The 284041-nt window shown below is 45.4% G+C and overlaps 14 protein-coding genes and 1 long non-coding RNA gene across 36 annotated transcripts in view; 5 read left to right on the top strand and 10 right to left on the bottom strand.

Moving 5' to 3' along the window:
- The window catches only part of vamp8 (vesicle-associated membrane protein 8 (endobrevin)), a 7745-nt gene extending 1578 nt beyond the window's left edge, over positions 1–6167 (top strand). The window contains exons 2-3 of the mRNA XM_053871125.1: positions 4180–4350; positions 5476–6167. Coding sequence (XP_053727100.1) covers positions 4180–4350; positions 5476–5661 — 357 coding nt within the window. The 3' untranslated portion in view covers positions 5662–6167. The remainder of the gene's footprint in view (positions 1–4179; positions 4351–5475) is intronic.
- A 1260-nt stretch (positions 6168–7427) lies between these two features.
- Positions 7428–11574, bottom strand: chmp7 (charged multivesicular body protein 7). Of its 2 annotated transcripts, XM_053871123.1 has the most exons (10): positions 11252–11574; positions 11015–11186; positions 9648–9824; positions 9461–9594; positions 9350–9398; positions 8511–8630; positions 8348–8446; positions 8227–8284; positions 7822–8016; positions 7429–7757 (listed from the first exon to the last, which is right to left on the bottom strand). In XM_053871123.1, the coding sequence occupies exons 1-10, from the start codon at positions 11506–11508 to the stop codon at positions 7705–7707; spliced, it is 1314 nt and encodes a 437-aa protein (XP_053727098.1). In that variant the 5' UTR covers positions 11509–11574; the 3' UTR covers positions 7429–7704. The 2 variants fall into 2 exon arrangements, with proteins under 2 accessions (XP_053727099.1, XP_053727098.1); XM_053871124.1 differs by lacking the exons at positions 11015–11186; positions 11252–11574 and adding an exon at positions 10377–10930 and having other exon boundaries at positions 7428–7757.
- A 281-nt stretch (positions 11575–11855) lies between these two features.
- Positions 11856–12849, bottom strand: LOC128762696 (uncharacterized). The gene is made up of 3 exons (XR_008415571.1): positions 12623–12849; positions 12437–12570; positions 11856–12374 (listed from the first exon to the last, which is right to left on the bottom strand). It is a non-coding gene; the product is annotated as an uncharacterized LOC128762696 (long non-coding RNA).
- An 831-nt stretch (positions 12850–13680) lies between these two features.
- lgi3 (leucine-rich repeat LGI family, member 3) lies at positions 13681–22876 on the bottom strand. The gene is made up of 11 exons (XM_053871924.1): positions 22717–22876; positions 21572–21686; positions 19569–20015; positions 19255–19326; positions 17963–18034; positions 17116–17187; positions 16790–16861; positions 16552–16721; positions 16314–16478; positions 16165–16255; positions 13681–15913 (listed from the first exon to the last, which is right to left on the bottom strand). The coding sequence occupies exons 1-11, from the start codon at positions 22874–22876 to the stop codon at positions 15184–15186; spliced, it is 2166 nt and encodes a 721-aa protein (XP_053727899.1). The 3' UTR covers positions 13681–15183.
- Positions 22877–28721: 5845 nt separating this feature from the next.
- Positions 28722–53308, bottom strand: fgfr1a (fibroblast growth factor receptor 1a). 10 transcript variants are annotated; one of them, XM_053870123.1, is made up of 18 exons: positions 52740–53308; positions 46378–46546; positions 40555–40797; positions 40394–40483; positions 39702–39874; positions 37916–38039; positions 37179–37369; positions 36888–37038; positions 33785–33981; positions 33391–33536; positions 33167–33288; positions 32342–32452; positions 30703–30893; positions 30523–30645; positions 30387–30457; positions 30172–30309; positions 29745–29850; positions 28722–29673 (listed from the first exon to the last, which is right to left on the bottom strand). In XM_053870123.1, the coding sequence occupies exons 2-18, from the start codon at positions 46517–46519 to the stop codon at positions 29503–29505; spliced, it is 2490 nt and encodes an 829-aa protein (XP_053726098.1). In that variant the 5' UTR covers positions 46520–46546; positions 52740–53308; the 3' UTR covers positions 28722–29502. The 10 variants fall into 10 exon arrangements, with proteins under 10 accessions (XP_053726098.1, XP_053726099.1, XP_053726102.1 ...); XM_053870124.1 differs by having other exon boundaries at positions 33791–33981; XM_053870127.1 differs by having other exon boundaries at positions 33791–33978.
- Positions 53309–62309: 9001 nt separating this feature from the next.
- On the bottom strand, positions 62310–63835 carry ankrd39 (ankyrin repeat domain 39). The gene is made up of 4 exons (XM_053871768.1): positions 63541–63835; positions 63353–63456; positions 63085–63288; positions 62310–63006 (listed from the first exon to the last, which is right to left on the bottom strand). The coding sequence occupies exons 1-4, from the start codon at positions 63626–63628 to the stop codon at positions 62860–62862; spliced, it is 543 nt and encodes a 180-aa protein (XP_053727743.1). The 5' UTR covers positions 63629–63835; the 3' UTR covers positions 62310–62859.
- A 239-nt stretch (positions 63836–64074) lies between these two features.
- kctd9a (potassium channel tetramerization domain containing 9a) lies at positions 64075–72328 on the top strand. 3 transcript variants are annotated; one of them, XM_053871767.1, is made up of 12 exons: positions 64077–64268; positions 64390–64511; positions 64629–64672; positions 64751–64847; positions 65754–65812; positions 65885–66013; positions 66085–66152; positions 66219–66314; positions 67839–67988; positions 68900–69005; positions 69059–69192; positions 70018–72328. In XM_053871767.1, exons 1-12 carry the CDS (start codon positions 64221–64223, stop codon positions 70132–70134), a joined length of 1170 nt encoding a protein of 389 aa, XP_053727742.1. In that variant the 5' UTR covers positions 64077–64220; the 3' UTR covers positions 70135–72328. The 3 variants fall into 3 exon arrangements, with proteins under 3 accessions (XP_053727741.1, XP_053727740.1, XP_053727742.1); XM_053871766.1 differs by having other exon boundaries at positions 64075–64268; positions 66085–66314; XM_053871765.1 differs by having other exon boundaries at positions 64075–64268; positions 65754–66013.
- Positions 72329–84672: 12344 nt separating this feature from the next.
- Positions 84673–90396, bottom strand: npy8br (neuropeptide Y receptor Y8b). 2 transcript variants are annotated; one of them, XM_053871006.1, is made up of 2 exons: positions 90305–90396; positions 84673–86619 (listed from the first exon to the last, which is right to left on the bottom strand). In XM_053871006.1, the coding sequence occupies exon 2, from the start codon at positions 86474–86476 to the stop codon at positions 85388–85390; it is 1089 nt and encodes a 362-aa protein (XP_053726981.1). In that variant the 5' UTR covers positions 86477–86619; positions 90305–90396; the 3' UTR covers positions 84673–85387. The 2 variants fall into 2 exon arrangements, with proteins under 2 accessions (XP_053726981.1, XP_053726982.1); XM_053871007.1 differs by lacking the exon at positions 90305–90396 and adding an exon at positions 87679–87708.
- Positions 90397–107538: 17142 nt separating this feature from the next.
- klhl22 (kelch-like family member 22) lies at positions 107539–113894 on the top strand. Of its 2 annotated transcripts, none has more exons than XM_053870902.1 (7): positions 107539–108023; positions 109282–109447; positions 109510–109821; positions 109911–110320; positions 111838–112030; positions 112100–112333; positions 113124–113894. In XM_053870902.1, the coding sequence occupies exons 1-7, from the start codon at positions 107815–107817 to the stop codon at positions 113460–113462; spliced, it is 1863 nt and encodes a 620-aa protein (XP_053726877.1). In that variant the 5' UTR covers positions 107539–107814; the 3' UTR covers positions 113463–113894. The 2 variants fall into 2 exon arrangements, with proteins under 2 accessions (XP_053726877.1, XP_053726876.1); XM_053870901.1 differs by having other exon boundaries at positions 109510–109833.
- A 2950-nt stretch (positions 113895–116844) lies between these two features.
- Positions 116845–120368, bottom strand: tbx16 (T-box transcription factor 16). The gene is made up of 8 exons (XM_053871241.1): positions 119832–120368; positions 119593–119758; positions 119061–119163; positions 118688–118852; positions 117840–117986; positions 117694–117764; positions 117329–117613; positions 116845–117262 (listed from the first exon to the last, which is right to left on the bottom strand). Exons 1-8 carry the CDS (start codon positions 119848–119850, stop codon positions 116845–116847), a joined length of 1374 nt encoding a protein of 457 aa, XP_053727216.1. The 5' UTR covers positions 119851–120368.
- A 5428-nt stretch (positions 120369–125796) lies between these two features.
- Positions 125797–157283, bottom strand: cabin1 (calcineurin binding protein 1). Of its 6 annotated transcripts, XM_053870582.1 has the most exons (40): positions 157145–157283; positions 156625–156676; positions 156437–156529; positions 156233–156346; positions 155599–155733; positions 155328–155508; positions 155106–155235; positions 154895–155044; positions 154156–154451; positions 153898–154075; positions 153687–153817; positions 153390–153607; positions 153242–153314; positions 152570–152757; positions 152352–152489; positions 152082–152270; positions 151762–152004; positions 151525–151678; positions 151326–151441; positions 151083–151244; positions 150452–150658; positions 150040–150185; positions 149647–149908; positions 149402–149572; positions 148902–148991; positions 148662–148822; positions 148373–148581; positions 146750–146815; positions 146006–146191; positions 144848–145233; positions 144004–144117; positions 138305–138468; positions 138134–138230; positions 137396–138067; positions 134087–134158; positions 131049–131280; positions 129654–129815; positions 128593–128789; positions 128353–128527; positions 125797–126987 (listed from the first exon to the last, which is right to left on the bottom strand). In XM_053870582.1, the coding sequence occupies exons 2-39, from the start codon at positions 156625–156627 to the stop codon at positions 128381–128383; spliced, it is 6633 nt and encodes a 2210-aa protein (XP_053726557.1). In that variant the 5' UTR covers positions 156628–156676; positions 157145–157283; the 3' UTR covers positions 125797–126987; positions 128353–128380. The 6 variants fall into 6 exon arrangements, with proteins under 6 accessions (XP_053726557.1, XP_053726556.1, XP_053726558.1 ...); XM_053870581.1 differs by lacking the exon at positions 125797–126987 and having other exon boundaries at positions 127590–128527; XM_053870583.1 differs by lacking the exon at positions 125797–126987 and having other exon boundaries at positions 127590–128506.
- A 996-nt stretch (positions 157284–158279) lies between these two features.
- Positions 158280–160510, top strand: neflb (neurofilament light chain b). The gene is made up of 4 exons (XM_053871113.1): positions 158280–159384; positions 159473–159597; positions 159674–160020; positions 160082–160510. Exons 1-4 carry the CDS (start codon positions 158317–158319, stop codon positions 160270–160272), a joined length of 1731 nt encoding a protein of 576 aa, XP_053727088.1. The 5' UTR covers positions 158280–158316; the 3' UTR covers positions 160273–160510.
- An 8319-nt stretch (positions 160511–168829) lies between these two features.
- Positions 168830–238110, top strand: dock5 (dedicator of cytokinesis 5). Its single transcript, XM_053870241.1, has 51 exons — positions 168830–169008; positions 177171–177254; positions 177465–177505; positions 177580–177635; positions 179719–179815; positions 179911–180059; positions 180159–180294; positions 180371–180528; positions 183181–183262; positions 184813–184942; positions 186358–186430; positions 192815–192957; positions 193119–193244; positions 193378–193502; positions 194624–194722; positions 196152–196224; positions 196310–196413; positions 196650–196830; positions 198361–198458; positions 198534–198623; positions 198733–198833; positions 198917–199051; positions 199120–199231; positions 203154–203224; positions 203443–203549; positions 203662–203798; positions 208736–208831; positions 210823–210921; positions 215543–215713; positions 215819–215919; positions 217307–217365; positions 217559–217713; positions 217792–217877; positions 218220–218376; positions 219537–219577; positions 219649–219739; positions 219813–219932; positions 221192–221281; positions 223576–223680; positions 223899–224040; positions 227664–227745; positions 227823–227907; positions 228014–228100; positions 228174–228350; positions 229914–229997; positions 230067–230204; positions 230345–230517; positions 232049–232181; positions 232299–232458; positions 236359–236471; positions 236580–238110. Exons 1-51 carry the CDS (start codon positions 168966–168968, stop codon positions 236679–236681), a joined length of 5598 nt encoding a protein of 1865 aa, XP_053726216.1. The 5' UTR covers positions 168830–168965; the 3' UTR covers positions 236682–238110.
- Positions 238111–240175: 2065 nt separating this feature from the next.
- Positions 240176–241326, bottom strand: LOC128762919 (uncharacterized). The gene has a single exon (XM_053871494.1). It carries the CDS (start codon positions 241316–241318, stop codon positions 240341–240343), a length of 978 nt encoding a protein of 325 aa, XP_053727469.1. The 5' UTR covers positions 241319–241326; the 3' UTR covers positions 240176–240340.
- Positions 241327–247894: 6568 nt separating this feature from the next.
- vsig8b (V-set and immunoglobulin domain containing 8b) lies at positions 247895–259265 on the bottom strand. Of its 3 annotated transcripts, XM_053871916.1 has the most exons (8): positions 259197–259261; positions 258817–258896; positions 251985–252145; positions 251698–251899; positions 251360–251512; positions 251172–251294; positions 248479–248617; positions 247895–248408 (listed from the first exon to the last, which is right to left on the bottom strand). In XM_053871916.1, exons 2-8 carry the CDS (start codon positions 258887–258889, stop codon positions 248177–248179), a joined length of 1083 nt encoding a protein of 360 aa, XP_053727891.1. In that variant the 5' UTR covers positions 258890–258896; positions 259197–259261; the 3' UTR covers positions 247895–248176. The 3 variants fall into 3 exon arrangements, with proteins under 3 accessions (XP_053727891.1, XP_053727894.1, XP_053727892.1); XM_053871919.1 differs by lacking the exon at positions 258817–258896 and having other exon boundaries at positions 259197–259265; XM_053871917.1 differs by lacking the exons at positions 258817–258896; positions 259197–259261 and having other exon boundaries at positions 251985–255113.
- Positions 259266–284041: the final 24776 nt, after the last annotated feature.

Genomic DNA, 284041 nt, shown 5'->3' with positions numbered 1-284041 from the left:
CATTTTACATCACAGGACACGTACATTTCACACCACGTTTTGAGCAAACCAAATTCAAATATGAAGTTTCAAAACACCTTTCAACACTATAGAACTATACAAACAACAATTGAAATACATTTTCTTTTCTTTTTTTTCTATTTAAATCACTATAATTAGATTACAGATGTGATAGTGTGTGAGTCAACTCATACCAGTCACAGACAACCTTCACAATTAGTTTCTTAGTTGCAGCAAAAACATTCTGATGGTGTTTTCAATAATTTACACGCATGTATTTTGTTTTTGAATTACTATTGACAACACTACCATCACGCTTTTGTTGGTGTGTTTGTTAATCTGTTTACAGAATATGCTAAACTGCCTCACTGTTGGTGTATTTAATGTCCGTAACTTTGTTAAATGCAATATTCAGATTTCCCTTGTTGATCGCAAAATCATAACAACAAAACAATTTGATTCATGTTAAAGGGAAAACAGTAAATGGGTGAGTTTTTTATAAAAATGGAAGTAAAAAAACAGAGAATGGTCAGCGACTCGAGTGTCATGTGAGGCCAAGCGTGAGCTGCGACACACCTTACGAGGTCCTCCGTCCTCAGGTTGGAATGTGAGTGCGAGTCACAGTCAGCCCTTAAGATTCTTCAACTGGCGGTGGTGGCTTCAGTAGCTGGTCTCCATGGCTCTGTGTAAATTTACACGCGGTCTTAAAGGAAAGCGACTTGTGTTTGACCTGCAGCTCAGAGGTGCAGCGGCCTGCTTGGTTTGTGGTCACGTTTGTGAGTCGACAGATCTGCTTCCTCCTTCCTGTGACAAGTGTCTGTGGTCGCTTGACAGATCTTTTGCTACTTAGTCAACCATTTTCTCACTGGTGGGTTTGAGAAAGTCAAGAGACGCTTCTAACCCTGGTCGCGGTTTACAGAGAGAACGCTGATCTGCTGGCTCAGTTTCTAATATGCTACTTTCTCTCTGCGTTTGTCTGGATGTGCCTGTATCGTAAATCTTATTTTAGATTTTTTTTTCAATTCTGTGTTGAATAACGCCTCAATAAGCCTCAGATTTCAGTGGAAACAAGTAGTTTATTCTGTGGTTGCACGACTAGTTTCATAGTTGACTATTATATCGATCACCATTGACTTGTACATTGACAAGTCATGGTGTTGTTGCTCCTTTTTCTGTGCGCAGTAATGGAGAAATCGCTATGGGATCATTGTGAGCCAAAACGCCGGCCTATCCTTTCCTTCCTATCCTTAACACCATTTTCAGCAATTAAGCTGTTTTGTTTTAAATATTTCTTTCTTTTTTTTAATTACTATTTTCAACTCCTCACTCTTGACATGTCGTACATGTCATATGTCGACTAGTCAACGGTTTACTAGTTGGGCCAATACAGCTGTGCTGATACGATACGTTGTGATATATTGTGATACTGTAAGTTCAGCGATATATCGTAATAAGAACCATCGTTTCATGGGGAGAAATCACTAATGCAGTGTATCAAGTGCATGAAAACAAGTTTATTGTAATTGTTAAATTACATTTTGCCCTCAACAGAGGAATGAATCGCTCCCTTCATCAACAAAACAACTCCAGTGTACAAAACACCTTGAGACGTCACAAATGCAGCAGCAGATCCAAGCGTATTAAATATTGAGAACTTCAAATATCAAGACAATATCACACACAATCAAGTATTGTGATATTTAAGCAAATATATGCACACAATTATGATAATCTTAAGTTGCTTACCTTGCTTAGGTCCATATAATCATTTTTGTTAAAATCATTTTTTATTTATGATCTTTGTTTTGGTCAGCACAAAGGAGGAGGATGTGACTTCACTCGTCGACTGGTCTGTGACGTCATCGCTTGTGTTTTTGTCATGGGAACGAGCTTGAACAGAAAGTGCTCAAACTCATAACTCCATGAAGTTCAAGGTGTCCATAATTGTCGGACACTCGGTCCATATCAAGCCACACACCCGTGTTACCGCGGTGTGTTAGCAGCATGCTAATCCCCGCCGCTGCTGCTCCCCCTGGAGTTTCTGAGATAAGTGACTGCTAGACAATCAAAATAGTGGCGTATTTTAGTTTTATCTCCAGAAAAGGGAGGGTTGTTGGTGTAAAACTTCTCTGAATCAAACTACTTCCTTCATGGGAAGTAGAGGGATTCGACCAGAAAGTCTTAAAGTTCAGGTCGACTTATGTCTCATCCGGTTCCTTGGCAGAATTCTGCCAGGTCCCAGCTTGTTCCTGGAGCTCCTCGCTCCACTTCAGCCACTGTCACCTGAGCACTGTGGCTCTGCTCAACAAGGACCGACTGAAAACAGCTTTTCTGCTTGTGTTCGCTGCCAAAGTGAGGAATGTGAGCTGAGTCTTAAGTGGCTAAGTTCTTTTACTTCTGGCCCCCGGAGACGTGTTAGGAGGACATTGATGTAGGTAGGAGTGACCAGCCTGTTCAGCCAGTGTGGGCTGGTGGTCACTGAAGTGAGTCTCAACTGCCCCCAGCTCACCGTGGCGGGTGAAGCCGGTGCTATGGATACGGCCCCTAAAATGTGGCGTTCTGAAAGACTGCTGTCCCATGGACTCTAGCGGAATGGAGCTTGGTATTTGCAGTGTGTTCAGGAACACACTGTGTTGTGGTCCAGACCGCACCTGCTGTGACCCAGACAAGACCAGTATATGGGGATCTGGAGGACCAAGACGCTCCAGATAAGGAGTCTCAAACTGGTCCCCAAATGGGTGCAGGCTTACACTGGTGAACCAATGAGGAATCAGCTGAGACTAGCAGCACCAGTCTGGCAACAGTCTTCAGTCTCCTCAAGGTTAGTTGCCACAAAAACCGGCTCCCACTGTGGCCCTTAAGTGGATCAGTTTGAGACCCCCTTTTACCAATGATGCTGTCCAAGTATGACCGTTTCCTCTTTGGGTCTCGACCGATCTTGAATAGAAACTCTGAGACAAGACCCATCAAAAGTGGTCTTGAGGCCAAGACCGATCTGGACTGCCGCAACACGACTGAGCAGCCTTGGATGAGTCCTCCATGTGAGTTACTAACCTCCAGTCCCACGGCGTCCTGTGGTCATCGATAGTTGTCCGAGCACCTGGTAGCTGCAGCGCAGCTTATGATGGAGACGCCAAGTTAACCTTGCTTTCTATTGGCTGCTCCTGGTGGTTGGCAAGCGCCTGAGTGAAAGCTAATCCCGCTCACTTAGTTCTACAATAAAACAACCGTGATGTGGGTTATGGTTTCACTCAAAGACACGAACTAGTCTGTTGGTTTTTCCGAAGAAACGAGGTCCAGGTTTGGTTTTGCCGTCACCGGGCCAGAGGCTCGAGTCCAGGAAGTCTCCCCGCTTTTCTGAGCACGTTGCCTCTCAGATGTTTTCTTACAAAGAGCAGAGAAAGACGAGTGTTTCGCAGGCTCGTCCGTGCCAACCAGTGACATCATGCGCTCAAGACTGGTCTGGGTTTGAAGGATTTCCCCTGACGGGAAAGTCCTCTCAGTGCGGCCACGTTTGTGGCTTTGAATGGAGTCTCCTGGTGAAAATATGGCAGAGCTGCAAGTTTTTTTCCACCCATCCTTCTCCACTGGGGAGATGTTTAGAACATGACCTGCAATATTTTGGAAATGAGTCATCGTAGCGAGAAAATAGAGCGAGCTGTGATGCGGACGAAGAAGCATGAGCTGTGTCTTGGTCGAGGATCTTTAGAGATGTTTAATGTCCAGTTCAACCTTTGATCTGACTGCTGGGCTTCAGACAGAAGAGCCGCCGCCCGAACAGGCGTCTCAAACGTTGCCGTCACTTCCCTTGTTTAGTGGCGTTTCCACGTCTCTCGGCCCGAGGGTGGGTTAGAGGGTAACTGGAAGGGACGTCAGCGACCTGCCGCTGGGTCACAGTGCAGCAGACTGAGGGTGAATGGAAGCATCAGGTGACGCTGAGGAACCTGTTTCCTAGAGACGCTGTTTACAGTCTGCTGGAGGCTCGCAGGACGCCACTGGATACACACAGAGCTGACACACGCTCACGTCACAGCTGCACATCTTGACCTGGATTCCTGTTCTCAGGAGGCCCGGTTCAAGCTGTCCCTTCAGAAATGGACCGAGACTGTTGATTCACATGTGGTGATGAACCTTGTGTGGTGCGTTCCTCCTGTGTTACTGTGGGACCTCTGTGTGCAGGAGAAGGGAGGGATGTCAGCGGCGCCACCGCAGCCGCAGGACCGGGTCCAGTCCTTGAGGGACCAAGTGGACGGAGTTAAAAACATCATGACGGAGAACGTGGACCGGATCCTGGCCCGCGGGGAGAGGCTGGACGACCTCATGGGGAAGTCTGAAGACCTGCAAGCTGGGGTGAGTCTGTGCTTCTTCTCCCAGACTGACGGGGAACGCAGAAGCTCGCGGCCACTCTCTGGTTCGATGGTTATCTGGAGAACCAGAAGAACCAGTCTGGAGAGGAGGAATGTTCTCTGAGAGACGTGTCCCTGCAGACGGACCACAGCCTTGCTCAGCTGTCAGGCCAGTGTCACATGATGCTCAGTGACGAACAATGATGAAAATCCTGGCGTAACAATTTATCTTAAAAATGGGGATAAAATCTGTTTTTACTCTGTTAAAGAAGGCAACGAAAATGTCCCCTCTAAACTGACTCGCCACAAATACTTATCAGACGTCCAAGTCCCTGTCACTTGCTCCTCAACGTCTTTCATTTCAAGCACATGTGTGTACTGGCAAGAAATACTTGTCAGCATGATACAATAGTATCAAAATGTGATATATTCTACACTGTTTACTCATCAATAAAAAAAAACATATTACTCAGAAGTGAAATTGAAAAACTAAATGCGAAAAACTAAATTGAAAAAAACTCTTTTGAAATTCAACTAGTGCTGTGCTTCCAAGTTGTTTCTTGGTTTTCCTTTATTAATTTTCTGAAAGTCTGCTAAAAACACGGGGAACGAAGTGCTTTTAATGACCAACAACACCATAATTATTGGTATCTAAAAATTAATATTATTATATATAATATATTTGAAAATAATATATATTTTTTTTATATATATATTTATATATATTTTCACTTCTCAACTACAACTCGTCATATGATTCTTTTTTAACACACCCCAAAAGCAACATCAAAATATTGGACTAAATGTTTATTATGTCAGTGGTCAGTAAGGTATGTATCGCGATATGCTGTACTGAAGATATAAGCAGTTAAATTTGACCTTTTGAGTCGTGAGAATGAAGTCAATATTAAAGAAAAAGAAATTCATGCTAAACTTCAAAGACGATGGCAGAACGTTGCACTTCATAATTCTGCTCTTGCCTCAGAAAAAGAAGTGCGGTTTACTCGAAGAACCGCTAGAGGTCAGTGTTTCTGCGTGAGCCGTTGAAAGAGCGGCCGCAGCTCTGTCTTCTCCACTTCCTGTTGCTGGGTTCCATGTGACTGAGTTACGCCTGTGCTTGCGTCGGCAGGCGCAGCACTTCAAGCAGACCTCGCAGAAGGTGGCGCGCTCCTACTGGTGGAAGAACGTGAAGCTGGTGGTGGTGATCGTGGTGATCGTGCTCATCATCGTGCTCATCATCATCCTGCTGGCCACCGGCGTCATCCCCGTCAGCGCCCCCGTGCCCCCCGTGGTGGCCCCCACCACCAAGCCCTAGAGGAAGACCCCGCCCCCCTGTTGCCCTGATCCATAGACTTATTGAAATCAGTGCTGCCCGGTGTGAAGCCTTTTCCTGCTGAGATTAGAGTTTGGGTCACAGTTGTGTCATCTGCTTTTACTGGAGAAGAAATGATGGAGGAGCCAAGTGAGACTTGTGTAGCCGGTTAGTTGCATCCGTTGCTCCCCTGTCACTCCTGCAGACCTGCACGTCCACCTGCTGACCACCGCCACCTCCATGTTGTCTTCCGCGCCTCCGGCTATTTATTCAAAGCTCTGGGCTCCGCTTCCTTCCTGGTGACGTTCCTGCTGGTGTCCACCTCCAAGGCTCTTCTGACGTTTAGAGGGTTTGTTTTGTATTTATTCTGGGGAAAGTCCTGCCTCCAGGTCGCCGTTGTTCCAGCGGCGTCGTGGTGACGGCGACTCTTAAAATCATCGTGTGAGTCCGTCTGTTGTTTTGATTCTTAAGAAATAAATAGTATTTTCTTCTGTTTTGGGTCTCCGGGCTGAATTACCTCATGATGCGTTCACGTGCTCATCTGACGTCAAACCGATTCCAACACTTCAGTGCCACTGTAGTTGTTACAATGGCGCCATCTGGTGGACGCCGTCCAACAGGCCACACGTAAAACACTTCCTCCTCCGAGCAGGAGGGGCCGGTGGGCAACGAGGTCAGTGGGCATCGCACGGTTCATAGAAGGGGTGTTACGTTCAGTAACCCTGCTGTCTATTTCAGCATGCTCAGCCCTCTGACTGGGCTTCACTATTGGTAAAAACGGCATTGAATATTGAGAGTTTTCACCGCTCCTCGCTCCCTTCTCTCTGTGAGACCGTAGTCCAGGTGGAGCAGAGAAGGGAGGAATATAGGAGCGTAGAGCCGCACCAACCGGGGCTCCACCCGAGACTCCAGGCTGCCTAACAGGTCATCTTGACCGAGAGGAACCATGCCTCACCTCATGACCTAACCAACAGAACCATGGGGTGTGAACCATGGTCATCCTGACGGACGTCTGAGCAGACTCGCTGCCCAATAGGTTTAGCGGCCGTCAAAAGGAGATGCGACTTTCACCATACTTAACTGCTTGCAAACAGATGCCAGGGCACCAGCGGAGAGCGAAACAGGGCGGCGCTGCAGCATCCAGACCCCACGTCAGTGATACTGTAGTGGTGGGCACCACAGCGCCTGCACAGGATCTCATTACATGCTGAGCTCCCAAGCACAAGTCTTGATGATGGAAGCACCACAACGGCCAAACCAGGTGGTGTCGATTTCCATGATTCCATATTTCACTCACAAAAAAGTCAGGTCAGCTTGATAGGAAGGAAAAACAAGGGCGATTTCCAGGGCGGCTACCAGCGCAGCCCTCTGCTGCCGGATTGGCCAGCGAGTCGATTCTTTTTACTCACTGGATAAATAGAGGTTTACCTCCATCAGGTTCCCCCTTGAGCCAGAGATGGCCACAGCGTCATCTAAAGATGCCTCTTGTTGAGCCACGTCTTCTTTGTCCTGCTTTGTTTCAGGTCACTGTCGAGTTAATGAGGCTTCATGAGGCAGTGTCTTAACTGTCGGTGCTCAGAAGGTGGCGCTCTTGCTTCAAAAACAGGTTTCATGAAAATAGTCCATCAAATCTACAGATCTTAGAGCAGAGAGCGCCATCTAGTGGGCTCTGAAAATCAGCACACTGTTTCATGAAGCCTCATCGACCCGTCACTATGTGCCACTCGCTAAAATGTGAAAATGTCACGTTTTTTTATAAATACATTTTATTTCTTGACAAATTATTTGGCAAAACAATTTTGATGTTTCATCATCAACCATTCTTGACGAAATAAGGCCACTATCACTCGACAATAACAACCCAATAAAAGTATTTTGACATTTTTTGCAAAAATGAAAGAAAGACCAAGAAAGAACAGACACACATGTCTTGTTCCAGATACAGCATGTGTTTCCTCTGGTTTGGTGGTTTCCTGCGATAAAGTGCTTCGGGATGTGCCTCTTTCCGAGGATCACGTTTGAAGAACCGCGGTTCCAGGCTGGTCGCTAGGAAGCCGGGTTCAATCTCTGCGCTGCCACTGGGCTCCTGGGACTCGGAGCTAGACAGGAGCAAAAGCAACACGTCACATCACCATCATCAGTTCCTCGAGTCATGAAGCCAACCTGTCAGCGTCAGACGCTTCAGCTCCTCCTCCAGCTGCTCGTCTGAGATCCTGGGTTCAGTGTAGGGAACCGCCGGCAGCGAGTCCAGCAGGTCGGCGCCGGGCCTGCTCGGCTCAGCACGTGCCCGGGTCGTCGGGGGTTGGGGTTCCTCCAGTAACGACCTCAGCTCTTCCTCCAAGTCGTCCAAGTCTTCATCTGGGAGGCAACATGAGGCGTTCAAAGCCCATCAACTCCACCAGCTCTCGGCTCCAGTATCTTCTCTCTCGCGCCGACACGACACTCTCTCTCTGCTTCAGTCACTCAGCAAGCAAAACACACCCATGCCAAGTGGCCCCACCCCCTCGGCCAGAACCTCAGTGAGGACCGGAGCCAGTGGAGAGCTGAGGCCACACACGGGCGTCTCACCTGTGCCAGCCGGGCCCTGTGACAGGGTCTGGCTCAGCTCATCTTGAGTGTCGCACAACTGTGACGGAGACAGAAAACAGTCAGGCTCCGAACAGAAATGTGACCGCAGTTCAACTCCGACCTCTTGAATCTGATCGACCAGGTTCTCGGCGCGCTCCACACTCCCGTCTCCCAGCGAGAGCTTCATGGCGGCCACCCCAGCCTGGTACGCCTGCATGACCTGGAAGCAGAAGCCTCCGCTCAGAACAAGCCCCGCAGAGCCTCATGCTGCGCCTCACGCGGACCATCTTGTCGGTCTGGGACTGAGAGATTCGGTCCAGGATGGACCTGATGGACTCCAGCTGGCTGCAAAGACCCTCTGCTCTCTTCTCCACCCGCTTCTTCTTCTTCAGACACGTCAGGGCCTGTGGAGCCACGAGGACATGGGTGAGGTTGATCACCAACTGTCATGTTTGGCACAGACGCAGGGAGAGCTCTCAAATATGGAGGTTTATACAAACAAAGGAGTGACTTCTCTCATCTTCTTCTTTTTCTTTCGGCTTCTCCCTTCAGGGGTGGCCACAGCGGATCATCTTCCTCCGTCTCACCCTGTCCTCTGCTTCCTCTTCTCTCAAACCTCATGTCCTCCTTCACCACCTCCATCCATCTCCTCTGTGGCCTTCCTCTCCACCTTCTGCCTGGCCGTTCCAACATCTCAACATCTTCATCTACCAGTGTACTGGCTCGCTCTCTCTCTCCTCTGTCCATGTCCAAACCATCTCCATCTTGGTCTCCTAAACACCTGAGCACATGTGCTGTCCCTCTGATCCTATCATCATCCTGCTCACTCCCTGAGAGAAGCTCAGCATCTTCATCTCTGCTACCTCCAGCTCTGCCTCCTGTCTTCTCCTCAGTGCCACTGTTTCCAAACCATACAACATTGCTGGCCTCACCAGCCTTTAGTAGTGTTTTGTTTTCTTCTCTCGTGGTACAGGTGATCGACAGCAACGATCCTGATCGAACTAATAACCATTTGAACAGAGGTGACTGTGACGCAAGTCACCTGCTCTTCAGACACAGGTGTCCCAGAAAAAGATCTGGACTCCTGACAACATGAAAGAGTGGTGTAAGCGGTGAGACCCACCTGGGGCTTCCTTCCTTCCCTCAGCAGAGCGCGGGCCTCCTCTCTGCACCTGTGGACAGCACAGCAGCTGCAGCCTCAACAGAGAGGTGTGAAGTGGACGCAGCACGGTACCGTTGGGCCTCCACACTCAGCTGATCCACGCGCTGCTCCAGGAGCTTCTCACTGCACTGCAGCTGGTAGATCCCCATGTCCACCTCGTTCACCGGGGAGACCCGCTCCTGCCGCGGCTGGCAGAACTTGACCACCTGTGGGGAGGACGGCTCCAGATCAGGGTGGAAGCCTGGGGGCGGGGTCTCACCTTGTCTCCCTCGTGCAGCGTCACTGTCACGCGCTTGTCTCGCTGCAGCTGCAGCAGTGCCAGGCACAGCGCGCTCTCGTCGTCGCCGCTCAGAACACACAGCTCTTGGAAGGAGACCAGAGAGCGGGTGGCGAGGGCGCTGCTGCGGTACGCTGCCAGCAGCGCAGCCGCCTTCTCCTGCAGCGACACAGAAGCCACAGGTTAGGTTAGGTTGTTTACCGCCTCACACTGGCCTGGATGCTAACATCAGTCAGGGCAAGCCTTGGTCGCTCTCCAGCAGAGGGCGCCGTCTCTGCTTGGAACAACTAGGTCAGTGAAACCTCACTTCATTTTCAAGCAGAGAGCGCCACCTGCTGAGCTGTGAAAATGGAAGCAATGCATCATGAAGCCTCACCAGCTATGATCATGAGGAGAAGCCAACAACACAAGCTTGACCTCAGTCGCTGAAACTTCAACGTGTTGACTCCGCAGCAGAGTGAGTTTGGAGTCTGAGGTTTTTTTAGATTAAAAATGGGCTAAATTGAACATAGTTTTACACAATTCCCAGAATAGTTCAGAGAAGAAAAAGTTGAGTTACTAGTAGTGTGCGACAGGTCGAAGGGTTTAAAAGCTGCAGTGTGTTTTGCAGTTTTCCTTTGATGACAGAAGGAACAAAATGGCTCTTAATTCAGACGATTCCAATTTAGCGCTGCAGGATAACAAAACACTGTCACCGCAACATGCGCATACCCAACACGTCCACTGACGTCGCAGGAGAGTGCAATAGTTTCCTTCTTTCCAGCTTCCATTTAGCTTCAGTGGAGCATCAGTGTGAGTCAGGCTGAGCCTTGGCAGCAGGGACCAAGAGTCCAAACGGAGCAGAGACGTCACACAGCAGGTCACTCTTCCACTGGAAAAAGACATGCTGCCGAACTGCCCTTGTTTGAGGTTTAGTCAATAGTAAATGTCACAAATAATCTGAATGACTTACACTTGATCTGCTGCACAAGCACTTTGCTCTTTAAAACTACTACTGCTGCTACTACTAATAATACTGATGATGAAAATGATGATTATAATAATAATTATGTGGGCCAGACCAGGACCAAACTCAATAGTTACAATGAAAACATTTCAGTTCTTGGTACTGTTTCACTAAAACTTTCCTATAAATAAAGTGTTACTCAGAAACACTGACACTTTTATATCTTTTTTTATCTGAGTTTCACCAGAGTTTCAGTCAGATGCAAGTGGCCTCCAACAGTCGCGCTCCAGTCCAGGAGCCACCAGCCTGAACAGCGAGAACGTTCTCAACCGACGCCTGGACTACGAGTGGAGGGCGGAAGCAGTGACGCTCCGGCGCTGATCAACCACGCTTCAACACGAACCTGGACCAGCTCAGTCATCACGAACGACTCCTCCGCGGCGACTCCACCGCTCCCCAGCAGCGCGGAAAAGGTCCACTTCAGGGGCTTCACCAGCAGCAGCCCGACGCCCCACGACAGCCAGCCGCAGTCCACACTGGCCGCGAACTCCGACTCCCTCTGGATCTTCCCGCTCCTGGAGGGACCACACGGAGCGCTCACCCTGCGGACCTGCGGAGGGGAGGCCGAGGCCGCACTCACCTGGCCATGGACTGCAGGACGCGGGCCAACCCCAGCGGACTCTTCCCCTTCCGCGCGAAGCTTCTGCTGAGCTCCCGCAGGCTGACGCTGACGGCTCCGCGGTCCCGGCAGCTCTGGAGCACCAGCGCCGTCCAGAACTCCATCTTGCTGTCCCAGTCCATGGTGTTGACCTCGCGGTTCTCCTTAAACGCGGAGAACATGAACTCCATGCGCTTGTCGTCGCCCCACTCCGGCGGGAGAGTTATGTTCCCGGCCATGTTCAGCGAGCTGGGCAGCTAATGCTAACTCAACAACAACAAGGGTGAGCTCCGCCCACCCGGATGTGCCGGAGCTCCAACCAATCGCATGCACGTTTGGGTTGATGCACTTTGGCTTATTGAGAACGTGAAGTAATAAGCGTCCAAAATATAAGTCCTGACAGTGAAGGAGGGACCAGGGCTCGTGAACGTACACTGCGCGTGTTAGTGACGCCGAAAAGCCAAACAGCAACCGGATCAAACAAAGAAACAATCTTTTTAACACAGAAAAGTACATGAGAAATGAGCTGCCCATCCACTCTAATCATAATGAAAACAATTCATTATTCCCCATTCACTTATTTATTTACTATGATAGATGGATTACAATGTGTAATTGGTGAGAAATGTCAGTGAATTGTAGTTTTTTTTAAGTTATATATTGTTTTAGCGTTACTATTTACTGTTACAGTGAGGTGCGCGATACATCAGACTATTTTAGTAGCATCAGGGAGCGACATTTCAAAGTGCGCTGCAGCCTGAAATATGATATTAACCAGCAAATAGAACCACTGGTTAGAAAAACAACTACTATATCCAGTGTCATTTGCTTGAGGTTTTTCCATAGCACGTTAGTGTTACACCAGGCAGGTGTGCAGCTTTTCTATTGAGCTGCTGTATAAGGAACGGACCAAACCTGGGTTATTTTGAGCAAACATCATGGAGCGGGTCACAGTTTCTTGAGTGATTCTGAGGGTACTGTGTCCACATGCAGGTCAGCATGTGGACCTGACCAGCTGGAGTCAGTGTGTGCGGCTGGGGACGACTGTCTCCGACACTCGGACCCTCAACATCGGGTCTCCTCAGGGCGTGAAGCTGATCTGCACCTGTGGACAGCACAGCAGCTTCAGCCTCAGCAGAGAGGTGTGAAGTGGACGCAGCACGGTACCGTTGGGCCTCCACACTCAGCTGATCCACGCGCTGCTCCAGGAGCTTCTCACTGCACTGCAGCTGGTAGATCCCCATGTCCACCTCGTTCACCGGGGAGACCCGCTCCTGCCGCGGCTGGCAGAACTTGACCACCTGCGGGGAGGATGGCTCAGATCAGGGTGGAAGCCTGGGGGCGGGGCCTCACCTTGTCTCCCTCGTGCAGCGTCACCGTCACGCGCTTGTCTCGCTGCAGCTGCAGCAGTGCCAGGCACAGCGCGCTCTCGTCGCCGCCGCTCAGAACACACAGCTCTTGGAAGGAGACCAGAGAGCGGGTGGCGAGGGCGCTGCTGCGGTACGCTGCCAGCAGGGCCTCTGTGTGCTGCTGAACTTTCTAACGTTGACACGCTACACACGCGGCTGCCCAACTTTTCACACCCCTCACAAACGTGTCCCCCACTAGCTTAACTGATGCTCGGACTCCCAGGTGAGCGAGAGTGTGCACCAACTCAAACACACAACATCGCCAACCAATCCGCACCACTGCGCGGGGGCAACCTGTGCAGACGTCACACAGAAGAGCGGGACCGCCCTCCTGCACCACTGCCTCCTCCAGCTTGAGACCGGAACTGCTGGACTTGAGACGGAGATCGTCTGGATCTCCAGTCTGGTCAGCAGCCATCTTAGAAAAGTCGACCCCACGATACACAGGGCACACTAACACCCGAGACTCGCAATCTGCTGCTGGATTTGCTTTACCGGCGACGTGCTGGATATCAGTGGTAAACTCGGAAACAGCGGCCAGGTGGCGCTGTTGTTGAGGGAGAGATTTTGTTGGGGTTGTTGAGGAGAGCCAGGAGCCTGCGGTTGTTTCTGATTTCTATGAGACCACTCCACAGAGTCTGAGAGAAATAAAAGAAGAAAGTAAACTACGGTGCGGCTGTTTTTTTGTCTACTACCAGCAGACGCTACAGTGCTATTTAAGTAGCATCATGAGTCAAATACCCGAGACGTCTAAAGTTGTTAGCATATATATATATTGTTATGTTTTCAAGAATTTGTACATATATATATATATATATATATATATATATATATATATATATATATATATATATATATATATATATATATATATATATATATATATAGTCTTTATATAGAATAGAATTTATATATATATTCTTGAAAACAAAAAAAATCACATCCCATCAATTCATTTTTGACAAGATTGTTTAAATATTTTTTAAAAAGTATCTACTGCAAACACTTGTATTGTTTTTTTTATTTAATATTTTTTTTACTGAGTCCAGATCAAACCTGTCTACGAGGAAATGATCAGAACAAACAAATGCTTCAACGGAATCTGAGACAAGGTTTTGGGTAACAAGTGTCAGACTTATATAGTAACTGCATTTTCACCTTCATTTTCAATATGTTGCTGTGTTTTACTCCTCAGTGATGGGTAGATGAGGCATCATGAAACAGTTTGCAGGGTGGATGAAATAGTGTCCTCATTTTAGCTCTTGGTGTAGAAATGATGTGAGGTTTCATTTGAATTAGTTGTTCAAGTCCAAACATTTCACACCAGACAGCACCATCTGGTGGCCTCTGAAAATCAGGACACTGTTTCATGATGCCTCATCTGCCCTTCACTACTGTGTCACGAAGCCTCATCTACCCTTCATTACTACTTCCTCAACTGTAGATGAACACGTGCGTTTCCTCAATCACGTGTGAACAAGACATTCCACCTCCTTTCTGTTCTATATGACACAATAATTTAAAAAAGATAGTCCAAAGGTCATGATGTCACAGGTTTCACAAGCACGTTCTGGTGTCCAAACTTGGAGAGACGGACATGCATTCTCACCGCCGGTGCCTTGGTCACCAACAAAGGAACTAGTGACAGTAACTGATCAAAGGAGTTGATGCCGCACACCCTGGTGAGTAGTACACAACTGTTGTTGTTGCTGTGCCACGTTAAAAACACAACTAGAATCTAAAGGTTTTTTTAATGTACCTCTCGACATGCTAAAGGCAACAGAGCTGCACGATGCTAGCGAGCACTCAAGTTATGCCGTGGTGGCCAAAAAAATGTGGTGCTCACAGTCGAAGACGCTCAAGTGTTACATGCTGCAAACTATGAATTAATGATGGTGTTGGAACTGCTGCTGTACTTACTGGGTGCAATATTTATGCGCCACAGATTAACGCATATTCACTGTCATATTCTGAAAGTGGATCAGGAGTTTGCCAAATATGGAGAGTTTCAAAAGTGATCCAGATGCACCAAAGAACTTCAACCTAGCGCAACAAGTCTGACTAAAAGCATGTGCTGTGACATAGCCTTGAGAAATTATTGCTCCAACCAACTAAATCTGTCGTGTTCCGTAGAGAACTTCATAACAATTAGCATATTAGCCACCACCATTTGTCATGGAAAGAAAAACAAAACATTAAAAAGTCAAAAGGCTTGAACATAAAAGTCTCGCTTAGCCGTTGATTTTTATCAAAGTAGGGATGCACCGATACCGGTATTGGATATCTGTCCGATACCACTTTACGGCAGCGCGCATTTTACGAATGTCAGTTTATGACAAAACTCTAAGCAACTTTTTGTGAAATAGTAAGTACTCGGTATCGGTGAGTACTCAAATGCAAGTACTTGTACACTCGATTCGTTTGGAAAGAACCTGGTATTGGTGCATCCCTAAACAAAAGCATATGTCATTTATAAATCGGATGATCAGTGCTCGATTCCAAACTCTACTTGGCACTGAGGTCCACCAGAAGGTGCTGGTACGCCAGGGTGTTGCCTTTAAAGCTGGCCACCAGCATGATGTCTTTGTTGTCGACAGACACCAGGCTAAAGCCCCGCGGTGCTCTCATGTTGAGCTCCTGGAAGGGCTGGAAGCGCTGGGTGAGGTCGTCCCACAGGTAGACTCTGGAGAAGGAGAAGTCACTCCCAAGGATGAGGTACTGGCGGAGACCCACCATGAAAGGGTAGACCGACATGGAGCCACGGGACGGGAGAGTCTGGATCTCTATAAAACGCTGTCCTTCCCAGCGAAGGATCTTCGAGTCACCGATGAATCTGGTGAGACACAGGTACAGGACCTTCCTCACCCAGAAATGCTTGACCATCTGGACGTCTGCCAGCTCGGTGATTTGGGAGAACACCACAAACTGCTTTTGGTTACGGTTCCACTGATATACCACAGGTGGCTGGGAGGCGCTGGAGAGTATCAGGTGTGGCTTCCCGCCGACGTCCAGGAACTCGACGTGGGTGTCTCGATGCCAGGGGTGGAGGGACTGGTGGGAGTAGAAACCGTTGCTGTTCCACCGATAGATGCTTGTGGAGCCAGCCTTGGAGCTGTCTGCCACCACAAAGTACCATTCCCCGTCCAGCTGGAAGGTCTCCACAAAGTTGGGCTTCCTGACCCGAGTGGTGTCGATGTCTTGGATCTTGATGAATCGCTGGGGATCTTCTTCCCACCTGTGGCATTGGAAAAATGAGAGTGATGTGAAAACATACCATCTGTAAATTAGAAATGAAATGCATTTCACGATGGTAAACCGACGTAGGGAACACAGAAGACCATTAATATAGTTGTTCGGTCATACCAAGGTTGTCACCAGAGGAACAGGAATGGGTCTTGGGTCGGCACAACAAGAAGGGTTATTGCCATAGGTGATATAGGCTCTGAGCCTTTCACAGGTTCAATAGAGTTCCAGATATCGTCTCACTTGTAGATGTGCGATCCCCCGAAGAGCTGAGCAACAACCATGTAGACCGTGTTGTTGATGACGACAGGTTTGCAGTACACGGCCGATCGAGCTGTGAAGACACGCATGCTGGTTCATCCGCGACCTCAAACGTTTAGTCCTCAACTTACACGTGATGTTGTGAAACTTCCGGAATATTAACTCGACGTGATCCCAGACGAACAGGGTGCAGAAGCCAGTATCCGGCTGAGCGAAGACCACAAACTGATCTCCCCCAAACTCGTACGACTCCACGGACACCGAGTGGAAGGGGAACGTTTCATAGACGGCGAAATCTGCGAGAAGAAAGGACCAGCGCTAGTGGAGAGTCGATGCCGCTGAGGGACTTGAGCCAAGGCCAGGAGGAACCTGCGCTGATGCAGTTGAAGTCTCGCGCTGCTAGATCCTGGATTCTTCGCCCCTGGAACTCAAAAGGGCTGGCGCAGTAGATGGCAGGGACTGAAGTGTTGGTCTTCTGGATCCAGTCCACCAGCCACTTGATCTTGCAGTCACACCGGAACGAGTTGCCTCTGAGGTCCCTGGACAAATCAGAGTGAGGTTCAGGTCTGAGACGTGTTCTCCGTGACAGTGGACTGTGGTCACTTACAGGTCAGTCAGGATGTCCAGCTGCTTGAAGAGGTCTCTCGGAAGCTGTTGCAGATTGTTGTTGGACAGAGACCTGGGAGGTTGTTGTGAGATTGTTTAAGCTGCTCACATCAGTAGCTTTCTGCCTCCATTACCCTCAGATTTACGCTTCATCTTACACTGCTCTCTGCAGTTATTAGACCTTCATGGTCTCGCACTGAAAGCTGTTGCTCCCAGGGGCGGCCTCACGTATTGCCTCCACCTCGCGCATCTCCAAAGCCTTCTCACATTTCACTAGCGTCCGCTGTTATGTGTGATGGTAATAGAAATGAATTGCTGCATACTCACAAGTGGGTCAGGGACTTGAGTCCTCGGAAAGTGAACTTTGAGAGGGTCTGGATGTCGTTGTTCTCGATGAAGCTGTCGAGAAACAACACAAACTCAGGGTTTCCGAAAGGGGATGATAACAATGGATCATGTCACATGACCCCTCCCTCCCCCTGAAGTATGTGCGGCGCTGGCAGGATATGTGAGAGTGTTTTTATGGAAATAGGAGGTGATTAAGATTCACAGCAGCTTCTAGCAGCAGCTGAGGCCACTGGATCACAGCCAGCACCAAAGAGCTGCTCTGGCTTCTCAGAGCGCCGTATTCAGGTTCAGCGCAGCGAACGTTATATCTGTCACACTGGGATTTATCTTCCTCTCTGGTCTAGTGCAAGTCCCATCCATCACACCTCCGGCTTCTCTTTAAACATAGATGACGTGGGAAGACACACACGCACACAGACGGACAGACAGACAGACAGGCAACCCAAGCACCGTTGAAGAAAGAAAGTTGAAAAATAAAATAAATAAAAATAAAAAAAATAAAAAATAATAACAGTCTAGTGAAGTTGAAGGAATAGCTCTCGATGGAGGTTTGTTCACGTTTGACTTCTTTCTTCTCGAGGTCTGTGACCTGAGAAATCCTCATGATATAGTAAGTAAAAAGGCCAAGATGAATGTCAACATTATGTTAATGTTAAATATGGATCCCATCAGACACTGCAACAAGTGAAGTTACAATAACATAATAGGGTGGAAAAGATCTTTACATCACAGAACCTTATATTAAAGGACGACTGAGTCCTTTAATATAAGGACTCAGTGGAGTTACAGAGAAGCGTCGGCCATGTTTAGAAACAGAGTGACTCACAGGTACTGGAGGTGGGAGAGTCCTGCAAAGGCGTCGTCAGAAATCACGGTGAAGGTGTTGGAGTTGAGGAGCCTGTGGGCAGCAGCAAAGACTTGTGGGAAGGTTCAGTCAAAACACGAGCTTTGTGGACAAACGTTTGGAAAGAAAGCACAGTCATAAAAGCGGTGTGCATTAACCAACAGAGGCTCATTCTGCACAGCAGACCACGGCTCCGGCGAGGACACGGAGCTCTTTGTCTCCCGACTCTGCAGGACTGAAGGGTGTCAGTCGTCTGCCAGTGATTCACTATCACATTTCTCCTGTCAACACTGAGCATTTTATTCTGCGTGTGAGACTGATGCATGTTTGGAGGCAGTCGCGGGGTTTGGCCTCGGTGTTAGGACCAAGGACAGCACTCAAAGGGACATGAAACACAGCATTAGCCATCGATAATACTCAAGTTAATACTTCCTGAAGTGTCCTCACTAGAGTTGGTGAGTGAAAGTGCCCCAAAAAATCTCATCCGTCGCCCCAAACAAACATATTTTATTATTTTATTTTATTTTATTTTATTTTATTTTATTTTATTTTATTTTATTTTATTTTAGTATGTGCAGGTCCTTGGTCAGCACTGTAGCAAGCAACATGTCATGCTCTCTTTATAATATCTCATGACACGTGTGACCAGAGTGAGAGAGCTAAAGATATTTGCTGACAAATACATGAGGAAATTAACATATTTAGCATGAATCATTCTAGCTAAGGGTAACAAGTAATTTTAATTAATTAAATGCAGAAAAAAAGGAGACAGGTTATCAATGAATAAATATTCTTTTATATATAATATAAAGTTTTCCAGAGCACCACTTCCAACACACATGGCGTGATGTCCGCACCAAAACATCCATGGTGAAGGAGGGTGAGTGTGATTGAACTGATGGACAGACATGGGTTCGCGAGGCTTCATGAATCAGTGTCCTCACAGTCCCTGCCCACTAGATGGCACTCTCTGCTCTGAAATCTCCCCAATTTTAAACCAAGAGCGCCACCTTCTGAGCTCTGAAAATGAGGTCACTGTTTCATGAAGCCTCACCAGCACATCGCTGCTGAAAAGCCTAGACCACCAGCAACCAAACACGGGCTGAGTTTCCCTCTGACTTTCAGAATCGACATGGTTTGGACACAATGGAGCTTCCTGCTTGTACAAAAACAGGGCCAGAACTGTCGGGCGCTTCTCTGCAGAGGAGATGATTTATTAATCGTTTGTGTACAGACCGAGGGGAGGGGGGCAAAGAGGGGGGCTCGGGACTTACAGGAACTGCAGCAGGTTAAGATGAGAAAAAGCTCCTTCTGGGATGGTCGTGAAGGCTGCGTTCACCATGGTCCTGTCCAGACACAGAGCAACGCATCAGCTGCTGAGAAACTCTGACGGCAAACTTCCTGATCCTCTTGTTCTTCATAGAAGCCATCTTGACTGAGGGCACATGCAGACCCTCTCCTTTAAGAGTTAAGGAGGACTCCTCCAGTGTGACGGAGGAGCTATTGTTAGACTCTCTCCCCAGAGAAGTTCAACATTTTTGCACGGAGGACAGGCAGAAGCTCAAAATAAGGAGAAAGGAGGACTCACAGGGAGATGATTCCAGGAGGGAAGCTCTTGGGAATGGCCTTGGTGTCCACGCAGAAGGCGCTGTCTTTGGTGCAGGAGCAGGTCGCCGGGCAGCGGGGGGTCTTCACCACCTTCTTGGTGGCGGAGTCCCAGGGCAGGCAGAGGAGCAGCAGGCAGAGGAGCAGCAGGCGGAGCCATCTGAGCTCCAGCATCTTCAGGCCGGGAGAAGTTTCCGTCTGAGGCAGCAGGAGCGGAGCGCGGCGACTTGCTGCTCGGCTGTTCTGATTCTGCTCGGCAGAGAGGAGGATGCACAGGCAGAGGGGAGGTGGGGAGGTGTGGGGGGGGGGTGAGTGGGCGTGAGTGCGCTGCAGTAACTGCAGGCTGCGCTCCTGACCCACGATCACAGGGAACTTCAGGGCCCAGGGCAGGTTTCTTATCAGGCGTGAAGGAGAGCGCACAAGAGGGGCTCTGTGTCGGGATGAAGTGAGGGAGCTGAGCCAAAAGGCAAAGTTGTCTGCTGGCAGACATGAAACCTCTCACTACAGGAGGAACACTTCCTCCCAGGAACTGCCTGACGCCGGGTTCATCTGGAGACAACACTGAGACCCACTTCACCGAGGTTCATGGTGGGAGGCCAGTTACATGCTGTTGGAGAGTCATGTTTGCTCTTCATTCTGAGGTCATGTGACTCCCTCACCTGGACAAAACAGAGACAGAATGGAACCGTCAATCGTGATCCCTGCAGCCCAGCTTTCTTATTACCTGTGAGAAACTACGAGAGGAGTTTGTGCTGCTATGTATATTAGTGGTGGGACTTTAACAAGTTAATCGTGATTAATTAATTACAACATTATTACAATTAATTAATTACAATATTATAAAAATAAAAATAAAAATAAAAATAAAAATAAAAACAAAAATAAAAATAAAAATGTAGAATGGGATTTCTCTGGACAGCTATCTTAAACATGCTAGTTTATTAGCTTCACTTTGGTGTTGGTTTGTCTAGTGGCATCTTCAGCACAAGTCAGATGAATGGGGTGAAAACCAGTGATGTGCTTTTAGCATGTGTCCAGCTCAGGCCCGAGGGCCGAATCTCAGCCTCCGATGAATTTCCCACGGCCTACAAGAGCACAAAATGTTGATGAAATTCAGAGAGCTCACCAGCAGAGCATGTTGATGTCACGATCTACAGAGGTTTGGGTTGAAAACAGGGCACCAGCTGAGATGATAAGGGTCAAGAATTCTTCTGGAAAAGTCCTGATGCAGGTAAGAGCGAAATGATTCGAGCTACCTGGAGACGATTCTTGTTTTTTCCTGACACACGCTGCTGTTACCAGTGGGCCACCAGGTGGCGCTGTCCTGGACCTGGACACCTGTTCAATGAAACCTCACATCATTTCTAAACCAAGAGCGCCACCTCGTGGTCTCTGAAAAGGAGTCAACCCTGCAGCGCTGCTTCATGAAGCCTCACCTGTCCTTCGCCACTGTTTACAGACGATGAACATGAACGTTGATCCGCCCACGTGTTGATTTGATTATTGTTATCGATTGTTGTGGCATCATACTCTTCTGTGACTCAGATGAGTTTGGTTCTTGTCGGGTTTGTTGGGTCACTGACCTGTCAAATGTGATGTGATGATGTCACACGACTTGTCAGCGTAACTCAGCTACAGAACAGATGCGTAGACAGACAGATGTATAAGATGGGAGTAAACCACCGTCCCACACAGCAGGGGGCGCAGTGGTTTTCTTCTCAGGTATGGGTGGAGGCCCCAGGGCAGAGCCAGCACTCACCTCCGTGACCCCCCACAAGAGCAGGAGGGGGGTTCTAAGAGAGGTGAGCCGCTTCAGTTCTGGGTTTTTCTTGGTGTTTTCTCATCCATAATCATCCACTATAGTGCGTGACATCATCTTCCACTCCAATAAGCAAGACATGACAAAAGCAATGGTGTCATTTCTCCCTTTGACAACAGAACTATCAGCAGTAGTAAGAAGTAAGCGCCACCAGGGGGCGCCGCTACCTGCAGAAGACGGGCCTCCGCAGCAGGATCCAGCGGACAGAGGTGTCGGTACCAGGCGTCGCCACCGAGGCGCCACAACGACCCTGTTGTCCCAGAGAGAACAGCTGCTGCTGTGCTGGTGCGTCACCGCCGCGCAGACGCTGCGATCCAGAGTCTGACGCGCTCTTCCATCGCGCTTGTCAAGTCTTTTATCTCCTTACTTTTAACATTTGAGGAATGATTTTAGTCATCACCGAGGTCCCGACAGGTCGGTTTGCAAACCAAGAGGTCAACAGATAAATGCTCCACCTCTGTGTTTGTGTCACTCAAGATAGTTTTAACTGGTTCATGAGTTGTGTGACACCTCAGTAATACATGTGTTTGTCTGGGATCAGAAAAGTTATGGACAGATTTGGATGAAGTTTTCAGAAATTATGTGGAATGAACAAGGAAGAAATTATTATTATTATTGACAAAATATTGGCATTAACACCTGGTTGATAAACAGTGAAATGACATATTATATTAACGTTTCACTTTTAGCCTCCGTACTTACATGTAAGGATATTGCTGACTTTAACATGAATGAAAAAGTGAAATATTCTTTAACAGCGGCTGTCTATAGCATTGGTCTTCCATTGCTCTTGTCAAGTCTTTTATTTCCTTACTTTTTAACATTTAAGGAATGAAATCCCAGTATTTCTGTGATTATTGAGGTCCTGACAGGTCGGTTTGCAAACAAATAAGTCAACAGATAAACGCTCCACCTCCGTGTTTGTGTCTCTCAAGATAGTTGTAACTGGCTCATGAGTTGTGTGACACCTCAGTAATACATGTATTTTCAATGGTGGTTTGTCTGTCTGTCTGGTATCAAAATAACAGAATAAGTTATGGACGGATTTGGCTGAACTTTTTAGGAATTATTTGAAATGGAACAAGGAAGAAATTATTATTATTATTGACAAGATATTGGCCTTAACACTACCAAGAAAACCACCTGGTTGATAAACAGTGAAATGACATATTATGTTAACGTTTCATCACATCAAGCCTCCGTACTTACATGTAAGGATTTTGCTGACTTTAACATGAATTAAAAAGATTTAGATTCTTTAACAGGGGCCAGCTTCTCAGTCTGCCTTTGTTTTTTCATCCTCCATATTCACCGTCACCAGGTCTGTGGACGTCACTTTCAGCACCACTTTCCACAGTCTTCAGGCACAGTTTGGCCAGGACCTCCAGCCGATCTCCGCCTCCTGTGGGAACCAGCGTCACGGCATGGTGTAGAGAAACGGAGCATGAAGCGGCAGCTGGAAGCTCCGTCATGCCCTGGAAGACCGCGGCGACCCCTCAGTCACAGCTTTCACTCCTCCACACGCCTCATAAAGACAATGTCCTGCTGAATAACTCATGTCAGAACCTGAGGTCCAGTCGCAGGAGGGAACCTCCCTGGCTCCTCTGGAACAAACTGGGAACCCACCGGGAGCTGACCACAGAGTGGCCAACTGTGGTGTCCACGTGAGAATCCAAATGAAAACAGAGTTTTCATTTGGATTCTTTTTTATTCATTTGATTTGGACTTTAAATGGGAACATTTGAAACATCATCTTCAGGTTTTGAACGTCTCTTTGTTCTGTGGTGAGGTACACAAGACTAGAGGTGCGCCCCCTGGTGGCACCGCCACAATCCCATTTCTCTTGTCAACACTGAGCATTTGATAGTGTGTGTGTGAGGCTGATACTGAGGAGCTGATTCACTGAGGTGCATGAATCGTTCTAACTAGGGGTAACGAGTAATTTTAATTAATTAAATGAAGAAAAAAAAAACAGGCTGGGTTCGCGAGGCTTCATGAAACAGTGTCCTCACAGTCCGGGCCCACTAGATGGCACTCTCTGCTCTGAAATCGCCCCAGTTTTAAACCAAAAGCGCCACCTTCTGAGCTCTGAAAATGAGGTCACTAATGTGCGACGTTCGAATGTGAAATTCTGAGAATCCTCACTGCCTCATGAACACAATCCAAGATGGCTGCCGCCCGAACGTAAACATGAAGTAGACGTATTGACAGAGAGAAACCAACACATTCTGCATATGTATCGAGAGGCTGATTCTATCTGGAGGCACGTGGAGGAGCGGCTGTCGTGGTCGCCACTGTACCGTTGTCTGGCGTTGATCATTCCCAGCTCCGACTTCCCACTTCCGCGGTCACAGGAATGCAGACGTGATGAGACGTCAACAAGGAGGAGGAGGAGTCTAATGGGCAGCGGAGGCAGCGCAGCCAAGTCTTATGGTCTGGCTCCGTGTGTGTGTGTGTGCAGAGTGCCCTCGCTGGACCAGCAGAGATCTGAGGAGAGCTGAAATCAGTGGAGAAAAACCTCTGACTGGAAAGGAAAGTTGCAGGAGCAGCCAGACTCGGCGGCCATGGCGCTGCTGCTGCAGGGTTCGGCAAACATGAGTCATGGCAGTGTTGCTGCGCGCCTTGCCAGAGCCTCATCATATCCCTGCTGCCTGGCACATGTTCTGCACCGGAGCTGAGCTGGGAACCAGCTCTGTTGGCATCGCTGCAGCTCCACCTCACCAACCCTGGTTCCACAACCCAACCCACATCCACAGAAGGAGTCAAGCGGACCTCGCAGTCTGTTTCCACGTCTGTTCACCAGGAACGAGAGGAAGGGCCCCCTGATCTGCGGAGGGAAAAACCCCCGTGGCTCCTGCAGACGTGTCGGCGCAGGTCAGACGGGAGCGAGACCGGTCTTGCTCCGGCTTCAGAGAGTCCCACACACAAAGAGGAGGAATTCAGCCGCTCCCCGGGGTGTTTTCAAGACACACGTTTTCAAGTTTGATCTGAAAGGACGAGAGAGAGAAAAGACAGTTCAATCAAGTGTCGCCTCACGCGAAATCCAGGCACAAAAACACACGGTGTTGCCGTGGAACCTGGAGAAAGGACACAAACAGGAAGCAACACCAGCCTGAAGGCCGTTTTTTTGGAGAGAAAACAACAAGTGGCCGCCACAGAAGGAGCGGCTTCCTCTCAGGATGTCAGCCAATCTGAGGCTCGATTCAATTAAAGAGAGCCGAGAGACGGACGGCGGAGGGGCGGCTGATCGGATTAGAGCGCCACCATTCATCGCTCCTCCATCATCAGGTCGCCAGCAGGAGGCTGAAGCCTGGGAGGAAGAGGAGGCAGCAGAGGTCCCTGAGGGGCGCCATGCACCACGGCGGCCGGTATCCTGCTGCTCGCTGGGTGATAGCTGTTAGCTACCGAGAAAAGGCCTCCACTCGTGAACACGATTCACAGTCTGTTGAAACTTTGAAAATAGACACAGAGCTGTGCACATGAGTCAGGATCAAGTCCCTATTACTTATGTTTGGGTGATTTACTTTGCTTTTATTAGCACTAAGAGAAAACACCACGATTGTTTTTTTTGTTTGTTTGTTTACGTTTGGGGATTTTCTGCAGCTAATTTGTTTGATTTAAGTAAATATCTATTTGTCTCTCTGTTTTGATGCTGATAAAAAGTTTATATATTGGTGGTATGATGCATTATATTTCTTCATGAGGATCGCTATCAAGTGTCACGAGAATGAAGGCAGACAAGGCTCCTGCAGGTGTCAGTAGAGAGCTCTTTTAGTAGCCGCAGAAAAGGATCTGCAGCGTAACCAAGATGGCCACCAGGAACAAGCTTCAAAAACCAACCAAACTCCACCCAAGTCTGGTGGCATCCAATCTACCACACTATCCTGGAAAATGCTGCCCTCGGTGAAAACCCAACCACCAACACTCCCAGGTGTAATTTCATCAGAGAGTTGAGATAAGAAGAGGTTGGGCACCTCAGCTCCTAACAGGGTCGAGGGAGCAGGAACCTGGGGGCACCATCACTGTCCCTCACTCACACCCAGAAACAACAGTGGACAGTGGGAGGAAACCAGAGTGCCCACAGGGAAACCCAAACTCCTCACCTCCAACCCTCCTGCTGGATCAGGGAGGTGAAAGTCTCTGACTTTTAAGCGTCTGCAGCCTTTGACTCCTGCAGATCTTCGCACAGGTGTCGGCTCAATCCAAGCTCCCGTCTTGGATTTCACTCGGGACAATGTAAAGGAGCAGCGCTGGCCCCCCCTCCTGTCCCGACTCGCCCTCCCGCCTCAGGCCGCTGGGCCATAAAAGACAGGTGATCCGTCTCCGGGGACGGGGACGTGTCGCAGGAATGCCTGCGCAGGTCTCCGACAGCCCTGTGGGGACGGCGGAGAAAGGCCCGGCGCAGCGGTTGATAAAGGCCCTGACAGGCTCGGATTATGTGTCTGAGCCTGGAGGAGGTGTCTGCCCCTCATTCCTGTACGGAAGAAAGTCGATCCGCTGGGAAAGAGGTGGGGACGGGCCCGCGGGCCTCAGGTTCTGTTCCTAGCAACACAGTAACGCACGTCCCGTCATGAAGACACCATTTATCCTCCATGTAAACAAAGACCCGCTACATTTACCTGACACACCTGTGCTGCCAGACGCCGCCGCCTCCTCTCTGGGCGGCAACACTGACCGAAACGGACAGAAAATTGCCTCTGCAAAAGTATTTTTTGGGCTGTAAAGGCAGTGGACTGACAGCCAAACATCCGCGGCATCTGAACTGGAGTCGGGGGACGACGCTCTCTGCCTGATGCAGCAGATTTCCAAGGCTGAAGGGAAACAATGTTCCAAGTGGAGGACGGAACGGACCTGGGAGTGATTGGCAGGCCGAGGCTGGGGCCGCCCCCCCGCGTGTCAGGCCCGGGAACAGAGCGGGGCTGTGCACGGGGGCAGCGCCTGTCACTGACACACACACAGAGAAACCTCTCTCACAGGCCAGGAGCGGCTCGCCGGCCCAGACCACCACTTCCTGCAGCCATCAGCCCTCGCTCCGCCAGGTCTCCAGGGACCACTGTGCAGGCAGGAATCCAAAGCTCTGCATGTTTACTTCAGCGTGGAGAGAGAACTGTATACTTTCATGAGCTCGCACACATGGATTCACAAGGACCAGAACTGTCAGGTTTAGTGACGTGAGCCACATACTACAGGTCTCATTGCAATTGTTCACACATAAAGTTTGCACATATTCCCTACACAATTATGCCCTGACTCACCCCCAGCTATATATATATATATATGTGTATATATATATATATATACAATCCGTTATTCGCATTTTTACTGTGAAAGAGCAGCGTAAACATTACGTCATAACCAGCGACGGTTATGGACGACAACTTGCTAATTTTGGAGGTTGAGCGTCGGCACGGTGTTTATGACACTCGCCATAAATTCGACAAAGATGTCGCCTCTTTCAATCTGCGGAAGTCCTGCATCAAGCCGGTGCAGCGGGAAGACGCTTTCAGAACAGCAGGTGACTTCCGACTGAGCCACAGCCTCTGGTTTACAGTGGCCCAGCTTGACATGGTCCTCCACAAGTGGACTGGGTCTCTGTCATAGCGCCACCGTTTAGAAAGGACCAAATAAATCCCAAGAAAGAAGAGGACCGTGTTCCTTCCATCTCATGTTCTGCAATCATTTGCTCCAGCAAGACACATGCTCAGAAGACAGCGACGGATCCAAAGGTTCCTTTCCATTCTGCCGACTGTCATTGTGAAAAAGTTATGAGATGTTTTCACAGATCGATGCTAGAACAAGGCAAATCCCCTGATCTGGAATTCCAGTATTCCCACCAGCCCTTATCGCCCCAACCAACAATAAACATTCCACTTTTAGCCAGCTTCACCAGCGGCACTGTTGCACTGTTTTAGCTGTTGCGGCGCGGCGGCCATCTGTCAGCAGCCGGCACCTGAGAGCACCTGCGCTGCAGCCGCCACCATTAGTTATATAAAGCCAGGACGCTCTCTTCAACACAGCCCTTCAGCATCACCTCAGCCACGGCACACATGGGGCCTTTATGGCCCTGTTTCCAGGCACTGATGATGTTTCCAGCTTGACAAAGGCACTGGGAGAGCGCACACCTCCGACAGACCTCGCAGATCCAGACACATTAGGTTTCACAGTGAGTTTAGTTTCATTGCTCTCACTGAGGAATGAGATTCTACTGTCGGGTTGAACGCTCACTGATGTGCTGCGGGTCTGGGATCCTTTTTCCATCGGTTTTCGCTGTCTTCAGCGAGCAGTGCTCTCACTTAGCAAGACACACTGCGGTACCTCGCCTTACTGCCGCTGCTAAAATGCATCAGCACTGTAAACTAAGGACTCTACACGAAGAAGGAGCAGGGAATGTTGAAAGACTTCGAATCCACATTTTGTCGCCATGGAAGTTGACAATATGTGTGTTTTACGTTAAAATGCCAGGGTTGACGGCTCAATGGGGGGAAACGTACTACCACCAAAGTCAAATGACTTTCAACTCTGAAAGTCTTTTTGTGTAAAAACCCTTAGACAGATAAACAAGTGAACCATTATGAATACATGAATACATTACTATATTTTTAGCTCCTTCAGTCATGGAGTCGGAGGCAACACATCGTCACTGGTAATGAAAAACACTGGCTGTTGTTAGGTGGACTTTTGCGTCCAACATTGACCAAGAAGTCAGCACAGTTGCATGTTGATGCTTCAGGATGTCAAAGGCGGGGCGGAGAATTAAAGCATCCTGAAGGAGCCACGTGGTTTATACAGCATGACTCACGATAAACGTCAGAAAATGCCGTGGGAGGGGAAACATGCCAGACGACAACAATGGCGGCTAAACGTCTAATAGAAGATGGTAAACTCACACACGCACACGCCACAGGAGGGAGAAAATAGGTGGGATATGGAGTGTAAAAAGAGCAGCCTTCCGACAGCACTGGAGTCGGACGGTGGGATCCAGGTCTTAAAAACAGCAGGTGGACTGGTTGCATGGACACAGAGACGGAGGTGATGCATCAGCCGGTGGCAGGAAGCCAGAGCTGCACTGAGACTGATGGATGGACCACTAGCACCAGCGCCATTCACACGGCCATAAATAAGAGCTTTACTGCTGGGCGCCAACCGACACGTCTTCTGATGTCAGCGGCACATTATCATATTTAATCTGCCCCAGCAACCTGCACTAAATGGCCGGCGCAGTCAAGTGGCCGCCGTCCCGCCGCTGATTTACGGCAGCAACCCTCCTTATTTATAGACCCGCTGGAGCGGTCCATTTAAGACCCGGATAGAGTTGGAGGTTAACTTTTCAATAGCATTTTATTTAATGTCATGATTTTTACGATGATTCTGAGCAAGCTGTCGCCAGCGGGTGGAGCTGCGGTGAGGACATTTACAGCGGAGCGTGGCGTGGCGCTCCTGGACGTCGACTGAAGCCAGCGACTCCAGGGCCCGTCTGCTTCTGACACTCTGCTGTTCAGTCGCCGCTCCATGTACAAACCCAAACTCATCAGTAAACAGCTAAAGAGATGCCCCAAACACTGCAGCATGAATCATAAAAAGCACTTTAAAAAAAGAAAAGAATATATTTCCTGTGATTAATGGAGGGGAATCATCACTGGAAAAACTGGCCTCATGATCTGGAGCAACTGATAAAATATTCTCTGGTAACATCCGCCCCCTACAGACTATTTTCAAAATCAAACAAGCCTCCTGGTACAAAAGAAAATGAATCAACGATGGTAATAAAAATAAGAGTACAGCGTAAATATATATTTATAATTCTCTAACTGTATTTACAAAAGCAGACGGCGGAGTCTCTTGGTCGCGTGTTCTCTTGGTCAGTAAGGCAGAATGAGGTCCTTCATTGCTGAAGCAAACAAAAAGGTCCGACGCTTCAGTCCCAGGGAGGAGCGAAGGTCCAACATGGCCGCCGAGAACCGGGAAATGGCTGCAGCGTTCAGTCCATTCACCACGTTCTAGCAAGCGTCTCCACTCCAGAGGCAAGTCTCGGCTCGGGAAGAGTCTGACTCCAAGAGAGAGCAGAGGGAAAGTGGAAAGTCTGGAGTGAGACCAGGTGTCAGCGTTTCTTGATGCCGTTGGAGTGAGGGGGCAGCTTGGGCAGGCAGGGCTCCTCTGCTCCCGCGTCGTGGGAGAAGACCGAGTCCTCGCCGGAGGAGCAGGTGGAGCTCCGAGTGTCGGGGTAGTTGGGCGAGTATTGATCCAGAGGCATGGACAGCTCCAGATATTCCTGTGCACAAGAGAGCGAGTGAGAAGGCAACAGCAAAGAGAAGTCAAGGTCAGACGAAGGCGATCTGGCACCTGGTTGGACGTCATGGCCAGGCAACGGTCCAGGTCCTCCACCAGCTGTTTGAATGTGGGTCTCTGAGAGGGAACGGCATGCCAGCAGTCCCTCATCATCATGTGTCTGAAAGACAAGGGTCAGAAACTCTTTAGACCGACAGGTGCTGAGTCAACACACCGACATCTAAAACTTCATATCGCGGTCACATGATGCGTTTGGCTGAGTGAAGTGTTGGAGCATGGAGGATCCAAGACTTTGGTTCCTTGCTCCTCCTCCCAGCCTAAATGGATGCACATGTGGAGCCCTGCGCCGCTTCACCAAAGACATGTTTGCATTGTGACTCGGATCATCTTAAAAGGCCTGGCTTTATTTTTTTTTAAATCAGGAAGTGACTGTGGAAGTGGAACTCCTCATGTGGGTGAAGAAGCTGAGGTGTCTCCTTACAGCTCGTGGGTGCACGTGGAGGGCTTGTCCATCCGATGGCCTTCCTTCAGCAGCTTGAACAGCTCCTCCACGGGGACACCGGGGTACGGTGAGCCCCCAAGGGTGAAGATCTCCCAAAGCAGGACCCCAAATGACCAGCTGAAGACACAAGACAGCAGGGTTAGACTGACCACACCTGTGAAGTATTTGAGAAAGACGGTGGAGGCGACACGTACACGTCACTCTGGTGCGTGTATATCCGGTCGAACAAAGCCTCGGGCGCCATCCACTTGACCGGCAGTCGGCCCTGCGGAGCACACCACAGCGTTAGACAGGTCCCAGAGTTCAAACCACACTCTCTCCTCCACTCACATTGGTGGTCTTCTTGTAGTAATCGATGTGGTGAATGTCTCTGGCCAGGCCGAAGTCCGCGATTTTCATCACATTGTCCTCTGTGACCAACACATTCCGAGCAGCCAGGTCTCTGTGAATGCACTGCAGAGGGAAAGCCAGTGAGCCCGGAGCGGACCCAGGCGTCGGAACCAAACCTACCTTCTTGGAAGCCAGGTACTCCATTCCTCGGGCGACTTGATAGGCGCAGGAGACCAGGTCTTTGATTGACATGTTCTCCACTGGCACCTGATCAGGGTTGTAGCAGTACTCCATGCCTGGGGGGCGCCGCGCGCGCAGATACTCCCTCAAGTTGCCCTTGGAAGCAAACTCCACGATAACGTACAGCGGACCTGGAATACAGAAGAAATATCTGATCTAAATCATGTAAAACACAGATGAAGATCTACCGGCTGAAGGCAGCAGAATTCAATAGAAGCATATTTGAAAGTATAATCCATAAAGATGAGTAAAAAAAAAGGAAAAATATTATAATTATTATGATTACATTCTGAGTGAAACAAATATAATAACGTCGTGCAAGTGATTCAAGAAGAGCTGCGCTTCAACGATGGGATTTCAACTGACAATGAATTCAGCATGGCGACCTTTAGACTGCAGCTCTTCATGCTCAACCTGGACTTTTCAGAGAAATGTTCACTTTTCCGATCAAAAGAGACTTGTACGTGTCTCCAGTGTGAAGTTTGAAATAGCATGTGCATTGAAGGACAGAACGACGCCACAGACGGCGCGCAGGATCAACGTTGGTAAACAAGGACGCTAGCAGTGAAGCGTATCCCGTCATTTTGAAGTTGCGTTTGCACCGGAGCAGCACATGCACAGCACATTGGTTTAAAGGAAGAAGATGAAGATGGAGAGGAGACAGTGGGAGTTGTGTGGGACAATGGCAGCAACAGCCATACAGAGATACACGGACACGGGTGGTGGGATCCTGTCGCGAGATGCTTCACTGACACGTGAGTTCATTCAGAGTTTCCCTTTAACAAGAAGAACTTTAATTTGTGTGGGTCGGATGAATGTGATCTGGCCATTCAGACGGAAGTCAACAGACCAGGACCACAAGTGGGAGCAGAAAATCTGACCTGGGTCAATCAGACTGTCACTTAAAGATCTGACAGGGGGAACAATTTGGGTCACTTCAGGTTGTAGTCTGAAGGCATCACATTTAAAAATATATATATAATTAAGACATGAAGGTCGTTCAGGATGATGGGCAGAACATCCGTCATGGTGTCTTATATTTTAGTTATATTCTACAACATCTTATCTTAGTGTCAGTAAGTCCCAGAGGCACATTCACACCAGATGCTACTAGACGTCCCCTCTGTCAAATCAGGTTAATAAAGCGTGCCATTCCACAGGGGGCTGGTCTAAAGTTAGTATCATGTCAACATGGCGGGTCAGAGCTACTCTGAACGTATATTAAATACACAATACTATATTAAATACACAATACTGCGGTGCCTGGGTCCATCAGAACCTCCAGAAGAGATATCAGCAACCGCTATGATCATCTTATCTTCAAATTCCTCTTGATCAATTCTCTCTCTGTAAACCTGGGCTCGTGTCGTGACCTGTCACAGACAATAAGACTACATCATATTCCTCCTCTATCATTATGTTGCTCCACGGCTTGTTCCGTGTAAATCAGCTGCTTTTGACGCATCCATCATGTTTGGCGTGAAGACACCTTCATAAACACAGAGCGCTAAACTCGCTGGAAGACAGAACAAAACTCTGCCATGGCAGGGCGAGAATAACGTCAGTGAGCTGGCTGTACCATCTTGCGTGCAGGCTCCCAGCAGGTTGATGATGTTCTTGTGTTTTCCGATGATCTTCATCATCTCCATCTCCGAGATCAGGTCCGACAGGTCTTTCTCAGTGGCATCAGCTGCAGAGTTTCAAGAGAACACTGGTCAGTTCACTGCAATCTGCTACAAAGTCAAGTCAATGTGACTTGTCCTTGCCACCGACACTGATTCCATTTTATGTGGGACGTCAGGGAAGCCCATAAATTCTTGCGCTGCTCTCACATTTGTTCAGTGGCTCAGATCCAGAGAAAGATGATACAGTAGCAGTGTCACAATGTTTCCTTTGGACCAGCTCCAGGGGTCAGTTCAATATCAAATAACCTCATAGATGTGTACTACAGTTCTGGAATGCTTCCATCGCTGTGATCGCACAACATTTTCACATCCAAAGTGAAACTGCGTTGTGAAGTGACTTCCAGTGTTTATTCCTTTGATCACTTCATTTAAAATTCTCCAGTCGTGCAGAGATTCACGATCATAGTTTACTTATTTTCAATACAGGAAACCTTTGAAAATGGCTTTGGTCGACTCTGTGTCTCTGGATCGGTGTTTGTTTTATTAGGTGGAGTGGTCTTCATAGGTCCTCTGACGCAGTCGTCTCATCTGCGTGCCCAATTTAGGGTTCACTAATAGCGGACACACTCTCACAATATATTGTTAGAACAGTCCCGCAACATATTGTATAATGGATCATATCACCACTGCTGTATCCTGATAAGCGCCATGTCGCAAGACACCTGCCAATACACAGCCCTATCACCAACCAGATGAAATGAGAGAAAAAGCGGACATACATTTCAACATCTTGACTGCGACCTTGGTCACACGGTTCGGCTTCTCCTTGTCCAGACCCAGAGCTTCTCCCATCACCACCTGACCGAAGCAGCCCTCGCCCAGCGGCTTCCCAAGCACCAGTCTGTGAAGACAAGCCGGGGTGAATGAGTATATGTCAGTGTTTGGGGGAGTTACATCCAAGTAAGGAGCACACACAGAGCAACTGCGGCGGCGTCGTACTGACCTGTCTCTGGGGAGCTCCCAGCGCGGATCCTGAGGAAGCTCATACTCGGACACGCCCGACAGCATGGGGGTGCCGCTGGAGGAGAGACGTGAGGGTCGAACCAGCATCACTCCAGAGTGGTTGGAGGCGCTGGAGTCCACAGACACCTGAGATCCGGAACACTAAAATTACTCCCCTCATAGTGAAAGCGATACGGGCAGCAGAGAGCAACCAAAGACCACAGAGACAGACAGAAACGTGCCCATGGATACCTACCTGAGTCTGCAGGCGCTCTCTGAAAATCTCTAAATGCACACTTTAATTCAGGTGAATCAGTCAGAGTGTTTGAGTTGAGGATATCAGAGGACAGAAGAGGAAAGGAGGAGTAAATGATTAGAACCCCCTATCTACTTTCTGTTACCTGTCTGCGCAGCGGGATGCTCTTGGCCAGCTTGTGCACGGCCAGCTGGCTGTTGAAGTCGCCCTTCTTGGACGAGGAGCGGATCTTGAAAATGATCGCGATGGCGATCATGACTGCGATGAAAAAGAAGCCTACACAGTAGATGACCACCTCCAGGTAGGTGTGGCTGGCTGACGGATACTGAGGGACTGCTACGTGAGGGGAAAGAAGGAAGATGAGTTGATGGTTCAATTCCAAAGCCTATGAGCAAAACACGCACCAACTCACACATCATCGGAAAAACACAGAGCCTTTGCCACACACTGACTCAATAGGTCATGGTGTCCATAAAAACATTTGGATCACAAGGGGGAAGTTTCCAGCAACTGAAAGCCTTGTGATTCAAGACTTTTGTTCAGTTGTTGAAAGAGCTTCCAAAAAAGGAGAGCAAAGGTTCTGCGTTTTAAACACACAGCAATCATCCACAATTCAAATGGACAGATTATCTTGCTAGATGCTTCCAATTAACACTTGTTAGGGCTGCACAATTAGCTGTGACTGAGAGAGTGACAGTTTGCTTGTTTTTTTTTGTTAAAAAAAAACAATAATAATCCAACAATTAAACAATTACACAGCACATTTTAATTACACCTTGACTAATGATGCAGCCGTAACAGTTTTTTTGACTGGTGTTGGTGCTAATGTGACAGATCTTTTCATGAGCTTAAACAATTCAGATCTTGTTTTTATCCTCCCATTGAGTAAAAAGCACCAACATTTACAGAACCCCAAAGTCAGGGTGCAAGGGTTCGACTTACTGGGGACCGTGCTGGGATCTAAAAAAAGAAAAATAATAAGCAGCTGTGACTTTTCTCTCAGGCAACATTGATGATGGCTGGGTCACTGTTGTTTATGGCAGGACTGTGAACATCACTGCTGCCTCTTCTGCTATTCGCACTGTAGGTTTTCTCTGTCGCTAATTCCGCGTTTATAATGGTCAGTGTTCTGACTATGCCTCACCATATCCTCAGACATGGCGAAGAATCGGCTATGGGCCCATTTATATGGGAACTCTATTTGAAATAGGTGGGTACAATTTTGTACGTAAAGGGACTGTAGTAACTACATCAGGCTCCATATTTGCAGTTGAGCTGGTTTAAATGCCTTAACATTTCATGTGGCAATTTAGCAACTTGGGAACCTAAAGGGTGAACTAATAGAATGCCTTTAATTTTTTGCTAAATGTCAGTGAGGAAGAGCTCCAGTAAGGAGAGAATGTTTCAATCCTGAAGTTTTTTTATTTAAATTTTCTGTTCAGCAGTGCAGTCTTCTTCATCACTTGAAGTTTTGGTCTAATTTTGATCACGTCTCATGGTGACCATGTAATTGGTCACTAAGGTTCCCAGAGAAAGTTTATATGTGATTCATTTGTTATTTACATTGTTTTTTTTCACCCTTGTGATTAGAAAGTTTACTTTACTACTTTAAACACATTGACTAACTTTTAACATCTGTCTTAACTGCAAAGTTCAGAACAAAGGAGAATAATTCCTGGAGTTAAATTTCCTGGAATTCAGATTCAGAACTTCATATCAGAACTATTTTTTCCATCTCCTCTCGTGTGTATAAAGAATGCCGGCTTTAAAAACAACTGACTTTATTGCAGTCACATGACTTTGTCCCAGAGTCAAGCGGGACCCTTGCACCCCGTCAACATGACAAGTGAGACGCCCTGATGAGCTGACAGACAGGCATTTCGATAATTGGACAAATGCCTATTCCAACCCTGGAATGAGACGGATCCACAACAGTGGGCCAATTATCAGAACCAACTGCTGTGCACACAGCAGGAAATGACATCAGCAGTATGTGTCATTTGCAGCACTTGTCAGAGGAGATCAGCTTTCCACCAAATCAAACACCAGTTAAAGAGAAGGGTCTGATCAGCGCTGCCAAACAACCAATCTCCAAATCTCAAGTTTTGCCCCAATAGCTCAAAGTAGATCCATGAAACTTGTGTTTCCTGAGTGTATTCCCTGCCGGAGGGTTGTTTGGCAGGCTCTGATTAGAGGCAGAGCATGCCCCTTACGCGTCCATCTACAGAGCACAGATGGAGCAGGAGGCATGCTGAGCACAGACTGGAAGCTTACAGACGTGTAACAAGGCTTCCTCTCACATTTCGCTACATAATTTTGGTGACCAGAATTATGGCAAATGTGAACATTTTAGAGAAAAGGAGGATGAAAGAAATAGAGAGACAGAACCACTGATACCTTCAAATACTGTCAACCATGCAGAGTGATGAGAGTACCCGATAGAATTGCCCGCCAAGCAGGTATACTCCCCAGCGTCATCAAAAGACACATTTCTCAGTTGCAGGACTTCCATTTCCTTGTCCGTGGAGTTAAGGCCAGCGGTCTAGAAAATAAAGGAAGAAGACCCAACAAGAGGCCCAATAGGGAGAGAAGGAACCATGAGTAAAGACTTCTGTAAGAGAGAAGAGTCGGAGGAGCTTGTGTCCTCCAAGATTTAACACCATATTCCCAAAAAGTTTCCCTACTCAGGACCCTGTCAGCGAGAGAGACCCCTGACCTCTGTTAGTGGAGGAACTGGTTAGGTTAACTGTTGACCGCCCCACTGGGGCATCCCATCACCATCAAATACCTCAGTCTCATCTCTACATGCAAGAGATGGACAACATGGAAAACTCCACAGCAGAACAGGTCTCACACACACGGAACACTTCGCACAAACAACTAGTGGGCTGTAAAAGGAAGGGTGACGGCTGGAAAAAAAAACAGTCCAGAAGGAGAGAGAATCTCTGTGAGAGCAGCCGACGAAGGGCAAGGGAGTGCGAATAATAGAAGAAGATGGCAGAGAGGCCCTTATTAGGAGGGCAGGGAACGAGTCCGACATAAACCTGAGGCTAAACACTTTCAACTGTTCTGCTGGGAATTTTCCATAGCGTCATTTACAGTCAGGAGCACTGAGGCAAGAGAGAGGGAGGGTTGAAACGGAGGGAGGAGAGAAACAGCTGAGCTAGTCTTAAGTTTTATGGTGCTAGTTTTTCCAGGTGGTCCTCCACCGTGTCTTCCTGGAGCTGCGGCGTGATGGTTACCTGTGGGCTCATATTTGGTGACCGTCAGCCAGGCCGACTGATTGGCCTCCCCTATATAATTGGACACTTTACAAATATACTCTCCGCTCTCCTCCTCAGTCACATTGTAGAGGGTCAGCACCTGAGCGTCCGAGCTATTGACCCCTGAGTGCTGGAATTACAAAAATGCCACGAGCAACAGGCACAAGGTCAAACTCTAAAAAGGCAACATCTCTTATCATGACTTTACTGTTGTTGTTTTTTTTAATAGATGATCCAAGGAGAAAACGAAAAAAAACGGAGGGTTCATACCTTGAGCACGCGGACATACGGCAAACCATCCGGACCATAACTGCTCCCGTTGACCTCTATGTGCTTCAGCCACTGGATGTGAGGCTGGGGGTCACTGAAGACCTTGCACTCAAACTCAACATCGCTGCCCACCACTGCTGTTCGATTAGCAGGAAGGCCTGCCTGCAGGATGGGCCTGTGAGGAGAACGCTCTGCAGAGCGATGAAAGAGATGAAAACCCATCAGAGGGCTCCAAAGTGGTCATCTAGAAGTCAGAGAGACGACCCATCTTCCGGGAAAATAGAAACACATTCATGCTTTGACTAGGCTAGGCTTCGCTCCAACTTCTTCTCAACCATTTTTTACAAGGACAAGGAACTCGATGTCATCTACACAGAGTTCTCAACGTGTGAGTGCAAAGTAACCAACATGGAAACCCCATGCATTATACTGTGTGATGATGACAGGACGAATCAATATCAATTTGATGATATGCTGTTCTTTTGGTGAGTTTTTGAACACATTCTCTGTTATTTGTTGACATTGATAACAAGAAAGTTGATAACGGACTTGTAACAGTCTAAGATTATATCTATCCATTACACAAACAATAATAATAACAGTCAGTCACATGGCACATTTAACATGAAGTCCAGATTCTAACGTGATGAAGCATCATAAATTGACACCCACAGATGAAATGCGGCTTCAGAAGTGCAACCAAACAGCAGCATGGAGCTCAAGGAAACACCACTTACCCACGACATCGAGCTGGTAGGTGTGATTGATGCTGCCCGACTGGTTTTCCACCACACAGGTGTAGTTTCCCTTATCAGAGGGCACTACTGACTCCATGATGATGGTCCACACATGGTCTCTGACCTGAACAAACAGAATGAAAGGTTTCCGTCATGCTGTTACTAGAAAACGCATCGTCTTTGTTTACAGAGATGAACGAGAGATCTGGTGAAACGGAACGCGTAAACAAATATGTTGGCTGCTATTTTAGCGTGTCAAGCCGGGACTGGACCGTCAAAAGGCCTTTAATGAAGGAGAAGCATTTTCAGTTTCCTAATCTCAATCCTCTTAATTAAATGGAAGGTATGTGTTGATGTGATAACAAGAAACATTTCCTGCTTCTGCTTTCTCTCCAGAAAGGTTTGAACCATGTAGCAATTGTTCTCATAGAGACGACCACAAGAAAGCCTGGTACACGTTTTATACATCTGCTGGGGCCGTCTTATTAGCACCAAATAATGTCTGGTTGTGTTCCCCGAGACATGTTATAATTTTTCTTCCATAAATCTGCCAGGACCGGCAGTGTGTGATTAACCAGCAAACCTCTGAGGCAGGAGCAACATCAAACATGAATATACAGAGACGGAGCCATACAGTTTCCCTCATTTAGCTTCAACGTGATGAGGGAGTCCAGTTGCTTGCTGCCAGATGTGTTTTGCTTGGCTTCATACATGTGTTCTACATTATTCTCTTCCTCCCGCACTTCTCCACGCAGACGACATATATGAACAATAGACGCCCGGCCATAAAAGCACGACGGCGGCGGGAGGGATGAGAGACGTCCACAGCCGCTGATGCAGACCTTTGCACCTTGACTGAAAAAACAGCAGCCAGATGGTTAAGTGTGATGCCTGGCTGGGCTGGAAGGAGGGCCGGCATGGGAGCAGGCAGCAAAGAGGAAATTCCTAAATGTATCCCAGCTGGGGAGGAAGACAGACTGGGGAAGCATGAGACAAGACCGAACTTACTCGACGGAAAAGAATCTTTGGCGGGGGAAGAGATTTGTTGTTGCCTGTAACGGTGAACGTCACAGGCCTGCTACTGTATCATTCCAATGTTTCGCGATGGAAACACAGAAGTCTTTCAAGAAGAGGTGGGCAAAGAGTGATCCCCGTATTCAGAGCATGAGCATAACTGTGATTTTAATTAATTATGATTAAAATTTCTAATATTTTTTTTTAGCTTTGCACTGTTTTCAAGCCGAGTCATGCCGTCCACCCTCAATGAAAAGCCATTTTCCACCTTGGAATATACAGAGTCGCCCTTTGCTGTGCAGCATGCCTTTAATGGAAAACGTAGAAAAACGTAACCAATGAAATAAACTTAATTTCGATGAGCGATACTTATACTCCAAGGTATTCACAACTAAAAACCTTCCATTATTTATGATCTGTGCAGAGACTATTTAAATAAAATGAAATAACACATTATCAAATATCACAATTAAACTTAAATCATTCCCTATTTTAGAATATTCACGGCAGAAAATTCAAGTGTCATTTAAGGCTCTTTTACTTTACTGTCTTTAGGCTTTAAGGCACCGTATGTTCGTCCCAGGAAAGAATGTGGCCTAAGTGAAGAAGACTATTATAATAACCTGCTCGAAAATGCCTCTTTAAATTAAGGCATTCAGGGTTGGTTGGTTAAAGAAACATTTTTTGTCGTTGAATGTTCAACAAACATCTCTGGCAATGTGAGGGGAGGGTCGCCGAGCGACTTGAAACAAGAATGATTCATCGGACAAACCTTGAAGCCGCCGATGCGATGGTCCCTTTTGAACTCCTTGCCATTTTTGTACCATTTCAGCGTGGGAGTTGGGTTGCCATTGGCCTGGCAGCGAAACTTAACAGTCTTGCTAGCAGGCACGGCGTGTAGCTTTTTCTCCATCTTCTCTGGATGAGCCCACTGTGGCGCCATTGCTGCAAACAAAGATCAAAGATGAGTCATGTGGTGCCATCTGTGTTTAATCATGGCATTACACCGTGTAGATGTGTATTACAAGCAGTGTTCTGCTGAAGAATTGAAAGACAATAGAGTCATTTTCCTGGCCTCAACAAAGAAACAAACAGCAATATATGCTAACCTTAATACCAACAATCATTGAGCAAATTTCATTGCAGGGCTACCAGCAATTGCATCGATGACACACGCGAATATAGTGAACTCAAAGTGGATGATGAGGCGGTGAGTCATCTTCTGGCTCTTCATTAATAGGACAACCATTGAGGGGCAGTCAATGTGTATATATTTAGACAAGCACAGAAGCCGCAGTGGTAGTGAAAACTCTGATTCAGGGTGTGTCATGCACCCCCCACCCCCGACCCACAACACTCCCCACGTTCACACAATCAAATCAGGCTTCTAAGTCAATTGAGGGGGAGACAACTGATCACAACCTAGTCATGATATAACACAAGTAATGTGATTAAAACACTTACGCAGCTGCTTTTGACTTCCCAGCAGTTTGGCTTCCTCAGATGAGGACTCTTCATCTTCTTCGTCGTCTTCAGACGAAGCCAAAGTGTCCACTGGAAAACCGAATTTGGATTTTGTTAGCAAAACAGGCTTGCTTTAGAGCGTTGACCTTGTTAGGGTTTACCTGTCACGTTGAAGTAGAGGCTGTGGTTGCCAACTGTGGTGCACGCATACAGGCCATAGTCAGTCAGCTCCAGGGACTCGATTTCCAGCTGGTCATTCCGGATGTGTGTGTGTTCTCCGTCCATAACCGGCACATGGTCTTTCGTCCAATTGACAGCATGAGAGGGCTCTTTGGCAGAGCAGCTCAGATCCAGGCGGTCGCCAAGATAGAGAGTTAACAGTTGCACTTGTGTTTCCACAAAGCCTACAAAGGAAACATGGGGATGGACACTTAGAGAGCTAAAAGAGAGTCAACAATAATAAAAACAACCCGTGGCGACACGAGAAAAAAGGCCCTACAGACAGCAAAAGAAAGTGTCTCATCTAAGCGATGGAAAATAAGCAGATCAAAAAGTACTTCTGTCAGAGGACTGAACCTATAAGAGCCGAAAACACCCAAAACCCCCCGGCACGGTGTCAGAGTAACCTCTTGTTCTAACTGAATCGGAGCAAGTTCGGCAAGTGAAATCCAATTAGAGGAATGAACACCTGAGCCCCTCTGATCCACAGACTGAGAGGAGATAACGTAATAATGCTGACGTGCTTTCCATCACAATTCTTTTGTTATTGGACTGGACAGCCACAGCAGCTCAGAGCCGGATGTTCTGACCATTGCCAGTCCAGTGTCCTGCCCATCTAAACACCTTCATATAAAATGTAGTTCACGTTATGTAGTTTCACTCATTTTATTTTGAAAGTAGTTGTTTGATAGAATGATGCACACACATATCCATTTGGTCATCAGGCGCTGAGACATGGAAAAAACCCCCGTTGTTTTAGGGGTGCCCCAGACATTAATTTAATGAATTGTATAATGCAAGTTTATTGACTTACATTTTACTCATCAAGTGTTTATTTTGGTGGCTACAAAGCTCGCTGATACATGGCAATAAACATTGCCAACAGCCCCATGGATAACCCGGCGCGTCGGAGTCGTGTGTGGAGATAACTTGCATTTGAAGTGCATGAATGCTGAACAATTACAAACTCACTGAAACTGACATGAAAACTGTCTCTGAAGTTTCCAAAATAAAAAGATAAGACAGCCGCCCAGACATAAAAAGGATTCGTATGTCTTCATCTCCACAAGATGCATGAACAAACGACACACTGTTGCTCTTATTTGCACTGATTTCTTTAAAATGTGATGACTCATATAATGTGTGTATCCTTCTTTGATATAGCAAGTTGATTTTAGACATGTGACACCAGGCGTTTCCTCCTAAAGTGCTCAAATAAGAACAGTTTGCTGCTCTACACTGGAAGCTTCCACATCACTACTGCTGTTGTATGATTCTAGTACAGGGTGGGCAACTCAATATCCAGTGCGGACACATTATACACTGTGAGAAATTATGAGGACAAAAAAATATTACAAAAAATAATTTAAGATTAAACAACCGTCAATATAAATCAGTCCGTAAGTGGAGAAGCAACAACAACAACAACACAATAATAACAATTTTATGGAAGTCTATACAAGTGCTACGAGCTGACTTTAGACAGTTTTCAACAGTGAATTAATACATGAACACTATAATCAGCTGGACAGTTCAAATATTGAAAGTTGAAACATACATTTATATTCAGACATATTGCATATGACGTCTGTTGCAGAACAAAGCACAGTACAGTCGACTTCATGACACCTAAAAACCTGCAACACCACACACGTGCATGAAAAGTTTAACTTCCCATTTATCAACCCTGGTTCATTAATCCTGGTTGAATTATCTTCATTGCAGCCCTCTGTGTGTAAGTGGCTTCTCTCAACAGGAAGCACATCATTGTAGCGAAGCTGGGAACATCAGCAAACCTGACTAATCCCTCCCCGCCATCACAACAAAGGCTGCCAAACAATAAAGGGGAAGAAAGAGCTTGACAGAGAGCCACTGAGCATGTGCGCAGAAGTGTGGGCCTGCAGCGGCAGGTTCTAATGCCAGTTGCTATGGTGACTTCGCTCTAGCCTAGTAAAGGTATTTCCTGGATCACATATGTCTGACAGGCCCTTAATCCCAGCAGGAAAAGGGGCCAGGGGGTAGGATCAACTTTCTCCACGAAAACAAACCCAAAGGGAGGAAAGCAGAATTCAGCTATCGGCCACGACTGTCCAATCTGGATTGAGAGCCAGCACCCAGAGCGAGGCCCATCCAGGATGTTTCTGTCCCTGCCCTCTAAACAGCGATGCCACTGATAAGGCTGTGTCAACATCCCAGCTGTTAGCAGACACCATAAAAAGCCTATAAAAGCTGTCAAGGTGTGTGATACTTTATTGTGGGCCACACCGAGTACCATTTGCCCTTGACGACCTAATTAGAACAAAAACAATACACAACAAACTGTTGCTGCGTCACTTTGAAACACGTTTCTTGCTTCAAGAATATTTTGGTTAATCCACCCGGTGTAATGATTGGATTATTGAGGATTAACAGCCTTGGGAACATCTGGAAAATCTCATATTTATTGTTCACGGTGAGGAATAAGATGTGATTGATGGTACATTAAACCAGCCTAATTACACAAACCATGAGAGGAATCCGGCCAAAACAAGAGGGTCCGAGGAAGACTAGGGGTGAGGGGCAGTCTGACTAGCTACGAGGCAGAGTAGGCGTCAGTCAATGGAACCTTTCCTGGCTGGATGATAGGAAGCAATATGCCGCGTGAATGACTTCTGGGATTTCCTGCTCTCACAGGAGTAGTGGCTCAGCGCAGCGCGGTCGAGGCTCTGCAGCGGCGGACGGTAGAAAACAGTGCAGACGACATGACCCCAAACAAGTGAAGGGGAGGCCGACGATTGGTCTGAGACAAAAGACAGGACTTGCAGGAAGCAAAAGAATAGTCAATGGCCATTAGCAAGCTCAAGAAAAAGCCTTCCCTCTGAAAGATCTCCAGTGGAGAACCTTTTCACTTCTAAATGAGCTGCAGACAATCAGCATGGATTAGCACATCGCAGCTACAAGCATTGCAGCGCCGTGTTAAGCTAAACTTCAAGTTGTGTCACTATCATTGAAATGAGGGAGGCAGCATTTAGGCTCACTGCGTATTTGATTGACAAACACAGGAAACCCAGGACCAGAATGACAATAAGGGTTAATGATTTGTGTCTTCCCCGGGAGAGCAGCTCCTGCAGAGTGAACCATCACACGGTTGTTGTCTTGACTCTCTGTGGACTGTCTGACAAACACTTTTCTGTTCAAATAAAGTTGACCAATAAAGCCTGTAGCTATACATTTAAAACATTCCAGCCATTGTTAAAACTTAGTCCCAACAAAGGGAGGGATGCCAGTAACTACCATGACCATGATATCTGTAGACACAAGAGAGAATCAGGGCTTCACAAATAATCAAACTTTCACTGTGATCATTAATTTGGCCGCCACTATTGTACCACGTTGATCAACAGGTGACATCTGCATTCTCCAGACTGTGACAAAATGCTCGCAATTTTGTAACAAAATTTGGAGGCAGCTTGAATGAATTACAAACCTAGTGTCTGTAAGACTGTACAGTGTGAAGAGGTTTCACATAAAATATGACAAAAGAGAGCAGCGGTGTCAAACGAAGACCTGTGATCACTTCCTGTCTAAAGATGGGAATCAAGTCGGTAGAGTGTTGCATCAATGAGTTGGGAGGAAGGTGATCTAAATCCTGGCAGACAAGTCCCAAACCAACATTCGCTTCTGTAGCTAAACATTATTAGCCATGTTTACACTTGTACTTTCACATAGTTGGCCAAGATCCGTGCAGCGCCCCCTGTCCCTCAGGTTCTTATCTAGAAGGTGGTTTAATGCTCATGTATGAGACTAGGACCCCTGTAGGTACTGACAAGAACAACAATGTACAATATAGTTCAGAGATGCTGGAGCCTAACAAACACTGATATCTGTTGTGAGCGAATGACTATTAACCATGCGGACTACTTAAGTTGATGCTACCGAGGTAGTTGAAGAGCTCCGGATGAAAACTGTGAAAGAGCTTTCAGGAAACCACTCAAAACAGCAAAATTGAATCCAAAAATGATTTTAACCAGCAAATTCCCCAAAGTTTCTTTGTCGACCCATGACATCCACGGATGTGAGGGAACTGTCAGCACTTGTGTTCAGACCTATTCTCTTCTACTGAATGTGGGCGGCCTGGGTTGAGTGAATCCACCATGAAGACAACTTGGACGTCACCATGATGATTTCATTCAAAGGGTTATCAACGTGACTACAGTCGGTTAAGTTTCATCGACTCCAAGTGTTCAGGGAACATTCTTTTCTCATGTAACCCACGAGCGTAGAATAGGCTGACAACAGAAACACAAATTACAATTTCGTTTCACCACCAAGCACAAAAGGAATGCAACCAAATGCTTCTGCTGTGATTGTTTTTAGACAGCTGAAGCCCTCCGTCGCCCAGCAGGGAGCCGGGGAAAGTGAGACATTCCCAAGCAAAACTCTGTGGGGGAGGGGGGCGGACAGGAGGAAATAGCAGAGATAGTACCTGGCCATTTGGTGATTAAGAGCAGGGTGGAGTGTAAACACATCAGACCCCCCATTCCTGTGGAGATTTATGGCTCACCTAAGACGACAAACATTTTTCACAGAAACTCTACACTGCTGGATCAGAGGTCTCAAATGATCGACCCTTATCTGCTTCTTAGAAGGGGCTTAATTTATAGTGTTCCTGACTCCTATCTCAGTGACAGCAAATACCTTTTCATTACAAAGGAGAAGAGGAGCAGGGCCGTCCTCAGGCTACACATGAGAGTCATTTACTCCTCCATGTCCCACTGCCAGCCTAAACACAAGCCAGAGCAAGTTTATTCAAAGGTTTACTCGGCAACAGGGACCCTCTCTCTTAGTCATTCTAATTATAATGCAGGGCTTTGTCGTAATTTTTGCGCTTCTCTTCACTTCCGACTGCTGAGTGTAAACATCCATACTGGTCTACCCTCAAGTCCAGGCAGCTAGTGCACTGCTGGACTCTATCCAAGGGACACATTTTTCAGGATTCAGTTTCCCCGCTTCTGTCCTCTTTTTACAGCAGAGCTTGCACAACATCCAAATGAGACTTGAATCACAACTTTAAAAAAAACGACAGAGCACTCCAAACTGCTATTTGCCGAATCCAATAAACATGGTTCTGATAAAGCCGTGGCAGACACATAACTTTGCTTGAAAGGGGACGAAATGCTGCTGAAAAACCAAAAAAAATGGCTGCTAATGGTGTTCAAAAAACATCAGACAGGCAAATGGAGACTGGGGGGGGGGGGGAGAACGAGGGTAGACTTAACCAAAGTCTGGAGTATGTTAGGATCACAGCCTTACACAAAGAACAAAGATTTATTCTTCCATCAATGAGCTGTTTGACAGCAAGAGTTAAGAAAAGCCAGACAAGACATAACTGTGTGAGAAAAATGTTTGGCAGCTCTAGTTCGCAGTATCTGTCACCCTTTCACACGTGGCAATAATAGCTTGAAAAGAAGCTTTTGCTGTGATCAATTACACATTAGCATGAAGGCCTATTCACACTAAGGGCCACATGCTGGGATAGCGGTACAGTCGAAAGTTACAGTTAATAGAAGTGTGTAGGAGCGTTCGTTTTGGGAACACGGCCACCATTTTAACCCTCTTCAATTTTAAAAAGTTGGATAAAACAGTATGTCAGTTACCAACTTAGTTTATGTCCAGGAACATGAGTCACGTGAACAGCCACAAGAGCTCATATAGTCAACAGTGAAAACTGCTTCACCCCCAAAGCGCCAGAAAGGAATAGGCTAGGACTCTTTGAACGATCTTACCTTCATCAGGGTGGGCAGGTCGGCACTCCGTCCGCAAAACTTGAGTAAATAAAGCCAGAAGAAGAACTAAACTCGGCCTCTTCAGCATCCTATAACCGTTGGCTTTCCTCCGACCGGAACTCCATTCAGACCTTTGGGGCATCAGCTGCCAGTCATTGACGGAGCAGAGCTGTGGAAAGAAAATAACAAAATGATGCAAGCATGTCTATGACGCAATAACAGAGACAAACAGCTCTAAAGCTCTGTGGAGATGGTCTGAGGCAGCCATATTGGGAGTTTTATTTTGGGGTTAAATTGTGAAAGTGTGAAGCAGCAGGTGCTCAGAGAGGCTCGCAAAAGGGTTGGTGCTAATATGTGCAGAAAGACCAACATCTGTTGTTGTGGCACGACCTGAAGTGGATGCGCTGTAGGAAACCATACATACAGTATGTCCATGGCTGACATAACGGACTGCTCCAACTAACAAAACCAGACCTGACCCAGAGTCTCAGTATCTAAAAACTAGTGGTGTAAGAAGATATCGATCCGCTCAAATATTGTGATACTTGATTGTACTTGACTAATTGTCATGCAAATAATATTGTAGTCCATTATCTGATTTTCCCCTAAAAATGATGGCTCTTATTACAACTTATTGCTGAACTTACAGTACCGCAATGTATTGTAGTGGGATATATGTAAAATACCAGCCAATACACAGCCCTACTGAAAACACTATTATTGAGCGTTTCTGGCATTAAATACTATAATACAATCGAGAAAACACACACATCATGAAGGCATGGCAAGGGGGTCTACATGGTTCAAGGGAGGCATCCAAACTGAGGACACCTCATACACAAACACCTCGTACACGGCTGAGCACACGCCTTCCAAGGACAAACTTTGTTCATTAAACTTTCTTACCCTCCCAAATAGTTAATACCAAACTTACTCCAGATATTTTCTAAGTGGCTTGGCGAAGTGTGTGACCCAGTCATGCACATCTGCTTGCATCATCACGGCTGCAGCATCTGGCATCTGAGATTAACACTTGGCCCGAGTCCCTAACCCCCCGCCCCCCTGAGGAATCTGCTAAAGAGCAAAAAAACTACAGACCGTTACACGACACCCTTGTAGAAAAGACCATCATGTCCACGTTGAGAGATCTATCGCCTAACAGTTGGTTCGGGTTCCCGGCCCTCTTTGAGACCATTTGCATCCACAAGCTGTCAAGAAAAGCCAACAATCTCTTCATAGTTATTGCCTACGGTTTCCTTCCAGAAGACAACCGTTGCAAACTAAACTGTCAGAGTTGGTCCTGGTGAAAGACAACCATGACACATGAGGTTTCGAGGTCACATCTTTGGTCTGAGGTCATCTTGACAAACATGTTTCAGTGTCTCTTCACTCTCCCTCACGACACAATTTCCGATGCGGCTTTGATTTAATCAACAAAATGGCCAGAGACCTCTACTCAATGCAATTTCACTTTCCAAGAATGCTCTAGTGTCTGAGCTGTCCAGCAGATGAGAGTGGTCATCACAGCTCTTTTACACAATGAGTAAGACTTTGGGAAAGCTCCAAGAAAAGCTTGTTGGCTCCTCCGCGCATTCCCACTCAACTCGTCATTACAAACATTGCCAAAAAGGGGAAGCACGTTCTGAACGTATGACACCAAGATTTGTCATCCTCACCTGTCAGTCTGAGTCACACATATAGTGGCTTTATAAGCGTCAAGGTCCAGTCCTCATGAGGATGAATTACACAAAGTTCCTCACGGCGTCCGGCATGATAACACTGCTGGGATGTCATTTGTCCTTAAACCAACTCTGAACTCTGTAGTGTTATATAGATGTTATAATAATACAAAAAATTACTAAAACTGAGTGAATGTGCATAATAGTTGACAAATAAAAACACGACTCCCTGCTCATTTTCATTTACTACACAAGGCGAAAATCATTTAATGCATCAGAGAGCTGAACATGATCATAGCCTTTTTCAGCATGTATTTAACGGAAAGATGCAAAATAAACAAAGCTACTGGAGTCACCTACCCAGCCGGACAAATGAAGAGACGGCCAGGTGAAGACGGCTGCAGACTGAAGCGAGATTGATCTCTCATGATTAAAAACTACTGTTGCCGTGAACAATTCAATGAATATCAAAACTTTGCTTCGCATTTTTGATTGGCTGCTAGGATTTATTTATTTATTTGTGGGTCATAAAAAAAAAAAACCCTAGTGGAAACTTTCAAGTTTGTGTTTTCTTTAAACCTGCTGATGCTCAACCACCAAAGTCTAGCTAAAAAGATTACATTTAACACCATTTAAAATTTGATCCTGTTTGTATTTCTAATAAATGAAGGGTTAGGGTTAGGACCTGTGTATCATTTATAAATAGATATTGAGTTAACAATCGAAACACTAAAAGCAAAGTGCGCTGAAGGTACATTCATTCATTCAGTTTAGTCAGGAGGCTTCTAATTCCAGATTTTTTGTCAATATATTAGCCGTGGAACATAAGACAACTGGAAAAAAAATAGTATTTCTGATATTAAAAATGTTTTGACTAAAACTCGACTAAAATACATGGAGCTTTCATTTCACTAGAACTGGACTTAATGGTTGTGTCTTTCAGTTGACTAAAATATAACTAACAATAACAACAAGACTATGAATTAACTTCAACTAAAATAGAAAAATAGGCGACAAAATTAATACCAGAATCTTTAGACACTTACAGGTACATTGCGGCACTGCATCAATTCATGCCTTGAGTTGGCAAGAAACAATGAAAAAACCATCACTACATGACAGGAACACATCTGCTGCTTGCCGAACTTGACGTTTCGTGCAGCCGCCTGATGGAATGGAACAAGTAAGGACAGCTGTAAATTGGAGTGAGATTTACTTCTAATGACTAAAAGCAAGCTTTTTGATTGTCATAAATTCAACAAATGTCAAAAGTCCCCGCTCTGCTTTCCTACTGTCTCGCTCACAATATCCCTACGACGAGATTTGATTTTCAAAACAACATGGTGGCAGCCAAGTGACTGTAAGTCAGGCTTGACTCTGCGAATCTTTTTAGAAAATTTGTAAAACAGTGGAGGAAAAGTGGTGTGTCTTGCCTAAAAGTAGAGCGTCCCACCTACAGTAGACCCCAGAACACCCTGCCAATTCAAAATCAGAATCAAGCAGTCATGCATCGCAAACCAAACACACACGTTCTACACACACTCTTCCATCAAAATCATCACGAATAAACAGGCTCTTAGCTAGAAGGGCGCCTGGCCATTCCCAGGATGCCCAAAACTGAAAAACATGAGACATTGGACGCCCTGTTTTTCATACTGTCATCATAATGGTTTCCATGAAAAGGGTGTTTCTCCCAGTAATTTTGCAGATTCTGACGACTTCCCGGAGAGTTGTCGTCTTGGCTGCCATATTGTTTTCTAGTGAAGACTCTCAGTTATCTCAGTTATATTGGTCAACGCAGCATGGATGAGAGCTGTCATTGATGACAAAATTGATGACAAAACAATCAGAAAGCCTTTTAATCTGAGGAGTATTTTGGAAGCTCTGTCTCAAAATCATAGCTAAAAACCTGCTAACATGGACAGAATTTATGCAGCAAGGACGTTTTTCAGACGACTGTTTTCAACTCCTGCTCGATCCCCAGACACACACACACAACACAGAGAGAAAACCTGGTGATCCAACCACTGATGTGACAATTGACCTAGCCTCGATGCGCACTGATACTTGAGCTGCACACATATTAAAAAACTGTTACACGTTTAAGACTTTAAAAATGACATTACAGCTTATCTAATTTGACAACTACTATCTTAGAATCGCTCTGGCATAGCTAGATCAGGTCTTTCGCTGGGACTCAAAATTGTTCCAAAATCTTCAAGGCCAATTTGCTTTTCCATAGAAAGACATTACAGTAGCGTTTCCTTTGACCAGAGTGCTTTAACCAAGTCATTTAAAAAAGAGGAATTACAGTTTAGACACTGAGGATCCAAGTAGAAACATCTTAGTCATCAGCCTAAATTACACACACAGAACTCACGCTAGAACTTTGCTTGGTGATGATGTATATGGTGATGAGTTAATAGACACTAGCAGAGTCAAAATAAGATTTGACCTTGACAAAGACAACATCAGGATAGAAGGATGACGACTGCACAACAATTAAAATGACTGTACTGCACAACATGCCATCTGCCAAAGTAAACAACCTGCAGTATTGGTAAGCCTCGACTGTCACATATGACCACACATTCAATGCAGAAGCTCCTATCAGGTGCTGAAAATGCTCAGTATAAAGTGATGCTGACAAAAATATAAAGGTGAACTGTTAAAGAAAATGGTATAACAAAAATAATTCTGAAAATAAATGACCATATGATCGATATGATTCAGTTATAGTTGAATCTCCATCACCATCCCCTTCAAGAAAGCAAGCAGTGAGTCCAAACAAATGAGAAGAGGAGCAGACAGAAGCTTTTTTTTTTAATGAAATTCGGCAAACTTAATTTAACTTACAAAGACAAACAATCTCACAGAAAGTGTTTGGACGTACTGGCAAAAGCAATGACAGCAGATTTTACCGTTTTGTTTTTCATGTTTTTAAGCAGTGAAGACAGAAACATTTTCTGAAAATAATTCCTACGTGGTCACTGAACGTTATTAAATTGGTTGGTTTGGATATGTAATTCAATCAGCCGTGAGGAGGTTATACAATCATCACACTAGGGAGGACAAAGTCAGAGTGATGAATAATATTGCAGTTTAATATTTTACTGAATCACATCATCGTTTTACATTATTCAGAACGAAAACAACAGCCAGATTCGGCAGGGATTTTTAAGATTTCTGTTGAGCATTTCAATGTCTTCAAAGGGGGATTACGTAACAAAATATGTTTGATTCTTGTACTATTTTGAGATTCTGATGAGATGAAATACAATAATTTGTTTCTGTGATTGAAGGTCCTTTTTTTTCATCAGTTAATTTTCTTACTTTGCCGTTGCTCTGAATGAGACTGCACTATTCTTGACGCAGGAGAATTTAGGCTCAAAGAACATGACGATAGTTGTTCTTGAATTCATCAAAACAAACACTGTAGCGTGGCAACTGCAAGAGAAGAAGTGTCTTTTATTTCTGCTAACAGTCAATGACTGAAATACTGCAGTAGAAAAAGCTTCTGATCAGTTTTTTTTATTCAAAGACAAAGGTTAGAGGGCTAACCCATAACATGGCCTGCCCTAAAACGACTGTTCATGGCCACCCATGCAGAAAATTCCACAGCTCCCCATTTCTCTCTCATGCCAGTAACAGGACAGTCTGGACACGGACCCAGCCCAGTGAACAGAGGAGCAACTGACCAGTATCCAGAGGCTGCTTCTGCTGCCAAAACACACTTTTTTTTTCCTTCATTCAAATCCTAACAGCGATAAAACCTGATTCAGTGGGGGGGGGTGAGGGTCCGTCAATAAAACTAAAACAACATCCGACACCTCGCCATTTGGCTCGCACCCACGTCCAAAATGTTGTGATGCATTTGGATGTGTTTGTTTAAGGGATGCTAAACTTGGACAACAGCTGAAAAAATGTTGGGAGTCCAACACAAATATAATCTGGGAAGTGGCAAAGAAAATGATAGGGCAGAGTTGCTCCTCACTTCCTATTATATGGTGGAGAAGAACACTTTGGCCATTTTTCTTCTAAACTCCCCGAGGACAGAGTTTGTTAACCATCAATCCTCCTCTTCTGTGACCCAACATGAGGACCTTTAAATAACACAGCATGACAGATAAACCAATAAACAGACTGAGACACGTCCAAACCTTCTTTTTCAACAGGTTTAACAAACAAAGCGCAGCTTTAAAAGTGAAATCTGTTCCCGATTGATAGTCAGCTACTTAAAAAGTACTTTTTTTTTGCATTAATATGACGTCAGACTTAACATCAGAAGTATTCAAATATATAACATTCAGAGCTGTACACAAATTTCAAAGAGTGCACTGTGATTGTAGTCAAGACCAACGTGCTAATCTAATCTTAATCCATTCAACCATTTGGTGTCTTCTACATTGGCTCACCAAATTGGATTAGAGGTGCTAATTGAATTTAGGCCTTGGGTGTTAGATCTGTATGAAGAAACCAAAGGTGTTGCCAGCTCGTGACGTTTGTTTTGGTGAATATAAAGCAATTTAACGCGATTTTAAAAGTTGCTCTCAGGTAGAAAAGAGTGACTGAGTAGAAGGGTCGTCGTTTTTCACGACTTCTACGTGACAGGAAAACATTTAAAATGGAGGGAAACAAGAGGCTGGAGCACGTAAACAGAGTGACAATAAAGTAGTTCCTCACCTTGGCGGCGGGGGGCTGCGAGACAGCCAGTGTTGGTCAGTTCTGCACGGCTCCCGAAGTCAAAATTGGAACAGAAAAATCTCCCAGAAAGAAACAGATATCCAGTCCTGGCTGTGGTTCACGCGTTTCCCACACGAGCTCTCAAAGATCTCTCAGCATATTTCCGCTAAACTTTGCTAACAGGAGAAAACAGCGTGCGTCCAAACGAAAAAAAACTCACTAAAGTGGCGCAAAACCAACTAAAACTCCTGTTTTGTCCATGGAATTTCAATTTTAAGGTACTGCTTCTCAGGTATGGTGACTCCTCGGATCCGAGACGGTGGTTCGGTCGAGCCTGGTCGGCAGCGTCTGAAGGTCCCTTTATCCCAAATGGTTCCGCTCTCGATGGAGTCACGTCCTCACCTTCGTCAAGTTCTTCAACTCTGTCCGCGCACTGTATCCGGAACCCCAACCTCAACGTGCTAGAAAACAGCGCCACTTCGTTGAGTTTAGAGGAGTGTTTTGGTCATTCCAGGCGGTAAAAGCCAGTGAAACTATGGGTCCGGACTCCGAAGTGCTGCGGGCTCCCAGTGAAATCTCAGAGTGCGCGCATCCTCGGTCCGCGGTCGAGAACCACCAGGCGACGCAAATCACTTCCGGTATTTGCTAAGAAAATAAGAGTCCTCATTAATTCAAAGCAAGGCGCACGGCAAAACTGATTCACCCATTAAAAGCTGTCCAGTCATAATAAAGATTGTTTCAGTTCCCTTAAGTGTAAACAAATAGATGCTTGACTTCCGCAGAAAAACGTGCTTGTAATAACAAACGGAAAAAAAGCTGTTCATCATTCATGTTTTTGTTATTTTAAATGCAGACAGGAACACTACACACACATTGCACTTAACTTCAAATACAACTGCAGTTTAATGGAAATATTAAGTCTGACATAATAAGACAATTGGGAATAACCTGCATTCTAATTAAGGTATTTAAATATGTGAGTAAAATTCTGCCCAATACGAAAGATGCGTCTGTCTGGGAGATATTTGACAGACATGGTTGGAGAAGAATACATGTAAATAGTTCCCAAAGTATAAAAATTAACTCAAATAAAATGCATGTTTAAGCCACTTCACAGTTTGCGTTGGCACGTCTGCCCGGGCACTTTTATTTTGAAGGCCGCGTGACCGGAATTCCGAGGTGCCACAGGCAGCCTAACGCTGACCTGGCTCCCCCTGCCATCCATTCCGCAGCAGCTCCACACACCGCGCACTTTGCATTGTGGGATTGTAAAACAACACGGAGGGAGGCCTGTGGTGAGACTGCGCTGCTCTCCATCTATTCACCCGTTCACCATTTAACCAGTCCCAAATACGCAGTCTTCTTCACCGCATGAGATAAAGTTGAACACGAATGATATTTACAAAACAAAACGATTTTATGATCGATCACATCCGATCCGTCACATGAATGTTTTGGTTATGACAATGACCAATATTGCTGCACTGATATGAAAGAAACTTTATACATGGTTTATCTGCATGATTGTGTCCATACTTTTTCTGTATTAAATTAATAAAAAATAAAAATAAAAAAGTTCAGACATCTATATTTTTAAGTTGTATTTTCCAAGAAGAAAAGAAAGGAAGTCGAGGGAGTAAATAAGGAAGGAATGAAAAAAAAAGTTAAAATGATTGTTTTAATTTTGTGTTTAAATCCAGACTGATCTACTGGTGTTAATTCAAGTCAAGTGTCTTAATCACAAGTGAGGTCACAAGTCTCCTCACCAGTATCAAGCATCATCTGATCGATTATTCGAGGTTTTATTTTAGACACTCTGTTGGGTCTTGTGTGGTTCCTCTGCTTATCTCCCCCTCTCTCATACGTATACTACAAAAAAACAGCCATTCTGAGGACTGACATCGCCATCAGTGGGTGTTTGTGTCAGTGCTTGATACCAGTGTCACCAGGGTTTGCAGCCTTGACTGTAGAAACTGTGACATTCCCAGGCTATGGAAGTCAATCTGGCCTTTGGCATCACTCCTTGGCTCATCCTTGATCTCTTGGCTGGAGGTTCCAGCCAGGAGACATGTTTGACATGACATAGAATAGAATAGAATAGCCTTTATTGTCATTGTAGCAGATGATACAACAAAATCGATGAATATGTCGACACTCTGGACCCAAACAAATGCCTGCTTGAAGTTATTTTGAGAGTTTTTTTCTAATGACTCCACACTGTAAAGTCTTAATGGTTGTCATTCAAAACAACCGCACCATCTTCAAGGGTGCATTAAGATCTGGGTCGCTGCCTTCTTCCCTTTTAAGTCACGAGCTCTGAGAGTTCCAATCAAACTTCAAACGGAGCTGTTAACTCCGCAGCAGATGGAGTGCGAACGTCAAGAACGCATCCAGAAACCAAGCCTTTTTATTGGCTGAGCTAATAGTGAGAGTGAAAGATGTGAACAGCCACATCAATATGGCTGTGCTGCAGCAGCTTCTCGGCGACGCCACTTGTTGAGAAGGAGAGCGGCCGCGGCTTTTAATGGCACGTCGTCGCTGGCACATGACGGAGGCCTGTTCATGAGCATATTGTTTTCTCGGGAGGATACGCTCCGTCAGACTCTCGGCTGGATTTGTGGGGCAGCTTCCCGAGTCAATCATTAACCTGCGTCCGGGTCACCTTACAAACACGGCTGTAAAATGAAGGCGTGCATGTGTGATTGGTTTCAATAATTATCCAGTGCTGTAACCAAAGACTGAGGAATGATTTACATAATCCCACATTTGGCAGGAAGTGTGTGTGGCATTGAGAGGCGGTTGGACCCTGCATGGCCGGACAAAAGCGCAGTCTGTTTTAAGGCGAGGTGGGGCATTTCACATCACTCCTCGCTTGCTTTCAGCGTAAGGAAATGTTCCGGACACTGTTAAAACCAGGAATACCTCATGCAAACCAGACCCGAAGGAAGGTGAAACCGCACATCAGCATGAGAACACAACCCAAACCCGAAGAGAACAAAAAGCCCAGCCGGAATGTTTTGCATGGTCATTTTCCTAGCAGCTCCTCCACCGGCCCAAAGTGGTGCTTTATTGTCCTTATGTCCCGTGTTTACATTCCATTATAACCAGGGAAGTTCAACCCCCAAGCCCCCCCTCTTTTGTGGACACCAACCTAAGAAAAACCTTCCGCCGTGTTGCCGGAGATCGGGCCTCATCCATCCGTCAGCGACACCCACGTCCCCCCCTGGTCTTGGACGTAGCGTCCTCGTAGTTTTCCGGGCCTTTATGTTGGTTGTCGTCCGAGGCAGAGTGAAGAGCTTTTGTGTGCGCAGGCCCCTGTCCTGAGTGGCGGAGAGGAACCAGCTGGGCTGCGAGTGGAGAGGCAGGAATGCGCACATGAATGGAGCAGCCAATGCAGGGCACCTGCTGATTGAGGGACGCATGCCGGCAGAAGCATCTTGCTCAATTACGACCGGCCGTTCCACAGGGCTCGCGCTGGCTGGCAGGATCGTCACTGCGGCTGGAGGTTTCTTTGACTCTTCCCTGCTGAGCATTGATTTTCTTGTTAATGATCGACACAAATTACTGCCTCGAGGCTTCGTCCCCTCATTGTCTTCTCCTCTGATTTGCTTCATGGGATCACACACCCACATATGTTCTAAAGGGAATAGATTGATTATATTGTGTGATACTAATGAAGTACAGGGGACACATGGTGCATGTGTCTCTGCAAAATGAGTATGTCTTAATCAAACATTTGCAGTGTGTGCAGAATTATTTACAGATTTGCAGAAGTTGATCAATCGATGGAAAAACAGATGTCTGCACTCAGGATGACCCGCTGACCAGACCAAAAAGGAGAACAGCAACCGCCACCTCGAAACCGCCAACACCCAAGTGGAAAGTTACTGAAGACAACACCTTGAATAGTATAAGAAGGAGAAGTAGTCATCTCGATGTGTGCTTCTACTGGTGTCTGACCTGTAAGTCACGACTCTCGTTGTGCTGCAGTACAAATGTGCAGTACATGTGCCTGGCCTGTATGTGATGCTCTCGTGAAAATGTTTAGTAGAACACAGTGAGAGCATGAGCAAGGTTCCTCCTCGACAGACTGAGGAGGTTGCGCCGTCACACATGTCGACAAGAACTACAACTGATATCTCACCTGTATTGCTAAAGCACAGAAGAGTACCCTGGAATTGATTTGGTAGCACAGGCAATGGAAGCAAAACCCGATGTTTTCTAACCTGTCCACCAGTTTTAAGGCCTATCTTGTGCGGATATTTTGACGAATTCCACCAGTGTGTTACGTAAACACTGCCGCTTCAGTACTTTGTGTTTTGTCGTTGCCTCCCACCATCCTCTCTGCTCATTCAAACCTGAACTTCAAAACTTCCTATGGAGAGGATAGTAAACTACTTCCTGAAAAGGTAGTTGAAATCCGCAAAAGTAGCATCACCATTATGTAACCTTGGATTATCACCAGATTTCTACCAGAAGCAGGGCGGAGATTTGCACCCGCACTGCACATTGTGGAGTGTATTTATCACACGAGGAAGGGGAAGTGTGGCATTCGAGCCTCTAGCAAGCCTCATGTAGGTGAGAGTTTGCACCCTCTGCAAATCCACGATGTACTGAAGCCACGGAAGGCAAACCACAAGTGTGCTATATATACCAAGCGACATCACGAATAAGGTAGCGGTCCTACGTATGAGACAGAAACTCCATGCATCAATGTGAACACTGGTCAACATGGTGGACGTGTTAGGAAGGGTCAGCGAAACACCACTCCATATCAGCCTTGACAGAGGATCCCAGAGTGAAGCAGGTCCCAGTTGACTTTGTGTGCCCCACCATCTGGGACGAGGTTTAAATTGTTGTGTGCATTTATTCACGTGATCTGAGTGATTAACTTGTAGGTTTATTCCTCAAACTGCTGTGATTAGCTTCAAAAACACTGGCGAGCATGTGTCGTGGCAGGCGCGGAAATACTGTATTACGGATCCGCTGGCCAAGTTCCTCTGCTGGCTTGGCCCAGGACCCACTGAAAACCCAGCGCTGGGATGAGATGTCGATGTGGAATCCCGGGAGGTTCATTAACAGTCCTCAGACACACATGCTTCAGTTTATTGGCCGTTTGTCTGGCTGTGCTTTTGAAGAGATTGCATCTCCATAATCAATAAAAGGAAACTTAGCCATCCAGCGCAGAGTGGAAACTCACATCTGTGAAAACAAACTCTGCCTCTAGAATGTATAGATGCCAGCGCTCGAGCCGTTTTATCATCATGGTACGGCTCTGCGAAGAGCCCAGACGTGAATCTTGGAGTGTGAAGAATTGAGTCACGTGCTGGGCGGCCCAGGTCAGCTGATAGGACGCGTCCCGCGCTCGCCGTGATGACTGGACCCGTGCCTCTTATCACCCGCTGACCTGGAAAGCTGGAGATCTGCAACAACTCTTCAGCCATGTTGTTTGAAGTGGGAGCAGGCTGGAATTGGATCAGGCTGTATCTTAGCAAAGCGGCTCCTGTAGATTTGATTACATACGCCCCCCTCGCCCAACACCCACGCTCCGGCCTCCCCACTGTACATGTGAGGATCAGAGCGGGAGGCTGTGCCAGACTCTGCCCATCTGTGAGCCATTTACCTGATGACTGCCGTCTCAGACAGGCAGGTCCGGTGCAGGTGGGCATCGGCCCATGATTTCAATAACAAGAGTTGATGAAAATCGTGCCTGAAACGTTAAAGGATTAAAGTGGCTCGCAGTGTATTCAGGGACGGAGCACGTTTAGCACCGTCTCTGTTTGGTGCTGATGTGGACGTCCTCAAAAGGAGGGCCGTCCCCTCTGTCGGACCGTGCCCTTTCATGGCAGGCGGCCGTGACAGAAGCCCAAAACAAACTACCGGTTTGGGAACAAAGGGAGCAGGAGCAACACAAACATAAACTGTATTCAGAACGTGTACCTGATGCTTGGGTGGAGGTGAGTTGTTGCTTGTATGCTGAAGAGGAGGAGTTTTAAATTTCTCACTCCAATTGAAAACAAATGATTTTTTTTTCTTACGTTTAAGAAAAACTTTTTGTGACCTTTTCGCGGGAGGCTAATGTGCATCTGCATCTACCTGTATGTCTGATGGAGAAGTAGCCCAAAATGGTTACTGAAATTCTGGAGGCGTTCCGACTGTCATTCCAGATCCGTAAACCATTTGCAGCGCTTTCTTCTTTGTCCCGCAGTATGTGTGTACTGGCACCCTCTGTCTCATTGACATCATTGCTATCAATGATTTTTCAAATGCCAAAAAAGCATCTATTTGCACTGCTGAAATAGTAAAGATCCCTTGCTCGCAAATACATACTTGTGCTTTTTCAATTTTTTGTCCATAAAAGTTTGTTAAGTGCTTTTGAGTTTTCCCTTTGGTTTGTTTGTTGCTTTCAGTGTTGTGCCTTGCTACTCCTTTCGATTTTTTCCACTTGTCTGATCCAACAAATGTTTCCTGAAACGTGTCGCTGGAGCGGTACTAAAGGCCCCATTATGATCCATTTACGTACAAAAATGTATCTGTCCCAAACCATGTTACCGTCACTGATCACGCGCTTCCATGCGTTCTTTATGTTCGTATTGCTGTTCACCAATGTATCCACCAGGGGGAGCAGCCCAGAGTCAAAAGTTTATGACAACAACAAACTCCAAAACCAACATGGCGACTGTGGAAGAAGCATGGATCATGTAGCTCTTGCACAAAAGAGGAAACAGAGGCAGCGTTGTAGGAGACACTGGTTGGTGAGGACGTGAAATATGTCACTGCTGGAGGATGAAGAGTTTCCACCATTGTTCTGTCTTCTTTCTGTCTCAGAGCTACCTATCGGGTAGTAACAGCAACACTGCCCCCCATGGTTCCCAGTGGTACTGCTCCGTTTGGTCTCTATCTGTGAGCTTTGTGGAAACATGCAGAAATACGGAGGAACTGAACGTAGTGCACGGACAGAAGGCTCCGACCGCATCTGGATCCATATGCAATATTGAGCATAAATGGGCCTTAAATGCATCAACTTATCATGTGAACCAATCACGTTTGATGCTGAAATCGCCATTGGTGTGAACCTACCATCAGGGTTTATGCTTGCGGCTTTTTACATTGTTCGGCATTTCTGTTTACAGCCTTGTGATTTGGATGTTTTTCCTGTTGGTGTTTGCTTGGTTAGAGTTGTTGTCTTCTTCTGGAAATGTATTTTTTACTTTTAGGGGGATATCAATTTTGAAAAATCTTTATTTGTCAAGCTTTCAGATTGTTTTTTGTGCCATGTTTGTTTGACAGTATGTACAGTTTTTAAACATATTTGACATGAAAATACTTTTTTCCATCAGTCTCAGGCCGTCATTTTTCGTTTCACCGCTTGGAAAAACATAGTGTTCTCATTATAAGCCCATAGTCAACATTCTCCGGTTGTTTAAAAAGAGAGTCCCAGACGCAAGTTAAAACCCTCCGCACAGACCACCGTCTATTTCGGAGGAAAATAACATCCAGTCCTGGTTTAGCTTGGGCTCATTATGGTGGAAGTGGGTTCTCGGGCCAGGAAGTTTCATTGCTTTCCAAATAAATCTCGCTAAACAGAGCTGTAATCCAAATTCCTCATCTCGCCAAGTCCTCCCTTAAGTCCTCACATTATCCGAGATCTTCGGGAGGCTCACACCATCTCCTCCATATCAGCAGGCAATTGAACGACTCCACACAAACAGTGAGAGAGTTGGGAGTGTCAAGCGTCTTCAGAGCCAGACTCTCATTGTTTCCGTTTAGCCGAGGTTCCGAAATTCAAACCAGCTCATGAAAAATTATGAAGAGAAACGGAGGAGGCCCCTTAACGTTCTTTCAGCTTCAGTGGGTGACGTTCACAGAGGGTTTTCATTACCCTGGTCCGTGCTAACACATCTCAGACGTCAGCTTCGATTAAGCTCCGCAGACTTTGGCAGCATATCAATCACCGAGCGCCTGGGTGGGTGGGTGTGTGCCGGTCGCCGGCGCTTCACCTCCGCCCGGGAGAAAAGCTCAGACCTGTTGGCTGTCACTGCCATGCCGAGTGGTGAGGAAGGAAGAGCTAGTCACGCAGCGTAAACAGTCGTCTTGGCTTAGCTGGCCGGGCTCAGATACCCCGACTCCATCCCACCCCGGCTCTCTGACCCCCCTCCCTGCCCTCCTCCCATCTGTGTGCTGTGTGGCGTCAGCTGCAATGAGCTCCAGATGTGGCCTGGCACCCCTCCAGTTGCTGCACTGGATGTGGTTTGAAGGTGGTTTGGAAACGCCACCCACCAGCGGATCCAATGAAAGTTCCTCAGACCGGAGCGAGAGGTCCGTCCTGAAGGCATTGAGATGGAGCAGAAAAGCCAATGACAAAAAGAGCTTTATGCCCCAACTATATGTTTGTTACCAGTTTCTTTCTCCTTTCACAACTAGGTCAAGCCTCAACGACTCGATTGACTTGAGACTTTGAGAGTCTGAGCTTGAAGTCTGACAAAAGTTCACTCGTTTTATCAAAACATTCCGAAACATTGTCCTTGGTTGGACCCTACCTTGAGCCCAAGAAGGTGGAGAGCTTCAGTCGACAAATCTTTCAGTTAAACTGAACTTTTCTTTTCCTTGAACAAACCATCTTCTCATTTTATTCAACTAATTCCGGGTGTTCCAAGGTCACAGAGGCCCAGATCTGTCTTCTCACCTGACCTGGTTAACTGACTCAAGTCTAATAAGATGTTCTTACCAACCCTCAATTGCTGCTTTGTGCTTCACTGCGTGAGTTTAAGGAGGATGACGCCATTCTGTTTACTCGATAATGACATAGTAAACTCGGTATAACGGTACAACTGGCACCATAAGCAGAGCGCTCCCCCTGCTGCTGGGCTCCATACACTACAAGTTTAGGCTCCTTACGCCCGGAATTCACGTTCTGTTATTGTGTTGTTTATCAAATGTGTTGCCACGCTTCATCGTCATGTTAATTCGTGCACAGCTTGATGTAGTACATTTTAGAGTCACAGTTCATTGAAATAAGCGTCTTATTATTCTGTTATTTTTGCTGCGACTAACATGTTGGTTCTGGTTCTGTTTTCTTGTCGTGTAATACTTATTTTCCGTATAAAACATATTTTCCACACCTGAGACTTTTTTTTAAAAGCATCTTTCCAACCACATTTAAGGGGCGTTTTTAAACACCATTTTTGAATGAGTTAATTCATCTTTCTATTTACTAGTTTCATTCTTCTTTCTTTCTATCCACTATTTGAAGACTGCAGGTCCCCATGGCCAGTATGTGAAAAGTCAAAACTGTTGTCTTTACTTATATAGACAATAGTAAAATGATAAATCAACTTATTACCCTCTATTGTTTTGGGATAATTCTGAATTGTTATCAACCCATTTGTCACTTCAGACTAGTCACAGATCATGGAAGAAGTAAAACTTTGTTGATGAATTCATTAAAATACACATTTGCAATGCAACTTCTAAAATGAAAGATGGTTTGAAATCAAACAAAAAAAACAAAAAAACACTTCTCATATCAGATTATATAATAACCACTCATATTGAACAGTGCAACACATATATGACAGCATTGACCAATCTGCAGCTCCTGTACTTGAAGACAGGACAATATTTATGATATATGATATTAAATCACAGTATAGTGCTCCTGTTTTAAAGTTATTTATGTTCTAACTATTATTATTGACCTCATTTAAAAAGACGTAAGTAAATCCAAACAATGTGATGAGTGATTGTAGGGCTTGGCGATATGGTCTTTTCATCTCCTGATGGCTACATGGTCATTTGAATCATAAAATAACACGTTATTTTAGCAAAACAAAGTTGAGGAGCAGTTAGAATAAATTAAATATGTAGCAAAAATAGCCTGCACTATTCCTGTTACAACAATCTTTTTTATTTGTTTTGAAAACACAATTCCTGTCTGTCTCACACTTCTGACATCAGATTTTAAAAAATCCTATTATTTATTTTACTGATGTTTTTCCACCTCGGACAGTAAAAATGAGGCACTACTCTTGTACAGGTGCAGGATGAAAGGTGTTTCATGGCTTGATCAAGACGACTGAGTAGGATGCGTCATCCACAAAGTCAGCTGGATGAGATGCTTTCACAAAGGTGGTTTTAAAAGCTGCTGCAGGGGGCCACTGGGAGCCAGCTGGTATGGAAGCTGGAGTCTTTTATTTAGCCGCTGGGACAGCGCTGGACAGTGCTGAAGAAGCGCCTGACACACTTCCTCATGACCTTGTTCTGCAGCCTGGGTGTGTATCGATCAGAACAAAACTCTGGTTAATTCTCTCATGACAGGGTGAAGAGCAACTCCAGCGGGTGAAACCTTGTGCAAAGGGGTCGCTCCATCATCGTCGCAGAGTTGGGGATCAGCTCTGTGGTGCAGCAAGAGTTTAACCACGTCCAGGTGTCCGCAGTAAGAGGAGCGATGCAGCGGTGTGGCCCCGCCAGGGGTCTGGGCCGATGCACAGGCACCGCTCTCCAGCAGGAGCTTGCAGACGTGGACCAGACCTGCACGACTGGCGTAGTGCTGGGGTGGGGGAGAGTGACAACTGTTAAGCAAAGGCAAATGTGTATTGTCCCTGGACACTTACCAGAGAGGTGTAACCAGCTGAGTCCCTCAGGTTGGGGTCAGTGCCTTTGTGGATGAATGACTTGACTCGATCCAAGTCTCCGTTCATGGCTGCAGACCAGATACCTGCACAAACCGATGAGTTAGTGGATCCTTCACAAAGTCAACGAGTTTAATACGTGCAGATCGTAAGGACTGTGCCACACGAACCTCGCTCGAAATCCATCTCGTCTAAAGTCTGGTGTGGACTGGAGGAGGAGACGGCATGGGAACAACACGCGCACGGAGCGGACGACATCGTGTTTACACGTCAACAAGTCCCGCGTGACAGCGCGAGCCGCGACTGCTACGTTGACATCGCAGTTGGAAAATTCAAACTTTAGACCTTTAAGTGGAGGGTGAACCGAAACACGCGCCAAACAGCGCTGATCTAATGGATAGAATCCGTTCGACCACCGAATGGAAACAGTGAGAACCAGAAATGTGCGACAGTGACGTACAACTGACGTAAGCGTCGTGTGTGCATGGACTCTGACCAATGACGGGGCTGTATACAGAAAGTACTTCAAGCGCCGTACGGCCCGTTCAAACGAACACAGATAAATGAAGAATAATTGGAAATGTTTTTTTATGTAATGTGTTCTAAATACGATTAGATCGACCAAATCGAAAGTAATAACATGTTTTGCGTTTTTGGCGAAATAAAGCGTTTACGACGCAATTGGAAATGATGATTTCCGAGTGCGCCATGAACGCGTCGCGTGTCTCGTGTTGTTGTCGTCTGATGCTCCGGAGCTAGCAGGCTGCGGACAGATGCCTCCTCCAGCCGGCTGCGACTCACTCATGTAGAGCACGAGGAAAACAAGGGTTTCTCCACCAAAGAGTCGAGAATGAGGAGAGTCACGTTGTTCGTTAACGGGACGTCTAAAAACGGCAAGGTAAGCGGGCGAGCGCGGAGAGCGGACGGAACGTCTGACCACATACGTTTTCAATTATGGCTGAAGTTACCCAGCAGTGTGTGTTAGCCTCGGCTGCTGCCTCTTTTCACTGCCTTCCCAGGTTGTAGCAGTGTACGGGACCTTGTCTGACTTGCTCTCCGTGGCCAGCAATAAGTTGGGAATCAAAGCCTGCTGTCTGTACAATGGGAAAGGGGGTCTGATCGACGACATTGCCCTCATCAGGTGAGGTCATCACCTCACCTCGAGCTGACCTACTAAGAATGGCTCTTAGACCACTGTTTTGTTTTTTAATATCCCTGGATGGATACGAAACTCACCGTTAAAACCCTTTTATGACAGAGATGACGACGTGCTGTACGTCTCAGAAGGCGACCCTTACATCGGTGAGTGCTGTTTTGGGGTTTTAGCTTCTCAACTGGAGTGTCTTTCCCACCTCTCTCATACGTCACATATCATTTCAGATCCTCATCACGAGGCGAAAGCGTCGCTGGATCAGCTCGGCGCTCACACCGATTGGCTGACCCTCAACATTGGCGGCCGCCTCTTCACCACCACCAGGTTTGTGAGCGGGTTCTGTTGCTGGTATCGTAAACAGATTCAGCAGAAGTGGAACCAGTTGCTCCTAATAAACGGCCCGTTTTGAGGAACTTATTTGTATTCATGTGATACGCCATGAGGCAGGCTCAAATGAAGTACTGCAAAATGCTTCTGCATTGTTCGAAGCAGCGTGAATCAACAACAGCATATTAAGGAAAGAGGAAGTCTTTATGTCCTATTGAAGTTTCATCTATTTATCTTTTGTCTCCATTTATGCTGTCTTATTTATTTATAATTTATAACTTTTAACCTCAGGGAGATACAGGATGTGTCTTAGTCACTCATAGTGAACAGTGCAACACATATATGACAGCATTGACCAATCTGCAGTGGTACAGTATTTATGATGTATGGTATTAAATCATAGTATAGCGCTCCTGTTTTAAAGTTATTTAAAGTTATTATTATTGACCTCATTTAAAAAGAGGTAAGTAAATCCAAACAATGTTAAGAGTGATAGTAGGGCTCGGCGCTATGGTCTTTTCATATCCTGATGGCTACATGGTTCACGTCATTTGAATCATAAAACAATATGTTATTTTAGCAAAACAAAGTTGAGGAGCAGTTGGATTAAATTAAATGCAGGAAAAATAGCCTACACTTTACTCCTTAATTCTTTTCTTATTTGTTTTGAAAACCCAACAATCCTTGTCTGTCTCCCGTGACATTACTTGACATGGATGTATCGCCCTGACCTGAGAGTTAGCGAAGCAGCAGTGGACCTCAGAACAGATGAGTTTAGTTGAGATGGACTGCTCTCAGAACCATAATGCTGCTGGGTAAATCCAAGAAAATAGCTGAGGGCGGTGACGTTGAGGAGAAAATGGCATTTTGACAGAACTTTGCGTATTTGTGTGTTGCATCCAGGAGCACTCTGGTCAGCAAGGAGCCGGAGAGCATGCTCGCTCACATGTTCCGAGGGAAAGGTTGGTGTCTGATCCACAGCGGAGCCACTCATTTTCTTCATCTCACACGTGTATTGTTCCTCGTCGTTCCAGACGTCTGGGGGAACAAGCAGGACGAGCAGGGCGCCTACCTCATCGACCGCAGCCCGGATTACTTCGAGCCCATCCTCAACTACCTGAGACACGGGCAGCTCATCATCAACGAAGGCATCAACGTACGAGGTCGGCGTCCTCCCTCAGCACACACCTGCCTCTCGCCTCCTTTCTGAAACTTTCTGCAAACTCTCCTCCAGGTGTCCTCGAGGAAGCGCGCTTCTTCGGAATAGAGCAACTGGCCGAGCAGTTGGAGGAGGTCATGAAGGTAATTTCTGAGATGAATCAGCGAAAGTTTGCTTTTCTCCTTATCTCTATTGTCCTTTCACATCAGACCTCCCAGCCACCAGGGGACCACTCCCCCATTTCCCGCAAAGAATTGGTGCGATTTCTCTTGGCGACGCCCACCAAGTCTGAGCTGCGCTGCCAGGTACACGCCATTTTCTCGCCTCCTCCACACGACACCAGTGCTTCTCAGTTATTTCAGGAGTAAACGTTTCGCGCCCTCAACTCTCTGCTGCCTGTCTAAATAGTATCAGTTGTCTATAGGTACACCTCTGCATAACAGTGTATCCTGCTCAACATTCAAGAAAAGAAAAAAGAAAGTAATATAGATCAACTTCCAATAAAGAATCACTTTATTAACATGGTTTTTGTCTGTGCCTGAAATTTAAAAAACAAAAATCATGAGAGGATGTGCTATTACACTTTATTCTACAACGGCAAAAAAGTCCCCGAGGTCACATGCCCACCCCCCCCAGTGGGGCCCGCCTGGGCTTGCAACGATCAGTTGACAACAAAAATGTTTCGACGTCAAAATGCATCGATGTGTCATGTTGCTGTTGGTGTAAACACACACGAGTCTGCAGGATGGGCATCCAGAACTGGTTGTTATTGAGAAGCAGTGAGAAAACTTCTCTTCCTTCTCTGGAATCATTTATTAATTTCTGTTCCTTTCATTGGTTTCTGACTGAGGTCCGACTCCAACTGGCCGCCGTCGCTGCGCGTCACCACCTCCGACTGACCGTCTCAGTCACAGTCACGGAGGAGTTTGAGCGGCGACGGGTCGTGGTGTTCAAAAGTGTGGCTTCGTTTTGTTTGTAAAGATAATAGAATTATGGAAGAGTGTTTGGTCTGTGATGCCACACACCCTCCAGCTGACAGCTAGCATGTCGGTTAGCACGGAGCTAACTTGTTGTCAGTTGTAGATGTAGTGAAGTGTCCTGGGTCTCTCTCCTCCTCCTAATAACAACCAGAACTGAACTAGCCAGCTACACGGAACCCATTGTTTTAGATTATTATTCAAATAAGACCTTTTGATGTGGATGTTGATCAGATATTTTAAATGAGATAAATATATGAATATTGATGATTTAAAATCTCAAGATCTTCTCATTCTGTGATCTGAAGGACCAATAAAGAGCTCCGTTTTAAAGAACTGGAGCTCTCTGTCAACTGCTTTATGCTTCACAGGGTTCATACATGTCCCTGGATTATGTGCCATTATTTGAATACACTTGGTGTCTGAGTATCTCAGTGAGATGATTTAAGCATGTTATCGCGATCAGTCGACTAATGGAAAAAATAATGAATAGATCAGTCGACAATGACAATAATCATGTGTTGCAGCCCTATGCACTGGACTGAGATGTGACCTGTAATATTTCATTTATTATTCTTCCTCTCATGGGCCTAAACTCCTGTGCCATCAGCAAGGAAACAGAAACATGACTTCCTTTAGTTCAGTGCTTCTCAGCTGTGTGAAAAGGACGTGGTGACAGCAACAGCTGCTGATGTGGAGCCTGATATGAAAAGCCTGAACATAAACAGCCCAGTGCATTTATTGACTCACTTGACTCTGCTTAATATCTGCTGACGCGGCGGAGGTGGCTCGCCTCACCACGCCGGCGAGTTGATCGCGGCTAATGCTCGTGTCCTGTGTGATGATTCCCAGGGTCTGAATTTCAGCGGGGCTGATCTGTCCAGACTGGATTTGCGCTACATCAACTTCAAGATGGCAAACCTGAGCCGCTGCAGCCTGTCGCACGCCAACCTGTGCTGCTCCAATCTGGAGCGGGCCGATCTGTCCGGCGCCAACCTGGATGTGAGTCCCATGACCTTTTCGAGCTGCCTGCGTGATTCATGTCCCTCGGAACGTGACGGTGGAAGTGTGGACTGTTTCACACATGGAGGAGGAGAAAGAAGGTGGAGGAGATACGTGTATTTGCTGCTGATGCAGATGCTCCGGTCCAGTTAAACTCCTGGTTTTGTCCCGACTCGTGTAGATGGGCAGGCTCTGAAGTCCCGCCCCTTCCCACTATTGATCTGTTCCACCACTAGGGTGGATTTAAACTCTCTCCTAATGAACTCACTGTTAATCTCAGGGTTTTCACTGGTGAGACTTCCTGAAACAGTGTCCTCATTTTCAGTGCTCAGTAGGTGGTGCTCTCGGTTTTAAAATGATGTGAGGTTCCATTGCAATCGTTGTTCAAAGCGTAAATCTTTAGAGTGGATTGTGACAATGAGGAGGCTGTTTCAAGATGGGCAATACTGTGTTTCATGACACACGACTGAGGGGTAGATGAGGTTTCATGACACAGTGTCCTGATTCTCAGAGGCCACCAGGTGGCACTGTCTGCTGTAAAATGTTTGGACTAAAACAACTAATTCATTGAAACCAAGAGCGCCACCTAGTGGCCTCTGAAAATGAGGACACTGTTTCATCAGCCCTGCAGTACTGTTTTATGATGCCTCATCGACCCGTCAGTAGTTTTCATTCAAAAATTGCAAACTTGACATGAGAATACTTACCAGAAAGACTGTAGAAAGGCTGTATGTAGTGTCTTTGGTGTTGATGAAACTAATACTACGTTGTCACTCCCAATATCTGCTGGTATTCAACGCTTCAGTAGACTCGGGATTTTGTTGTTTTCAAAGCTGCAGTGGTGTGTTAGTGGTCCACGTCTCCCTGCTTGAGACTAAAACACGTTTGACCTCCCTAATCTCTATGTTTAGGGCGCTAACCTGCAGGGGGTGAAGATGCTGTGTTCCAATGCTGAAGGAGCCTCACTGAGAGGATGCAACTTCGAAGATCCCTCTGGGCTGAAGGCAAACCTGGAAGGTGATGGTCCTGTCAGAGCGGCTCTGCTTTTACTCACCAAGTGTGTTGATCAGGCGCCAACCTGAAAGGCGTGGACATGGAGGGAAGCCAGATGACCGGCATCAACCTGCGTGTGGCCACTCTGAAGAACGCTAAGCTGAAGAACTGCAACCTGCGGGGCGCCACTTTAGCCGGCACTGACCTCGAGGTACTTGTACATCAGCAGGAGGGATCGTTCGTCGTCAGGATGAGTGCAAAGGAAACATTTAGCCGACTCATCACACTAAGCCCTGCTTAGTCAAGGGGTTGCAATGCGTTTTCAGTCACCACCTTTCAGTTTGGAATAACCAGTGATGCTCACATCACTTATTGAAAATATTCATATTTTGAATTTCCCCACTATGGGGGAAATAAAGCACATCTTATTTTAATACAAGTCGGAAATTAAATTGTTTTGGATGCCCTTTTTCTCTGTTTTATTGTTTGAATATTCAACCTGTTGCCAATTTAGTTTAACAATATATTTTTTGAAAAACATACGCTGCTTATTTCTGTTAGAAAATCACTGAAAACAATAATGAATTGAGCTAAATAACAGTCAATTCCTAGTGCACCGCATTAAATTGATAATGTCTTGGATGACTGAATGAGATGTGCAGAAAATTAAATAGAAATATTTACTGTTAGTGTTTTTGTTCCCAACAGTTAAATAATGTTAATGTTTAGAGTTATTTTCTTCCATTCCTTTTTGTCTTTTTCCCCTGAGTATTTTTCTCCCCTTTAACCCTCCTATTTGAGTTGTGATGGGCTGGTGAGGTTTCACGAAACAGTCTCCTCATATTCAGAGCCCACTAGGTGGCACTGTCTGCTCTTAAATCTTTGGCTTTAAGCCATTATTTCTATGAGACCTCACATCATTTTTTAACCGAGCGCGCGTGAAGCCCTTTATTTTGCTCCTTCCTTCTGGTCTTGGGCTCCATGTCTGGATTGTTTTTGCCGCTCTCACCAGCCTGTCTTCCCTCTCTGCCCACAGAACTGTGACCTCTCTGGCTGTGATCTGCAGGAGGCCAACCTCAGAGGATCCAACGTGAAGGGAGCCATTTTTGAAGAGATGCTGACCCCGCTGCACATGTCGCAGAGTGTTAGATAAACTGGCCGGCGTCTGTCCCGCCGGTTACATTATTCCTGGCGAATATCCCCGACCTGTGTGAAGTGCAGGTACTTATGCACACCCCTGCCATTCCCTCCTCCAGTTACGTTGGCTTTATTATCTTGCACTACAACATGTCCAGGGTCGTGTTTGTGTTTCTGTTTGTGCTTGTTTCCTTTGTGTTTTTTCAGCTGCATTTATCAACCAAAATGATGTTGAAGTATACGGTATTCATGTAACGTTTTCTTGTACATTTCCTGACTGCGTACGGGATCATAGAGAGCTGAAACCAGCGCTCCCTGAGCTTCACTGTGTTGCTGGAACGGGGCGTTTGTGCGAGCGTCTCGCCTCGAGTCTCGCAGGAATCCAAATGAACGCGATGCAAGCCAAAGCCATACAACAGTACCGTGCTGGGAAACTATGCGCTAGATGTATGCAATACATGGATTTATAGTTGTACTCCCCAATCTGTAAATCTACCTCTTTGGTTTGGTAATCCGGTTTACCATTGATCCTCTTGCATGCCTTCACCTGTAGCACCGCTGGTATACAGTATATCGATGTCATTTATTACGTCACACTTGTCGTGATTCCTACCCGGACGTACTTCTCACTCCCTTATACTAGTACTTAAACGGCGTACATGTGTTTCTTTGTCACCACCTGTTGTAATCCAGTGCTTCCAAACACTTTCTCCACTTGCATGTGCGGCTCCATGTACTCGTCTTCAAATGAGCTGTAGCTGGCGGCTGCGCTGATGCAATACGATGATGTCACTTCCTGCAGTGACCCGGTACCGGAGTGGCGGACGATGGCAATCATGTGTCTGCCCTCGATGTAGGGTGCGCACTTATTTATTTGAGTCTCTCTGAATGCAATATGGACGGCGTCTCTTCAAGCCTGAGACCCGGGCGTCTGTCACGGCGCCCCGTCTGTGATTGTTATTGCACTTGACCGTGGAAATATGTTTCCAATGACGACTGTTATTAAATAAACTGTTGAAAGAAAGGTCTTTTGGCTGGTCGGTCAGATGATGTCAGCACTGCTAATCCCACTCTTGAGACTCCCCGCAGGGAGGCGTGGCATTCAAAAGGTGAAACGGCACTGACAGTCGACAGACTGGACCAGAAGCGCTGCTCTTCTTTGGATCAGAAGGTAAAGCTTCCTTTGTTTATCACTCGACCGAGGCTACTGCTCCTCTTCAGTCACGGCTGCTGTGCTGCTCAGGTTGTTTATGTTAGTCTCGTTTAGGCTTGTTATGGATGAAGAAATCATCTGGCTGTGATGAGTATAGAGGCACGGCTCACAGTTTGATCCTGTGAGTTTCATCTCCAAGTCCAGGTCCCAATTGTCCCACTTTTCTTTTTCAGTCAGCAAATCCATGCGCTAATAATGTGGCTTTGCATCAAAATAAAAAAGTTAGATGTTTGAATTTTAAAGTTACAACTACATGATGGACTATAGAAACTATAAACCTCCTAAAAAAACAATATGCTCAGGTAAGTACAAGGAATGTGTTGCCCTTTTTCTTGCTGCTTCCATTTCTTGTGTCCGGCTTTTAGACACCAGTTGCATTCAAATCCTATAAAGAGGATCCAGCGCTGTGTTTAGCTTTTGAGTGGGATGAAGTAAATGTGTTTTTCAATCTTTTTCTGGCTCCTAAAGAAACCACAAGAGGGCAGACCCCATAACAAGCATCTTATCTGCTTCCACACTGGAATGTTTATGCTGCAATATCCCTGTCTTTCTCTCATTGTTTTGATATATTTCACGTTCAGTATTTCGACTGTTATGAGCACAAGCGGACATCAGATGACAGCGCTTTCTTTAAGACACACATGAGAGACGTGAAGAAGAAATTAAAAATCCTTCCAGACGTTGGTAGATCAACAGCCATAATTATAACACAAGATGATTTGTTACAGTTATTCGATTGTATGTTTCATTGAGTTAAAATGTCTGTTTTCTTAAAATCAGAGCTGGTCACGTGACCGGATGTAGATGTTTTGCCACCAGCCATGAAGGTTTAAAATATGTTTGGAGGTTATTCTGTAGCAGAGCAGATTGTCACGACATGTGTAGTAAGTGGGAGGAGGATGAGCTTCAAAGATCGACTCGAGTTTCCTCCCACACCAGGGTGTCCCTGCCTGAATTCAACTGATCCTCAAGCATAACCTTTGACCTCCGACTCCCCAGCATGTGGCTGACGTCTGTGGTTCTGGTGCTGCTGCTGGCGACGACCTCGGTGGACAGATGCCTGGGTCAGCACTGGTCGTATGGACTGTATCCAGGAGGGAAGCGAGACCTGCCCCACTGCCCAGACACAGCGACCAGCGTGGGCATCCTCATGACTCCACAGCCGTCTCATCCACTTGGTTTTCATGGCTCTTGTCGCCTTCCTGTTGCAGACAGCTGAGAGACTTCAGCGTCTGCAGAGGTGCAGCCGAGTCTGGGGCTGCAAAGACCAGTGGCCTTTCGTTCCAGTCCACCGCATGAGAGACAAGTATTTGGCAAGGTGTGGCCTTTGTTTGTTAAAGTACAACACTGTTACAGGTTTGTGCTGACTTTGTTTCTCCTTCAGGACCACGTAAATGATGACGACGAAAAGGCACTTTCAATATCGTGTTTGTGTCACAATCCACAATAAAGTCGATGCTTATCCAATGTTTCCATCAAGTGTGTCGGAAACAGCACATGAAAAATGGGAAAACCAGAGGAGGTTCTTATGAATGTTGCATCAATAAAGGATCAATATTATTTTTTATTATTACTGTGCTTGAATAGTGTTCATACGTTACATAATAATTCAGAAAGCAACAAACGTTAAAAGAACAATTTAATGAAAGAAAAAACAAAGGTATTTTATCAGGGAAATTAGATACAGTATTAAGTTGGCGAGGCGTCAGAACGAAATGTATTTTAGCAGGTCAATACAGCCGTTTGCTGTCGCCATTGCTCTCTGTATCGTTCTCATTTTAGCGCGAAAGTCATCTGTTCTGTCACTTTTCCTAGTTAAGAATGAATGACGTCACCGGAAGCGAGGTGAGACAGAAGGCACCAAGAACAGAGGATTCGGGAACTCACTGTTTTCTGCACATGACGCTTTCATGACAATATGTTTGTAACGTGTTACTTAGAGTGCAGTGTTTAATGTCGTCCACTAGAGGGCCACCTGCCTTTGTTCATGTTGTCGGAGAAGGCTGAGGCCAGTGATGGCTCTGGTGGTGGCCCATCACCTGCGGAGGTGTGTGGGGGGACCCATCGCTCAGACCCAGCCGCACCTCAGGCCCCCGGGGCCCACACCACAGGTCAGTCATTCACACCAACGGCTCATGTTCTTCGCTCAGTGATGTCCTCCTGCCTCTCCCTGGTTTCTCTCTGCGCTTGCAGACCCTGGTCAGCCAGTCCCACACACAGATGTCCCACACGCAGATGTCCCACATGCATCCATCAGTTACGGTGTCGCTTTTGGCAGCAGGTCCTCATGTCATGTTAGTTTCAGTCTCGTCTATCATTTTAGTCCTTGTTAGGTTTAGTCACAACGGTCACATTTTACATCTCGGCAAGTTTTAGTCTCTAAAAGTTTTCTGTCTTATATAGTCTAAAGACTAAACCGTGACCGTTTTAGACGACTTTTAGTGGACGAAACCCGACTACAGTTTCGTCAATGAAAGTTGTGCTTTAGCCTGTGTTTACACACATGCTCGTAACGCGTTGTTGACACGTGGTTGATTGACAAACCTTTCTAAAACGGAGAGCAGCGTAACGTTCATGTCTTCACTTATCTTACTTTCATCATGAAGGCCTTGAGTTTCTTCTTAAATTCCTAGTGTTTCGTCCACTCTCACGCTACGATACATTCCGTTTGTTCTCCTCACGTTTATAAACAAAGTTTGTCCAGATGTTGCAGCGCCTTTTTCTTCCCTGCCATGACCAAACCGCATTAAACCTTTGCTGGAAGTGATGTTTCCTGCATTGGTGCGCTACTACAAAATAAGAGCAATGCCGCTAAACATGTTGACGCTATTTTGTCCCGTTTTACTTCTTAGTCCAGGGCTGGCCAACCAGTCCGAAGCTCAGAGCCCCATTGTTTGACTGTGTTGCTGAGCAGAGCCACATGCTACAAACATGTCAGGCTGTGAGGCTTCACCTGAGCAGCTGCTCACCTGACTCAGTATAGCGGTTGAAGCTCATCCCTGTGTGTCACAAGGTTGCTGGTTCACGTCCGGCATACGTCTCTTGTGTCTTTTTCAAATCCCTCCATTTGACCCTGATCCTCCTGGAAATATCAAGCAGCGTAGATAGAAATGTGGGCGCCATTGACTTGACTTCTCTATGTTTGGACGTGGCTCATGCCACCAATAACGTGGCCCCGGTCTGTGTGTGTGTGAGCCACGCTGCAGACTGGAGCGTCTCATCTTCACTCCACTGAATTCAACAGACCTCACCACCATCAACAGTGACTCACAGGTGAAACACATGCCAGACCTTTAGTTTAGGGGAGGACATGGAACTGGACGTGGAACTGAGTCATGTCAGTCGTGTTGATGGTGGATCTGATGACGCTCCAAGTCTGAGGAGTGCGACTCCCATCGGCATTGGCGGCGAGGTTTGTTGTTTATGTTTCAAAGTTAAACACAAGCCAAAGTCTTTGAGCAATAATTTGACATTTTGCCGGAATAGCTCTTACTTTTTTCCATTTCCTGTATAAACCATCATCTCAACAGCAACTTGACAAAAACTGCAGCCAGTTCGGCGACTCATTTGGTGAAGGGCCACATGAAACTGGGGAAAGAGCCGCATGTGGCCCGGGAGCCGCGGGTTGGGCAGACCTGCTTTAGTCAATGAAAATCAGGAGAAACCTCAGCGTTGTTTTTATTTTCTGAACCACATTTCGTCTTGTTTTTTTCCGTCAACAATATTGCTTTGTATATTTCATAATAGTTTTCGTCACCTAACCACCGTTCACGTACAAGACAGGAATCCATGATATCATTACCTATAGAACACTTGGAAATCGAAGTTCAGGAACACATCACTTGCAGTGCAGTTTCCATGAGAGCAGCCTTTGTCCCAACATGTAACTGTGCCATGACTCAAACAAACAGTCCTGCCCTGTTTCCAACTCAAACCCATGCTGTCACATGCCACCTGATCAGAGTCTTCATAATCTGGCACCTGGACCGCTGTGACTCTCCCCCAGCAGCAGGGACTCTCCATCAGTGTCGTGCCTCCAGCTGGCTCCCGTTCTGTCCAGCTGCCAGAGGAGGGCGAACCACGACATGTGCCTCACTTTCAGTAACTCATTTGGATAGCACTCCGGTTTCCTCCCGCAGTCCTAAAACATGGGGGTTATTGCGAACTCTAAATCAGTGTTTTTCAACTGGTGTGAGAGACTGACATGACATCATGAACAACAGTGGAATACGTGGATTCGGTCACATTCCTTCTATACACTATAGATCTATGCTGGGGCGTCGCCTTGTCCATCACTCTCTGTGAAACGTTTTAAAGCTGATGCGCCTCTAACTTGACCACGCGCCTTCACGACAGAACGTTGTTGGGAGAGCTAACGGCTAACGTGACGTCTCACTTCCAAACTTTATTGACTCTCACACCACCAACGTTCGCTTTGTTCTTTAAAAAATGGCTAAGAACCTAATGCCAAATAAATGCGCTGCAAAATGCGAAGAGCGAATCACAGCTGCTGTGAAGCTGAGGCAAAGAACCTTAAAGGTTTGTCTGAAAACTAGAATAAAATCATGCAAAACAGATGGAATTATTATTATATTTATTGAGAATAATAAATCGATCTACAACACTACGTTGGGATCAGTGTTCTGAAAGCAGCATGATCGTCAGTGTGTATTTTCTCTGTATATAATGTTTTCGCTGTACACGTCGAAACCCTTGTTTGGACAGAAATGCCTTTATCAATGAGGTTTAGCGGCTAATCTGTCATATCAGTCCGTATTTGATCCTGACATTAGAGTAATTGAATAGAAGCCACTTAATTGTGTTTGGCCAGAAACAGAACATGTGTCGGGCGGTGACTTGTGCTCCGGCCTGCGATACGGAGCTCAGAAACACATTTGATCTTGATCCATCCTGCTCCGTGTTTCGTGTTGGATCTGCTCTGTTTGCTTCCCACCTGCTTCATGTACTGATGTGATGTGAAGCCTCCGTTCTGAAGGTAGCATTGATGGACCACCGTGTCATGGTGGAGGCAGGTTTTTTGTTGTCAAACGCCTCATGGGCTTCTGTAAATGGGTGGAAGCCCTGGGGTAGAACACTGGAGAGTCGATCTCATTTTAGCACACACGCTAACCACATTGGATTCTCACGATCTTTGAGCAGAAGAATCCGGGCGGCTGCTTTTGTTATGAGTGAGATAAGTGCCGCTCGCATGGGATGCGTCTGGGCAGATCTCTGACTCGTGCTTCGGAGCCAGTTAACTACTCCCCCGAACGGATAGCGTAGCACATAGCGAAGAACCGAGGAAGAATCCTGAGGCTTTCGTCTCTAACTGAGCCAAATTTCATGTGTCTACAGTCTACGGTTTGGCTGGCGAGTTGAACATGGCTAACTTTGCCGTGATTTTCCAGCAGCAGCCACAGAGCTCCAATGCATTTTCAATAGAGGCCGCGACTCTTCCGCAAATTCGGAATGTGCTACAGTAATTCTGAGCATATTTTACAAGACAGGACAAGTGTGACTACAAAACTGGAGATTTTCATGTTTCTGCGCCCCACCGTTTTGGCCACAATCGCAGTTTAGAAACACAAAACCAACTTTTTTTTTCTCCTCTGCTCCACTCTAACCAACTTAATTTCTCACTCTAACTTTTCCATTTTTGCCGAATCTCTGGTTCTTTGAGCCTGATTTTGAGGGCAAACAATACCTTGTGCAAAACATTTTGAGCTTTTCGCTGACTTTCTAGGCCAAAGTTTGGGGGCTTTTTTTGGTCACGCTCCCATTCATTTTCAATGGGAGAATTTTTCCACAAATCCTGGGATTTCTTGGGAATGCTGGTACGTAGGTCAGAGAAAAGGTCCCGGTCGGACCCCACACTTTGCTTCCGTGCCGCATGTCTACGATGAAAGCTCTGGGAGGAGTAGCGTCGTGAAAAACACAGTGGAAAAATAAAATTGTCCGAAGCCCAATATGCACTAGGGTGCGTGCATTCACCATAATTATGACTCAATGACAGCAAAATATTGCTCCTGAATATTAAAGGATGTGACTCCGGCTGAGCCTCTCCTTTCACACCTCGTGGGTCGCCAGGTTCGGTCCATTCTGTCTGGAGCTAATTGCTCTCATTCATCCTCGCAAGCTTCACTTCCTGCACAGCTGTGTTCTGCAGATACATGAACATACGTGAAGATTAAAGCTCCACTCTGGCAGGAAGAGATCCAGCCCAACATTCCGCTCTGTATATGCCGTATATTCTCTCTCATCCTAAAGGCATTTCTTTCCCTGCGCTAGTAAGGGACTCCTGACTCGGTTGGTTGCTTGGCAACTAGGTGGCAGCCACGACAGAAGCCACAGCAAATGGCAAAGTGTCTCTCCTGGTCCTCAGTGCATCTGAGCGTTGAACCGTTGTGATATGATGGGGATGGAACGTAGATTCAATTCGCTCAAGTTGTCCTATTCTGCACCGGCCGTGTTCAGAACACAGGGAATATTTACCCTCAGAGTCAGTCTCTGTTGATGAAAGGTGTCCGTCACTGAAGTGCAGTCAGGGACAAGGATGGATTTGATCCGGTCCCGTGTGTGGGTTTTCACACGCTCGCCTTGTGTGGACGGAAGCCTCCATCCAGAATCCAGCGAGGCCAGATGGCATCGCTGTCATCTCCTGGACACTTCTCCACCAGCAAAGCCCCATTTCAGATCCCGTCCCCCTGGCTCCCTCTGAGCTCCTCATCTCCTCCGTGCTCTTTAATTCCAGTGTGAAATTACACACCTGAGCCCACGTATCAATGGACTTCCCCCACTGCCACTTCAGCCCTCATGACCGCGACGCTGCTCTGTGAGCGCCAGCACTTTTTCATGACACAACTTGGACACACGGGTGAGAGAGAAAATAGTCAGGGACCTGCATCCTCTCTGCTGAGGCATCTCTGCCAAATAAGACGTCTGAATTTGACCTGTTGATCTAGGGCAATGTGCCGGATTGTGGCATGACTTCGGACACTCATGAGGCGTCATGACCCCTCATTGGCACAGCCCACTAGATGGCACTCTTGCCTCTAAAATCTTTCGCTTCGAACAGTTATTTCACTGAAACCACATCATTTGTTAGCCAAGAGCGCCACCTACAGCACTCTGAAAATGACAACACTGTTTCGTGAAGCCTCAGCAGCCCACTAGGAACAGTGCCGCGTCACGCAAAAGAGTGCAAGCTGATACAGCTGATACAAGAAGCACCAGCCGGACAAACAACAGTCTTCAGACACGTTATTGGTGAAAAGGTGACTGGCACTGACTTGCACCCACTGTGGCCCTCTGAGGACCGGTTAGTGACCCCTGGTTTAAGTGGAACCAAAGCGGGGAGGACTAAAAAGTGTCCCTCAGGCGGACGTCAACAACACACCGATAATAGTCCCTCCGATATTTTGAAAACGTTCATTGCTTTACTAAAATGTCATAGCGCAGGTGTTCTCTAACCTTTCTGATATCAGGACAAATGGACCCGGGGCCCATTCAAGCAATAGAACTGATTCATAACTCTTGATTTAATTTGTGATCAACAACCATATTTCATCTACTTACACGTAAACAAACCAAAACCTTGTGAAATGACATGAAACCATGTGATCATCGCAAAGATATTTGTCATCGAAAAGTCCCACCAAGTCATGTTCATCAGATTTAGTGCAGAAATAAAGAAAAAACTGTTGAGAAAATCGGAAAAACTAAATAAAATTCAGAATAAAATAAACATAATGAAACCATGTCTGAATATCATAAGATAAAAATAATATATTTATCTAAACTCCAAAGAAGATAGAAGTGAAGTGTAAATGAAAGTATCGCCATTTTTTAATTTGCTTACATGAACAGTTTTTACTGGTGGGGCAACATCACTTTCTTCATTATCTTTGCTTCTCAACAACTTCTCCACAGTTGGTAACTATCACAGATTTGCAGCTGTCAAGTCAATTCACTGACTCACTACGACCAGCATAACTGGTGCATGTATTGAAGCTGAGCGTCTCACAGCCCAAAGGTGTAAAGCAAAAAAACTTTTAGCGGCCCTCTAGGAGGCGCTCGTGGCCCAACCATCACTGACATAGAAGATGTTTACGAGGGACGTATATGTGACTGAGATGTGACTATGAGCTCATGTAGCCACGAAGCATGTGTTGAATTTCACTTAAATTTCACATCAACAGAGAATATAACACACTATTTTCACCTTTCAGGTGATGAACCACCTCAGAACCGCAAGCTCACATGTTGTCCAAACCAAAACGTCCCTTCACCGCTGGCTAGCACCAGCGCGGCGCACGATAGCTTCTCTAAGTTTCAGATCGATTAAAAAACAGCGGTGGAGAATATCCCAGCGCTTCATCACGACTGTGCAGACGAGTTAAAAAGAGGGCAGCCATCTTGTTATTCAGTGAATCAAATGAAGTTTTGAGTGTCTGCCGGCGATGAGTTCTTGTCTTCCTCCCCGGGGATGGTGGGCAGCCCCCTTGACAACTTCGCTCTCACTTCCTCATAAATTGTCTTTAATAACTTTGCGGAGAAGCAAACATGAAACCGAGGCGGGTGATGATGTAACCAGGCAACAAGGTTCCGTCTCCGAATGCACGAGGAACATATGAGGTCAGGCGAAAGGATGCGGGACTATTCCTATTCACGCTGTGTGTTTCTGTATGTGCGAGACCTGCGGACGTGCGACGCGACAGAGGTGTTCCTACATAACCAGACAGGTATCAGGAATGTGCAGACGCACAGCGGCAGGAAATCCACATTAATGAATTGAGGAATATGTGAGGCGCGCGAGTCTGGGGGGGACGGCCATTAGAACACGGCCGTTACAATGTCCAGACAGATGAATTGACAGAAGCAGGAAGCGCTGCCCGCTTAGCCGCCGCTAACAGGTCTGATGAATCAGGAAGTGGCTGATACCAAACAAGATCATTAGGGCAGTTCAGCAGACGGATAAGGCCGCACATATTCATCATCGTCGCTCGACACGCCGCCGCCATCCATCTGCCTTTTCCCGCTAGGTTTGACACCAAGATTAGGATTCCAGGGAGACTATCTGTGACCTTTGTTTTGAGCCGACAACAGGTCACGCGCCCGAGCAAACATACCAGAATATGTCGTCCCGCACTGACATAACAGATGAAGAATGACTTTCTCAGCGCGTGGGATCGTGTTTCAGAAGCGTTCACACCTCAACGTCTCCTCTGATGTAACTTCTCGCTCCCCTATAGGCAGAGTGCTAATTTGGTGGTTGGAGCGCAACACGCGCACATTCTTTTCACGTCTTTTCTTCTAGTCGTCATGAAGAATCACACATGAAAGCCTCTGCTCTCATGAGTAGCGTTGTTAGCATGTGCTCGCTGGGATCCATTTCCCCCACATTATTATTTGCTTAAACTCGTACACGACGTGAGTGTGTTTCTGCAACTATGGGGGGGCCAGGAGGGTTTGTAGCAGGGGACAACAATCTTTGACTGTCCAGATTGAAGACTTGGGCCGCTGGTCAGAGTTAGTTTTGCTCATAACATCAAGATGTGAACACACATCAAGTGGGCTTTGGCACTGGACAAATATATTTACGTGCATATTTGACTCAAGTTTTGATTTGGGTTTGAAAATAAAACTTTGAAGACTGGCTGCTCTGTTGATCGTGTTTATGCTCAACACTCCATTAGGATCCGGGTACGGACGGATCCTTCTGTCTGTACTCTACATTCATTTCCTCCGTATTTCTGCATGTTTCCACAAAGCTCACAGATAGAGACCAAACGGAGCAGTACCAGTAGAAACCATGGGGGGCAGTGTTGCTGTTAGTCCCTGATACGTAGCTCTAATGAGACAGGAAGAAGACATAACAATGGAGGAAACTCTCCGTCCTCCAGTGGCCATATATTTCATGTCCTCACCAACCACCGCCTCCTACAACGCTGCCTCTGTTTCCTCTTCTGTACGAGAGCTACAAGATCAATGCTTCTTCCACAGTCGCCATGTTGGTTTGGAGTTTGTTGTTGTCATAAACGTTGGACTCTGGGCTGCTCCCCCTGGTGGATATACCATATTTTCCGGACTATAAGCTGCTACTATTTTCTCATGGTCTGAGCCCTGCGGCTTGTACAACAGCGCGGCTAATATATGGATTTTTACAAGTTGAAATCAGATTACATCAGAGGCTTTTGGCCTCAATGAGGCAATGTTTCGCCCGCGTGTCAACAATCTCCTGGAGGTCTGGATTCGAGAAGCAGCCACTGAGTCTGGCAGTGGTGTCAGATCTTTGGGCACACAGGTGAAAACTGTGCATTTTGAGGGCTTTAATGTGAATAAAAGATGGGAGACGCTGTGTAGAAACAAAGTGTGTTTGGCTCAAAAGTCCGACGTGAACACAAGCGAGTCGGGTTTTGGCCACTCACTTGATCCCGACTGGAGAGGTGCACCTTGTCTATAAATCCAGACGCGGTGTATTACGCAGCTTGTTTCCGCAGCGGGGCAGAGTGAGAAGAGTGAGTAGCAGAGTGAGAGAGTGAGTAGCAGAGTGAGAGAGTGAGTAGCAGAGTGAGAAGAGTGAGTAGCAGAGTGAGAGAGTGAGTAGCAGAGTGAGAAGAGTGAGTAGCAGAGTGAGAGAGTGAGTAGCAGAGTGAGAGAGTGAGTAGCAGAGTGACCGTACCGACCTCTCTCTGAGTGGATCATGTGAGAGGAAAAGTCCAGACTGCGGTGATGATCTTTATTCGAAGGCAGTGAGACAGAAGGTCTGTGAACTGATGCCTGATGAAGAGCATGCTGACCTTTGCATGTCTGAGTGGTTTGCTGCCTTGTCAAGTGTCTGTAATTCAAAATAAGTGGTTGCCCTCTCACCTCAACTGTTCTGCAGGCTCCCCTTCAGTCCTCCTGCCCTTCAGACGGAGCTTCAGGTGCCTGGAATCCAGGACCTGTCTGGCAGCTCTTCTCCTGACAGATAAATAACTGCGTGCCAAGCTGTCCAGAAATGAAGACGTCGATGGCTTCGGCAGCAGAGAGAGAGGCCTGATGGGGATCCATGTGGAGGCCCAGTCAGCTGCCAAGCTAACACTCCTCGCCACAGGGGAGCGAGAACACGAGGAGAACTGTCCCCACAGAAGCTCCGCCTGTGATTGACAGGTTCACGCTGAGTCCATTCTTCATCGACTGCGATCATGTTTTCGTATAATGACAGTCTCTCACCCAGGTCAAGTCGGACCGAGGAGTGGAAACAGGATGTGGATGTCTTTCACCACCAGCAGCCTGGAGCTGCGGCCCCTTTGGTGAAGGAGAATCTCTGGCCTTTGATTTAGTGGCGTGAGATGCAGGTGAGATGGAGGCACCGCCTCTGTGTCGGGGTCAGCTCGGGCCAAAACACTGATGCTGGATACATTTTTCCTGCTGGTGCTATGAAGCATAGCCGAGAATAAACCATGGACAGCGCTGCGATCAGTGAAGCAGATCTCCTCTCTATCCTCCACAAGTGGAGGTGTTAATGTTTTCTCACGGCATGAATATTCAGCCGACTCCCTACTGATCTCTTTATTTTGGTCTGCAACAAACACAGCTAATTCATTCACATCCGCAAGAACAGCAAAACGTACCGTGACAGTTGCCCCTTGAATAATGCAAACCCTGACCAGACACTGGATTCGACCTTTAGCTGGCGACTCACTCATCCATCATCCTTGTGGCTCTCTGCAGCACATTGTGTTGGACTGTACACACACACACACACACACACACACACATCGCAACATGCTTCAGTGTCGTCTGTCTCACCCCCCTCTAGAAGGTCCATACAGGGAGGAAGTGTTTGACTGCAATTCTGACGGAGGCTTGCTGTGGGTCCAATTCCAGATCAGCCTCTGAAGGGTGGTATCAGTCTTGCTACTGTAGTTATTCCAAGCGAGACGTGATGGGAAATGATGGACAAAAGCATCGTGGCTAATCTGGAGCGTTTGTGGGACATAAGTTGTGATGTTAAGATGAAAACATGTAGCGGCTTATCTGGTGCTTCTGCAGCGACGTGTTAGGAAGAAGCAGGAAGAGTTATTGGAATGGTTCAGTTTGTGGTGAGTTTGCTGCCGATGGCCCTGAACGCTGTGTTTGGACCGAGCAGTCTTGGGCACGTCTACTGCAGAACTGGGTAGGAATAACCAACCCGCGCCATTTCTTGGTACGCTAGGCTCGGTGTCGGGTATTAGCACCTGTGACGCACCCACCCATGCCACTGGTTGGACTGGAGCGGCGGCCATTGTTGTTGGTGAGCAACTAACTAAAATGAGTCATGTACGAGGACTCGCATTTGAGTACTTACGACTTACACATGAAGGTACCTTTACATCGTTCCCTGCAGTACAAAGAAATGTAATAACATCACCACAAACTGACGTGATCCGTTTCGTGGTATCTGTGGCCATTTTACGAGTACGAGTGCCGATATTGGACCGATAACAGTTTCGGCTATTGAAAACAACGAAACTACCACGTGACCTTCGACTCCACCGAGACAGGACTTGAGTGGCTGCTTCCTCCAGCGAAGGCGTTACCTCCAGCTCATCACGATCTGCCAAAATCCTCCCACTCTGCGCCTTCTCTGCTTCCCTCACTGGCTGACAGTAGCAGCCCAGGTCTGTGTCAGGACTCGGGAGCTTGACTTTCACGCTAGGACTTGTTCATCCCCCCAGCAAATTAGCTCCTGAGCCAATTACCATCAAATGAACGGTCCCCAACTTTTTGTGTCTCGACCCCCCACACCCCCACCCCAACAAAACCTGATCCCCAACCGTTAAAAGAGAGAAAAGAGTTGATCCTGAACGGAGCTGGGAGCCAGTGAAGTTGTGACAGTGTGGGGGCGATGTGTTCACACTTCGAAGTGTCTGTTGGACACGATGATTTGGAGCGAGTGGTAGGTGTGAAGCCGACTGGTTTGGTCCTACGCACAAGGCATTATAACGGTCCACAGCCTGAGCAGATGCAGAAGCAAGATTCCACGCTTCAGTCTTGAATCTTGTCTCTTGACGCGCCTTTATTTGTGTGGTTCTCTGTTTCCAGTGCGTCTGCCCCTGCTGGCAACAAGTGGCCTGTGCGCGTCGACCGGCCTGACCTTGACCGTGGGGAGGGATCTGGCATTTGAGACCTGCTTTTATCCGTAGATTTGCTACTAAGGACAGTCTGACGCTCACATATTTCTCTGCCTGAAGAGTCCTGAACATATATCTTTGTTGCTCTTGTTCTTATCTCCTCTGTCAATGACATGTAATGTATCAGGCGTTCAGCTGTGTTGCTGGGTGAACTACAACAGTTACACACAAATAACAGGACAAAGATAATAAACATTTTAATGCCATTGACAATTTAAAAACAACACGTTTCTATCCGCTATGCTACACGTTGCTTCCCCCCCGGGGCCCAAAGTGATTCGCCGCGTTTTCAGGCGACGGCTTTGTTCAAATGGTTCTGTACAGTACGAGACCTCGGCGGCTTCACCGCCATTCCTGATAACTGTAGCACTGAGCAGCTTATCACCTAAACTGTTCCCACCAGCGCAATAGGCTCTCCGTCAACTGCCCCCGACCAAATTGCTCCACCCTTCCTGCCGATTCCAGGTGGCAGGAGACACATTAAGATAATGCGGGAGAATCCGCCGGATGAACGTCAGGAGTCACATTTGACGCGGCTGTAATGTCCTCTCCTTCATCTGACGACTCCTCCGCCGATAATCGCCGACACTTCACGCTCCACACACCATCTATTTGTCCGGCGCTCGGAGTCACACTCACAATTGGACATGGAAACAATCTTTCATCTATAGTGATAAAAACACAAAATGATACATCATGAGGGGGACATTATCGACTATACAATCTTCTTGTTAATCTCCATAAAACCTCTCAGGGCATCAGTTTGCTTTTCCAAGTGGTTTTCAGCGACATATATCACGTCTTTCTTTCTCCACAGGAAAGTGCTGCTGCAGATGGTGACACAAAGAGGGCTGGGGAGGCCCCAGAAGTTCCTCTGTGTACAGCAAAAAAGCAGGGGTTTACGCGTTGAAGGTGATAGATCCGTTGCTGAGGAAGGAGCCCTTGGTGGCCTCGGTGCTGACGGTGGAGAGGGGCACGCTCTCGTACCTCTCTGCCACTCCCCAGCAGCGGCATCGCAGAAGCGTGGACTTGAGCTGCTTCTGGAAGTTGCTGTTGAGGAAGCCGTAGATGATTGGGTTGACGCAGGTGGAGGCCATGGCTGTGAGGTGGCAGAAGGAGAAGATGGCGTCGTGGCCGCAGGAGGGCAGGGCCTCGTGGTTCCAGTCGAACACCGTGTTGAAGATGGTGAGAGGGAGCCAAGCGACGGCAAACGCCACCACAACTGACACCAGCATGATGTTGATCCTGGTGGAGCACTTGCTCTTCTTCTCGGTCAGGTTCCTCCCGCGCTCCACCATGTCCTTCCTCCTCCTCAGCCGCTGGTAGATGTGCAGGTAGCACACAACGATGAGCAGGAGCGGGAGGACGTACTGGAACACCAGCAGGAAGGTGGTGTAAGCTCTGCGCCTTTCCACCGAGGGCCAACTCTCCATGCAGACCAGATGCTCGCTGAGCAGGAAGGAGATGTTGGGGCTCTGCAGCGGCACGTCCAGAACGTTGTACGTGAGGAAAGGCACAGACACTGAGATGGCTGTCAGCCAGGTGACTGCAATGGCGACGTAGGACTGGCTGACAGCCGGCTTCCATCCAGTGGGATGGACGATGAGCTGGTAGCGCTCTAGCGCGATGAGCACCAGGGAGTAGATGGACACGGTGACGGAGATGCACTGAACAAAGGGCGTGAGCTTGCAGAGGGCCTCCCCCAAAACCCAGCGGTCCATCAGGGTGTAGATGATGGTGACGGGCAGGCACATGACGCACATGAGGATGTCTGAGGCCGACAGGTTGGCGATGAAGACGTTGGTGACGTTGCGCATCTCCTTGTGACGCAGGATGACGAAGACCAGGCAGGAGTTCCCGATCAGCCCCACCGCCAGGACGGCGCTGTACGCCACGATGAGGAAGGTGGTGCCGCTCAGCGTCAGCGAGCAGTCGTCCTGGAAGTTCCTCCAGGCCTGGTTGGAGTTGGAGTAGTGCTGCAGCTCCATCCTCGACGCTGATGCCTCTCTCCAAAGGTCAAACTCAGCAAACAACGTTTAGGACTTTATTCTACCATGTGCAGCGGCAGCTTGGACCAGACCATTTCATGTCCTCTTCTGTGGTCAGTTTGACAGCCGTCCTCTTTCACCGTCTGGAAAAAAATGTTCAAGTCAAGTCAAGAAATAGAAACACTTCAACTGTGTTTGGTGGCTTGATACAGTTTTCCAAATCAGCCACAACAGCTACTGACACCTGGTGAGGCTTCATGACACAGTGTCGTCATTTTCATAGTCCTCTAGATGGCGCTCTCCACTCTAAAATTGTTGGCTTTGGACAACTGTATCAATGAAACGTCCCATCATATTTCCACTGACAGCGCCACCTACTGAGCTCTGAAAATGAAGACACTGTTTCATGAAGCCTCACCAGCCTATCACTTCTGACCAAAGTACTTCAGCGAGATACTGAGCTAATGTTGTTTGAGCTGCCTCATTGCAACGGTTAGAAAAAAAAAAAAATTTAAATGTAGATGTGAAAACATTCTCCATCTGTTGCGCACAAACTAATGAATTCATACATGGATCAGATGAATCAGTTTTTGTTGTATTTTGATATATAAAGTATTTTGGATGAGCAGGGCATGCGAAAATGTGCGGATGGATCTTGCTAAACATCGCGCAAGACTTCTGGTTTCAAATGCCGAAAAGAAATGCATTTTTTTCTGATGTAAAATACAAAAATTAAATACAACAATAAGAGTATTTAAAATGCAATACAACATTTAATGTGAATTTAATCACTCTATTATATATTTATCTTAACTACACCAGATAATCTTGGCAAAAGTCCTCAGTAAATTGTCCTCCTTCACCATCAACTTTTAACACAGGGGGCAGTCTAGTATTCTTCAACACATCAGATTCCCTTTTACCTCCATCATTCCTTAGAATGTTCGGGATTCATTTTTGGAATGTAGAATACCAGTGATGGCAAGGTTTCATGACACAGTATTGAAGGTTACATGAGGCTTCATGACACAGTGTCATGATTTTTAGAGGCCACCAGGTGGCACTACCTGCTGTGAAATGTTCTGACTTCAATTCAATGAAACCTCACATCATTTCTAAACCAAGACGCCATCTAGTGGCCTCTGAACATGAGGCCACTGTTTCATCCACCCTGCAGTACTGTTTCATGATGCCTCACCTACCCATCATTAGAACACTGTCTAGCTCTTGCGGACCACATTCAATTACTTTGTGTGCCGGATGTGGCCCCCATTCCTCCAGTCGGACGCATGCACTCAGCCCTACATTTAAGACAATTTCAGTGGGAAATAGTTAAAGAGAATACTTAATACGAAGAGATTAAAAACAAGATAAAGCTTCCTTCATGCCTTGTTTCCTCTGTAGCTCCGTCCAAGACACTGAACTGTCTCCAAGTTCCAAACTACTTGACGCATGCAAGCTCCACAGCACATTTCCATGTGGCGCGGCGTGTCATCCGAGCCGCTCGCTGGGACTTGTCCTCGCCCTTCAACATGTGACCACCATGATTTCATCACCAGCCAATCACTCCATTTACCCACCACGACAGCAGAAAATCTCCTCGCCTGGTCCGTCTAAGAAAGCTGTGGTGACGTTTGAACACACGTGTGGCGCAACACCCGGCTTCACAGTTGAGTCCAGCAGCAGGATCAGATGGTTATGGGCCTTTTCTCATGGAAACCTAAACACTTAGGAGGTTGTTACCAGATTCAATAGACCACATGGCGGCGAGAACGCGGCCTGTGGATGGGAAACCATCAACAAAAGTCGTTCTGCGTAATGACATTCGTATTTAAATGTCCGTCACGACTGCAACTGTCATTTCACAGACGCCGTGTGTGTGTTTTTCTGTAAATGAACCTTCCCACGAGTCAAACCCATTACACTGAGCTGTTGTTTTCCTGCCCCCGACAACAAAGAGAAACGCTGAGGTGAAGTCGACACCTCCACATCCACACGTTGAGAAGACTGGAGGAAGAAAATGGGGTTTTATGACAGCAGCGCTTCTTAATGATGAAGATAATTGCAAGTGAGCGTCTCTCACACGCCGCTCAGCTGCAGCTTTAAATAAACCGAGTCTCTACACAAATATCGGGCATGATTCAGTCAAATCCTAATGTTAAAATGCATGACTTAAAACGTGACTCAATAACAGAAGTTGGTCACAAATAAGATCCCAGAGTCATCAGTTATCCACGGTGAAACGTCACCGTAACACTTGCATGAAGCAAGTTTCGATTTCAGAGGGATTCGCTTTTAAAAATAAGGCGTTTAGCTCGCAGGCTCTTCTGGGGACGCCTTGCTTTTAGGCACGACACCCAGTTTTCCCTCCTTTCCTTTGTCGACTCAATCCCTCCTCGTATGTGGCCCATGACCCGCATCTTGCCCACCTGTGGTTTAATCTCGCTCTGAATTTCGGGAGAAGTTTTTGCACTATAGCATACCTTTAATAGGTATTTCAAACACGAGTACACCACAGTTTATATATGTTTTTATCATATAAAATATTGAACCCAGAACGCGGTCACTGGCACGGTGCATCAGCCATTTTTGTAGTCCATATCTTCCTTTGAGAGCAACTGTAACTAGATGTGATTTCCAACCAAACTTTGAGCATTGGCAGAATGACACCAGGGGCCCTACTGAAATCAGAGGAGGTCCGTTACGGTGTGAGCGTTATCAGAAGCCGATCCAGGCTAATGCTAGCTGCAGCCACCCCGCGGTGTTTTTCTAACCTCCTCACCTCGTCTCAGCTCCCTGACCCATGGGCTCGCCGTGATAGTGAGCGCTTGTCTAGCTTTGCCAGGCACGGCGGGTAACAAACACACCCCTATTTAACTAGTGACACGGCAAGAACGACAGCAAATATAACATTAGATTTCATGATTTCAGTTTTATGTCAGAACAGTTTTGCTGTTCAATAATTTGACCATTTTTAATACTTATTTGACTTAAAAACTTCCTTCCATTTCCATGTGAAAAGTTGCACTACTTGCTGTTGTGCGAGCCACAGTGCTCGTGTGTGGACGCCCTGAACTGCATCGACGCAGCGTGAACTGTGGCCATTTTGACTTGGTCTTGACAACTCACTTTTGGTGTCTACAAACCTCAGCGCTGCACTTCATTCACAACAAGTTTGTTTTAGTCAACTTGTGAAATGAAATGACAGTGTTAGTGCTCAAATCTTAAAATCTTAAACTACGATTACAAAAATGCGTGGGTTCATATCAAGCATTCACAATTTTTTTTTCATACTTCATGAATAAATACATTTATTTTTTTTAATTAAATCATTCATCTAAATGAGGATTTTTTTGGTTTTATTTTTATAAAGCTTGAATAAATTATGATTCAGACTGTCACCTTCTATGATTTAAATAAACCATATGTTCATTTATTTCATTTTTTTCCAAGATAAATTAAAACAAAAATCTTGTTTATTTGTTTTAGTAGTTTCTATAGTCTCATCTTATATATAGATTCAGCTTATATTTCTGTCTGGCTTCAGATGGAAGAGGTCCTGAGTTCGTCAGAGAGGCGCTGAGCAGCAGCGGTGACAGCTCGAGTGTGATCGCTTCCTCTCTGCTCCACTCGCACTTTCACCGAACAGAACACAGCCCGGCACCTGCAGCACCTGCTGACGGGACCGAACCTCGGACAGACACCAAAACACTGTCGAAGTTACAAAGACGCTGAGCGAGTTTCAAGAGAAATACATGACCGACATATTGGGAGCAAAAGGCTGCGCACACGACTCACGAGGACGCGACCCAACTTGAAAGCTCTTACCGAGTCCTGGAGACGGAGGCGCCGAGGTGTCGCTCCGCGGAGGACGAGCCGGCGTGTGAGGCAGCAGCGGCTCTGAGCGCGCGACTCGTCGGGATGCGATGGGAGCCAGTTACGTAAGAGCCACTCGCGCGCACCAGAGCTCGCGCGGGGAGGAGGAGGCGCGCGCTCACCTGTGAAATGCTGTTCCGTTCGCTATTAACAACACGCATTAATAGAGTCTTGGACGGACTTGTGAGCATCATGGTGACCTTTTGGCTCGGTGTCACGAGTTGTGTTCCCGCGCTCACCCTGGTTCACCCGTCCACGTGTCCAGCTCTGGATGCTGTGATCCCAACTCTTGCTCAGGACCAACTACTTCCACAACCAAGAAGATGCTGTTGATGCAGAGAAAACCCACGTCCTTATGCTGTGTTTTGATTTGTTTTTTTCCTAACTTATATAGCGGCTGTTTCCACCAGTCACATCGTTCCCTGCATGTTGCGAAATTTCTGGAACAAAATCTGGACGCGGGCTCAAGTCTGTTTGGCCTGTTTTTACATCTCAAACTTTTGGCCAAATGGACTTTGACCCCTCACACAGTCCTCACACCCTGTATACTATAATGCAAACTATGAGACGGCGGAAACTCTACCTTGGAGAGTCTCAGCACAGCGGGTCCCTGTGCTGCACAGGCGCTGGGCAGGACCCTGCAGTGACCGCAAACAAATCCCCAGGTTCCCGAGCCCAACCGGGAAGAAACCCTAAACCTTTCACCCGCACATGATAACAAATACAGTGGTACCTCGGTTTTCGAACGTCTGGGACTTCGAACAAATCGGAGTTCGAACAAAAATTTGGAGATTTTTTTGCTTCAGATTTCGAACGAAAATCCAGAACTGGAACGCCCCCGAAAAAAGCCGGAAAAAACATAACGTGCACAGATTGATCAGCTGAGCCACGACGCGCTTTGTTATTGTGTATAACGCAGCCTCTGTATGCAGACGTGTCCCGTTAGCTCCATTTACTGACTGTTGTTTCTTCATATTGAGGTGTAAAACCTTTCCTGTCTCCACACTGGACCGTGGTAGAGTGTCACAGGGGAGGTGCTGGAGCGCTTGATGTCCTGTTGTGGGCTGGAGCTGGGACAGGGATGAGGCCAGTCTGGGACAGAGCGTGACTTGGTTTATGACTTTGTCACAGCCAAACTGCACAGAAGTGCACATTCAGAGCTGGACACGCACCGGGCACCGGGAACGGATTGTGGTCGAGAACCGAGGTACCACTGTGTATTCTTTGTTAAAGACTTCTTTTAAGGCTGCTGCTGTGCGAGGACTCCCGTCAGTTGCCTCGTCTGAGTCAGGCCTCTTGGTGGCCTCTACTCAAGAAAGACGCGTGGATCTAGTCGTACGTGGACTGACTCATGACGAGAGGGGTCATCGGGTCCAGGTGCCGTGGGCAACAGGTTCTGTGAATGGTATTGCTTTTGCAATAGCATCAGATTTATACACTAGCAAACCCATGTTCTGGAGCCGATCTGTTGGGTTCTCCCAGGATGAATGAAAGGGTAGCCTTCGTCCACCTTGAGGTTCACGCTAACATGTCAGAAACAACTGATTCACAAGCAGAGTCAATGCAAAGCATATGTACCATCTGAAATCTGAACTTCACATCACCAAAATGGCGTAAAGGTACCTGAAGAATAACGGAACGGTGCCCACACCTGGATGAAAGTACCCATTATTCTGGCTGTGACGCTCATGTGGACTGTGACTCCTCGAGGTGCGGAACAGCCTCTCCGTTCCTTACCTCTGTGCTCATCTTCTGATCAAAATGAAAACCCCCTCCTTGAGTAAGTGCGTCCAAAGTTGTGCCAGACACAACCACAGCCTTTTCATCCCAGCGTTGATTCTCTGGTCATAATTTGTGGGAGACGCGTCTTTCCAGGCGGCTCCTGGAGACACTGCGCCTTTCTCAAAAATAGAAAAATATGGACACTGCTGATTCATTTGTCATGAGAAATATTACGAGGCGAGAAGTTGAAATCGTTGAGAACATTGTTGTTCTCAGGGTATTTGTATGTTTTTGTATGATCGCGCCGACTTGCCGAACCTAGCATCATCTTACAATTGGACAGACACACGACGACAACCTCTGAATCTGTTCGGGTGGAAATCAGAACACGTCATTGTGCGATGAGCTTGAGTGACGCTGATAAACACCTATCTATAGCAGGGTTGTTTGACCCGTCCAAAAACACCTGGCCAACCCGATCACACCGCATGACACTACCCCTTATCCCAGTCATTTGGCTGCAGTACGAAGGTGGCTCTAGCTGGCATTATTTGCGGAATGAGGGGCCTTAATCGAACAATGGTGGCTGCCGAGTGGAAGTTACTGAAGTGGCTTGACACTTCATTCGTGTTCCTCATTCTTCCCAAATTGTGTGAAGTGTCTCAGGGGAATTACTCAGCACCTCTTGCTGAAAGCACGACAGCGCAGATGTCCTGTTTTTCTCAGCTTGAAACGTTATTTCCGAAGACACCACCAAATCTTCATCCTCCAAACAAGTATTTTGTTTATGCTTGTGCTGCAGATTGTTCGCTGCTCCGCTCCCCCCTCCCCCCCACCACACACACACACACACACGTGTTCATAAAAACTAAATAAAAAAGACAGTGACAGCCATTTGTCTGAGAGGCAGCAGGGGGAAATGACTTGGCGCTGACAACAACTGCTCTGTGGGTGTTTGCCTCTGACATGTCTGTCGTTTGAGATGAATCTGTGCTGATCACCGAGATATCGGCCTCCTAAATAAACAGGTTTCCGATATACTGAGGAATCTTCTTTATCTTCTCCACTCCTTCTTGAACATCAATCGTGTTTTCTATTTGGATCTATCTGTTGTTTTCGTAGGCAGCGTTGGAGGGGGACATTTCCGAAGGTCTGTGGATACAAATGCTGGTGATACCACCAGTGGATTTTGGCTCTGAGTCGAGCTGAGGAGATAAATCTATCACAATATTTACCATATAACATTATCTACGTGGCGGGGAAATATGCCTTGGTGTTTGATGAAGTGGACTGTTTGGATTCACGCAGGCTTCACCCAAAATACCCGTGTTTGATGGACTATATTTCCCTATTTGGGTTTTCAGAGGGACGCCTGACTTATGGACGACTCTTGTGGGAAAAATGTTAGCGTTTTCACGGGGTCGCTGCCAGAATAAATGACCAGCGCAGATCCCAGCCAAGTGAAGCTTCATGCTGGACTGGCAGATGGGGTGAGTGATAGGGTTGTTTTTGTGGCTACATCACATATGAACGTGACACCAGGAGCTGCTGAGGTCAGCACGCAGACTGGATGTTATGGCGGTGTCGACAGACAGAACCTTACGAGGGTGAGTGACACGCTGGATGGAGCCGAACCCTGGAACCGGAGCCGCTTTAATATATATGTTAATAAGGGGCTTTCATTTCACCAACAGGCCCTTCATCATAAAGCACCATATGGGTGCTTTATGATGAAGGGCCCCCCCCCCCCAAAAAAAGCTACTTTTAATTAAAATGGATATTAAATTCATCACATGATCGCAGCCGCGTGCACAGCCTTTTTGGGAAGCAGGTGCTCAGAGTTGCCAGAGTTCTCATTCTTCCTGTTGTTGAATGGCTTCATTTGGATTCACAAGCTAAAGATTTCCTCTTTTATTTCTTTACCTTCTGGTCACATGACCAACGGTGGCTAAAAACAAGGACTACCCAGAAAATGTCACTTCAAAAAACAGGACATTCAATCGAATCATTGAAATCTCTCATCTTTTACCTGGTTATAGAGACAAGCTACTCTCTGAAAGCCATGTGGCGCAGTGGCTAGCATCAAGGCCTAGCAAGTGCACGGTTGCTGGTCCGTGTCTTGTGCATTTTGCCTCGAGCCTCAACAGTTTTTTAGTCGTGGACGTTGTTTTAAACATTCGTTGTTTTTATTCAGACATGTGATTGGCCAAGCCATCCTCACTCCCATGGCGTCATATATTGACGTTGGGAAAGTGGCCTCTTGCGTCCTATGTTGACGACAATAATAATAAGACGGAGGTCGTGGGAATGTGTGAGCCGTGGTCCCCACAACCACGATGCCATGTGCGCTACTGCATAGCGCATGATCCACGCCTCCCGAACCTCTCGAACGCCGCACGAGAAGGAAAACGTTTTTCGTTCATTGAAACGCCTCTGCAACACAGAAGGCTGCCAAAAGTCCACTTTCCCAATGTCAATCTATGAGTGAGGCTGGGTTGGATTGGCAATGATGTGGGAACAGTAGCAATGCTCATCTGCGCTAATGTTGCCAATGTAGCTCAAAACAGCATCAGGGGTCGCAGACGCTCTGTGTTTACCAATCTGTTGCACTGCATAAGGAGTAGTGGGAGGAGCCACGGCGGTGTCGATCGTGGAAAGATTCATAACCCCAATAAATGCCCCCCGTCGGATGCCAAATAAATGTGGGTGGAATTGGCAAGAAAGAGAGCGCAACTTTCTCCTCAAGGATTTCAAAATGGACGCCAACAAGCGGGCGCGGTGGACTCCTACTTCATGTGCAGTTGCGTCACGCTACTGCGACGCCCTGCTCCAGGTCTGCAGGGAGCAGCCTCAGAGGGTCGCTCCGGGACGGATCCACCTGGGATGGGATCCTCCCACTTCTGAGCTCTGCCTCCCACTCAGGGATGAATCCAGATTATCACCCATCCACATCGTGCTTGTGTTCTTCAGGGCGCCTTTTATTTCCATGCGCAGTGTAGATATGTATAGAAGTTATTCCCAGCCTCCAGAAGCCAGAAGGCACCACGTGCAGAAGTTATTCTGAGAAAGTACTCCCAAGCCGGCGCTGCAATCAAGTTGAAAAGAGCCGCCGCCAAAACAAAATCAAGCCATCTTGTAAGATCACATAAAAGAGGCAGCAGAGATGAAGGTTTGAGGCTGATGTGTCTGTGGCAACCAGACTGTTCGTTTAAAACCATGTATTTGTCTCTGGATTTCTACTTTAGTTTTTTTTTGCAATTGTTGCAGCCAAAAATGTCTGATTTTGGAGGAGAACTTTTTAAAGTGCAGTGAAAGCTGTGACCATTTATGGCTCTGGAAAAATATGACGGGAAATAGGTTCATTTGCGAATGAGCCTATAAAAAACGGGAGTCATTTTTTAGCCTAAAAAAAGCTCCAAATATGAATATTTTCAACACAGAAAATAAATAAATGGCATGCTAAATAAGAAATGATGATAAAATAAGTCCCATCTTGTTGTTTGTATATTGTATAGTGTCTGCGTGACGCTGCACTAGTCAGTTCGGCTTTTCACATCCGTCTATTCTACATTTTCCATCATGGGAATTTGGACATTTAGGATTCAGGATTGTTTGAGCTCAAGTCATGTGCGACGCCAAACACTCACATGACTTGAGCTCAACAAGGAGGGAGGGCGGATGAAGCACGTAGAAGGGCGTTGAGGGAATTCGTGGGAATGTCGGAACTGCTGGGCCTCGCAGAACTCACAGGGATTGGTTGACATGGTTTTAATAGTTGCTATCGCTTCATTGCCACCTGCTGGAGGGAGTGACTCTTAACGGAGGCACAGCCAGGAGACCCAAGGCTTGCTGGTTCCCCATTTGGATGAGTAGAAAGTAAAAAGACTGGCCCTGAAAATATGGAATGCAGCATCAAACCGCCAACCATTAAAAGGCGACCGATGTAGACATATTGAATTGTACTTAAAACCTGTGTTTTACAGACCAGCAGTATGTTTAACCCAGTTTAGCAACATCATCTCCAGAGGATTCCGCCTCACCTTGAGTGGTGTCCTTGAGCAAGGCACGTAAGCCCATGTGACTCCCCTCTGGCTCTGGTTTGTTTGATCCCCGAGGAACAGGCACGTTTTCTTTCCTTTCTTGGTGCAAACAATGACTGAAGCGTCTCATTGTCATCACCAGGATTAGTGGCCTGATATTATGAATGCAAACTGATGTAAGATACACTTTATTGATCTCAATGTCTCAACAGAGAAATTCATCAGTACAGGAGCTCTTAAGTGGTTAGTGCATTTACAAATACCGCTGCCCTTTGTCACCGGTTCTGTTCATCACTTTTATGGACAGAATTTCTATGCACAGCCAGGGGTCTGGTTCGGGAACCACAGAATTTCGTCTCTGCTATTTGCGGATGATGTTGTTCTGCTGGCCTCATCGGACCGGGACCTTCAGCATGCGCTGGGGCGGTTTGCAGCCGAGTGTGAAGCGGCCGGGATGAGGATCCGCACCTCCAAGTCTGAGGCCATGGTTCTCGACCGGAATAAGTTGGTTTGCTCTCTCCGGGTCGGTGGAGAGTTCTTGCCCCAAGTGGTGGAGTTTAAGTATCTCGGGGTCTTGTTCTCGAGTGAGGGAAAAGGGGAGCGTGAGATTGATAGACGGGTTGGTGCAGCGGCAGCAGTGATGCGGTCGCTGTATCGGACCGTCGTGGTGAAGAGGGAGCTGAGCCATAAGACGAAACTCTGGATTTACCGATCGATCTACGTTCCCACCCTCACCTATGGTCACGAGCTTTGGGTAGTGACCGAAAGGATGAGATGGCGGATACAAGCGGCTGACATGAGTTTCCTCCGCAGGGTGGCTGGGCGCACCCTTAGAGATAGGGTGAGGAGTTCGGTCATCCAGGAGGAGCTCGGGGTGGAGCCGCTGCTCCTCCACATGGAGAGGAACCAGCTGAAGTGGCTCGGGCATCTGATCGGATGCCCCCTGGACGCCTCCCTGGGGAGGTGTTCCGGGCATGTCCTACCGGGAGGAGACCCCGGGGAAGACCCAGGACTGGCTGGAGAGATGATGTCTCCGCTCTGGCCTCGGGATCCCCCGGGAAGAGCTGGAGGAGGTTTGTGCGGACCAGGAAGTTTGGGCTTCCCTGCTCCGAATGCTGCCTCCGCGACCCGACCCCGGATAAGCGGTAGAAGAAGGTGAAGGTGAAGGTGAAATGCCGACAAACAATGACACACATATGCACTTGCAGATGCCGTGACCAAACTCACACCAGAAGGTGAGAGCATCTGTCATGGGAACTTTCCTTCTGCAGCTCCACTGATGCAGAGGTGCGTCCCTGGTAAACTGGCCTGACGGGGGTCAGCTGTCGCGGCCACGAAAACCCCCTTTATTCCTGTCGATAGATTGGAATTATTAGCTGCAGCTGCAGCTGAAGAGGTGAAATTCAATTACCATCAATGTTGGACGTTTGTCTCCGCTGCCCTGCAGACCTTTGCACTATCAAGAAATGTCAGTGTTGCTGCGGTGGGTCTCATTGTCCCGGGGAATCGGGTGAAAACCCACTCGGCTCAGAGTGAGGAGGAAGAGCAGCGGCGGATCATCTGTTACGGAACAAACCCAAAAGAGGAAGTTGAAGTGAAGGTGACCGCGATAACGCCGGCTGATATATAGCTCATAAATCATTCTCACATTTCTGACTGCTCTGATTCGAGCCAAGGACCTGCTGCTTGTCACGTAAATCTATCGTTCCACATCCAGACTCTCCTTTGAACAAACACTGTTCACCTCCCTATTGTAACATCCTGTATTTCGTTTTAGTTGAAGGCACTGCAGTTCAACCTAAAACATCTTCCCTCCTGTTGCCTCCATTGTTCTGAGGTGGACGTTTGTGCCCCACTGTGACGCAGGTGTCAGCCGCTGCCTTGCATGTTGGCGCATCAGGCAACGCACTATTGACTCTTTGCGAATGAGAATGTGTTGTTTCACAATATTTGTTTTTGGACTCCAGAAACCTTCTCTGTTGCTTGGCATCAGGATTCCAGCTCGGTCATGTCGCCAGCTGGTCCGAGGACTTGGACCCTCAAACAAGCGAGAGGCTGATAGAAGACTGAGGTCGTAAAACGTTATTTAAATTGCACATTCCATGAGCCTCAGTACAGCTGAAAAACACAAACATATCCCAGTATTTGTTTACTAAACATGCTGCACTTCAAATATCAGTAAGATATGCCATCAAGTATTGTGATATTTGAGTGTATTAATATTTCCTTACAGCCCAACAGCTACAGAGCCGAACTCAAAGCCAGTCATCACAGAAATATAAAAGATGTACTTTTCCTGTATTTAATGATTTATTTCTTCCAGTTTCTTTTCTTTTACAAGTAGGGGTGTAAGAAAATATTGATATGCTCAAATATTGCGATACTTGTATCAATATTTTTGTTGAAATAATGTGAAATTGTCTTGATATTTTCAGTGGTTTTGAGGCATAGAAGCTGTGATGTGCTGCTGCACTCTTTAACACTAAAGTTTCCTTTCTATTCTATCTATCTACTTTCGACCTGTTCCTCTGCTGAGGGCGACATTTAACTGAGGTGAAAGTCTAACTGTAAGTGTGGTTCCGTCTATTCTTTCACAAAACACACTTTGTTAAGGAAGCCGAGCCTGTAGTTCACGCGTGTCTTCCGATGCAAGACAAACATCCACAGTTATTCCTTCAGGCGGGGTTTATTGAAATCCAATAGCTGCCGTATTCCTAACAAAAACATCAATAGCACGGTCAAAAACTAGTGCGCTTCTCTGGCTTCCATAACGCTTCCTACGTCAAGACGCACGCACGCGCACACATGGCCTTCTTCAGCCAATGAGAAGAGCAGTCACACCAAACAATAGACTCTCCTGGAAGACCAACTTAACACTGCACACCACACAGAATCACTCTAACAACAATCTACTCATTTTCACGCACATGATAGTGTACTGCGTTATATGATTCCCCCCTTAGGATGATTCTTACAATTTTGCTGAGCTTACAGTATGGCAGTGTATTGTATCGCACACTCTATTACAGCATCACACCTGCCTATACGCAGCCCTATTTACAAATGGCGTGGTCATAATCACCAAAAAATGCAAGTTAAATACTGACCATGTTCTTCCTTCACCATATTACAACTCGCTGTAATTTCCGACTCCCACCCTCCTGTCGCCCGTCCCTGACTCCTTCCCCCCTGGTGGGAACAAAAGCAAAGTGCTCCCTGACACCAGCCATGCAACAGTGTCCTACAAACCCCCCTCCAGCTCAGAGTAACCTCAGCCAAGCAGAAATGCCAGCATGCTGCAGGTACTGGATGACAGCCGCGTCACTCGCACAGATCTCATCTGACAGAGAGAGCACCTCTGTGCTTCTGCCTCCGCTCCGTGATACACCGGTCACGCTGCCATGCAGTGCTTCAAAGTACAAGTGCATCGTGCTCGATTGTCTTAGCAGTATTTAGAAGTATTTCCACCGTTTCCAGATCATCTTTGACTGACGTGAGCAAAGGTGCTAGGAGACCTTCAGGGTGGTCCAGTGGCCCACAGAAGAGCTGCCTCAGCACTCAGAAGGACTTGGTGTTGACCCTTGAGAGGCTGCCTTTACTGCGTCTTTGAGCCCCGGGGTTTAGCCGAGGGTCTTCTCAGAACTTCTCAGACAACAGTGGCATCATGGTCCGTGATGATCAGTGATGAGAGCAATGAAGACCAGGGAGCTGAGGGTGGACTTGGCTGGACGCCTCACAACCACAGGAATGTAGTGATGCCTAGCTGAGGCTTCATGAAACAGTGTCCTGGTGTTGAGAGGCCGCCAGGTGGCGCTGGCTGCTGTGAAATGTTTGGCCTTGAACAACTAATGAATGTGATGAATGAAACCTCACATCATTTCCAAACCAAGAGCGCCATCTATTGGCCTCTGAAAATGAGGACACTGTTTCATCAACTGTTTCACGACGCCTCATCTACCCAGCACTGCAGGGAAGGGACCTGAGATCTGCAGGCTCCAACAGCAGAGCAAGCTGGTGAAGTTGTTGGCTCCATCAAAGGAAGGATGTGGAAGAGGGGGGCAGCCAGAGACAGACTGAAAACCCATAAGACCAAAAGTTTTAAGTGTTATCGACCAACAAGATGGTCCAAAAACGGATGACAGAAAAGTGATGCTTGTGGGACAGGGATCAGACAGTTTGGTGCTGCTGAGGATCACCTTCTGAATCCATGGATCTTCTGAAGGGCTCAACATGCCAAGGCTGGCTTCAGCGTCCAAATAGGACTCAACAGTCCACTGGACAATACTCACCTCTTTCACCTCTCAGAGTGGGAATGTGTTGCATATAACTAATGACACTCCAGTCTGGAGCTAAAGCCTCAGATCATCTTTCTCTCTCTTCATTTATTCGTTTTACAAAGAGTGGCAGATTTGAACAGCAGCACCGTCTGGCCTCATACCTCCAGGCACGGACGCTTGAGATCATCCAAACACACTTGTTCCATAGCAAATGAATGAGTGGGGGATGGGCCGGTGGGAGTCATACCTGGTGACCCCTTCAGTGCCACGTTCTGAGGATGTCACCTCCTGCTGCCTGGACTCAAGAGGCCAGGAAGAAGAGGATGGAATAGACACCTTCAACAGCTTTTATCAGACAAAATCTACGCTCACAAGTGGAGCAACATTCATCGGACTCGGAAGACAGACCCGTCTCCACCCACCTGGGTCTGTTGACATGCCTCCGATCAAGCGTTACCGTCGTCAGCCGCGTTTTTCCGACGAGCTAACCTGGACGGCCGTTGCCAAGGGGACCGTTAGAAGGAGTCCTGAGCGTGATTAGCAAATCATCATGCAGCGTACAGACACAGCGAGCCACACGTTTGAGATTCAATTTGCAGGGAGGAGGAGACGCACAAGACCAGTCCTGAGAGCAGCTGTCACTTGTGTAATGTCTTCAACAGGGAAATTAGGTTGGAAAACAAGGTTCTACTGAGCCCCACCACTTTGAGTGACTCCACACAGGCCATTTATTTTTCATATTTTGGTGACTGAGTGTGGTCTCAGAGGAGCCTCCCCTCTTTAAACCTGTGGCATTTCCCTCAAACGCTTCCATCGATACCTGCCGCAGACTCACTTTTACCACCAGACCAGTGGTCAGAACATGAGCTGAGTTCGAGTCCCAGACTGATCCGGGCCAATGTTCCTCATTTCTACGTCTGGATCTGAGCTCAGACAGAATGTTCGGATCCGTTTCTTCTTCATCATCGGGCAGATTGGTCGCTTCTGAGATGTTATTTGCGTAATCATTCTCCAAATGATTCATGATGGAGCGCGTCGAAGTGACGGCAGTCGGAACTGACCCACATTTTCAATCGCCCCAGCGGAGCCATGTATCAGCAGAAGGCTGTCGTCTTAGCGTCGCTGGAGGTCCAGGTTCATCAGACACGAGCGCCAGAGCTGGAAATCTGTTGAGAAATCTGCCGCTGAAGAAAATGGATCGCTCTCCTGGCAATCACCGAGCGGGCCACGGATAAATTGGACCTGCCAGAGTCGCACCTCCACGTTTCTTCTCCGCGGATAAATCTTTTTTTTATGCAGCACTTGCTTCTAAGAATATCACACGCAATATTCAGAAATATCAATAAACATTTTAACCCCTCACATTAAAGGGTGAATACATGCAGTTCATGGCTGAAACCACGAGCCTGAAATAGTGGGAAGGTTTCCAACCAGTCAATGTGTAATTGTGCAGATCTTTGTGAAAAGTAAGACAGTAACATCCACCAGCTCAAGGATCAAATGCCCAAGTTCCGAGGCTCAGCTTGATAATGTGGTGGAGGGACTGATCGTGAGGTGTTTTTGCTGTTCTTGCCGTGTACCTGAGCTCCGTCTGAGTTGTTGCTGGACTGGGGGAGTGGGCGTCGTGGAAGCGTGTGTTGCGGTGTGTAGCAGTGTGCACAGACTGGAAACACCTGTCATTCCTGGCCCACACATCCACAACACAACTTACTCTTCATGTGTTCTCTCCTGCCATTTTCCAAACTGTGCCCTGGAAACTCACTGGCTGGAGATGAAGATTCCTGTGTGGCACAGATGCTGCCCTTTATGTTTTAAAATACGATCTTTTTCATGGTGGTTTTTCTTTTTCAATTTCTATCTTGCATTACGGTGAAATATATGAAAGGACCCTTCTGTCCTGGTCAGCCACCTTGGTATCAGTCTCCCAGTCTTCAGAGCCGACAAGGTGGCAACTTCACAGCAAATCTATTCTTTTATTCTCTATATTTTTCCAGTGGTACATATGTCCCTTCCATAAGGGCCAGTAGGCTCCAACTTTACCTGCTACCTTTCATTTACGTCGATGTCCTGTGGTGATGGATGACTGCTGTTATCTTTGGTGAGCCGAGCTCCAATGAAGGAGGTCAGTTAGAGGCTTCGCTGGGGTGACGGGAAAAGGTCATGTGGCACGATTTTTTGGAGGAAGAGAAGGAATGTATTCAAGTAAAAATGTTCCGTTTTAGGTGCTGACAAGCTCCCTGACCTTTAAGAAAGCATTAGAAAATGACCTCGATGTGCAAAATGTTTTCATCGTTTAAATGAAGCTTTGTTCAAAATGATGATAATAATTCAGCTTCCTGCACTGACTGAGAGTTATGTGGCACAGAAAAATGTGTTGTACTCACTAGGAGGCAGGGTAGGAACTAGTGAGGCTTCATGAAACAATTCAGAGCGCTCTCGGTTTAAAAATGATGTGATGTCTCATTGAAGTAGTTGTTTGAAGCCAAGGATTTTCATGCCAAGAGTGCCATCGAGTGGGCGGTGAGGACTCTGTTTCACGAAGCCTCACCAGCCCTTCACTAGTATGAACCTCCTGGCCTATATGGATGGATGATACGTGTCTAGAACTAACTGGGAATACTTTCATAACAGATGCCTGTTGGACAGAATTGCAATTTTTGGGCACTAAATTCGCAGAACTGATAAGTGGGGTGGTATTTTTGTGTTCTAGGACGCAAACAGACGCTTTTCTTGCTTGTTTCACAGCAGAAATGATGATGGTTGCTGGGCCAGCCAAGACAAACAAGAGCCTGAAGGTAATCGTGTCCCTTCTGCTCCTAGCTTGACCTGCGTGGTGTTCCTTCAGTTCATGCTTAACTAAAACCTGGCTTCGTGTCGCCGGTCACCACGGCAGGCTGGAGGTCATCTGCCTGACCTGGTGGCCGAGCTGGAGCTCTGTGCTTCCAGACCAATCAGCTCTTTTGTCCTGCTCCAGTTGTTTTTGTTCCTTATCAGATGCTGCCCCGCTCGGAGAGGGTCAGTGTTTGTGGCCGCGGCACGGCAGCTGCATGCATATTTATTTATAAAGCTCATCCTTCCCATGACGGATCCTATACGCAAACACACGTTTCAAGGCTGAATTGTTTTCACTGTTTGACGGGAACCAGCTTGCAGAGGCACATGCATGAATCCGTAAGAGTCACGAGGGAGTCCTTCTTCATCTTCATCAGTCGCCTCCGAGCTGGACCAGAGCTCAGAACGACCACCGGTGAAATGTGTTCTGAGTCTGACCAGCAATTCCCACGGATTATTCCTGCTCAAGTAGCCGTTTGGAATTGTGAACCTGTGTATCTTCGTGCTAATAGATTGTCATTTAGGCAGAACAACCTGGAAAAGAGGTGAAGATGTGTTTTCTGAGGTCTAGCAATGAAGCTAGTAAACTGTTAACAAGAGGCGGTCGGGCGCAGACGTCAAAAATCAAGTCTGGAAAACCTCTTTTCCAGAAGATCAAGGGTGGAGAGCGACTCTTTGGAAGTTCAAGGCTCATGGAGTGGGAGGGATGAGTGTGTGTGATGATGCTGAGGCGCTGAGACTCCTGCTGCCTGATGAAAGAGACTCCTGCCTGTTCACTGCTCACGACCAGCTGGAAGAGTTGAGAGGAGAGCGCCACCTAGTGCTGCTTCTCACCATCATTTTAACTTGTCCACTGTTAGCATAACTGAGTTCCACCTGGTCAGAGTGTGACATTAGTTGGAGGTAATGAAACATCTGCAAGTTAAGACGTCCTCCACCTATGGCTGAGTCTTGCCAGAGTCAGGAGTCAAACAAGGATCGGGGTCTTGTTCTCGCCTCCCTTTACCTTCACTGTTCTTTACTCTCCTGTCCCTGTGTTTTCACTTTCACCAGGGAGGTTGCACCATCATCCAAATGAGAGACTGCAGTGACCATATGGGCAAAAATGGTGGTGTTCCAAAGTACCAACTGGATTCCTCGTTCATTTGAAGTGTCCTTGATGCAGGAAGAGCTGGGTGTTTCTCGCAAAAGAGTTGTGCAACATCTGCTGGCCCATCTAGCTCATTGCTATCAACCGTATATCATAAATACTAAAGTACGACAAGTGTGACTTGGCAAGTCCATTCAGAGTAGTGGAAACCCTGGTCATTGTGTAGTGGAAAACCTCCAAACAGATACAGGTGCATCACTGATAGGTCAATACTAATCGCTGGAGCACTAATGTGAGCATTTGTTCCTCTACTGTTGCTGTGTAACTTCCCCTTGGCTCATACTGAGTGTGTAAATGAGGCGTGTTCACGACACAGTATTGAAGGGTAGATGAGGTTTCACGAAACCTCAAGAGCCTCAAGATGTCTCTACTCTACTACAACTCTACATTCAGCTCTTTCTTTTTTTTTGGCAGGCGTCGAGTCAGGTTGGAGAAACGCTCGCTCAAATCCTCCCACGTCGGTCACAAAGCATAGAAGAGCATCGCACCTTAACATCCAACTCCAACATCTATTAGACTGAGAAATGAATCTAGTGATGGATTATTCAAACAGAGAGCGGAAAAATTCCTCTGAAGAAATGATGTATGCAATTTCAACGGAAGAAAAAGATGAATCATGATGTACAGCCAATGCAAGCCTCAATATTGGAGCGTGATCAACATGAAATATTGCATTATCCAATAAATCACACAGTTATGAAAGCATAAAAAATAGATCTGCCGAGCATAATCTGATAAAAAAAAACAAAGTTTGTGAGGCGGATGATGAATGGGAAAGATAAACACATGAAAACACTGTTATTAAAAAAATGTAGCCTTTTTTTAGAATGACATCATTGGTTACTGTTTTTATAAAGAAAAAAAAAAGATTTCCATGCAGCAAACTTTGGAAGCAGCCAGTGATCTGTGCTGCACCAGAAGAATGAATAATAGAGTTCAACGCCATCACAACAATAATTCGATAAGAGCATCCAAATAGAATTGAATTAAAGTCGCAGGCTTCTATATCACCAACTCATTTGCAGTTGGAGTCATTGTAAGCGCTGAGGTTGTTTTCAGCACATGTCACTCTTCACTCCGGCACCAACAGGCCGAGACACATTTTCAGAGCTGCCTGGTGTAGATAGCGTGTATCAGAGAGTGTGTGTGGGGCTCATGCGCAGCAGGTTATTATATCTTATAGTGAAACATTTCTGCATTTAAATGGATGGGGAAATGACACCTGGCTTTGAGGCCTCTTCCATGAGTTCAGTTGTCATTCCAGAACCAAAACGCTGACAGAGCTGATGGCTTTTCTTACGTGGTAGATATCTTCCATGGTTTCTCCATAGCTGCTGTTTGAGCTCCGGATGGTTCGTTGTCAACCATTATGACTGGAGACCATCCATCACCGTGTGCCTCAGACAACCATGAATGTTGTTGTGTCAATATGAAAACAATAAAATATATATGTAAAATAAAAAGACAGATAAACAGAGACAGAGAAATAAAAAAGGGAAAATAAAGTATAATTACAATGTCTGTGTGGAATAATGATATTATTATGTCACATTACATTACTTGTTTTTTTATTTTCATCTTTGTATTTCAACCATTTTCCCGGCTGTAGTCAAACAGTCAACTTAAATGTGAGTCTCTCCATCATTAACAATTGTTGAACAATCGCAGTCCATCGTCTTGTGTCCGGTGCGGCAGGTTGGAGCCATTGTCTTGTGATAGCCTTCTTTCCAGCCACCAAAAAAAAAAAAAAGACGTAGTGAGAAGTATGAGTCTGATTTGTGGACAGATCCTTCAAGATGTCCAGAAAAGGGTGTTTTGTATCCCAACACCATGTGAACATTTTGCCAAAATGTCTGAATTTCGGGACAGTTCCAAAAGACGTGTGTGTTGTTGGAACTGAAGCTGCTCACATTTTCTCCAACACGTCTGATTTTGATTCCATTGTTTACTTTTAATCTGGGGAGTAATCAAGTGTCTTGTTTGATTCTTCCATGAAAATTCTCTCCATCCATGGGATTGAGTTGTTGTTTGCTGACATTTTGTCCCACATTTTATCAGTCAGCTCCTCACCTCGTTCTTTGGAGTGTTGGTCTTTAACATATATTGTGGTTTCACTTTGGAATTCCATTAAATGAAAGTGTAACATTGATAATGTTTTTAAAATCACATTATCATTTTGGTGACAATATTATGGTATGATTTTATCATTAGTTTGACAATCGAGGGAATGAACCATTTGACTGAGAGGTGCAGCTTGTAAGTTCTATGGCTGTTAAAGAGAGAAGTCACTCATGTTTTGAATCCTTGTTGGCAGTCATCTGCAGGCCAGATCACTAATAGAAAAGTGCCTTGTCTCATTGGCGCTTGATTATGATGTCATACCTTGAGGTGGAAATATGATTTCACCTCTGACCTCTTGGGGAAACGCTAGACTTTTGACCTGGGAAAACGCTTCCATAGCACTTCCTGTGAAGAAGGCTATTAGCCTTAGCCTTTTCTTCTGCCGCTTATCCGGGGTCGGGTCGCGGAGGCAGCATTCGGAGCAAGGAAGCCCAAACTTCCCGATCCGCACAAACCTCCTCCAGCTCTTCCCGGGGGATCCCGAGGTGTTCCCAGGCCAGAGCGGAGACATCATCTCTCCAGCGAGTCCTGGGTCTTCCCCGGGGTCTCCTCCCGGGGGACCTTATTCCGGTCGAGAACCATGGCCTCTGACTTTTTTTAATTATTATATTATATTATTATATTTAATTATTATCTGTCATGACTAATAAAATGTAATGAATTGAAATATAAAGAAAGAATGTGTAGATATCAACATGCATCTAGGAATGAACGGCCTTTGCGATAAATTACTGGCGATTTCCATGTTCGTTTTTAAGAAACACGCCGCCGCTTTTAAAGAACTTTTAGGGAGCAGCGGCCTCTAGTGGCTACTAAAGGGGAGCACGCAGAGGCAAACAAGGTAAGTCATTTCCAGAACCATGAGTGTGGACATAAAAACAGGAACTCATTAGAAATAAAATGAGGATGGTTTTGACTCTGAAGGGAGGAAAACAAAAGTCCAAATCCTCCGGTTCAGCGGGAGACTGAGGGCCACTGGGCAGCCAATAGACGCGGACCTTTGCGGTGACGTCACTGGTAAACAGACGACTGTGTCGCGTCACAGTCGGCTTGTTTCCTGCTTGTGTTAAAAGTATCGTGTGTGCTCGTGATATGACGCTCCACCTGCCCCGCAGCTCCATTCCGGACTTTCACTTTCTCTTGCAGTAGCCGAGTCGTTAGCATGCTAGCGTCGCGGTAGCCTTCGCCCGGTAAACAACCGCAGGCTGCGGTGACCACCGCGCGGTCACAGCATCGGTTCGAGTTCATCCCGGGAGCTGCTGGTTCCGTGAGAGTCATGTCGGAGGCGGGCGGGTGAGGGTGGAGAACCCGCGTCCTGCCATGGCCGAGGACGAGGCGCCGGCGCGGCTGGCTGCGGCGCGCCGCTCCAGCCCGCAGACCTTCACCGGCTCCAGCCACTTCCGCAGCCTGCTGGACAACCTGCTGGCCCTGCGGCAGCGGGGCGTCCTCTTCGATGTGGTGCTGCTGGTGGAGGAGCAGCGCCTGCCGGCTCACCGCATCCTGCTGGCCGCCTCCTGCGATTACTTCAGGTGCCGTCCATCTGTCGCTCAGAACAGTGTCCGACTTCCCGGGTGTCTGACGGGGCTGCTCTAGTTCCAGTCTGGATCACCCCGATCTGCTTCAGATTTCTTCAAAATATCATAATGCATTCACGGAAGTAAAAGTCAGAAGCGCTTGCCAACGGCTTTTATTTTGAAAGGACAATCGGATCCGAGGTCACGTTTCTAGGGTGTCTTCCGGAGGTGCTTTGCTTTGGGGTGCTCTCCTCGACACCCTCTCAAATTCTATAAATCCATGCAAGTAGTTTTTAAACAAGCAACACATTCAACTGACCTTTATTTTGAAATTAGTCTACTTCCTGAGTGTCTTCCTGGGTTGCTCTAGTTTGAGTCTAAAGCAGTTGCTTTGGTGCCGTGCAATCCACGGTATTCTTTAAAATATTGTTATGAATTCATGAAAGTCATTCAACGGGCATTGAAAGGACTTTTTTTTTAAAGGACATTTGGATCTGCGTTCACATGAGCGAGTGACTTTGGGGCACTCCTTGTTATTTTTAAATTCAGTAAATAAATAAATAAATAATGACCTTTATTTTGAAACTATACTGCTCGAACTTCCTGACTGTCTTCCTGGGATGCTCTAGTTTGAGTCTAAAATAGTTGCTTAGGTGCCAGTCTGTGGTGTTCTTTAAAATATTGTTATGAATTCATGCAAGTCATTCAATAGACATCGAGAGGACTTTTATTTTGAAAGGACATTTGGCTCTGAGTTCAAATTTCTTGGGTGGGTGACTTTGTGGTGCTCTCCACGGTGTCCACTAAAATACCAATCCGTGTTATTTTTAAATTAAATAAATGAATAAAAAATGACCTTTATTTTGAAACAATACTGCCGAAACTTCCTGAGCGTCTTCCTGGGACGCTCTAGTTTGAGTCTAGATCAGTGGATTTCCTGACACTGCGATATATCAGCCTGTCTTTTGTTTAGAAACCAGCGTCCCCTGAGCAATATATAATGTAATATGAGCACTGCAGCATTGTGTCTGGCTGTTGATGTCATGAGATATGGAAGAAAGTCCCAGAATACTGCGACTTGACTGAAATTCATTTTGTTTTTTATTCCACTGTTTCAGTTGCATCAAATTTCATGGCTATTTTACACGCACACTTGTGGAGTTTTGTTTTGTTCTTGGGTCTTGACCTCAGATGCCAGTCCAGAGTTGTGTTCCTGCCCTGCAGTGACACACGACGTCCTCTTGAAAAGTGACTGTGTGCACTGCTGTTCCAGGGTGATGTTCGCTGGTGGTCTGCGGGAGGCGCAGCAGACGGAAATCCCCATCCATGGCGTCTCCTACAAGGCCATGAAGAAGATCCTGGACTACATCTACACCTCACGCATCGAGTTGGACCTGGAAAGTGCCCAGGAGGTGCTGATCGCGGCCACTCTGTTGCAGGTGAACCTCGACCCTGGGCGCGTGAGGCCGACGCCCCGCTGACTTGCCTGGTGTCCTTGCAGCTGGAGAAGGTGGTCGGCTTCTGCTGCGCCTTCCTGGACTCCTGGCTGGATGAGAGCAACATCTTAGAGATGCTTCTCCTGGCCGACCACTACGGGCTGCAGCAGCTTCACCACAGAGTCCACTGCTACATCCTGGCCAACATCCAGACCCTGTCTCGGTCGGAGGTTTACCGACGGCTGCCCGTGGAGGAGGTGTTCCAGGCGCTCTGCAGCGACCAGCTGCAGGTCAGCAGCGAGAATGAGGTGTTCCAGGCGGCGCTGCACTACCACTACAGCCCTGCGGAGGTGGAGAGCGACCAGGTCTACCTGCAGGTCAGTCAGAAGGTGTGTTCTTTTGGTTCTTTTGAGCCCGGAACATCTCGGTCAGCGTGCGGTTCCTGATCCCCGTCTGGTCGGCGCAGGACAAGCTGAAGATGCTGGATGCGGTGCGCTTCTGTTTGATGGAGAAGCAAGTCCTGCAGCGGCTCCACGGGCGTCTGGTGCCGTGTCCCCTGAGGGATTGTGTCTCCCAAGCCCTGATCTACCACGAAGAGGAGCTCATGCAGCCGGTGGCGCAGGGACCCCTCACCCAGCCGCGCTCCACCTCCTACTGCATCCTGGGCTTCGGCGGCATGTACTCCTCCAACTCTGTCATCGGGAGCGAGTGTCTGTTCCAGGTCTTCCACCCCAGCTGGGGCGAGTGGAGGACCCTGGACGCCGCTCCGGCGCCGCGCATGTCCAACCAGGGCGTCGCCGTCCTCAACAACTTCGTGTACCTCATCGGGGGAGACATAAACACGGCCGAGTTCATCGCAGCCAGCTGCTGCTGGAGGTGAGAGACCTGACCGAAATGGTAACCTCATCCTGGAGAAGTGAGATGTCGAGGCCATTTGTTATGAGAAGAGAAAAGAAGTGAGCATATCCAGGGGCCCCAGCCAGGGAAGGCTTCGGTGCAGATGTTCTGCTTGGTTTCACATCCCCGTCTGAATCTACATCTCAGGCCACAGTGATTGTTTTAATCGTTCCATTCGCCTCAGTGATGACACTTGTGTTCGTAAAGCATTCTGACAGTTTTAATTTGGGGTTAAATTGTGTCAGTGAGAGCAAGGGAGCCAGATGTTTGTAGCTTCTTGTTGGTTACAACAGGTGCCCAAACGTGTTTATATTTCCGGCTCCTTCTGTTTCCATGCTTGTGAAATGACTTTTTTTTTCAGCGTCGTCAAGGTGGGGAGCAGTTTTGGTCCTGTCTTAATGGTGCAGTACTGCAGGAAACCTTGGTCTGTCTTGATCTGAGTGCTGGCAAAATAACTCAAAAACAGATTTGGAACCGCCAGTCTCTTACAACTTAAAGCACCATGAGCTCTTCCTGTGTTGTGTGAGTTCTGGCACCCTGCTGCCACCTGCTGTCCTGAATAGCTCATCGCTATCAGCAATATTTCAAAGGCAAAAACATTAAAATAAAATGAACACGCAACTGTTTATACAGCGCCATTTTGCTAAGCAACTGAGTGTGTGACAGCTGACAACAAGCCTTAACTACTAGTGATGGGTGTGGATGAGGCTTCATGAAACAGTACTGCAGGGTTGATGAAACCGGGTCCTGATTCTCAGAGGCCACTAGATGGCGCTCTTGGTTTAGAAATGATGTGAGGTTTCATTGAATTCAAGTCCAAACACTTTACAGCAGACAGCGCCGCCTGGTGGCCTCTGGAAATCAGGACACCGTTTCATGAAACCTCTCGAGAAACTACAGATCACATGCTGAGCGAGACTCTCCAGCCTGTAAGATGACACGGTTCAGATGCATCGACTTGATGGTCTGGTGAAAGACGCGAGCATGTCACCTCACACCGACAGCTGACTTGGAGACTGCTTTCATGAGGCTCATGAAGACTAAAGAAGCAGGAACACTCGAGCCCTCGTGGCGCAGCGGCAGCTCCTCGCTGACACTGAGGAGAGAAACAAAACCTCGTCCTCCTGGAGCCTCAGCTCCTCTGATCTGGGTCAATAAGCCAGTCCCACGTCACTGTGGCCTGTCACGGGTTCAGCTCATGGATTTCTTGAGTTATCAATGAAAGCCAAATCTTATAAAGGAGAGCGTGACGCTGATGATTAGTGTGGTTCCCATGAATATGGCCTGAAAATAAAGCAGGAATGTGTGTGTAAGAGATTCCAAAGCCAGACGTTGTTACTCTCATGGGAAGAGCTAATAAGTTTCACTGAGTACAAAGTGGAGCTTCAGCACGCGCCATTGTCTCATAAAAACAACGTGATTTATCTCCTCTTTTTCTCTTGTATAAGAAGTAACATTACTGATGTTGACAGACTCTTGTGATCTCTTCTCTGCAGATACGACCCGCGTCACAACAGCTGGTGCTCCATCGAGTCCCTGTCCAGCTGCCGCGCCGACCACTGCGTGTGTGTGCTGGACGGACACATCTACGCCATCGGGGGGCGGGACTACAAGGCGGTGCTGAGCAGCGTGGAGCGCTACGACCCTCACACCAACAAGTGGCAACCGGTGGCTCCGCTCCCGAGGAAGGTAGGTGGCTGGGGTGCCGGCAGGTGCCACGCTCTCTCCCAGACGCTCATGAGCGGGCCGCTCCTCCAGGTCTATGCTCACGCGGGAGCCACCGTCCAGGGGAAGGTGTACGTCACGTGCGGTCGCAGGGGTTCGGCCTACCTCAAGGAGACGCTCTGCTACGACCCGTCCGCCGACGTCTGGACGGAGTGCCCCGACGGGCCGGTGGGTCGGGCCTGGCACGGGGCGGCCGGAGTGAACGGACGCGCCTACGTCATCGGGGGCAGCAACGACCAGAACGGATACAGATGCGACATACTGAAGGTATTGCGGCTTCAGCGTGTGAGAGGAAGAGGGTGAAGGCAAGGCGCCTCGCGTGAAGCGTGGCGAAGCCTCATTTGTTCCCCAGTTTGTTTCTGGTGGAGAAGGAAACAGCGACTCCTCCAGTGTTCAACAGTGAAACAACTGTTTTCTAGACAGTGTATTAGTTTTGTTGCCAGGGAAAATATTAATAATAATAAATAATAATAACAACAATACAACAACAACCACATTAATAATAATAACAACAACAATAATAATACAGTAACAACCACAATAATAATGACAATAACAATAATAAATCTTATTCATTGTTATAAGTTTATTTGTGAGCGAGTATGAAACAAGCTCCTCATCTTTGAACTTTTATCCCAAGGACCATGTCTCTTCCAAGGAGCTGTCGATCTAATGGTCCCTGGTCAGATTATAATGTATCAGGCCTCGAGTTTGTCGTGACCGACACATTCACAGCATCGGATCAGGTTTCAAGTCGCTGCCTATGACCTTAGTGACCTTGTAATGCGCCATGCTTCCGACTTGTTACTTGTCGTTTGTGGTCTTCCAGCGTCTTCCAGAGTCTTGGTGTGACATGGTAAATGCTAGTGATGGGTAGATGCCCTAACGTTCAGAGGCCACCAGATGGCGCTGTCTGCCACCTTCTCGTAGTCAGATCTAGACTGTGATGAAGTTCATGTTAAAACGGAGAGCGCCACCTGCAGACCTCTCCATCCGTGAGCACTGTTTCATGAAGCTGTCTGCTCTGCTTCTGTGTGTGTGTGTGTGTGTGTGTCAGACGGCGTGCTTCGACCCCTCCTCCAGCTCGTGGTCGGTGCTGAGCCCCCTGCCGGCGGGGCACGGCGAGCCCGGCGTGGCCGTGATGGGGCCTCTGATCTACGTGCTGGGCGGACGCTCCCACGACAAGAGCAACAGGATGAAGTACGTTCACGCCTATGACACCGGTGCCGACCAGTGGGCCTGCGACACCGAGTTCAGGGAGCGGGTGTCGGGCCTCGCCGCCTGCGTGGCCCTGATGCCGCCCGCCGTCATGGCGCGGGCCAAGCGCCCAGACGGCCGCGTCAGGGCCCTGTTGGACGTCGGCGACATTGGAGACACTGACTCCAGCGAAGACTGAGGTGGCCGCCTCACGGCCCCAGTCGCTCAGTAACTCCTGTTCATGTGTGTGGCTCCTCACACTGGTGTCTAAAGAGAAGCTCTGCTGTAGCTCTGTCCCTGTGTCTGTGGCTCCACTGGGCTGGAAGCTCTCGCTGCTGCTGCTGCTGCTGCTGCTGCCGCCTTCGCTCCTGCCTCTTACTTTGATCCTCGTTCCCTCCATGAAATGTGCCGCGCAGGACGAGGAGAGCGGAACATGTCATGACAGCAGGGTGCCTTGCTTCTCAGGTGGCCTTGTCCTTCTGAAGGAGACCACGCCGGTTGGTTCGGGGATTGGAATATGCACAGCTTTGCTCTGGACGCTGCTGTCTGGTGCCTCGGTGAGTCCTGTCCCACTTACAAAACACCCTTCTGTTTGGTGCCACACTGTTGGAATAAAGGCAGCTGAATCCGTGGCTGCTTCTATGTCCCTTTCTGCTCCACGCTATATTGGAAAATAAAGTAAGAAATAAATGATTGAATTTATATAAAAACACAAGCAGCAGCAAGGGATGCTCCGCAGTGCATGCTGGGAAACTCAACAACCAGTCTGGCTTTTACTAATCTGTTGTTTCAAATCAACTAACGTAATCATTTGAATTAAAATGACTTTTTAAGTTGACTTGATCGCTGTCATTTTATTTTCAACGCAATTTCATTACATTTTGAAGTGAGAAAAAAAGGTTTTCTTTTTAAACCGTATAAGGAAAAAATACAAAATTATATATATATATATATATATATATATATATATATATATATATATATATATATATATATATATATATATATATATATATTTTTTTTTTTTTTTTTTTTTTTTTTTTTTTTTTTTCCAGAACTATAAAGCAAGGACATTTTTGTTTGGCTTGAGAGCGCCACCTTCTGGGCTCTGAAAGTAAGGACACTTAATTTACTGTGCAACTATAACTGCAAATGTTGATGGATTATTGCAGTTGGAAAAAGTACATACATAGATTTAGACATTAAAGATATCAATTCTTAGGCTGCCACACATTATTTTCTACCTTCACATTAACAATAAATAAATAAATTATATGAATGGATTTAAAAGTTTTGGGACGACATGATAAAAGCATGTCATAAGAAAGCATTTCAATGCTCCACACGCGCGACGGTGACGCGGTGCAGTTGAGCGCGGCGCAGCCACGCCGGTGTCACGTGACTCCTCCCCGTCTCCGCCAGTTCCTCTCCGTTTGGTGCTGCGTCTCCTGAACAGGCCGCGCTCCTCCGCCGCGTCTGTCGGACCTCCTGGGCTCCCCGAACCACCCCCCCTCCTCCCTCCTCGGCGTTTCACACCGTGGCGCTGTTGACCCGCCGGGACCCGCGGCTCTGCCCGACGCACATGTCGATGGTGGTGTCAGCGCCCGGGGAGCAGCTCGCCGTCCGAAGTGCACTTAAGCAGGCGAGAGTGACGTTACAGCCGTGAAGAAGCAGAGGGCTTATTGAGCGGGACGCTGGGAGGAGGAGGAGGAGGAGGGGGTCTGGGGTGATGGAGCCTATCGACGGCTGTGTTGTCAACACGCATTAACGCGGGGTTTTAACAGCGGCACACGAGGGACAGACCCCTGACCACTGCGACACTCGCCGGTCTCTGCTCGGTAACCACAGCGAGACGGTGACTCACAGAGCACCGAGTGTCTTCCTCAGTCGGATATGAACGTTCAGGAACACCGCAGGCATCAGATTCCACTGTGAAAAACACTTGAAGCTATTCATTTATCTCTGTAAAAACTTCATCCCCCTGTGTTATTTCAATCATCATTATCATCAATATTTCCGTCTTATTTTTTCTATTATTTAATCATCCAAATTGACTTATTAAAATTATATTCCTGTTTATAGTCAAAGCAATGTTCATGTCCTTTTTTTATTTTTAATCAATATTTCATTCTTATTTTTTTCTATTATTTAATCATCCAAATTGACTTATTAAAATGATATTCCTGTTCATAATCAAGGCAATGTTCATGTCTATCTTTTTTTTTTTTAATCAATATTTCATTCTTATTTGTTCTATTATTTAATCATCCAAATTGACTTATTAAAATTATATTCCTGTTTATAGTCAAAGCAATGTTCATGTCTTTTTTATTTTTAATCAATATTTTATTCTTATTTTTTTCTATTATTTAATCATCCAAATTGACTTATTAAAATGATATTCCTGTTCATAATCAAGGCAATGTTCATGTCTATCTTTTTTTTTAAATCAATATTTCATTCTTATTTTTTCTATTATTTAATCATCGAAATTGACTTATTAAAATGATATTTCTGTTATCAAAGCGATGTTCCTGTCTTTATTTTTATTTTTATTTTTATTTTTACCATTTCTGGCACATTCTGTGTGAGCATATTTTTGTCCCACATATTTTCATGATTCAATATTTTACTGGTTTAAGTATCATTTTTCACTGTATTGTTCTTGCTACTAAACACAAAATGGAAAGTGAAGCTACAAACTTCGCTAAACAAATTGACAGACTCTTGAAAAAAATAGAAATAATAATAATATATCTGTGTTCTCCTCTGACACCATGGTCCCGGGCCGATGCTGTGGCTTTCCAGCAAGCAACATGATTCTGAAGCGAATGATGAAAAAATCAAAAATTCAACAAAAAAAGTTTGTTTCCTAAGTTCGTAGGTGTGTTTCAAATTTTGGAAATTAAACAGCTGGTCCCAGTCCGAACCATGTGAGCACCCAGGACAGAACCATGTGAAAACCATCTTCTGTAGTGGAGTTGTTGTAAAGCAAATGTTTCCTTGAGGAGTGGGAGATAATGAAGAGCCCCACTTCTGCAGACAGACGCCCCCCCTCCCTTTACAGCGGTCATTAGTGGCTCATATCCATGCAGGGCGGAGCGGCCCACTCTGGGTACTTGACTTGTGAAAGGGTACAACCCCCCATTTTCATGGCTTTTAAGTGAGCAGGGAGAGTGGTGCGGCTCTTTTGTGATGCGCAGGGCGAAGCTCAGCAGGTGAGAGGCGCTCGCACCAATACACGTCCCTTAATGCCTGCTGGGTTTGTCCAAACAGCCCAGTGGCGTCATTAGACCCACAAAGGAGAAATCAACACAGTGACCGGAGGTGGGCCGACCCTCGGCCCCTGGTCCGCAGTCAGCAGAGCCCGAATCCAACTCCTGTTTTCCTTTTTATTTTTGGCTCACATCACAGTCAGAACACCAGCAGATTGCACACGTTGACACCGATATTATATGTACAGCGGAAACGGAATGAAATACAAAATAAATAGTCGACAGCAAAACGAGTCCGAGGCGTGAAGCGGGCATGCGCGGCAGGGGGCGCTGGATCCCAGCCTCCAGTCAGTCCGAGTTCTCTCCTCACCAGCAGGAGTAGGAGAAGAGCGGGTACTGGCTCCACTCCGCCATGTTCCCGTGGTGGTAGCCATGGTGCACGGCCTGTGTGGGGTAGTCGGCCGCGAGGGGGTGCGGCGGCGCTGGGTACTGGGCCGAGCCGGCGCCGCTCCACTGGCCCAGCGCTTGCTCCGAGCCGTACGGGCTGTAGATGTGGTGGCCGATGACGCCGGGCTTGCCGGCCTGGGACACGGCCAGGACGCCGGCGTAGTCCTGGGCCCCGCAGGCCAGCGGCGCCGCCTCTTGGCTGCGCGGCTTCAAGGCGTCGTGGTCGGGGACGGTGGCCACGTCCTGGGCCCTGCACTCAAAGTTGCCGCGTCCTGACCCGCTGTTGGTGCTGCCGATGCTGGAGGACGGAGACGGAGACTTGCCGTAGTCGTTGAACCTGGAGGCGCCAAGAGAAGCGGTCAGAAAGTTGGGTCTAAACTTCAGGAGGCGCTGTGGTCCTCACCTGTATGGCTGGTACGACGCCGGAGCAGGAACCAGCTGCTCCGAGTTGTAAACGTCTCTGTTGTCGGCGGCGGCCGGAGACTCGGTGCGGTGCTCCCTCTCAGCCGCCCACGGCGAGTAGCGCTCCTCCTTCACCAGACTGTCGGCCTTCCTTGCTTCCTCCTTGCCCTGGAAACCCTCGTACGAGGAGGGACAGAAGTCAGGACTGTCCTCCTCCGAGTCCCGGCCCAGCGCGTCTGACATCTTGGCCTGTTTCCCCATGAAGCCTGGGGTCTTGGAGGCACGTCTGGGGAGGGGAGGGGGGGAACCATCGGTTAAACAATGCAACGATCCGACATCAACGGAGGAAAAGTCGGGGTCGCTCACCTTTTCTTCGATGTGCCCTCGTCCCTGAAGCCTTTGGCAAACGGGTTGTGGTCGATCTTCAGCTTTGTGATCTGAAATCGGAAAGCTGCGTCAGAGGAAGCCGCGGTTTGGGCGGCGAGTGGAGGAGGCCAGAGGCCGGGGCTGACCTTGATGTTCTGGTAGGCGGTGACGGCTGTGAAGGACGTCTCGGGAAAGGTGAAGGTTTGGAAGACGCTCCAGCGGACGCTGAAGAGGTCGTCGGCCTGGACGATGTGGAAGCGCGGGTGGTAGCGATGCATGGAGTGCAGGATGATCTGCGGAGAGGACGGCGGGGTGAGCGGTCGCATGACCAGACGGAAGCATTTCAACCATCCAAAACAACACACTGTGCATCATATTTGATTCAGATTTTTAGAAAAGTTGCTATTATAACAGCACATTTTTCTGAGTAGATTTTCATCTTCACTGATGACCAGTCAAACACAAAGTTATGAAACCATTATTTGTCTCACTGTACGATAGATTTGTCTTTAGATTTAAATTAGGGGTGTGATTCTATTTAAAAATATATATATTTAACTAAATAAAATATAATAAATTAGTTAGAACATCTGTGATTAATTAATCTAAATTAAGTTTAATGGTATAAGAACATTTGTCATCAGAAGCCACATTTTTCAATATGAATGAATTTGGTATTTTACATAGATTTAAACAACAAAATATTGTATATTTTGCATCAGTTTGACAACAGCACAATAAACCACCATGGTGTCTATATTCAAGTTTTTATATCACCTGATTTCAACTAAAGCTCTTTTAATGTCTTGGAAATATTTGTGTAAGAATTTCAATTTTATAAGAATTTCAAGTCCATTCAGAGTGGTGGAAACCCTGGACATTGTGTCGCGGAAAACTTTGGCTTTTGTTCAGGGAATTTAATTTTTTTTTTTCAAATTGAAATTTCCTTCTCAGCCAATATGATGATAGGAGGAGGAGCAGAAGGGCCACTCACATGTCCGTGCTGGTCCAGCGTGTTGTTGGTGAGCTTCAGCTTCAGGAAGGAGACGGACTGCTTCATCCAGTGGCTCCCGGGGGCCGGAGAGTCGGGGTGCAGGTAGGTCCTGCAGGGCGGCTGGGGCTCGGCTTTTCCCGCCACCTCCCACTTCTCCTTATTCCACTGTAGGAAGCAGACATGAACATGGGTGAGCGGCGGACGCAGAAGATCGCGGCTGGGGAGGCCAGTGTCCCCCCCCCCGCCGGGACACTGGCCCCCAGCAGGGGATAGAAAAACAGGAAGAGATAGCGGCCTTTGATGTGAGGCGGGGGGTGATAAACACGGGAGGGCTGTAACCGGGGCAGCTCAGAGTCAAAGGTCTGGCTCTCACCTTGTACCTGAAGCCGTTCTCCGGCACCATGTCCACCATCAGGATGTACTTGGCGCAGGGGATGAGTCCGGAGAGCTGGACCTTACAGTGAGGGAACATTCTCCTGCGGAGGAGAGACGTGTCAGTCAGGAGGTTCCAATATCATGGAGCAATGCAAAAATGTCAAAAATATTCATTAAACTAACCACAGAATTATCATTCTTCATATGAAAAAAAAACATTTTGCTGAGATTCTAGCAAGAAATCCAACCAGTATTTCCAGTTTCCTATTCACTCATCCACCTTTTCTGTCTTTTAGTGATGAGATAATTCATGTTTCCTCACAGCTAATGGATCCCATTCTTTACTGGGATTAAATTTAGAATCATTTTAAGAGTAAATTAGTATAAATTTAATAGGTTTTAAATCAGGTTTCGGGGTGTTGCACGCCTCAAAAGCATTGGTTTCTGGCTGTGTGTGAGCACCCCGAAATGACTTCCTGTCACTTTTGCGACGGACCTGTCCCCCACATGGAGCTGAGTTTTTCACTCACCTGCCGGGTTTGGTGATGATCATCTCGGTGCCGATGTCGTGGAAGGTCTTCCACAGTTCGGGGTCCTCCAGCGTCATGCGGATGTTGCCCTGGAGGTAGGCGTCAGGCCCGGGGGCCATGGAGGCGGCGGGCGGGTGAGGAGGGGGGCCGCTGAAGTTCTTCAGGTCTGGAGGGACGTCACCACCGTGAGTTGAGGGAGAAATACGCCCCAGAAAGACGCCCAGTCAGGGGCCACTTACCTCTGATCGACTGCATCATTCAGGGGTCACGGACAAACACTCTCATTCACCAAATCCAAATCCCAGCGTCAGCGTTATCCAAAAGTCCAGATCCGTGATGGGAAATCCGAGGCGACAGGAAGTCCTGGCGGCAGCAGCTGTCTCTGAAGGCCCTGCTCTGAGGGGCGACCGTGACTTTTAAGGGGCCTCCCCGAGGGGGCGGGGCCAGGGCCACCATTCCCAGCCTTTGAAGTGGCACAATGATGAGCCAGCGCCCCGCTGTGATTGGAGACCGGTGAAATCAAAGAGACTTAACAGAGCCTTGATACCGTCCCCACAGGAAGAGGGACGGAGGAAACGCATCTTTATGAACTGCTAAAGGACTTTAAAAACAAATATGGATGCTCCGCATCGATGGCTTCCACTCACGCGCCACACGGCATTTAGTGGCTCGGTGGCGGCTGCTAAGTGAGCGATTTGCATCTCACTCCTGCAAACACACCATTCAGATCCTTATTGAAAAGCTCGAGTGAGTGGGAGCAGAACGTGCTGTGTGTGAGGGCAGCGCAAACACCCATCGGCTTCCACTTTCCAGATGAATTGCTGTCGTTTCGCATCCTGAAAGAGCTGCTCGGGATGATCCCTTTATTATCACTTTACCATGTCTGCTGTCGAGTTGTGATTCAGACGAGCAGAAGATTTGAGTTTAAACACTCAGGTGGGTCGGATTTGGCCCCCGAGCCTTGAGTTCGACACACATGTTCAGAGTGTTTCGGTCGGTGGTGGAGGCTTCATGATTCATACAAGCTTCTGGATCTGAACTCAGATGCTGGTTCTACACACACACACACAGTCGTCTCTCTTTATTTTGTGGGGACCTGCCATCACCCTTTCCCCAGCCTCCCCTCCTAAACACATCCAAAACACACGGCTCACCTCAACCAGGACTTGGAACCAAGCTTAAACCTATGACAATGTTATTTTGTCCACCATCCAAACCTTGTGAGGACAGGCCAAAATGTCAAGACTTGGAGCTCACAAGTATAGCAAAACTTGCCCTCACACACACACACAGGTTTGTCACACCATATTTGTGAGAACCTCTCATTGCCATCACCCTTTCCCCAGCCTCTGCCCCAAAACACATGGCTCACCTCAACCGGGACTCTGAAGCAAACTCACACCCAGTTATAATGAACTACTATTACTGAGGTTTTTACCCTGTAAGCCTTGTGAGGACAGGCCAAAATGGTTGCATGTCACAAGTAAAGAAAAACACACACACACAGACACACACAGCAACCCGGCGGCCATGACCCACAGGTGAGAGATATTATTTTCCAAATGAAAACAGGCCTGAGGCTGGAACTTGTGAGCGCAACAGATTCGGTGACAGATTCCTCTTATCTCCTGGAGACACAAAACAATTCCCAGCAACCGAAGTGCAACATCAGCACACAACTTTCAGACTTTAGAGAGAGGAACTACGTCAGCAACAGCAAAGAAGTTGCCATAAACACCTAAAGGATGAAAGTGTGCGGATGAAGTCATGTTTTGAAATAAAAGTCTTGTTAAAGGTGAAGAAGAAGTAGCCACCGCAGCAGGAAGGTGAGCTGTCGTGAGGCCAGGGGCGGATGGTTCCCGAGCTTTTAATAAACATCTCCAACTCTCTCCTCCACTTTCTCCAAATAACACTCTGGGAGGGGAAACTGTGTAAACCCATAATGGCGTGATGATGTCTGCAGGTAAGGCCTCACCTGGGGGCGTCCTGGATGGTGGAGGAGGGGTGTGTGTGGGGGGGGGGGGTTGTGTATTGGGGGTGTCTAGACTGACCTCAGCTCTCATAGCTAATCTCATTAGAGGCCAGTTTCCCTGGAAGCAGCCAGTTTCTGCATGTGCATGGATGTGGTGCCGGCAATTCACAGCCAGTTAGCACCCGCAGCCCGAGCCCCCCCCCCGACACACACACACAACAACAACATCCAGGTCCACTGATGTCATTCACGTCCTCGTCTCCGGCATTAGCATAGTGAAGCCGCAGCCCAGGAATTGAAGCCGCTCTGTATTCGCTGCTGCATACAGGCCGCGCTTTTACAGCCGCCCAGTATTGAGCGCCGGCGCTCGATGCTAAATAAAAAGGCCATTTGCAGCAGGCACTTAGGAGACGCTTTTTAGGAGGTTTTACTGCCGCGCATCTTCGGGCCGCCTTCACACCATGGGGGTTTCCTTCGATTCTGTTTCGATGGTGGAGAAATGCTGACTGAACGCATTAGGACCTTTTCTTTTTTGTTTTAATGTGTCTCTGAGGTCAAGTTGGCTTTGTCAGTGGTGTTAGTTTTGACTTCAGAGCAGCGTTATGTAATGTAACTTGCATTAAATTATAACTTCTGCAATGTAAATAAAGTAACTTAATGTTGCCTTTTGGATTAACTGCCTCTTCATGATCATTCACGGTTCATCTTGAAGGTTTTTACAGCCTTAAACGTAGCATTTCTGACCATTACTTAACTGTCTGCAGTATTTCCTGCACACAACACTGCACTTATTTACCATGGAACATCAACATCAAACTGTTTCTGCAAATACAAATCGTGAATTACCTATTTTTGTTTACGGTTTTTGAGCTTTTTAAAGTGTTATTTAAAGCCGTGACACCAAACAAACCAGCTGACCACAGCGAGTGTCAACCTCAACGTTCCAAGTCACATATTTTGTTGTCTGTGTCCAGCACTTTAGCAGGGCGTTAGCATAAGGCTAATCTCTGCGTCGGCACAATATTGTCTGAGCTTTCAAATGCTCGTCATCCGGGAACATAATAATGAGTTCCCTGGCACCGTAATGTGAATATGCTCGGCAGTGTGACGCTCAACATCAATCTTGGTGTAAATGTTGGGTAAAAATGACTTTGTATCTGTTACAGTGGTGTCAAAAAGCAAGACACGGTGAGCACATTTCTAGTGTCTTCATCATTTTAATGTAGATCTGATGCTCAACGGTGAATGGCATGATGATGGTGAAAATATCATTTGTTCTCAGAGGAAATGGCCAGTAGCCCCGCCCCCAGAAAAAGAAGCCAAATGGATGAAGTTTAATCGTTCATAAATGGATGAGTAAAATGACAGTGATTTTCTCACAGTGAAACTATGAATCTGAATTAACAAAAGGTTTTGTCTCAGTCTCTCGTGGCTGCTGGATTAGAAGCGAGTCCTCCTCGATGCAACAAAACATGATGTGTTGATGTATGATCTGGACTCCAGATCTGGACTGGAGGATGGTGTGTGGCTGCTCCTCATGCGGAATGGATGCAGCGGATTTATTTCTTCAGAAAAATAAAAAGTGCAAGTGATTTCACCAGTCGATTGTGTATTTTCGGGGGTGAGAGGAAGCTTCAGAAGGTCAGAGTTGCCGACCCAACATTGGCCTTGGTCACGTGACCCCAGCTTTTTCGCAGGTTCAGTGTGGCTGTCCTCACCTGAGGCGCTGGTCAGGGTCACCCAGCTGTCAGCGAGAGACTTGAGAGGTTCAGCAGGGGACGGATCTGTTTGGGCTCGGGGGCCGCAGCTGGACGACGTTCTGCCATATTTAGGACTCATCTGAAAGTCCTGAAGTGTGCAGCAGCAGCTGAAGCAGAGACGGTTTCAGACGCTCCAACTTGGACTTGATAGGGAGCAGGTGACCTGCTCAGATGGTGGAGCTGAGGCTCCTCAGAAGTGGCCCTCACGCTCCTCCTCCTCCTCCTCCTCCAGGTGTCGGCGCTCGGCCATTTGCTTTAAGTGCACAGATCCTCTTGTGCTGGGCAGTTAACAGCTGCCAATATACAGCGGGGCCCAGGATCAGACGGCTCTGCAGCAGCCCCATAAAGATCCCCCGGAGTGGACTGACGAGAAATCTCACACCTTTCGCCCACATTAGCCATGCAGCGCCCCCTTTTGATGCTGAATTGGCCACTCGGAGGGCTTGGCGGTGGACGATGGCGAGAGCGTCCAAACACGAGCTGCTCACCGCCGCGGCCCCCGGGGACACGCCGGTCCGGACCGCAGGGCCCGGCGAGACGCGGCGCACGGGGGGCCGGCCGCGCCCACATTTGGCCCCCCACATAAGAAAACAAGGGCGGGCTGGAGCTGGGCCGGCGACCTGCCAGATGACAACTTCACAGCACTTCATAAGGAACTGGAAGTTGCTAATGAAGACTAATGACTCCCCTGGTGTCGCAGACTTCACACCCGCGTGCACAAGTCCTTTGGTGAGCGCCCTGGTCAGCGGGGTGGTCCCCACAGCAGCGGCCTGCTCTGCTGAGCTCACGCCGGCGTCACCGAGGAAAGCTGCCCAGGACCATTCTGCACAGTCAGCAGTTTCCCACACTGCCGTCTCATGCATCCCTTTGCTTTTCTGATATCGTAGTTCTTGTTCCGCCACATTACTCACTGTTACATAGGACTCTGAGCCGATCACAAAAAGGACAATTCACTAAAATTGTGTTTTCATGAATATTTTCATCCATAAAAAAGGGGAAAATATGCCATATATATATATATATAGATAATATTTTAGATCCAGCGCTGAGGATAAAAGTCTTGTTCAAGATAAAGTGGATATGAGCTCCGCGCAGCACAATACGCTTGTTGGGATCATTGTCATTCCTGCACTATAAACACGTGAAAGAGCACAGTAATATTTACGCTAGTGTGGACTCTGGCTCAGGGCTCTGACACTTTTACATAACAGAAACTGAAGTCAGTATAATGAAGAGGAGAGAGAGACATTGTGACACATTCATAAGGCGTCTATGGAACCAGATTTGGGTCAATAATAAGCAAGCAAAACCTTTTACATTGCAAATGACACATCAGATTTGGAAGGAAAATATAACTCAAACAAAAAAATATGTTTGACTTACTTTCATAGAAGAGCTCCCTTTTTATTTTTGTGCTGAACATTTTTTGTTTACAGTTCTCAATTTTCATTGAAAGTAATGCGTTACTTAAAAAAAAAAAAAAATTGTTTGATTTCCTTTTTATTTTTTACAAAATGTAATTTTTCATTTGCAATGTAAATATTATTGACCCAAATCTGATTCAACAGCTCCAGAGTTCACATGTTATGAATGTGCACAATAATGAATGGTCATTTATGACAAGCTTTATAAAGTCTTTTAACTTAATCTAGTTACAAAGACCCAACAATCCCCACCTCTTATAATGCTCAAGAAACATTGTCATAGGTCGTCATACCTGATTATGAACACTCATAACAGATTTGATGCATTATGATGCCTTATGAATGTGAATGAATTATGTGCTAATAATGTAGATATATAATATAGATGAGAACTTCATATAAAGTGTAACCACAGAGCATTTTTTTTTTAAGAGAAGCAAGTAAACAAATTAAGATTAGTGCATATATATATATATATATATATATATATATATATATATATATATATATATATATATATATATATATATATATATATATATATATATATATATATATATATATTCCTGTCTTGCAGCAGGGGGGTCCATTCAGATTGGTGGAAACCCTGGACATTGTGTAGTGAATAACATCCCTGAACCAAAGCAAACAGATGCCTTTATTTGCTTTGGTTCAGGGATGATTCCTCCATGTTTGTTGTTGTTGTTCTCATCCTAGTAGCCACGTGTCTTGTGCATCAGTGGGATCAGTGGAGCAGGAACTGCACTTACATTGGTTCCCTGTTGTTTTTTGGTTGTAATTAATCATAATACTTGTAATAATATGTATATACTGTATATAAATTATGGTATGTATGGAAATTATAATGCATGTGATTTCACAGTTTAGAGCTGCAAATGTATATATTTCTATTCTTTCGGGGTAATTTGTTTGGCTAGGTTTAAAATCCTAACTCTCCTGGGGAATTGATAGACTAGACTTAGACTTAGACTTAGACTTGACTTTATTGATCCCTTTGGGATGACTCCCTCCAGGAAATTTACGTTTCCAGTAACAATAGAGGCAAGAAAGGGCATGCAGTTAGGAAGAGCATCACACAGAGAATAAGAAAGAAAATACAAATGAAATAAAAATAATAATACTAATAACCTGGAAGTAAAAATACAATTGAAAATAAAATAAGATTAAAAAAAGTATATATATATAATAAAAAAATAAAATAAAATAAAATAAAATAAAATAAAATAAAAAATAAAAAAGTTAAAAATTAAACTAGGTTAAAAAGGGTTATTGCACCGTAGGGATGGTTATTGCACATTGAGATGGGTATTGCACATTGTAAGAGCAGGTGTCCATTTCTATGTGGTAAAGCGTGGTGTACCCTACTACTTCCTCCCCCCAAGTGAGGAGTTGTAGAGTACGATGGCGTGGTGTACAAAGGAGTTCTTAAGTCTGTTGGTCCGACACTTGGGGAGCAGCAGCCTTTCACTGAACAAGCTCCTCTGGTTGCTGAGGACGGTGTGCAGAGGGTGGCTGGTGTTGTCCATAATATCCAGCAGTTTGTCCAGAGTCCTCAACTCTGCCACGGTCACCAGAGAGTCCAGCTTCATGCCGACCACAGAGCCGGCCCGCCTGATCAGTTTGTCCAGTCTGGAAGTGTCCTTCTTGGATATGCTGCCCCCCCAGCACACCACGGTGTAGAAAAGGACGCTGGAAACCACAGACTGGTAGAACATCTGCAGCAGTTTACTGCAGATGTTGAAGGACCGCAGTCTCCTCAGGAAGTACATCCTGCTCTGTGTCTTCCTATACAGGTGGCTGGTGTGTGTGTGTGTGTCTCTTCGTCTTGCGACTGGTGAACTTACTTGAGGATCAGTGATGCAGACTGATGCAAGACAAACAAACATGAGCGGATGGTGGTGAATCGGAACGTTCGTATCGTTTGTCATCACCAAAACGCCCATGAGACTAAATGAGTGGAACATTTCAGCTCTAAACACATCTACATCTATTCATTAGATTTGGTTTCCTCTGAGTCACAGCAAAAGTCTGAACAGGAGTGAGTTTCAATCTGAAGCACCTTCTTTCATCAATGACTGTCCCGGCACATCCGTGGGACTGGTGTTCTCCTCACCCCAAGCAGCGTCTTCGTCTTGCGACTGGTGAACTTACTTGAGGATCAGTGTTGGTGTCAGCCCTGCGGCCTGAGAGACACCTCTCTGGTTCAGTCACCCTCCTGCTGCAAGGCAGAGAAAGTGAAAGCCTCCATCATTTGAGCGAGGATTTGCTCACTTCTGCCCTCTTCAGGTTGATGGTGGTCATGGCTTCTCATGGCAACGAGCATGTCCCTACTTCTACCTCACCAGTTTGAAATAAAACTGGGGGAAAAAATTTGGTAAAAACATGCCAAACTTATTTATTTCCATTTAGGTGAATTTCCATTCATATTTTTCAACTTATTTTTGTTTAATTTTCTGTGTTTATTTCCACATTCACTCGTTCATTTGGAGCCTCCTGGTGTTCCATAGAACACACCTGCCTGCTCAAGATAAACAAGTTGAATCGACTCATTTGCTCTCAGAAATTAGAATGGAAACAATTCAATATTAAATTGACTCTATGCAGAAAGAAATCTGAATAATTCACTTAAAAAAGGTACATTTTATACTTCTCAATTGCACTTTGGATCTTGTTTACAATCGTACCTGATGGCGCTGTACTTCCTGGATGAAGACAAAGAACTAGTTTCTGGTCCAAAGAGTCGCAGAAGGATCTAATGACACCAGGAGAATTCAGCTTCACACAAACAGACGTGTGGAAAAAAGGCAGCAAGAGCATCAGTGTGTTTTCAAATATATTTTTGGTTGTACATCGAAGTAAGCATTCAGTCCGGACACTGGTGGCTGTGGTTCAACTGCCCGAGCCTCAAACGATACAAAACAGTTTACAGCTCCAAACATAAAAATAAAATACATCTTTTCTCATGAACATTGATGTTTTTTAAGACCACTTCCTTGAAAAATCGCTCCGTGAGTAGAAAACGGTCGGTAAAAAACATTCCGAGGTCTTCGTCTGAGCGGAGAAGGACTTGCCGAATCGCAGCAGCGGCACCAGGCGCTTCCCCTCGCGGCGCGTTTCACCTCCACTCCAATCTGGAAAGTGGCGCCTCCTGAGTCGTATGGAGGTGGAACGGCTGCGAGCGCCCGCCTCCGCCTCACACTGAACCCCCGCCGGAGCGTTTTGGGAGGAGATATGTACAAAACCCGGGTCAGTGCTGGTGTCAGGACGCTACAAATACTCAGAAGCAGATTTACAGTGGTACAAAAATAGCAGAGATCAGCGGCCAGCTAGCTTGTAAACATTTCCGTCTGCTACAGGTGATGATGTGGCGGCACGGCGCATGCAACCACAGGCGTGGACGAGACTCTCATGCCGGACGGAGCGGCCGCGGTGTCGGAGAGAAGCTGCGGCTGGAAGGTACAAAGCTGCTCACGAGATCCAAAAAGAAAAGACGCAACGACAAGCGACTGGTCGGCTCTGAAGGCAACAGGTTGTGGAAAGCTCTGATATGGCACATGCTGCGGAGGCCATGAAAATACTCAACTTCAAAACAGATGTAGAGATGAAGAGCGTCACACGTCCATGTCGTCGTCCTCCTCCTCGTCCGACTCGCTCTCCAGAGACGACTCCTGGCTGGACGTCTCCTGCACCTCCAGGGACGGCTGGCTCAGCGTGTCCTTCTTCACCGTGGCTGCAGACTGAGACGACAGGATGACCTTCTGTGCAGACAGTAGGGGGCAGCGGTGAGTCCCGGGCCCGTGCCGCGCGTGTCTGGCCAGCTTACCTTCAGTCGCTGCTTGGTTTCCTCAGAGATGCTGCCTTTGGGAGAGAGCAGGGTGGGGGTGGGGGGCGTGACGGTGATCTCGGGCGGGAACTTGGTGGCGGCCGAGGGGATGAAGAGCTTTGGCATGGTTGGAGGGACGCGGGAGCGGATTCGGTTTGGATCAGAAAGCTTTGACTGCTCGCTGAGCGACTGCTGGTCTGAGAAGGAAACACAGGACTTCATGATCCAGTCGTGCCAGCGCACCTGGGCCTCTCACGGACGAAACGGGCGGCAAAATCTCGGCCCAGCAAAACACACTTGCAACTCAAACAGCAAATCAGAATAGAAACAGACAGTCATGTCAGCCACTAGACGGTCTCATGAGGCTTCGTGAAACAGTGTCCTCACTTTCAGAGCTCAGTAGGTGGCGCTCTCATTGAAATAAAGCAACCAAACATTATGGAGCTCAGTCAGAGACTACGAGGACACGTTCATGAAGCCTGAACTTGATCACGAATCTTTGTACGCCTCCTGAACAACACCAGAGGTGACCTAGTTTCTCTCGACATTGATAGTTCAGCTTTAAGCCAAAACTATGTTTTTAAAGCCCTTGTCGGCCACATAATGGTTTGACAGGCCACATCTGGCTCACGAAGATGAGCAGGGTCTGTAGGCTTCCTGACACCTGAGGTGCAATCTTGATGGCCATAAAAGTTCCTTCAGGCAACATGGATGAGGAGTTCTGTGGGGCTCTGAATGAAACTCCAGGTCCAAGTGTAGCTCTGAACAAAGGATGTCCCCCTTTCACAAGAGAGGCTTTTACTTTTGACAACTTCCTGCCACTATCCTCTGTGAGCGTCATGTTTAGGTCACATCCCATTTGAGTGGATGAGACTGGTCTACAAACACAGGCCGACACACTCGCTCGCTACACTGCTCCCTCTCCTGATACACACGGGCATGTGCCACCTTCACACACAGTCAAAACTGCAGATGCTCTGTGATTTCTCCGGCAACTCTGAGTCTGTTTTGCTTCGGTCCTCGCTGCAGTTGCATTGGATCAGTGTGAATATTCATCTCACCTGGACAGGAGGGCGCGGTGCTACATGTGGCGGCTTCCTCCACGAACCAGGGGGCCGCCGTCGACTCCTGACCTTGAGACACAGAAGCCAGTTTCATCTGCTGACACAGGTGCGACTCCTGCTGTCGGTACAGGAGCCCCTCCGACTGCTCCGGCGTGGACACTGCCGACCCAGACCAACAGAGGAATCTCAGTTACGTAGCAGCAGGATCATGGAATTCACCCAGGCTGGTGGATCCTTTGAGGAGCTCAGCCTCATCATTGTGTCTCGTGCGCCTTCATGACTAAAATATTGTCCCACTTGCATGTTGCCTCCTCCCCCGCAGCTAAAACAGCCCAATGAAAACCAAAACTCATCTAACACACTCTCAGGCAGCTGCATTCCGGTTGCCTAGGAAACGGTTACATAACGCACTGTGGCGCACGGTAGCAGGATGCTAACCTGTTATGATGTGTTCATGCCACCGTATGAGGATGCAAAATATTCTGCACGATTCCATGGTCGCTCTGAAAATGGGGCTCACTGTTCAGGGTTTTGGAGGCTTAAACAGATGAAACGTGTGGAACTGCAGTGGTGACTGCAGCTTCTGCAGACCAGAGGGCTTTGTCAAAAAACTGAACCCAAATCTTACTCTAATGTCTCACAAGTTGTGGTGGATCACGAGTAAAAGATAAATTATGATTATGTTCGAATTAATCCTTTGAAAAAACTACTTCCTGCTTTCATGGACCCTCTTCGGTGACAGGAGTAAAGAGATAAAGTGATGAAGACTTCTCTACTGATCGAGAAAGATGAACACATAGACAAGTTGAGATTGTGAGTCAGGAGGAATCTAAACTATAAGTGGATCCACGGCTTCTGAAGGTGACGTCAAAAAGAATGCAGAGCAACAACAGTCGATTCAACAACAACAAAGGTGTGGAACTTAACACACATGAACTCATGAATATCCCCCACTCCTGGCTCCATCTGTGTGCGCCGACACATGCTCATTGTGTCCATTTTTCCACACAAACATTTACTCAAGGCAACAAAAACAATCAACTATGTTCATGAATTGTCTCCTGATTGCACCTAACAGTAGCTACTCAGTCCACGATCAGCCGTCACATGATCCAGATCCAGTGACTCCGAAAAGTGGAGCTTGTCTCGACGTTTCGGGGTGCTCTGGATGAATGAATGATTGAAGGATGAATACTATAGAAAAGCGTTTGAACTTCGAATATGACTAAAAAAAAACTAAAGAGTAAATGCAGTATTAGGATGGTTATGTGCCACTGCATTAAGCCCTCAATCTTAAAATCACCTGCTAACTGCTGCTACATCGAAATGTCTGGTGAAGACTGCTAAAGTCGGTCTCATGGGTTAAACTCAGCTGCAGGTCAACGGTCGTACCTGAGTGTGGCATGAAGGGCATGGCGGCAGGGAAGCTCGGCGCCCTCTTGTGCTGTGGCTGTTCGTGGAAGCTCGATGCTTGAGGTCTCGGCACCTTGCTCAGGGGCTCGTACACCACTTTGGTTTGAGCATCCTGGGCAGGCAGCGGGTGGCCGACCAGGATAGGTGTTGGGAAGAAGCCGTCTCGGTGGTCCTTGCTGTATTTGGGCGTTGTTGGAGTGTCGCCGGCAGACTGCAGGAGACAGATGAAGAATCGTGAACTCACATCTCAGTCCTGAGGATCCTCAAACCTGAAGTCTCCCTCCGCAACAATCAATGACTACACCTCATGCACAAGCACAGTAGATCCCTGCACACGCTACAGTGCTCCACCATCAGCTTCAGAGGCTCGGGTGGTCTAACACCTCTTCCCCTGCACGTTACTTTGCTGTGTGTCCTTTGGAGGACCACTTACACAACACAAGAGCAGCACAAACAACCTGAGACAAGAGCGGCTCTGCTTCAACAGCAGCTGCCATGGCAACACCGACGAGCACCGTTCAAAGAACCTATTTTTTATGGGGAAAAAGTTCGACATGTCTATACGATCAGTGAATATTTATTATATATGGGATTCCAGCACCTCTTTATGTAGAATCTGTGTACCTTTTTACTTCATCCAAAATAGGAAAAAAAGGGATTGGCTTTAGTGCAATATAGTGTTAGTTTTCTGTGCTTCAAATCAAAATAGGAGTATGAAAAAGTGCCCCTTTAAAAGAGTTTGGGACACCGTCCTTAAAAGGCATGTATCGCTTCTCATTCAAAAACATTGATAACTGATAGAATATATTGAATATTCAGACAATAAGGAAGGCAGTGGTCATGATTTCGTCACAGCGTGTTTAAGATGATCACAATGGCAGCAGATCTCATGCTGCAATCGGGGGCTTCAAAGGCAGAGTGAATGTGTAGGAAGAAGAAGGCACCAAGTTTTCATGTCTGCAAGCGCAGAACTCAGAGGTGCCTACTCACATTTCTAACTGACGTGTAGCAGTCAAATAGATAAGGACGGAATTAGACCAGTGTTGTTTTGATAACATCAACACAAACAAAACAGCTGGGTAATTAAAATGTTACACTAGCGACAGGATTAAAGCATCACAATGGATCATTGGACAAATTGCTTTCATTTGACCAACTAGTTCCATAAACAATTTTCTTTATTTAGAGTTAGTGTAAAAAACCAAAAAAAACCCAAAAAAAACAACAACAATAAATGTCTGCAGTACAAGGGTTGAAAGTCTGAAAATTAAACTGGGCATCGGATGTTTTCAATAAACCTGTGAGACCACTCTCTATCTAAAACCATTAGAGCAAAGGTGGGCAAAGCCACATGCAGGCTGTATCTATATGTCCATGCTGAGGTCGGAGCTAAACAAAAAAACAACTGATCAATATTTAAAATCAATAAAATAGGAAAAAGTACTGCCTTTAAATCTTATATTTACATATTTGTCCTTGGCTATGTGGCCAAGGCATTCATGGCTTCCAATGTTTGATTTATATTGACATTCTTTAACTACATCAACTAACATATAATCAATATTTTCCAATGCCATGCATCATTAGCCCTTTTCATATCTTCTCCTCATGCTCTACCTAGCTAAATTATCTGTATTTGACTACAGTCAGAGAGGAGGTACAAAAAGATAAGTGAATATGGAAGTGAAACTTCAGAATATTCAGGTCGTATATCACCTGCCGTGGTCATATAACGTCTGTACTTCCTGCGTAATTACAAGGAAAATGAGAATACAAATGTTTCAGAAAACATAGGGGAAATATTTACTCCTTCACAAGGAGGAAAAGTAATTCAATTTTTGCGCACAAATAGCATCAAGCACATAATTACAAGTTTGGCAAATCAAGCGGGCGGGAGAGCAAACAAAGGGGAGCGTTCATGCTGCTCCGCTCTATTTTTAGCTCCGGTAGCACCAGCAGATATTTGAATAAGATTGGGAGTTTCCCGTAAATTGTTTATTCGGCTTGTTGAGTGAAAGAAAATGTCACACGATTACGCACACGTTGTCACGTAGCAAACATTGTTGCAGTAGGCGCTACTATGCCAGCAAACAGGTGTGGTGTACCACAACCCTGCTTGCCACTTGAGTGAGTCCAAGGTTCAAAACATTTCTAACTTGAGATTATGGCAGCATTGTTCTTGAATGGCAAGAGTTTGTTTTGGGAGAAAATAGCTTGTAAGTTTTTAGGGGAACGATAAAGATATTGTTGCGCAATTCCTCACTGAAATGGAACTATGCACAAAGTGATCACACACAAAGCCAAGCAGATTGAAACCAACAAACTCAACTTCATTCCACTGGTACGTCAGCCGTACTGTAACCCTGAGTAACCCCTGAAGCTGTGGAGTCAGGAATAACAAGCAAATGCCAAGTATTTTTCTTTAACATCACAAGGCAAATATTGATATGCCAAAATTGACATCTACTACTTTTATTTACTTTATCTTCTTCATTTATTTTACTTCAATAAAGCTTGTTTTAGAATTATTTTATTGTTTCATTGCGAATGATTTTAAAGCACTAAATAATTCATACATAATATTGTAACACCACGTTTTAACACCTTGCATATAAAAATACTTAACAATATAAAAATACAAACTCAACATGTACAATATGGAGAACATAAGAGGTGAGCCGTGAGCTGGTGAGGGATAACTGTATATACGTAGTGTGGTACACCTTTCATTCCTAAACAAAGTGGAGTTGTTTGAGGAGGACGAAGATGCCTTCCTTTCAGCACAGATGCCTTGATTTCTTGATTTCTAATGATCCCAAAGTCTTGTAGGTTAGACAGCAAGTCAAATTAGTGCTGCAGCATTAAACACATGAACACACGTGCATCTTAATCTAAAGGTAATCTATGATCTTCAGGGAAGAATGGAAATTTGAAGCCAGTGTGCCACACTCCAACCAAGAAAGTTGTCCATGATCATCTGGTCAAATGCAAAAGGATATACAAACATTGTGTGTTACCTGTCGCTGGGATGAAGCCGACTGAATCTGGCAGAACTTTAAAGCTTGGTCCAGAGCGACATCCTCATCAACCTGACACAGGAGCGCAAGAGAAAGAATCATTAGTACAAACTAAAGCACTTAGGTTAGGCTAAGTGTGAGAAGCTGGGGAAAGGGCAATGAGTGGACCCCACAAAAACAGTGTGTCAAACAGACAATGCTCGTGTCATTTAAACAACAAAAAAGTCAGTTGGATTCATCCTGTAAACCAATAAAAAATGTGCTCATCAGACATACCGGCAGCTGAATCCAAAACTCAATCAGGAAAACCAAAACAAAAAAAAGGAAAAGAGTGAGGTCTGCAGTTATGAAAGGCAGTGAGTGTGTGGGAGTCAGCTACCGCAAAACATCATGCAATTAGCAGTAATTTCGTTCCCACAGCTGTTATGTTCACTGCAGGACCGGCTTGTTTCGTGAAAGCACTCGCAGAGGCTGATTTGACAGCTTCATTCAAGAGTTCAAATGATTTGAATTGGCAAATGTACTGAGGTGAGCAGTGCTTCAGCAGGACACATTCCTTTATCTTAGGTGAAGCAAAGTCACACCATCATACAGTTTGATCTCTTGGTGCCTTGAATAAATAACTACACTGTAATTTTTGTTGTTTCTTAAATTGAATGACTGACAGGTGAAAATGAAGCACACACTCTGGAACACTACGTGGTCATACTTTAGCAGAAGAATTTGAAGAAAGTCACTTGTTAAAAGAGCCACTAGAGGGGTCTTCTCAAACTAGCACCCCTCTATACAGGTAAATATACATGTGAGCAACCATTACTCAAACATGATGCAGTTTAAAATAAAAGAAAAGCAGGAAAGACTTCAGAAAACACAAAAAACTAATATGTATTTTGGAACACATGTTAGCAAGGAAGTGATAACTACTGAATACAATAACAGTGGCTATTCGACTTTTGATTTTTTGTAATACACAGGGGTGAACAGGGAAGACAAAAGCAGAGAGCATTGTAGATGCTTAATGGTCCTCCATAAACAGTGGAGTCCTACTTAACCGACGCAGGAAGGGAGCACTGACATTGGAGTCAAATTTCAACTTTGAAAAAAGCTAAAAAACTGCATCTATGCTGGGATTTTTCCAGGGTAGGTGGTGAAATCCCAATGTAGGGGGCCCAAAGCTGCTAAAGTGCTGGGGAGAACCCAGCAACTTCATTTCACAATGCCTGAATAGATCACCATTCTCTTAGTAATTCTACCCAACCCTTTGTCATAAATAAAGATACGGTGCAAGTTTAATGGGGGGGGAAGAGAAATATATGGCATACATAGAATTCTACATATGACACACAGCAGATCGTTAGGAAAATAACAGTGAATGCTTGAAGTTTGTTTTCCATAAATTCAGTGGAATTTCTCTGTGCATTATTTATAAAAATTGACTGATTAAATGGTGACTTATTGAGCAGGCCAAAAGCAATAACTTAAAAAAAACTTTTCAGCGCACCATTTATTTCTTCTACTGAACCCAATTACTGTGTGCCTGCTCTGAATACTCAGCAAAACAGGACACCACAAAACTATTCTATAACACGCTGGAAACAAAGACTCACTGTTCTCCATGTTACTCATGATGATTCAGAACTAGAGAGAAAATTCATAGGTCATTTTACGATCTTTCAGACACACCCAGCAGCAATTTATGACTGAAGACGTGTTTCTCTTTGTGAGCAAAATAATGAACAGAAAGTACAGCGTCATCTGACTTCAAACTGTGAAACACTAATGCGCACCAGCCAAGTATCCAAGCTTAAAGTTTGAACTGCTGTGAGGTGCAGTTCATGCAGCGTCTGAAGCAGCTGCCGGAAAATGACCGAGCCAATTAATTGCATTAGAGATTTCTGTGACAGGAAACATGACTCGGCCAGCTTACTCTCTACTTATGGGTGTGTCAGAGAGAATTCCTCGCTGTACTTGCAAGAACAGCAGCCTACTCCGCCATCCCTGGTCGGCTCGACGGCTGCATGATGTCTAACATTGATCAGCCACTCAGTATGACTCCTAAAGCCGATGTGGGCTGTACAGCATCTAAATCATCAATAACTTATAAAGCCGGGGCAATCATATAGTCTGGACAAATGGATTCTAGCAACAGTTGCTTGCAAACCAAATTAACAACATCAATCAAGTAATACACAAAGTGTTTAAAGTTTAAAATGCTCATCATAACACCAACAAAACCAGAAATTCAATTTAAGCAGTCTGAACTGCACCATAAATGCAACGCGAGGTTTGCACAAGCAACTGATGCAACACTTTAACCTCAGAGTGAAAGTATTTAGTAGGCTACTTTCTGCACGCCCAGCCGAACGGCCTGCGCTGCTTTTATCCCTGAAATAATGAACAAGTAAATGAGCATATGTGTTATATAAAGCCACACAAAACCAAGCACAGTGGTGAGACCCCGTTAAATGAGTCATGATCAACCAATGAGTAATTCATGTGCACTGTTTTTTTGTTAGATGAATTGACATTATTTCTTCCAGGACTTAGGTGTAGAACTGGATGTGAAAAAAGGACACCTGATCACACACCATGGTGCTGAGCTTCCTCATATACTTGAGCCTTCTGCTTCTATCACTCTGTTTAAATGTTGATCATTTTACATATTTCACTCACATGAAATCTTATGAAGAAATGGCTGTAATTTCATTATTGATCAGCATAATTTGCTCTCGACCGCACTTGTCTACAGCACCTGCAGCACCAACTATTTTTCAGTTTTCACCTCGACTGTAAGGAACCGCTGGGAACTCAGTATGAAAAACAGGAGATGCTGTTATGGATATGATTTCCCATTATTCAAGAAAGTTTGCGAAGATTATGCAAAGTGTTGCAAAGTTACTTTTGAAATGATAAGATCATGGTGGGTATGGAAAAACCATCAATATAATTGCACACTTTCACAGCTGGTATGAATGATATTCTGTCTGGATATGAATCAAGAATGGATCTCAACATGTGGGACCCCACAAATGTTGTATTCCCTTTTAAGACTGTTCAAAGGCATGCCGAGGATTAATAATTATTTTCCAGTGTCACAATCGTCATGCGTCTGCTCATCTCAGTCAAGCTGTGTTTTGTTTCATTTTGTGTCTCAGGAAAGTCCCAGCGTGCAGAGTTTTAACTTCAGAGAGGGGTTTCCCAAGAGCTATTTTTGAACATGTTTATGTAATCCACTATGCGAAGAATGACACACGGAGCTTGTGAGTTCAGATGTGGAGCCTTAGCAAAAAAATAAACAGGAACAGTTACCTGTTTTATGAGCATGTAAGTCTCTGACATGATCTTTTCGATGCGCCCCAGGTCGTACGTCATCACTTTCTGTCCTTGCTGCCACACTCGGTAGGCATCAAGCAGGAGGGTTTTTCCTGACTCCACATCCTCGATGAGCTTCCTTTTCCTGTTGGGCCGTCGTTGTAAACCTTGATCTGTGCTGCCGGATGACATAGTGACCTTGGCTGCTGATGCTTGAAGCTGCTGCTGCCGGGAACTAATGCTGAGCTCCTCCAGAGAGAGCTCTGGTGTCCGACTGCTGTCTGTAGCTCTCTGCTGCTCCTTAGAACTTACAGAGGTCTCGGTCCGTGTTTCATTACCCTGAGAATCTAATATTGGCATCGACTTCCTCCAGAGTCCTGAATCCAGGTCCATCGGTTCATCTGTTATTATTCTGTGTCCCTCACTCCTTATGACATCCACCTTCCCAGGGGAAATCTCCAGAACTTTAGCTGCTTTATCAGTCGATAGTGGTGTTTGGGTTTGAGGGGAATCACTGGGTCTGTGGTCGGCAGCACCAACTCCTTCTGTGAGCCCGGGCTTTTTGGCCGGTACATGCTTGCTGTCCTCTGAACTCGGTCTCTTTGAAGTGTCTGTTGTAGTCATCTCCCCCATGGAGGTGACAGGCGTTTTGGAAAGCAGCTCAGATACCTAAAATAGGCATTGTTAAAACATTTATTCTCTTCAACAGAGCAAGAACTGAGGTCAGCTTCTTACCCCTGTGAGACTATTCAGATTGTCCTCCAGGACTTTAACAGCTAAAAAAAATGCTCTTTTGGCCAAAACCTGACGATCAACATCACGTAAATACTTCCTTAAGAGAAGAGAGAAAAAAAGAGGCTTATTTATTTCGGACAAATAAACTTACACATCAATGCTGGGCCTTACTTTCCCTGGTCTGGGGTTCTCTGCAGCATAAAAGAGACTTTGAGGAGAGTATCTTGATCCTTTAGCTGCGACAGGACATCAAGCAAGAGGACAATGGATCTGTTCATATGAGAGGCAAAACTTCCCGGGCGATCGATTTCATCCACTGGAATACGCCAGATGCCCTGAATGGGAGGAAAACAGAAAAACAGAGGAAGGATTTGAAACTTCTGAGCCTTGACAACATTTAGCTTGCAGAGACACAGCGGAGGGTCATCGTTCCACCAGGAACTCCAGGTTTCACGTCATGTCGTGATCTGAGAATACTTGTTAAACCGTATCCTCCAAACAGCATAGGATCAAATCAGAATCTAGTCTCATCATCAGCTAGAATTTGCCCTTTCCTCCTGATTAATTATGCTTTGATCTCACGTCAAGACTTGATTATCCCAAAGTTCCAGCAGGTGTTTGTCAAAGGATGCAAGTCATGGTTTAAAAGGCAGAAGTCATGTTTCTATGCTAATCACCTATATTCTACAGCTGCAGATGAATAAACTGCATGGCTCCTGGAGCTGCTGTTGGTGCACGAGACAAAACACAGCTACAACCTCAATCTTTCTTTGACATGATCGCTGCTTTGACCCAACCACTCACTGATGAAAACAGGACAAGTTGATAAAGTTACTGGCTTTCATATAAAATTAAACACCAGTTGTAGGTCCTCTACGTTCATCTTGTTAAGTGTGGACTGGGGGGCCACAAGCGGCCTGAATGTGTGCAGACTTTATGCAATTCATTATCATTCATTATCTTAATTCAAAATGCAATTCATTTTATATGACTTTTATTTTACACACCCAAAAGATTTGAATAAATATAGTGACATGTTAAAATAAATTACTTTCAATAGATGACGCTCAATAGTTATTGTCCCACAAAAGAAATAATAAACTGGAAAAAAATACCTTAATAAATGCTTAACAAATGTTAGCATGACATTCACCTGTTGAAAAGATCTTACAAAGCTTATGATTTATATTAAGATTCTTATTTTTAAGCATACAATGTATGGTGTAATTACAGTTTTTTTCCCCCCATTTTTTTCACCCTAGTTCTATAATCCTAAAGTAACAAATGCAAGTTAAAATTATGACAAATATTCGTCTGTCGTTGTATGGTATGGCAATATGGCCCCTTGCTACAGTCACAGTTCGAGAATTTAATCTAGACCAGAATGATGCGAATGCAATTTTCAAATGATCCTCAGTTTTACCAAGTGCCTCATATAGGACGGTGATGGAGAATTACAAACCTTACACAAATTCTGGTTTAAAAGATGGAGAGAATTTTCAAATACATTCTGCTACACTTTCTTTAAAGCAGCACTAAAAGCAGCCCTAATAAGGGCATGAGGACGTTGGAGAGAGATCTTGCAATCTTGCTGGACACAGGAGTGGAGCCCGAGGAGGCTTTTTCTCTGGGAGCAGATAATAGGCAGCCTCATTAGTGCTGACTTCTGTCCAAGCAACAGACCGGACGACTGGCTGCCAAACCCTGGCCCTCCTTTTCAAATGGTGTGACGAGGGGGGCTTTTGCTAGCTGAGTCAACCTGGCTGGCGAGCTCAAGTCATCTCTGCAGGGGAGGGGAAAAAAAGGCATTCTACATCCTGAAGGTTTCCGTCAAAGTGCATATGGTGGACTCAGTAGCCTGGGCGCTCCAATAACGTCCATGAGGCCAAACAGAGATGACAGCGTAATATGGAACTAAATAAACAAGACGGCTCTATCAACTAGTGGAGTCACCAGAGTGCCTGGTGCTCGGAACAGATGGCTTTAGTTCGTCAGGCGACATTTACCTCGTCTTAGGAGCTGAACACAGAAGAGAAACACTGAAGCCTTAAAATCACTTATAACAATGGAGGCTCAGCTCAAGATGACCAGAGTGGACAGCATAGGGAAAGAAGAAGATGATTATAAGGAGTCAAGTCAATAAAAAAAAGAACAACCCAGACTCAAGATAATATACAATATACTGTCTGAGATATAAATCAAAGGTCCAGCACAGTTCAATATTACCTTTGGTTTGGGTAACCATTGATAAACTAATTACTTTCTTGTTTACAGTCAATAATAAAAAATAAAATAGTTGACCAATCCTGGGTAAAATCCAGTCAGGCATAACAAGACTCTAATAAGTACTTTACTATGATTAATTACTGCTGCAGATAAACATTTAAATAAGAAGTTTATTTATGGTAATACATGTTCCCTAATCTAAAGTGTGACCAAAATACATCATGTAACTTCATTCTTACCATTGTCCCCCCAACACAGAACTGTTACTCGAGTGTCTTCATATTGACGCTTTTCTTTTCAGCTGACCTACATAAACTTTTTTGGAGGAACATGGCCTACTATCCACAGTCGTGCTTACTACTCCTTAATACTTTATATTTGGTCCATGTGTGTGTGCTATGACAAACTGGCGACCTGCCCAGGGTTTCCTTTGCTGATTGCCTGATGAAGCCACACTTGGATCCAGGAACCCATCAAGAGAGTTAGGTGTAAAGTTAGACATGGATAAATGAATCACCAATTTTTTTGAAATTATAAAACCAAACAAACATGTGCCAGAGGGAGAATAGGCAAAGAGAGGCGCATGCTGTACCATTAAAAGTCCCCCAAAATAATTATATACATTTTAATTTCACCCAATATAAATAAATAAAATTAAAAAACTCAATTTAATCTCTATCAGATTAGAATATAGAACATTTAGTTCCATGAGGTGACTCTAATAAAGTTTACACCACGGTATTCCATTTTAACAGAACTGATCAGAACGGCCCATAGTCTTAAGAGCAGTCCACGCTCCTCATGTGTGTATGTTTACCTTCGTCCTCGTATAATACAAGATGAGAAATATAAATGCATTTTAATATTGATATATAATTGAGAAATTAAACCATATATTTCTCTAATTAGCAAATGTATTATTCAGAATGATTATTAATTCAGAATATTATCAACATGCAGAACTTGAGTTCGCAGCACCGGAGCCGGTCTACCAGTCTTAGTAACACACCAACAAGACGCAATCACAAAGCAAAGCACCTACATGACCATCCAGTCATGTGAATCAATCAAGAGAAGACAAGTCGGATGAAAGACTGGCCTACAGAATAACGTGTGATGGAGGGGAGTAGTTCACAGACCTATCAAACCACCTTCACAGCAAATCTGTTTAGGGAAAGCAAATCCATGGCTTTACACAGATTATGATGTAGCGCAACAGCTAAAGCAGATTTGCAAGACATTAACCAAAATTTAAGCTTTTTCGGTGAGAAAAAAAAGACCACTGGGAGATATCTGGACAGACGGTTCTGACAGAGATGCGGAAAAAGTGAGAGCTTGACACACAAATACATGCCACAGCATAAAACAGCAGCCTCACGACAAGCAGTTTCCTTGTGGAAATCCATAAAAGCACTTCATCCTCTTTTCTCAAGATGGAAACAAAGGCAGGAAAGCAACAGGCCACAAATATCTTCTTCCGAAACACACATGGAAGTTATTTCAATGTCAGGTTCAGAAGGTTACAATTCACTATTTCAAGAGCATAGAAACTAAACAGGCAATAACTCTAACCATTTTTGGACTCAACACTTTACAATCGTGCTGTGTCATATAAACGGCCTGGTGTAGTTCACCCCCGATACAAAAATGCACCAGGTCAAGAAAACTTGACTTGATCAACGGCAAGCAGAGAACAAGACTTACCATTACCAAAGACTGCTACTCCTCGCTGACTGAGTGGACTCTTTGAACCGTAGTTTACTGGAGGTGGCAGCGCAAGCATCACAGAGCCTCCACCCTGACAGAAGCTCACGATCCAAGACCCACAGCTGGGCAGAATTTAGGAGCGACAGCAGCGAGAGTCGCTGAAGAGAAAAAGAGGGAAGCACGTCTGCACTAGGCAGAAAAGGATCGGAGGACAGAAAGAATGGCAGCAGCCTTGGGAAGAGAAGAATCGGTGCAGGAGTCGGGGCCTATAGGCTCCGTATACCACTGACAGTAAAGATGACTCCTTCTTCGCCTGTTTTCAAACCCTGCCATCTCAAAACAAAACACCCACGCACTCCATCTCTACTCTCCCCTGACCCCAGCTTGCTGGAGTTCTTTCGCCCCTCCTCCATCCTCTTTCTCACACGATACACAGAGTACAGACAAACCCTGGTAGGCCCGTGCCAGCCAATCACAGGCGGGCAAAGAAACTCCCGCCCAGTAAAACACACCCACACAATACACACACACAAACATTAGAGTGTGTGAGAGAGAGTAATAAGGAAACGGCACGAGTGCATAGAGAAAATGAGCAAAGAGAATAACATCCAGGGGGAGGGGCGGTGCAAGCACACACTCAAGACCACGCAACAGGAAAAGAACAAGCATGTAACCTGAAGAATCAACAAAGAGGGAAACAACCACCAGTTGATTTAGTGCAGAACATTTTTGGAAGTATAAGTATCGTCAACTTCCACTTCATGTGTTTCACCACTACTCTAGTCTCACCATTACAGTCAAATCTTTGTTTGTACAAGGAATAGAAACCTTCACAAAAGTTCATGACAGACTCCTGTGGACATGCTAGCACCAGTTGGGACCTGCATATCAAGAATCAATACCAAATGCATGTACTGAGCCAGCAATCCACCCTTAAGAAAAACAAAGGCGTAGTATTCAGATCTACCATTTTCACAAGAACACAAAAGTCAAACTTAAGCTCCAATCAAGAACGTAATGCTAGATAGGAGCAAAGGTCAAGATAAAAGGGAAGTTCAGATCGAGCAGAAATGATTTAGTTACAGGACTGGAGCAGCCCTTTGAATGCACTCTTGTTTTTTGATCACTAGCAATGGAAGGTTTTATCTAAATAAAAATAAGTATAATAAGCCAATAATAAAATTCATGACAATCAAAACTTAAGAGAGATGCGAGTGAGGAAAAAGCAGGCCAGTCTGACCTGAATATTGAACCTCCACATTTGCTCACGACTACATTGTTGCACACGCAATGATGTTTGCAACATCAAGCGTTATGCAACATTTTTGTGCGAAGTGATGAACCCAGCCATTTTGAAAATCGAACAAAATGACCGAAGGTAATGTTAACAATGAAGCAGCACCTTGACATGCAACATACATGAACACAGTGAGATGGTTTAGGACACTTATACCTAAATCACAGCATTAGCAAATGCAAATCACAAACGGACCACACTAAGGTTTGCATTGTTCCACATGGGTAAGCAAGCTTTGGAGGAACAGCAAATCTTTGGCTGTTGGTGCGCCAGGGCAGAAGGTTCCCTTCCAGACGGGGCTCAATGAGAACCCAGTGGGAGCCAGAGAACTGCAGCGCGTCAGCTTAGATCTGGCACACACGGCTCGTACAATCTGTCCACAGAAGCTTTTGGTGCTGCCATTGTACACTGCAACTACAACAACTGTGACCAAAATAATGCACGTCCAGATTGTGGGCAACAGACATGCACGAACATTCTCATAAGATCATCAGGTCCAATGTGAATATAATTGGATATCACAAAAGTAGTGGCACTATATTATCATCTTTAAGCATCAATTAAGCTGAGTTTGTGTCAATATAAAATCATACTGCAATAGAGCATAAAATGAGTACACAAAATTTGACCTTTGACTTACATTGAACAGGTTGGTCTTGTTTCTCTCACAGAAAAGTCCTTGTGCTGGCATGTGCTTCAGCTGTTGCCATGGGACACCACTTCCTAGCAACACATCTCGTGCCCACTGTAGGTTCTGTTGAATAAATAAATGCATGAATGGAAGAAAACCCAACAGAGTGAGCAGTATTCCCCCACTCATTAGTCAGTTTTAAACAAGCAATACTTCAAATGACAATAACGGTAGGTGTAATAATGATAACCACATCTTGCCAAAGGGTATTTTCTCTGACAAACAATGCTCATTTTTAATTTGCACCAACAGCCTATTTTCTCAGCTTGCTGACTCATAAATTAGTGCACTCAACATTGGGGTCCTTAAAAAAAACAGCAAAGACATATTTTCCAGGAGTCAGACGAAGAAACAAAATGATAACCCGATTAAATAAAATGGAGAAATAATGAGTTGTCGATGTGAGCACTTATTATTTGTTTCGGGCAAATGTGACTCAAGCTACGTCAAGTTAAAATTAAATCAACAAAGACAGCAATTCAACGATCCAACAAACAGAGCTGAACCAGAGATGCCACCACAGAGAAGCTCTGCCAAACTAGCTGTGAGAGCACTGCGCCACCACCCACACACACCTCTGCCTACGAAGCCTGGGAAGCTAGCAGAGGCTGTTTCTGCAACTTGTGCATCGCTGCTTAGCTCAAACAACAAGATGCTAAAGTCATGGCTAGCAATCTGATATGCCATTGACTAAAAAGGGTTGACAAATCTGAGAGAAATCTCAAACAAAATTCTTCTTTTCTATTCTGGCAGCGTGTGCACTGGTGACAGGTACGTTTCGACATGGACTGACCTGGTGCGTTTTGCTGCTGGAGTAGAAAAAAGCCAGGCGGTACAGACTCTTGTAGTGCTGAGGGAAACGACTGAGGCAGAGGAAAAGCCCACGGACACACAGCTCCACCAGCATTCTCCTCTGGTCCGCCTCCTCGGGAGGCAAGGCCTTGGGAACCTCCATCAACTCGACTGGGGGCTCTTGCTTCTTCTTGCTTTCACTAACTGGGGTTTGAGGAGCAGCTTGTTGAGAAGGACATGTCTTTATTGGTGTGGTGGAAATGGACACTGGAACGGTTTCTGCTGATAGTTTGGGAGTCTCCGGAGGTATCAACACAATGTTATCCACAACTTCCTGGATAATCTTCTCTTCTATCGGGACTTCAGTCTGTTCTCCACCACATAATACTGCAAGACAATTGATTCTTATTTAGTAAGTTCGGTGGATACTACGTCTTACATGTCAATTAACTAATCTTATCAAAAATGCACACCTAAATCACAACACACCACTCATTTTTAGATAAAATGTGTACAAAACATACAAGTGACACACAAATAGCAAATAGAGAGACATATAGAGGAAAGTGAACACACAAACTTGAGCATCCGCTTTGAGAGTTGAACATCTCTCACGCACCAAATAATACCGCAACAAGCATGAAGACAACCAAATGAACAGAATGAGTGAGAGAACTTGACACATTCAGTGACAGTGCACCTAAATCAGTGTCTTGGTATGGAGTGTAACCTGACATGGTGTTGACCTTATTCTGACTACATGTTGAAATGCAGCAAACTCGTTGAAAATACACATTACAATATTTAACATTTGATTTTGATGCAAAGCAGCTATATCAGTATGTGATATTTGATAACTGAAGAAAAAATGCACACAGACATCTTTAGACACAAATATAATACATTCATTAGGAAGGATATCTACAATGACCCTGAGGCAGGGCTTTTCAAGTGAAAAGATTAAGTTCCAACCTGACCCCATACTTCCTCCTTGCATGTGCATGCAACAGTAATAAATAAATAAATAAATAAAGTCAGTGAGTCAGTATCTAACCTTGGTGATTATGCGTTTCTAACGTCTCACACCACGCTGGATAGTTGGCATACGATCAATGAGAACTGATGAAAGAAAACAGTCATGATCTTTTTCACACGTTACCTATAATGCTTGTTTCCTCAGACAGAATTTGGCCTTCCTTCACAGGAGTTGTGCTCTCTGATGATGAGCTACACTTTACAGAAGTTGGTTTGAGGATACTGTCTTGTGAACTTGTGGGGTCAGTAAAGGCATCTTGAGTCGAGTTGGAGTCGGACAGCATCACCACCTCGCTGTCCTGACTTTGGTCTGCGGAAGGGAAACACGCAAAAAGTCATTAAATGCCACTAAATTAAAATGAATCTTAATCAGTACAAACATGGAGATTCACTTCCAATGGAAGGTTTTTTTTAATTGCTTGCATACACATCTATAAGTGTGCTCCGTCTTCTTTATTCTTTTTAGTCTGCAGGAAGTGAATTTGCTGATTTCCGCCACAGAAATATAGTAAAACTGAATAGTTTGCATCTAAATATCAAAAGAGCAGGATGGATACTACATTACATTTGTCGACGGCACATTTGTGAGGCTAAATGATCAGTAAATGAATGATGGATTGGATTTGTAACTGAGCAGAATCCAAATGCCAGCATTCCTCCTACGTCCAGTGTGGTTGATCTGAGAAACAATAGAAAAGATTTTTGGCAAAAAGTGAAGCGCGCAATCAGGGGAACATTTGCCTCATGATAAAATGGCAGTGAGCACACAACAACAACAAACTAGCATGTGGAATCCTACAACTCTTGAATTGATACTGGACAGAAGAAATATCCTCTGAAAGTGTTTGGAGGGTTTTGAGAGCAGTACCATTTAGGGAAGCCAGCCTCATTGCAGACCTGGACAAGCAGTAATCATGGTCAAACACTGGGGAGGCTGTTGAGATATGGGGAGCTGGTTTTACAACAAGTTCATGCAAAAACGTATTTCTGAAATGTCATTTACACAAGGAAGAAAAGCTGCTATTTCAGGTCATCGGTGAGACATTTAACTTGCTAAACCGCCTCCAATTGGTTGCTATATGTGCAACAAGCTGTGCTCACCAAAGGCTCCTGCAACGGTGCCAAACATATTACAGGCTAGAAATAATGATTAGGGAAATAAACAGCTAATCAGCCCAAATATTTGCATCAGCTTCACCAGCAGAGTGAACAAAGAGGGGAAACAGTGCAGTTTTCAGACACATTATTTGGCATGATTACTAGCCACATTCTGACTCCATTTCACGAAGTGGACATAATCTGTAATGACTAAAAACCACATTTTTAAGTATCTCTAAGGAGCGAAATTTTAGCTCACACCAAAATGAAATGTGACCACATGATACGCTTGGCATTTTAGTGAATTGTGATCGTGGACGTTGCACAGCAGTGATGGCAATCACCCGATTAGATCTACATGCATCTCAATGACAAAGCAGGTGGTGAAAGCAGGCAGGCAAAAGAGGTAGCAGGCAGGTAGGTTGGTGGGAAGGAATCTGGAAGGGGGGATAGAACTGGCAACATGGGCAATATGGCTGCTTAATATGCATATACAAGCCGAATATGACACATGGGGGTGGTAAGGAGGGGGTTGGTTGCAGTCACGTGATTATCACAGACAAACTTTTTCCCTTCAAGATCAAAACATGTGGCCGTTCAGTGAATGACACTTTATACACCTTTTTTTTTTCAAAAAACAGAATGGATATAGTTTTTTTTCAACGTGGAACCAATAATGATCACCACAAATCTGAATATGAATCAATATAACCATCAACTGAAATTATATGAAAATGCATGTCATAATGAAGGTAACTAAGGTAAGAGTAAATTGAACACTGCGGCTTCAAATAGCAGGCCATACGGACATAGCTTAGTATATCGTCATTAATTAAACTTAACATTATCTGCAGTCTCGGACTAAAAACCCTTAGTTTGCATTGAAAAAAAAAATCCATCTTCTTTGGCCACATGATCAACCAGAAAAACTAGCGTGCTTTGAATGATTAAAATACTACAACTGAAAGCTGTGCTCGACTCATGGGCTATGAGAGTACAAGTGATCAAGTCTAACTGCACACACAGACAAATATCCACATATAAAAAATAAGAAGCACAGCTTGCAGATTATATGATGATTTACCAATCATTTGAAAACTAGAAATGTTTTTCATATAGAGCAAGTACTTGTTTTTGACATATACAGTATGTGATACGTTCAAATATGTTCTGCAATGAAAATCTTCGTAAAAAAAAGCTAGTAAGATTAGTAGCCATATTGCCCATTTCACCACATCCCTATCACCCAGTTAGCAGGGGCTCAGAGTAACTGAAACCAAAGCCATCATATCATGTGATTAGCAGCCAAAGCACTCCCCAGGGGCTTACTGTCCCAGCACAGAATGGGCAAAGGGCCCAACCCCAGAGACTGTGTCCAAGTCTGGGACTGTACCATCGGCCTGCTGTTCCTCATGCCGCTGCTGCCACTGCTGCCGTCGAAGTGTTTTGCGTTTGGCGTAATCGTGGTCAAACGGCGTGGCCACATAAGGAGGAGATGTCAGACCTGGAGTGGCCACTGACGGGAGAGACGCGCCGTGAACGTTGCTTATGCCAATAGAGCAGCTATTAAAGTCTTCATCCATCACCAAGGTGGATTTTTCTCTGTAACAAAATGAGGTGAACATTTAGAACCAACATTTGAGTGACAAATGGGATTCTCCATTGACCGTTGGGATTCTTACTTTTCACTAGACCTGGGCATGCTCGGCATGCTCTTTTCCTCCCCTCTTGCAAATGGTCCTGTGGCGGCCTCCACCAGCAAACTGAACAACTCCTCGTGTTTCAGATCTGCCTCATGCGCTTCAAGTAGCTTCAAAACAGTTGCACTCAAACGGAAATGCAACTAGGAAATAAAGGTCAAGAGTTTAACAGGTCACATGCGTTAGAGATCTTAAATTACTACATGAGTATTTGGGCAATACCTCTAAGGCTTCCATTGCCAGGTCAGGAGGGTTGTGGTAGTGGATTTTCCGTGGATACCTAGCAGCTTCCTCATGCAGATAATTGGCTGCCTGGATATATGCATAGTGACAGATGGTTCAGCAAGTAAGAAAAAGACATTAACATGTTCACAGACATGTTGCAGACACACAAAACTGTGATGTCATCATGTATCACCTGGCTTTCCTGAAGTTCTTTTGTCTCATGATGACTAACTTTAAAATAAAAATGGTGGACTGACTGTCGACTGAATTGAGAATAACAGTTCTCACAATAAGGCTCTCGCTAAACAGAATTTGGCCATGTGACTAGCGGTGCATATAACATTTTAATCTCAACATGATGCTCTGATGTTGTGAGCAAACAGACTTCCTGCTTTGCTTTTCCTTTAATATTTCCCAAGAGTAATGAGACAACAAAAGGGAAAAAACAACTAAGCCACCTGCATGAAGTCACCCAGAAGAGAGTCGTACATGTCTACCTTTTTGTAAAGCTGCAAATATTCCATTGGAGAGTGTCTCCGTTTCTCGGCAATCTTGCCCAACATATAATGAATGAGCCACTCTTCTTCATCACTGTCGCCTTCACAACGTGATGCCCCCTGAAAACACTGGAATGCTGTTTCCAACATGGAGTCTCTCCTTTCTTCCATCTGAAAACAGAACAGAAACAAACATTACATGTTATTTTTATGTGGATTGAAAACAAACACAAGTCTTTGGTCACCTGTTTAACCACCTCCGGCGGAAGCTCGTTACTCCACTGTTTGAGTTGCCGTGAAGCAAACGAGTGCAGGGCATATGATATGGTTCCATACTCGATCCAGAGAGACAGGTTAGAGCTGTCTATCTCCAGTGCCCTTTTGAAGCAATTAAGCACAGCTTGCGAGTGTTTCCAAATAGGAACGTCACTTTTCAGCTCATTGGAGTTCAGCTTCTCCTGGATCCGACTCGCTCTGGCTAAAGCCATTCCAGCCCAGGAATCAAACCTGCAGAAAACAAGCTGTGATCATGTCGTCTTAATACAACACAGAAGCCATGCTCCACTTGATTATGAATTCCATCCTTTGATTCTATTCAGCTTCAAATGCAGTTCTAAGCAATGAAATAATAAATGTACCTGTTGGGACACACACAGATGTCATGCATGTAAAACTTGATGGCTTTGGACTGCTCTTTGTTCTTAAAATGGTAGTCTGCCAACAAGTAGTAGACTTCGTTAATGATAGGGGGTGCTGGAGGAGAACCCTCAGGAAGGCTCGGCACCTTCAAGGAAACAAATGCAGATTATAAACCCAACATTTATGGACAATCAATTACTCCCTTAAATGAATAATGTGCAGCAGTGACCAGTTGCTAATCTTATTATAATCATTTTTTTTTAAATACAACATTTTCAGTAAACTCCTGATGACTCTCGGCCAGCAAAAAACTACACAAATTTGAAGCTGGGAAATCACTATGTTTTCATAAAACATGAAAGATGAATTGTTGATAAATTGTTGCATAATCACTCAGGTGTGTTGTATCACCTTCTCCGTCAAACCCTCAATGTAGTCTGCTACTTCTTCCATGGTGAGGGAGGGGAAATCACTCGTGGGAGCCATGCTTGTAAATCGCCTGAGTAGATTGGCCAAGTCGGCAGACACTGTGCTGGTTTTGTAACTGTCAAACTCAGGCAGTGTCTTTGGTTTGAAGTGATGGAACATAAAAAGGGCGTCGCTCCACAGCAACTCAACCTGTAAAGAATGATTGTAAATTACAAAAGAGCTATTACTGTTGTAGGAGTCATAGCACATGGAAGAGGCTGAGGTCTCCCAGGGAATCCCACACAGCAGTGTTACATAATTCTCCAGTCGCGCCTCCAGAACAAATTGTGTAAATTGCTGCCACCTGGTGATGAAGCTGTAAAATGCGGAGCAATGCGTTTTTCTTCCGTCAATAGCTCAATTGAACTGTAGGACTGGAATCTACGGTCCTGGCAGCCTACATGCATCACAGTTGTCTGAGACCCCCTGAGACCCTGTTCCAAACTAATGCTGCCTGGAACTACGAGAAACCAAGTAACACCAGGCAAAAGGGAGTTTCGGATCACTGAATTGGAAAGGTTTTGGAAACTGGAAAGAGAAATGAAAGCAGGTGTTTTGAGGATGGGTTTCTCACCTGAGGCGACGAGTGGTCCTCGAGGAAGCGAGCCTTGCTCTTTTTACTAGGATAAGCGTAAAGGCAGAAAAAGCACTGCTCCAAGGCCATGTCCAGGTCTTCTTTGTAGGGATGAGCGTCATTGTTAGCTGCTTCAGCCAGTTCCGTTTCCAAAACTTTGACCTAGAAAATAAAAAACACACTAGTGAATGGACTGTAAACCACATACAGCAAATACGTAATTATAATTAAAAGTCATCTTACAAAGAACTTGAGAAAAGCTCCATTTGAATGGACGCACATGGACCTACGGCCTAGATATTCATGGGCGGTGTTCAGGAGCTTCAGAGAGTACGGCAACATTGGCGAGTCAGAGTCATCTAAAAAAGGAAAAAGATCACTCAGGTGACTTGGTACAAATGCAGCAGGAGATGAGGTGTATGGAAACAGGAACCCAACTGACCATCATCATCCCCGACTGACATTTGCTGCTGAAGCATGCAGCCGAGTCCAGCCTCCTCGTGCTTGATGATACGATACAGTATAAGCCAGGGCAGCACAGAGAAGAAATACGGCTCTTTGGGATCATCAGAAATCGACATACTGAGGTCGATCAGCTGAAAACAGAAGGTCCACATGCAAAATTGTTTGAAACTGTCAGTCAATTACTACTTCTGAAACTCACTATATTAGCTCTGACCTGAATAAGGTTATTAGCCAGGCGCGCCAGAGTGGACACATGGGGCACATTCTTAAGAAGTTCTGCATCCTTGCTGAAGCAGACTTCAATACCGTCAAGCAACTTTCGTATGGTGCTGACCCACTCCTCTTTTACAGGGAAGGAGCTGGTGAGACCAGAGTTGAGCTGCTGCAGCGCTTCATTGAGAGCCAGTTCACTTGATTCCAGACACTGATGGTAGTCCTCCAGTTTGAGCAGGGAGTTCTGAATGAGATTGTGGAATGAGCATGGCCATTTGATTTAATCAGTGACATACTTTTATGAGAAGTTTCCCATTTTACCTGCAGCAACATTAGCTGAGCAGGACGCTCTGGTGCAGAGCTCACAAACTCCAGTGATTTACTTCTGCTGCCATAATTAAATGTGGGCTGCAACAATCGCACAACAGACTCAAAGTCTGCTGACTCAAACAGACGCTGTATCTCTTCCAAAGTCTGGCAACGCTCCAGAGACTTCAGCCGTTTCTCTATCTGTGCATAGTGAAAGCACAAGGGAGAAAATATTCATTCAGACATTTACAACGGTTCCTCTTTTGCATGTAATTCACCAACCTCCTCAGCTGAAATTGCTGAATCTAGACGCAGGTTAGGCATTCTCAGTGTGTACGGTTTCCCTTCGCTGTCTTTTGGTTTGCTCTGCAACAGCCCAGTGCAAACGTCATAGCTATCCTGGGCCAACTCCATATCACCCTGTCAAACGACACAAACAAGACTTCAATACAATATCTAATGCTCAGTGTTTATAAGATGGTACGAGCATCAAAGATTACCTGCAGGGCCAAAAACCGAGCTTTAAGCCAGTAAGTTCTGATGGAGAAATTCAACCATCCATCTCCAAACAGATCATTTTGGGATGAACCTAATGCAAGCAGCAGCAAATCACCCTGAAAATGCTGCCCCTGACAGTCAGATTCAGACTGGTCACCTTCAGGGCCATGGCTGTTTCTGCGTGACGATACTGTGGAGAAAAAATGAAAATGCTGATTAACCACAAATGTGATAATGATTCATATGCAAAACGTAATATAATAGATGCTATTATTAAAATAATGTTATCTATCTCACATCAGACACTGACGTGACCACATAATAATCTAAATAGAATGAGTGGAGAGGTACGGACATATACATGTTTTAGCTTTACTTGGGTCACATGACTCACCCATTTGGATTACCTGGTAGTTTGTGGAATGAAAACTTTGTAGTTCAGATATTACCACATAAAAATGCCCTCACTATTGGTGTCTAGAGTCTGGTGTGGAATGGTGGCTGGTTTGAGAGACTGGGAGAGAGACTTTGTACTTCATTGTCGCAGGAGTACGAAGCTTAAGATTGTGAAATTGATTTGTCCTTGTGTGCTGAATACATGGTGATAGGGTCCTTTCTAGAGTAACTGGAAAGAACACTTGTGTAATCAGGCCAGTATTTATTCTAGTACCCACCATTCTTCCCTTTTTTGCTGAGCCACTGGTCCAACTGTAGCTCCATACAGGCTAGGCTCATTTCCAAAATTTCCTGAGAAACAAAATGTTGTGCTGTATTTAGAATCACGGACATATGTCAGTTTTCTTTAACTTTTGTGTTGGATACCCTGATGTGTTGAGTGCTACTCTCTCGGAACAAAGGGTTGGGAAGACCAGTGCTGTGCTTCCGCCAAGTCTGATACACCTCCAGAACCACTGCTGTCAGTCCACGAGGCCAGTCTTTCAAAAACCTTTGGCCCACTGATTTAAGATAGCGCATCATCAGGTCCAAAATCCCACCGTTATTCAGGTTACTGAGAATGAAATTGTGGACCTCTTGTTGTTCTGAAGTAGAGAAGACAGAGTTTATAGTAAATCTGGTAAAAAAAGCAATTGAATAACTTGAATAACAGGTATAACAAACCCGCTTCCATGGATTCCACAGAGTCTGGCATGCAACTCCCATTTGGTGACTCTACATTCTCCTTTCCATCACACAGTGGTTCAAGATTACTCAGACTTTCATCATCTTCATCAGGATCAAACTTTCTCAGTCTAAATTAAACAAAACCCATATTTAAAAAAAACATCAAAGGAAACTTTTCATCAGACTGTCAGAAAGCACTACTAGGTACCTTGAGGGTAAATACTTGAAGAGAAGTTCCTGAAAATCAATCTTCTCTTCTTTCTTGCATTTTGTGTTTCGAACTCTTGCCGAGCGCCGCTTTGCTGTCTCAACGTTCTCTTCGACCGTGCGCTTCTTTTTTGGGGCCTTCTTGGTTTTGTCTTGTAAGGAGAGATCAGCTGAGGTGGCTGCCAGCATGTAAATGACAGACTTTAAAATGTAATCACAACAATCAAACATATATCCAACAACAAAAAAATGATCTCACCAAGTGGTGGTGTGGGCACTGCGGTTATCTCAGAGATAGTAATGGGAGGTTGCGTACTAGTTTGGGTTAAAATGACAGCCTCTGGAATAGTTGTGGGTGGCAGGGACGAACTTGGGCTGCTGCTCAGTGCAGTTGTGTGGACATTACTCGCTGGACTACTTGGCTGAGGAAGGTTTTGGGGAAAGTTGATGTCACGGTAGTCTGACAAGTCGATCCTTCGCCCAAGACTCAGTGGCGGCTCGCATGTAGTCTGATGTGTATACATAGCAATCAGACTCTCTCCCACATGCTTCCACCTATGAATTCAAATCGAAGTTAGCATTCATAAACAATTGACCAGAAAAATCTTTTAACAAACTCACACTATTCAAAAGTAAGCAGTGGTAAAGATTAAGTACTTTCCTTAAAGGGGAAAACAAATTTACACATTAATTGTTACACATAACTAGTGGACAAAATAGATTTAGCATGTTGGACTGAGATCAGATGTTTATCTTTAGCTGTAAAATCATGTAGGACTCTGAGAACATGAGGTTGCGCCCATCCATGTAGTGAAAGCATTCTGTATGCTTCCTCTAAAGCTTGACCAATTGTTTATCCCGATTTGGACAACCAATCACGTAGCTTCTGTAAATATTTAAATCACACCTTCTAAATAACATTTTCAGGAATTTAAGGTTTGGTTCTTAAAAGGATATAAGAATATTCATTTCCACTAAAAATGTCAATAAAAACTCACGAAAGACTTTGAATAGGCTGTATGAGGCTGAGATCAGGTTTGGGTTCGCATCGGGAGAGTGCCTGTCGCCGTCTTCTTAAATCGAGAGCCTCTTCCACAATCGACTTGCGTTCATCCTCCTCCACTTCCACATAGTGAATGGACACATTGCTGAAAAACCAATAGACTGCATAAAAATCTGGCCAAATATTTGAACATATTCAATGCTCACCATTTCATAAACATCTTCATGGTGTCCCTCTTGAGACATGGCTGTTCCTCAAAAATCTTCTCCTTCAACACCAGTCCTTTGGTGTAACAATAGTCCTTTTCCAAGGCCTTGCTGATGAAGTGCAAACAATCTAGAAAGCGCAATTCATGAATTAACAATCATTCTGATTTGAGTGATCCGTATCAACAAGAGTATCAACATATACACTGACAATGGACATACATGTATAGTCACAGAGTGTGTAAAGAATAGTTATGAGGTTGTCCAGGCAGGGCCAGTGGTCAGGGTTACAATGTAAACCCTCCTCAAAAGCATGTCGGGCCAATGGAATGCGCACAAGTCGCATGGCTACTTGGCCAATCTTGTACCACATGTTGACGTCGGTGGAATCTAACATCACTGCCTGTAAGGAATATAGAGGAAAACTGGTTATCGCACTCTGCAGATGATTTTCATCCATAGCTACATAGGTTGATAAATAGGTCTAATTTACCTCCAAGTAAAACTCCATTGCTGTTTCCAGATCTTCACGTGAAGCAGACATTGTGGCCAGGTTTTTAAATGTAGAATATTTAAGCATTAAGCCAGGATGCTTAAGACCCACTCTCTGGTCATCGGAGGGCATGGCCTTAAAAACAACACAACACATTAGTATAAATATTAAAGCACAACAGGCAGCATTAAGATGCTACATCTCAGGAGAACTTAGAACAGGCAAACTTCGAGTTTTTTATCAATTTGACACGAGTCATAGATTATTGCCAGTCTGGTGAACTCAATCCAAGAATCAGACCCATACATTGCATCAAAACATTGCCATGGCAAAGAACTCAAATATGAAGAGAATGATTTGTCTCAGAACTGAGTGAAAATTAGGCACAAGGCTTGGGTTTTTTGTCTGTGGGAACTGTATGTTCGGCTTACGTTTGCTCCAACCCTTCAAAAACAAGCCCACTTTGAACCCTTTAGGGAAGGGGATGAGATTGAATATAATACACTCTTCCAAAAGCTTTAAGCACATTAAGCACATTTCAGTTAATTACCAGATGAGGAAATTTGTGGATCAAAATAGCCTGCATTAAATGATAACGCTAGCACAAACTTGCACATGGTCAACCTCCTTTTACCTCTTTGAGTAAAGGAGTTTTAAGGAGTTCATGATACGCCTTGGCAGACTCCTCAAACTTGTCATGTTTTTGCAGATCCAATGCTTTGTGGTACAAAGCAAATGCCTCAGCTTCCTGTAGGAAAATCACAATTGATTTTTTACATAAACAAATACTAATAAACAAGTAGAAATCAACAGTGAGGTATCATGGAAAAGCTAGTACCTGAGCTTCCTTTGTTTGCGTTTTGTTAGAACGCAATGGGTCTAGAGACTCGTCGGCAGTTGCCGAAGCAGCATTCAACGCTGCAATGCGAATCTGTTGCAGAAAATAAAGTAAATGAAAGTGAATTTACAACAATGATGAATTGTTCATCACCTTCAAGTCTACAAAGGTTCATTTGAAAGACTTACCATGGTGTGTTTTCGGTGACGGCAGTGTATGTAGTAACATGCAGGTGTTTATCTAGGCATGAATGACAGATTTTCAAGTCATTCAATCGTCAATGCACGTAACAACACGTGAATTTTCCAACAAAATCAGCATTACAGTGAATAAGACTACAAACCCAAAGAAACTTACTGAGCACAAAAGCATTAATACGGAGCTGTTTCATACAATACGCTGCAATTCAACGAGCCTAGTTAGCTTAGCTTAGCCACCGGTCACTGCTGCAGGAGCCCCGGAGTCAAACTAACAACACTACTGAGTAGAGTGGCGAGACAGCGGCTTAAATGATGCAGAGTTCTACAAGACATGCTGTCAGCTCAACTCAAACGGGATGTACGCGAGATAAAAGTTACGCTCCATCCACAGCTAGCATATATTAGCAGACCGATAACATGCTGGTGTTTATCCACCGGTGCACAGCCAAAACAGAACCACGCATTCCAGCCTGCGGGCAGAAAGAAACTACAATTTCCTGTCTTTCACCTTGAGGCCAAACGGTGTTCGACCCTTCGTGAGGCGTGGAAGCACTTGTCAATATTCAAACTTCTTTATTTTTTGGTCCATTGTTGTGACTTTACCGCTTGCGTCACTGTATGACGTCTGCTGCCCTCCGATTAGTAAAGTTGTGTGTGATTGGCTGAAAACTCGCGATGGTGCACGTGACCAAAGAAAGAAAAAACACATAGTTAACGGTTAAGTTGACAGCAATTCGAATACGATTTGCACACCATTAACCGTTTTATATTATTTTTATAAATCAGATGCTACCTTTCAGTGTTTAATAATAATTCCCTTGGCATCTTGAGAAGTCACACAGCTACATTATAATTCACACAACTGCCCACTTTATTGCGTTTTTGCATTTTTTTTTTGTTATCTGCCATCTTCTACTCATTTGGGTTTGTGAGAAGTGCATTTTTTTGTTGAGTAGACGTCACATTGTAGAGGACAACGTTTTACTTTTCAGAGTATTTGTATCCACTGCATGACAAGGTTAATGTTAACCATTATTTTTTCTTCAAAGAAGAGTTTAAACCATTATAATTATGCTCCAAATATAAGCGCTTGTTGTACAGGGCATGTGTGAACTACAAATATCCACCAGAGGGCGAGATTCTATTACATTATTTTCATGAATTCCATTACGATTAAAATCACTCGGTTCCTATAAAACACAGTGAAGGTGTGTGTTTTTTTTTTGTATTGTAAAACATGATGTAATTTATTTTCATAAATATATTTTGCCATCTACAGTCAAGTAACACTTCCTTTTCTACTGATTCATTTCACAGATACATATATTTAACATATATTTTATACGCAGTTTTCTCTGAGCAGCTCGGGCATTGCAACAGGAATTGGGTTGAAGAAACAGTATACGGTTTTGTCCTCAGTGACCCTCCGTATTGCAGTCTGCGCTGGCTCCGCCACTGATCCCCGCCTCCTCTGCCCCCCGCATTCAGCCTCACCCCACCACTCCCTTGGATGAGACTGGCTTTCTAGCACCATCATCATCTATTCCTTCTGTCAGCAGGCTTGCAAAAATAGCTGACGTCACAGTCATTACAGCGTCTATAAAAGCCAGAGTAATGCAGATTCACTGTGCAGTCAACTGAGCTAGTCTCCGAGACACACAGCAACCCGCCTATTGAATTATGGCTTCCATCGGCTTTGAATCCTTTTTCCCCTCTACTTACAAGAAGAGAGTGGTGGTGCATAGTGCAGGATATGGAGCTAATGGAGGAATAGGGTCCAGATCAGCGTTTACTACCCACTCTACCCTGGCCCCATCCTACGCATCTTCCCGAAGAATTTATCCAACCAGCAGCCGAGCCGTCTCCAGCTACTATTCTCTTTCCGCTCCAGTGTCTGCAGCTGCTCCCGAGCTTCGCCTGGACCAAGCAGCCCAGGTCACTTCTGAGTTCAAGACGCTGAGGACCCAAGAGAAGGCAGAGCTGCAAGACCTGAATGACCGCTTTGCAAGCTTCATTGAGCGAGTCCATGAATTGGAGCAGCAGAACAAATTGCTGGAGACTGAACTTCTCTTGCTCAGGCAGAGACAGACCGAGCCGTCGAACCTCCGCTCCCTGTACGAGAGCGAGATCCGCCAACTTCATGCTGCTGTTGACGATGCTCAGCATGAGAAGCAAGCCGCCCAGGCCCACAGGGATGAGATGGAGGGAGTGCTGAGAAACCTGCAGAAGCGTTATGAAGATGAGGTCCTGGGCAGGGCTGGGGCTGATGGAAGGCTCTTGGACGCCAGAAAGGCTGCAGATGAGGCGGCACTGAGGCAGACTGAGGTGGAGAAAAGAGTGGAGACTCTGTTGGATGAGTTGACCTTCCTGAAGCGCCTGTGCGAGAGCGAGATAGCAGAGCTGCAGGCCCAAATACAGTACAGCACCGAGGTGTCGGTGGAGATGGAGATAGCTAAACCGGATCTTTCCGCCGCTCTCCGCGACATCCGCTCCCAATATGAGAAGCTCGCTCATCAAAACCGACAAGCTGCTGAGGAATGGTTCTGTGACAAGATGAATGTGATGACCGTGAGCAGCGCACGCAACACGGAGAGCATCCGCAGCGCCAAAGAAGGCGTCGACGAACACCGGCGCTTGCTGAAAAGCAAGACTCTGGAGGTGGATGCCTGCCGTGAGATCAACCAAGCACTTGAAAACCAACTGCAAGATGTGGAGGAGAAACAGAGTGCTGAGATTGCTGCAATGCAGGTGAGTGAATGCTTGTTGTTTTGGATGAAAGAAGATCCACACTCTCCAAATCTGAGTCACTTTTGATGGCCTGGTCTTCCCTCTGCAGGATACAATCAATCAGCTGGAGGACGAGTTGAGGGCCAATAAGAATGACATGGCTCGCTACTTAAAAGACTATCAGGACTTGTTGAACGTGAAGATGGGCCTTGATATAGAGATCGCAGCCTATAGGTTTGTGGTTCAGCAAACATATTTCCTCACAATCAAGTCATAATTCATCACCTGTTTCTGTTTGATACGACATTAGGAAGCTGCTGGAAGGAGAGGAGACCCGCTTAAATGTCCCGGGATCAACCACACTCCACTCCCAAAGCATGTACGCCGCTCCAAGAACGCCATCATCCGTGTCTCTGCTGAGCTCAGCACCGCCGTTCCTCATGAGCTCTCGCTTGTACCGGTCATCACCTTACACAGAGGAGATCATATCTGCCAGCCAAGTCCAGCAAGCAGAGGCCAGACCCCCGCAAGAAGATGAAGAAAATGATGAGGAGGAAGAAAAAGAAGAGGAAGAGGCTGAGGAAGAGCAGGAAGAGGTAGAAGAAGAGAAGGAGGAAGAAGATGAAGACAAGGAAGAAGATGAAGAAGAGCAAGAAGGTAAATTGTTTGACTCATTTAAGACAGTTTGTGGAGTTTATTGTGTCTGCTTGAAATGTAGAAGAAGAGGCGGGAGAAACGGAAGATGTCGAGCAAGAAGAGGAAACTCAGGAAAAGGACGGATCTGAAGAGAAATCAGATAAGGAAGATGGAGACGAGGAGAAGTCAAAGGATGAGGCGGAAGAACCTGAGCCAAAAGAAGAGACGGTGGCTGATGAGAAAACTGGCGAAAAGTCGGATAAAAGTGCTTAACTTATTCAGTTACAATGTATTTTCTGCCGTATCATAATCAAAGGTCAAATGGCCAGCAGTGCATTGTGGGATTGACAAGCAGCTAGTGCATTAAATTGCAGTTTAAAGGGGGGAAAGAACAGGATGGAAGACGCTTTCAGAAGGTCCCTGTGCGCTTGAATGTTGCTATGCGTCTGTTTGTCTCACCGCAAGGTAATCAAATCTCTGCTGCTTTGTGACACGCCCAAATAAAGCCTTGAGTCAGCCTTGTGTCCCGACCAGAAGTGTGTATGTGCTGGAGCTGATCGCCGGAGAGCTGCCAACCACTGCAACCCTTTTAATCTGTCTAAAATATGACCGGCATTCCACTGGGGAATAAATAATCTGCACGGGCAGCAAGGGCCCGTTCAGTGGCAGGCTAGCATTGACATCTTTATTGATCACCCACCAAAGTGCTGGGGCAGGAGATCACACTCTGCAATTAAGAAAATTAGAAAAAGAAGCCATTAGCTCAGAAATGACATTAAGCCGACCCTCGATCTTTAAAACACGGTGATAAATATTCCTTAAATGTCACCCCAGTTGTTTCACTTTAAAAAGCCTTTTTTTTCTCTCTCTATTTATGGTGCCTTTTTCCGTCTCCGTGTGATCAGCAAGCTGACACCACTGCTTCAGCCTCGCTCACATCACTGTCCATAAATCTCAACCTTTATGACTCAGCTAGAACCGCTGCATCAAAAAAAAAAGTGTCAGCTTTTAAAGGAGTTGTGCCAACAGACACGGATGGGGTGTTTTTGTTTAGATTAAAAGTTTGAATAATGGGTGGGAGGCAACCTGAAAGAGAGAACAATGACAAACACGCACAGAATGACAATTCTCATTTTATAAACGCGCACATCAGAGGATGAGTGGAGCTGTTTGCATTTTACTGCGTATTTCAAAGCAGTGCCTCGACCTGTGGTGTTTCCCTGCTCTGGCCTGGACTACATTACCAGCCACAAAGCTGCTCCAACAAAGCACTCACTTGAATTATTTAAACCACGTGGAGCATCTTCCAGCAAGACAGCAATAATAAAAATGGCCCTGTATTGATCAATATTTACATTAACTCTAAGTCACAAGGAGTCAAACGCATCAAGGCTCTTGGAAAATAACAAAATGCACCAGACATGTTACAGACTTCATTTCTTGAGACGTTCACCCCTTCCATATTGAGTTTCGTCCTCTGCACCAACCGTGTTTTGCAGCTCTCGCTCCCTCGTGTGGGCATTCGGCATGTGAATATCCCACTCAGATCCACCAGGAATAGCAGTCTTTGATGGAGAACAGAATACTGTAGAAGCTGCTGAAACAGTCTACATGAAGGGTACAGATACTGTTTACTTTTACCCCTAAACTATAGACATGCCTCCTTTTATATTTTGCTCCTAAAAGGTTGTCTAAAGAATGTTTGATTTCGGCTGCAGGCTATGGTTTTTCTTGCACCTTAGCAAAACAAAATAATTCATGTGTTTGCTATAAACCACTGAGGAGCTGAAGTGAAGTGCTGCTGTACCTTGACCTGTCGTTTCAAGTTATTGGTGGCTACTAGAAATCTAATTATTGACCTTGCATTTTATTTCCCTGCAACTATATCAGTATTAGTATGATTGTATGCGTACCCCCCAAAATGTAGGGTCCTTTTCATTCCATAAACCTTGACACCTCTATAAATGACCTCTAACAGTTGCTTGTTGAAAGCAGAAAGTTGCTGATATTGAGTTAAAGATATGGCTTTTGTGATTGGTTGTGGGTACAAAGTCAAGAACCAATCAGCTGCAGCAACTTCTGTAGCTGAGGTTTACTGTCCAACTGCTGAGTCATGAGTTCATTTTAAATATGAGGTTCATGCATTTCACTTGAAATGTCAGCATTAATGAAGATATCAAGGACATTTATTGTCTTTACTCAAATTCAGAATGTTGAAATGTTCCTCCAATGTTGCCTAATGATTTCCCAAGCTAATTTATCATTGGCCCTGCCTCATCTTATTTTGTCTGCCACTGACTATGATGAATTTTCTACTATCAGAAGAACCATTTCAATAAAGACCAGACATCTTTTAGATAGCACAGACTCTTCCTGGAAATAAAACGCTATTTGAAGTATCACAGTTTCACCCATATTAAGTGCTATTTGTAGGAGAGTCATGCTTTCGAAACTTACAACAGCAACAACTGCTTTTACATATAACAATTACGCAGAGCACTTCAGTCAGAGCACTTTATCTGCCTGAATTCATCATCATTTTCATTTTCAGTCAAGGTTTTGCATTGAAAATAATAGACTGTCATTTAAACTGAACAAAGACTCGAGAGGACGCGGAGAGGCGAATGTTATGACCACTTCCTGTCGCTTCCTTTCATTTTGCACATCCACTTCCTGTTTTCCATCCCGCAGCTTGAACTGATTCACCTGGCTGCCACTTTTAAATAGCGTCACTCATCATAAACCCAGTCCTTAGACTTCTTGTCTTGCTTTCACTTTTGCCTTCGTCCCTGATTTGCCCGGCACCTTTTAATATTTTTGGGTTACATTTGGTTTGATACTTCCAGGGGAGCTGTTGAAATCCTGCATAGACTCTCTTTGTTTTGTTTGTGTATGGACCTTGTTTGGACATGGGCTAGTTGACTTGCTAACGTTACACATTTAAATCCATGATTAGAATTAGTGCTGTCAATAGATAATAAAAAAAAACCCTCAATTTTATTGCACAGATACTGAGTTAATGGTAAATTAACCACTTTTTTATCTATTCTAAATGTAACTTACAGGAAGATGTGTGATCCATTTGACATTAATCACTAGTTAACTCAGCTTTAACATGATTAATTGTGATTAAAAAGTCTATTGACAATTAATAATTGATATAAATTTGTAATATGCTTTTTAAAAGCTACTACACTTTACTCGACTCATCAAACTTTCTTCAGTTTTTTAGGGCAGCTTTTCTTTAAAGAAAAGTCGTCGATAATAGTTAACCAGCATGCTGATAGAACGTGGCTGGATTTGGGAGGGGAATTGCGTTAGAATGCTGTAAACACATTATCGGTGAGGTGAGTCAGCAAAGAGGCTCCCAGTGGACAGGTTTAATCCTGGAAAACCCTCACACTGCCCTGAGAGATGGAGGGGTTTCTAGGGGGAAGGCGAGGAATGTCAGCATGCACCACATTAGTTCGCACACTCCCCTCCTGGGTCAGCGGAAAAAAGACCACCTTTTGACTGCTCTTACGTGGCTAACACAGCTGTTAGATTTCACAAAAGATTAAGATTCTTGAAGGACGTTTTCCACCGGAATTCCCTTTGAGGCGGTGGGTGTTTGCAGTCATCCGGGAGCTGCACCTCTTTTCAGACAGTAAGGTGGAGGAGGATGGAGGGAATGAAGGGCGTGCTGCAGTGTCATCTGCTTCTCAGACGGTGATGCTTCATCTCGTAAAAGGAGAGCTGCTTGGCATGGTTTGAAAAAGTCTGATGACTGGTGAGAATCATAAAGCATGGACTAGAAAATAGGTTCAAGAGTTTGACGAATTACCAGTCATTTGTCTTCACTTTCCATTGTCGTAAAGAGATCTGCTGTTCCAGCAAGTTACAGTGGTGAGAAGCTGCGTATTTTCAATTCCAGATTCACTTCATCTTCAGCTGGGGACCCGTTGATAGTGCGAGAGGGAGCTAAACACTGTCATTTTGGAAATAGAGAAATAAATCCACCTGACTTGGAAGCTATGATTTTTAGGCACACACACACACACTCCCACATTTGTTTGTTTTGCTGTCCTTATGAGGACCTCTCATTGACATAACCCTTTCCCCAGCTGCAACCGAATGAACCAAACTTACACCCAATAATAAGGACCCAGTTATTTTGACACTTTCACCCTCAAAACCCTCAAGACCTGCCAAAATGTCCGCATCAAGCATACTGTTCTCATAAGACCAGCGTCTTGTCAAAGATATGTCCACACAAGAATCAGAATCAGAATCAAATTTATTGCCATGGTCAGTGGGGAGCCCACTAACTAGGAAAGTGTTTTGGAATAACGTGCAGTCAAAACGTAAATAAATAATAAAATAAAATAAAATAGAATAACAACAAGGCTGTTCACGAATTCAACAGTCTGATGGCCGAGGGGAAGAAGCTGTTCCTGTGATGGAAGGTTCTGGTCTGGATGGACCGTAGCCTCCTGCCAGAGGGAAGAGGAACAAACAGTCCATGTCCAGGGTGAGAAGGAGCGGCTCTGATCCCACCTGCACGTCTCTGGGTCCTGGAGACATACAGGTCCTGAAGAGGTGGCAGGCTGCAACGTTCACCTTCTCAGCAGAACGTATGATGCGCTGCAGTCTGCTCTTGTCCCTGGAGGTGGCGCTGCTGTACCAGACAGTGATGGAGGAGGTGAGGATGGACTGGATGATGGCCGTGTAGAACTCCACCAGCAACTTTGTCGGCAGTCGTAGTTTTCATAGCTGCCTCAGGAAGAACATTCTCTGCTGGACCTTCCTGATGAGGGACCTGATGGTTGGCTCCCATTTGAGGTCCTCAGTGACGGTGGTTCCTGGGAAGCAGAAGGATTTTTTTGAAAGGACTTCTCATTGACATGATGCTTTCCACAGCCTCCAAAACACATGACTAACCTGAACCAAGACTCTCAACCAAACTGAAACCTATTTCTAATGACCTTGTTATTTTGCAGACTTCATCCTCAAATCGAGGCTTTACCTTATGGGGTCTGGCAAAAAGGCATAAGGGCACCACAAGGAGGTGTTTTCCCCAAAATCGGTCTCATTGACATAAAGCTTTCTCTAGCTTCTCACTCTAAACCTAATCATCCAAAATAAATGCATCAACTTAACCATTACCCTTAACCAAACGTAGCCATTATTATTATGATAACTCCGTCATTATAATGTTTTGATCCTCAAACTGAGGATTAAAGAAGTGAGGACCTCACTTCCCAAAAATGTCCTCACCCTGTTGGTTGATTCTCACATAGATAGTAGCACAGAAACACAGCCACCCAGATAATACTGAGTGATAAAGGCCTAATTTAGAGTCTTTTCCTGCACATCTCCAGCCCCGCCCAGTCTGTTTCATATACTGCACAGAGGCGTTGCATCCACAGCGAGTCCAGAGATTTTCAAATGATTTAGACACTTGCTAAATGAGTCCATTGGAAAACATTCCTCACCCATGCTGCATTCGTTGTGCAGGTTCTTTAATTTCTGAACTGTCTCTTTGACCATTCATATCAAGTGACAATGGTTGATCCGATTGCATTCTAACCGAGCCCAAAGTCACATAGACATGTCGACGTTTCTTGTGTATCAAATGTTTAGTTCCAAAAGTCCCCTGCTGTCAACTTCTGCCTGCGGATGCTAATCCCCTTTATGGAGTTTGCGCTGACTTTCCTTCACAGCAAAGTCAACCTATTACCTGATTCGGGCTTTAGACAGCCAGGTGGATGCTGCGGTCCAATTTGCTTCTGGCGTCATACATTTCTGGCAGCGGACCCACAAAGCCATTAGGCTTCGTGTCTGTTGTCGTCTGAGGAATAAAAACCCAGCTCCTATCAGGGCCCTCTCTCAAGCATTGTTTTCACACGCCATGCAAGTTAAGAAAACATCAGACCCTGAATTATTGCAACGGTCAAGTCAGGTCACGCTTTATTTATGTGTCCATCTCATACATATGGATGCGCAGCACGCGTCTGCAGCTCATGAAGACCAAAGCTGATAAACGCGCTCAAGCATGTTCACATCCAGATGCTAATAAAGGGCTCCAGAGTATAACAAGGTGGCTGGGAGCATCATTATTTGAACTGTCTGTCACATTTATTTGTCATGTGCCTGGGAGGCACCACACGGAGAGGCCCCGAGGCAAAGAGAAATAAACAAGAAATTGCTGTTTCAGGGACAACTCAGCAAATATATCATTAAGGGCAACAGAGTAAAGCAAACACTGTACTCACCTGCACTCTGAGGGCAGAGTCGGGTCACATCCTGCTGCCTTGTTATTGACAGCTTGTTTTATACACAACCCAGACACACACAGCACCACCTCAGTACAAGAATGAACACATGTTTTATGTATAATTTTATCAAAATATGTTAAGAATTTTATAATTAATTATTATTATAACGAAAACGTGGTTGCCTTTACAATGGCTGAGGAATATTTAAAGAAATTAGCGTTCAATCATGATCTGTAATGGCACAGAACAGTCAGGTGATGGCAATCTTGCACTCCTTTTTGTGTGCCTCGCACTGTCTTATGGGAGGGTTTGAACTTTGGGTGGCAGCTATCATCCCTGCCAAACAACCCACAACCCCAAATGATAGACGCCTTTCAATTTTATATTTGATGAAATGACTTTAGAAGTAGATGCAAATCAAGGTACCTATGAAATTACATTGTAATATTTGCTGCAACTGAGCAACTGTTGTGGAAAATAATAGAATTCCATCTGTGTTTTGCTGTGCTCAAAAATCCTTTCCTGTGCTGACATCTCTCAAGATGTGAAAATGAAGATTGATCTGTGAAAGGAAACAACAAAGGAATGGGATGCTTGAGTGTTACTGACAGCACCATTTGGCAGCAGCAGCATGAAAAACACACATAAGATAGGCAAACAAAAGGCTAAGTGACCAGGCAGAGCTCAGAGAACAGCTGTAAATAACGTCAGGAGAGATAAAAGAAGGTTTTGTGATTCACTGCCTAACATGAGATCAAACTGAACCACAGTGTTAGTCACTAGCAAGTTCTGAAATGTGGATTTGGCTATTCCAACTGCTCCTATTTTGAGAAATCAATTGTCTCACCGTGTCTTTTGATGTTGCTTTTTGTAGTTTCTTTTTGTGTGGACCTCAGTCGGAGATTCCAGTATTACCAGGTGAAATTGGATTATTCTTGTTTGTCTAATATGCCCTAAAATTCACTTCATACCGCAGCTTCATTGCGTTTTTTTTTTTCAACCCAGACCGCAACACAGTGTCTAGTAGCACCTTTCCTGCTTCATCATAGAAAATGCACCTTACTATCAAAAGGCTAGAATGAGTGTTGTATTTGATTTTATTTTGTTTGTACCACTGCTTTTTTCCCCTACAACATCTAAGCTCACAGCTGTTCCATTACACGAGCGTCTACCTCAACTATGGCTATGGCTGTCATCAGCAGTGCTGCCACTGAACTATTAAACAAGAACCTCAAAATAACGTTAAACAACCACCAAACAAAAGTCACACATCAATGAGACCTCTCCACTACAATCACATGAGGGTGTGGGGTTGCACAGTAATACCTTGACCAAAGGTATTCCATACATGCCTCCCCTCTCTATAGTAGGGAGATGGGGCCATTTCTCTTTAAAAAATCCCTGAACTTTGATGTGAATTGGGCCGCTAAATGTCGTTCTTCCAGCCTCAAATGGCCCACCAGCCACAAGTTTGACACCTCACATTTAGAATTACAGCCGCAGCCTGTGGAATAGCTCCTACTACAAAGATTACTGTAAGTACCAAGACGTTTACTGCCTCAAGTGGAGAAGTTTCTCGGGGTGTAGTTCTCATGTGAGGGGATTAGAGATTTGGAGATTGGTCGGCAAATTGGGGCAGCAGGGGCGGTATTGCAATCCCTTTGTCGCACTGTTGTCCATAAGAGAGAGCTGAGCCAGAAGGCAAAGCTCTCTATATACCGATCAATCTTCGTGCCGACCCTCACCTACGGTCATGAGCTTTGGGTCATGACTGAGAGAGCAAGGTCCCGGATACAAGCGGCTGAAATGGGTTTTCTCCGAAGGGTGGCAGACGTCTCCCTTAGAGATAGGGTGAGAAGTTCTGTCACTTGGGAGAGGCTCGGAGTAGACCAGCTGCTTCTCCACATTGAGAGGAGTCAGCTGAGGTGGTTCGGGCATCTCATCAGGATGTCCTCTGGACGCCTCCCTTTGGAGGTGTTCCAGACACGTACAGCTGGGAGGAGACCGAGGGGTCGACCCAGGTCCAGGTGGAGAGATTATATCTCTATGCTGGCCCTCCCCAAGTCGGAGCTGGTAGATGTCACTTGGGAGAAGGGCATTTGGCGTGACCTCCTGAAGCTGCTGCCCCCGCGACCCGGCAACGGATAAGCGGCCGACGATGGATGGATGTTTACTGACTACTCACATGACTTCAATATCTGCACTACTATTGGAACTACTGCCAGAACTTATTTTATTTTCTTATTAAATGTTACCACAATAACAAAAAGTAAAAATAAGAATGAAAAACTAAAACTAAAAATGCTCGCTCTCGCTTCCTAGACATGCGCAGTATGGAAGTTAACTGTTCTCACTTGGGAGTGTGCAAGTCAATCTCACCGTAAATTCAAACAATAAAATGTACGTATGACGCGACTGCAGCAGTTAATGTGCATCTCCTTAAAAAACAAAGGAGTTTTCAAAGTTTTTATGTGGAAAGAGGAAGGGGGGGTGGAGGACTGATGCTGTGGGAAGCACGGACGGTGTCAGTGGGAGTTGTTGTTGTGGGGGCAGCCAGGAAGGATCACGCCTCCTCCCCCTTCCCTCCACTCCCACAAGTCATGATGGCGGAACTGTGACTGTAGACTGCGGGACGTCCACAAGTATCGCCGTCCGCCCTCACTCCATGCCAAGACCCAAAACGGTGAACGCTCTATTCAGAGGAATACTATGACCCGCTGGATTCCCACTAAAAAAGAAAAGTACGGAGTCGGTAAGTTCACCCAGCAAGTGTTGGGAAACTCCTCGTAAACTTGTGTGAAGAAGTCAAGTTGAGAAGCAGAGGTTTCCATGAGATACGGTCAGGTTTGCGCTGACATGGTTGAAGGAAGGAGCTTTTTCGCTCTTATCTCTGTCACAAGAACGTGCTGGTGGATTAATGGACTGCAGCCAAGAGTTCAAGAGCATTTTTTCACGCTTAATCTCACCGGGCTCGTTAGGGTTACAGATGAATGCCCGTTTTGTCGAAAGGGTCCCTGAAGCACACCTCAAGGAGCCCAGTAAGGGCCCCACATGGGAGCCCGAGTGACTTCCCTCTGTGCCAGTGAGATAAAAGAATTCCACTGGTACAGTCAAGTTGCACGCTACTGTTTCAGGGTGTAGTGAACTCGGGCTTTTATCTGTCTGTGTGTGCGCGCGCGCATGCCATCCACTAGTCCTCCACACCCTCCAGGCAAAGCCACTCAATTGTTGTCTTTGAGAAATCTCTCTGGTCCACTGTAATGACTTTATTGCCAGCTCAGGTTGGCTGGTCATTGCTCACACACTGACTCACAGATATTTCCTCACACTATCCCGTACTCACTGTCTCCTTGTTTCCCCGTCGCAGGTGGGTTTAAAAGGATGGAGCCAGCCATTTCACTAAAGAATATTTTTTTTAACAAGTGCAGGAATGAAATCGCTTTGTCTGGGAGTGAGAGTGGGTGGAAGGGTTTTTATCGCATGTGTGGAAGGGGTACCTCGCGGCACAAATACTCGATTGTGTATGACCTTGCTGTAAACAGCTGATGTGAGGAATTTTTCAACGCTAATCCTTTTAGGTGCCGGTTTGACTTAACGCTGCTGTCAATCTTCTACTGTTCACTTCTTAGCAAGACTTCTTAAAAGTCCTGGCTGACCCTGTACCTCATATTAGGCGTCACTCCAATTAAGAGTCCACCAGGTGGAATCACTAGTATTTCGCCCACATTTTTCATTGTTGTGGCACAACTATATTATGTAGGTTTCAGAGAATGATTTCTTAATGGTGTATTGTCTGGCTCTTCAGTGCTACCAACCATTATTGGGGTGTAAGTCTATTAAATCGTGCTCAGTAGCAACTGTCTGTTGGCACTTCAGCCTGGTCCTACAGGAGTGAACCTATATTGATTTTTATTTGTCTTCTGACCTGTAACCTTACTGGGTCGGGTCAACAGATTGATTGCATTTGCTGTTTATTTATTTATTTTTTGTCCTCCTGGATACAACCTTGGTATTGACTCAAGACTGTGTGGCCTCATCTTTCTGACTTATCTACTGAATAAGACATATGTATTTGCACCTTAAAAACACTTTAGTTGTGTGTAGTTCTGTGTCGTTGTGGGGTTATTTTTCTAGCTGTCCTCAATAAGCATCCAAAAGCTTCCCAGTTGCTGTGTTGTGTCGCTTCGCAGCTTAGCATTGCTAAATAATGCGCTGTATTTCCGCCTCATTTCAGCTGGTTTATTCCATTCCCAGTAAAAATATCCTATCGGCGACGGAATAAATTGTAAATCTGAAAACGTAAACTTGACTTTTATGTTCACTTCCTTATTAGTATTCATGACATCTGAAACATTTTTTAAATTTTCATGTGGAAGACATTTAGAGGGTAGATGTGATTGGATTTGATGCTGGATTCTAAATTTAAGTTGAATTATGGAAAATCCACTGACCAACTGTTGTTGTTTGTTTTGACATACTTCATAGTCACCAGCTTTAAAGGCAGAAATGAGATGAGAAGTGTGACCAACTGGATGACTCGCAAAGATGCTAAGGACATTTCCAAGATGAGATTTAGAGGTTTTAAATGTTGTTTTTCTCTCATCACACTAGGGCTGTGTATCGGCAGATATCTAGTGGTACGGTGCGGGAGTGGTGATGTGATACACTGCGATTCAGTACACACTTTGGAAATCACAATATATAATGGACGATGAATGATATTCCTCTCATATACTTTACCTTCCTGAGTTTTGACGATAAATACCAATAGTGTAACAAACTCCAACACAGTCAGTGTGAAACTGTCAAAATAATCATGAAGAGTTATTCTTTTAGTCGTCATTCAATAACTGTTTTGTGTGTACTTTTTTATGTATTAAAAAGTCTCATGGATGACAGTTGTCTCCAGGATGTGACTCTGTCAGATCCTCATTTAAACAACTGAACTGCTTCGTATCTGTCAGACACGGAGCTGAGATGACGCATTCTAGCACGAAAAACTCAAAGCTCTTCGTCCTCCTAATGTGACACCTGTGCGCTGTGATTCAGTGGTAAGTATAGATGTGCGAAGCTTAATGTTATTTTTTGACCTGACGGTTCTTATTTTTCACACACGTTGCTTGTCACTCACAGAAATCGGAATAATTTCTCTGAGTTATTCACAAACCTGGACGGTAGAATGCTAATAAAGCCAATCAAAAGTTCTTTGAGTGAATAATTCAACCACTATAAATGGATGGGGACACGCTGGTCACAATTCTGTCCCTTTTAACATGACGAATTCTACACTTATTCAAATCTTTCAGGTTTCTTGAGCTGTATTCTGGCTGTCTAGACATATGACTGGAGCTCTAAGGGTTTTCGCAGTGACATTTATAGGCTGAGACATCTTCCTTGAGAAAACAAACTTCGATGTATCTGCTTTTACCTGAAGATTTATGGTGTAGCGTCTGCACTTCTCAATTATTTGATGTCGAAATAAAGGGTCTGCAGAATGAAATGGAACAAAGGTGTGAGAATCGACCAGGCTTTGTGGTGACCTGTGAAAGAAAAGAGTCAGATGGACCGAGATTTATGGAGTGTTTGCTGTTAAGCCTGAACACAGTTCATTGTTTTCCTTCTACTAGAGGTTAGGAGTCTGAAACTGGAAATCGCTTTTGAGATAAGAAAAAAACCCTGAAACATTAAAAACAAGGAATATATACAAAGTTAATATACGACTGCATGAGGGGGAAATCCAGTTGGCTCTGTATTGTTTTGTCACACAAATCAATTATTAAGGACATGCTTGTGATTGACTGAGTCTGTATGTAACGCCAGTCAAAGGGACCACATGTAAATTTGCGCTTTCACTAGAGGTGGCATGTTGGATGGTGAACGATTCAAGCATGTTGACGACCTGCTAAATTGATCGGATCGTATGAATTGAATTTCAGCGCTGGAATTTCCGGAGCACATCGGGCAAGTGGGCCAGATCAGGGAGTGACATGCTGTCAGAGCTTGTGGCTAACGGCTAATGTGATGTCTCTCTTGAATCCTTTATTGACACTCGTAGAGCATCAAGGTTAAACACTCAAAAGGGCTACTACTGTTATGAAGCAATTGGTTATGAACAAATGGATGTTAAAGCTGGGTCTGTAAACTCCCCAAATCTAGAATAGCATTATGCCAAAGAAAGTAAATGAGGAACTGAACGCCAACTTTTACACAGCGCTAGTCAGCCTGGCTAATGATCTGTGATAGGTAACAGTAACAGTAACAGTCAGGATGTTTACCTTGTGGAAGATGTAAATCTTCTATTTCTTCTACTGTCTTCTACTTCTAATTCTCAAACGGCATTAGAAGTTGATGGTTGTTAAATCATCGTTCAATAACCAGACATTAGAATTTGATCTTTTATGTTCAATATTGTTACATTCACATTGTCATTTGCCCCTTTTTAAAATAAGTTACAGTGGTACAACACAATCCGTTCCAGACGGCCGTTGGAGAAGCAATTTGTTTGAAATCTGAATCGATTTTTCCCATTACAAGTAATGGAAAAAGAAGTAATGCGTTCCAAGCCTTAAAATAGTCTTTTGTAGCAGTGAATGTAGAGTGTCTGCTGCAGGTGGCTGTTCGTCTATGTGTGTGGCCGCTGCATGTGGGAGGGGTTGCCGAGTGAGTGACGTCTTTCCAGAAGTGAAGAGCTGCCCGGTGCGTGTCCAGCTCTGAATGTGCGCTTCTGTGTAGTTTGGCTGTGACAAAGTCATAAACCAAGTCACGCTCTGTCCCAGACTGGCCTCATCCCTGTCCCAGCTCCAGCCCACAACAGGACATCAAACCCTGGAGTGAGCGCTCCAGCACCTCCCCTGTGACACTCTACCACGGTCCAGTGCGGAGACAGGAAAGGTTTTACACCTCAATATGAAGAAAAAACAGTCAGTAAATGTAGCTATCGGGACACTTCTGCATACAGAGGCTGCGTTATACACAATAACAAAGCGTGTCGTGGGTGAGCCGATTGGTCCCTGCAAGTTATGTTTTTTTCTGGCTTTTTTCGGGGGCATTCGAGTTCTGAATTTTCGTTCGAAATCCGAAGCAAAAAAATCTTGAAATTTTTGTTCGAACTCCGATTTGTTCAAATTTCGGGACGTTCTAAAACCGAGGTATCACTGTATATGTGTTTTGGTGCACCTAAATGCTATTAAATCATATCTTTGTAAATATTAATAAGCCCACATCAAAAATTGTGATTTCATATAACAAAGTGATGAAAATAATTCTAAATGACAAAATGGCTTTTTATTGTAAGTAATGGACACACCAAACTTAAGCTTTGAATGTAGCCACTAGCTTTACATTCATGACTAGCTCCATACTATAGCGTGCATGTTAACATAGTCGTTCCTTCTTTGCTTTGCGTTTGTCAAGGTGATGGATGGGCCACAGAGCGAGGTACTCTAGTGTGGGAGAGAACCATTGTGTTTGAATGTGGGTCAGAGTTTGGCGTATATATCCTTTGATTGAAATGTGTTTGGCAGATCCTCCTGTGTCCTGTATAAATTTGTATGGAGAAGTAATAAGAAATATTTCTGATTTTAATATTGATATGCTGCAGGTGTCTGTGAAACCCCAGGCTTTTTTGTGAGGTAGAAATGTGTTGTTTTCGGTTGAAAGAAAGCAGTGTGTTTGTGTGGAATCTGAGTTTTTGTCAGCTCGGCATCACAACCTGCGCAGCTGGGTTGGTGCCACTGGCTTCCTGCCATGGTGTTTCCAGCCTCTGACTCTGTGTCAAGTTGGTAAATGGACCATTGTCACTCTCAGTAAGACCAGAGGCACGTCACTTCTCCAAAGTCGTTCTGGTTTGTGTATGCGTGCACAAATGATTTCTCAGTGAAAACAAGCAGCTTTTTAAATGACTATTGTGTGCTGATCATCTCACTCAGACCCCCACCAGGACACCACAGAGCGAGCGGTTCAGCGTCCAAAATGACTGCGGGGAGTTTTTTTTTTTTTTTTTTTTTTTTTTTTTTTTATAATGAGACTTCATTGTGCCGTCTATCTTCCTCTGGATTTGTCTCAAAATGACTTCAATCGCAGAATATTCTGCTTCAAAACCAATCAATAGGTTTCATATTTTATTGAAATCCTCTTTTTGGATGATAAAAAGCAGTTTTTTTGTGAACCTCATTTGGGCCTTGATTAGAAGTAGCGGCTCCACCAGTATTATCTCAAAAGAACTTGCAGGACACAAATGGAGAAAAAAATTGGGCGTCGCTCCTGCAACACTGGAATGTGTCTTTCTGATGGATGTTTTCATATTTGGTGACAGAATGAGGGATTTCACAGCAGGCTGTCATGCTCAGAAGTCGGTGTAGGTAATGTTTCAGCAGCACAGCATGACTCGGTTTTTCCTCTCCATTTTAGACATAAATATAGGAGGAATAAAATTGTATCTCAGTGGTACTCTTCCTCTACAAGTGTGTGTTCTGAAACGCTGCGAATACCACTCACTGATGAGGAGGTCATGGAGAGAGAAGGGCATTTATATTGAATCTTTTGTCAAGTTTTTGGTATTCAGACTGAGGTGCGATAAGCCGAGCCAGTTGAAGCGTGCTGTGAAATCTAGCCCCCAGCGCAATGCATTATCATCATGCAAGTCAGGGCAGCGCTCTGCTCATAGTTGCTCCATCTCACCATGTGAGTGACTGCCTGCTCCCTCAAGTCCTGACAAAGACCTTTAGAGGAAGATTGTTTGCTGAGGTTCCCCCCCTCTCGCCGCTTGTCTTGTCTGAGGAGTTTACATATGTGCTTTTTGATGGCTATTTTAACGCCGCTCCTCTTTGTGGTGCTGAGTTAGAAGGTCGAACATGGATAGAATAATAGTAGGTGCGAAGAAGTTAATTTCCAGGAAGGGTAGGATCACAGGTCTGCAGAGACGGGACCGGCCGGCGGTGACTGAGCAAAGGTCACGGTAATCTAGTGCCATAAGGAAGAGAACGGGTGTTAAGGCAACGTCTGTTTCAATAAGTGTTGGGCGAATCCGAAAGCTCTTGAAGGCTTGTGTTTGAGTCACACTTGTGCCTGCTGGTCTCAAGAAAGTAACAAAGGATATTGGCCCGGTTTTATTTCCTTCACTATTTAACTGCCTGTACAGCCAAATGTCATGGAAACACTGAACCCATGTTTAGGACAGAACTCATTCGGCAGTGACATGCACAGGAAAAACAAACAAATAAATACATTCCTGGCGTTCTAAATGTTTTTGACATAACCCTTTCCCTCTCTCACCCTAAACATAATTACCGTAATTTCCGGACTATAAGCCGCTACTTTTTTCTCGCGGTCTGAACCCTGCGGCTTATAAAACGATGCGGCTAATATATTGATTTTTACAGGGATATTCCAATCAATCGGCCACCGATTATGAAAGGCTGAACTCGTTGTGATCTGTGAATGCCGACCACTGCCTGTCATTGCTGGTCACAAAATCCGATCACATGTGACAGCAGCCGTTCTGATGAGGCACCGCCCGCGGTTTGTGATGCGTCTGCTCCTCCCTCCCGACTCGCCACTCGCTTGGCAACAGCGTGTCTAATGCGGAAGCTTTTTTCAGTCTGTCATGTCAAGTTTGCATCCTGCAGCACATGCACGTTAAAGGGCGTCAACGCCACGAATTCAATACGATATTTAAAACACCAGCACTTGACGGAGCACAGAGAGTTTTCTGGTGCTCATGAAAGTGAAACTACAGGAACCAGCGGTCACTCGCGACACTCGCCGGTCTGAGCGTGACGTTCAGAAAGCGAAGCATATTGCCCGAGAAATAATCATTAATTTCACCACGCCAGATGAGCAGCCTTTCTCAGGTGTCGTTTTAAGACGGAATCAACCGGGACCGAATCCGCTGCAGTCTTGTGTGTGTCAGATGCAGCGTTCGCGGTGAATCTGAAACGTTTGCAACCGTCCAGAGTGAGAACTTTCATGAAAGAGGTTGAAGACAGCTGCTTCAGCTGAGTGCTCTCCCTGTCTCTCGGAGCATCCCGAGTTTTTACAGTCTAATGAGCATGCTCTTTGCTGGCAAAAATATTGAGCTTCGTCACATCAAACCGATGACATCACGGGCGTTTTATTTACCTTTGAAGCGCTCAAATTGCGCTGTTTTCGCCCGCGTGTCCGCAGCTCTGCTGACAGAGACGATCTACTGGAGGGTGAAAACAGCGCTTTCTGAACACTTTAAATGTAAATAAGATGTGAGGAGTTCATGACTGGAGTTCAGAACATTGGCAAGATTGTTTCATGAGTCAGTCTCGACACTGGACCCCGTTTTCAAAACTAGTACTAGAGGATCGCTAGAAGTGATCCTTATGCATTTTCTGTGGCGCAGACAGCAACGGTGCACCCGCGGCTTATAGAGCGGTGCGGCTTATGTATGAACAAAATCCATTTTCCGTCTTAGATTTGGTGGGTGCGGCTAATATTCCGGTGCGCTCTATAGTCCAGAAAATACGGTATCCAAAACAAATGGCTAACCTAAACCCGGACCCTGAACCAAACTTAAATGAAATTACTGTATAATGTCCCAGTTATTAGTAATCCTCAAATTGAGGCTTAAACTTGTGGGGATCGGCAAAATATCCCAAATTATATTTTAGATTAAAATTAACTTTAAAAAATTGTCTGCTTTCCTCTGGAGAAGTATATTATTTTATTTGGGATGGTGTAGGATTAAAAAAAAAAAGATGTGAAGTAAAAATAACTCATTAGCTCATGATGGATGGACAGATTCAGTATCAGGGTTGAGAGTGCCTCCAGGGCACCGCCATGGTCTGGCTTTATAAATAATTGCGTGAAGAATTAATCAGTTTTCCCTCAATGAAACACGTTTTTTTTTAATATATATTACTGACAGGTGTATGTTTTCTCCTGCAGCCATCTATAATTATGATCCACGGGGCGAGCAGGAGCTGTGTCTTCAGGTGGGAGACACAGTCCACATACTTGAGAAACTGGAAGGTGAGCAAGACTGAACGTTCTATTTTCTTCGCTTCTGCGAGCAAGCTGACACCTGCACTTCAATGAAACGCTGAGCTACACGACAGTGCTGTTTATAATAATGGAAATAAGTCGGCGGCTCGCAGCGTTGTTCCCCTGACAGTCTGTGTCGCTTCTGCTATCCACTCTTCTTTGTCTTACATGTTCATCTATTAATTAATATTTCCTCAGGCTGGTATCGGGGCTACACGCTGCGAAGGAAATCTCACAAGGTACCTGCATTAGTGCTTCATTATATACCGAATCTGACACGTGCCTGATTACTGACAGCTCATGACTTTCCCAGGGTGTTTTTCCAGCATCCTACATCCACTTAAAGGAAGCTACCGTCGAGGGGATTGGGTAAGAACGTTATGATAGCGCCAGTGTGTGTTTTGAAACAAATGTAAACAAAACACTGAACATAGTTTTAGATATATTATCTGTCTGGAAATTGTGACTGTTATGTACTACGTTGGACTGAAATATTTCCAAACTACAGTACCCCCTCTGATGCTTAACATTATTTGGATTTTTAGACTGAAATTAATACCATAATTTCCAGACGATAAGCTGCTACTTTTTTTTTTTAAGTCTGAACCCTTGACATGGCTAATATATGGATTTTCACAGGGTAAAGAGCGTCATGCTGCCAAAATATTGAGCCTCATCACATGAAATCACAGGCGTGTTATTGACCTTAAAGCCCTAAAAATGCTCTGTTTTTGCTCGCGTGTCTGCAGCTCTGCCCACAGAGCTGATCTCCTGCAGGACTGGAGATGAGAAGCAGAAGCTGAGACGGGCTGTGGTGTCGATACTTTCGGACACGCGGGTGAAAACAGCGCATTTTGAGTGCTTTAATGTCAATAAAAGATGTGAGGCGTTCATGATTCAAGTTCAGGACATTGCCGAGTTTGTTTCATGAGTCAGTCTCCCTGCTGGACCCTGTTTTCCAAATTGATGACAAATCAAAATATTCAACTTTATTCTAGTCTACTAGTAGTCAACCCCTTTGAATTCACTGACTTCAACTGAAGGCCAGCCAATTGGTGCTAGTAGTCTTTCAATAAAAAGTGTAATGGAGATCATCTCAAGTGAATGTAGTAGTATGAAAAGCACTGTGTTTGGAAGGCTGCTGGTAATTCAGTATTTCTGGTGTCCATTACAGAACCAAGACAAAACACTAGGGGTAGGACTGCTTATTGGCAGGTATCCTCCGATACGAGACTTGTTCCGATACAGGAGGGGTGATATGATAGATTGCAATATATTGTAATGAGAGCTATCAGGGTGAAAATCAGCTAATGCAGTACAATATCATGTGCATGAAAACAAGTTCATTGTTTGACGTCAGTCCAGTTAGACTTTTAATTGAATTTCACAGGCCAACAGAGGAATGAATGGCTTCCTTCCTTCCCAAAAAAACTCCAGTGTGCAGAAAGGAAAACTAGTATTAAACATGATACAAACGCATATCTAAGTATATACATATTAAACATTGATATGGACAACTTAAAATGTCAAGACAATATCACTCAATCAAGTATTGCGATATTTTTACAAAATGAGTGATTTTTCGTGGCAGTATTAATTGCAAATATTTCACCCCAGCGTTCACATCATTTCTATAATTTTCATGCTGCATGTAAAATATAAAATATCCATATTGATTTATGGTCATTCATTTTATGTGCACCTACCAAATCAATTTTTAATGAGATCATATGCATATTTTCTGCAAAGTTGTCTCCTCCAACTACTGTATTTGTTGTGATCAACGCAGTATTGTGCCATTCATCTAGACTTTTTCATGTACTGGGGGAAGAAAATGTGAAATTACTGTATGTATTAAAGACATTTATCAAGCCTGAAAGTTATTCTGTGGATATGCTTTTTTGGCATGTCTGAAATGTGGTTCATTTGCGACAGAAACATCTTCTAAAGATAAATTTTAGCTCGAGGTGGTAAAATAACGCTAACGCTGCTGTTTAAAGAAATGAGCACTGACAACTTGGGGAACAATTAAATGTGTTGGAAGAGAATGCTGGTGTGCTGATGGAGGCATGTGCAAGAAATGTGTAGATGATGAGATGAAAGGGTAAGCAAGGCATTATTATTATTGAAATTGTTTGTGCAGAGGTGACAAGTCTGTCTTCTCCATAGATTTATTCTCATACTGGTGTAAAGTATGACAAGGGTTTGTGCTGGGGTTTTATTTGACAGCCTTAGAAAACAAAGTGTGGTACAAATGTATGTATTTTGTGAAATTATTTGATCTGAATAATTCATGCAGCTTTCAGTTTAAGAGCCTCCATATTTAAAAAATGAACACGCATTATTGTAATACTGAATTTAGTTACGTGAAAAATGAAAAACAAAATGGGCAAAACTCCAAGTTTTTATGTTTGAATAATCTTCTGACTGCTTCTTCTCTTGGGGCTGGTAGCCACCAGGAAATTATTATTCCTGCAGACTTACCTCTGGTGCAGGAGCTCGGGGCCACTCTGCGGGAATGGGCCCAGATATGGCACAAGCTGTTTGTGGTACGTACACACAAACTTCCGCTTTTTTCTTTTGTTCACGAGACATTTTTCATTATAGCCTGTAGGTCATTTGTGTATAAATCTGTACCGAACAGGCGAACCAAGCCACTCTCTTCCGGAGTGTGCAGCAGATGGCTTACAGCATCATCGAATATCGATCTCAGATACTGTCAGGAACGCTGCCCAAGGATGACCTTGTGGAGCTCAAAAAGAAAGTGACGGCCAAGATTGATTATGGAAACCGGTATGAAGCGTTTTGAGATGATACATTCTGGTTTGGTTTGCATTGGACATTGCTGTTGAGTGTTTATTTGATCTTGCAAGTCTTTGGTCTTTTGCTCAGGATTCTTGGGTTGGACCTGGTGGTGCGAGATGAAGCTGGTAACACACTGGATCCAGACCGCACAAGTACAGTCAGTCTGTTCCGAGCGCATGAAACCGCTTCGCGCAGTGTTGATGACAGGATTCAGGAGGAAAAGGTATTCAGGTTATTGATTTATGTATGCTTGTGCTGCTGACATTCTGTTCTCCCCTTGGCCTTGCTGTCCCCTGCAGACACGGCTGCAGAATCTGGAAATGCGGCGGCAGACTCTATTCAGCACGGTACACACTTACAGTCTGCTTATGAACCTAAAAAACTTTGTGTGCAACATTGGGGAGGATGCAGAGCTCCTCATGTCACTCTACGACCCGGACCAGTCTGAATTCATAAGGTGAGCCTCTTCTTTCCTCCTAGTCAGTGGCCAATACAGTTCATTCATACATTATTCATGTGGTACCCAGACTGAGTGTGGTCCTAGTACGCTAACACTGGACACACACCAAACACAGTCAGAGCACACATTGTAGTGTAGAGCACGCATTGGAGTACTCACTCCAAATCCATGCTGTTGCCTTGCAAACTGCTGCACCGACATGGTCAAGTTGGATTTGAGGGGGTCATAAATGCTGGAAGTCTGTTCAGAAAAATATTTCTTATCCTGTAAACTTTTAAAAATATGGCATTATTTGTAGACTTTGAATCACATGCTGCACTTGAAGTGTCAACGTGATGCCAGAGCCAGTGGTACAGGCACCGAGCTGTCAGACTGAAGACAGTTCACTTGGTACTAAGACACAAGAGACAAGGAGTGAAGTGATTCAGACTAGTACATTTAGTTACGCATTACATATTAAGCACTTGCATATAAACAAAATAAACAACACAAATATTTCAACAAAAATGCAATATTAATTCGCCAAAAAGAAAGGAGAATTTGTTGAATACAAAACAAGCGTGTCGCAAACAGGGATCAGACTGGCCAAGAAACCTCCCTTAAAAAGTGCCACTGATCTTGCATTGTTTGTGTCACACTGCCACTGCATTCTGTCTGGCCTCCTGCAGAATGAAATCACTCAATAAAGAAGAACAGCATGAGGAGGATTTTACAATCATTGTAATTAAGAGAGCCACCTTATGACACCATGTGGTACAGAAGTTTCTTTTGGTGTGAGCCTGGGGTAACAGTAAAATGATGAAGCAGCTGAATTGACACATGGGACAGTGGCTGAGAGGGTGATCGGTAGGGTGACCGGTCCATCGCATTAACACGTTTTCACTACTTGGAGAAGCAATTTAGTTTTCGCACCCCGCCTCAAGGAGACCCCCACTTCTGAGAAAAGTCCGAGTTTAATTGCTGCATGAAAGGGGGCTGCCTCAGCCTGTGAGGTGATCTGGGTCCCAGAGGTGTTGAGGAGATGTAGCTGCAAAAACTGTGAAACCAAAATCGAATTCTGGGGTGACAAGGCGGCACTTCCGAGAACAGTGAGATGGCAAAACAGTAACCAGAAAAGCTCAGCGCTCTTCGATTCAGTGCTTCCATGTTCTACTGGTTTATTGAAACGTTCCGTTGAAATGAATGAAGTTAAATTGGATAAAGGTTATTTTGAAACTTTAGATTTAGGATTTTATTGTTCACATTGTGGAGTAAAAGGTTTGTATCCTTAGATGTGACCTATATTGAGTCCTTTTGGAAATGGCCTCCTACCGCTGATGTTTTGGGTTGTGATGAACCTGTGATCTCAGCCATTTCTCCATCTCCATTTGGATTGTGCTTAGAGAATAATAATGTTGCAACTACTAATCAACTAATGAATTCATCTGCGACTAATTTACTACTCTATTGTAGTCGTTGCAGCCCGAGGATGCTTTTATAAATACACTGTTAAATCCAGGATGTGACTCTTGGACCTGCTTATTTGTTTTTATTTTATTTTTTCTAAAATGTCTGGATTTTCAATATTGTTGCACAGCATTACTTCAGATTGCTTTGAATCCCAGCCCACATGTCCCTGAGCACATAGTTTTTGACTTTACAGGCCAGTTTTGCTGTCCCTCTCTGGCCCTCACAGCTTTCTGTTTCACTCTCACAACTTAACTTCCGCGACACTGAACCACATGGGAGACGATGAACCGGTGTGGGCTTGCCGCCTCTGAGCCTGGAGTTCTCCTTGTTTGATGAAAGAGAAGCATCTTTCCGCCTCCACTTTGGTTCAGTCCAGGTCCTGACACGCAGCTCAGATGTGCTGGCTTTATTGAAAGGTTGAACAGATGCGATGAGGATCTCCTCTAGGCCCACTGTGGGGCGTCCCAGTCAGGTGCTTCAAAGCAGAAGGTCTGTCCGAACCTTGGATTGAAGAGGTGCTGTAGAATTGGGACAAGAGGTCGGCTGCCATCCATCCTCTTTTTAATCTCACTGATGTCCAGATTTAGTATTTGACTCTCACCACACGCAGGTCCATAAAATCAAGTCTTTTGAAACGCCATTAGATGCTATTACTGACCTGGAACCTTGGTACCTCCGCTTTCTCTGCTGCCCCTAATGTTGCTTAAGTACCACCTTCAACAAAAGTTTCAAAGTGAGGAAAATAATTACAGGAAGTTATGTGACATGCACAGGGAATAATAATTATGTCTGGAGGTTGTGCATTCTTTGTCACATCACCCCACACACACAGCTCTGATGGAGCGGCTTTACCACGGTTTTAAATTAACACCACAAGCTGGAAGGCTGCTGGTTTGAGGCCGCGCTAAGCTGCTTCTTTTCCTGCTTCGTGGAGTCCAAATGTTCAATCTATATTCTAAATTAGGGGTAAAACGGGGGCGGCTTGAATAATGAACGCCACTAAAATGACATTAAAAGACTAATCAAGTTGTTTGTGAACAGGGAAAACAGTATGGTGGGATTTAACCGAAGACTTTCATGTTAATCCTTAGTTTGGTTCATTTTTTTCCTTCACTTAAGTCGTCTTCATGTTGTAGTTTAAAGCAATGATTAAACAGTGTAATGTGTTAGCACTAACGAGACTTCTCGTTCTACCTGCAGTGAGAACTTCCTGGTGCGGTGGGACAGCACCGGGATGCCCAAAGAAATCGAAAAACTCAACAACCTGCCTGCCCTATTCACGGTAAGTGGATTCTAACTTCCTATTCCCAGGGTCCCAGATTTGCAGCACGCAGCTGGAAATGTGTGACAAAGATGACAGTGTGCTCCTTGAAAAGCTCCTGATTCAGTAAAAGTTTTGAGAGGAAGGCTAAAATCCAGACTGTGGCTTGGTCACGTGTCTTTGTGTTTCTGCTGTGTTTTATGTTCTTCTGTGAGAGGTAATTGGTTTTATCTGCTGAGGTTCTGCTGACATTTGGCTGTTGTTCTCCATTAAATATATATTACGTCAAGGCATGGAATCCTCATATTCAAAAGGGATTAGAAAGTCCATGTGGGTGGTTCCGCCACCTGCCAGAGGGGTCATATAGGTGGGGTGGAGATAGACCACCAGTCAAGGGTGACAGTTAGAGCCATTGAAAGTCCTTCTCTGCAGGGTGGGAATCAAAGATGCCGCTGAGTTGGTCTCAGTCATATCTTCAGTCACCATGTGGAACATCTATTCATTCACAGCTAAATTTAACTATGGCGTTCCACAAGGTTCTATTTCAGGCGTCCTTCTGTTTTCCATCTACTTGCTCCCTGTTGGCCAGTCCCGCGTCCCAAAGGAGCTTTCCACTTCTATGTGGACAACACGTTTACTTGTCCAGAAAGGAAATCAGCTGCAGCTGATCTAGCATGGCTTGATGATGTCACCAGTTGGATGGCGCAAAATTTCCTTAAACCAGTCAAAAATAGAAGTACTAGTCTTTCCTTCACCCACCTCTCATAGTGTCTCTCATGCAGCCTCCCACGTCCAGAAACAAAACTCATGTAGCCCAAAATCTTGGTGTCTGATTCGACCTGTGACTTTCATTTGATCTGTCCATTGTTAAATAATGCTCACATCTGCTGACTTCAAAGAACGTATTCTGGCCTCGATTAGAACAGCAGAAAACTTGGACCTCAAATTGTAGGAAATTTGGGGATTATTAAAAAAACCCTGCTGAAAAATTTGTGGTATGAATTGTTCTGTGGCAATGGAATAAAACAATTTATGTTCATTTAATCTTACATCCCAGTCATCTGCAATTGCAAATGAAGAATAATCTAACTCTGAACTGCACACCATTATGTAGTAAGTGTTTGGATGTAGAAAGACGAGGGGCTGCAGGGAAGAATCTGAAGTATACTGCGCACCACGCAGAAGCGTCCCACACGTACCTTTGTCTGCAGAGAGAAAGACAGGTGACGCATCAATGTCTCAACAATGATGTCAATAATACATCAATGACAGTGCCACAATACTGACGATGGTGGGGGGATTTCAAAGCGGCATCGCAATAACAACAGAACAAATGCTGAAATGAGATGCTGTGTGGCCGTAATGACAAGCAGAACGATTATCGTCGAACGGGGAACACTCAAAGCAAACGTTCCTCATTTAGATTTCTTTCATTAAACATTTGCATTTCTCTCGCAGAGCTTCCACTGTTTCCACTGGCATTTCTCCCCGGGGCTTATTTTCTATTTGCTCAACCGTTGTGGTGGAATAGTCCACTCTTTTATTGTGAAAGTAATTCTGTTGGTTTTCAGGATCTCAGCAGCGGTGACCTGATGAGGCCGCGACTTTTCCTGGTGTGTCAGATCATCCGCGTTGGCAGCATGGAACTTAAAGAGGGCAAGAAACACACTGGAGGGCTGCGGCGGCCGTTCGGTGTGGCTGGTAAGCAGCCATTGTACCTTTTTAATATTTGTTAATGCAATACAATCTCTCAGCCATGAAGAATTCCATTTGGTTGCAGCGCTGCAGTCGCATGAACAGTTTTGTTGAAGTGCAAAAATGAAATGGGAACACCTGTTTTCTGACCTAGAAAATGTCTTAGCTCTGCCTGGGCGACAGGCTCTGGAAATTGGTTTTAGTCACAGGTTTTTTTTTTCTCTCGTGTGTTTTGGTCAAGTGATTAGTGGATTTGATGAAAATGGTTTGCTTCAGTGTTCCAGCAAATGGACTGAAACCAGAGCTAGATGGAACATTTAGCAGAAAATTCCAGTCATTCTTCGGTAGAAATAAAAGACACTTCAAGTATAACGCTGTGTGGATTGCTCTTAGTGAGAAGCCCTCCCCAGGCTCCTCTCAAGCATTTGCAGGACAGCTGTGGAAAAGGTAGACTGAAAAACGCCTCAGAATAGGATTGTCTGTTAAAGTATGAGATAAAATGGAAAGGCACAAGTCAAAACACAATCTTTTTTAATACGATTCAGGAGGTTCAGGTTTGACGGAGGGTGGGACGAATATTAGTAGCTTAGCTAATGTTACTGTTGTATTTTTAAGAGACTAGTGGCAGCCAAATTTATAAAACAAAAACAAAACAAAAAAAGCGAACAACAACAACAAACAAATGGAAAAAAACACTGCCGCTGCTTGTGGAACTAAAGTTTGCGTGTACACACCTGACACCTGAAGGGATCATGTAAGGGCGCCTGCATGTAAGTGATTATTATTCACTTCTAATGATTGAAAGCTAGTATTTTTACTGTCATCAGTGCAGCAAATGTTAAAAATTCCACCCATTGCTTCCTTGTTTCTTAGTGGGCTCAGTTCATTCTGTTCTATGTCACAGTTCAAGTTGGGAATGATTAATACAAATGGTTGTGTATGTTTTTTTTTGGTCTTTTTTTTTGACTGAGCAACGTATACACTGGAGTGACTTATAGTCTGAAAAATAAAAATGACGCCTTAAACTGCAAAAAATAATCAGTTAAATAAATTAGTTAAATAATCAGAAATTTCAAAAAGCATCAAAGAACATGTAGCGTTGTTTTAGATAGCGACACTGCTAGGCTAAAGCTTCCATTGTTTTGAATGGCTGATAAGTGACCGTCCATTTGCCATTTATCAATCACTTGTATTCAAAATTTTTGTATTCAAATGACCCCTTGTCTACTGTTGAACACCCATTATTTCAGTCGACATAAACCTCTGTTGCACTTGTTGTTTTGCTGGCACTCTAGCTCCTCGTCCATACATCTTTTTGGGTTTGTTTTTCATCAGTGGTGCTGCCAAAATGAATGAGATAATTACAGTGTTCTGTCCTGCTTTCCCTGGCGATGATGATCCTCATATCCTTCTCCCTGCAGTGATGGATATAACAGATATCGCCCATGGCAAGACTGACGACGAGGACAAGCAGCATTTCATCCCCTTTCAACAGTGAGTGTTCTGATATTGTCACACTTTTGTCACTTGAGTGCCGTGCTATAATGTGACACATATTACCATGAATAATTGAATGTGATTTGCAACTTTGTTTGGTATGTTAAATGAAATATTCACAGAGAACCTATTCTACTATTTATGCATTGCGTTTCAAGGACGTGAAAATGAAAAAAAAAAAAAAAACCACAACAACCCTTCACAGTCTTCAGTGTTAGACGCTGTCATAGATGAGCTTTAAGGCTCCGTCTCCATCGCACAAGTGGGTGGATGAAGATGATAATGTGTTTGGAGATTCTGGGAGGAAGAGGCCCCTAGAGCAGGACCAAATCAAACCCATACAACTTTAGTTTCTGTCTTCATGAGAGTCAGCAGGAATAGAACAAGCCCTTCTTAGTGACCTTTGATGTCAAATCCGTTTTTAAAATCTAGATTTTTTTTTTTTTTTTCACCAACGCTTCAGTATTCACTTTTGTATTGACTTCTCAGCCATGCTAGTTTATATATTTGGTTACCCTTATTCTGGAGTGAAGAGATTGGAAGGCATTCTTAATGCTAATGCTGCAAATATTAGAAGATCCCAGGAGCTTGGTGCGTTTTAAAATGTTAACATTCTTGTTCAAACTACAAGCCGGACTGCATGTGGTAGAAAAGACAAAAAATCAATTTGGAGAGTTGATGAATCGATATTGGACCGTGCAAAGAAAGATCGGATTGAGTACTCGCCCCTCAGAAGGGGCGCCGGTGTTTCATCCAATTCAAACTTCACAGTTGTCTTTATCACGATGCAGGATTTATGTTAGCACATCAGGAAATATTTTTTTCTTTTTTGTCTACACAGAATAAAAACACAGTAGTTCATCTTCCTAATTGTGATAGCTGAGTTTAAGTCAAGTCCCCTTTATTGCCATCCATGTTGTTGCTCTCCAGCAATGAACTCGTGAAAGAGAATATTGAAGCAGTTGCTATATGTATAAATATGCAAGAATTGATGCTCAAATTGAGTATTGGTGAATGGTTTCAGAGATGCCAGCTTGTTTAAAAAAATCTTCACATCTTTTGCAGATGTTGTCGTTGGAGTCCAGCATGAAAAAGAATTATGTGTTTCATAAAATCAAAACCAGACTTCTGCTTTTAGAGTGGCCATGGTTCCACGAGGCCCTCCTGTGTAGAAGACGGCAAATGTTCTCTTGTTGGACTTAATGTCTATGGAGATAGATCCTGCTGTGAAAGCCAATAACAGTCCTGTTAGAAGATTGCTGTCTGCAGTTATCCTGCTCTTGTAATTAGTTTCTATCAAGTCAATAGGAGCTTTTAGGACGTCTTCAGCTGCAAACACTTCTCTGGGCTCGCTCCTTATTGACTGTGTCAGTGCACAGTCTAAATGTTAAAATAAATGAATGCAGGTAAACTTGTTCAACCATAAACAACCGGTCCACTACAAAATCTCGCCAATTCATCGATGCAGACGACTTCTGCTTGGCTTTCCAAGCGCCAGGCTTTGAGCCACTTGTACGGGTGCTTACAGAAGATCGTGCCAAACTAGACCGGTTCTGCAAAACCTGGTGCTTAAAACTAAGCCCAGCAAAAACCGTCCACCCCAAAATGTGAAAGCCACCAGTGAACTAAACATGAATCTGAGCTGACTTGAACTGAAACATGCCTCGACTCCAACCTAAGGACTTGAAGGAGGATTACTCACCCTCAATACAGTGAGCCACAGGCTACTGCTTGGCTTAAGGGCTCAACATTCGCTAAATAGTAATGCAGGTAGACAATTAAGTATAATACATGTGTAATATCGTTGGCATGTAGACAGAACATTGGAAAAAACGGCCATGTCCAATATACATGGGGGCAGCTCCTGATACAGCTGTTAACTGGTTATTTTTCCAGTACATATCACCCATTCGTATGGGCCAGTAGACTCCTCTTGTGCCTGTTGTTTGGTAGAGCAGGTGGTGATTACTGCATTCTATGGCCAGTGGAGTGTACGGTTAGTTTTGTAGGTTATTTAGATGCTTAACCTCAACCGCACCATGGGGTAATCACAGTCGGTATCAGGTCGCACTTGTTGTACGTGTATAAATGTGTACAACACCTCCCATGCATTGTGTGATCAAAGCCAAGATGATAATGGTGGGAACAAATAAGAAAGTGGATTATCCTCCTTGGACTCTGCCTCCTCACACCAAAGTGATACATCATCATTTCATAAGCCGCGTTTAGACACACCACCTCCTCTGTCTCCATAGACAGAATAACTTCAGACCAATTTCAGTGAAAATGAGATGGTAGGAATGTTAACAAAAATATAAAACATTCTTTCAAAATTTGAAGAAAAAAATCTCTCTCTCTGTAGCCAATCTTCAATCGACTAGTTCCCAGCAGGCAGTAGGCATCTCACTGAGACTCTGCTTTGAAACTATGATATGATGACGATAATAATAGCAATAATTGTAGACACAAGCCAACTGTCCACATACAATATGGCCGTTTCTTTTTCTCCAAAAACTACTTTCTGGGGCTGAATGTTATCAGCACCATACATCACATATGATGGTACTGTTATATACTTAATACATCACCTGTTAAAGGTGCTGGACGTGGCCTTGCATCCAGTGCTAATGAGTTTCCTTCATTTTAATACATCTTATGCTCCAGAGGTTCAGAAAAATGACTCTCCATCATGCCTCAGTAACTTTCATCCAGTAGCTCCAATGAGGAAAAGGGTTGAGAGCCGGATAAAGCACTTGATCTCCTCCTCCCTGCACAGCACATTTGACGCTCGCCAGTTTGCTTGCCAGACCAAACAGAAGGCTTGACGTCTCGTCAACACCCTCCTCGCCACCTTGACGTACTTGTGAAAGTGTGGGTGGAGTTTTTGTAGGTGTCAATGTCATAGTCCCTCCCACCCTCTCAAAGAAGATCAGAACCCTTTGGTTTGACTCAGTGAAATGGGCCCCCAAGTGTCTCTCCAACCGGCCTGGTGTGCTTCAGTCGGCACTGTGTTGCTGCTGACAGCTTCACCGTGGTGTCGGCAGGATCGGCAACCCCTGCTTAATACCAGGTGGATGTGGTTTCCTTCCAAAGATCTGGTGCAAAAGCACTGAGAAGGTCTCCTTAATCAAGCAGCTTGTGGAGCCTTCTTGTGCAGAAGGTCATCAAGAGTCAGAGCCAATAAGGTGTTTATTGTCATGTTTTCATCCACTCATGCATAAGGATTGGTCGAGGAAGCACCTTCCAGTGATATGCATTCAATTATATATTACATATGATCCTAAAATTGTCATTTGTAAATATAAATGTGTATTAGAGTGTTTTATTTCTTTTTTTCTAATTTACTTTGTTTTGGTACTTTTGTTTATTAGGGAATTTTCTGGACAGCTTCCCGCTCATTTCGCTTCAGAAACACTCAGATACAGCGTCAAATTGAAATTTAACTGGCAATAAAACAAAGCATAAATGTAATTGCAGTAATATCTTTCTTCTTTTCCTGGCTCGCATCTTCCAGGATTGCTTGAGTTTTGAGTGTCCCGGTGCCATTAAATATCCCATTCTCGCAGCAGGTTTCCGGCTCGCCCAGGATCGATCGTGCCTCTGGTTGCCTGTTGCTTGGCACTGGTTGAAGTAAAGAAGCAAATGGATGTGGCAGTTTTCTCATGAAATCATTTTCAAATGATTCACTATCTCCCCTCATTGTGTCAGTTTAGTGTTTCAGAGAAACTCAGTTCCTGCTTTCATCAAAAAATCCGAGACTGATTTGACACATTTATTCAGAGCCAATCCTGCGATTGAAGAGAAATATGTTCTACACTCCCACAAATGAAAGCCATCAAGATATCGCCCGCGATTTACAGGCCAGTCTGGCAGAAGCCTGTTGCTGTCTGACAGAAGTCAGTGATGAACAAGGCTGGCAACATGGTCTGTGTGCGTAGAAACCAGGGCATCCATCACCGTGGCTGGTGTTTCACCTGGCTTCACAAGTCCCAGACTTCAGCCTGACCACATTTCAACCCCACAAAATGAGGACATCTTATTGCTAATGCCAGCAAAGATGTTTAGTGGCACGTGAATTTAGGTGCCTCATTAATATTTTGGTTGGGTCCAGCAGCTGAGAGCAAAGGAATGATGATATATGCATGAAAACGTGTCAGATTTGTCAGTTTTATGATATGCATTGTACTAAATACGCCAACACAGAACTCCATTGAAAACACACCACCTGTAAATTTGAAATGTATTTATCAAATTCCTCCTGACCCAAGATGAAATATAAAAGTCGGAAATGTTGCCACCACTGCAGAAAAAAAGAACACCATGGAACTGTTACTGTCACATTGACACCATGGAACTCAACGCGACAGTAACAAAATTCATGCACATTACATGAGGAACACAACATTCTGAAAACCCTCATTCTGATGAGGGTTAGAAATGAGCTGCATGAGTGCACAGCAGTTTTTGATGTAGTTGTACGTGAAGGTGTTTGGCAATGCAGAGTCTGTAGTTGTCTTGATAGGCACATTAAGCTATCTCTGAATGACACCATCTAACTTTCTTATTTTTGTTGCTCAAATATTTTCTATTGTATTTAGAATTTTTTTTTTTTTTCTGTTTTCATGGCATTATATATATATATATATATATATATATATATATATATATATATATATATATATATATAATGCGTATGGGTTTTCGCCGGGTTCTCTCCGGTTTCCTCCCACAGTCCAAAGACTCAGTAGGTTAATTGGGCATTCTAAAATTGCCCCTAGGGTGTGTGTGTATGTGCGTGCGTGCGTGCATGCCCTGTGATGGACTGACTAATATACAGAATATTGGATATATATCATGTCTGAAATACATTCGAGCTGTGTTGTTGTATGAGCTGCAGGGTTCAGACCACGAGGAAAAAAGTAGCATGTTACAGTCCGGGAATGACCCGGGACAGTCTGGAGCCTAAGTGGTCAGCTCTGTGAGACCACCTCACCTATGTGATTGAACTAGTCCTTCAATGAATTCCCCGTGTGTTGTCCCAAAAAACATTTTATTGTTTTGAAGAATTCAATTGTGAAGAGTCCCATTGCTCACAGGCAAGAAATCAACAGCGTGACCTAAATTACGGTACTGTGAACTTCTGCAGCTAATGCTGACTAAGATTAGACCAGCTGGCACACTTGGCTCTCACTCGAAATACGGTCCCACTCTCATGTCAGAACGAGTTTGGACCTCCCATCTGTCGTCCCGGAAGAGGTGGCTCATCCACCATCATATGGCTGCCTGTAAAATGGTTTAACCAAAGTGCACCGCAGCCACATAAACTCCAGTTATTATACAGAAGCTGTAAAAGTCACCTGGTTATTGGGGAACCTCTTTGTCTCATCAAGCTCTTTGACTCGCTCCAGCTGTGTTTTTTCATTCTCTATCTCTTCATTCTTCTATCTTCAATGTCTTTTGTCTTCAATACTTTCTCTCTTCTTATTATATTTCCTTTCTATTTTTCTTACATTTGATCTGACTGTAAATATCTAAATATAAATATATATATTTATATGTTAAAATATAGTGCTTTTTGCTATTTTTTAATGTTGTTTTCTTCATTAGATTTTCTTTTTTTTGCTCTGTTTTTCAGTTGAGCTTCCATAGTCTGTTATTTTTTTGTATACATATAGATTTTGATCATTGCAATGCAATTTTTAACGTCACAATATTAGGAAAAAAATCCATAAATAGTCAGTGAAAAATATGTTTAAAATGAGAAAAAAGAAAATGAAAAATACTATCTGATGATTACTGATAACAAAAATGAAAATGAATAAATGATTTTTTAATATATATTTTTCTCTGTTTACAGAGTAAAATACAATGATGCTGACTCGGATCTACTCATGAACACTCAAACACTCATGAAATTCCAAATCCCAATATCACCGCTCTGTTCTGTATGACTTGATAGCACTTTGAGCATTAACGGCATGATTGATAGTCATGAGCCTAAACGGACAGCAGGTGGCAGCAGGGTCTCAGAACTTGCTTGCACAACAAGCAGTAGAAGAAGATAGAGAGCTTTTGCTTCTGAATCTTCCAGTGATACAATTTGCGGAAGATTTAATCGAAGTCCATTCTTCCGTTACTTTGTGAGAAAAAAATAGTATTTTGTGTTGATGTGTTTTATACATGGCCTGGCTCATTTGCAATCCCACGGAGTGTCAGCAGAATATAGTTGGATAAGTCTTGTGCATTCTTTCCTACCTCTGGCGGTGTTGGCTTTTTCATGTCACGAGGGACATTTTACTCCCAAATCTGTCCATTTATGTGTCTTCTGTCAGAGCTCTTGACAGCCGAATCCTGCCATTCAAACCCAAATGTCTCTCGCAGGATCGCCACTGAAACCTATATCCGTCAGAGGCAGCTCATCATGTCGCCGCTCATCCCGTCACGAGTCATCGGAGAGAACGAGCCGCTCACCGCCGTCTTCAACAAAGTCATCGCCACGCGGGAGGTCAATCACAAAGGCCAGGGTAAAATCAAGCGCTCACAGTCGGTGTGTCTCCTGTGATTTCCAAAGGTGGCTCCAGTTTTGACCTCCTCTTTAGAGGTGGAGAAATGATGTGCGAGGGTCCTCGGAGTGTTTCCTTTTTGGTGCCTGCCTCATTGAATTTCTGTCTGTGTTGGCTGGCAGGGCTGTTTGTGACTCTGAAGCTGCTCCCGGGGGATCTCGCCCAGGTCAGGAAGGACTACCCCCACTTTGTCGACCGCAGCACTGCCATTGTCAGGAAAATGGGCTTCCCAGAAATCATCCTCCCAGGTGACTCCAAGTCTTTGGAGCTGGGCACTGCTTTGCATACTTCATGGTCATGTTCCTTATAATTGCCCTACAAACAGTGAAGCTTCCGTCAGTTACATAGACTCTTCTTGATCTTTGGCTGTCCCTTTTCCAGGAAACGTCAGGAATGATTTCTATGTGACATTGCTGCAGGGCGAGTTTGACCGTGGCAAGAAGAAAACTCCTAAAAATGTGGAGGTTATTCTGAGCGTGCATGATGATGAAGGCAACCCGATGGAGGTGAGTTGGAGCGGTGCAGGTGTTGTTGCTGCAGTTATTCTATTAGTGAGCGTGTGGATGGGCTCTAAACATTTCAGCCCCAAAAGCACAACGATACATAGAACTCTTTGTCGAACAAAGCAGATGAGCAGCACTCATTGTTTTTTCCTCTTTTTCGTTTTTTGGTTCTTATTTTCTTTTTCACTTTAATATTTTTTTTCTTCATCTTCTTTCAACTTCTTTTTCTGAGTGTCTTCTTCTGTTCACAACGCCTCGCTCTCTTTTTCATCATTTCTTTCTTTTTCTATTTTTTCTTCTCTTTCCTAATCATTTTAGTTTCAGAGAGAAGAACAATATTTCATGCCATTTCAGCTTCTTCTTTTCAAAACGTGTCGTTTTTTTGTCCTTGTTTTCTTTTAACTATAGTTTCTTTTTCTTTTCTCCAGTAGCTTTGTCCTCATCCATTTTGAATTCTACTTGTCCTCCACATTATTTTTCCTTTTTACTCTTCATCCTATTTTTTTTTTCTCCTTTTTCAGTTTTCAGTTCTCTTTCTTTCTGTTTCATTTTCTTCTTCTCTTTCTCTTCTCCTTCCACCTGGTACCCCCAACTCTCTAGACCTTTCTGAACACTCACCTCAGCTACTTCCACTTCTGACGTCCTCATCTGTCACCGATCCTCCTATTCACGCTTTTTAGGGCAGCCTGTGGTCACGTGGCATGTTTCTGATCTCCATGCACATCTTTGATTTTCCACTGCACAGAGCAGTGAACCGCCTCTGTCAAGGTCGCTGCCCCCCCGTCCCTCGCCTCCCCTCACAGGGACCTCTGCAGACTAAAGTCCAGGATGCCCGCTGTCCCTCACAACATCACTAATGTGTGTCTCAGGACATGTCCAGCTCTGCTCACTGCTTAATAATAGCTCTCGCTCCTGAGAGGTCACCGGAGTTAAGCCTTGTCAGCTGACACATCAACTGATCATCCTTCATTATTAAGGTCTGCCATGTCTCGTCATGCGCCTTCATCCCAGTCCGGTCTCACTCATGAAAGTTTGAAGTTAAAAGAAGCCGGCAGCCCGGCTGTGTCAGCGCTGGACTGAAGGAGGTCGTCCTTGGATGCTGATTATGCCTCTGTGTTTTATAGAAAGCCATATTTCCTGGAGCCGGTTATGATGGGATCTCAGAGTACAAGTCTGTCATTTACTACCAGGTGAAGCAGCCATGTTGGAACGAGACGGTGAAGGTAAGATGTTCTGTGTGAATAGTCCCTCTCCTCCAAAAATGGGTTCAGTCGGCGAGACATCAGGTGTCGGGGTGACACCAGGGTCCAGGGTGAGAATCAGTTAGTCGGGAGTTTCACTCAACAGCCTGGTTAATAGTGAAATACTCTGCTACAATCGCCCTGAAGAACCGTGCACTGCAGTGCCATTTGGAGAACAGCATTTCACAAAAGTATTCTGCAGCTGCTTCTTCACTTCTTTAGCTGTTGCCATGCTTTAACTTCTCTCTCCTCCAGGGTCTTCCTTATTAATTAAAAAAGATATACACCGTGAAACAATTTTGACGATGTTCAAAGTGAACCAATGTGGATTCTTGATAACAACAAACACAAGTTCTCAAAAATAAAAGAGGTGGCTTAGTTTCTGCCTTGGGTGTAGACTGATGAGACAGAACCCCTTATCCCTTCATTTTGGACATGAGATGACACGCAAATCTCAAAGTACTGTAACTCCTCGAAGGTCTGTCCGATCCAGAAAATTCAGACTCTGGCTGAAAAATGGGACACTTCTGTGGTAGAGCCGGCCAAACACAGAGCATGCTCTCGCGAGTCAAGACCTCTTCTCTGTGAGGTGACTCCTGAATGCTGGGTGGAGTTTCAGAGGTTTCTGGAAGATGTCTGAAGGAAGCTGTTTGATATGAGTCACTTAGTTTTTCTATTTCAGTGCAATGGCTCCTGCAAGACTGGTGTTACACATTTGTAGCTTGAGTTTCTTTCAGAACTATGCTATGACTGTCAGGGACCGTGACACCACCATGATGCTCTCCAGTGATGGGCTGATGAGGCTTCATGAAACAGTGCCCTTATTTGTAGATCTCAGTAGGTGGAGCAGTTGATTGAAAATGAGGTGTCATTGAAATGGTTTTTGAGCAGAGAGTCCCATCGAGTGGGCTCAGCTTGATTGGACTTGACTTGGCAGAAAAGTAGACAGTAGAAGTTTGCAATCAGTTTTCATTTGTTGATGAAATATTTTTCTATTCAAATGATGAAGACTGGGTGTGACGATTGGGTGTGAACTCAATACCACCTATTTTTCAATATTCAATATTCAATTCTATCGAATGAGGAACATGAGCTGTTGAGGTTTCCAGGTAAACCTTTTTGGAAGCAGTTATTTATTTTGACTGACAGTAGAGGCTGTTCATTGAGAAGCAAATGTGTGCATACAATTTTCTGAAGGATCTATCAAGAGTCTCAGTCTCAAGATATTCATTCCTTATTTGGATGATGGAAATGAGAAGTAAATTCCTGAGATGTTTGTATGAATCGCAGTGTGTGAAATATGAAAATAAAACACTGCCTTTCACAAGTGTGTTGAGTCAAAGCACTTGTGAAAGCCCAACGTAGCGTTGTCTCTGTCAGTCCTCATTGTGACTGGGGAATCTCTCTCAAGGTGACCATTCCTATCGAGGACGTGTGCCGCTGCCACCTGCGGGTGATGTTTCGACACAGATCCTCCCAAGACTGTGAGTCTGCTGGCCTCATTTGTATGATAAACAACACCTTTAATCCATCCAAAGCAGTAAATAGAGATGCCTGTGTATCCTCCAGCAAGGGACAAATCGGAGAAGCCCTTCGGAATGGCCTTCGTCCGTCTCATGAGAGGCGACGGGACAACGCTCCGAGACGGCAGACATGAACTCATCGTCTATAAGGTGATCTTCAAAATGACACTTTCATATTGCCAAGCCATGAAATGTAATTCTTATTCTAAATGAGCCGGTGATGTCGAGTGTATTACCTTTATTTAATTACACTCAGATTTGAGACTTGAATAGCTGACTGTGGGCAGATGGAGTATGCATGAATCTCTCCTCAATCAATAGCTATGAAATTAGATCTCAGCCGGTCGATATGCTGCCATCCATTCTCTGTTTTGTGTGTTTCTTAGGTCGACGTGAAAAAAGCAGACGACGCGAAAGTTTATCTCACCTTGCCAGCGACGTACAGGGAGGTGGAGGAGAAGGAGAGGCAGGCGGGGAAGCCGTTCCACCACTCCGGAGTCATCCCTGTGACCAAAGACAGCTTCCAGATCGCCACGCTCACCTGCTCCACTAAACTGACTCAGAACGGTACCGCAGGCCTGTTTTACATCCCTTTCCCTGAATGTTGAGATCAATTTGACATCAGTGCTGCACCCTCACCATCAACACTTTATTCTTTTTCTATTAATTTTTAGCTCATTTATGGGTCTCATTTTTAAGTGACAGGAACAATAAAAAAAAGTGATTAGATAAATAGATATGTTTAAAAAAAATCTTAGTGTCTCCAGAAACGCAATGGGCTCATCTAAAACTGACTTGAATTGGCGTCTTTTCATGTTGTATTATTGAAGTGCATCCACTCAGTGATTTATTTTAACCAAAATCATTCGTCATGTACATTATTTATCAGCCCTTGCAATGGATTACAATTTTTAATCTCAATTAATCGCATTATAGCTGAGTTGTTGGAGTAAACAAATGTTTGCATGAGGAAAGCATTATTAGCTATTCTGGCGTTCTTCTTCCTTTAAGTTACATTTAGAACAGATACAAAAAGTGTTAATTTGTCAATCACAAGTTAACTCAGCTTTAGTGTGTTTAATTGATTATTATTGCAGGTTATTATTGCGGATTATTGCATCTCAGTGGGGAAACAATAGGGTGTTCATAAGTCCAAACAAACCGATAGACACCTCCAAAATCATTCCATTTCCAACCAGCAAAAAATGGCTGAACGCACACAGCTGCAGTGACTTCATAGAGTCCGACGAAGTAGTTCAAAAGATAGTTTTGGATTATTGTGTCAAATTGTATACATACGTTTTCAGAGAGAAAAAAGAGAGACCAGCAGGCTGCTCAGCAGTGAAAAATTCAGTTGCACTTTTAATCTTTTTCTCTGTTCTTTAAACTGATATTACACATCAAAACTCATTGCAAAGGCACCACAGCCATCAATTAAAATAAATCTGGCAACCTATGAAACAACCAAAATAAGATTTCAATTCGTTAAATGTATAATGTTGCTATTTTGAGGACAATTTATAAGTATGGAACAGTCACATGACGTCTCAAGATTCCTCACCTCACCTCCAACCAGGTGCTGCAGCGCAGCTCCTGCCAGTGTCAACAGGACTTTCATAGCTATGGATAAATTCAGTTTTGCCGCATATTCTGAGAAACAAATCCAAAATTCTATAGCAAAAATTGCTGAACTGAAGTTACTGTTCTTCACTTGTCAATCAAGACCCAGCCGTGACCTTACTGAGGCTCTGTGCACCTGTAAGTAGGTCAGTCTTTTTAAGAGACCAAAACTTCACAGTTTGAGACAAGGCCTTCCAAGAAGTCCTTCCTCTGGGGGACACTCATGTGTCAGTCTGTCCCCAGAGGAAATCCAGGGCTCACTTGAGAGATGAATCTCTTGGTTGGACTGGAAAGACTTCAGTATTCCCTCAGGAGCATCAAAGGGAAAGTGTGAGTCAGTTCCGTTTAGACCTTAGATAAGCAAAGATGAGTCCGAAGAAAATATGTTTTGCGCTTATTTATTCATGCTAATTTACTTCTGTTGCTGTGACTTGTACTGCACTGCATCCCCTCACGTCATGTGATGTCTTTATCTAGTCGACCTCCTTGGTCTCTTGAATTGGAGGTCCAACCCTGAAGCACTGGACCTGAACCTGCAGAGGCTGATGGAGGTGGAGGGGAGCGAGATCGTGAAAGTGAGCAGTGAAGCTGTGTGACGCAGCTCTCTTTCACTCATGCTGTTCAAATCCATTTTTAATGTCTCCACACAGTTCCTGCAAGACACGCTTGACGCCTTGTTCAACATCATGATGGAGACGTCGGAAAAGGACACCTACGACACGCTGGTCTTTAATGCCCTGGTGGGTCTTCGGCGAAGTGTTACCTATTAGCGGCACGTCCAGCTGTGACATATGTGTGGCGACACATCACACAAAGCTTTGATATTTCTGACTCTCTTTTCATCACCAGGTTTTTATAATCACTCTCATTGGCGACATCAAATTCCAGCACTTTAATCCAGTCCTGGAAACTTACATCAACAAGCATTTCAGCGCCACTTTGGCTTACATGTGAGTCTGTGACAGCGGTTTATTTAAAGTGCTACCTTTGATCCATCCCCGTAATTAGCCTCGGTACTGGTGTCCCTCCACAGGAAGCTCACCAGGGTGCTGAACTACTATGTGGGTCATGCTGAGGAGCCTCTTCTGACCGAGAGACTCTACGCTGCCCTCAAGGCTCTCAAGTATCTGTTCAGGTTCATCGTCCAGTCCAGGGTCCTTTTCCTCAGGTGAGGAGCGTGACGGCGGCAGCCGGCGGGTCACCAGCCTTTGACTGAACATTTGTTTTGTGTTTAAGGTTTTATGGAAACAGCGAGGACGGAGACGCGTTCTTCAACTCCATTCGGACGCTCTTCTTGTCTTTCAACACCCTCATGGACAGACCGCTGGATGAGGGAGTGAAAATAAAGGTACGACTAACAGCCTCCTTTGATGCATGGACCTTGAAGGAAACTGTCTTTTGAAGCGCTGTTGATTGAAATTGCAGCAAAAGAAAAGCCGACAATGCAAGTCCCATTTGAAAAAGAATCTGGTAAAACAACTGATAACAACAAGAGTTTGTCTTCATGGTGACAACTTTAGGAGGCACCAGGCGCGGCATTTTACGCGACAATGTAGGAACCATTCAATTGCTGTTTTCTCAAAGAGAAAATGTCACACGGTCATAGGTCAAATCACCTCTCTACATTGAAGTGCGACATAGAGTTTCACTTCACTCTTTAGACAGGGCAACAAGATGATTGATTAAATTTGCAGGTTGCTTGTATGGAGAAAAGCGCTGCCATCACAATGCATTTTAGCCTCTTTGCACGAAAACAAATTCCTTTCTCGCTATAAAAGAAAGACAATTTTGAATATTTGTGGGGAATACGTCGTTACTTTCCGTTGTCTTTAGCGCCTTATGATTATAACAGAATTTACCGCCGGATCATGTTACACATGTTTACATGGACAGTAGAGGGCGCTGAGACTCGCACACAAACTGTGCTCTTTGCATCACTCAGTACTGTGCCTCATTGTATGTCTGTGACACAACTAAGACAACACAACTGGAAAAGCACACAGTGAGTGCAAACCTCAGCCAATAAAGAAACCTTTAAAGAACTAAAACTAAGCGGGAATCGAACCTGGGTTAAAGTGGTCACAGCGCTTAGTCACATGGGAACACAGAGCCATTGAAAGTGTGTATAACTCGTCTACTGAATGATTGATGCCTCAAAATTATCTGCATCACTCCAAATATTCAATCATTTGTTTCACAAATTTGTTCATTTGTTTTGTACACAAACATCCTGAAAATTTCATCGAAATCCGTCCACGGTTATTTTGAACTCAGACATTGGAAAGCATGAGCTCCTTGGTGGAGGTAATGATAGTCGAGTTACTCTAGTTTTTATTCAGTCTGTGAGCAGAGTTCCATGTGTTGCAGTGAATATGATCTGCTGAACTAAAATGTATTCACAATGATGAATAATGAATGAAATACGTAACACACATTTAATAAAGGTCATCAGAAAGGCTGCACCTTCAATCATATTTAATCCCAGATGTGATCAGCAGTGTTCTGATCTTAAGTTCGACGATGAAAATTCATCTGGATGGATGCTCAACACGATCTTAGTAGTTGGCAACCTTAGTGTGTGTTTTGCATTTAAAATGGGGTTGGAACTACAGGCTATTCATTAATGTGCAATCCAAACAATTTTTGGAAACTCTGGTCTCTGGACCTCCTAAAGTCCTTGACAGTCTGTTAGAACAGTGGATTGTTCTACTTGAGTGAAGTGCAAAGACTGCATTCTGTGTTTGCTCTATAGGGGGCGATCACAGTCGGTGGGGAAAATGTTCCTCCTGTGCTAAGCTGGATCGTCTCACAGGTCACAGTCACTCAGGCAGTTGACAGCAGACCTTTTAGGTGCTGCCGGACAGATTGAAATTGTCGAGGAGAGTGGCCAGTTTGTGTGTCACCTTATCGGCTCCTCCGCTTTGTTGCTGCTGATCTTCCTCAGAGTGGAGGTCAGTGATGCAGCGTGCCCGGAGGTTAGTGCCGCTTCTCCAGATGCTCAGATGCGGCTTGTCTTTTTTTGCTTCTTGTTGTTATCAATATTCCAACAGAGACCAGACTTGGTGTCTTAAAATGATGTGTAACTATGCTTCATTCCCAAATAGAGCTTTGTAACCACTGACAGCATGAAGTGAAAATTTGGGCTTTGGAAGAGCTATGGAAAATCATGTTGACAGTTGTGCGCTGGAGCTGCCTTGTTTCATCTTTTTGGATTTTGACATCTTTTAACAGTCATCATTAGAAAGCCTCCACAGTTGCTGCTGTGATGCTAGCTACGGCTGATTGTATCCTTCAAACCCGCTGCATTTCTGCAGGCTGTGTATTTAAATTTCGCAGTGAGAAGTAGCTCAGTCAGAAGTAGCACAAGGAATCAATAGGAATCCCAATCAATACTTGAAACATCCATGTAATTCAGTCACAAGAAGCTGCCAGAAATGTATTTATTTAATCAGAATCAAAACGGTTTAGTGATGACATGCATTTCTCTGGAGCGTTCTTCGTGAATTGGATCTGTCGGACCTCTGTTGACAAGTACATCCCGCTGGGTTCAAGAGGGCTGTTATGGTGGAGGCATATCCGCTTAATAAAGACCACTGAGACTCCATGAACCATCATTGGGCTTTAGATTTGATTCTGAATCGCACAGGTAGTCGATGCATGGATTTCAAATCCGTTGTGATGTGGCCTGGTTGTTTAGGTTAAAGCTGTATCCCGTGTCAGAGGTTACACGGAGAGCCCAGATTTCAGTCAGTCAGATTTCTGGATTTGGCTCTGTGAACCTTGGGGTGCAAAGATCTATTTTGTTTTTAAGTAATACATCAAGTTTATTCTGTCTCTCTTGATGACATCCCCATGAGGGAGCTGATGGATGTTAAAAAGGAACAGAAACTCACCCTTGAGCTTCCTCTGAGTCAAGTTTCGAGCTTCCAGGTGAAACTTTATCTGAAGAAATGGAGAGACTGACAAGGTTGTAGACTCAGTTTAAAAGACCATCATGATCAAAGATGAGATCTGAGAAAACCAGGGCAGCGTTTCCACTTGTCCATAAGTAATGTGATGTCATCCAGAATCTGGCTCAGCACTGTGATTAGCTCAAAAACAAGATTCATATAATTTGTTCATTTTCTTCTCCTTACTTCAATGAGCTTACCCCCGTAAGCTTTATCCTTTACTTGCTAGTTGAGGTGATGATCTGTCTATCTATCTACCATCTACCCATCCATCCATCCTGCCCCTCCTTTTTTATTAACCCATAAATCATTTTCTATTTAATGAACAACTGTCATGTTAAATATCCCGAGTGTAATGAGCTCAAACGAGCAGTAGATGGCAGTTGTGCTGAGGAACTACTTTTAGACACAAGAGACGTGAAGAAGAAAAGAGCATAAGGGAAACGATTTACTACAGTGATTCGCTGCTGATGTGTTTCATGAAGCCAAAATGTCTTCTTTTTCCTTCCTAACAATGCTACTCAAATGAGCTATGAACGTTTTGTTGAATTACAGTGGTCTGTTTTGCAGTTGTGTTTGTAACCAAACACAGAAACAAATGAACAGAGCTGTTATTCATAATCTCTGTGATTGTTCACACTCACAATATCATGGGAGATATTTGTTAAGATTTCGTCAACATTGTTGTGTCTTAGCTGCTAAGATGATCTTGTGCAATGACAGTGTTGATAAGATATTTATGTTCCACCGTATCACAGCAGCTCACTATTTAAATATCCATTGTACTTCATGTCATGTCACTTGAGTTTGCGCTTCAGATGCGATTCCAAACATGCCTGGCATCGTCTATAATACAAGACCAGAGCGACTTTCACGTCAAAATTAACAAAATACCGCAGCAGCTCCCCCCCATCGCGAGAGACGCGCGTGCTGCGAGAACAACCAAGTGAAATTAATTTTGAAAACAGACATCATTTTGGACGTGAAATCAGTGAAACACTACTTGATGCCTTCTGTTGCTTCTTCTTGCATCATGCTGGAGAAGGTTATTTACACTGCTGTAAGGTTTTCTATATCACAGTGCAGAGCTCCTACAATGTATCTTTGTTGACGGTTGGGAATGAGAATCCATCATATTTCACATTCCACAAATACAAACGTCATGTGTGGCAGCGCTGTGATTCTCTAATCATGTTCTGCAAATGAACGGGAAAATCAGCTCGGCTTCTCTGTTGGGAATCTCAGCACGGCAGTCCGTCGCTTTGTTTGACTTCAGAAAAAGCCGAGCTGATTGGATCCCTTTCTCTCTGTCTTTTTCAGGGGGCGATATTGAAATACCTACCCAGCATCATTAATGACATCCAGACGGTGTTTGATCCCGTGGAACTCAGGTAACTGGGAGGGTTTGCACTGCTCCAAATGTTAATTGCCATCGACTAAAGCCACGAGTATGTTGATGTGTGTGTAAAAAGCTCTTATTTCCAATTTTGCTGCTGCACAATCACCGCGCCTCGTGTGGCACTCATTAATCCGCCGTGATGATAATTACGGTGTGCGAACAGCATATGAATAGTCACAGCTCCTCCATAAGCTCTTCTTTCTCTTGCAGTATTCTCCTGTCCAAGTTCATCGAGAGCATTCCGGACTCTCAGCTTGTGCGTCAGAAACTGGGCTGCATGTGTAAAATGGTGGAGAGTGACCTTTTCAGGCAGACAGGTAGACGTCCCCTGGGCTCAGTCCTACACAACTGCATTTAGCTTGGTTTGAGAAATAACAAAAAGCCTGTGTTTAAGAAACAAACCCATTAGACTTTCCTTTGCCACAACAGATTGTCGGGATGTGCTTCTTCCTCTTGTCACCGACCAGCTGAGCGGGCAACTGGACGATCACTCCAGCAAACCCGACCATGAGGCTTGTGTCCAGCTGCTCAGCACTGCGTTGGATATCCTGGACCGCAAAGATGTGGTGAGTTCTCATGTCTGAGGAAACAAGCTGGACTGGCCCCTAAATGACAAGCTGTCACCCAACTCAGGGAACTCTTTGCAGTATTCTTCATTCAATATATGTTAATGGAAAGGATCTCTATTATAGTTAAATTAAATTAAAGTAAAAGCACATCATTTTTTATCCCGGATTGGATCCCAATCCACCAATTGAGAGCCACTACACTATATATTCTGGAGCACTTTTCTTCATGACCATCAGGTTTTAAAAACACATTTTTTAATGGAATAGTGTCTGTAACATTAGCAGTGACAGATTCTCAGTAGTATTGGATTTATTCTATACTGACGAGAGTTTTCAGTTGCGTGCCTCTAACTTGGATCATCAAATCCATGTTAGCTAGTTCACCATTTCACGTTGTGATGACCTGAACTAAACTTGTGTCATCCACTTTGTTTATTATTGGTCGCAATGAATTTCATTTTAAATCAGCAAAGCAGCGACGTGGCTCGCCCTGCTGCTGACAGACTCGCTTGTATTAACAAGAACCATAGCCTGCAATTGGATACTTATATATAAATGTATTGTTACACATTTTAGATTAGGGAACATATATTACCATAAATGCACTCTTTATTCCTATGTGTATTAGGTGTATATTGGCCATTAAGTAATCATAATATAGTACTAGTATTAGTGTCTTATTATGTCTGACCACATTTACCCAGGAATGGTCACCAAAAACTCAATTTAAACACCATCGCAATTACTGATTATTTGCCCTAAATAATAAATTCTGCAGTCATTTGCTTATTAACAGTTAATATGTGTTCCTCAATTAAAGTGTCACCGCGTGGAGATTAAAAGTTTACTCCAGAGTGATCAGTCGGACGACGTCACACACACAGGGTAACGATTTCTGAGCCTTTAATGAACCAGTTTTAAACACAAAATCACTCTCTAAATGATGAAGAGAACACAAACACTGCTGCCTCCTCGCTCACTAATATACAGTACATTAGTTGTGTGGGTGTGTGTCTCAGTGATTCTGTAATGCAGCAGCCTCCTCCCATGTGCTATGTCCATGCGAACGCGCTCTAGAAGGCGAGACTGGTCCTGAGAACCAAATGGTTCCTACAAATCATGACTACATCTCGTAATGAAAGCAGAACTGGGGTGAAAGCAGCTATGGTGACTCACATCACCACAGCAGGAGTTTAAAGACCCTGTGATATCAATGGAGATTTGATTGTAGCCAGTCACTTAGCAACTCCAACAGCATGGGTGTTTGTGTCAATCATTTGTGTGGAAGAAATGTGATGTACGATTGACACTATAAGCAAATACTGCTGTTTTATCTTATTGCAAAGTGCCTGTAATCTGAATACATTTTTGTTGGTGTAAACTGAGGAGCTTTTTTTTTGTAAATCATTCTATGTAATGCTTTTTAGGCCCCAATTGATAGTTAAGGTTTGAATTGATGCTTCATCTGCGTCACGCTGTGAAATGAGAGCGTGTCTCTCTCCTTCGCCCCTTCCTCTCTCAACACTCTCTGACAACACTCAACACTTTTTTTAGCGAGATCGTTCCATTTAAATGTGTTTTAGGTTACTACTGCTCTCAACTGCGACTGTTAAGGGATTTATTCACTCACTTTATGAGTCGCACTGATGAGTGTCTCTCTGCTTCTGTATTGAGAGCGACTGCACTGAGAAAAGAGCCTGTGGGATCAGATTAATGATAGTGAGCTAACAGATAGCGGCTGCCATGTTCTGTATGTTCACACCAAAAGCAACTGATCTACATGGAAAGTCATCGTCGAGGTGCTATTACCTGCATCAAGTGTAGCAAGCTGTCATATGGGGATGGGCAATATAGGCTAAACACTGAAGCCCACATTCCTGTCTTACTGATAAGATAAACATAAAGCTAGAGACTACATCTTGTTTTGACAGCCCTACTGTCTCAAGATGATGCAAAGTGTCTGTCGCCAATACCAACATGGAATGCACTTGTGATTAAATACCTGTAAAATAAGTGTATAGATTGCCAAATCAATTTTTGTTCGTTTGTGTGCGACAGTGAGTGAGAATGAGATGTTCCTGTCACCGAGTGAAAGATTACTTGTAGATAAATATCTGTTGTTGAGAGGAACACTTCACGCACGCCTTGGTTTCACTGCCGACACCAAGTCTCTGTAACCTAGTGATGGGCTGGTGAGGCTTCGTGAAACAGTGTCGTCACTTTCTGAGGCCACAAGATCTATGCTTTGTCATTGTAGGATTTCAGCCCATCACTGCCGTGACCCTCTCCATGCTGCTTTGTTTTGGGGTTGGTTCGCACATGGTCTCACTAGCAGCATGACTTGTAGCATGACTTGTTTGTCAGGTTTTGTGTGAGCACTTAGTTTCCTGTTTACCGCTAATGGAAGTTGCATTAGAAGCTGATAAACATTTTACTGAGAGGAGCTACATCCTACAACCACAGTCTCCCACCAGTCCCTCTTCCTGACTGCCTTTCACTCGGCACAGCTCTCCTTTTCCACTGGACCCTGCAGTGACCCTCCTTTTTCAAGATGCATCTCCCATCCTTCATTTTCCGCCGACTGACTCTCTGTGGATGGCTGCTTTGCAGACAGCGCCACCTGACACTACTTTTGAAATGACACGATCTCGCCGCACGTTTTTCCACCGACTGCTGGATCACCTCATCATTCCAGTTTTTTTATTTTTTTGAGCGATCGCATGACTGCAGTCCTTCACAGAGCTGTGTTTGACTGACTGAGCAGCGAGTGTAGCGTCTCACTCATTATCACCTAATTGCATATCTTTCCTAATTATTACAGGACTTTGTGCGGTAATAATGAGATATTCTTGGTGTAATAAGGACGACTTAACATAATTGCGAGATCGTTTTTGGTAATTATGAGATAAAGAGGCAGCCACTCTGAAGAAGAGGGCTGAAAATGTATTTCCTGCTGTTGCAGCTTCTGCTGCCACTTTGCCACTGTCTCTGACTTCCAGTCAGCAGATTGTTTCAAACTATAATGCGAAAACAATGCAACTCTGTAATGAGAGCATCATCATTCTTCTTCTTCATCTTCCTTTTGGCCTGGTGTCAATGTGAAGCGGTAGGTTGCCGAATCTGGCCCAAGTCTACTTCTTACTGGCTGAGTAAAATGAATAATGTACTTGGCACTTTACCGGGAAAATTTGAATCCTATTTGTGATTAAAGCTTTTTTTATTTTTTAATTAATAATATTCTTCTTCCTCCTCTTCTTTTTCCTTCTTCTCTTCTTCACTCTCAGACCTTGATGCTATCGATGTATCCTTCTATTCTGGGTCATTTGTACAATCACTTAAATTTCTGCTGCTTTGCATTGTGTTCTGTTTTGGCAATGTCTTGTGTCGCTAATGGTATTAAACAAAGACTTGGTCGCTGTGAGATTCAATCTTCACAATTTAATTAACTTGTTGACATTCAGCTTTTGGAGAATCTGTCTCTGCCCTTGGTCCTCCTTCCGTCTTCACTCTTTCAAAGAGTCGCCTGAAGTTCTACCTGCCTTAGCCTTTACAGAGCTTTCATCTCCTCTGCCTAGAACCTCTTTTCATCTTCAGGAGGAAACCAAATTTGATTAAACGTTTCAGTGGTGCATTTTTTTACAGCATGAGATTTTTGGATATTTCCTTCACACACGCGTTTTAATAAAGATGATGAGTCAGGCATTTGGAGGCATAGAGGTCTGTAAGATTATTGTTCCAAGGGGATTTAAGGTCGTGCCGTGTATCTTCTGCTCTCTTCGAGCCTATGCTGGTCTTCAGCTTTTGCATTTGAAAGATGTCTTCATCACTCCTTATTTCTAAATGTAGCAAAACGTTAATAATATAGATGTAAATTAAAATCTTAATTTCTGGTTTTGGGACATAATCATTTGCATTCTCTTCTGTTCTTGACATCAGATATTCCTGATGGGAGAGACACACTTTGAGTGAATTCCTGAGACTGATTGGGTGGATTGGACTCTAACTAGGTTCTTTGAAGTTCCAGCACTTCCAAAGACATTCATTAAACCAGTCCTTCTCGAATAGTGGGGGGGGAACATGTGACCTCAGGGAACATACTTTTTTTGCTGCACTAGAATAAAGCGTAATGTTAATATTGTTATTCTTTATTGTAAGTTGATCTATATCATACTCTTCCATAGTATCCATCACTTCCCTTTTCTGCTCTATAAAGTTAACAAGGATTCAATGTTATGGAGAGGTGTACTTAAAATGATTTTATAGACAAATGATACTATTTACAGAGGCGATGGAAAGTTGGGGGGGCCACAAAACGTTTACTTCTTCCTGGGGGGCGCAACAGAAAATGATTGAGAAGCACTGCATTAAACCAACATCAGGCATTTATACTGATAACTGTTGAGGATGCTTAACCAACGTGAACTGATGCTGCAGCATGTACCACCATCTTGGCCAGCAATGGACAATCCTTGACTGGTCCAGATTATCGCCGATGTACCGATAAGAAATGATCGGCTGGTTTCTGGCGAAGTTTTCCGCCGCTTTAAATCTAACTCTGTCATTAAAGTCTGACGTCTCTCAGGCCATTTTAATTCGACCACCCTCAGTCCTTTGTACCAACTCCCAAACTGATGAAAGCAGAACCAATGAAGGCAAACACTTAATACAGAGTTGGCACGAAGTGCAAGTGTGGCTCTGGCTTCAGGTCATACAGCAGCGACTGTTCTTCTTCAAACGGTGCCTGAAACAGACATGTCAAGCTCATTGGACAACACTGATTCTCTGTTTCCAGAATGACAAAATAAAATGGCATGAACGCACAAGTCAATCGGGATAGCAGCGGTTTTAATAATTAATCGCCGATGACAGGAGGCAGAACATGAATCATGCTGGGGAGAGATGACGGGATCATGTGTTTTCTTGTGTCTCAACAGGGTCCAACCAGAACCCACGTCCAGATGATAATGGAGCGGCTGCTGCGGAGAGTCAACCGGACGGTCATCAGTATGGACAGAAGCTCCCCACTTATCGTACGTTTACCTCTGCATGTTTTGCCGTTTAATGATCAAAATGTTCCATTGTATTTGAAAGCTGAAACATGCAGCCAGCAGTGCTTTTAGTGTCTTGGCTGGTTGTAAACACGTTTTTCCTCTGGCATAAATGGCCATCACTCTCCGTGACTTAGGTTGTTGCACTTAGCCACTATGTCAGCTACATTTTTTCCTCTCTGCCAAGGTTATGTTTTCCACTACGTTGTTCGTCTGTCTGTGTTCAAAGCAACTCAAGGCGGGTACTGATCCCATGATCTCAGGTGTGTTTCCAGTGAATTTGTGTGGCGTATCGTTGATTGCTTTTGGCTCCAGGTGCTCGCTTGCGGATCCACATTCTCTCAGAGCGGCCAAAGGTCAGAGGTCTGTGCCAACCCGCTGCCGGAACAGCAGATGGCGCTGTTTCGCAACTAACAAACCACAGTGGACTAGCTGATCAAGCATCTTGAGCGACTCAACGGTCGCAATTTCATTTTTGATTCATTTATCGCCGTTTTCAAATCTTACGCGTCGTATCTGTAGCAAACGTCCATTAATGAACCAAAGAAATTGCGCCATCCAGTCTATTTGTTTTGCGAAACTTCACACACTTTGGCGTGATATCGGCCTCATATAAATGTGTGGGGAGCGACGAGGGCCCCTGGCTCACGTATCAGGTTTTTTGTCTTTGCACTATTTCTGGCTTGGAGAAGGAGCTTCTAGATCAGTGTTGGGCATCCAGATGTGTTCTGCTGAGATTATTGGGGCGTGCACCACAGAATCTACGGCAGAGTTTTGCATCATTGTGTGTGGTCTCTGTCAGATATAAAAAACTTCTCTTTAGACATAGTAGGTCCTTATGTGTGTGCCATGTTTAAGCATCCACACCTGATGAGCTGCTGTTAGAAAGTGAAATGTGGTGGTGACCACTGAAAAACAAAGAATCCTGGTTTGATCAATTCATCATCAGACTGTTTCTTAATAGCTTCTGCGAGCCAGAAGTGCGAAGATGAGAACAAACAGCGGCATGTCGTTTACACAATGGACCGTTTTCTGCCTGTGAAAAATATGTAATTTGATATTAATTGATGCGGCAAATGAGGTGCAATTAAAAAGAAAGTAGGTCTGTTCAATTTGAACCAGCTGCTTTGACTGACAGCTGGAGCCACAGCTAAATGCGGCAAGCGGGGGTGTGAGCCGCGACTGGAAACACAAAGGTTGCCCTGAACGGCGGAATGAAGTTGAGTGCCACCTGAGGAATAAAGAAATAATGGGGAAGAAGGTCTGAGGCGGGCGTGCAGGAGCTCCTCACAGAGAAACGCAGCTGCATAATGACTTGCAGGACTTGGGTTTTCATGGTTTGAGCTTCAGCGATGAGCATCTCTGCACCAGTCCAGATGATCACTCCCACCTGTGAATCTGAAATGAAGACTGTAGAATTATGCAGGGCGAGCGGCGCATGAACAGACGATCGGATCGCCCTTCAGGTTCAGTGGACCGTAGAAGCTGTTGCCTTTGTATTTGGGTCAAGTCTGTGTGATCATTTCCACATGGAGATAAAGCAGAAATCAAAGCCACGGCTGAAGGGGATTCAGCGTGAAAGGTTTACATCTGTTAAGATGCCTCATGTCATCAGCCGCCAAAAAAAAACCTCACGGACGCTGTAGTCACCCCGGGTGCTGCACGTCCCCCGCCCGACTGACCTTCTCTTTCTCCACGGTTCATACTCTACCAGTAATTTATGTTAGCAGCCTTCAGCAGCTCTGCATCACCTCTGTTAAACTGTCTCACGCTCTCACCTGTCGGGGCTTTCGCACCCCAAACATATCAGCTGAAATGAGCTCACTGGAGTTCACCTACAGTGTCTGAGCCTTTCCCTCGCGGCTGGAGTCACGTCGGTTGCATCATGTGCTCGCAGGGATGCGCTCAGTAATAGTGTTTACTGAAGCAAATATCTGATGTCATTGATTTGATCTTTTCCCTCCCACGCACAGGGCCACTACTTGGCATGCATGACGGCCATCCTGAAGCAAATGGACGACTTGCACTACGCTCACTACATCAACACCTTCAAGACGAGACAGGACATCATTGTAAGTGTCCCGGTCCTTCGCCTCCAAACTATATCATGTCCTGCAATGCCTCATCAATAACCTGCATTAACCCGCAAGACCACTTACTGCTCCTGAGTCCAGTATTGATCCGAAACCTTTCATGCCATCAAGAGCACTGAAAGATCAGTTTTTTTTTTTTTTTAAGTCCTGACTTGCAAACCGCTTTGTTTATTTAGTTTAATCTTAAATTAAATCAAGCAATGTCATTTAGAGTATGTAATCTGTTTTTCAAGGGCAGAACAAGAAACAAAAGCTGAGTTCAAACTAAGTGGATTCTTTTCACTGTTGCAAGAGTCAGAACAGTAACTTTGATGGGATTTGCAAATGAGACTTTTTTGCGCCAAGTGTGTTCATGCAGAGTTGGAGGGAAGGATGTGACTGTCATTTGAAATCCAAATACCTGATTGCATGAAGGTGGCTGCATCAGGTTGCATCATGAGCGGTGATTATTCACATCGCCCAATTTTGATGCTCCACGAACAATGTTCCCTGTTCTCTGCGGTTTTCTTGAATTTACAGTCTGGCTGGAGGCGCACGGAGGAGAAATCACGCGGCTCGGTTTGTTTTCCGTTTTACTGCGGGTTAGAATTGTCATCAGACAAGGGCACTCTTCATCCTCATTTCCCAGAACGTGACTAGTCAGGGTCGAGTTGGGAGAGTGGGGTTTGCAGACATTATGACCGGGAAATGTGATTTACTGTCCGACCTGACTATTTGTTTCAGATTATTTCTTCTGGCAAAGAGTTTTTATGATCAGTGTTTATGATGTTTCTGAGCAAAAAAAAAAACCTTGAAAACATATTGCAATAAAATGGTCAGGAAGTCTTAGTGACAGGACCAGGAACAGATGCTGTGCTGGATTATCATCTGGAGCCACACAACTGTTCTTTGCCCTTACTATGTGTGTTGTTCGAGCAAGCTCCCTGATGCCCCCTGCTGTCTGATTGTGCCCACTGCTGGCACCTCTTTATTTCCACTTCCATGCCATTCTGGGTTCAAACCTGCCAGAAACAACACCAAACCAGCAGAGTCAGCTCCTGGACCTGGTCCACAGAATGTGCGGAACGATCTGCTTGTTTTAACAAAAGAAGCCCAGCGTCAGCACACTGGAGTGATGATTCAATCCTTTCGCCATCTTGTAGCAGGTCGAAATCGCCGAGAGCTGCCACCGGCTCCTGGATTAAAATAAACGACTGCATTTCTCGACTGATTTAGATTAACTGTTGAGTTGTGATTAGAATGGACGCAAACACAATCTAAGTGTCTCAAGTAGCTAACGCCAACATCATGAAAGGCTTTTGTTGAATATCTTATGACTGTGTTTTTCACGGCGGTGGGCCACCTGGGCTTCGTCTGAGGCTGGTTACCCTGCGTGTTAGTCAGTGAGGGGGCGTTGGGTACAGGGAATCAAGAGAAGGCTGCTGTGACCACGAACAGATCGGAGACAGTTGGCTGCGATAGCCAATCCGATCTCACCTCCTGTTGGATGAGCGATTTTGAGAGCCTGGTTAGCGAGGGCGATCGATCCGTCAATACCCACAGCTTTTGTTGCGTTTCGAACCCACGGAGTCTGAAGGAAAATGAAAGATTTTATTTAGAAATAAACCAACGCTGTAGAGGAGTGCAAGCATTTTGTTTTATATGCAATTTCTAATGTAAATAAGGTGGTGCACTGAAGCGGTACGATTGAACAGTATATTGGAGAAACTTCTGGTGGTTTATTTATTTATTTAGTTTTGACTGCATCTGTGGTCTTATTTTCCTGCTCTTAATTGTGCGTGCCATCTTTTCGATGTTAAATGAGCCATATATGTTGACTAGTTTATATTAGAGCGATGTAATGTGGTATGGGTTCTTGAGCTGTGGCGTCACACTAATGTCAAGTCATAGGCTGAATGACTCCTGGAAATATGAATCTCAACTCAGAATGCAGTGTCGGTATCCTTAGTTTTTTTTCTGACTGTTTTTCCTCCTCGAAACTAGCGTCCATTTTCCCATCTTTCATAAATGTTTCAGTCCTTTGAAGTTTCAACATTGTTTGACATTTAAAAGCCACACTAGGTAGACAACAGTCGTCCACTGAATTGTTCATGGGTCACAATATCAACATGCATAGGAGGTGCTCTAGAGTTAGGGGAATTGAAATGTCTTAAATAAATAAATAAAGCGGGCGCCATTAAATGACTTGGCAGGCCAGAATTGGCCCCTGGGCCTTGGATTTGACATCAGTGCTTTATGCATTTTAGATGTTCCTGTGACAGCGCAGTTGTGCAATTGTTTCAGGTCAGAACTTTAACAATTAGGAGTCAACTTCCTGTCGGCATGTGAGAATTATCAAGTGTCCTCAGACAGCTCTTCAAGTCTTTCATATAAACAGACTTTGAGGAAGCCATTTCATTTATTTATGCCGCCTTTATTTATTTATGTTTGTGCTTTTAGTTGTGAATATGTGTTTTGTTTATCTTGCTCTAATGCACTTTTGTGATTCCTTGTCTGTTTAAATTAAATTAATACTTAATTTCCCCCCCACGCTGAATTATTAAAAGAGGCTGTAAGAGAAAGTTTGCTGTTAATTTGTGAGTCAAAGAAAATCTGCTGACGTCAGCATTGTTTGACAGCCTTTTTTTGCCATTTAAAACAAAACAACGTCATGTTTTCAAATCATATGGACACCAGTCGGCTATGACAGTTAAAGTTATCCTTAGAGTCAGCAAGATGAAGGGTCACCTTAACATATGCTAATGTGTGGTCGAACTAGTGTGTCGGTTTTGCCCCCCCCCCCAAGTCACATACTAGTAGAGTAGCATTGCATCAAAATCAAGATTGTAGAGTCAGGTTTCCAAAATGTCCGCCGCCCTAAAAAAGCTTTGTTTTCATTGAATGAGCAACCAGGACTACAAAGTGCTGCAAAAGGATGATGAGCTGTGCTCCTTAGTCAGTTCTGGCTTCAGTGTCAATAACTGATGCGTTTAAAGCGGCTGAAACAAGCCTGAGTCTAAATGAAAACACTTATTTCGTCGTGAGGTCAGTGTAGTGCCGAAACCCTGAGTGAGACCATAGGGGTGCTGCTACTGTTGATGAGTGGAGATGTTCTGTCTTCCCCCTCTGTTAATGTGTTTGTCCTCATTCTCCTCACTTTATTCATCCAGTTGGTGTTTTAGTGCATGGCAAACACACGGTATTCACTTCACAGACAGCAGTTCCAGTGAAGATGGATTCATAGACATCTTAATTCAGATCCAGGACGGGTCTTTGAACTAGTCCCTTATTGAGCAAGAGCAGGTGTCCACCAAACCTGCAGTGTAGCGAGTCATGTTGGTGAGAACGACACCCCTGGTGTAAGGGAAACAATGCGTCATCTTCCACTTCCTCTGTAGATTTCAGACTTGATGTGGAAAAAGAATTTAGGTCTTGTTGAAACTGGGAAATTCCAGTTACGATTTACGAGTCAGGAACTCTCCCGTTAGACCCAGTTACATCCCTGGTCCCCAATGTTGGATTTCCATGTTGGGAAGTCCCCCCCCAAATATGCAATCCAAGATGGCTTCCCGAATGTCAATAGGTAGTAGGAGATATGAATCAATGAAATATTTGCTGAAAAAAATGTGTTTCCACTTCATCTTGTGTTCTAGTTGCAAACGGTGAACATATTTATTTGGTTTTCCGACTTCCATAGCTGGAAGGTGCTGGACTGGGCTGTGTCATCATTCCTAGCTCTGGCTTCCTACTTCTGAGGTCACTGGAAGGCAGCATCATGCATTGGTGATTCTGAGAAAAAAAGCACAGCACCCATTTTTTTTAGTCCTTGTTCTTCTTTCCATGTTCAACGTAGTGCTTTGAGCAAGGTGGGCGTTTTGTGAAAACTTCACCCTTGAGAAAACAAGTGTTTTTTTTATTTTATTTTGAGTGGAGGCTGCTCTTAATAGTGTGAGAGATTGGATTTCGGAAGAAGAAAAAATGTTCACTCGGGCCTCTTTAATTAGATACAAATCCATTCTCCGCTGTGACACTTAGGAACTTGCTTTTCTAATCTGGATCAATCTCCTCATCAATCATTCGCTTACACTGCTGTGTTGCTGGCACTGGTTTGCATGGGGCCTTTTCATTATGAAATGAAACCTCAAGTAAAGATTTGAAAAGCGATTGTTGCTACGACACGACACAAAGGTTGACCTTGCGAGTCGGGAATACCACTAACAAGCAAGTCGGTGGAGGAATACAAGTTCAGTGTTAGAAAAGTTGACCTAATTAAAGAGAGATAAGGTGTGAATACGGCAGTGTTACTTTCTTGTAAGAACAAGTCCAGTAAAAAGGTCACGGGAGAGTAGGAATAAGAGCAAATGGCTAGTTGTAGGTGAAATGTTGTGAGCTGTCAACAGGAGAGCTGAAATCTCCTTTTTTAAATAAAGGTTGCTACCATAATGTGCCATTGCTGTTTTTAATGACAAACATCCACAATTCAGGAATAGAAAATATGTTTTTCAAGAGGCTCATTAACCTCCAATTCGCTTTTCTTTGAAGAATGTTGCTCATGTCCTTTTTTTTAATGCTCAGCAGCCAGTGAGTTGTGCGCACTAACAAGCTTCGGTCGATCGTTCAGGATTTCCTGATGGAGACGTTCATCATGTTCAAGGACCTGATGGGCAACGTTTTCCCTGCGGACTGGATGATCATGAACCTGGTGCAGATGCAGGTCCTCCTCAGGGCCATCCACCAGTACTCCGACGTTCTCAACACGTTCTTCCTGGACAAGGCCCATTTTGAGCTGCAGGTCTGATTGCTGAAGCCCCGGCAGTTTGAACGCATGTGCCATAACTGTAAAAGTGGTTTTATGGGATTAAGCTGTTAATATTTTAGAACCTTGTTTCCCTCGTAGCTCTGGAATAAATACTTCCATTTGACGGTGGCGTTCCTCACACACAAGCACCTGCAGCTGGAAACCTTCTCCCAGGAGAAGAGAAATAAGATCCTGAACAAGTAAGGCAGCTTTTTTTCCCCCTCATTAGTCGGGAGTTTTTAACCGTGTTTATCTTATTTTGACCGGGAGAAATAAACACTGTCATATGGAACTGTTTGCAGGATGGTTGGAAGAAGCAGCCCCATCTTTCCTATTTCAGTTACTTTTGCAATTTAACTTCAGTTAAATGAAGTGCCATAGCATTAAAGTCGTCCATCTACGTTTAATGAAGGACAAGAAGGAGATTGACACCAATATTCTCAATTTGAGGCTGCATATTTTGAGTTTGGAATTCAACCCCAAAACATGGAAATAATAGTCATTTCTCTGTGGTGTTGGGAAAAAAGCTTGATTAAAAATGTAACCGTGATACTGAATGTTTTAACTTTCATTTGTTCAAGTCTTTTTGGTGTGATGTAATTTCCTTCTATTCAAGTTAATTAGGTCTGTTGTTAACGTGAAGTGTCAAATGCTCATTCATAATCCTGCTCTCACGTCAAGCACCTGCAGGCGGTTTCACTCGTCTCGCCTTTCTTGACCAGATTTTCACAGTCGGCGTGGAGAATTGAGTTTATTTCTGGCTTCATTGTTTGTAACTGCTGATGGTAGCGATTTGCTGTGCACTATATGTGTTGGTGAAAACTAGCCATGCTTCCTTCAAATGCACAGAGTAGCAGTCATTTCTCACTTGTTTATGGTCCCATATTGACATGAGTGACAGGGTGAATCTAGTTGCTTCACTTAGTTCCTGTCAACTTCTGACTCGCCACAATTGTTGAGGAGTAAGTATTAATGTACTTTCCACTCATCCACCATATATGTTTAGCATAACATTAATCAATTGCTCCCAACAAATGACATTTGATGAGAAAAACAACCCACAGAAATAATGGTTTTCTCAGATCACAACTTTATGAGGTCATGTTCAAAATAACTTGAAACGTCATGGACGGATGTGGTTAAAATTTTCAACAAATGTGTGAAGTAGAATAAGGAACCAATTGACTCAATCCAATGAAAAGGAAATCTCAAGTCAATAAAATAAAACAACCTTTTCTGATTTGTACATCGCGCTTGTGTGCCTCTCTCTGTAAAACAGATTCATTGTTCTCACGTCCCCTTCAACGAAAACATGCATCTTAGTGTACACTTTAATAAAAAAAAGTCTATAGTATATAGAACACACATGAATATTGCGTTGTGTTAGTCTGATAGATGATTTAAATGCATTTTAATTACTTTTTACAGGTCGAGGACGTTTAAGAAGCAAGTTGTTACTGCAGATTTGTTTGCAGTCAGTTCTGATATTGAAAGAGAGGGTGGAAATTAGAGCAACCGATGAATTATGATTTGCTTCCTTTCAATCACAATCACAGTTACTCAAGTGATGATTTGAACTTTCTGCAGATACGGTGATATGAGGAAAACTATCGGCTTCAAGATCAGAGACATGTGGTACAACCTTGGTGAGTCAAACACTGCTGCTATTTTCCTGGGCTGTGGTGTGTGTTGAGGTGCTGCCAGTGGAGCTGTGGGAGCAACCAGACAATATTTTCACTTCTCTGTCTCTATTATTCTTAGTGACATTATTAGATCCGTCCGCCTGTTTGTTTGGGGCCGGATGTGCAGCTTATTGCTTATTGTTTTGTCATCCCCCAGGCCAACACAAAATGAGGTTCATCCCGGCGATGGTCGGGCCCATCCTGGAGGTCACTCTGGTGCCGGAGCCCGAGCTGAGGAAAGCCACCATCCCCATCTTCTTCGACATGATGCAGTGCGAGCATAATTTCAGTCCGGCGCGCACGTTCGAAACTGTAAGAGCCCCCACACTCCGACGATCATGTTTAATTTAGCTCGCTTGTGATGCCATTTATTTCTGCTTATGTTTGCAGTTTGAGAATGAACTGATAACTAAATTGGATCAAGAGGTAGAAGGAGGCCAGGGGGACGAGCAGTACAAAGTGCTGCTGGAGAAAACGTAAGTAATGCTACCCCGACAAGCCTGCTTTCATGTGATGAAATACGCTTTAGTTGTATGGTGTAACTGTCTGAACATTTCACTTCTCTCTTCGGCCCCCCTCGTACAGGATCTGTTTCCTAACAAAAGACTTTTCAGATTGTATTTTTTTTTCCGACTCCTTCTGAAGGAGACAACATGGTTCATTAGAATTCAAAGCAAACGCTTATCCAGACTGAATGTATAACCCATAAAAGAATGAAAATTGATGTGAATATCTTCCCCAGATCAATCGGAAAGCTTTGACACACAGGCTAGATAAATCTTTAATTCACATAAAAAGCCAAATGCCTTGTTATGCAGGTTACTGGAGCACTGCAGACGCCACAGATTCTTGTCACAGTCGGGGGAAGAGCTGGCGCTGCTGCTGAGCAGCCTGCTGGAGAATCTACTGGCCTACCGAACCATCACACACGATGAGAGTCCCGAGCACCGCATGAGCTGCACCGTTAATGTCCTGGTATGGCCGCAAGTCCTCCCTCACAGAAACACTTCATTTGTGATTCGCGTCATCTCATGCTGTAAATTTGGAGACGGATATGGACATTAGCCTCCATTTTCCATTTCTGTACCCTGTGATTCTTCTTCTGACTCATATCTTCTGTGATCAAAGTTGAAGAGACAGAAATGCTAGTCAAAATTTGCATCAAATTAATCTTTCGTCGCTCTGGATACACAAAAGCTTCTATTTTTGCGGGAGTGGAGCAAACAACATGCTGGACATTGCTACATTGCGACAGACGTGGATGAAGCCTTGTCAGCATGACGCCCCTTTCCTGCATAATAGCTCTTTAACTTGTTCTTTTGTTTAATCAGCTCAAACACCTTCACATTTATTTTCCATTTCCTACTGGCTGTCTAGTCTCTCACATTTCTACAACTTGATGACTTGTTGAGCAAATTAGGGATGGTGGAGATGCACATGCACTGAAGGGTGAGAGAGATGGACCCTGGACATCTTGGTGGACAGATGGACATCTTCAAGATGGAAGAGTGTCAGAGGAATCATTATTTTTCATCTAATATGCCATCTTGAGCTCTGATTTGCTCCTACTGCCTAACTAATACTGCCCTTGTCTCCACGTCCGAGCTCTGTTTTACTCCAAACTTTGATGGAGACACGCCCTCCAATGTTGCTCAGACTGAAGACACAAGTTTCATTTTGCCTCACCCAAAATAAATACAAGCAGTATGAGTAATCGTGATTGGTACTGGTGATTATGGTACTGATCAAAATAGTCATGGTGATCTTCATTTTTACCGTCATCATGCAGTACGTTGTGTTTGAATTTAGTGGCCCAGATTTCTTGAAGTTTTGGAGCATTTGACTCCCCAGTGTGCTATTTATTTCTCTTCTTTTTATTCATGTGATTAAAATATATTTTAAACATGAATGATATATAATCAGTGATTAATCTTTTGACTAATACTAATGAAAGTGTATTTGCATTTTAATCCTGGTAACGAAGATAATAAATGGAGGGTGATTAAATGTTATGATTCATTTGGAATTTCCCTCTTCAAACTCATAGCAAAATGCTGTATTTTTTGTTGTTTACAACTTAAATGGTATTGTGGGGAAATGATTCATTGTCATATTGTGATTTATTTTTTTAACAGAATTTCTACAAGGAGAAGAAGAGGGAGGACATTTATATCCGGTGAGTCGCTTCAGTTCCGAATGAAAACAGTCTGCACTTGTAAAACTCTGTCCAACAAAGTGTGTCTTCAGTTATCTGTACAAGTTGCGGGATTTGCACCTGGACTGTGAGAACTACACAGAGGCGGCTTACACTCTGCTGCTGCACGCGGAGCTGCTGGAGGTTTGTCGTGTACACGGATGAATTACACCCTTTTCATTTCGACAAGTTGTGAGTCTGCTTTCTTCTACTGCAGTGGTCTGACAAACCCTGCGCGGCTCATCTGATCCCTCGAGATGGACAGCATGTTTGGACGCAGCAGGAGCTGAAAGAGCGACTCTTCCAGGAAATCATTTGTTACCTGGACAAAGGGAAGGTGAGTGCTGCGTGCCTGCGGCCTGAAAGCTTGTCAACAGCTTGGTAGAAAAAGATCTGCAGCACTGCTTTTTGTGGAGCCTCTCATCGCTGTTACTAGAGAAAATATTGAGTTAAAAAATAAAGCCGCTCACTGAAGTAAATTATTGGTGTTACTGACCTCCTCAGTCTCTCACACACATAAGACTATCCGCAACTTTCAATTTGACTTATGTTGATTATTTTTTTTTCAACTTTAAGGTAATGTTACAGCTTCGATCAACATGCATACAATACAGATTGAAGCAACCATGCGTGTCCTTTCAATTTTACAGTTTCATTTTCAGTGTTTGCTGTATAGTTTTATTAGTATATGCATGGTTTGTGATCCATGTCGCCACGATTTTAATCAGATTATTTGTTGAGTGAAAACAATAATATGTAGGGTTGATCTGTCTGAGCGGATGTTTGACAGCACAGTGTTCACCCTCCAAACCCGACGTTAATTCCTCCTCACTGTGAAACATGGCCAACCTCGTGGGGTCATGTGTGGGGTCTCTGTCCCCAGACATGCTGAAATTGCAGAAAGTCATCAGAACATTGAGTTAAGTTGACATGGCTTTGATTTGACTGATCAAATCTACAGCACCATTTTCCTGTGAAAACCTGTGTCATGTGAGCCCCCGTGTTTTTATTCTCCATCTTGATCCATCCCTCGATTGTGTGTACAACAAACCTGAACCTTCTTGGGTGCGTGATGTCGCTCTTGCTGACCATTTATTATTCCTGTATTTATAACCGCAACAGCTGTTCACCTGACTTTGTTTTGTATTGTTAACTCAGTAGACTTGAAGTCACATAAAAAATACATCAAATCAAAGTATGAAAAAAGATTATCTTGCTGTGACAACCATATAAACTATTTTTATAAATAGAATATGAATATTTAGTGCCGATTTCAAATACATCCGTACAAAATGTCACAATCACATGCTACCCGTTATATATGCCATCAAGTAACAGGACTTGTCCACTGAAAGACCCAGGAGCTCACCTCACTGTAGGGTATGCCAAATGTTTTAATTGTTGTCTCTCTTAACTCATTTATTTCACGCCTGTGAATCATGTCTGTGAATTCTTGCTCCCTGCGTTGCCACCACTCGATCTGATCTTGTCACGCTGCTCCTGGTCCGGCGGCAGCACCGGAGCCAGATGGCAACTCCTGTCTTTTTAAAATATACATTCTATGCGGCTCCTTCTCACACGCGTGTGTTTCCTCAGATGTGGGAGAAGGCCATTGAGCTGGGCAAGCAGCTGGCCAAGATGCACGAGATCCACATGTTCGACTTCATGGAGCTCAGCCAGCTGCTGGTAAGGACTGACGTCTTCTCGCTCTGCAACCACACCGACCAAATGAAATCAGTCGTCAAGTTAGCGCTTCATTATATGATTTAATTGAGCTTGCGGACTGACTGTGTTTGAATCAACGTGTAAACAGAGTGAGGAAATGGGTTTTTAATTGGCCTGAAATTGTAGAATCGGCTCATTTTCACCTGATTGGCTTGAAATGTTTTTTTAACAAACTATTTGTGGAGTGTTTTTGACTCATTACTGTGTCTCTGCGACTGCAGTATACCCACAAAATCTGGTTTTTAGCGCCCGTTTTTCCACTAATGGAATCCTTTGGTGCAGTTGTTGAGGCCCTAGCAGGGTCCCTCACACACAACCATCACCTGACCTCAGTGGTTTCAGACTAGCGAGGGTGGAAGTGTAGTGCTGCATTACATCTCTTGGTGAGGTCAGCCCTGTGAGCCAGGGCCTTCATGGTTCCACTGAAAACAATGAGTCCATGTTTTACTCTGTAAAGAATAGAGGCAGAACAGAGGCTGCATGAGCGGCAGATTAAAATGTTATGTAAGGCAGGAAGCAGCAGCGCTAACACTTGACAGTAATGTGTCAGCAGAAAGTGAAACATTGTCATAAGAGAGCAGCTCCCACATCAAATGAACTCTGACATTGCATAAAAGCATTTAGGTTCAAATGAGGAACATTAAGGCGCAGTTTGTATGGGGATGGCCACCATGTTGGATGCAGTCTTCGGCGAAACCATTACATTTTCATTGCCGTTGTGTCCTCATCATGACCTATTCCTGGTAGAGAACACAAAGCATTGTGGGAATTCAAGGCCAAACAGAAGGTGCAGGTGGTTGTACGTGGACTTCCACAATTTACCATTCATCGTATGCATGATGTGTCGTCTGTCTAAGTGACCACGTTTTGTTGAATTCTTACTGGAAGCAAGATCAACGAGGAGTGTGGAGCTAAAAACATTAGCTTGCCTGAGAACGCACAACAGTTTAATGCCCTACCTTTACAATCTACAGATCCTGAACCCATCCATTTGTAAACACTGTGATACTAAATGTGAGTGCATGTGTGTGCACACTCACAGTTTGTAAACGGCCCATGATGTGGCGCAGACCTGAGGCAGGTTCGCAGCAGCCTCCGTGGATGCTGTAGGCCGGGTCTCCCAGGGAGGCCAGCGGGGCTGCGCTCTGTAACGTGAGCAGCAACACGTTCTGACATTGTCTGCACAATGAGATACAAATATGTGAGGTCGTGAACCTTCATTAACCGCTCTCTGATGGCCTCACTTGACTTGCTTAAGTGAGGGAAAGAAAGAAAACGGGGTTGTTCAAATCAAGTAATAATGTACATATTTTCACTTATAAAAATGTTATCAATTACATTCCAATCAATTTTTATAGTTTCATATAGAAGGAAATACTATCTATCTATCTGTCTATCTGTCTGTCTATCTGTCTGCCTGTCTGCCTTCTTCCCCTCATGACTGACGCGTATCATACTGGACACCAAGGTGTCATTGAAGAGGTGTTTTTTCATAGAAATACTAGGCTTAAGTGGCCGGGAATTTAATGCAGGAGGGATTTAAACAGAAAAGCATTGCAGCTGTGGCCTTGACTGATCTTTACAAAGAAATCCTGAGTCCACTGGGGCCAAAACTTAGACAAGACGAAGGAGTCTTGAGTAGAATAAGACTTAAATCACAACTGTTGTCAGTAACAATTCATGGATGAGATAGTTGTTTGTATCCTCTCCTTCGTCATTGTTGTATATTGTTCTTTGTGTAATAGGACTGAATTTGATCAGTTGAAAAATGATTGAAGTTGTCCTTGAGTCTGAACAGGAGTCCTCTTATTTAAACTTTTTTTCAGTCAGTGCTTATATGGAAGTATAAGATAGTATTTCAGAGTCTCTAAAATTCACTGTAATGATTAGTTTTCTTTCAGTTGAGTTGTGTTTTTCTTGAAAACACACAACAGTTTAACACACGTGTACGACAGCAGCATCCTTCAGTGCTCAGATGCAGCTCTGGATTTATGTGTGTTGTGGCCACAGTGATCCAGGCTTCCTCAGGATTTGTTTAAAAGAACATGCCGAGGTTAATGGATGGCCACAGGTGTGTGCGTGTCTATTTTCTCTCTTGCCTCCAGAGAGCGAGACTGCAGAGGTAATAAGTGGCAGAAAAGGAGAGACGTCTGGTGGGGTCATCCTTGTGTAACTGCATTCACCGTCATAAATGGAGCGCATTTTAATGGCCACCTTGGCATTTGTCGGTCCGTTTACATCACTCTTTGTCTCAGAAACAACAGGCGCAGTTCTACGAGAACATCATGCACGCCATGCGACCGCAACCGGAGTACTTTGCGGTAGGATACTACGGCCTTGGCTTCCCTTCATTTCTGAGGGTAAGAAAACTCCTCTTTCTGTTGAGACTGAGAAAACATGCATGTGATGCGTCAGGACTTCTTTTGTGCCCAGCTCTCAAGTGGAACTTGATTCACTAGAGGTTGTTAGCAACTTGATAACTCGCAGAGCCGCAGGGACCAACTGGAACCTTTATTGACACCGAGTCAAGTGTTTGCTAAAATGATTTCTGGCTTTACAACCGACCTTTGTCTTGCAGAACAAGATGTTCATCTACAGAGGGAAAGAGTACGAGTGGCTGGAGGACTTCAGCCTGAAGCTGCTGTCTCAGTTCCCCAATGCCATCAGGATGACCAGCACAGCGCCACCTGGAGAGAACATCAGTAACTCACCGGGGCAATGTATCCTTCAGGACAAGTGTCATTTATGAGGCTCTTGAAGGAGAAGGTGTGTGGTGCAGATGATGTTGCAGTTCGTGACCTTGCTGTTGCTGTTGCCTTATTGGGCCCATATTTCTTCTGGTGATCGATAATCGATTTCAAACAAGCTCAATGTGACAGTAAATGGCAGGAGTGTTTTGCAGCCTGGTAGAACTGGAGCACAAAGTCTGTTTTGCTACAGTCGGGATTCAAGTACCGCAAATCCCAGACTATAGAGTGCAGCGGAATATTAAACGCACCCACTAAATTTAAGAAGGAAAATAGATCTTCATCCATAAGCCACAGGTGCAGTGGTGCTGTCTTACAGCGTAGAAAGGTCAGTGGTGCACCCGCCTTAAAAATGCATGAGGATCACTTGGGAAACTGGGTCCAGCATGGAGACTGACTGATGAAACAAACTGGACAGTGTTCTGAACTGGATTCATCTACTCCTCACATCATTTATTCACATTATTCTGCGTGTCCCAAGTTCCGACACTGGGAGATCGGCTCTGTGGACGGAGCTGGGGACACGTGGAGGAAAACAGCGCATTTTAAACATTACAACACCTGTGTTGCCATTGGTTTGGTGTGACGTGGCTCAATATTTTGGCAGCATGACGCTCTTTAGCCTGTAAAAATCCATATATTAGTTGTTGCGTAAGCTGCAGGGTTCAGACTGAGAGAAAAAAGTAGCGGCTTATAGACCAGAAGTTACTGTAGTAACAACTGAAATTGTCTGTTCAGTTTTGAGTTACAGATTGACTGTAGTTCCTTGACACGATCTGATCGTCTCTCACTTTCCTGAGACGTTTTATTATTGTTCACAACTCAAGCAAACTTCATCCCACTAACAGCAAAGAATAAGAGAGATCAGAGCACCTGAAAATCATTCATGTCCTCATTGACATCATTTTAAACCCCCCTGAAATGCTCATCATATGGGACCTTTCAGCTCTCACTCCTGCTTTTTACATTCAGGGTGGCACTGCTGTCACACACGTACAGCATTTACTACTCCTTCCGTAGCGTGCCTGAGCTCCCGTAGAGTTGAGATAGCATCATTTGTCATTATACATAAAACAGCAAGCTGTTTGCTCGGCGGCTCTTTTCAACGCTCGATGTTTGGAATTTAGATCACTGTGCCTTAAAACTTGTATCATGAGGAGAAACTGTGTTATGTTGCGGGTTGTTTCTGCACAGAGCTATCCAAAATTACATCACCAACATTGCGATGCTAATAATTTAAGAGACCCTCAGTGCTTGTAGTGTGATTAAAAACTTGGCCTTTGGGTGAAACACAGTGGAAACTTTTACCAAAAATGTGCAGGAAATATTGCAGGCTGTATTGAAGGAGTGGAGGTGACAGCAAAGTCATGTTGCAACTTAATGCAATGCACTCACACATCAGGCCAAAAAGAAAAGTCTTGAGGGTCAAAATGCCAGACAGCATCGCAGGACAAAACTGGTGAGAGGTGTGGGGTCTCCTGATACCTGCATTGACATTCAGCTCGTGTCCTTCTGCTGAATGATAGATGACTATCTCTACTATTCACACTTGCTACACTCACTTGCCTCACATTTAGTCACATCATCCCTCCATTCACTGCTAACTGTGATGCAGTTTCCTTAGCAACTGCTATTTCATTCACAGTTTGCAAGCCTCTACTCTGTGTGTGTGTGTGTGTGTGTGTGTGTGTGTGTGTGTGTGTGTGTGTGTGTGTGTGTGTGTGTGTGTGTGTGTGTGTGTGTGTGTGTGTGTGTGTGTGTGTGTGTGTGTGTGTGTGTGTGTGTGTGTGTGTGTGTGTGTGTGTGTGCGCCAATTCCTGGAAACTTGCTTCCTTGTGGGGACCTTTTTGCCGGACTCAACAGGTTTAAGCCTCAACTTAAAAGTTCAAAATAATTGGATCATTATGATTGAGCTTCACTTTGGTTGAGAGTTCTGGCTAAGGTTGGCCATTTGTTTTGGCTGGTTAGGTGAGAGGCTGGGGAGAGCATGAGACTCAATGGGCTCCACTGAATAGGAATACAAGCAAATGTGCGTGGCTCTATTAACCCCTTGCTTGTCACAATGTCATTCAAGTGACTCATATCTACAGCAGTCTTGAAGCTCAGCTAGATCTTGGCTCCTGCTTGGAAATCTAGGCTGAGGGCTGCTGACCCGAGAACTGCCCTCTCAAAGGATAATCCTCATCACACTTGTTGCTCATCCAGGCTTCTTGTGGATTCTGTTTGTTATACCCACTGCAAGAATAGATAAAAGCACATAACCTAAGCACAAACTGCATAACTGACTGAAGTTTGAGAAGGTTACCCTGACTTTTTAGGGGTTTAAAGCTTGACAACACAACATGAAAAGACAGTTTAATCAGTAGCTGGTCGACATACTGGAATATCTGATGCTGCATGTTTTGGTGGGGGGGGTGTGAGTCTTGACAAGTTCTTTGATGTCCTAGATGGATCAGAGTTATTTGTTTTTGGGCCGTATTTACTGGAGAAGTATAGAACTTTCTCTTGATGAATGAAAATAGAGGCATGTTCTTATGGGTCTGGCGAGCCTTGCCTGTTATTGAACATTGTGGCTTATTTAAATGAATAAAACAATATTCATTCTATTGTGATTTCTGCTTTAGCTACTTTAGTTGAGAGGCTGGCGGCGCCCTTGACGTTATTGTTTATAACTAGTTTGTGGTGAACCAAGTCATTTGACTGAAATGGAAACCACACAGTTGCACACACCCTACTCATGTCCTCTGCTTTTAGTCCTCTGGAAGGGTACAAGTCAGGTCCATGTGTGATAACTTCTGTGCAGAGACGCGTGAAACCATTTCAGGTCGACTCCTCCTGGCTGCCTCACAGGACTCCTCTAAGATCTAGTCTTCCTGCATGTCTCTATCCCAAGTGCTGCTGGTGTGTCGGACACTGGAAATGTTTGTAGAAGGACAAGAAACGGATTGTTATTGTTATTGTTTGGCTTTTACGGCTGCTGCTCTCAGACCTGCCTGTGTTCTCAACTGTGGTGGAAAGTGGCAAAACTGTGTCTTCATTTTCAGAGCTCAATAGGTGGCGCTCTTTTAATTGAAATAATTGTTTGAAGCCAAAGATTTTTAGATTTAGTGGGCTCTGAAAATGAGGACGCTGTTTCATGAAGCCTAGTGGTTTGGGCTCTGCACGTTGGAGGGAAGGGCTGAGGGCTCTTTTTTGAGTTCATAAAAAATGCGACAACCCTGTCACGTCATGTGGAATGAGCAGCTTGGCAGAGGTGCGCACTGTCTCAGTGTTTTTATACAGCAATCTAACGACATTCGTTCCACCCACCATGCTGTTTCCAATGTTGAGAGAGTGATGCCTGAAATATCACTGTTCTCCGGCGATCCAGCTCTCACTCTGAAGCATCTTTATTAAATCACCAATCACGGACAGCGTCTGGTTCCAGAGCTGCAAATGCCATATTTTGAGAAGCGTGTTGTGACTAAAGCAGCAAATCTGTTGAATTCTCCGCAGCTACTAATTATCCTGACGGAACATCTTCTTTGTGACAATAATTACATGTGGGGTGATTATATCACGGCTCCTCTGGCGCTGTCCTTAACCGAACTCTGCAGACATTCAGTCGTTCACGGTGAAGCCGGTTCTGACGGTGCCCCACCAGTTCAAAGACAAGGGCGTCCCTGAGCAGATTCTAAAGTGAATACGGCTTTTTCTTATTTTTTTCAATTTGCTTCTGCAACCTTGCTGCCATTACCTGTCTGCCACCCCCGCAGCTATTACAGAACCAATGAAGTCGACCAGTTCCAGTATTCCAGACCTTTCAGAAAAGGAGAGAAGGACCCAGACAATGAGTTTGCTGTGAGTTTTTTTCCCCCTCTATTCCAGCATTGTGATGTCTGAATGAGATGTTTGGAAAGGTGCTCTTCAAATGGTCACTGCATGTTTATGACGTGATTCTCTTCAGACCATGTGGATCGAGAGGACCACCTTTATTACCTCCTATCGCTTCCCAGGGATCCTCAAATGGTTTGAAGTCAAGTCTGTCTCAGTGGTAAGGAGCGGGGGGGGGGATTTGTCTTCTGCTTCAAGTCCAAATCACATCTGACAGAGACGCCGGCTGACAGGTGGAGATCAGTCCTTTGGAGAACGCCATCGAGACCATGGAGATGGCCAATGAGAAGCTGAGCAACCTGGTGCAGCAGCAGGCCTGCGACCGTTCGCTTTCCATCAACCCGCTGTCCATGATGCTGAGCGGCATCGTGGACCCGGCCGTCATGGGGGGATTCTCCAACTACGAGAAGGTTGGACACCTGTTTTTTTTTTTTTGTTTTTTTTTTAGTCAGTCCATTCTTTTCTGCTCATGACACTGCAGGAAACTGGAGCCAAAAAACAGGTCACCTCGTTATTTGGGGAGGTTTTTTGTTAAAGCGCGTCCAGCTGGGTGGAGATCACAGGTTTGAATTTGGGCCAGATGTAGAGATCCCTCAGCTGGTGCCGGCGGGTGTCAGAAGGCAGTCAGGAACAGGCTGGGAAGTGAGGCAGAGTATTATGTGGGGTAATTATGCAAGAACACGCTGCTAATTTACAGAAACCCTTGTCCTACTAAGTCTTGTTTTGGAGGTCGGCCTTCACTTGCTCTCATCCAAGATGAGACCCTGATGACACCGTGGTTTTACTTTTAGAATGAGCAACCGTGTCTTACTTTTTTGGGTTTGGAAACGTACTTCTTAACTTGAGCTACAAGATGTTGCGGCGATCAGAGCAGTTTCAGTTTGCATGGACTTCCACTGTGTTTCACGGTTTGGTCCTTGTTATATGTCACATCTTCTGTCAGACCATCGAGTCTGTGCTCGTGGCCTTTAAGTCGTTCCCAAGATGAGAAGACAGTAGCTTCAAACAGCTCCTGTGCCCCAAATCCAGGGCGCTGAAGATCAACTTATAACATGCCTTTTTTGTTACCTCAAGTGTGTCTGTACTTGGTCTGAGCAGTTAAATTACCGTAGATTACTGCGACTTCATAAACTGCTCAGACGCCGTGATTATCGTTACAATATTTTATTTTTTTATCTGTTCGTATTAAATATAAGATGAAACGTTAACCTTGACACCTGCATTCCAACTCAGACACACACACACACACACACGTACGTTCGTATCTATCCTTGGTGGGCTTCTCATTGCCATAACCCTTTCCCCAGTCTCTCACCCTAAACCCAACCATCCAACACCTCTGAACCAAACTCAAACCCAGTCATAATGACCTACTTATTTTGAAGTCTTCTTAACCTTGTGGGGTCCGGCCAAATGGTCCCCACGAAGGCATACGGTCCCCCCACAGCAGGATAAACACACACACACTAAACATAATAATAACAGAGCAGACATTTTTATTCAGAAAAACAGACTTAGAAACAGGAGCAAATGGAGAAGAGAGTCACTCAGACACGCGCGGGCAAACAGAGACCCACAGTTGTTTTAGTGCGACCTTTTGCTGCTGTCAGAACAGAAAGTGGCAGGTGAACTGTGACCCAGAGAAAGTCAGGTCTTTGTTTACCTCTGAACCAGCGAGCTCGACTGTGAAGTGTTACTTTTTAGGATTTGAAAAAGAAGATTACGGCCCTCGGCTCCTTCAGGCAGGCGGTTCCACAGATTTGGGCCAGAGTGAGTGAGGAAGCTGCGCCACAGGCTTTCATTGTTATGTTTGAGATGATAAAGACGCCCACCTGAGGGGCCGTGAGAGCGATCACATGGTGGAAAGATTGGGTTCTGCTGTGAGAAAAGAGTTCAGTGGTATATAGGTAAAAGCTTGATTTGTTGGAGCCTCCCGGGTTTTATTTTCATGATGAACATTTTATCGTCTGCAGGCTTTCTTCACCGACACCTACATCCACGAACACCCCAAAGACCACGAACGCATCGAGGTCCTCAAACATCTCATCGCCCTGCAGGTGAGGAGCATCGCGGTGCCCCCCCACGCTCTTCAGACGGCGTGTCACACTGCTGGCCTCTCCTTTCAGATCCCTCTGTTGGCAGATGGCATTCGCATCCATGGAGAGAAGGCCACGGACCAGCTGAAGCCCTTGCATAATCGTCTGGTCACGTGTTTCCAGGACCTCAGAGAGAAAGTGGAGAAGCAGTATGGCGTCATCACCTTGGTGCGTTGCCGTCTTGCTCAGAGAGGAGGGAGCTTATATTAGCGCAGCGACATTAGTCTTCCTTCAGCCGCCCGCTGCGACCCGCATGTCATTGTGCACCCCAGTCCCTAATGATGACTAATCCCATTTGTGTGTCTCAGCCCTGCTCGCTCGCCGAGAAGAAGAAGAGCCGCGTGGGCTCAGTGGTGATGCCCTACATCCTGTCCTCCACCCTGCGTCGCATGTCCACTGTCTCCACCTTGTCCAACGCCTCCTCCGGCCTGTCCAGCAGCTCCGCCTCCTCCGACGGACCCTCCTGCATTTCCTCCCAAGAGTCAGTCCCCAAAACCTCCTGCTGCCCTCCTTACTTTCTGCCTCTCTCTTTGTCTGCACAATCTGTTCTCCATGGATGTGGGGGTCTCTGTGTTGGGTGTGAGGTGGAGGAACACACTAATCGAATTAGGAACGCAGAGAGCCCATTTTCAGATCCGTGTCGTCTCATGTGGACGCACACGTCTCAGCCACTCGCTGCACTAACTGAGTCGCTGTGGACCTCCACTTATTTCCAGGTCATTTGCCCCAAAATTTCCACACACTGAAGGCCACTTTCCTCAGGCAGCAAGTGCAAAAGTGTTCTTAGTAGGGGTGGGACTCCATTTGAAAAAAAAAAAATATTTAGAGCTTTTATCATTAAGGAATCTAAACTAAGTACATTTTAATATTCAAAACCAGTGGAGACATTTCATTTGAATCAGACTCAGCTTTAATGCCAAGGTCAGTGAGGATCCCACCAACTAGGAAAGTGCTTTGGAACAACGCAACCAAACACACCCAAAAAATACAAAATAAAATAATAATAATCTGTACACTTGAGCCTAAAGATGAGGGTAGAAGCGCTCAGTGATGAGCCATTTATTTTGCCTCCAATCTGATTTTTTTTAAACTTTCATTTTCTGTCCATCCGTCATTGACTCACCTCATGGTTTTGGTGATGACATCACATTGTACAAGGTGGTGCACTTTATGTGCGATTGATCCGCGTTGTTTATCGAAAGCCTCTTGATTGATCGATAATTTTGACTTTTAATTTTGAGTTGAGCTTAATTGAATAATATAGTTGTTGAAACTTAAGTCCATGTTTGTTGAATTCCCCCACTGTGGGTCAATTAAAGAATTGCTTTGGGTCATGAAGGAAATAATGACAAGCAGCTGAACTGAGTTCTCTCTGACGGGTGGCTCGTGTCTCTCTTAGAGGAAGGGTGAGGAGTTCTTTCACTCATGAGAGACTCGGAGTTGAGCCACGTTGAAAGGAGTCACTTGAGGTAGGTCGGGCATCTGATGAGGACGCCCCCTGGAGGCCTCCCTTTGGAGGTGTTTCAGGCGCGGCCAGCAAATAAGCCGATGAGGATGGGGTGTTCTATAACACTGGTCCCATTTTCAAAGATCCGGATCCAGTTTTGTAGAATGATCCTAACAGTTTTATTAACTATAATTGTAAGGCAGGGATGTTGCATCTAACAAACTGACCCTGAATCTGAGTTGAGACCCTGTGGTGAAGCTCTAAACTGCTGCTCTGATTTCATTCATGGCATTTGTGTTTGTCTGTAACCAGCCTGCTGTGTCCTGCGCTACGCTGGTAGACAGTATCGCTGCTTTTGATATTACATGAGAATTTCTTCAAATCGCTACTGTAGCATTTGTCCTTCATCATATCGATCCATTCATTCTTCTTTCTTTTTTGAGATTTGTGTGTGTTAATATATAAGGTGGTCCAGGAATTCCCTTTCAGAACTGAACACCGAGATCCGCCTGAAGTCTGCCGTTGTTCACCTCCCTCGCTCTCTGCCTTTACCTGTTCACCACAGTTCCTTGTTGTCCCGACCCAGCGATCGACGAGCCTCCGTCCTGGACGATAACCGGATCGCTCGCAAGAACAGGAAGGAGTGGAGCGTCAGCAAGTCGCAGGTCCTGCTGGAGAGACAGTCGGACGCAGACGAGGTCAGACCTTCCGGTTATTTTGTCATTCATCCACCTCGGTGCAATATTAGGGTTTGTTATTCAGTCGTGAAGTGCCCACATGACTGCACATCTTATTTTCCGCTTTTGTTGTTCCAGACGCCTCCTGAGAAGCAGCAGAGGCCCAAGAGTTTGCAATTAGGAGACAGACGCCTGACCCTGTCGCTGTTCCAGGGAGCATCTTCTCAGCTGAGCCTGTCCAACCCTCTCAGCCCGCTACCTGCCTCTCCACACACGCCTCGCACACCTCGCAGCTCCAGTAAGTTACAAATCTCAAACTCACTTTCTCATATATCCAGTCTGGTGATGCGTGCCGGCTTTCATGTGCCGCCTTCAAAGACACAGTAAACTCCCAGTTAAGGGGCTTCAGGAGTTCATAAATAACTTATTGCCTTCTTTTATGCTCAAACTAAAACGCTAATTTAACTGCTCTGCTTTTACTCTCGTCGCAGAAACACTCGTGATGCGTTCACTGACCTCATCAATCACAATGTGTGAGAATACTATTTGACCCCTCGACAGCAGAGGCATGAGTTAAAGTGGGGTCTTACTGCCGTTTGTTTTGGGTTTGCTGGCAGAGGTGCAGTGTCGAAAGAAAGGACGTATATAATGCAGTGTTGTTGCCCAGTAAAAACAGACTAACTGCGGCTTGGAAATGAAAAATCATTTGACTTATCTTCCCTTAATTTATGTTTGCCATAACAAGACGACATTCGTTTTATCTTCATCGCAACACACACACACACACACACACACACACACACACACACACACACACATTAAAATGTTGTATTTTTTAAGAAGCTAAAATAGGATAAAGTACCTCTAAATTCTGAAGTATTTTATGTTTAAGCTTTGCTATAAAACAGACCTTCAAGTGCCGGTGAAACGCACCTCCGATACCTGTCTCTCTCCAGGTCCTTCCTATACAATTCTGGTGACTTATTATACCAGGGGGGATTTAAATGTTAGGTTGTATGGTGACAAACGTGAGGGGCACTGAAGGGAATCAGAAACACTGTGCCATGACATTGTTTGATTATTTCTTACTTTATTTTGATGCATTTTCTTTAAAGATTCTCAATGTAAAGTTTAGTTGGTGAATGACAACAGAATGTTGGCAACAGAACAGGAAATATGCTATTACGATATGAAGGAACTTTTTTTTTCTTTCTGTTTATTTCGAGGGAGAAGACGCACTGCTCTACTGAGCATGACTCATCTAAATAATTTAAATTTGAAGAGAATAAAAAGAGGGGTAAATGGAAATAAAGACCTAAAAATATAGACGCTATATTTGGTATTTGTAATGAATGATGCTGAAGTACAATCCTTCACAGTTTAGACGACCTGAGGGAAGCATAAGTACCAGCCAGCGCCTCTTAATTCTGTATTTTCAGAAAACAACCACATATTAAGTTAATCATTTTTTCTCCAAATTGATCTGAAACTGTTTGTATTTTAAGTTTCTCTGTCTTTTAACACCATCAGGTACATAAAAATTCCATTGTACGGGGTTCAGTGAAATTGCAACAGCAAAGTGCTTTGGTTGATGAAGATACGATGGAAATCTCCCTAGATGACTCTGAAATGCTCCACTGCAACTGGTCTGGACTGAAACTTATATAAACTAACATGAGCGTTTTGTGTAAAGACTGGATTAAAACCAGAATCACAACATGCTGCCAAAAGCATCAATACAGAAGTGAAGATGGTTTAAGTGTGTTATAACGGACAGTCATGGTGGTGACAATGGCAAATGGTTTCATGACACAGCACTGAAAGGTTGATGAGGTTTCACGAAACTGTGTCCTGATTTTTAGAGGCCACCAGATGGCGCTGTCTGCTTTAAAATGTTTGGACCCAAACAACTCATGCAAGGAAGCCTGACCTCAATTCTAAACCAAGAGCGCCATCTAGTGGCCTCTGAAAATGTTTCGTGAAACCTGATCAACCCATCGGTTGTGAACAGCTTTCCAGGTTGCTGAAGAGGGCGTGACACAAGCCTGTTTCTCAGTAAAATATGAAATGCAATACAGACACTTGAGCAATGACTTGTGTTTGTCCTGGGTCAAGAGTGAAGCACCATCTCCTCCTTGTTGGATCTTTCCAGAGCATATTCAGACTCATCCCAGACCCGAGTGGCCACAGAACCCAGACTCACTACTGTGTTTGTGGACTTGGAAAATACATACTTTCAGACTGATGATGCTCCGTGACTCCACTCAGAACAGTGAGCTGAGATGTTGGGCTTGCTTGGAGCACCTCTCTTCGCTCTTCTCTGTGGCATCAATAGAGTTCAATAAGAGGGAGTTTGCAGCGTATTAACGTCCACGTCCGTGCAGAACGAGAACGAGAGCCTCTCAGACTCACGTAGGAAACACGCCGCCCACTGAGGAGTTGTGAACCAAAACCAGCAGACGCCCCGTCATCTGAACTCCCCACTCCCTCCCAGACTGCTTCCTCCACCGCCGACCGTCACAGTAACTGCTTTCACTTACCAGAGGTGAACAACTTGCTTGCCTTCATCTCCGTGATGGCTCAACGCGCTGTTGTAAGTCGCCTGGGATCAAATCCTCCACTGAATGTTTCGTCTTCTTCATGTTCACCACTGGATGTTTGTTCTCGTCAGAGCAGCAGCAGACAGAGTTTCTTTTTTTATGTACAGCACCTTGTGAGCGCGCTCAGACGGCGGCTTATTAAATATCAAGCCAGTCGGAAGAGACGTTTGCTCTGATTGCGTAACTCTTTCCAGACAAGGCGCCGCAGCCAACTATTTGCACTTGTGATTAGCGAACTCATCACACGCCGCGGCGTTATTAAAGCGCTGAGCGTCTGTCAGCTGCCGGGCGTGAAGCAGCGCTGCCTATTCTTAGTGCTACCTGCTGGTGAGAGTCGTAGCGCAGAAATCACAGCCGCTACAAACGTATCCAGCTGCGCCGGTTTCACAAGAAAAACACGTTCTCATGACATGAAGACGTCAGCATTTGGTCACAGCGTATGGAGCTTGTTTTGTCATAAGTATAGCTGATAGTGTTAAGGGAAGACATGAAGGTAAGGTGAGGAGCATTGTTATATGTAGTAAAGCGAACAGAACAGGCAGAATGTAACCGCTAAATTGGCTCAATTTACAAATTCCTCTGCAATTGCTCACAATTTTGTAATCTCTGACAAGTTCAATGTTGTAAATGAGGAATGGAGGTCAGTTGTTGTCCAAGTCTGAAAACAAGGTGGTTACGTCTGCAAACGCTTATAAGCAATTTGTAGATAAACACACTCTGTAAGCCGCTAGGAAACACAAATTCCACGAATGGATTTCATTGATTCAAAACTTCCACTTCCTGTTTTACGTTCAGGAAGCCATCTTGGTGCGCGTACGAGGGGTGGGGAGGATTCTCCGGGTTTTGTTACTTGGTGATGACCCTGAGAATCTCTCAGTTCGGAGCACAAATGCAGCGCCCCCTCATCCAACGGGACAGCTTGACTGAGCGAGAATCCGTTGACGGTGGCTAGCAGTTACTAGCGTCTACCGTTCCCTTTCTCAGCGTGAATGACTTGACGACTTTGTCTCTAGATTTGCTCACTTTCCAAACTGTCTTGGTGTCCTTGTGAAAACCATTGTAAAAAACAAGTAGCGTCAAATTTGGTGCAGAAAAGTGCGTATTTCTCTCTGCTCTTGGCAGTGATCGTGTATCCAACACTGCCAACATATAGCAACATCTAGAACCGCCAATGCGTTCCTGACTCTAAATGCGCTCCGTGTCCAACAGTAAAAGGTGGCGGATTCCATCGTTTCGGTCTCTGCGGAGACAACAGGACAGCAGAACGTAGCCTTGCTATGAAAGCCATGATAGAAGTTGAATGGAAAACTGAAGGAGCACAGTGGCATTGATATCCAGGGGGCGCTGCTGCACCAGTCATGACTTCATGTGAAAATCATTAGTGCTGCTTTAACAATGTTCTGACTTTCAATTTTGACTCACATCCTGTGTGATGATCCCAAAGGTTTTTCACCGAATAGTATTGGGATATTGTGATGTATTTAACCTGTTTATCACGTTACCCTGGATCAGACTGCACATTACAGTGGATTAGATTCCCGTGGCGGCTGAAGGAAGGTGAGCCAGGACCCTCTTTCATTTCCTGACGTGTGTTTCAGGCTATTCGTCGCTGCTCGGTGACGGCGATGTCGTGGACACCCCTGGCACCCCCCCACCCATGCCGCCCAAGAAGCACCCCCATGAGGCGGACCACCTCGGCTTCCCCTCAGAGGTAACACACAGCGCCCCCACTCTTTCACCTCATATGAACCTTTAGATGACAGGTCTCCTTTTAAGCAAAGCCTCATTTAATCATGAGTCCCCCTTTTCCCCCCCACAGCTCTCTCCCCCGCTACCCATGAAAACCGAAAGCAAGCCTCCGCCGCCGCCACCCAAAACGCGGAAGTCTATGTTCCCTTCATACGAGCACAGCCCCCAGTGATGCTCACCCACGCAGTAATTCTTCCATTGGCCTTTTTATGGAGGCGCGTTTGGTCTGTGCCGGCGTGCGGTGCCTCAGTGGGGGGGCGGAGGAAGACGCGTCTTTGTACTGAACCACATCCCTTCAGATGCAAGTCAGGAATAATTCACCACCATCTGACGGAGCTGCGTTTCTAGGCCTCGAGGAAGAGCCGCATGTTGAGGTACGATAGCAACTCGCTCACCTGACAAGCTTGTTGGCAGTGAGGAGCGCGGCACTGGATAGATTCATGACAGAGTCCAGATGTACAGATTTATACTACAGAATATTTCGCAGTTTTTCTTCATGGAAGGTGGTTCTTTTTTTATTTTTAATCTGAAACACTGGATGGCATTAATGAATGTGACGCTCAAGAGCTGCAGCTGCTGCACAACCAGTGCTGCTGATGCCTTCAATACCACAGGCTTCATTTGAAGCAGCCTGTGCACGTGTGCTAGTCAACAAGTCGAGGCTAAAATGAGTGTAGCGATAGACTCACCAGCCTCATTTGCTTCTATATATATATATATATATATATATATATATATATATACGTGCAAACAAAGCCTTGGAAGTCCCCAGGTTAATCCAGCTTTCCAAATGCGCTGTTTTATCGCAGGTTTTTATTGTGTGAAACTCAAAATAATGAACTGGATGCAAAGCTAATGTTTAATCTCATCAGTCAAAAGCATTGAATAATGAGGTTAAATATTTAAAACAAACGGGGAAATAAGGGGCCAAGAGGAGAGGATGTCTGTCTCCTGCTAACAAAGCTAATAACCCCCTGTCAGCCCGCTCAGTTGAGCAGCTAATGCTAGCGCTGCAGCTAAGAAACACTTTAAATTTATGCAACAACCTTTAAGAAAGTAGCTACATCCGTGCTTATTGTTAATGATGAAGACTTGTTCAGCGTGAACTCATACTAGCTAGTAAGCCATTAACCACTGGCTAACTTGCTAATGCTAATGTGACTGTTGACGGCTAATACGTGTTCCCTGATCCAGACTTTGGGAGTAGGTGAGCGAGCCTTTCCCGACTGTTGCCAGATGAACTCAGCTTTGCTGTACGATCCCTTCAAAGACCCCGAAACACTGTATGGTACCATTTGTATCCGATATATTTTTTGGTGTTGGTGGAAGAATTTTAAATTATTTGTTTATGGAAAGTTGTTTGCACATCCAAGTGTGTACAGAGTTTATTTTTATTTTCCGTGTCTTCTGAATCAACTTTATTGCATGAAAGCTTTGCTTTTTATATTGTTATCAGTGAGCATCGTCCGTATTTTAAGAACGACTGATGAGGGCCGATGTTTTTCTACTGGATTCTTTTCAACACAGGGATCAAATCTATTTTTACAGTCCTTTTTTTAAATGAAATCGAACGCGGAATAAAGACTTGAGGAGAATTTCCTGTGTTTTTTTTGTGACTCCGCTGGTTCTGTCAGTGTCTGCTGCTGCTGCGGTGTCTGTCTGTCTGTCTGTCTGTCTGTCTGTCTGTCTGTCTGTCTGTCTGTCTGTCTGTCTGTCTGTCTGTCTGTCTGTCTGTCTGTCTGTGAGACGGCGGAGGAGAAGGCCTATCCTCAGCGGCTGGCTGTGGACCACCAGGGAGCGAGGAACTTGACCTGAAAGGAGGATCACCACAGAGACCACCTGGGGTCAGTCGCACCGTGAGAGATGGATCTACTCAGGGTCTGACACTGCGGCTCCAGTGAAGTGGACAATGGAGTAAGTCACGTGCTCAGGCGTCTGGCAACAATCGCTGTGAATGGCCGTGGTTCAGACCGCGTGGGAGCCATCCCTCTGCTGCTGACCTGCTGAAGCCCTGAATCACAGGACAAAGAGGTGACAATATTTTCATCACGCGATTAAGAGAAATGTTTACATATAACTTAACACAAGCAAAATAATAGCTGCACTGTTAAAAGCATCAAAAATGACTGCTAGAAACAGAAATGTGTCACTCTCACTGAGTTTCTATCCCAAAACTACTACTACTACTACTATTGTACAATTTATTATTATGGTGTTGTAATCCATAACAACCATTCAGTATTACAATATCTACATCCATCCATCCATCCATCCATCCATCCATCCATCCATCCATCCAGACGGACGGATCCAAGCCGTATCCAACTTAATAAAGCAGATGTGTATTCCTGCCTCTCGCCACCGGCTGCCGGGATGCACTGCCCGCAACCCTGACCGGGACTAAGTGCTGGTTAGCTAGCGATGGATGGGCATTATCAACGAAATACACTGTCAAAAACGGAGTATTCGAAATTCATATCCAATATCAGATGGCACATGAGTGTGTCTATTGTTTCCCCGTAGAGTTTCAGTAGGCTGGGCAGCACATCCGGTCACATGACCAGCTCCGCTGAAAACAGGCTGAAACCGGATATTTTGCCTCGGCACAACACAACAACAAACAGATCACTTCAATAAACCAAATCCTTTATATGACATGATTTTTATATGATATGATTTGCCGACATTTTGAAATCTTTCTAGTTCATTCATGTATGCTGTGTGCCGCACAGAAACTCCACACTGCTACCTGCAGGCCGTTTGAGGTCATTACATGCTTCATGTTTAACATGAAATACAGATGAAGTTCACGCGTGACAGAGGTCTGCGCTCTCTGAGTGAGTTTAAGCACCATGAATGGATCAGCTTCAGCTCTCTCTATTGAGCTAGCGTAGCAACAATATCCGCCGCAGCTAACACACCAGATTAGCAGATGCTATCTCCAAACACTACACCACAGTACACCCCTCAATTACTGCTGTGTAATACACACCGGCGAGTTTATCTCCCAAAATGTAAGCACGACACTGAAGGGGGGGCACCAGGGGGGGTTAGATGCAAGTCAACTCTCCTCCTCCAATCCGAGCTCCATTTGTCCTCAGATCTCTTCAGGAGACGCTCGGTGAGTGTGTGCGTCTCAGGCAGATTAGTTCAACTAATGAGCTTTCGCTATCTTTGTGTTGCTGCAGGGAAAAGCTAATGAAGACAAAGATTTCACCAGGTTGTTTTTCAACCTCTCCGTGTTCTCGCTCACCTGCCGGTGTCGGAGGTAAACCGGTCGCCTGTTGCGTAATTTCCTGCGGACGTTTGACCTCATCCATGGATTTGAATATGATGGGACAATGTCGCTCAAGGCGAGTCTGTGAGCGACATTTGTACATTTGTATATCATCAACTTCACATACTGTATTTGTGTTCTGCTCCTGTGTTGTTGTGCTGGGCAGGCGAGGCTTCATGAAACAGTGTCCTTATTTTCAGAGGCCACTAGGTGGCACTGTCTGCTCTAAAAGGTTTGGATGTTTTTTAACTTGTAAACCGAGTGCGCCACCTACTGAGCCCTGAGAATGAGGACAGCGTTTCATGAAGCCTCACCTGCCCGTCACTAGCATCATGGATGTTTCACCTGCACCTGAAACCAACTCGACACAATAAGTTCAAGACCTTTTTTAATATCTGAAAGTGAAAAGCAATACATGAACCGAAGGTGTGTTTTCATATCGAAGGTCAGTCGAGACTAAATGGAGATTTTAGGGTTCAACATGGAGCCTTCAGCAGAAGGTCCACACAGCTCTTTCCTGGCTCTAAAGCTCAAGCTTGAAGGACGTTTGCTGCTCAGCTCTTGACTTTGGTCGTGTCACGTTCGGGTTTCATTTCCGGGACTTTGAGGCGGGACAAGCACGGGAAGCCGTCCAGGATGGCGTTGTAGTCCTTGATCAACATCTTCCACATGGTTTTCTTGCCGTATATCAGCACGGCAGCGGAGGCGGTGGTGTAGACGGACGTGAAGAAGAAGGTCAGCACGATGATGTTCTCATGCTTCACGGAGATCTGATAGTTGACGTAGAGGTCCACCACCAGGAAGACCAGGAAGATGAAGACCAGAGACAGAGACATCTGGATCACGCGCATCTGGGAGCCGAACTTCGGGGCGTGGGCTCCGTTGGTGCTGGCTTTCATGTTGCGCAGGTGGATGGCCAGGTGTGTGGAGATGGAGATGCAGCATTTGATCATGAGCATCCCCGGAGCTACGTCCGAGAGAAGAAGGTAGAGGATCTCATAAACCTGACCGGAGAGCGTGTCGGGCATCAGGACCCCACAGTCCTTGTTGGTGGGGTCGGTGTCATTGGCGTGGTGGAAGACCACCAGCATGGGCATGCAGGTGACCAGGCCGCACAGGGGGATGAGGCAGACGGCCAGCGTCACGTGCTTGAGGATGGCGGCCTGGATGTGAGTGTAGCACTGGTTGGGGGTGGTCACCAGCTTGGTGCTGTAGTAGAAGGTGAGGAAGCTGCTGTCCCACATGATGGTGAACTTCAGGCTGAAGATCAGCAGAAGGATGACGGTGTACCCGGTGGGGAAGACCAGACACTCCGAGTCGATCTCGTCCAGGGTCATCCAGAAGTAGCAGAGGAGCTGGTGGGCGATGTCGCTCAGCGCCAGGGCCACGATGATGCTCTCGCTGGAGCTCCAGCGCTTCTTCTCCTGGTAGGTGTGCACGCTCACCAGGAAGATGTAGAGGTTGAAGACCACGGTGGTGACGGCCGTCAGGCCCGTCAGGACCCAGATGGCCATCTTGCTGCTCGCAAGCATGACGCTTCCTTTTCACGTTTCCCGAGGTTTGCTGCGGAAACATGGTCCAAGCTCAATGTTATTATCAGCGGTGGCCGATCTAAAGTTGCAACCGACTGAGGCCAAACTGGAGTCTTCTCCATCTTGCTTTGACTCCAACATCTCAGGCAGAACAGCTGGACCCAGCTTATGCTTCCCTCTGGTGACATCACCCTGTTTCCCCACTCGGAGAGTGAGAGAATTCTCATCACGATCCAAGATGGCTGCTCGCGGTGTCAGCAGTGCGGAGAGCTCCTGTAACATTGCGTCTATTCCGGTCATAACTGTTTTCTTGAACGGAATAGGTCGGAGGCATGGCACCGTTCGACTGTGGACCATGCTAACAATGGCTACCGCTAGCTTGGTCATCATCCATCTATATCTGGATCAGGCTGATCCCGGCAGCAACGTCACTCCCAGCTAGCTCCCCGAACTATTAGTTTCTGAGTAGTTGCTTCTGAGTACTCACTGATACCAAGTACTTATACCTTTACACATGAAGTTACCTTGAGTTTGAGTCAGGTACCAGCTCGACATTCCTCAGTATGTTTTTCTAGTACGTGGGTGACGGACACAAGTTTCACTGTCGTACAAACACACATTTTACCAAATTGTCATAAGCTAACACTCAAAAACTGTGCACTGCCAGGAAGTGGTGTCAGCTCTGTGGTGTCGGTGGCCAGTGCTGAAGCCCGGTACCAGACCGATACTGGTGCATCCATAGTAACTAGGTGTGAGCTGGTCACTAAAAACAATGATCCCTGTGAAAGAACATCTTCACGCAACACTTTTTCTGTAATCATTTTATCTTTTTAAAGTTTCATGGAGTTCATGAGCAAATAAATCTGTGATGTCACTTAAAGAGACAGTGTCCTGGTGAAAGCCAGAACACGGAGTGTTGTATGTTTATAGAAAAAATATTCTCATGTTGTTGAAGTAAAAAAAGCAAGAAAAGTATAATACCAAGGGAGTCATTTTAGTGACGTAAAATTGTGAAATTTTAAATTCAAAACTAGGAGAAGTAAGAGAACAAGTCACACATCCCTAAAATGAAATAAAAAAAAATAAAATTCAGCAGCAGAGACTTGAAGATGACGCCAATGTGCTACACAAACTGAAGCTTTCTCACTGGTGAAGAAAAATGGATGTGAAGGTCGGGATAGTTGATCTCAGTGAGTCAGTGGCGGCAGATAGTCAGATGTCATGAAAGACAATAAAAATGATGTGTCCACTGCTGCGAACTGTGCGGGGATGATGCTTATTCCAGCGAGATCTGTCAAGGTTGAATATCTCACCATCATCGCCAGCTGAAATGTGGCGAGGGACGAAGACCTGACACCAACCTCAGGTTTGGTTCACTCACTTCTACGAGCATTAAAGGGCGCGACAAAGCCACGTTCCTGCCTCCCACGTCTGCAGGACCCCCTTGACTGAACCCCCTCACTGTCTCGGTCACCTGCGTCGGATCAGATCTGCTGGCAGAAACGCCTCTCTTTCTCTCAGTGATGACTGGGGCTAAAGACGGTGTCGGCACCGTGAAATCTCAAGGCCAGGTCTGTGTGGGTACCTGTGGCAGCCGCTCTGCTGTGACGGTCCAGCGCTGTGATCCCGGCCCGGAGTGGTCTGCCAGACGCCGCTGAGCGAGGTGAGGCTGCTGCAGCAGCAGGGCCTGGATCTATGTGCCGGCCTCAGCATTTGCATGGGGCTGAGGGAAGGTTTGCATTGGCAGAGGAGCGTCAGGACCCGGTCATTGGGAAGATCCGGTGGGTTTACTGTCATGTGATTAGTGCGGCGTGACAGCTCACTGTCTCGGACGCTGCATGCAAAGTGGATGTCCCCGCAGCCACACACACACGCAGCAAGTCACAGAGGTAAGAAGTGAACACGACCTCTGACTCACCTTCCCCTAAGAGCCTGGAGAAACAATGCAACTCTGGTGGACAAACTTCAGTCTTAGGTGAGGGAACGCACACGTTTGTATCTCTGACTCATGGCCATCACCCTTTCCCCAACTCTGACCATCCAAAACACATGGCTCACCTGAACCAGGACTCAGAACCCAGTTATTTTGCCGTCCTCATCCTCAAATTCAGGCTGGTATTGTGTCCCCACAACAGCACAAGGTCCTTACAAGGAAGTGTTTTGTCAAGAACCGCCCCCCTTAAGTAAGGTTAAAGAAGGTTCAGCCACTCGCACACACACACACACACACACACACACACACACACACACACACACACACACACACACAGAGGTTTGTCGCACCTGCTTTGTGAGGACCATTTCATTGCATCACCCTTTCTTGTGGGGACCAGCCAAGATTTTGTCACTATACAGTTCACACCAGAAGGTGCTTTGTCTTGAATTGGCCCCCACATAGACAGTTAAATAAACACACACACACACGTTTATATCTTTATATTTGTGGGGACCTCTCGTTGCCCTTTCCCCAGCCTCTCCCTCTAAACCTAACCATCCCAAACACACGGCTCCTCTGAACCAAACTGGAACCCAGTTGTAATGACCCAGTTATTTCAATGTCTTAATGCTCAAATTGAAGCTTAACCTTGTGGGGACCGGGCAACATGTCACCACAAAGGCCCCACGAGGAGGTGTTCTGTCAGGAATGACAGATAAATAATAACACGCCTGTCTTGTCTTCCAGATTCTCTCCTGAAGGGAGTCGAGCGTGGCCACGTTCCTCGTGTGTTCTGGGTAAAATCCACATGAACTAGTGATTACATCCGGAAGAACGATACGAGGTGCTGACAAATTGATTTGCAAATCCCAAGGCTTCGCCGAGAATGTGAAACAGGAAAAACAACCCCCACTGACACGCAGCTCTGAAAGACAGAAAGAGAGAGAAAGGTACCGGGGGGCAGCAACAGCAAACTGTCCCAGTTACCAAGGTGAAACGAATTCATGCTAAGACACTGTCTGGAGCTGTGAGAGGCACCTGCTGTGTCCTTCTGAGGCATGTGGGTTTGAAGCCTTCACCCCCAGTGACGTCAAACGCCGCTGAACGGGATGAAGCTCCCTTCCCAGTGAAGCCACCTGGGTGAAGGCTCTTTTCATGGCAGCTGCTCAAGAGCACATGGGTCAGCTGCCGTGAGAGTTGGATTCTTGTTGGATACCATGTCAAGTGATGGGCTGGTGAGGCTTCATGAAACCGTGTCCTCGTTGTCAGAGGGTGGCGCTCTCGCTTGTGAGCGCCATCAAGTGGGCTCTGAAAATAAAGCAAGTCAACGTGCCTGCAAGTTGTGATGAGCCGACGAAGCTTCATGAAACACTGTCCTTATTTCACAGCCCACTAGATGGCAGTCTGTGCTCTAAAATCTCTGGATTTGAATAACCATTTCAATGAGACGTGGCATTTTTTTTAACCTAAACACGCCGTTCACAAAGGGTCCAAATGAGCCATGGATTTTTCCTTTTCCTCACTGCAGATGGCCGTTTTATGAGACAGAAAACTCAGGGTTCTGTTGCTTGTCTTGGGGTGCTGGACTCGATCAATGCAACAAATCAGCCTAGCGCCACACCAGTCTGAAAACTGTGTGGCATCAAGTCTGGATCCAAAACAAACTGGCCGATTTGCAGTTGGCTTTATTGGCCGTGGCCGTTGAAACGGACTGAGCCGAAGTGGGCTGTGAAACTAAACTTTCAAGGACGTTTTCAACATTTTGGAGCGTGTTCTCACAGCACAAACAGTTCCACAGGTTCAACGTCCCCTTTATCTTCCCGCAGCAGAAGACAAACACCAAGCCTGGAACTCACGCTCTGCTTTTCATCATCCTCCCGTCCAGCCGACCGCCAGGATAAGAAGACGGTTAATTACAAATGAGTCACAAACGTGGCTCTCACTCAGCCGACCCTGCTGCTGCTGCACAACAGGACACGTCTCTGTGGAAGCTGGACTTCATGGCTGTGACCGTGAGCGCTGGAAGGGACGGCAGAAGGTGACCACCTGCGCCACGCGGCTCTCTGGAGTTGGTGCGGCAACATGGCACCTCTGTGTCCTTCGGCTGTAGGCTGAAAGGTTTCATCGAAGTAGTTGAGCCGAAGGTTTCTGAGCGGAGAGAGCGTCTGAAACTGTTTCATGAAGCCTCACCTGCTGTTGCAGACCAGACCACACCCAACGAGACCAAGACATTATCGAGACTGGACATTTGGAGCTCACGACGAGACCAAGATATTGGGCTCTCAGGACCAAGACGTCCAGATGAGGAGTCTCAGACTGATGCCCAGGAGGGTGCAGGCTCATTTTGTTTGTTTAATACTTTCCTGAACATTTTTTTTTCAGTTTGACCTTGAAATACAAGCAAAAGGTGGGATGGAAGCTCCTCGGCTGCGCCTGCTGCGAGGGTGAGATTCCAGAGTTGCGAGTCTCCTGCCCGACACAAGCTTTACTGGGATCACCATCAAGTCCATTCTGTCGAAGATTTTTGTAGCACCTCTTTCATGTTGAGGAAACCAGAAATGCAAGGCCGTGTCATGTTCCGTGTCTTTTACTATGTTGTTCCTCGGTTGTTGTTTTTCTGTTTCCTGTCTTGTGTTTGTCACCGCTTCCCCAGTGTTTCAGGCACACAGCTGCGACCAACCCCCCTCACCAACCTTCCCTTCTTCTACTCCCTGGTTCCACTCTGCTGTGCCAGATGGTCGCTTCACTTCTTCTGGTAAAGTTCTTCCCCTCGTATTGATAGTATTTGGGTTTTGTGTGTTAGTTTTCTGCCGTCTTCTTACTTTATTCTTCTTTTTCACTTTGCTGTGTTCCTCGGGTGAGTGTTTGATTACTCACATTTTGCTTTCTCCACCACTAAGCGCTTTCTGCTCTTTGGGCCTTGTGAATTCCAAAGTTAACATTACAAATATGCATCATGACTAAAGTTACAAATAACTGTGACTTAAAGATGTTGCTGCCTTAGATGTGTGACAACAGAACTCCTCTCCAGAACGGACGGATCCACATCGCTTGCTTGCTAACTCTGCTCCCGGACGCTTTGTAAGGAACCGGAAACCCATGGATTGCACGAACATGAACACGAATCCACTGTCAAAATAAAGTCTGCTTCTACAATAGAAAACAACTGTCTCCTCTAGAACACTAACATTAACTTCTACACTATCAACTTACAAACATATTTCACCGCCATCGGTGCCATCCAGTGGCCGACATCCAGATCACAGCTGCAGTCCTCATCGTTCGCACACCTTAATCCAAGGACAGAACATCTCCTTACTTTGGTTGGTGCAAGTCTTCCATTCTGCTGTCCATGATCTAGCACTTGGGTCTGGGCCCCTGAGCCGCCATGAAGGACCGGTTTCTGTCGACCTGCTACCTGGACAGAAGAGCAACGAGGCAGCGCAGAGTGCGGCACAACCGCTGACCCATGTTGAACTGACTGAACCTGGTGCACCACACCCAGGTCCCTCTGCCTCCTGCCTACACACCACAGATCGCAAGACCTCGTGGGGCAGGGAACCGAAGCAGCTGATGGTCAGATGTCCAGAGCCAGCCGAGCAGTGGAGATCAGCCCTTGTTCGCCGCCGCGCCTCCTGGCGCTGCACGTCACTGTGATGCAGTGCACCTGCCGAGACAGGAGAGGAAAACAGCGACACACCTCCCCCCGACTCACGCCGGCGAGGTCGGCGCTCAGGCAGATAAGCCTCAGTTATAGGTGGAGAAGAAGAGAGAGATGACTGGAGATAAGCCAGTGCTAAGAAAACATGGCAGTAATGAAAGGTGTGGCTGCCATGAGTCATGCCGTCGACACGCCATTTGTTTCAACATGTTTTTCTGACAACCAAGTCCTGGAGGAAATATGTGGACATATTCAAGTGGTACCACTGAATGCAGTTAAAACAGGCTGAATATATTGTTTCTAAGGCCTTTTGTATAGCTTTTTGCACGTTCTAATATTTCTTTTTTCATTTTATTGCGATATGTTACGAACAGAATTTCCCTCGGGATGAATAGCGTTTTTCTGATTTTTCTGATATTTCAGCTCAAGCACGAGCCCTATCCTCCCCAGCGCAAGGAAAGTGCCCTTTTTTCTTTAGTAAAAATAAGGTACTCTCTCATTCGGCCAGAGCGAGCCTTTTATTGATGGGGCTGTGGGGCTTTTGAGGAGAGTCGTTCCCTCAGCTGCCCCACGGTGGTCCAGACCCTGCCCACTCCTCGACCTGCTGAGCAGCCGAAAACTAAAATCCCATGACCCACCGCTCCAGACAGACGGCAGAAAACATGGCAGCATCGGGACGCTGCTCCTGGTCTCACAATAATCCGCCCGTCATGTGTCTGTCTTAATAACTGCAAATAATTCAATGAACAAAACAGCTTCCATGACTAAAAAACAGTAGAGGCTTGCGGTAAAATCCATTAAATTTGAAAGCTACTTGCCAGCCCTCAAACACAGATGCTCTTTTCCGTGGCTCCTCAGAATTCCTCAGCACATACCTGTGTCAGATCCATTTAAATTTGGAGAAGGCCTTTGTTTGACGGCAGACTGTTGAGTTTAAAATCTAGAGCCAGGGTGAATGGAGTCAAATTCATCTGTTTAAAACGCTTTATTGCACTTTTAGGGAAAAAAAAAACGAATGACTTCTGCGCGTTTAGCATGGTAGAAAAGCAACACGTGGCTATGTACACCCAACTCAGTAGAAAACAGTGCATGATGAAAGTCCGCTGCTGGGAGAGCAATTTGTCCGGGGGCTGAGGTAACGTCTAAAAACACCATTATTCTTCCAAAACATTATTTACAGCTACTCGTACACACAGTTTGTTTTCAAGATATTCGACACTGGATGTAAGAATGGAGTCCGTCGGAGGCCGAAATCCTCCAGCTACACGGGGTAGCCATATTTGGGGTCGTACTTCAGCGGACTGAGTCGCCTCCCCGACTGCGACGACTCGTTCCTCTCGCCTCTGTTCATGAAGCTCCCAGCGTCGCTGAGGCTCGGCAGGTTCTTCCTGACGGAGCTGTAGTGGACGCCGTGGTGCGTGCGGTAGCCCAGCACCGAGCGCAGGCTGGACTGCCGGCTCGCCGGCCGGCTCTCTGGGGCGTTCACGTCCTCCCTTCAGAAAGACATCCAGACGTCACGAGGACAATCCAGCCGCTGAGACCAGTGAGGAAGTGAGGTGTCACCTTATTTCGTTGGCGACCTCCTTCTCATAGCGGCGTTTGTGGCAGCAGCAGATCAGCAGCCAGATGAGGAGGAGAAGCAGGAGAAGCAGCAACAAGGCGCCGATCACAGCGCCGACGATGACGCCAGCCTTGTTTGTGGCTGCAAGGAAAAACATCTTTTCATCCTCTCCACCGACCTAATGGTGCGTTCTGAAAACACAAACAGTTCCTGCCAAGCGCTCCCACGATTATCTGCCTGTCTGCGAGCAAAATGACTGAAGTTCTGAACAGATTTCAAAAAACCTTTCAGGAAATGTCGACGACAGGAAGAGGAGCCGCTATGGCTGAAAAAAAATCTGGATCCAGGAGTGTTTGGAAGGAAGAGCTTGGCGGGAAGAACGGCAGCGACACTCACAACAAAAAAACACCACTTTATAAAACGCAACATTCAACAATCCTTATATCAGATGATGGGCAGGTGAGGCATCGTGAAACAGTGGCATCATTTTCTGAGGCCACTAGATGGAGCTCTATAGATGTGAGGTTTCATTGAATGAGTTGTTCACGTCCAAACATTTTACAGCAGACGGCGCCACCTGGTGGCCTCTGAACATCAGGAGACTGTTTCATGAAACCTCATGGACCTTTCATTTCTTCTCAGCGACTGTGGTGCCAAAATGTGGAGCTCCCTCAACTTTGTTCTAGGGTTGCTAGAGGCTTCAAAACCCCAGAGTTTCCATCCAACACTTGAATGCAACAGTGTTCCTGGCTTTGGGAACCAACAGCCTAAAAGAGTCTCACTGGTCTACTGTAACTGGTGGAGCTTCTCAGGCCGCTGCACAAAGGATGCTCAAGTTGGAAAGACCGAACTTCGGCTCCCATTTCTGTCGTATCAGCCAGTCACAGCTGAGACACAAAGAGGAGGGAAACTCCATCATGTGTAGGACAACCAGCCCCAGGACGCCCTCTGCTGTTCAGTGTCATTTCCGCCGGGACAGAGGCAGCAGGGTCCCGCCTGCAGCTGAACGTTGCACCTTCCTGTTGAGTTGTATGTCCATGTCATCCTGATGTTATCCTTCACTGCAAACATGCTAGTTTCTGTGGTGACCTACTTTTGAGACGTGTGCAGAGACACCGCTGTTGTCTTCCCTTCAGAATGCGTATCCCTCCCTCCCCATACGTGTCATGGAAAACACAACAGTGCTACATATCTACAGTGGCTGTCAGACTTGATGCCTGAGTGGAATAGAGCGTTTGATGGTATTCAAGCATCACACAGGTGGGAACTCTGTCTGACCGTGGCGACATGACAGAAGTTGCGTCCCCTTTTAAAATGACTTCATGATAGCAAAGATGATTCGGCCAGTCTGTAAATGTGTTTTCAGAGTTTACACATTTGTTTTGAAAGTTTGTAAATTTGTTTTAAGGGTTCGTAACGGTGTCAACAGAGTTTGTCAAAGTGTTTCCAGGATACGCACATTTTCGGAAGAATCGTACAGTAAAGGCGGGGAACAAATTACGGACCTGGCCTGGAAGCGCTTGCCGGAATGCAGTGGACTGAATGCAGAAAGATTTTCAAATTTACAAACTCTGAAAACACATTTACAAATTTGGAAATACAATTACAAACTCGGGGAAAATAATTAGAATTAGAAACACATTAATACTAATACTAATACTAATAAAATACTGCAAATGTTGCAAACGTCTTATTTGTAAATTTCTTCCAAGAGTTTGTAAAATTGTTTTGGAGAAATTTGTAAATGTGTTTTGCACTTGTCAGCCACTGTAGATTGGACCAGATAATGCTGACTCTTTTTTTTTTTTTTCACCTCGAGGAGTCAAGACGCCATCTTGAGTTTGGGGTGAACAGACATTTTAAAGAACGGGCTCCAAATGTCAGGTGGAAATGGTTGCAAATGAGCTGCTTGGTGGAGGTCTGCTCTCTCTGAGGTTATTTTATTTTTGGTTAAATTTCTAGTGTATTTTAATGTCACATTAAATTTTACCTGTTGTCCTCATCATTTTCATTGGACTTCCATTGGGCATTTCTTCAATTCATCAATCTCAAACTACAACAGAGGATGCACCGTCTATTAAGACGTGATGCCCTGATGACGCTTCATGAAGCAGTTTTACAGAGCTCCACAGGTGGCGCTCTTAGTTTAAAAAAGTGACGTGAGGATTCATCTTCACGGAGGGTGAAAGCTAGTGATGGGTCAGTGAGGCTTCATGAAACGGTGTCCTTATCTTCAGAGCCCACCAGATGGCGCTGTAAAATGTTTGGACTTGAACAACTCATTCATTGAAACCTCCCATCATTTCTAAACCAAGAGCGCCATCTAGTGGCCTCTGAAAATGAGCACACTGTTTCATCAACCCTGTGATACAGTTTCATGAAGCCTCATCTGCCCATCACTGGTGAAAGCCAGTGATCCCTTTATTTATGAGTATGTCCTGCTTCATCTAGGCACGAGCACGTGAACATCTTTAGAGCGGAGGAGCGAGTGTGAGACGCACTTTTGCCATGCTTCCCTCGGGACAGACGTGTGTGCTGAGCCTGATTCCACCCAAAATAAAAATGACCATCAGCAACACAGGGCAGCCAGAGCTCCACCAGGGCTGCTCCTCAAGCTTTTCCATCACATTTGCCAGGTGATCATACATCAGAGCAGTGGAGAAACGCTCTCAGCCCAGAGGCTTCTGGGACTTACGGTTGTACGCGTGCAGGGAGTACTTGCACTGTTGCTTGCCGACAGCGTTGGTGACCTCGCACGCGTATGTTCCGATGTTGCTGTCGGTGTGGTTCCGGATCAGTAGCTCCCCGGTCTGCGGGTCTGAGGACGGAAATTCAAGGGTGTCAGAGGGACGGCTTGCTGCGGCCGCGCCGGCTGCAGCTCACCTTGGGTGGCAGTGGCGGGCATCGCACCCCCACCCTCCCTGCGCCACACGTAGGTGAGAGGGCTGGATCCCTGGGGGGAGTTGCACCTCAGCGACACGGTGCCGCCTCTTTCCTCACCACCTTCCACCCAGCATTTCGGCACCGACGGAGGAACTGCGGAATGTGGGAGCGATTAGTCGACCGGCTGGTTTGCGGTTGAATGCACCAGAGTGTAACAACAAAGGCGAGACTGACTGGAGGAGGTGTGATGGGAAACCTGACTGGCAGAAAACATTCCTTCTCAGTGAGAGCAGCGTCGGACCAACCAGTAAAACCAGTTGAAAGGAATTTCTCCTCACCCATCACCACCAGAGTGACTTTTCGCATGTCCACGCCCGGCGCCTTCTTGACCTTGCACTGGTAGGTGGCTGTATCCGAGACAACCACGTTCAAAAGGAAGATGGACGCGTCTCCCTGCTTGGGGTCCCCTATGAAGTTGAGCCTCTTGGAGAGACTTGCCTCGCCAAAGTGGTGCGTCTGGCCTCCGGTGTACGATAAGATCTGAGACGGAAAGGTCGGCGTGAGCGAGGCCTCAAACAAGGTCAAAGGCGATTTCAGCTTCAAAAGGACGGCGCCCGTCTCTTACCAGTTTGTCCTTCTGCGTCATGTCGGGACTCAGGTTGGTCCACTCGATGTCCAGCTCTCCTGTGTCCATGGGTCCGGGGGTGTAGGTGCAGCCCAGGTTGACGTTCTCCCCTTTAGCCTTTTTGATGGTCTGCGGCCCAGAGGAGGTCACCTCCATGGCATCTGAGACAAGACGGGTCAAATGCATTCACTGCCCAGAATCGGATGCAAACCTGCGACGCTTTTGAGGGGTTCAAAAACAAGACTTTACGACATGAGACGGACATGAAAGAGGCTTAACAGGAAGAAACCATGTGAACACTGTCATCAGAACTCTGGGTTTTGACTTCAACTCTATGGACATTTATGGGAAAAAAACGCAGTCAAAATGTAATGAGCTATATTTCCAGCATTGCAAAGATACGTGAAGTGATCACACTGACCTCACGTACTCCTTATTTAATTCACAGTCAACTCTGATATGTACAGTCTGGTAGTTTCCTCACTCAGAAAGCATCTGTTCCGCTTGTTTGTTTTTCTTTTGGCGTGTGTTTTTAAGCTTATCACACAAAACACCCAGCAGCTCTTGCTCACCTTTTTAACTTTGCCGTCCAATCTTTGTTTATATTTTTATTTGACTACATTCCACAAGTGAGTCGCGTCCCAACTCTGCTAGCGCTTAAGCGAATCAAGTTTACGCTGCGTGTCAACTGACTGACCTTTATGAACAACATAACATTCAGATGAAAATCATTTGTGTACTTAACACTTTCCCTTTGTTCTGTCAAGCTAGCTCCCAGCTAGGAAGCAGCTTGTTTGACTGGGGTCAGGCTCTTTCATTAGCATGCTAATTCAAACACGTACAACACAGCGTTTTCCCTGAAGGTTTCTCTCACGTGAGCTGCACGTGTGTGATGGAAACGACAGACACACAACAAGCACAAGTCATGCCACATGACGGGAGAGTGTTTACACTGGATGGCCAGGGTGAAGCTAACTTGGCGTGAAGGGATTAATGCGGCGCTTAGTAGCAAGAGCTCGTGTTGAAAAGGCTCTGTTGGGGGCCATGTAGCAAAGATGTGTTTACAGCCCCGATTCAAAAGCTGCCTCGCAGTCTCTGCTCTGGGGAAGTAAGCGTACACATGTTCTTTGACAAAACAAGACCTCTCATAGGAGCCATTAAGACAAAGAAGGAGGTTCTGTTTCAGTGTATGGAAGCTAACAAAATATCCCGCCGCGAGCCAGATATTAGCCTCTGATGCTAGCAAGGCACGAGGAAAGGTTCAACTTGTTGCTTTTCTTTTTGAAGGAAAACAAAGAAGCCAAGTGAGATTTTTACTTTCCGAATGCCGCTGACTTCTCCCAAAATAAATAAAGAAGTGCTAGCTAAACGTGGTGGAAATAGCTACAAGGAGACGGACGTGTAGCTCAGCGTGGAAAACAAACGTTATCCGTCCACAACGCCGTTTTATTAACACCCACAACACCGCACTTAAAAATCAACAAAGCGCTAAAAGGATCATTTCCCCTTAGTTTTGGAAGTATGAATATATTTCACACTTAATAGCATTCGCACGCTCTGGGCTCCCGCTGCAACACGCCGGGATAAAGAGCTGATCTGAAACTAATTGGCTTCCAAAGTCAAAGGGAGGATTTGAGTCCTTAAAGTGGGATGAAAAATGTAAGCAAAAAAAAAAAAATCTATCGGTTTAACAGTCGTCTGTAAAATCTCGCTGAGGACTGGTTCAGATTCTGAGCCCCACCTTTTTTTCAAGGTTCCAAAAACATAGCGTGGCACTTCCCTCAGACACGTGGAGTCAGACGGCGACGAGTCGGGAATGGAGCGACCGGTCTACTCACAAATCAGTGCGAACGATGCTGACAGCCTGGCTGTTAAATATTGATGCAACACGAGTTAGAGGTTTTTAAGTAGCTGTTCACCAGCCGCCTTATTAATCCTGCCGTGCCTTCACCCGCACGCCTCATTTGGGGCTGCGTTTCGCTTTCCCCGCTCGCAACCTTTAAAGCCAAGTGGACTTGTCAAAGTGTGAGCAGATCCAGATGAAGCTTTGGGTCCAGGGGCGAAATGCATATCGTGTAAGAGGATTATTTGGGGCTGACATTTAAGTAGGCGAGGGTAACAATCTTGGAAAAGTCGGTGTGATGGAATGGCGTGATGCTGATGTTAGTCAGGAGACTCGGCGTGTGCGTGGCGGCTTGTGACCTAAATGACGTCCGACGGATTCACTGTAGGGGCGGGAAAGGACATCCAACCCATCCTCACTAACATGGCGTAATATATTGATGTTGGAGAAGTTGCGTCCTATACTGACGTGGGCGGTTTGAGCGCGAGATGGTCGGAAGCTATCGCATGCACCAAGACTCCGCCACTGAAACAAGTGGTTGTTTGAGGGCCTTTAAATAGCTATTGACACTGCCATCTTTCTTTTACGTGACGCGCAGCCCACGGCTTCAGGATATGGACCCTGGCCGCCTTTCAGAATAAAAGTTGCTAAGAAGGTTTCAAGTTGGCAACACGGGTCAAGACAGCAACTCTGTTTTCTTTATGTGGAATGTGTGAAATACCCAATTACATTTCCACCAAACAGGTCTTTTGTTTTGACGTTAAAGAGAGAGAGCTCAGAGCAGCAGCCATCTTGTCAAAGTCAAGCATTTCTTTTGTGTTTCCTGATCAGCCTTCAGTCCTGTGTGTGTGTGTGTCTCATCTCAGACTCCAGAACTGACTCGGTCTTGTCTCAGACTCCAGAGCGTTTGGACTCAGGTTCGGGTTAGACTCATCTACAACACTAACATGCTGAACTGAGCTTGAGCTCTTGAGTCTATCGCGCTGAAAAACATGATCCGCCAATCAAACACTGGAGTGTAGAACATGTCACAAGGCGATCACTTCTCTGAGGTCCTGACGTGGACACTGGATTAGCACCAGCAGTGACATCAAAGGACCACGCCAGACTCTATATAGTTCAGGCCTGGCCAACCTGCGGCTCCCGGGCCACACGTGGCTCTCTCCCCAGTTTCATGAGGCCCTTCACCACATGAGCCGCTGAACTGGCTGCAGTTTTGGTCAAGTTGCTATCGAGATGATGGTTTATACAGGAAATAAGAGGAAAAAGTACGAGCTATTCCAGCACAATGTCAAATTATTGCTCAAAGACTTTGACTTGTTTTTAACTTTGAAACATAAACAACAAACCTTGCCACCAATGCCGATGGGAGTCGCACTCCTCAGACCTGGAGCGTCATCAGATCCACCTTCAACACCACTGACATGACTCAGTTCCACGTTTGACTTTGTCCTTCTCTAAACTAAAGGTCTGGCATGTGTTTCACCTGTGAGTCACTGTTGATGGTGGTGAATTCAGTGGAGTGAAGATGAGAGGCTCCAGTCTGCAGCGTGGCTCACACACACACAGACCGGGGCCACGTTATTGGTGGCAGGAGCCACGTCCAAATATAGAGAAGTCAAGTCAATGGCGCCCACATTTCCATCTACGCCGCTTGATATTTTCAGGAGGATCAGGGTGAAATTGAGAAATTTGAAAAATACATGCACAAGAGACGGATGTGAACCAGCAACCTTGTGACACACAGGGATGAGCTTTAACCGCTAAACTGCCGCTGAGTCACCTGACCAGCTGTTCAGAGCCGGGAGCTCTGAACAGTTTAGAACCAAGACTTTACTGACAGACAGAGCTTCACAGAAGCTGATTTATGTATTTATGAAGAGTAAATAAACACTTTCCCGCCATAAATTCCCGCCAATCACGGTCGCTAGCTTGACTAAGCAATGTTACGGAGAAACCCTAATATTTAAAAATACATTTTAGTAGTTATGATGTGTATGATTCAACTTTTGTTTTAGTAGTGAACTTCCCAATAACCGATACTGGAATAACAATTTAAAGCCCACGATTCAAGATAAAGTATCGGGACAAAAGCTGGCGTGTTTTCAGGATTGAAATCTCTGACTCGCTCCACATGAGGAATGAAGCCACGGAAGCTGAAACAAAGTGATTGAAGCTGTGAAATGAAACTGTTCACATTGTGATTCTCTGTGTTCTGGGGCCTCACCCTCGCAGCAGGCCTCCGATTCATGATCTCATCAGCAACTTGCCATGCGAGCTTGTTAATATTGCACGGCTTCACGCCGCCCGGCCTCCGCTGGCTTCGTCCCAAGCACAGCGGCAGGTGGCCTCCTCTGCTCCGAGTTCACCGCTCGGTCCGACACGTCGACTTCCCGAGTCAGACCCACCGCGGGTTTAAAGAGCGCGAGCCAAGTTGAGCGAGCTGGTTTACGCTCTTCAAACAAAGAGCGCTGCCGGTCCTCCCAGACAGGGACATGTTTGTGTGCATGGCTCCTTCCATTCTGGCTTGTAACAGAGGGAGAACATTAAAAAATAACCGGCAAATAAAACAAGTGAGAGTGATGCGAGCAGATGCTTCGCTGCCTCTTCCTGAGAGAATCTGAGGAGAAGAGACACGCCAGCTCAGGAAACCCGGAGCGTCGCCAGCTTTCAAACAATATCGCGTTTGAGAAATTCGCCATTTAGCCCGAACATTCCGAATGAATTCACGCCTCACTTCAGCGGGTTTCTGCTCCCACGTGAGCCACAAAACCACATCATAAAATCTCTTTGTTTGTTTCGGCAATAGTCGCCTGTCAGACAAAATGTTTTGAATAAAACAACATTTATTGTCTTGGAAAATGATCGAGATGATGGCAACCGCTGCTCCTTGTGGGTGACACGTGTGCAAGTCTTCTACCATTCAGCTCACTGGTGTAGAGGTCAGCAGTGATGGTGAGGCTTCGTGAAACAGTGTTTCCAAAGGGTGGCGCTCGAATGATGTGAGGTTTGATTGAAATATTTATTCGTAGCCCGACATCTAAGAGCCGAGAGCGCCATCTGCTGGGCTCGGAAAATGATGACACTGTTTCATGAAGCCTCACCAGCCCATCACAAGTGGCCCGAGCTGTAGACGGTCAGAGGTTCCAGTCAAGCTCCTGCTAATCCAGAGTGAGGATCAAGCCAATGCCCTCGAGCCTCCTGCTTTCATGGGTTTCCTCTGTTCTCTCCTACGTCCTCACAAAGTCCAAGGTCACACAGAGGTAACGCTATGACCTTAAATCGACCACCTCTCCCCCTACATAGCCGTGATAGTACTCGACGCCCAGAACTAGTGATGCCCTGGTGAGGCTTCATGATACAGTGTCCTCATTTCCTCAACAACCATTTCATTGAAACTTTTTCAACCAAGAGCGCCACCTACTGAGCTCTGAAAACAAAGCCATCTGCGTAGAAGTGAAATTTCATAATGATGCATTTTAGTGCTGTATCTTTAAAACTCTGTCGAAGGGGTGGGTACTTCTATTCCCTCAGGGGCCACATGGGGAGCCGTCTCACCAAAAGGACAGAAGAAAAAGTGAAATTTCATTCACACTTTGTGACTATAGTGTTACAAAAGTAGCTGAAAACAGAGAACAGTCACGCTGATAATACTATGATGCTATTTCTTTCATTTTAAATTCACGGAATGAAGATTCACTGTACACATCGTAAAAACACTTTTCCACCTCTTCATTGTGTTTCTTTTCAGGGACAATAAACATTATTTTCAGCAGTAATGTTAAATATTTCATTCACGAATTCCAGTACATTTATGGGGAAGGAAACGCACGGTTAAAATGGAAACGTAAAAAAATAACTGATGATCAATTTTTACAATTCAAATGGCAAATTATTGTTTTCACAAAAACAACAATTTCTTTCTTTGCAGACATCACGAGGGCCACGTGTATGCAGTGCTAAGGGCCACATGTGGCCCCCGACATGGTCAAACAAAGAAGGGTTATTGGCGGACTTCATGTGAAGCATCTCAGGTGGAGCCTCCGTTACCAGTCAGCTGACTGCAGCAGCATCAGGAGACATTCAAAAAATGCAATTGTCTCTGCGTCATGGGTTTGGTGAGAGGATCACGCCCTGTGAGGCAGAACAACACAGATACCTGTTCAAGTACCACAGCTTCAGACTGCCTTCGATTCTTTCCAACAACACATATCATTACTTTCTACAGCCTTCACTTCTAAACGCTGAGAAGATCCGTCCATGTTCCCCTCAGCTCAGACCATCTCACCACCCGTCGCCTCTCAGACGGTGTGGACTGTGTCTCTCTGTCCACACACCTGCACGTGCATGTGCGCTTCATCCTTATCAGTTACCGGTCAGGAGTCACGTGTCTTTATGATCACTGCGGCCCAGACACATTAGTCAGACCGATGAGGCTTCTCTTGTCGTCTCCACTAGCGTCTGAGAGCAGGAGATGTTTTTTAACCACGCTGCAAACCGGACGTGGCCCGACATCCATTCTTAACCTGATGAAGCGACCGGTCACTTCCTCTTTAAAGTGCTGCTATTGAAATCAAAGCACATTTAATCTGGAAATTCAAGTGGAGCCCACAGAGGAGTTAGCAGCAAGAACACGAACCCACCTCAACGTCAAGCGGCTCCTCCACAAGTGGACTGAAACCCACGAGTGCAGCCGTTGTTTTAGTGATGATGAATGTGTGAATGAGTGTGATGGCCTCATTCAAGACGCTAAACCTCAGAGACGCGAGGCTGTTTCTCTCTCAGCAGAAGAGGAGGAGGAAGGTGCCACTCCACACTTCCATGCAGAGATGTTTACCTGACAGCACTTTGAATCTCACTAGAATGAGAAACGGCGTCGCACCTGAGCGTGACATCATCTGCGCCGAGCACTTTCAGGCCGGAAGACCTCCACAGCTGCGCTACATTTCAAACCTTAGGACCAGTCGGAGACGCGGCGCTCAGACTCACCTGTGCGGAGCTGGAACGCGAGCAGAAGCAGCGCGGCCACCTTTATCCTGATGCTGGCGGACGCGTCCTCCATTACAAGGCTGCGAGTGACACACAGATAAATCAAGCCGTATTCTCTTCCTCCACTAAACTTCTCTTGACTTGCAAATCCAATTGCAGCGCAGTGAAAACATCTCCAACTGCCACACGCCTCCCCACACCTGTCTCCCAAGACAAACTTACTACTACTACCAGCCTGACAGTTGACTGTTTTATCTCTTAGAACAACAGCCAGGGGCTGGAGAAATGGATCGAGTCAGACCAGAATTCCCTCTCTATTATCATATTTGAGTTGGCGCCGGGCGACAAAAGCTCTCGCAAAATAAATGTTTCTGACTCACCTTAATGCGTCAAAACAGTCCAAATGAAGTGAGCCGAGAGGCCTGCGGCAGGTGAGTTGCTCCTTCAGTCCTCAGGTGAAACTGAGCAGCAGGAGCTGAGGTCACACCCTCTCTGTCCAGAGGGCACATGTGGCCCCTCCCCTCTCTGCCGCAACACTTCAATATCCATCTCCTTTAAATGCTTTTCATCTTTTTAATTAATGGTGTGACTTTAAATTTCACCAGGGGAGAGTTGGATTTTCTTTATTCAGATTTCACTTTGGTGTCTGAGGTCGAATCTGGCAGCGCAGGTTAATGATTCTCTCTCTATCAGCTGTTTATCTCAGACACGCCTGCTTTATCAGCACCTCTGGGTCAAGCTCGGACTGTGGAACTGGCTGCTGTCTCACCTGTCTGTAGACACGACTTCCAGTCTCCTGGAAGACACCGAGATGAAGCTAAAGGAATGTCGCGAGGCCGTCTGCAACACGCCCGTGTGACACACCCATGACAACAAGGCCAGCGGGTTGGCTGCAATAAAAGAATTCTGAAGAGGAACTTTCACTTTGGCTGGAGGACTTTATGATGGGCCACAGGAGGAGGAGAAACCTTACAGTTTAGGGACCAAACCAGAGCAACATTGTGCTCTTCAAAGGCTCAAATTTGGATTTCTTACTTCGGTGTCTATTTTGAAATAAAGGTTTCTCACATATTTAACCAGGAATATGAAGTGTAGGGATCCATGCATGAGAGCTCCACACTCAGAACCGCTGGCTTCTGATGCTTCATGAAACACTGACCTCATTTAAGGAGCCCACTAGATGGCACTCTCTGCTCTAAATGGCAACATCACACAACATTTTTAGAACTAAGAGCGCCACCTTCTGACCTCTGAAAATGAGGACAGTGTCTCAAACTGAGTCCTAAAGGATCCAGAGTGAGAAGTCTTGGGTCAGACTGACACAGCAGGCGGTGACCTGCGGCTCATCAAGTTTACATTTGTGTTTAGGGAGTGTCGATTGTCTACGCTGAGCATTTCTACCATGAATGGATCCTGAAGCTCAAAGGTCTGACTGCAGTGTTGCCAGCCATAGATGATTTCTGTAATACCTCGCACATGTGCTACCATAATTTCCAGACTATAAGCCGCTACTTTTGTCTGAACCCTGCGGCTTGTACAACGGCGTGGCTAATATCTGGATTTTTACAGGTTAAAGAGCGTCGTGCTGCCAAAATATTGAGCCTTGTCAGATCGAACCGAGGCGTGTTATTGACCTTAAAGCGCTCAAAATGCTCTGTTTTCACCTGCGTATCCACCTCTCCACCCACAGAGCCGATCTCCTGAACGGGAACTCCAGGAACGGAGACGAGAAGCAGCAGCTGAGACCAGCTGTGGTGGCTGAACTTGGGACACACGGGTGAAAACATGGCATTTTGAGCGGTTTCATGATGTCAGATGTCAGGAGTTGATGGTTACAGAGCAGAACATTGCCCAGTGTGTTTCATGAGTCAGTCTCCAGGCTGGAGCCCGGCTTGTTTGAACAACATTTACTTTCCTTCTTAAATTTAGTGGGATGCTAGTGTGCTAATATGTCAGTGCGCTCTATAGTCTGGGACTTACAGTACTAATTTACAACCCTGAAGGTGAAGTGATGCCACATAATAAAAGCCGTCATAAAAGGCACAATAAAAGTTGCCAAATAAGTGACGAATAAGTCACCAGACTGGCAACACTATCTGACTGTTTTTTGGTATTTAAGCGACCTCTCGTGTCTCGTGTCGCCCATCATTTCTGGCGATCCGATATTCCTGAGTGGAGTAACAAAGACTTCTGTTCAACCCCTGAGCAAAGGGTCTTTTGCCTGTAAATCAGGAACCTCTCTGGACCTCCATAATCTCTTCCCAGTTGGAGACTGACTCATGAGGCTGAGGAGTTTGTTGCAGCTCCAACCAGGAAAACAAGTCCTGATCAACAACTCACTAATAAATTCACTTTCATCCGCTTAGATGAATCGAGATCTCTCTATCTTGGAACGTGTTTAGTGAAATATGGCGCAGTGAAAATCTCACTGAGTGAAGAACGCCACTCAGGCATGATCCCAAAGGTCAGAACAACAGAGGCACTGGATGGTGACAGCAGGCCAGCGCTAGCTAACAGGTGGCCTTTCTGAATGCTCATGACATTTTCACATGTAAATTGAAGAGCATCTCCAGGCTGCAGCCGAGGTTGTGTTTATCTGGCAGCAACGACACCTGTCAGCGAAGCTGCTCCTCGTGTAGAACATAGAATTTTTTGGGGGGAGAGTGCGCGACACTCTGATGGAGCTTTTGGAATAGAAAACACAGGGACACACTTTTGCCATACACTCTCTACACATGGTGTGAGGTTTCATTGGCCTAGCAGCTTGAAGTCAAAGAGTTTAGAGCCGGCAGTGCCATCTAGTGGGCGTGGCAAATGAGGACGATGTTTCATGAAGCCTCACCTGAACATCCCAGCCAGTGCAGTGGCTTCAAACAAAAGTAACAGGAAAACAAATGGAGCTCTGCTAAACAAAAGAGCAATGGAAAAGGTGTCTTCTTTCAAGACCAACTTTCAGAGAGCACATGAGGCTGTGCTTAATGCGCCATGCACGCATCTAAATCACAGCTGGGTGGACAATATCCCTGGGTCTATAAGGCAGCACAACCTCGTGGGAATTATAGGGCTGGCGCCAAGAGAACAGTGTTGTTTCATGCCTGCTGTTACTGAAATACAATCGTCTTTGACTAAAGCGAAACAAAAATAGTCGTGAAAACGAACTGTTTGGTCAGTAGAAACTGGGCTACACCAAAAACAATATAGATGTGAGTGGAAGGAAAAGCTTGCCACAATGACTAGTGTCAACTAAAAAAACAAACAAACAAACCAAAAAAACGGTGCTCGCTCTCATCACTATTTCCTTGAAGAGTTCACGTGGCGTGCAGCCATGGCGTTGGGATATGAGCCGGAGACATGCCTGTTTATGCTCAACGTTCCATAGGGATACGGACGGATCCTTCTGTCTGTGCTCTGTGTTCATGTGCTCTGTTTTTCTGCACGTTTCCACAAGGCTCGCAGATACAGGCCAAACGGAGCAGTACCAGTGGAAACCACGGGGGGCAGTGTTGCTGTTCCTCCCTGATGCAGAGGTGGGCAGTTAAAGTTCCTGAAGGGCCACAGGATACACTGTGACTGTTGTGAGGGGCCATCATGCCAAAAGAACGACGGCGATGACTACGAAATGTGACTGAAAAAAAATCTTGGGTAATGACGAAGAAATAAACCATACCACATGGAAGTAAGGATATTAACAAGTGTAAATATGGCATGAAACCGATAAAAACCATTTTACATGCATTTTAATAGAAATCATCATAAAACTATGATGAACTAGCAATTTATTTCAAATGATTTCAAGTAATTTTGAGGAAAATACTAAAATGACAAACGAAAAGAAGAAACAAAATTTAGTCATGAATGTGTTGTATTTACTGATGAACCACTACTGGCTAAAACAGGATAAAAAATGACCACTTATCAGTTGTATAGTTTTAGTCAGACCCCATGAGGGCCGCAAAAACAGAGGCACGGGGCCGCATATGGCCCCCAGGCCGCACTTTGCCCAGGTCTGCTCTATTGAGACATGAAGAAGACATGACATTGACTCCAGTGGCCATATATTTCACGTCCTCACCGACCAGCGCCTCCTACAACGCTGCCTCCGTTTCCTCTTTTGTGCCAGAGCTACATGATCCATGCTTCTTCCACAGTCGCCATGTTGGTTTGTTGTTGTCATCATGGTTTGACGCTGGGCTGCTCCCCCTGGTGGACATATTGGTGAACAGCAATACCAATGTGAAGTACACATGTAATTGGGCTTACTCCGTCAGCATGTGACTCCAGCGTCACTATGACCCGAAAGACCACGAGAAAACGGAGGCTATTTGACGCCGTGGAAGTGAGAATGGGCTTCTGAAAGACAGATGAGTCTCAGTGAGCAGCGGTTGGAGTGGCAGCCATCCATCACCCGTAAGTGACTCTGTGTTTCTGGCATCTGCGCGGCTTGTCGACGGCCTACAGCACCGTGGCGGCTGGAATAGGCTCCAGACCTTATTTATGTCTCGTATCGATCATATATTATAAGCTAATGGACAGAAATAAAGATGAGACTCGTAATGACTCTCTCCGACAATCAATCAGAGGCAGAGTGAGCAACGCACTTGCTGGAGTTGCGCGGGAGGTTGTAATTACTCTGCATTGATCGTGTGAGAGGGACAATGTCGAAGGGAAGCGTGCGCTGGGAGCGTGACGCCGCCGGCCATTAGGGAAGCTAAGCAGCGGGTTAACGTGAGCCTGCCGATAATCTTCATTAGGCAGATGAAGCAATTACTGACACTGAGTGTGACACATGACACCGCACACCTCTGACTCGGCCCCTGGACGCCGCGCCGACAGCCTCGGTGACCTTTAGCAACTTTTTGCTGTGTTTGTGTCTTCATGAAATGGTGCAGTACCACTCTTCCACCAGCAGGAGGCCAGTTGTCCCCTCCTCGCTGACACCTGCCTGGCAGCGTTTTACACGACATGGCGTGACCAGGCCGACACGACTGGGACCACCATTAAGGCAGCAGAAAATAGCCGTGGATGAATAAATGTGACGCCAACCTGCGGGGCTTCGCTTTCCCAGCTCTTAATTGCCTCACTAAATCCAGCAAATAAGCTGCGGTGAAGAGCTGCGGTCACAGCCGCGCGGCCGCTGCCATGTGACCCGGCGGGACGTCCAATTTACAAGCTAAGACCCGCGCAGGGAGGCAAACAAATGACCAGAGGAGCCTTTCCAGCAGGACTGAAGTAGCTGCGTGACTCACACTGCATCGCTGTAGAGGGCCAGGAGTGTGAGCCACACACACTGAAACAGGTGCAGACATGGAGGAAGGCGTCCACCACTCTGACTGATGTGTGGATTCTTAAGATCTCATCCCTGGACGTCCAGTTCATGATTTGGTGTGGGACTCGTGCGGTGGACCTTTGAGTTCGGGGAAAGACGGTCAGCTGGCAGTGCGACGGAGCCCCTACAGGGACATGACCAAAAAAGAAAAAAGAAAAAAGAGAAGTTTTGCGAGATCTCACAAAAGTATTGCGAGATCTCGCACATCGCAAGACTAGTTTGAAGTGACGTTGTAACTACTTCCGGATCAAACCACCATACCGATGGTGAGCCAGCATCCGTGGGAAAGTTTCATTGAATGTTATTTCGAAATTGGACTAAACTATGAGGACATACAGTCCGTGCTTCGTCGCACGCATGGTTTTAAAATCCGTGTCAGGACTACTTCTCGCAGCCGAATCAATACAAATACAATTTACAAATATAATTTGAACAGAGTGAGATGTTGCAAAAGTTTTGTAGTGTCTGCTGGTAGTAGACAAAAACAGCCGTTCTGTAGTTTAGTTTCTTCTTTTATTTCACTCAAACACTGTGTAGCGGTCTCCAGAAAACAGACACACCATTGCTGGCGCTCCTCAACAACTTCCAAAAAACATAACTCTCTCTCACCCCCAGCGCAGCATCTCGCTCCCACTCACTTGTCACCATTGAACTCTTAAAGGAACGGTAGCATAAACCCAGATCTTTTTTTGTTTTGGGTCATGTCCCTTTAGGGGCGCCGTAGAGTGCCTTGCGACCGAATAAATAAGTGTCGACTCAAGAAGGTCTCAGAGCTTCTGCCATGCGTTTGAAACTGTTCCGCTGGTTAAGTGACGGAGTGACGTCATCTGAGCGCGAGTCACATGATCGTCACCTGTCGCAGAAACGTGGTTATCTTTCGGCAAATCTGAAACACATTTCTCACAGTTCTCATAGTGGACAGGTAGGGCCACCACTACGCTGAGGCTGGACACCATCCAGGTCCTCTCCGGGATCTGCCCTCAGCCATTCAGAGCGCCGCAGATCGCCTTCAAAGAACAGCCATTACTGCACGCATATTTTTAATCCTGAATAGTTGCTCCGCAGGACACTGCGCTGAAACATTCTCAGCTCACACGAAGCAAAGGCAGCACTCACCACCACCGCCTTTGCTTTCCGCAGCCTTCAAGATGATAATAATGAGGCCGGGAGGAGGGTCATCGAGGGGCCACGCTTGGTCCATCAGTGTATTCCTATATCCCAGCTGTGTGCCGGCGCCACAGAAACAAGGACATAGAGAACGATATACAGCTCCAGAAAAAAATGAGAGAGAGAGAGAAAGAGACCACTGCAACATTGTCAGTTTTTCCGATTTTAGTATTTATAGGTGTGTGTTTAAGAACATTTTTGTCTATCTACTGACAACATTTGTTCCCTATTCCAAATAGAAATATTGTCATTTAGAGCAGGGGCTCTGAACCTTTCTGATCTCGGGGCCCACCTCCCCCAGAACAAAATGGCCACCAGGGGCCCTTCAAGTAATAGAACTGATTCATCGCTCTTGATCTCATTTGTGATCAATAACCTTATTTAATCTACTTAGACGTAAACACACCAAAACCTTGTGAAATGACATGAAACCATGTGATCATTGCAAAGATATTTATTTGTCATGTGCATCAACAAAACAAAAAATTCAAGTGATGCAAACTGTTGAGAAAACTGGAAAAACTGAATACAATTCAGAATAAAATAAATCCATGTCTCAATATCATAACATAAAAATGTATTTTATTCAAACCCCATCGATGATATAAGTAAGTGTAATTGAAAGTATCACCATAAAATGAATTTTTAAACTGCTTCATGAACAGTGTTTACCGTTGGGGGCGCCATCACTTTCTTTCTTCGTCATTTTTTCCTTCAACTTCTCCAGAGTTGTTAACTATCACAGATTTGCAGCTGTCAAGTCAATTCAGTGACACACTACTGACACCATACGTGGCTCATGGATTAAAACTGAGCGTCTCATGGACCAAAGATGTGAAACAAAAAACTTTCAGCAGCCCTCTAGGAGGCGCTCACACCCGGCCCTATTAAAACATGACTATTGCGATGTATAAAAATGAAGATCATCTTGTTTTCTTCGCATCATTTGAGCTCTGATAACATTTTTTTTTGTTTTGACCATTGGTCATTTTCTGCAAATGAATACTCTAAATGACAATATTTGCATTTGGAATTTGGAAGAAATGTTGTCAGTAGATTCTAAAATGAATAGAAATGTTCATTTCACTTAAACACATGCCTATAAATAGTAAAATGAGAAATATTGACAATTTTGCAGTTGTATGAATGTGTGTTATCAACAAGAAATATTGCACCTGGAGACCAAAAACACTCTCCCTTTTTTGAGACAGAGATTGACTTTGAGTCAGTTCTGTTATTAAGCCAGAATTGAATTGGTCACAGACCCCTAAAGATCACGTTTTTCCTCTTAGAAATAGCCAGAAAGGGGGGGTTCTGACTGTCTAGCAAAGTTGTTGAATACATAAGATACTAAATAAAAACAAAAAAATGAGAGAAGCCTGATCTTCAGAGAAAATAAAAGGGCTCTTGTAATTCACAGCTCATTACACAGACGGCGTATTGAGCAGAAAATGAAGTGTCCACACGTGAGGAGATAAACAGGGCAGACAATCAACAGGGCCGTGCAACTTTAAATTAATTGCCAAAAACTGTGTGCTGCAAACAAATGCAGGAGTCCCAGAGGACGGGAACCGGCACTGGCAGTAATGAAAGAGCAAGAAAAAGCCTGGATGCCACTGTTTTGTTCAGAGATGCCGCTCCTCCACTCTCAAGTTGCAGCCCGAACGCTACAAACGCCGGGGCTCTGCGGGAAATCCTGCATGGGAAATAAGGAAATAAATTGAAATGTGTCATGTATTTATGATATCCACCCCTCCGTCTGTTCAGAGGATCCGTCCAGCCCTCACACGCAGGGCCTCCAGCTATATGAGCAGAAATGCCTCACCCTAATCCAATAAGTTGCGCGGCTCGTGCTGAATCCAGTGAAGTGGGGCTCGCAGCGAGGGTCCGCGGAGAGGAGCGCGCGCCCCTAAGCCTGGCTCCCAGGAAGTGCATGGGACGTGTATTCGCCGATAAGGAACTTCAGATCTCACTCTGCTCCGGCTGATAGCACACATGAGGGACTTTATTGACATGACGCGCTAAATTGCTGACTTCTGTCTTTTCCACAGAAGGTTCGTGGAACACACTTGTCGAATGGAAACGGTCCACACACGTCTGGAGGTTTTTTATGTGTTTAAGAACATGATACCACCAGGGCTTTAAACACATCATTTGTCACTGAGTGGAAGTCTGGTCTGAGGAGATACAGCAGGAGCAAAAGGGTCCAGATTTCACATACCCTTGGCCTGTCAGCTGGTCCCACCCGGCAGATAGATCGAGGGGCAGATTTACTCAACGTCTGCGCTACTAAAACCCACCAGAATCCATTTGTCAAAGCACAGCGAGCAGACAGACTGAGGTGAGGAGAGCTGTGCCGTCTGTCTGAAGTGTGAAATCACTATAGGATCCATTCCAGATCCAAACCACATACCGTTCAAGCCAATGTAGCACAGATCCAGGCCAGATCTGGGCGATGTACGACAGTAAGAGTTCAGATAGCAGCCGACTCCGCCTCAGTTATCTGTCTGGTCGGGCCCGGATTTGGTTGCGATCTGGGTTGTGTCGTCCCAAACTCATCATGCTGCAGAGAAAGAAACATCACACACAATGCGTAGTTCCACATTAGTTTGGGCATCAGTCATTGCTATTTTCATGTTTTCGCCTAGCGCTAGCAACCAGCGATGGTTGCCCTCGCAGCTCGACTCGCTAATCTATGCTCGAAGCTTTGTTTCACCTGCATCGGGACAGTTTCCCACCCCCATCAGTAACCCAAGCAAGGCGTACCAAAGAAAGGTGCGGGTCGCTTTTCAGAACACGGTTGAACCGACCTGTAGCGCACTGAGCTGGACTGCTCCATGGAAACATACATGAGTGTCAGTCAGTTCTGGACAGGAAATTGACTGCTTACGTCATAACCCCGTAACAGGCAAGAGGAAAAGCGGCATGTACCCCGACCTCTGAAAAGATCTAGCAGCTGATGGTGCCCTTGAGGACAACTGAAGTCCTCGCACTTACCACTGTGCGACCAAGCCTGGTCCTGGCGTCTGAATCCACCAATCAAACTGTGCTCCAGGGGCTATAAAGGCAACTGGAGGACCACTTAGTAGGGTGGAGGTCAAATGCAGAGGCAGCTCTCAGGCCCTGGACCTGGTGAAATTCAGGGAGGAAGGGAGGAAGAGGGCAGCCATTGAAGAACCTACTGAAGAGATGCCTTGAGGTGGCTATGGTTTAAAGAGCAGATCCAAGGAGTGAGCGAGTCTTTACAGTCTGCAGGGGAAACTGAGGCTAGGTGGGAGAGACAGGGTGTTTGGACAATGTGTCCGCAGCAGATCTATGTGCACAAGTGGTTAGCCCTTCCATTGGAAGACCTCATCCCATCCTGGACCATCAGCAAAGTGAGTGCCACGACCATCAGGTGCGTCAGGTCCGACCGCTGAGAGCAAAAATAAGCTAGAAGGACATCAAATAAGGCCTTTTCAAATATTCATGAAGTGGCCCTTCCAGTTTGTGAACGTGTGAAATTAGATCATTTCCGCTCTCAGTCAGCAGCATATAGAAAGATGTGACGCAGACAGGAAACATCAGGCGCCGCGAAGCAACAAGTGGCGAGGAATAAATGATACATTGGCATCAATAATGCACCACAATAAAGACAAGTGTGTCAGACGTCCTCGCCACTCAAGGCACTCGACACACACAAAGCCAAATCACTGTCTTCCTGAGGATCCTCAAATTCCAGGGCTGAAGAGTCCATGACATGACTCACACGCTTGAGTCCAGTAAACAAACAAACACTGTCACTGTGCTCCAGTCACGGCCAGATTTGAAGAACCAGCTGGAAAGTCTGTGGCCTCGGGAGTGTGTGTGTGTGTGTGTGGTTGTCTATCGGTGTCCTGCTCACCGCGTCTCCTGGCCCAGGACCGTTGGCTCAGCCATGATCCTGCCCTCCTGAGGTTTGGAGATAAGTGAACGCAAATGGGTGCGGGGATAACCAGATTAATGCCACGGTGCTGGCCAGGACCTGACAGCAAGAATCTGTCATTACGGCAGTAATTTCATCACAACCTGAGCTGCACTTCCGTCTGTTGGGTTTTTCTGCGGCAGTTAAAGAGAGCTATATTCAGGCGGAGACTTGTCGGACAGGGAGGAGATCTGGTGAAGCAGAAGACAGCAGAGCTCTGCAGACTATCGATATCAATGAACCTGTCCAGCGGGGTGTCGCACCTGAGTTTTGGAAAGTTGGAGAGAGTTTATATTCACTTGGCAGTCGACAGCTAACAAGACATGTTAGTGGTTAGTTTGCTATCTCGGGCTCCACACCTTTTTTTGTGTGTCCTGGTGCAGCCACAACAACCTGGAGCTCAACGCCCAGAAGACAGTGGAGATGGTCATTGACTTCAGTAGAGTAACAGTTTCTCTGTCCCCTCTCATGTTGGCTGTCCTCATGTCCTATTGTGGACTCCTTCTGCTTCCTAGGAACCTCCATCACTGAGGACCTCAAATGGGAGCCAACCATCAGGTCCCTCATCAGGAAGGCCCAGCAGAGAATGTTCTTCCTGAGGCAGCTACGGAAACTACGACTGCCGACGAAGTTGCTGGTGGAGTTCTACACAGCCATCATCCAGTCCATCCTCACCTCCTCCATCACTCTCTGGTACAGCAGCGCCACCTCCAGGGACAAGAGCAGACTGCAGCGCATCGTGTGTTCTGCTGAGAAGGTGATGGGTTGCAGTCTGCCACCTCTTCAGGACCTGTATGTCTCCAGGACCCAGAGACGTGCAGGTGGGATCAGACCCTTCTCACCCTGGTCATGGACTGTTTGTTCCTCTTCCCTCTGGCAGGAGGCTACGGTCCATCCAGACCAGAACCTCCCGTCACAGGAACAGCTTTTTCCCCTCAGCCGTCAGACTGTTGAATTCGTGAACAGCCTTGTTGTTATTCTATTTTATTTTTATTTGATTTATTTATTTATGGTCACACTTTATTCCAAAACACTAGTTGGTGGGCTCCCCACTGACCATGGCGATAAATGAAATTCTGATTCTGAATTCATCATGCTCAACTCCGTGTTGTGAACATATTCAGATTTTTACAAATAAAATCCTCCTCTTCCTGCTGCAACCTTCCTCGGGATTAATTGTTGACATTTAGTATCGACTGTCGCTTGAAGAATGAAGCAGGAACGTTGATGCTGTCACTTCAGAGGTCTGAGGATCAGCGTGTGTATTAGACTGTGACTTCAACTGAGGGAAGTACTCTATTTCGCTGGCTGCATAAATGGATGTGGTGGCACATTTGGCTCCAGGGCTCTGAGCTTCTGAGTATTAAATATTGTATTTTATCTGTCAATCCATGTAGCACCTCATATCTCTGTTATGTTCTGACCCAAAAGTGGGAGGTAGTTATGAGGTTGGTTCCAAACCATCCTCTCTCTCATGGTGTAATACAGTGTATTGATGTTGGGAAAGTGGACTTTTGCTTCCTATGCTGACGCCGAAGGCAGCCTTCAGCGTCGCGTTAGCTTTTCAATTGAAGCGTATCCTGACGGCGTATCCTGACGGCCTGGGCAGAAAGATGGTGGTTGGGGTTAGGTCAGCCATGGGATGGCGCTCCTTTCGTTCTACATGAAACAACGTGCTGTTTAAAGCCCCTCTGTCAGCCGTGCGTTTCAGGTAGCACCGTCAGTAAGGAGGACACAGTTATGTATAGCAACAGACATGCAGTGCAAGTTGGTGAAAAGAGCCTCTGTATGTCATCCCTCCTGTGTGATGCTCCTCTCTCCTCTATATCTCACCATGGGAGTGAGGATGGGTAGAATCTAGACCTAGAATGGAAGCTTCGATGTAGGACATTGAGTTAAAATTTCTTGACTTTGCGAACATGGGTTTAAGGGTGAAGTTGGTAGGAATATTTAGATTATTGCTTAGTTATTCAGCTATGAATTTAAATCTATTGTAGTCACTGGGCTGCTTAGTGAGGAGTTCTCTCTGTATTCCACTACTGTAGTACTACTGTGACTCGGTGGCAGACGGGGAAGAGGATATGCCAGCATTGGTGACAACAGCTTATACCAAGAAGAGGAAAGCACAATGGCAACAGAGAAAGGACAAAAAAAGAGTATCTGACCAGAGAATGTCATGTTTCTGTTTCCTGCATACTTTTATTTTGTGTACCTGCTTCCTGGTGTGTCTTATTTCTGTCTTATGTCCGAGCCACAGTGAAGATGCCAGATCACCTAGATTCTGCTGCTGCAGTACAGTTGGAGACTTTTTGTCTCTTTGAGTACAGGACTCTTTCTTGTGCATTTTACTTTTGGACCTTCTGAAATGTTACAAGAAACAAGAAAGTTCAGGATTGTCTCTGGTCTGAAACTGGGTTCCGGGCTGGTGTGAGGTTTCATCGAATGAGTTGTTCAAGTCCAAACATTTTACACCTGTGAAAACCAGGACAGTGCTTCATGAAGCCTCATCCACCCTTCAGTACTGTGTCATGAAACCTCATCCACCCTTCAATACTGTGTCATGAAGCCTCATCCACCCTTCAATACTGTGTCATGAAACCTCATCCACCCTTCAATACTGTTATGAAACCTCATCGACCCTTCAATACTGTGTCATGAAGCCTCATCTACCCTTCAATACTGTGTCATGAAACCTAATCTACCCTTCAATACTGTGTCATGAAACCTCATCTACCCTTCAATACTGTGTCATGAAACCTCATCTACTTTTCAATACTGTGTCATGAAGCCTCATCCACCCTTCAATACTGTGTCATGAAACCTCATCCACCCTTCACTGCATGAGTCTAATAGAGAGTCCCACCTGTGTGGATGAGAACCGACTGCAGCTTTAACTCTTTAAATAGGTCCATGTTTGTGTCATGGATCTGTCACCGGGGAGTTTGCTTTCCCGACTGGGAGCTCGATGAATGCAGTGGTTGCTTGCTGTTGATGTGGTCCTCAGCAGTGAAGCCTCACAGATGAGTTGCAGAATGTGATCAATTCTTCTTGAATCGACTGAACGTCAACAGTGGTGCAGGGAACAAGCGCATCGCAGGCTGCTGCTGTAAAACCGGCTTATTTCTCCCAACACTTTGCTGTTCTCTGTGTTTGTGTTTCAGGGGCTGAACCTAAATCCTCAACATTTCACTGAACACTCCATGGCTGTCAGCGAGTCACACAGTTTGAGGCAGGGATCAGTTTACTTTTGCATGTTTTACTCTGGAGGAAGGGGAAGATAACAGCAGCAAACCTCCCTATCATGCCTCCTGAGCCTCTCCCTCCCCATCTGAAGGGCTTGACACCTGCTGGTTCATTTCCTTCTTCTGCACTCTCCCTCCTTCATTCTCCTCTTGCTTGCTCCCAGTTAATCATGTGCCACACTTCCCCCGGACAAAATGGATGGACCGTGGGCGAAGGCTCCGGTGGACTGCAGCAAAAACTTTGGGCACAAAGAAAAGTGATGTCTGATATTAGCAGCGGTGCAGGGACTCTTCTCAGATGTGTTCACCTGGTTTATTACATTTTTAATGTTCCCAGGGAAAGAGAAGTCTGAGATATCAATCCACTGACTAAGAATTTAAATTTGGTCAGGATCTGAGGAGTCTACTTCAAATAATTTATAAAGAAACTGAGGAACTTGGTGAGTCACAGCGCCTCTCATTCAAGACTTGTGTGGCTACTGAAAGACGAGTAGAAGGAATAACACATGGAATGAATCATCTTAAAAGTCAGTTAACTGTCTGAATTCATGGCGATAAGTGACCTTGTAAAGAAAACTGAATATTGATAAGCAGCGAGGGGCTGGTGAAGCTTCATGAAACAGTGTTTGTATTTTCAGAGCTCAGAAGGTGGCGCTCGTGTTTTTAAAATGATGTGAAGCTCCAATGAAACTAATAATGTTGAACAGATAGTGCCATCTAGTGGACTCTGGAGATGAGGACACTGTTTCATGAAGCCTCACTCGCTCATCACTATTAGACTGAAGTATCAGTCAGGCGGCCACCCTGATGCTAAAGCTTATGTGCACAGATTCAACTGAACTATATATATATATATATATATATATATATATATATATATATATATATATATATATATATATATATATGAAGTCAAATATTAAAACAACAGTATTCACGAGTAAATAGATCAATGGAGTCCCAGCCTAATTTTTAGTGTCGGCGGTGAAAGATTCGTTTGTTTGTGTCGAAGCTGACACAGATATTCTCAGTGAATAAGAAGGCAGATCTCCACAGCTGCACAAAACAGCCCAAATGTCAGGTAAATAACAACATATGGCATTTCATTTTCATTATCTCACTTGAAGGCTGTGTTCCTCCACAGGCGGAGCCTCTTCTGCCGGCAGCTAGTCGCGCTCAGGAACACTGTGAACAGAGCTGCTGAAAACACCGTCCTGAGGAATATCTCCAGTATTTCTGACAAATTGTGATCGGAATTTGGGCTCACGCTTCATACAACGGTTTCATCCATGATGCATTATTAATACGTTCATAAGGCAGATTGCATTTAGAAGGCTTCATAGAACATGCTATGAATGTTTAGAATCATGAACAACTGACTTAGTATCACAGGATGACATAATAGTGTTGGTAGTCATGACATCATACTGTGTGTTTAGGTGTTCTTCAGTCTCTATAAATTAAGTTGTGGACTTAAAGCTGCCATACTTGTGTGGACATTCATAACACCTATAAAGTAGTAAGGCATCATGAAACAGTGTTGCTTGGTTGATGAAAGAGTTTCCTGATTTTCAGAGGTCTCTAGATGGCGCTCTTGGTTTACAAATGATGTGAGGTGTCATTGAGTTAGTTGACAGCAGACAGTGCCATCTGGTGGCCTCTGAAAATCAGGACACTGTTTCATGAAGCCTCAGCTGCTCATCACTAATATAAAGACTTTTAAATGCATTATGTTTTATGAAAGTACGAATAACACAACAGCGTCAAGGGTCACTGACATGAAATCGACGGAAACATCATTAGAAAGAAGAAATACCGTTTTCATTCAGTGTATACAAAAAATCCGTAGAGTGCGCGGAGGAAGTCGTGAGCAATATCAGCGGTTTGTCAGCAGTTTTAGAGGGAGAAGAGCAAGTTCATATAGATGAAGGGCTTATTTTCATTCAAACCATGTCGTTTAGGAAGTGATGACTTGTGTGATGACTTGTCTGATGCTGCAGTTAGAGTCGGCCTCATATGTCGATGAGTCTCGTAAGGAGCGTCAACAGTGCACAATGTGGAAAGTGAGTGGTTAAACAGACTCTACTCTCTTCTGGGTGAGTTTTGCCACTGGTGCTCCTCTCCACCGCTTTGTTTCAGTTTCAGAACCTGTTTGAGGGGAACTTTAAGTTCCAAAAGGTTCCGGCACAGCTGTGAAATGATTGCAGCAGAGTGCCAACACAACGCGATTGAAGTGTTGGTGAGGTTTCATGAAACAGTGTCCTGGTTTTCAGAGGCCATGAGATGGCGCCGTCTGCTGTAAACAACTAACTCAATGAAACCTCACATCATTTCTAAACCAAGAGCGCCATCTAGAGACCTCTGAAAATGAGGACACTGTTTCATCCACCCTGCAACACTGTTTCATGAAGCCTCATTGACCCATCACTAACGCTGATATTTTCCTTTCACCAGGAGGCTTGATTATACGTCAGGTTACTCTCATATCTACCAAAATACAAGGTATTTCTGTCCTTGAAAAAGAGGATTAGTCTACAGGCAACTCTACTGAGTTCCAGATAACAGAACAGTTCAACACAGTCGGTTACTAGGGCAACAAAAGCTGTTCAATTGATTCTCTTAATACAGTGTTTCTGTGTGTCTGCTTTGGACCTGCTGCCTCTTTCACCCTGTGGTTATAGAAACACGCCTCTGTGGTCACTCCACTTTTCTCTTTTTACATCTTATTAAATGAATTCAATACCTGCTGGACACCTCTTATTCTCACCACTTTCTGCCAGTGTGATGAGGGCAGACGTTACGAGCCGCTGAATATCAAACACCCAGATATTTACTCATTTTGTTTGATCTCCATTTCCACAGATATGAAATCAAACCAAATAATACAGAGATTCCTTTAGAGGAACTCAATATGTCAGGAGGAAAGTACAAGATTCCACCATGAAAACGTCCCCTGACTGCTGCTGAGCAGGAGCGTCTTTCGGGTTTAAGGGACAGGCACGGTCCAGTCCGATCTTTATGAAGCAGCATCTTTTATTTTGCTTCCTTTAACCGAGACGTCGTGTCACTGGGATGTTAATGTGAAGCAAAGTTAATATTCATGATGGAATATGGAGTGAATTTTCATTCACAGGATGTTGGCTTGATGAACCGGTCCCCGGGTGGATGTGCTGTGCATCACTTTTTCATGAGCTCATGCATCTGACTGCTCCGCTGTGATCTGCTGCGGCTGCTGCTGGGCAAGACGGCTGCAGCGTAGCTCTTCACCAGAGGTTCCACAGTGTCCCGGACATCATTCAGAACCAAGTTAAGTTCATTTCTATTGCTTCCATTTAAGCTGCCAAACAAGTGGTTTCTATTAAGGCGGAGTATCAGAGGAGCTGATGGAGGTAAACAGGCTTCATGTCCCTGATGGTTGGACGCTCGCTCAGATGAATGGACTCATTTGTTGTGATGGCGGAGAAGTTCGATACTCAGATGGTGGTGGGGGATAAGCTGAGATGGAGGCGTCCTGCAGGAGGCTGAAGAAACAGATGCAGAACATTTCTAAATCATTTTCTCCAGAAAAGCAGCCGCTTTATTCATGGCAATTTGGCTTGAGGCGCTTTAAATTGAAGTCTAAAAATAACACATGTGGAGCAGCGCTGTTAGTGGACCGTGGTATCGCTGGCGTGCTCAGACAGCCTTGAACCATCTTTATAAAACAATATAGGGTTTTCGCCTTGTTTTATGAAGCTATCGTCACAAAAGTGAAGTTAAATTTTAAGACTCTTCCTTCTGTCCTTTTGGCTCGACGGCCCGCCACAACGGTCGCGGTGTATAAAGAGGCCCCGTGGGAAATTTAATTTCCCACCCCGGTTCACCAAATGAGCAGGACGTTGTGGCAACTCAATGAAATAAAATGATATATTTGTCGTTCACAGCTGCAGTACTTCGTCTGATGTAACCGTCTTTACGTCTCGAATGCTTGAGCGTCGGATGAAAAGTTCCAGTAGCGCAGCAAACTCTCCCCCCGGAGCATCGCTTCCACCCACTTCAGTCCCCCTGAAGCTCGTACGAACGCGGGCTGGACTGATGGGCCGCACCAAGGTTCTGAGAGTCCAGACCAGCACCAGATCCAGATCCAGAGAGATGCTCCAGGCTTGTTCCTGGTTCCCAACATCTTCAAAGCAGTCGGACTACAGACGGCGTGGTCAGCAGGTGAGCGTGCTGATCTCAAACACAGAACTCAAAATATCACAGCAGACAAAAGATTGATTTGCTTTTCCTTTCCAGCCTGTGAATCACGCTGTGAGGTCAGCAGAGGGATTAAAATTTCACACCTTCCCCCGCACGCAGGATCGATCTCCCACTCCTGTCCTGGATTGAGGAGAGGATCCGTGGAGCCTGAGAACATCCAGGAACTTTCGAGTTTTTCCCCCCCCAAATCTGCGCAGAGCTGAGCTTATCACAGAAGCTGTTTGGACTGACTCATGGTCCACACACACCGTTCACCTCAGTCCAGGGTTTAGAGTCGAGCCACAGACTGAATTAGGGCTGAAACGATCATCAGTAAATCAAATCATCGCACCATTCATTGAATCGATACGTGATGTATTGCAGCTTGTTTTCCTCGTCTCTCACCTCCAAACAGGACCGAGGCTCCAAACAGCGCATCAGCCTCAGCACCTGGGCTTGTTTGTGCCGTACTGTAGTGGGAGAGACCTCTTGTCAGGCACACAGTCTCTCTGCCTCTGACCGTCGACTCACAAAGAAAGGATGTACTTGCACCACATCCTGCGGTTTGGTGAGCTGATGATCCAGTCACTGCTGTTTTCAGGTGATTTGCTTCTCATGGCTTCATCCCGGTGCGACCTGCAGCTCTCGCTGGATTGCCTGCATCTGAGTGTGAGGCGGCTGGGATGGGGACCAGCACCTCTAACTCCGGGGCCATGGTTCTCAACAGGAAAAGGATGGATTGCTCCCTGCCTCAAGGGGAGAAGTTTAAGTATCTTGGGGTCTTGTTCTGAAGTGGGGGGGTAAGGGAGTCGGAGACCGGTCGGCGCAGCTGGGGTGGTATTGCAGTTGTTCTACTGCACTGTTGTGCATGAGAGAGAGCTGAGCCAAAAGGCAAAAAAAGCTCTCTATTTACTGATCAATCTTCGTCCCGACTCTCACCTACCTACCGAAAGAATCAGATCCCGGACACAAGCAGCTGATATAACTTTCCTCCGACGGGTGGCAGCGTCTCCCTTAAGATAGGGTGAGGAGTTCTGTCCCTCGGGAGAGACTCGGAGTAGAGCCGCTGCTTCTCCGCATTGAGAGGAGTCAGTTGATGTGGCACCTCATGAGGACGCCCCCGGAGGTGTTTCAGGCACGGTGGAGGGATGAGACCTCTTCACTGGCCTGGGAACATCTCAGGATCCCCCAGTTGGAGCTGGTTGGTGTTGCCCGTCTGGCATGGCCTTCTGAAGCTGCTGCCCCGCGACCCGGCAACAGATAAGCGGATAAAGATGGATGGACGGTACTTGCATTATTATGATGTATATTAAGTGGTATATTATACTTTAATGTGTATGATAACCACAGGGCTCTTGCTCTGCTGTCGTGGCTGGTATGACTCGCGTTTTAGTGACGAAGGAATTACACGCCTCAGCTCGGGTTTATTCAGGGGAACTACAGAAGAGAATCTGTCCGATAGATGGACGGCTCAATCCGGAGGAGCCGAGCGGACTGGTTGTGAAGCTGTAAACCCCAGCAGGAGGGTTTGCTCAACCGGTCCAATTGTGTTTGGTGGACTTGAAATAATTGTCATAAAAAATGAATAGCAGCAAAAAAAAATGAACAAACATAAGCAAAGAGGAAACCATTGAGGGAACATTTTAAGGGAGAAGAAATGCTCTAAAAGCAGAGCAAAAACTTAAATAATTCAGAGTTGTATTTGTGTGAAAGTAAAGGGGACCAAACAAACGGCTTCAACTGACCGTGACTGGCGAGTTGTGGGCCAGAGAATTAGCATTCTGCAGCTCATTATAAAGCATAACTCAGAGGTTAAAAAGCACAACAAACAGATGCGACTTGAGATGCTTCAGATATATTTTCTTTAAACTGAAAAAGCGCCTCTCAGAAACCAGCCTCGACCCGGCGACACGTCAAGAAACCCCAACACCGACGCTAATGTCGTGTGATTTGTTTTACGCCCAGGATATTTTTTAAACATTTAATTGGCCGCTCCGGTGGTGCACTTCGCCCGGAATGAAATGGCTCCCACACTGTAATGCTGATCCGTCCGGTCGTGTGGGGCTCGGATTTCCATTGCAAAGTGACACTTCTTTAACACGGCTTAATCTCCGAATCCCAAACGTCTGCACGGGTTCTTCCCTCCAGCGCCTTGTAACACTCACTCGACGCCTTTGTGCCCCGAAATCAGCAGCACTGGCAAACATGCTCGCCGCATCACATCAATTGTGGTTTCCGTTGCAAAATAAGCATTAAATATTGAGGGAAATTAATATTCTAGCAGCCGCACTAATTTGTATATGGGAGAGCATTTGGTGTCGTACGTTTCAAAGACAAAACTTTCTGTCCTATTTAACTTTCATTATGACAGTGAGGGCGGGAGAAATGAGTTGCGTAACTGAGAACGTGGTTATGAATCAAAATAGAGACATTCACGTTATTCATATATTACCATTGTTGTATTAGCTTCCAACAATGTTCAATCTCATCTCAGACAATTCCAGTCCTCGGCCACCTGCTCGTACTTTGTCTCTCAACAAACGCTGGCTTTTTTAACCCACCTTTGGGCTTCAAAGCAGTGATGGGTCGATGAGGCATCATGAAACAGTACTGCAGGGTTGATGGAACAACGGCCTTATTTACAGAGGCCACTAGATGGCACTATCTGCTCTAAGATCTTTGGCTTCCAACCACTATTTCACTGAAACCTCAGATCATTTTTAAATGGACAGCACCATCTTCTAAGCACTGAAAATCAGGACACTGTTTCATGAAGCTTCATCGGCCCATCACTACTTATTCATCGACCATAGCGCCCTCAGAAGAGGTTAAGTGTCTTGCTCAGGGACTCGACACACAAACATGCTGGAGCTAGATTTGAACCAACTTCAGGGTGTTACCTCTAGCACCTAGTCCACTGACGTAAAAAAACATGTTGCATGACCTTTGAACTTATCAAAAAAGAGAAGGGCTACAACCTAGAAAATGAGTTACTCTCTTGCAACACAACCCTCATTTCAACCAGATAAAATGGCACAGGAGTTTGTCAAGAGTATTTTCCAGCAGCTGTTGTGTAAACACGTGCAGGTTCACTCTAAAGGTCCCAAATTCTACCGATTTCTGGAGCTTTTGATGTTCTCAGAACTGCAGCAAGGACCAACGGATCAAGTCGAGGAGTTGTTGTTCCACAGTGAGAGGAGACGTCAGCAGCAGAGTGGTTTCACGCCCAGAAGGAGCCCGACAGATCCGAGGGTCATATGGAAGCACAGAGAAGGTCAGAAGGAGATCTGGAGAAACACCACGGCAGAGTTACAGGAGAGGAAGCGTGGTGTTGAGCGAGGAAGTCCGAGGCACCTGAGAAGAATGTGAGGGTTTGATGAGCACATGAATGAGACGGTGGTGCAGCAGGGATTCGGGGTGAGAGCAGGGGTCGGCTCTCTGACCTCTCTTGTCTTCCCTGGCGATGGACTCTGACAGATGAGGTGAGGGAGGGGTTTTCTGCTGACGAAACAATGAGCTGTGGTGAGAGAAGAGTCACGTTTGCACCAAACATCTCACAAGAACTGCAACAGTCGACTCCAGCAACACATCTTTTATGGGGACACGAGGCTTTATAATGTCATGCCATCTCAATAGAGTAACGGCATATGAGGCGAGCTTTGGAAAATGCTGTGTCCTTGACTGTATACCCAAGTGCTGCGCTGTTCCTATGGACCGTTTGATTTACAGATATCGAGAGAGTTTATTCTAAACCTGTCTTTCTGAAGTCGTTCTTCTCGTCAGGGTTCCTGCTCGGAGCGCATGTTGACAGCTGGTGATGGTGCTGCGCTTTATTCTCCGGGTGAAAGAAAAGTTGTCGCTCTTCTCTCCGAAGGTTGCCTCACCACTGGATTACACGAGTGGCGTCTCTCTCCCGTCCCATCGGATCCTCCTCCCTCGGTTTGGGATGGAAGGACAAAGGCTCCCGCGTTCATTGATTTTCAGAAAGTTGGGAAAGCAAATCACCGTCGCCCCCTACTGGGAAACATTAACCATCATTGGCTCCCACACCTCTTGTCGTGGAAGCAGGAGATAATGAGCAGGAAAAGAGTCCCCACACAACTGGACTCATCGAGACTGGACTCGGCATGAAGCTCTCTTTTCATCCACCTCCACCATGATGACACATCCAAGCATTCAGGTTTCACAAAAACCGCTAAATTGGCTTCACACCACGCTGACAACAGAGGAGTGAGCTAAAATTCTCACCATGTGACCAGAAAGGTTTGTCTCAGGTGAAGACTGGTGTTAGGTTTGTCTGTCTTTCGGAATCGTCTTGCTGGAGCGACCACACAATAGATGTGAAAACGGGTGATGTTCCGGTGACACTTCATGACACAGTGCCCTGATTTTCACAGCTCAGAAGATGGCGCTGTCGACTTGAAAATGATCAGAAGATTTTAGCGCAGATAGTGCCAGCTAGTGGACTCTGAAACTGTTTCATGAAGCCTCTATAGGCCATCCCTAACAAAAGCTACTTTCTGTGTTGTTAGTTTGTTGGTCAGATTGTTGCCGTTGCTAGCATGACAGAGTGTGCTAACTGTATTAGCATGTTACCTACAGCCATGATGTCTGTGCACTGCATGATTTGTGTGAAATGATGGATGAAATGTTCGTACTCTGCTGCTAATTTAATACGCACAGGTTAGCGTTAGTGGTGTTTTAGCGGCCGGTGTTGTGAGTCACAGCTAACTTCAAACCAACCCTACTCTACCAAACAACAAAGCTGTGTCCCACTACTCACTCTGACACTAGCACTTAACACTAGCATGACGTCATGCGTAAGCTCCAACGTTTTTGTAACCTCTAGCATCGGCGCTGATCGTCTCACTTGGTTTGGTGAACCAGTGGAGAAGAAATGGGCGGAGCCTATGTCGCGGTGATAGATGTGTTAGAGGTATGAGGATGCTAACGTTAGCCTGGATGCTAGCCCACTGTTTTCCCACTTGGTCAAGTCAGCTCCGGAGCTCCCTGGGTTTGAAGGGATCATTTCAAGTGGTGAACGGCGAGTGAGGAGGATTGGGACACACGACACTGACATGTGACGCGCAGAGTCCAGTGTTAGGGTCCAATCACAGTGTCAGGGTGAGAAATGGGACACAGCCTTAGTGTTGTAGTTGAGACTGCATAACCTGAGGGTCCAAGACTGAGTCAAGACCAGTGAGGGGGGCAAGACCAGACAGAACACACAGGAAACACTGTCATATAAACACACATGTTTATATCTTACTTTCAAAACAAATCAAGAACTGAAAGGTTTCTATTGGAACCAACGAAAAGTTTGTTCTGTTCTGTTTGCATTGGGTTTGTTCACGGTCTGGGTCTCATCCCTCAGTGATCTTGGTCTGGACTGGCCCTCAAAGACTTGCACCTGGTCCCTGTATACTCTGGACTCTGGTTAGGTGGCCTTAACTACAACACTAGGAAAAAACAACAAACAAAAAACCAATTTTTATTCCTTAAAAATACCTAACTAAATAAAAAATGATCATACATATGTTTCTAGATAAATAAAATTGGTGGTCAGTGAGGTCTGGTCCGTTGGTGAGACACCATCCAGTCATGAACCTTCATGTCTGAGGACAAGCTACTTGAGCTCTTTCTGTCTGTGGAAGTAACTGATGTATTCTTTCACAGTAGCAAATATCCTTCACCATTCCCTTTTATTCGGCCGCAGCTAAGTGCAGAAGGAAAGCGGATGACACTGCGGGTCTTCATGTTTCCCTCCGCCGCACGGTTTCTTCAAAAGAAAATACATGTCAGACCTCCATTAAAAAATAACCCAAAAACACATTCCACTGTTCTGCTCTCAGCTATTTGCTTTAATTAGCTAAAAAAATATCCGGCTGCTCTTGTTTTATTCATGCGAGCAGCTTGTGCTTGTGATGTCACTGATGAGATGGCGGTGGACGAGTCGCCGCCGTGGGAGATTCATCATCAGAGAGAAACTGAAATAGATTGTCACCAACAGGCGTTTTCCGTGGCTAAAGTCTCTGGATCGCGGCAGGTTTGTTCCGGTTTAACTCCTTCCTCTGCCCTTTAACAACCTTCAGCGAGACTTCAGACCTGGTCCTTGCGACGCCAGGCTGGGTGCTGTTTTACCTTTATTATGATGCTTCGCCGGGACCGTTTGCCTGTAATGCGCCCATCGTTCATGAGCACGCTGACGGGAAAACTTTTGCAAAAGGTGGAAAAACATAATAAGAGCTATATTTTACAGCCATTACTGCAGTCAGATCCGTGCGCCTCCGGTTGCACCCGCTTTGTTGAAATAAAAGCGCATCAGTACATTCATTCTCAGCGTTACCATTAAATGTTTGGGGATTATTTAATAAAACGGCGCCCCTGGGGCTCTAAATCTGGGTTTGCTGCGCTGGATTCAGGCCTATGAAGATATAGCAGACAGATGCAGCACACACAGGGCAGATGTTGACGCAGTGGAACATTCACCTTGTTGTGTTAGCACTCGCAGAGCGAGTCACAGTGGCAGCCATGAACGTGAGTATGTGTTTCTCCATGTGTGAAGAGTTAGCGAGTGTGTTAGCCAGATGACATGTCACAACAACATATGCAGGGATGTGAAATAAGACATGCCTCTAGGAGAACTGTGTTTTCTGGACTATAAGTCGCACCGGTCAAAATATGCATCTTGAAGAACTGGATTTCACAGAGTTTTTTTTTCTTGTTTTACTGCCAAATATGCCTGATTTTATGGCAAATAGCCGTGAAAGTTGTGATCATTTATGGTTCTGGAATAACACGTTGGGAAATGAGGAAAAAAAATAGTGTCAGTTTTTAGCCTTATAAAGATCCAGGCTGCAATGATTTCAACAAATTATGAGTATCTGAAAGGCAAAGAACAACCCCATTATGTACATGCTAAATGCTGCGTAAAAAAAGAAAATCCTAGAATAATTTTTTTTATCATGATGATCTGTGCGTAGTTTCTGGGCGGACAGTGCGCAGTGGTTTTCTTCCGGAACTTGAATGGGCGGAGTCTGAGAGGTAAAGGTAGGGAATGTTCCACAGGGTCGGGATGTGGAGGGTGAGAAACAGCCTGGAGAGGGATGGATCTGGAGGTCGGCCATGTTTGTTTACGCCCCCCCCATATGTAGTGTTCGGGTGACACTGCACTAGTTCATTTCTGTCATGGGGATTTGGACATTTATGAAGGGGTTCAGGATCCTTCGCGTCCGAATCCCGACCCTTGGCGGCAACATTTGCGGGCAAATGTGAGCGTTTGGCGTTAGACATGACGTCATCTCAACAAAGACAGAGGGAATATGATGA

The sequence above is a fragment of the Synchiropus splendidus genome, chromosome 7 (assembly GCF_027744825.2).
Source record: "Synchiropus splendidus isolate RoL2022-P1 chromosome 7, RoL_Sspl_1.0, whole genome shotgun sequence".
Classification (NCBI taxonomy): Eukaryota; Metazoa; Chordata; class Actinopteri; order Syngnathiformes; family Callionymidae; genus Synchiropus; species Synchiropus splendidus.
The sequence above is the reverse complement of the archived record's forward strand: the minus strand, read 5'-3'. Positions and strand labels throughout refer to the sequence as shown.

Excerpts from the sequence above, each read along its gene's own strand:
- neflb (XM_053871113.1), top strand. The coding sequence starts at position 158,317 with ATGGCTTCCATCGGCTTTGAATCCTTTTTCCCCTCTACTTACAAGAAG. Across the intron at positions 159,598-159,673 it reads ATAGAGATCGCAGCCTATAG|GAAGCTGCTGGAAGGAGAGG; the intron begins GTTTGTGGTTCA and ends ATACGACATTAG. Across the intron at positions 160,021-160,081 it reads AGATGAAGAAGAGCAAGAAG|AAGAAGAGGCGGGAGAAACG; the intron begins GTAAATTGTTTG and ends CTTGAAATGTAG.
- ankrd39 (XM_053871768.1), bottom strand. The coding sequence starts at position 63,628 with ATGTCGTCCGCTCCGTGCGCGTGTTGTTCCCATGCCGTCTCCTCCTCC. Across the intron at positions 63,289-63,352 it reads CAGCTGGTTACACCTCTCTG|CACTACGCCAGTCGTGCAGG; the intron begins GTAAGTGTCCAG and ends CCCCCACCCCAG. Across the intron at positions 63,007-63,084 it reads GAGCGACCCCTTTGCACAAG|GCTGCAGAACAAGGTCATGA; the intron begins GTTTCACCCGCT and ends ATACACACCCAG.
- chmp7 (XM_053871123.1), bottom strand. The coding sequence starts at position 11,508 with ATGGCCGGGAACATAACTCTCCCGCCGGAGTGGGGCGACGACAAGCGC. Across the intron at positions 11,187-11,251 it reads GTCCTGCAGTCCATGGCCAG|GAGCGGGAAGATCCAGAGGG; the intron begins GTGAGTGCGGCC and ends TGGTCCCTCCAG. Across the intron at positions 9,825-11,014 it reads TGATGACTGAGCTGGTCCAG|GAGAAGGCGGCTGCGCTGCT; the intron begins GTTCGTGTTGAA and ends GTGTCGCTGCAG.
- dock5 (XM_053870241.1), top strand. The coding sequence starts at position 168,966 with ATGACCCGCTGGATTCCCACTAAAAAAGAAAAGTACGGAGTCG. Across the intron at positions 192,958-193,118 it reads GGTCAATCACAAAGGCCAGG|GGCTGTTTGTGACTCTGAAG; the intron begins GTAAAATCAAGC and ends GTTGGCTGGCAG. Across the intron at positions 210,922-215,542 it reads AGACGAGACAGGACATCATT|GATTTCCTGATGGAGACGTT; the intron begins GTAAGTGTCCCG and ends TCGATCGTTCAG.
- kctd9a (XM_053871765.1), top strand. The coding sequence starts at position 64,221 with ATGAGGAGAGTCACGTTGTTCGTTAACGGGACGTCTAAAAACGGCAAG. Across the intron at positions 66,014-66,084 it reads CGAAGGCATCAACGTACGAG|GTGTCCTCGAGGAAGCGCGC; the intron begins GTCGGCGTCCTC and ends ACTCTCCTCCAG. Across the intron at positions 66,315-67,838 it reads AGTCTGAGCTGCGCTGCCAG|GGTCTGAATTTCAGCGGGGC; the intron begins GTACACGCCATT and ends GATGATTCCCAG.
- klhl22 (XM_053870901.1), top strand. The coding sequence starts at position 107,815 with ATGGCCGAGGACGAGGCGCCGGCGCGGCTGGCTGCGGCGCGCCGCTCC. Across the intron at positions 109,834-109,910 it reads ACCTGCAGGTCAGTCAGAAG|GACAAGCTGAAGATGCTGGA; the intron begins GTGTGTTCTTTT and ends TGGTCGGCGCAG. Across the intron at positions 110,321-111,837 it reads GCAGCCAGCTGCTGCTGGAG|ATACGACCCGCGTCACAACA; the intron begins GTGAGAGACCTG and ends TCTTCTCTGCAG.
- fgfr1a (XM_053870118.1), bottom strand. The coding sequence starts at position 46,519 with ATGCCCCAAAGGTCTGAATGGAGTTCCGGTCGGAGGAAAGCCAACGGT. Across the intron at positions 39,875-40,393 it reads GGGAAGTCAAAAGCAGCTGC|CAATGGCGCCACAGTGGGCT; the intron begins GTAAGTGTTTTA and ends CTTTGTTTGCAG. Across the intron at positions 33,982-36,887 it reads CACCAAATATGAGCCCACAG|CAGTCCCTCAGTATCCGTCA; the intron begins GTAACCATCACG and ends CCCCTCACGTAG.
- lgi3 (XM_053871924.1), bottom strand. The coding sequence starts at position 22,876 with ATGACGGAGCTTCCAGCTGCCGCTTCATGCTCCGTTTCTCTACACCAT. Across the intron at positions 18,035-19,254 it reads CTTAACCTGCTGCAGTTCCT|GCTCCTCAACTCCAACACCT; the intron begins GTAAGTCCCGAG and ends TGCTGCCCACAG. Across the intron at positions 16,256-16,313 it reads GAAGTTTCACAACATCACGT|CTCGATCGGCCGTGTACTGC; the intron begins GTAAGTTGAGGA and ends GTGTCTTCACAG.
- vsig8b (XM_053871916.1), bottom strand. The coding sequence starts at position 258,889 with ATGGAGGACGCGTCCGCCAGCATCAGGATAAAGGTGGCCGCGCTGCTT. Across the intron at positions 248,618-251,171 it reads CTCCCTGCACGCGTACAACC|CCACAAACAAGGCTGGCGTC; the intron begins GTAAGTCCCAGA and ends TTTTCCTTGCAG. Across the intron at positions 248,409-248,478 it reads GAGGTCGCCAACGAAATAAG|GGAGGACGTGAACGCCCCAG; the intron begins GTGACACCTCAC and ends GTCTTTCTGAAG.
- npy8br (XM_053871006.1), bottom strand. The coding sequence starts at position 86,476 with ATGGAGCTGCAGCACTACTCCAACTCCAACCAGGCCTGGAGGAACTTC.
- LOC128762919 (XM_053871494.1), bottom strand. The coding sequence starts at position 241,318 with ATGCTTGCGAGCAGCAAGATGGCCATCTGGGTCCTGACGGGCCTGACG.
- tbx16 (XM_053871241.1), bottom strand. Across the intron at positions 118,853-119,060 it reads AGAACGGCTTCAGGTACAAG|TGGAATAAGGAGAAGTGGGA; the intron begins GTGAGAGCCAGA and ends TGCTTCCTACAG. Across the intron at positions 117,614-117,693 it reads GAGGGCACATCGAAGAAAAG|ACGTGCCTCCAAGACCCCAG; the intron begins GTGAGCGACCCC and ends TCCCCTCCCCAG.
- cabin1 (XM_053870582.1), bottom strand. Across the intron at positions 155,734-156,232 it reads AAACTCCTTTACTCAAAGAG|GCCATGCCCTCCGATGACCA; the intron begins GTAAAAGGAGGT and ends GTTGTTTTTAAG. Across the intron at positions 149,573-149,646 it reads CGCCGGAGGTGGTTAAACAG|ATGGAAGAAAGGAGAGACTC; the intron begins GTGACCAAAGAC and ends TTCTGTTTTCAG.